General features: G+C 32.4%; 8 protein-coding genes and 4 long non-coding RNA genes across 28 annotated transcripts; 7 read left to right on the top strand and 5 right to left on the bottom strand.

Moving 5' to 3' along the window:
- Positions 1 to 1,459: 1,459 nt before the first annotated feature.
- LOC148626684 (uncharacterized) lies at positions 1,460 to 2,113 on the bottom strand. The gene has a single exon (XM_088571127.1). The coding sequence runs from the start codon at positions 2,111 to 2,113 to the stop codon at positions 1,460 to 1,462; it is 654 nt and encodes a 217-aa protein (XP_088427253.1).
- A 6,557-nt stretch (positions 2,114 to 8,670) lies between these two features.
- Positions 8,671 to 29,293, top strand: LOC148626683 (short stature homeobox protein 2-like). Its single transcript, XM_088571248.1, has 4 exons — positions 8,671 to 9,136; positions 15,064 to 15,248; positions 21,974 to 22,031; positions 27,883 to 29,293. Exons 1-4 carry the CDS (start codon positions 8,911 to 8,913, stop codon positions 28,197 to 28,199), a joined length of 786 nt encoding a protein of 261 aa, XP_088427374.1. The 5' UTR covers positions 8,671 to 8,910; the 3' UTR covers positions 28,200 to 29,293.
- Positions 29,294 to 77,508: 48,215 nt separating this feature from the next.
- On the top strand, positions 77,509 to 94,908 carry LOC148626681 (zinc finger HIT domain-containing protein 1-like). Of its 5 annotated transcripts, none has more exons than XM_088570863.1 (6): positions 77,509 to 77,599; positions 90,076 to 90,243; positions 90,615 to 90,715; positions 92,652 to 92,745; positions 93,366 to 93,441; positions 94,650 to 94,908. In XM_088570863.1, exons 1-6 carry the CDS (start codon positions 77,545 to 77,547, stop codon positions 94,669 to 94,671), a joined length of 516 nt encoding a protein of 171 aa, XP_088426989.1. In that variant the 5' UTR covers positions 77,509 to 77,544; the 3' UTR covers positions 94,672 to 94,908. The 5 variants fall into 5 exon arrangements, 3 of the variants coding, with proteins under 3 accessions (XP_088426989.1, XP_088426988.1, XP_088426990.1); XM_088570862.1 differs by having other exon boundaries at positions 77,512 to 77,599; positions 92,652 to 92,742; positions 93,363 to 93,441; XM_088570864.1 differs by lacking the exon at positions 77,509 to 77,599 and adding an exon at positions 89,008 to 89,106 and having other exon boundaries at positions 92,652 to 92,742; positions 93,363 to 93,441.
- On the bottom strand, positions 77,869 to 82,057 carry LOC148626682 (uncharacterized). Its single transcript, XR_015920140.1, has 2 exons — positions 81,481 to 82,057; positions 77,869 to 78,387 (listed from the first exon to the last, which is right to left on the bottom strand). It is a non-coding gene; the product is annotated as an uncharacterized LOC148626682 (long non-coding RNA).
- A 3,274-nt stretch (positions 94,909 to 98,182) lies between the features above and the next one.
- Positions 98,183 to 117,643, bottom strand: LOC148626680 (replication factor C subunit 4-like). 2 transcript variants are annotated; one of them, XM_088570860.1, is made up of 11 exons: positions 117,559 to 117,643; positions 110,461 to 110,583; positions 108,485 to 108,563; positions 106,465 to 106,544; positions 105,914 to 106,030; positions 103,779 to 103,848; positions 102,613 to 102,807; positions 101,477 to 101,602; positions 100,892 to 100,972; positions 99,644 to 99,760; positions 98,183 to 98,589 (listed from the first exon to the last, which is right to left on the bottom strand). In XM_088570860.1, the coding sequence occupies exons 2-11, from the start codon at positions 110,568 to 110,570 to the stop codon at positions 98,491 to 98,493; spliced, it is 1,074 nt and encodes a 357-aa protein (XP_088426986.1). In that variant the 5' UTR covers positions 110,571 to 110,583; positions 117,559 to 117,643; the 3' UTR covers positions 98,183 to 98,490. The 2 variants fall into 2 exon arrangements, with proteins under 2 accessions (XP_088426986.1, XP_088426987.1); XM_088570861.1 differs by having other exon boundaries at positions 117,442 to 117,580.
- A 185-nt stretch (positions 117,644 to 117,828) lies between these two features.
- On the top strand, positions 117,829 to 156,220 carry LOC148626678 (general transcription factor IIF subunit 2-like). Its single transcript, XM_088570857.1, has 8 exons — positions 117,829 to 117,967; positions 125,382 to 125,458; positions 126,187 to 126,344; positions 126,580 to 126,609; positions 127,306 to 127,387; positions 129,195 to 129,291; positions 133,174 to 133,317; positions 155,635 to 156,220. The coding sequence occupies exons 1-8, from the start codon at positions 117,881 to 117,883 to the stop codon at positions 155,749 to 155,751; spliced, it is 792 nt and encodes a 263-aa protein (XP_088426983.1). The 5' UTR covers positions 117,829 to 117,880; the 3' UTR covers positions 155,752 to 156,220.
- On the top strand, positions 118,013 to 120,686 carry LOC148626679 (uncharacterized). Its single transcript, XR_015920136.1, has 3 exons — positions 118,013 to 118,774; positions 119,894 to 119,932; positions 120,144 to 120,686. It is a non-coding gene; the product is annotated as an uncharacterized LOC148626679 (long non-coding RNA).
- On the bottom strand, positions 133,174 to 158,542 carry LOC148626677 (uncharacterized). The gene is made up of 3 exons (XR_015920137.1): positions 158,393 to 158,542; positions 139,967 to 140,264; positions 133,174 to 133,810 (listed from the first exon to the last, which is right to left on the bottom strand). It is a non-coding gene; the product is annotated as an uncharacterized LOC148626677 (long non-coding RNA).
- Positions 158,543 to 158,750: 208 nt separating this feature from the next.
- LOC148626676 (uncharacterized) lies at positions 158,751 to 164,676 on the top strand. Its single transcript, XM_088570858.1, has 4 exons — positions 158,751 to 158,933; positions 159,949 to 160,144; positions 160,595 to 160,713; positions 161,603 to 164,676. The coding sequence occupies exons 1-3, from the start codon at positions 158,799 to 158,801 to the stop codon at positions 160,693 to 160,695; spliced, it is 432 nt and encodes a 143-aa protein (XP_088426984.1). The 5' UTR covers positions 158,751 to 158,798; the 3' UTR covers positions 160,696 to 160,713; positions 161,603 to 164,676.
- A 1,258-nt stretch (positions 164,677 to 165,934) lies between these two features.
- Positions 165,935 to 258,042, bottom strand: LOC148626674 (unconventional myosin-XVI-like). 10 transcript variants are annotated; one of them, XM_088570843.1, is made up of 40 exons: positions 257,887 to 258,042; positions 253,764 to 254,018; positions 253,095 to 253,165; positions 252,266 to 252,409; positions 251,905 to 252,013; positions 250,755 to 250,879; positions 249,352 to 249,477; positions 248,746 to 248,996; positions 247,364 to 247,601; positions 245,195 to 245,305; positions 244,523 to 244,588; positions 243,526 to 243,753; positions 242,746 to 242,860; positions 242,364 to 242,511; positions 241,833 to 241,938; positions 240,966 to 241,083; positions 240,307 to 240,378; positions 239,006 to 239,141; positions 237,349 to 237,571; positions 236,201 to 236,294; positions 234,458 to 234,610; positions 232,648 to 232,802; positions 231,778 to 231,852; positions 231,248 to 231,453; positions 230,648 to 230,759; positions 230,007 to 230,103; positions 229,168 to 229,276; positions 223,168 to 223,259; positions 207,839 to 208,011; positions 206,140 to 206,208; positions 200,114 to 201,251; positions 199,106 to 199,204; positions 198,620 to 198,790; positions 180,963 to 181,025; positions 175,363 to 175,466; positions 174,842 to 174,862; positions 173,789 to 173,908; positions 173,237 to 173,260; positions 171,897 to 172,301; positions 165,935 to 169,958 (listed from the first exon to the last, which is right to left on the bottom strand). In XM_088570843.1, exons 2-40 carry the CDS (start codon positions 253,996 to 253,998, stop codon positions 169,782 to 169,784), a joined length of 6,279 nt encoding a protein of 2,092 aa, XP_088426969.1. In that variant the 5' UTR covers positions 253,999 to 254,018; positions 257,887 to 258,042; the 3' UTR covers positions 165,935 to 169,781. The 10 variants fall into 10 exon arrangements, with proteins under 10 accessions (XP_088426969.1, XP_088426970.1, XP_088426975.1 ...); XM_088570844.1 differs by having other exon boundaries at positions 199,106 to 199,198; XM_088570849.1 differs by lacking the exon at positions 171,897 to 172,301.
- Positions 206,411 to 210,252, top strand: LOC148626675 (uncharacterized). The gene is made up of 3 exons (XR_015920135.1): positions 206,411 to 206,672; positions 208,516 to 208,613; positions 209,699 to 210,252. It is a non-coding gene; the product is annotated as an uncharacterized LOC148626675 (long non-coding RNA).
- Positions 258,043 to 258,652: 610 nt separating the features above from the next.
- Positions 258,653 to 280,309, top strand: LOC148626673 (betaine-homocysteine S-methyltransferase-like). 3 transcript variants are annotated; one of them, XM_088570855.1, is made up of 8 exons: positions 260,993 to 261,144; positions 265,132 to 265,199; positions 265,504 to 265,655; positions 268,123 to 268,223; positions 268,609 to 268,773; positions 269,871 to 270,073; positions 272,237 to 272,401; positions 274,628 to 280,309. In XM_088570855.1, exons 1-7 carry the CDS (start codon positions 261,073 to 261,075, stop codon positions 272,391 to 272,393), a joined length of 918 nt encoding a protein of 305 aa, XP_088426981.1. In that variant the 5' UTR covers positions 260,993 to 261,072; the 3' UTR covers positions 272,394 to 272,401; positions 274,628 to 280,309. The 3 variants fall into 3 exon arrangements, with proteins under 3 accessions (XP_088426982.1, XP_088426981.1, XP_088426980.1); XM_088570856.1 differs by lacking the exons at positions 260,993 to 261,144; positions 274,628 to 280,309 and adding an exon at positions 258,653 to 259,084 and having other exon boundaries at positions 272,237 to 273,285; XM_088570854.1 differs by lacking the exon at positions 274,628 to 280,309 and having other exon boundaries at positions 272,237 to 273,285.
- Positions 280,310 to 288,358: the final 8,049 nt, after the last annotated feature.

The following is a 288,358-nucleotide window of genomic DNA, read 5'->3' as shown; positions in this document are numbered from 1 at the left end:
ATAACAAGTACTATCTTAAAAAAAGATAGCCGACGTAGTAAAATTTTGTTCTTTTTACTCATAAATTTCAACATTTCATTCAGGAAAAATCACATGGCACGCAATTTCAATTTTCAATGCAGTTTTTTTTTTTTTCGAACACCGCTAAGTTACCAGTATTTGGCCAATCGGGAAACATAATTGCGATCAGGTGACTTTAGATTCCATGAAAGAGCGTCTTTAATGTCAAAGGGTAAAAAGCGAAACTATACCGGCTGCGTCGGAAATAAAACAGTAACACGCCATCATTCTATGACACAAGCTAGTTTATATAAGAAACTTTCTTTAAATATCAAAATGCAGCTTACTAAATAAAAAACTAACAGTGATAGGTTCGTTAATTACTTGATTTTTTTTTGGGTCAAAACTTTGCCCTCCTACAAATAAGTACTGGATATAAAAGTCGATTAATTTGTTATTCCATAGGCCTCTCATAGAATCAATCTTTAACTTGTTTGTGATCAGGGATAGTACAATTTTTTAACTTTCAAACACATGAAGGTATGCTAAATGGTACCAAAAGTTCCTTCTGAATTTCTCCATTTTCGTTAGGACCGTCTTTTACCACGGTATACACCACCTCTTTCTCGTGTGTAATTAAGCACTCGTCGGTTTGAGTTTTCGCACTCGATTTACATTTGTTTTGCAAAATAATGCTATATTCAAAGCACAAATACACGTAAACAGCTGTTGAGATCAGACTCGGGATGATATTCTGATGCGACAAATCGTAAATTGAACTTGCGATGTTGTCAATTGGGCGTAAAATTAGTAGACATCCAGAAAATGATACAAATACTACTTTACACACACTATTCGTGTACTGACATACGCCACAAATCGTGTCAGGGCTGCAAGGTTTGAAGAACCAAAGGCGGCTATCAGAATCTAGAAAAAAAGAAAAGATATATAGGGTATTGACACATCCCATGTACGTTTTCATTACGTTAGGATTTAATATACATTTTTTGATTGGTCGATTTATTAATAAGTAACGTCAACAGTTTAGCAGAGATCTTACCTCCATAATGATATATTACCCATTGATTCGCAGGATATTTTGCACACTAATGGGTGAAAATCAGAGCGCTTCCATGTGAACCGGAATTGACATAAAGATACTCGAGACTGGGGTTAAGAGCATGTAGATAACGTAACCCCCTACACTACGCTCCTCACCTAGCGTAATGCAAAGGGGGTTACGTTATCGTATCTAAGGAGCATGGTATGGTCCTTTGGTGTGTTTAATGATTTTGATGGCGCTCACCTAATCTGTCGAAAAAATAGTTCGCTTACCCTTAAAATAATATGATTATTAAATATGGTTAGAATTATCTCTCTTTTTTCACTTAACGAACTTTATGCTTAAAACAGTTCTACAGGTTACATCAAAACTGCTAATGTAACAAAACTTAACTTCTTAAACTTGCATACCTTTGTTTCTTGTGTATCTGTAGTTGACAGCCAATAAAATAATCGACATCGGAATGTAGATTAGCAAAGATTCTAAGGCAACCAAGAACAAATCATTTCCCCTACTATTCATACATGAAACCGATTGAAATGATATCTGTCGTGTAATATACAATTTTGCAGGCAACTGCGACTGCTCACCACTATTTATAGCAACAAAACACAACATACACACCAGTATGTATGGAAAAAATATAAGTTTAAACAAGAAGCCAACTTTGGATTGTCTAAAATTTACACCGACTGCAGACGATACAAGCGCAGCCATTGAAATGACGTCACACAAAACTGGAATTGTATAGATGTCGCTGCATTGGAAAGGTACAGGCACCTGGTAAATTTCCTTTTGTCTTGCTGCAAAGACATTTGCTGCACAATAACAGACTTGTATAAATCCACATAAAAATGTAATCCAGAGGCCCCAAACAGTCGTTCGTAGCCGTGCAAATAAGGATTGCATTAAAATACAAAATCCATACGTAAGAGTAAAAAAGACAACCGTTGATTGCATCAGTTGGAAAGCATGGAACATGTTGAGATCTGTTCGGATTCGTCGAGCTAATTGGTCCATAGTATGTAGTTCAGCATATGCACTCGTCATGATCGTTTCTTCCATCTTATACAAATGTAAATTTCAAAAGGCTTCGTTCGTGTTCGTGCACATAAGTTCTGCAATTTTTGTCCTATAGATAAAAAAAAACGAGAAAAGTATTAACCCACGCTACTGAATCTTTTTATGTTTAAAATTATCTATATGATACAAATAAATATCAGTTAACACGAATCTTCCATCTGTCTCTGGACCCAGAGATAAAATATTGAAATCAGTAAGACCATTCCTGAATATATATATAGGTTAAATGAACTAGCTTCATAAATTTATGTGTATTCAATTGTAACATAAATAATTGTCAAGGGAACAAAGAAAAATCTACCGGAAATCAAACAAATGTAGTCCACTGACAAAGACAAGACAAACACAAAAAGACCATACAATAACCAAAATAATACATACAAAGTGTCCAAAGTAAATGAGGAGTTCGGATTCCACTAAAAGCTGGGAGCATGGACCAGGTGCACCGATAGGGAAAACGTTCTCTGCTTGTCTAGAAACAAGAATAATGAATAAGTGAACAATAGACACGTTTAAAAAGGAACTTCATATCAATAAAATACAAATAAAACGTAAAACATATAAAGAATTTTCTAGAAACACAGGCCGAGTTGTTCATAAAAAGTCAAGTCCGTGGGTAGATGAATGAGGAAAGGAAAACAATGACCTGTTGAACAAATCGTTTCTCATGATGCAGATGGATACACTGTAACAATTCATCAGCACAGAACTTCTGTAGTGATGAAATATTACCCATTACACATACATATATTCATTTTTTTCTAGCGTAAAAACAATGTAAGGTCAAGTCTAATCAAATTCCATTTGTTGTGTTTTGTTTGTCTACTAGTTTGTGTGTGTGTGTATTTGTTTTTTTTTCAGTCGATAAATGGTTAAAATCCGTTTTTTTGCATGTTTTATCTAATTGTTTGTTTGTGTGTGTGTTTTAGCGAAAATAAAGATATGTATTGTGAAACATGCATATGTTTTCGAGCCTATTAGGTGTGTGTTTCAAGACGATTATATCGATACGCGTTTCAAGTTTTACAGAGATATTATTTCAGAAGCAGTCAGCGCGGCCTACAAAGATGCAATAAATATAATCATATGTATGAAATAAGAAAATAAATGTGAAATATTGCATCCATGTGGATAAGAAAAAATTTCGTGTAATTTTGGCCGAAAAAGAACAATGATCGCATGAAACCCTTCTTTCATAAATTTCCGGACTGTATTTCCCCTCAGTATGGTTTTCTGGATTCGCCCCTGATGAATTGGTATGCTCGATAAACACATTTTATTGCATACTATTACACGCAAAACACCCCCACGGGCTCGTCGTATAATAATTTCAAAGTTTAAAAGTGTTAATCGAACTGGAAGATATAGTTTCAAATCATTACTGTACATTTAATTTCATTTGATGAAAACATTACATACTATCACCGTAAACTAAAAACAAACAAAACTAAATTGTCTTGGTCTTTATCTGAATCAAGTAAAATGTCTTATTATCCTACCTCTAATCTGGAAGTCCGGTGGTCGAAAAAATAATAAGACAAGATGAAAATAAGACCCCTTGTATAGATGTACTGAATTTGTATATGATTTTACCCGGAAGATCGCCAAGGGCATAACTTTGACAAGTTCTTTTACTTGTCATCACGACGATTCCTGATTCACACATTGGTACAAGAATCAATCTATCTTTATCTCATAAAATGAGTATAATTATAATCAATTAGCTCATGTTAATATATTACATGATTAACTTGTATCACTTATGACCATTTTATTTTCACAATGCTGCATTCTCCATGCAGAGAGAGATGTTCGATTTTTCTTTTAATTAGATATTTATAGATTATTACATGACATTTTCGATATCGGCCCTGGTATCACCCCGAGACTCCTATACGTTAATCCCGAGGTCTGATATGGGTCGAGTGATGATACCAGAGCCAATATGGATATGCCTTGTAATGATCTATTTATTACACATTAAGAAATAAGGAATGGTGAATTTAAAAAGTTTGTTCCATTGATAATGCTGACGTTGTTTAAGTCTAGTATAACATTTTTATATCAGCCATGGGTGATCTTGCAGTGACTTTGGGTTTTCTTTCTTGTGTTAGAGTTTTTTTCATGTCATCGACGAATGTGTAAGTGTCATCTTCATTGATTCCGCTGAAGCACCGGATATCCTCCGCCTCCGTCATATTTTAGGTTGCATACGACGGGAAGTGCATCAAAACTGAGGCCCAATACAGGGAGGAAAATTGCCCGTAAGGACACGATATTAGTGTCCTGTGGATTTTATATAGGAAATACATATCAGACACTCATAAAATCCATATCGAACTGAAGGGCATAATATGGCATGGTCAAGCTTGTAAAATTGTACATATTACTTTTAAATATGTGATAAATATAAATATATTGATTTGGATAGTTTCAAATGCAGAACTAAATTTTTAAACCAACCATAAACTATTAATTGGACTATGCATCTTTACGCGAAATCTCAACTACACATTGAACTTTTTTAGATAAAAGGTTTCAAAGTTGGCTATAGACCTATACGCTGTATTTCTTTAATCAAATTTGGGTCTTAATGGTTGAATCATTCACATTGACGAATCCGTTATTTTTTTTTATGGAACACGCAGTGCTTTTGTCGGCTCAGTAAACGGTAAAATATTTAATTGTTCCTAAAAAGGACCACAGTAAAGAAAAAGGGATTCTATCAGAGTCTTTGATTCAGAGAGTGACAAGCTTGAAATTCTAAATAAGAGTTGTTTTGTTCCCGTTGCAACCCTTTTCCCAAAATCAAATAAGTTATAATAAATAAATCCCAACAAGTAAGTCGTAAGAAATAATTATTACACAGTAAGTCAAAATGTCCTTCCAGGGCTTCCGTACTCAAGAAACATTGCTTCTTTATTTCATTAGATTGTGTGAATCGTAAAAAGTATTTTTTTCTTATTTTATATTAAAACAGACACTGTGTTAGAATCTTAAAAATATCTGAGAATGACATGTTTAAAGCAAGGTTGTAAATAAATTTTCACTTCTCGGCAAACTTAAGTTGAAATTTCACGTTTTCAAAAATACTTGTACCATTTGAAAAAAAAATAAAATACCAGAATTATCCCTGAAGGATGTTGTGAAGGAAAGACATTGAATTAGTTTGAAATTTTGCACAACTGCGTATAGGTGTTAACGATAATTGATGACCTTCCTTGACCCGTAACACTACTTAGGACTAGTAAGGCAGTTGCCACTTTTAACGCTGATCAATTATCATATTATATTCTTTTATTTTTCATTGAGTTCGAGAAAAAATGTATTAAGTTGAGATTTTTGAGTTTACTAAGGTAGGTGTTGTATGTTAATAACCAACAAATTTTACTTTTGTTTTCTAATTCAGAAACAGTTACATACAGAATAATCAATCATAAACTGTCTGCCATCCGGTCATTGCAGTCACAGATTAGGGATAGGGTCCATTGGTTTTGACCCCGTTTAAAAAAATGTTAATTTCGTTCAAAATGGAGCAAAAGTGACAAATTAATAACCTAGACCCCCTTTTTACTGGAGCAGCACTTTAAAAAAGTATCTGGATTCGCGCTTTATCCCATATCATCCAAACTAATTGTTTGAAGCTGCATTATTCTACGGAAAATTTCCAAATAAAGTTCATCTTTCCCATAACCAATAATTGTTTCCTAAACTAAAACAAAAAATCTAAAATTGAACTAGAATTGTCAGTGATAAGAATTGCCAGGAGAATCAATCGTTATCAGAAGAATTTTTTTACCTGAAAGATATCAAGAAAGATAATTATTCTGTATTTCACCGTTTACTCCTATCAGATAAAATATATTGTATGTAAGTTCACGTTTTAATAAGGTATATCTATATTCGGATCTTAAAGAACAAGCACTAAGTAAAGCACAAAATTTCGAGAAAAAAACAGCCACAGTTCCATACCAAAGCCGGACATTTCGGCCCAAACATATTAAAGAATATAACGGTAGGAGAATACATAAGGATGATAAAAACCGTCTATCATAACAAATTTTACCATTTTGGAAGTTGATAATAACAGGGCTGACGAAAATTATTAATGGGCTTAGATGTTTATGTTGGAACTCATATGTTTCTTTGGTAGTGTATAAGGTTTCACCTTCCACATATTACAACCGATTTGTATATTACTTTTTGCTGTTCTTGAAGTTTCTTCGTTGTCGATGAAAGCTTAGAAGGATAAATAAAATGCTTCAATTGACATGTAATTCTCCTCCGGTAATTTTCCGTTGCGACAAAGCTTAAGCTGAAAAGGCTTACCAAAGTATAAAAGTTTTCTCTATTAAAAAAAGTCAAGATGGCAACACTACATGTGCTACTTGTGATTTAAAAAAAAATATATCCACATTAACATAATTTATAAACCTTTTTTTAAAAAAGGTAAAATGATTTTTTTTTCATTAACAAATGATTTGTGTGAATTCTTTTCTCGTATCTAATTAAAACAAAGGCAAGTATTGTTTAATACGTATCGACAGATGTTCTTTATTTTATATGAATATGTTGACAAGACATAAATACGACATAATTCACTGATTCTCTTTCAAAGTTTAATAATTTTAATGTTAGAAAATACTTACATTTCACATGTTTTGCGTTATTTATCGATAAATTAAAGCATAACTGCACCTAATCTTTATACTAAAAGTAATGGGGCTGAAACACCATAGAATACATGTAGGATTTATATCTATTTTAAATTCACCAAAATAAAGTCTTTATACAAATATCAGACAGCAGATTACTCGTGTATTAAGGAGGTAGACCTAGGATAAGGGACATAACTCTTGAAATCACTGATATGCTTGTATCATATTTAATTTCACAAAAACCTATCAAGCCTTCATATGAAACAGAATGAAATCAGTCCTAGTTACTTTGATGCTAACATGACATTGATGTAAAATGCTGAATACAAACATTCCGATGATTTGTAAGAGTTTTGTTCCTTACCCTAGGTCTACTTCCTTAAGAAACCCACAAATTCACTTTGAATTCTATTCAAATACACTTACAGGCCACATAATCAGTCTTAGCATCATTCGGGTTTTGCAATTTTGAAATTAAATTATATAGATTGTACATGGTGGTACTTTACAAGGGTTATCGTTCCTCATTTGATTGATTTAAATGTAGGATGAATGTATAGTTTTCTCCAAAATACAGAAAGGACTATGGTTACGTAAACATATGGTGTATGTAAATCGATAAAAAAAGAACATCGTTTTTTGTGTTTTTTTTTCTGAATCATCAATAACCTCTACTATTGTCAATGCCTGAATTTTATGTCGACTGGTACTTAAAAGAAATGAAAAGATGTTGAATCCCTGTCATTATTGCAATAATAATCATTTTGTACGATGGATGATAAACAAATGTTAACAGATTAAAACATATCACACAAAAATTGGTACCAAGTTTATTATGATTGTATAAGAAACTATAATACATAAATATTTAACATACAAGTCTGATTCTAATGAAATCTAGCTATCATATGCATATTACGTATCTGTCTTTGTAAGAATCATGCAAAATCCGGAAAATGTGATACACCTAAAAAAGGCTACATATTTTTATTTTTTAAATTAAGTTGTTTTATCGGTCTATATTATGAAATGTGTAATTATTCATTCCAATCTGTCTGCTCTTAGCAGATAATCAACTTTGAAAATCCAATAGATTCTATTGTATTTGAGTGTCATTTACATAGTTATCTCCCTTAATTTTGAAGTCTACAGTGCACTCTTTATAATTTTTATCTCCTAAGAACACGGGTTATTTGAAAAACAGAATGTTAATTTCTGTTTTCTATGGCAATTTAAACAAAATATCAAAAATAAAAATATGTAGGCTTTTCACCCATGAATCACATTTTGCATGATTCTTAGCTGGAGTACTTGTTTGTTTTGCTGGTAATCCATGAACGACCTTTGCCGAATGTATTTACATTGTATATATTATTGTTGTAAATTATGAAAATTTAATGGTTTAACTATTAATATATCGAAGACACTAATAACAAAAATAAAAAATGATGTTGACAATAATAATAATAAAAAAAGAATAACACCAATCACTTTATCCAATCAAAATACAAGAATGCTATTTAAAAAAAAGAAGGAAACTTCTAATAGTTGTGTATGGTTGGTATTTTTATATTTGATAATATATACCCATTAATAGAGTAATTTATCTTCAATAACAATTCAATGACATGAATATAATTTTTAATGATTACATTTAAGAAAATTAATAATCACACATAAAAAATATTATTGAAATAAAGATTTTCAAGAACATTATAATTTTAAGCTCCACCCATGTCTTGTAGTGCAATCGCGATCTCATCCAATGCCTGCCATGTTCCAGCAAGTCCAATAAAATCTATTATCACCGATGCCATTATCCAATAAATACTCAATAAAATGGCTCAATTAAGAAGCGATGTTGTGATCAAGTGTTTTTCTTTGATTGTTGTGATGATGTGTTGAGACGAAAAAAATATCTGTCCGCATTCACATGGTCAAATTTGGAAAAGACAGTTTATTTACATTTTTATACGCAAAATCGAAAGAAAGTAAAACTTGAGTAAAATTACATTTATAATTAAAGTTGAACGTTATCAGCTAAAATTACTCAAAATTTAATGTAAGTTCAATTCATGGAAAAGTGAAATACTTTATAAAAAAAAAATGGAAGGACTTGCTGCATTTGTGACAAAATCTTTTAATGCGGACTCAAAAGTAAATTCAGAAACAGAATGCGGATCAGAAACTAATGAAGACGTTTCTCGTGAACCGCCGGATGAACCTACAGATTTGAGTATAAAATCTAAAGATGAACCAGAGCCCGAGGTCTTACAAGAAGAAGTAACAACCAAGACAGAGTATATAGAACCAAAAGACTATTCCGACAATGGTGAGTCAATGAACATTTAACACTGAGGCTATTCCGACAATGGTAAGTCAATGAATATTTATCACCGAGGCAATTTATTGCACTTGATAGAACGGTAGAATTTATGAGTTATTCGGCGGTTGTTTCTAGAAAAGGAGGACCTTACCCTTCCGGTGCACCTGGTCCATGCTTCCAGTTTTTAGTGGAATCCGGATTGCTCCTTTACTTTTGTCTCTTTGTAGTTCTTTGTTGTGTATGTGTATTTTCCCTGTCTAGTCTTTATCCTTTATTCTTTTGATTTCCACTCGAATCTTTGGTCCAATTATTACTCTTTCTCATGATGGATTTGTCTTCCTTTTTGATACTTTTGTTTTAGAATTCTTCTTGTACACAATTTGTTTTGTATATAGATCTTCTTATGTATTTGGTTATAATGCTGATGAAAGATCTGGAAACGCTGTATGGCATCCCGGAATTTGCAATATTAACATAAGTGGTATTTTTTCTATTCAACATACTTTGGAATTGCATCTATTTGTACAATAGAAACTGTCTCAACTGACACCAGAGTCTTGACTTAATTCTATAATCTGACACCATGTGTCTGTCTTTTCCAGAAGTGATACGTCAATAGTATTACAAGGACATTTATATAACGATGAAAATGCTGTCATTATTTTCTAATCTCTTAATTTTTTTTAAATGCCTCTATACATATTATTGGTAGGTTTGTAGTCCTGTATAAATTCAAAATCAAGTGAAAGAAAAAAAATGATAAATACTATTTACAAAATACACATTGTTTTCCCCAAATGGTTTTAATTTCTCTGCCTGGTAATTTTTTTTACTGGGCACTATTTCTTGATATAAGTTAAACTCGTGTTCGTAAAATTAAAAAAATTGTCTTTGGAAGTGTAAAAATTTACAATAGCTTTTTTTTTTAAATAATTTTTCCGAGATATTTTAAGAAAAAAAATTAAAAATAATTTTTCTTCAATTTTACAAATACACTTTTAAACTAATTTCCAAGAAACTTCTGTTATAACTAAATACATGCGTGATGATATAGCTTATTTGTCATAAATTTTACGACTTTGTTTTTACTTTCATCACAAAAATATGCTTTCTTTCGCCAAAAACTTTAAACTTCTGTGCAGATTAATTTGTATAAAGAATGTCCATTTTAAGAGAAACTTTCATCATCAAGTCAACATGTACAGGGTAAAATTTAAAGATTTACAATACGTATTACAGCACACAATTTGAAAAAGGTAAATATTCTCTAAATGTTAAAAAAAAGTTATAATAAAAAAAATGATTACCATGGCATTTATAAAGTTTTTCATTTGTTTGCATGGTGCTCATCTTCGATATTGACATTTAAATGTAATGCTAATATCTGTGAATCTGAGCCCATTAAGTCCAACTGTACTGTTCTCAATGCTTATATCTTGAAATTGACCAAAAGCCTTTTTGACGTTCACAGCAATTATGTTTTGTGTTAAGAGGGTGTGCTTGATGACCAAGACATTGGGTGAAACATGCCAAGTTTTGTTTCCAGCCATTTAAGATTACAAGGTTATGTTTTCTAAAAAATAAGTATTTTATTTTATCTACTGAAATTGAAAGACTGAAATGAATTACATAAAACACTAGAAACTTTTGAATAAAGGGAAGGAACTCCTAGATCTGTTCATAATACATATCATTTAAACAAAAACAAAAACAAATAAAACAAAACAAAACAACAAAAAACAAACCACAACACGGTTTAAAAAAAAAACAAAAAACGAAACACAAAATGGCAGAATAAAAGTACCGACCATTCGTAGTTCCCTGCCTATGCTGTACTTGGGAAGTCTTTCGAATGTAAAACCGCTCTTTCATGGTGTAAATGTATATAGTACACAATGATGTTCTATAACATCTAGACAGACCGATTCCAGAAAAAAGTACAATTATATACTCAGAAGAATTGTTGAAGTAGCATTTTTTTGTTATAAAAATTGATTCATGTTTGTTAACATCGCACATAATTCACTTTTATTTCTTATTCAAAAACCGTTTCTGTTATAACCAGTTATAAGTTTGTCATTCGATTTTTGCAATTTTGTGAAGAAAATGATATATATTGGGTATGAAATTTGCACTGTGCAAGAGTTGTCGTTCTTCTTGTTTTTTTTTTCAAATTTAAATGGGATATAAATGCATTATTTTTTCCAACTTACAGACTGAAAACAAAAACTACAAAAGTAACCTTAGACAATATTTATGTACATCAAAATATCATTGCTTGCTCCGTGTGGTTTTCCTCACGATGAATCACCACTAGCATAGGCAGTGTCTAAATTTCATATACATGTAGATTGATATTTAAGGAATCAGATTTAATATTGCATGGCAAATATCTGTTGATATGATATGGTATGCATTACTAAACTTAGGCTTTTGCAATAGTATCAATGGTTTTGCCATCGGTATCTATAATTAGATATTAAGTAGCACTCCAGATAAGAATCAAGCCTTTATATTTTTATGTTTGATATTTTGTTTAAATATTGTAGTACACAGAAATTAACATGTGCCTTTTCACATAACCCTTGCTCTTAGAAGATAAGCATTATATACAATGTACTGTACACCTCCAAATTAAGGGAGATAACTGAAATAACTGAAAAAACTAAAATACAGAAGAAAGAATTGGATTTTCAATGTGGATTATCTCTAAAGAGCAAACAGATTGGAATGAATAATTATACATTTCATCGTATAGACTTTAAAAGAAACTTGATAACAAGAATAAATTGCGTAGCCTTTTTTTTTTTGGGAGGGGGGTATCACATTTAACAGAATTTGCATGATTCTTACAAAGACTACTACTGGAAGCTTATTGTTTTCTATAATATATGTAGGGACGAATCCGTCTCTAAGGTTATTGGTAGGGTAAATAGAGTTAAAGGCAAACAAAGCCAGGGGAACATTTATAAATAAAGGTTTCATACAAACAGAATATTTTTTCCCAGGTTAAGGAAGGGGATGCTCGCCTGGCAATCATATTCTGGGATGAGTGCCTTCTATGATATAAGATACGCTATAGCAAAATCACCAATGTCTCATACAGCCCTGTTTGACCTGAATATGGTCTGTTTTAAGATATTAAAAAAAATTGATATGGTATGTCACAAGACATATTAACCATTTGCATGATAAACACTAGTAGATCAATCCAATGCAATAGTGTTCCTTTTTTATATCAATTGTTCAATTACCTGTCATTGGTTAAGTTTCTATATCTTTAATAACATTCCAGATTGAAACAACATAAATATACTCACAAAAAGTTACCAATTAAAACTATGCCAATACTTCTATTTTTAAATGAAGAAAAAACATCATTAGAATACTTACTTAGCAAAATTTTTACACCAAATCTATGTGTTATATGGTATAAGAAGCTTTATTTAAATATATGTAAATTGCGTCCGTTTATCGTGTTAAGTATAATATTGAATTCTCGTTTATTCCTTTAAATCTAAAAGCCCTCTTTCTATGTGAGTTTAAGTTATATTAATAGCTTACTACATTACCCCTTCTAACGTATTTTATCAAATATCAACATACCAAAGGGACATAATAATTATAATCTTTATTATAATACTAAAAGAGCAATAGCATACTATTGTTTCTGGTACAAATAATTAAGACATTAACTAGCAATGATATTTTTAAGGACTATGGAATCAACAAGATAATATTCAAAACAAAACTAACAATTTAATAAAAAGACAATTCATGGTGACATATAATTTATCAATTAGCAATTGAAACTAAATAAAATAAATCATAATGAAAAGTGCCTCCATCTTTTCTAAAAACACCTTAAATGTTTCTCATGTGATTTCAGTTCTGTAAATCCGGTGATTTGAATAAGAATTCGAAGCAGCACACATCAAATAATATGATCTTAAATACTACCAAAACCCTCCCGAAGTTTACTTATTTACTATGACTATTTCTTGGTCTGCAATTATTTCTGGTATTCCAAGCTTCATTTTCCCCTTCGATATTTGAACTTCTTATTTGAGTTACAACCGTTATTTAGACCAACGTGCAAAAACTCAAAGCAGCTGACACTTAACCTGTTCCATATTTCCAATTTTCATTGGAGTCCACGTTGTTTATTTACTGTTATTCTTTTTACGATTTATTTTGGTTATATTTATGGTGTTAGTTGTGTGTTTCTATTTTCCTTGTCTAGTATATATCCTTGGAATATATTGTTTTGATTTCTGCTGAAATCTTGGTTTTCTTGATTACTAAAGCACAAGTTTGTTCCATTTCTTTAATTATCGTTGATGTGACTACCCGTAACATTTTTTCTCAGCGTTTAACTTTTTTATTTCTTGCATAGAAACGTATTTTGACTGATAACGCATTTTCATAGCATTGTTTTAAGCACTGCAGATATGCCTACTCAAATTTAGTTCAGTCACAAAATTCCGTACGAAGCATAACTCCCGACCTTTTATAATTCATTACTGAAACAGAATTTTAATTTGGAATTTTTCAATGTACGATAGTGTTCGATATTACCATGGACTCATCGTAATGTATTGACGTAACCTCACATTTTCATTTTGCATGCAAGAATTTCTGAGGGTTTAAATTTAAAGCAATTGTCTAAAATGACACAAAATTATATGACTTTGATACGAGTATATTCCATAATTATAGCCTGTATTCTCAGAAAGCAGATTAAATTAATTTCACCATCTTTTTCACTGAGAGAATTGAAATGTTTAATGAAGAAAGGTATAATTTGTCACTCTGAGATTTAGTCTGGAGAGTGACTCTAAGGACAGTAATGAAACGCGACGTTTTCTCTTCAATGGGCAATTATTGATACAGATATCATCTCTCTCTAATTTGTCTTAATAAGATAAGATTAGAGCAATCAGCGCTCATTTTCCTACAATCGCATTTAAATCGGGAATTAACATCGGAAATACGAAGTGAAAGATTCCCTTCACAGTAATTATAATCAAGTCAATTCTCTATTTTACTTCCAAATCAGCAAAAAAGATAAAGATTGGTTGTAGTTTTATCTATTTCTATGTAATTGGCATCAATTGAAACATTGAACAAATTATGGACTACTTCTGTCATTTGCTAATTGATATTCGGAAACCTGGAATTGTTCGTCATAAAATATGTAGCCTTTTCTAGAGGAAGTCGCCATTCATACTAATGATAGGAATATTTACTAATTGATGGACTAATTGGTTAATAATAATCACTTATCAAAATATTCAAAGGGTTCATTCGTTCATAGACAATTCAAATACGTCAGTTACTTTGCAATTTATCTCCACATGCTACTTGTACTAGGTGAACGTGAGAAAAGAAACTCAGATCTAAATCAGCAAACTTTTTCAGCCTTATATAATTTTTAAGTTAATTGTAAAAGTACTTAAATTAGTGGATACCAATGTTAGCGGATTAGAGAGGAGACACATGTTCGTTGATTTTTTAATTAGTGGTTTTGAGATTTTCAGTATATACATCAATGGAAATCTTTTCGTTGGGAACCAAATTTCGTGGTTTGACCCATCCACGAAAACCACGAAAATTGGTACCCCATAAAAATACTTTCACGTATATTCACATAATACAACATTTTAATATTTTGAACATTCTATATTGCACTTAAAATATTTCTTTTATCTTAATTTTACATATAATTAATAACACTGGTAAGGAAATAAAAAAAAACTTTCTCCAGTGCAAAAGGGTTATATATAGAAGTTCACACGTAAAAAATATCATGAAGAAAATATTTCTTTAACATTCGTTATTTTCTATTAGTTTTAATTCTTAAAACTTATCATGAGTGAAACATTTTTAAATAGGGAAAATTAAAATTGTCAACAATTTGATTTTTTTTCCAGAAAGCGAGAGACCTTCTTTGTATGAAGATGACCAACCAAAACTTAAACAGAGAAGAAGCAGGACGAATTTCACACTAGAACAACTAAATGAACTTGAAAGACTATTTGACGAAACACATTATCCAGATGCATTCATGAGAGAAGAGTTAAGTCAAAGATTGGGTCTTTCTGAAGCACGAGTTCAGGTATGAGATGTACAGTGTACAGTGAAACATGTCTGAACTCTGAATAATGTAAAATGTAAACAAGCATTTTTAGGTCCTATTATATGATTTTAATGTATTATGAATCGGTGTAAACCGTACACCTGTCTTAACGAAGCAGTTTTGTAAGTCCAGAAGGGGTTGTATCAGACAGGTTCACCGTTTTCATACCGGGCATGTCTCCAGTGGTTCACAAACATCAATATGGTCGGGTCAGCAATACCTGATATGTCAAACATTTTAAGATGAAAAGTGAAAATTTAAACCGAATAAAAATGTTAAGTTAATATGTGTTTGGTTTTTATTCATTTTTTTATTTTTATTTTTATTTTTTTTGCAGTTGTGTTTCGTATCATATCATTAGCTATAAAAATGTTACAGTTGGCAAGAAACCTATCAGGTTTATTTTGTAATTTTCCTTTTTTGGACAAAATGAACTTAAATAAGTAAATATTTTGATGAGACAGCCAGTAGGTTTCATTAGCATTATGAATATTAGAGTACGTTTAGAAGAAGAATTACAGTATATATTCAGAAATAACTAACAAAATTTGATATACTCAAGAGTTCTTTCAGATAACCATTATAAATAGGTTTGTTTCTTTTTTTCAATTAGATAAGACTCAAATGTGTAATTAAAAAAGTGTTTTTATAATTGAATCAATGGATATCACTATTGTCATATTATCTCTACTTTCTTGCAGACACTGATAATTTTTTTTGGCTTTTTTTTTCAAAGGAAGAGAAAATTAAATAGTCTTTTCACAATGCTTGATAATAGAAAAAAAACTGTATTGAGGCTCTTTTTTCTTAAATACTGAAACATGTGTTTCCATTATGGCATTAAATCCTATTAGCTTTCTACAGAACAGGTCGCAAAGTGGACATAAGTATTGAAAAATAATAATTAGTATTCTAATAACATATCGAAAAGTAGGAATGAACCCTTTTTAGTAATGGTCAAATTAAATTTAAGTTTATAACCAAATGAAATTTGCAGTCTAACTATATTACGGGATAACACAAAAGGCAGAAAATTGAATTTCTGAAAAATTTAAGTAAATTGCATTCACTAGATTAATCAGATTAAATTTTCCAATAATACTTGATTTGATAAAGAAAGGATCTTCTCAATATCTTATTCATTTCAAAGAAATTGTCTAGAACTTGAGTGACGATAAAGGGGTCAAGTCGGAGAATACGGCTTTCATTACTTAAGCACCCAATGGCTATACAAGTAATTTCGTTGAAGGTATATTCATATTTAACTTTCTGTATGTTGTTTCTGTCGCGGTATTATTATGGGTAGAAGTTGCCTAAATATGTGTTAATTGTGTGCATAGTCTTTCTTTATGGTTTATTGGCAAAATGGAGCATGGATACATTCTGTGTCTATTTTTCTGTGTTTTAATTTTGATCATTTCAAAGGGTAAACTCAAATAAATAATACACTATAAATTATAGTTTAAGTAAATTTAGCCAACAATGAAACTTAATGCCTTTGCCATATTATGATACTTCCAACACCACCATCTTCACCCATCATTTGGTCGAGTATATTGTTAGCCAAATTCGTACAAAGATTGAGAACTACATTTACAGAAATGATAAATTATAAACCTAATGAAAATACAATGATGTCTTGATTGATTAAATGAAGATACAATAACTACAACATCTATATATAATCTGATAAGTTGAGAAAGGTCTACCCCACAAATGCTCAGTGGATTGACTGCTTGAGAAATCAAGACAGCCCTAAACCCGCTTGTCAATCTGAGAAAAGATTTGAATTAGGATGCATGTGACCCTAGTTCCTAGGTTGATACTCAATAATTTTCCTTGGCAGTCGTAAGAATGGAGCTGCTCGATCTTAATTCTCCATGGACTTTCTTATAATTGGTTAACAGTGTCTCAAACGTTCCTTAAATTACTGTGAGACTTCGATGCTTATATAATGGGTATTCTGAGGGCATATTCAAAGCGCGAGATAATCGAATTAATTAAGAAGTGAATTGATGAGTCTTAGACAATTGAAATCTATAATAGGGTAAAATTGATGGTGTGCGTTCCCACGATGATAGAGACAACACGGATAAGGTTAAAGCTTGTCCGTCAACCAATACTGTTGGCTTGATTACCACAAACTCTAACAGAAATGTGATAAAAGCACATGGTTGTATAAAGTTATAACAACGTCAGCAGAGGTTTAACTTGTTTTTTCTCACTTTAAGATTACTGCGGTTTTTAATATTTCATAACGAACTAACGTCTAGTCAAACACAGACAATAGGGCAACAAATTGACCTGTCATGCTGTTATTACATCTTAATATGTGACCAATGTAATCGCTACCTTTCTTCTTTAGATCATGTTTTCATAATACCAGAAAGATTAAGTTTGTATATCAGGGTCTGGAAACTTCCCAACGATATCAAAACTGTAAAAAATTATCTATTCTAATGATATATAAAAAATAAATAGATACTTATATCAATGCATCATTATGCTATATTAAGGAGGTAGACTTAGGGTAAGGAACATAACTCTTGAAATCAGTGATATGATTGTATCATATTGTAAGAGTTGTGTCCCTTCCCTTGGTCTATCTCCTTAAATAAATAAATAATTCATTAAATAATTATCAATGATCAAACAAATAGATAAATTCAACAAAAACACACGTTTTCATTAAAGCACATTTGCTCAAATAATTATTTTTCAATCGGAAATGCCAGTACCAGATCAGGACCAATGCAGTGGTTTCCAACTTTTTGTTTTTTCCTTTGTTATTGCCATATTTTATACGGTATTTCCGTTTTGACTATTGATTTTCGCTATTACTGTAAACGTACTAATTTTCGCTATTTTCGCAATGGACAGAAAACCGCGAAGAACAATACCCATGAAATTGATTTTAACACTATTTAACGCTCAATATTTGTTACATTTCTTATGAAACCGCGAAAATTGAAACTCGCGAATATGTTCACTTGACAGAATCCGCGAAAATTAATACATTTTCAGTACCTAGATTGTATAAGTCTGATGATTTTGTGACTGCACTTCATTTTAGACGCAGATTATGATGGAACAAATTTAAACAACGCAACTTTAGTTATGATTCTTTAATTCATGTTTAACCTTTCTTAGACATTGAAAAAAAATCCGAAAAAATAAACCTTTCCTACTAAAACACCCGAAATTTTTTGCTATAAAATGCTATATTGTAAGAAAAAACCATGACATGGAAAATTCGACAACAGAAAGGAAAGAAATATTAATTAATTGGATAAATAATTGGAAAGAGTGAATAACCAAAATATGATCACGAGTCCCAAAGGACGCGTAGATTTAAAGAGTGTGTGGAACTTTTTCTGCTCACGAGTGATCATATTTTGGTTATTTACGATAACTAATTGATTATCCTTTTTATTATATATACCTCCTCCATTATTCATTGCTATTTTCAACGTGAATTTTAAATTTTGTGAACGACAGATTAATATTCGTGTTGTGAAATTTTGTGACATTTTGATTTTGGCGGGAGAAATTACGAGAGTAAAATTACCGAATTTATTGCACAGTGTGAATTATCGATAATGTTTTTACACTGGAATCATTCGCTAATTCATTGCTGTATATATGATAATTACAATATTGTATCCTCGGACAAAGTAATCACTCAGTATGGCCGTAGAAAGGAGGGATATGATATAAATCAATTGGGTATCATCTTCTCTTTCCTTCGATGTATTATATACCTCCTGAAATACGCATACAGCATAATGATGGCAATAGTTATATAATTTGTATACTTTGTATGTATATATCATTAAGTCGACTGCTGGTGGACCAAAGATCTTCGAGGATATTCACCACTCTAATAGTCCCAGAAGTCAGATTTATCTGACTCGAATTTTATCATAGTTAATTTACCCAAATTTTCAGTACCACAAAATTCAAAACTTTGTAACTTGGTGGCTTTATTTTCTGTATTGCACAAAAATGATTTTCTCAATTCTGGATTTGGCTTCCTATTTCGATATTTTTTGTTGTTACCTTCTTGCATACAATTTATTTTCTAGTTAAGATATTTCTGTGTAGTTAGTAATAATGCTACTGATGCACAGCATACCGAACCTTGCAATATTTATATATATTGGTATTCATCTCGTTTTGTTTCTACTCTCGAATACAAACGGATATGACGAACAACTTAAGTAGTACATGCAAATTGTGATTCATGGTTGGAAAGCCTACATATTTTTATATTTTTGATATTCTATTTAAAATGTTATAGTCATTTGAACAGAAATTAAAATGTGGCTTTTAACATAACCATTGTCCTTCGATGATAAAAACATATAGAATGCACTGTACACATCAAAATTAAGGGAGATAACTCCGAAATGACACTAAATTACAATAGAACCTGTTGAATTTTTAACGTGGGTTATTTCCTAAGAGCAGACAGATTTGAATGAATAATTATACATTTCATCATAAAGACCTATAAAGCTATTAATAACAAAAATAAAAATATGCAGACTTTTTTGGGTTGTATCACAAATTCCTGAATTTGAATTATTATTACAAAGACTACTTCTTAATACGTGTCGCTGGAAATGTTAACAATTATTGTAACACCATGTCCCTATATTTATGAATTTTGATGGAATAATAAGGATATTTCAGATTTGTTTGCGCACGCGTGTCTAAGATTGAGTGTTGTATTACTTTATGCGAACATAATTTCATGCGTGGTTGTTAGAAATTTTTGAATTTTGATACTGAAAGTAAATTATAAGGAATGATTGTATTTTTTTCTGTCTATTCAAAATATCCACAATGTCCGTGGTGCACTCTCGATGATAATTTGCTTCGTGTTGAATATAGTGTGTATCGCTTGATTAAGACCATTTCTTTATAGAACAAAACATACCATAGCAATAACTACAACAAACTCAACTCTTTTCTCATTATAGGTACAGTTACTTTTATGTTCTACTACTTAGGATATCCAAATATTCAATCCACCAAGAAGAGTGAACCATCTAAAACCTGTCTATACTAAACACGTATAAACAATTCTTTGTTTATCGATTAAAATGTATTTTAAACTTTGGAAGACCAAACATCTGTCCAAATCGAACCAATTTAATTTAAAAGTTCAAAAGGTGTTCGGGTTGACAGGTTTCACTTAATATCTTTTGGGAAACATACTTTTTTTCATTTTTGCCTACAATCAAGAAAAATCAAGGCACAACAACAACATTAATTCCCAATAGATTTACACCAACTTATGATTTCGATTAGTGTCCCCAACAATTGATATCCTCTGCTCGTTGATTGAATCAATTGTCACTAATTAGAAAATAATTTCATGTTTCTGCTAATTTTATTTTAAATAAATCTCCTGTTATTTCAACATATTGTGTTTTACCAAAAATTATCTTCATTTCAACGGAAAGGCATTAATAACACGGCAGAAAATTAGATATTCTATATCATTTGTCTCATTTATAGAATTTAGCGTGGTGAATCAGAAGACGATAACACGAGGAAAAAATATACGTTGACAAATGTAATAATTAGTACGGTGATTATTTGATTACAAATGTAATAATTAGTATTGTGATTATTTGATTACTTCAATGTAGTTAATATTTTAAGTGTTAATATTTCTAAAAAGCAGGCAAAAATAAGAAAATCTGAAACATACATATAAAAAAACACCAATCTAATGATGCATTTACAGTCATATTGACTTACTGTATCAATATTCACTGCTATTTTTTCACTACAGATTAGCTGAAAAAAAATAAAACAAAACAAAACAAAACAAAAACAAAAAATACAATAGAATGTTAGGAATTTTAGTGTTTTCATACGTTATTTGCCCTTAAATTGATCATTTACAGTGCAATACAATGAAAGTATAGCAACTTGATATGGTAAAAATGGTTTTAAATTCTGAAATCTGACGGCACAAGTAGTCAAATTGTGTGTTTAAAAGTGGTGGGTTTTTAATGGACATGTTTCACCCAGTGCCTAATTCTAATTAATACTAGTACTTAACACACAATGGCATACCTCTCCATTAAGATATGTTTTGAATACGTCACTAGATGATACAATACACTCAATTTCTATTGAAAGATGATAGCTTAAGATTATAAGCTATCCTCACGAAACTTACAATTTATATGAGTATTATTGCAAGATACTTCTTCAAATCGCTTTACTTAACAAAACGGAACGATTAACATTTTAACAATGAATGTTTTTATAATGGCACACTACTATCAGAAGTTAAAAGGCCTTAAAGAATGTACAATCAAAAAGTCATTTTGTCACTTAAATAGCACGATGTCCTTTAACAAAACCGAAGACCTCGTGATGTCTTTTGTGTTTCTTCTTTCAATCGAGAATTCATTTGCTTCTATCTCGGTGGACACTTGGAACACAATTAATTACATTTGGCCTAACTGTGTCCACACTGAAGCTCCTTTATACTATTAAGAATATGAGATGCAACTCCTTTAACGTTGTATACGGGGAGTAATTAATTTAATCCGCAAAATGATAATCTAATATTCAGGTTAAGGTGATGAAATAAACAAACAAATCTAATTAATTTTATTGGAAGTGCAGATTATAGTTGATGAAAATAATGTAAATTGATTGAATTTATTTTTTCACAGGTCTGGTTCCAGAATAGGAGAGCTAAATGTCGCAAACAAGAGAGCCAGATGCAGAAAGGTGAGGTTCTTCAAGGGTTTTAGTTAAAATGATTTACGAATACTTGTTTTTAATTATTAGATGCTTATTTTTGTTTGTTTTAATTTTAATTTTTATTTTATTGAATGCATTCGGTCGACTGTAATTATTCTATAACCTTTTCCCTACCATATTGTTTTTTTTATTTGTTTCTCGTTTGAACAATGTTTTAATATAAACTCTTGTCACCAATATTTAAGAACTATACTACGGTAAGATAGTTTATAATCTTCTTGGAATATCCTCATTGTAAGCCGGTGATTGAAAATGCACGTGACTGTTTAACCACCGGTTAGTGATTAAATTTCTACGAGAGTTTTCCCGACATTAAACATTCTTTTTGTTTTGGAACTAAGCTCGTAAGCTCGGATGTTTAAAATCTTAATTTTACCACTTCGAGTGGAAAATAATTCATACCACTCATTACTGAACGAGGATCAATTCTTATTAACCTATTGTATTTAAAAACATGTATAAAGAGAATAAGTTGCATAATGAAATGACTCATACGGCGATTTACTATTGTTTGCAAAGTGGTGAAAATAAATTGATTTACTATATCTGTTGGGTTAAATTCTCCTCTGAGTAAGAATTTCGTATGCAAAACATTAAAATTATTTAAATCTGGGAACAAAAATGCATTTTAGTTGCTTTGTTCGGACTTAAGTCAGGGGTAAACGTTTGTTGCGACGATCTAACCCTAAAATAATATATCGTTTAAAAAATGTCCCACACATTCGGAGTCGGTTGTTCTTTGCTTTCATCTATTATCACACCCTTTATATATCCGTAGAATGCCTTTCCTCTAACAATAAGCACTTCCCCAACTTTGTTTTGAATCTTATCTCATCTTCGTGCATATTTTTTTTTAACCACGTGATGTCCACTTGTTTATTTTGGTACTTGATTTGACAAAAATATCCCACATGAAGTCATATTGTTCTTTGAGGGGTTGGCCTTAAAATCATTTTAATGTTTTGAAGTGTTTAGCTCGTGCTTAATCGTTATGCTATATAAAACTTCCCCGATGAAAGCCCCACAAAGCAATGTTTTCTCAAACTATCAAAACTGTGACTTTTACACCTTCAGAGAGAAGAGTTGGCATGATTGTCATCTTATCATTTGTACAAGTCCAATAAGATCTTAGATTAGATTAGTGATGCTAAAATTGATTTTATTAGTATTGATTGTATTACAGGAGAATAGAGCTTTATTGGAAATAATTACTCTGATGAATTAGATTAAGTCAATTTGATAACGTTTGCTAAATCCCTTTGACGAATGGCTTGCATTAACAGTTCACTAGATTTTTTATTTTTCTAAAATTGAGAAACGGAAATTTGATTATCATCAAAAGGTGATTCGAGTTCCTTTATTTTTATTTTATACTTCTACTAAGATATAAATAAACCGGATGACATTTTATATCACTGCCGAACATTTGTGTCATGGAAGTAAAAAAAAACCCCTGGGTTCTTATATAGGGACCTAACTTGCTATATTCCCTCTTTATCTTTAAATAGTAGACACACTTACTTGATTATTAGAAATAACGACGTAAAATAGATGTTCATTCACCAAAGTGCTTTGCTAACCCAAGTGTTAAATATGACTGCTAAGAAAAAAATACGGAAGTTGAAACTAAGTATCTTGAAAAAATACTCACATTTGAAACTTAAATAATTGAAGGACGTGAAAATATATTACCGACATTCTGTTTTTATCGTTCCTCATTTTTTGCTCTTATCAAAGACATTGTTTTAACACTATTCAATTTAGCTTATTATGGTAAAAACACGTACTTGGTTAACTCGACAAAGACATCACAAATGCACTAACTGGCACTGGATATATTTTCACTCGCATTGCATAATAAAAGATGTCTGAATATACATACACTTTGATTCTGAATACTGGATATTCTGCATGTACTGCATATTCCTTACACGATGTGCATTTAGTGATAATTAAACTAGGTTTTTAAGTTGTTATCCATCTGCACCATGAAAACTGATTTATTCAACGGGTCATAGTTTTCCTTTCCTCTGTCGTCTACCCCGGACTTGACTTTTTTATGAGCAACTCGGCGGGTGTTTCTAGATAAGGAGAGGACTTTTACCCCACCGGTGCACCTGGTCCATGCTCCCAGTTTTTCGTGGAGTTTGAGTTGCTGGCTTGCTTTTATTATTTTGTATGTATGATTTTACTTACTTTATGTTCTTTGTTGTGTATGTCTGTTTTCCATGTCTGGCCTTTGTCCCTGGATTACATTCCTTTGATTACCGCTATAACCTTGGTTCACTTGATTACCCTTGTTACATATGCAATAACACCTAGTGGGTAGACCTAGGCTAAGGGAAATATCTCTTACAAATCATTGGAATGTTTGTGTAAAGCATTATAGATCAATCTCATCTAAGCATCAAAGTAATTTTGATTTATTTAATTCTGTTTCAAATGAAAGCTAGATAGGCTTTAAGTGAAGTTGAATGTGATACAAACAGATAACTGATTTCAAGAGTTATGTCCGTACCCTAGGTGTACCTCCCTTTTTAAATTAAAGGAGATTTTATTCTTTTCTTAGTAATTTAATACTAACCAATATAAGCAATCACAATCATAAGTGAAATTCTTTTTCCCTATACTCTTACAGTGAAAGTGAAAGTAAAATAAAATAAGAATTAATAGCAGATAAGTAATTAAATTCTAGGGACAATAAAAAATAAATTTGCAAAGAGGGGCAAGCTGAAACGGAAATTATCATAAAAAAATAATGTTCCTATTTGACATATAAAAATAATAATTAGAAAAAAAAACGGAAAGGTCAACTGCAATATATAAAAATACCTATCAACTGTAGTACTCGTGTAGCAAGGAGTAACCTTTCAACAGCAATATTAAAATAAAAAATATAGGTAGATCGTGATTAAAATATATTGTAAACAAGAATTACTCAAACTCAAAATCGAAATAGGAAGCCAAATCCAGCAACGAGATATTCTTTCAAGTGCAATTCGAAGAATGACACTCCAGTGAAATATTGTTACTTGTCCCGTGCAACCCCCAAAAATGGACAACGAACAAAATACATACAACGAAAATAAATTCAAGATTTTCCTAAATGTCGCTTACTACTCCAATTGTTGCAACTTTAGCTTAAGAAGATGGTTCTTTCTCAAAACCAGGCGGGGGGAGGGGTGATTCATCATATCTCAATATGATCAATGAAACTATTCAAATACATTTGTTACATCCTAAAAACTCTTCCTATGTACATTTCCTCCGCTCTGCTGTATATCGTGAAATATTTTTGATTGGTATATTATAGTATAAAAATTATGGCAGGAATTTTTTCTTTTCTTTTCTATAGTAGAATGTAACCAAATTTTAAGTGTTAATATCTCTAATGGGACAATTTCATTTGGACTTGTATTTCTGAAAACAGTTCTATGAGGTCTACTGAAGGATGTCCAATAAAAAAAATATTTGGGATTAAGAAATGCATGAATCACTAATTATAAGCTTCTGCCTGGTTCTAAGGCAAAGCTGTAATCAAATTTTATCATTGAAATGTGGCATTACAATTTTAAACTAAAAAATAGTTGTAACCTTTTACCCTTGTAGCCTGATGATTACCTATTAAAAAAATGGAATTTTAATGTGTGTGTGTTGTTCATTAATCAAAAACGTGTTTGCATCAACGTTCTACTGAAAAAAAGTTTAATTTATTAAAGCTAAGAAAATAAAAATAGATTAAGTAAAGAATTCGATTGAGAAGTATTTCTCCATAATAACAGACTTTTACATAGAAACTACTTTAATGTAATTGGTTTGTCCACTCCAACGTTATTGATATATTCACTATCGAAACTCAACTTTCACGTCTTCGTTATATAATTTCAATATTCTTGAAATATGGAATATAATAATTTCAATACTAAATTCTTGAAATATTAAACGCTTTAAAACTTAAAGCTTTTTAAATCCGCCAGACATTCATGAGTCAATAAGTGACTATCAAAAGTTCAGTGTAAAGAAATAAAGTAAAAAATATATACTAGTAATATCCAAGTTGACATTCTTCTCAAAGGGTCTGATGCTCTAACTTTAGAACAAAATACAGATTTATTCTTTAAAGTGCAAACTTACATTTTAAAAAGTAAACGATTTGTCAATGCTTAATTGTGTATATACATATATCTCTTTGTATTGTGTGTTATCTTCTGTGCATTTCAACTCCTCAATACCATTTTTGTATACTTTCTTAAATATCCCTCATCAATTTCAATAAATATTCTTCATTCAACCCTTACATCTCCAATAGATGGTTGGATCAGAGATACATAAATAAGAGTATGCTGTTAATGTCTTCAGATAGTTCGTTGTTTATTAGGAGACAGATTATAATAACATACGTGTTAACTGTTTCCTAATCTTTGTGTTGTATTATAATATCGTCATATCATACATTGATGTATTCTTTGAAATAAAAAAATAAGTTTAAACTAAAATATTTACTAGTAATAAGTGCTCTTAAAAGGATAACGTATAAGAATAAAATCTCATTTTTATAATAAATTTATTGTGATGGTAAATAATACAAATACTACACATCTTTAAATTCTGTATTCGATGCTAAACATCTCATTTGAAAATAACAACTTCTTTAGTGTTTGATTTTTGTAAAACGGTTAACCTTTAATCGACAGTTTTGGCCAACCCTTGTACTTAAACGACTGACAAGCTTGGTGTCTTGATTAAACCTCATCGTGTTGAATTGCAAAATAGCAATGTATAATCAAGGCTAAATTGGCTTCATCAAGTATTTTATTAGAAAAATTGTGAACAAATATTGCTTTCTGTAGCCCCTTGTGTTGACAAAGGAGCCGCGATGGAAAATTTGAATAGCTTACGCGATGATAAATTGTCTAACACAAATATTTGACTATTGCTACGAATTTGTTTGACGCTGCCCCTCAAATTTTTCTCTTTCATGACTGACGACCTTATGCGAACTATGATGCCTCTCTTATCAATCTATTCGATAACGTATTTGACGTAGTCAATTTTCAAAAGAGCAAGGGACAGATTAATTAAAAAGAAAAACGGAAGCAGGGTGATGTTCTCTTATTAAGGATCATTAGCAAAACACTTCATCAACTCTGAGTTCTGCTTATTTAATATTTTCTGTCAGAAGATTGTATATTTAAAGTAAACATTTCTCCCTATATTCAATTATTGGTTAGAAAATTTGTCAGAATATGATAAATGGGAGAACAGATTCGGTGTTTGATATCCATAATTGGTATCTGAAGTCATCTTAAGATCTTTAGAAAGTTCTGCATCCCACAGATATTAGGCTATGCATTATGCAATATCATTGTAGCAAACTATTTCAACAAACATCGTAAAACGTATGATAAATAACTACAAATATCATCAGCATCTCGCCGATATGCTTTCAAAAATAGATCCGTCATATTTAATGTCACTTAAACCCAAAATCACTAGCTAGCAAGTAAAATTGAAAAAAGTCATATTTCCAGACTTTTAAAAAATAATATACATGATCTAGCTACAAACAGGATTGAAACGAACGAATAAGAAAATCTTACAAGAATTGGACTTCCGGGGTCATAGTGTAGCTTATGGTCCACCATATACCGTATACTTATTTCGGTTGTATATGGCTTAGCTCATACATTCTATTAAGCTTACAAAATACTCAATAGAAATTGGTACTTTGTTCAGCAAAAGAGTTGTCAATAAAAAATAATTAATAATAGATGTTCATAATTTTCCTATCTACCATGATAACGTTTCTATTTTACAGCTGGTATTATGATGCCCGGGCAAGGTACACCTCTAGACGCCGTTCGAGTTGGTACTTACGTCACATCTCCACCAATAAGGGACGCTGTTGACAGACTCCACTTCCCACCCTTTCTGCCATATTACCCACTGCATACAGCGCCACCTGCACCACATCCGCCAGCAATTCATCCGTTGTTACTTTATCACCATCATTATGCAACGGCATTGAATCTGGCAACACTTCATGACAACAATTTTAACAAAACTTCTAAAAACTCAAGTATTGCAGATCTACGACTGAAAGCAAGACAACACCTAGCTTCTCTTGGTATATGAATTTGGAATCGCTTGAGTGACGTCACTGTTTCTGTTATCTGTAGGTGATAAGTCCAATCGAAATATCCTCTCAGTAGACATTTCTAGTTCAAATTTTGCTCCTTATCTGGAGCACCTAAAAGAGTAATCAAGGGAACCAAGGTTATAGCGGTAATCAAAAGAATGTAATCCAGGGACAAAGACCAGACATGGAAAACAGACATTCACAACAAAGAACATAAAGTAACTAAAATCATACATACAAAGTAACAAAAGTAAATGAGCAACTCGGACTCCACTAAAAGCTGGGAGCATGGACCAGGTGCACCGGTAGGGTAAGCGTCCTCTGCTTTTCTAGAACACCCACAAAAAAGTAGACTGTTTCTCTTAAGAAGATGCTAGTGCTTTGTTTTCTTAAAGGTAAAGGCTTATAAAGACTACTCGATGAGTGACCAACTTACCAAATATATCAAACGTATATGAACGTTGAAGTGAAACTTAAGCTAAATAATATACCTTGAAAATTTGATATCATTCAAATTATTTTCATAGACATACATGTCTATTTGTGTATATATCGACTGTGTATTGTATTGTATACAGAAATTGTTTCACATCAGAAAGTTTACTATAAAGATAGGTTTCTTGTTCTATTGCTAACATGTATGCATCAGTATAATTGTAAATTAGTACATATTAGTAGTGAAGAAAAAATAAAGTTTACACTGTAATATATCAATTTATCTGCGCTTTGATTGTTTTTTTATACATGTACACATAGTCATGGTTTTTATACATGTACATATAGTCATGGTTTTGATACATGTACATATAGTCATTGTTTTTTAGTTTTTTTTATTATGCTTCAGAAGCGTTTAAATTTCACCACTATTGATTTTTTTTGTTTTGTTTCAACGTTGATACACATCCTTAATTTTTTAATTGTGTGTTTTATTGCGACGACGGATTTTCTTTTTTTTTTTATTGAAAAGAGAGTTATAATTTTGCAAGAACCTTTTCATTAAAATATTTGTCTTTCATACAATCTATAGAAAACAATATATTTCCGTCTGGTAAATATTTCTGCAGCATACTTGTGTAGTAACCATATGGAGTAAAACTAGTTTTAATTTTTTTTTGCTGTTACCGAGTAAAAATCTGATATAAATTGTAATCAAAAGTCTTCATAAGAAACACACCTTTTAACTAAAGCCAAGGCAACTCCTTGAATAGGCGGAAAATCCTTTATTATTTTACAAAAGGGAATATTTATGATCAATACAAATAAACGGAAGGCAATGATAAATTTTAACTTGACCTTGTACATTAATACTCTGACAAATTTAGGAGACTTACTTTCATTTTCTAAGCATCTAATTTCAATGATTTCATGACGGTTTTTCTAAACATTGCTGAACATGGTTACTGTTAAAAATGAACTACGAATTAAACATTGAAGTACATTTGTGTATGGTAACATTTAAGGAACCTAAAATGAAAAAAGCCAGACGAAAATCATTTTACTACAGTTAATATGGCAGTGAACAAATCATATACACGTATATCGCAAATTTCGATATGATGTACGTGCATGTGCTTAAAAGAGTAACCCTTCATCACCTGATCAAATGTAAAAGAAGATTTAAGTCCAAAAGCTAATTGTCTAAAAAAAACTATCAAAATAGGAAGCCAGATCCATCACTGATAAGTTCTAACATGTGCAATACAAGGAATGGAGCCTCAATGAATGCTTTATGTATTTTAAATTTCTAATACGGCAAGTTTTGATAAATATAATCAATAAAATAGGATATAATTCGAACTCAGACAAGTCCAACTACTTGATGGTTGGTTACTACCCTCGGGGATCTTTGGTCCATACGTATTCGTCCCGAAAGCAGAAACGGTAATATAACAGATTCAAACGACGGAAAATCTGGAGAAAAAAACGTAAATAAAACAATCAAAAGGTGAAGACAGACAACGGAACAACTAAACAACAGAGGTGAACTCCAATGCTTCGGAAGGATGAAGTATTATAAGCATGAAATGTTTGATATTTGATGTTAAACTTGCAATCAGTCAGTTTACCAATGAAGCCAGATTAACATCAAGGTATCTGGTATATTTTGAAATGGTATGCTCTTGTCACGGTGCTACTCCAGTTTATATCAATATAGGTTAAATTTATCTTGTGTTGTCATCGGGAATGTCAATCCCAAAATATAACCATTACGCTTTTAATAATGAATTTTGCGATATTTAACAAGAATATACTTGTTGTTTGTTTTATGTATTATCTCCACTTCTAAATAATTTCTTCTTTGTAACTGCTTTAGAGTTAGGTAATTTGATTATTTCCTTATTTGTGTAATTAATTATTTATTACTGAGTAACCGTTACCAAAAAGCATTGGAGACTGCTTTATACAGATGGCATACCGATAGTAACATTCAATGACAATAGTTAACTTTAGAGAAATGTCGCGTTGATGGTGGTAACCCACAAAAAACATTTTAAGATAAGTCCAAGCATTATTAAGATACAATCTTGCCTATTTAATAAACCCTTTAAAACATTCTCATAAAAAATCCATCGCAAAATTAATCTAGCGCAGACAAAATGTGTGCACAAGGTGTCATAAAATTCATAAACATTTCTGTTATCACCAAACTATATTTTTGGAAATCTGAGTAGACTGTCAGCATAACTTGTCAAATTATCAAGTTAATATCATTTCCCTTTCATTCTATTGATCAATACTTGTGTTGAAGACTGTATTTAAATAAAAAATGTTAGTTTTATTTAATTTTATAATGACAAACTTTATTTAACTTAAATAGGAGAAAAGAAACACGATATTTATGGACTAGTTACACCTTAAGCGAAGAAGCCCAATAACATAATTGAAATAAAATCACAAACAAATGCCAAGCTTCTAATATTTATTAATTTTTTATGACATAATTTAATATGCATTATCATATGAGAACTGTTTGTCTCATAGTTTCACACCAGACGTCAATTTAGAAATATCTCATTTTATTTTGGAATCAAATTCCAAATACAAACAAATTTAATTTACACTACTGAGGCAAGTTCTCACCTCTGAGATTAATATATAGTGGTAAAAACGATATTTCCAAAGATGTAGATGATGATTTTATTTAATTATTATATAACCAATTTCTCATTTTACAATACTTGATATTGTTGAATGACTGATGTGTGAAATGCAGTAATATGAAAATGAACACTTCACTGAAGGAAAAGAAAAAAATATAAATGATCCTTCAATAATAATTTATAAATGAAGTGGATAATAAAGAGAACTATTTCATCTCGTTAAGTGAAATAACTTTGGATATAAAAATCCCAGTTTGTAATTTTCTTGGCTTAAAAAAAAATCTTACGTTTGTCGAAGTATACCAGATAAGAATTTCGAATATCTGCAACGATAATTTTTGCTTTGTTTTGTTTTTTCTTCTAATTCCTCCTTTTCCCGACAATTCCTGTATGCAGTACGGCAATATCTACAAAATGTCATTAATCCCTTAGAAATTGATAGAAATAAAAACAATATGGAAAAAGTCATTTAAATAATTTGTAACCGAAGATATATAACTGTAATTATGCGTAGTGACAAACGTCTTATATATGTAGGTTGAATGAACTCAACCAATCATGACTTAAAATTGTCTTACAGGAAACCACTGTTTAACCAATTTACATAGACGTAGACCGATAAACAATAGAAAATAAATATATATATTTATTTATTTATTTTCAAAACGGAAAAAATATAAAACTACAAAACGAAACCTAAAATCACAATATAATTGTTAATGTCTACTGTGTTTTCAGAAAGATCCTTTTTAACTCAACTATAATTATAGCTATCAGTATTTTGTAAAGTTTTGTTTGATTTTAGTTTACCCGTAAATAAAAGGCATTTTATAATACCAGCGAAACAGTAAACAATGAGGAAATCATCATACCACAGGACATGCTGGACCCAAAACATCATTATACTCAGGTACAGCGACTCAGGGAACATAAAAAATTAAAGGTGAAATCGAAACAAGACATACAGAGGCCAGAAATTCCTGACTTGGGATAGGCGCTAAAAATGTGGCGGTCCTTTAAAATCTGGCCACTGTGGAAAATATATAACACAATTAAACACGCTTAACAATCAGTTCAGAAAGGTCTGAGTCCCTTGTTACAACGGAAATAAAGAAACTGAACACAAATTACACAAAGGTACAATCTAAGTTTGAAAATAAGGTTAAAAGTAGAAGGAACGAAAACAAGTACAGACGAAATCGCAAGAAAAATGTTATGAAGGTCCATATAAGAATAAAATCTAAAGCAGTTTAGGTCTTTATAATCCTTATTGTTGTTTATAAAAAAAAATTAGGTTTTGTTTAGACAGATTTAACTGTATCAATAAAAGAATAAGAAATCAATGATGTAAAAACAATAATAAATAAGAACAAACAAACAAAACAAACAAAAAACAAAGAACAAAAACAAAGACTAAGACAAGCAAACAAGATATCACATTGCCTATCTGAATTGAATAGCGTGTCAGACACCGATTACAAATGACTTGACATCTGTAACACAGCTGATCATTAATAAAAATAATCGTTACATGTTATGGACTTCATATATAATAGATAATTGCCAAATTTATCATCTCCTATGGCTACATATAAAAGTAAATCTATGTGTGTGACTTATGACAAAGCATCTAAGCCCCAACAAATATTAGTTATTTTCATCATGGTATACTGTTAGATGACCAGAAAAAATGTTTACATGTGGATATATCTCAATGGTTGCCATTTTAATTCACTTTGCTTATGGTCTACATAATACGTATCTCGTCCGAAAAAAACTAATAAGTAATTTGCTGGCAAACTATTCAAAGTTTCTGACGCCGCGATTCGATCAAAGTGAATTAGTAAAGGTCGACATCGAACCTCGCCTTAACCTCATAGTAGATTTAAATGAAAGTCAAGACGTTTTTGAATGGTATGGGGCATTTTTAATGAGATGGAAGGATGAACATATGGTATGGAATATATCAGACTACGGTGGAATAGGACATATTCATATGCCGTTGCGAGATGTATGGGTACCGAAACCGATAGTTGCCAACAGCGCACAAAAAAGGACGTTTTACCAATTTGATAACGATTTTGATTATCATACCACAACGGTAGAATACAAACATGATGGGGCTGCTTTTCTGGAAGCTGGAGGGCTGCTTAGCGTGTCATGTGATGCCAATATAATGTTTTATCCAGTTGATGAGCATGTATGCCAAATAGAACTTTATCCGGAGAGTAGAGACATGGATTTTTTAGAACCAAGAAAAGACTTGAACAACATTGCTTTAAGATACTACGAGGAAGATACTGAATGGGCTGTCAAGAATGTCTCATCTTCGGTTTTTGAAAAAGAAGGATACTTAACGATTACATTCAACATTCAAATTCAAAGAAAACCTATGCATCTTTTTATTGGACTAGTTTTACCTTTAATCCTGGCTAGTATTCTGAATTGTTTGACATTTGTGTTGCCGGTTGAAAGTGGAGAACGAGCTTCATTTGCTATTACTTTGTTTTTAACTTTTGCTGTTGTAATGACGGTGGTTTCTGATGCATTTCCAGTCACCGACATTCTTAGTGTATTCCACATTTTTCTAATTCTTCGGTTGACTACAAGTGGATTGACTACCGTTCTCGTAATAATTTCAATGCATTTATACTTCCGGGAAGGATCTGTTTCTGAACACATTACGTGTGGGGAAAGACCGTGGAAATCACATGCGTCAGCAATAGATAAAGCTTCTTTCATTTTCTTTGTAACTGAAATTGTAATGGAATTTATAGCTCTATCTATTTTGTTTGCCCCTAAAGTATTGTAGCTGAAATATAGGTACCAGTATCGTATTGCATATCCCTGAGCGGGTGTACGTCAAAACATGGATGCTATAAAAATATAGTGCATTTTCTTTTTGCCTCTCTACAAACTAATGTTTTGTCAAAAGATATGAACAATGACTTATAAAATAGAGCAAACATCACACTGGAAGATGAAGAACTTTTTTAAGAGAAAATCTAACATAATATCATAAAAATGTTCCACTGAAAAGGTTGGTTTGGTGAGTGCAAAACGAAAGTGAAAGTAGGGAAAATGGCTATTTATAGTTCAAGACAACTTTTCTGTCCGATCTTCGTGGACTCACCCTATTTTCTTTGCGGGAAATTATTTTTTCACATGTCCTTAGAAATGCTACATAAGTGAAAGTTTTATTGAATCAATTTACATATTTTTTAAAAAATCCTAAAAATATGCACTTCACTATAGAAGTCTATGGGAAAATTAATACGATACTGAGACCTATAACTTATAGCCCGTGAAAATTTGTCATGATTACCACACAATAAATGTGCATGATTTACCAGAAATTTAGTGTTAAATATCTAAAATTATATCACTACACGGTATGTTTTAAAGAAATTTTCGGAACAAATAATTATGCTGTTATCGTCCTGAATATAATAAAACACAAATTGTACCTTCGATCGACTCGGTCTTATATGTCAAAGCAGCTTACAGAGGAGTCATATTTTTACATATTATAAATTGAAAATAAGTCATAATATGTGTCTGGTACCACAATAAAAAGGATGTCAATGTTTTAAGTGGTACATCTTTCTGCTCCAAGACACGACATTTTATAACCTATATTTAAGTGTCAAAACCCAATCAATCTGACAATGATAATATAATTTCACTCAACGATACTATATATATTTGAAAAGACCATTATTTGAATTTTGCATCATTGGATTTGGTCAGTATTTTGTTCCGATAAGCTGATTTTCTGCAGCTGGTTCCACCATGGTGACAAGGGGAAACCATGTGATATCGAGAGAGCGGATTCTTGAAGATTTCTTCGGATAGAAGTATTTATAAACCTGAAGTTAAAAATGTAAAAAAAATGCACACACATACGAATCAAATCATTTATTTTCATGTATATGTAAAAGCATTATGTTCGGCTAAGAATTATTTGAAACCATCAAAATATTTTTTCTCCAATCTAAGAGATCAAAATACCTCAAATGTTCGTCCAATAAAGAGTAATTTTGTATTTGATTTATATAAAACTGTATTTGATACATATTCCTTAAATATCTGTTATTCTGACAAATAAGATTTACATGTAGTAGGTCTACATGAAGATTTAAAATTAAATAATACTTCTTTTTCTATTTGTATTAACGCATTTTTGGAGGTTTTGATCGATGTATGATTATATGGATCAAATAATCCTATAATGAGGAATTACATGGCTAGCGAAAGCTATTTTTTTTATATAGCCTAGCTTGCCGAGTAGTCTAGGGCGATGGACCTTGTGCAGGCGATGTTGCCATTGATGTCACAGCGGTATGAGTTCGAGTCCCGCTGAGGGAACGACCAAACTTTTGCTTCGCAAACTTGACAGTTCTAACATAGTTTGGAATACAGGGAAGATAACGTAAACTTACAGAAGGGTATGAAATACTCCCAACGATGTTAGAACTGTCAAATTTGCGAAGTAATATTTTTTTGCCATTCCCTCCGCGGGACTCGAACTCGTACCGCTGTGACACCTATGGCAACACCGCCTGTACTAAGTCCAGCGCCCTAGACCACTCGGTCAGCTAGGTTATATAAAAAATATAGCTTTCGCTGGCCAGGTCATTCCTTCTCGTAGGATTAATCTACGGCTGTAACTTAGTACACGATGTAACACCTATATGAACTCTCCCGTACTACCATACTTCGCGTACTAATATATACAATAATGCCTGCATGTACATATAAGCTTTTTCTCAAATTGTTTTTTTTAATAACAAATATATATTTTCAGAAAGAAAAAAAACAAACAAACACACAACAAAATGTATATTCTCATGCTGATAATTTAATATGTAATGGCACATGATGTATATATGTCACACAAGTTCAAACAGAGGTCAAGGCTCTCGAAAGGATGTTCGATAATTCAATCAAATTCAGCCCTGGATTAAATGTTTTAAATAACTTCGTTTTTTTAAATTGATAAATGTGTACTTAAAAATCGTTTTATTATAATTCATGTGGCTATCATGAAACTCATTACAGAAATGAATGAAAATGTGAAAATTGCAAATGAAAAAAAGATATCTGTATATTTATCGGCCACTCTTTGTGTACAAAATGTAGAACACAAATATACTTCCTACTTGTCTTTTTAAAATACACACACTTTTGTTTTATAACACACGACAATGTTGATAGTTGTTCAAACTTCTGCACTAAATTCCTGGACTGATTAAAACGCCTATTCATGTCACATATGCAAATTCTTTTGATAAATTGAACATTATCATTAAAAATTAGTATGAAATAAATCTTCTACAATGTCAATGGATTCAGATCTTTCTATATTATATAAAGAACATGTAGCTAAGAGGGTGATACAGCAGTTTGTTACCCCGGGAAAATAGTTGTCACCCCTAGGTGTAGCCGAGGGTGACAATGTATTTCCAAGGGTTAACAAATTCTCTATCACCCTCTAAGCTAAATGTTATTTATTTTATTATGCTGAATGTTCCATTGTCATTCATTTTCAAATTAAGACTTTAGTCCTAACAATCAGTTTTGTATGTTTTTTGTCTTTATTTTCTTCATTAAAATTGTTTTATTTTCTTGGAAGCTCCCATTCATTTGAAATTGTAAACGTAAAAAAAAAGTCAAGAATGCAGTGTATGGACAACAATGATATAAATTCTAATTTTAACACTTTCTTTTCCATCTCCAACCTCAGTCACTTTTTAATTTGACATACAATTAGAAATATTTACTATTTACGGATTCGTAGAAAAGTTCATTAAGTAAAGAAAAATAGATACATCTATTAATCGGTGTTATATCAGGTAATGATATGGACGTTGCGCATATTGATTCTCCATCAAACACAAAACTGACTAAGATTGAACTGGTACCTAATTTTTCAAAATTCAGCAAATTGACATGAAATTTGATAAATTTGATTATAATGCTACTGATGAGAGGTTACTCATTGAAACACGTGTACAGCATATCGAAATTCACAATACGTATATGATTTCTATTTTAATTTGTATGGTTGAGTTTTCATTTCAGCACTGGAACATGCATTTCAGAACTTTTTTTGGAAAATACGCTATTGTAGTTTCACAAAAGAGGCAACAGCTTTTACCTGTCGAAAAAATGTCCAATCAATATTGTGTAAGTTATAAATATCTGGTATTTACTCATTATGTGATGTTTCTAATCAAGCAGGGCAGGAACAACAATTTACTTAAAAATTAATTTGGTCTATAACTTCTGATTGGTGTTTAGACTCATCTCTGAGAAATGATACGAAACGTTACTGTTTACTTAACTATACAATGATGCAAACTATTTTCTGTCCGTATTTTTTTTTATGTTTTAAGGAGGGAGACCTGGGGTAAGGGACATGACTCTTGAAATAAGTGATATGTAGGCATCATATTCAATTTCATCAAAGTCTATCAAGCTTTCAACTGAAAAAGAATGAAATAGATCCAAGTCATTTTGAAGCTTACATGAGATTGATGTAAAATGGTGCATACAAACGTTCCAATTATTTGTAAGAGTTGTATCCCTTACCCTAGGTCTACTTCCTTAAGTGTAAGTATTTGTAGCAATGAGGCAAAATGGATAAATTAGAAACATGCATGTCAAAAACCCATCGATCTGAAAATATAATTTCACTCAAGGATGCTATCTCTAATTGAATGGAAAATTGTTTGATCTCTGCATCTCTAGATTTGCTCAGAATTATTTTGGTTACCTGCTCTTGAAATGTTCATTTTCAACTGCATTTCAATGAAATTAAAACTCAATTTAACAATATGATATGGAAAATCTTGTCTTTTTCCCTTGATTCTGATGTTGCAAATAGTCAAATGTTGGGTTTTGTATCACCCACTGACTGATTCTTACACAGACTGACACTTGATACACATGAAAAAATATGTTTTTTTTACTAAATAAAAGTATTTGTTTTAGTTCAAACAATGGACATGAATACACACAAAAAGTATACAAAATTCATATGAAGGCTTAAGGGAAACATAATTTCCAAATGATTTTTTCCATTTTTTGTGAATAAGTTTGTTATTCAAATAAAATCTAAGTTTTTCATATGATTTTCGTGTTAGTCTTCTACATATGACAAATATATGCTTTTATGTGTTTATGCTGCAATTTTTCCTGTGTAGTATTTCACAGTAATATATAATCTGATATTAAAATGTACATTCAGAAAAACATGAAGAAATATGTGTACTTCAGTAACTATGAATATAATACAACTTCATAGAAAAAAAAATAAATTAAAAAAAACACAATTTTTGAATTTGATGGTATAGATTCCCAGACTTAAGCCATCTCTTGAGATATGAATGATAAAATATTGAGTTTAATAGACATTACTGCAGTTTCGCAATATCAAACGCAATTTGGGATTAATATAACCTTCCAGTAAAAAGTTTAAGATGCATTTCAAAACTATTAGAGATGTTCCCATCATTGGAGAATGGTATAAAGCCGTTATAATAAACGGTGATGTCGCCTTCATTAAATTAGCGAGTTCTTTTATCCAATTAAATAATGGGTCTGCAAGCAGACGATATTTAAAAAGCGCCATCTGAAGGTGTTAAATCACATTTCAACCCGAAAAGATTAAAATATGTAATTGCCTAATTATGGCTAATAACAGCTTATAATGTATCTTTCTAGCATTAATTAGGCTCGCGATTGTTTCTTTTCTCACTTCGGCTTGTTCTCGGAAATGTCAACAGAGGTAATTGGTAACAAGTTTATGTCTCGCACTGCCCTTGGGGTTAATATGAGAATTATGATATTAGAGGTTCTAATTCGGAAAGGATGAACAATTCAATAAATATTAAGTCTAAGTTCTAGAAAATACCACATTTGATTTTTCAGCATATAAGTTGAACCGTACTCTTACTAATTACACTCCTTAATGTTGGTTACTTTTGTGTTGCTTGCTATGTTTTATTTGTAATAATTTAATTTTATTTGTAATAAGCCTTTTGATTGGTTGAGACTCTTTTGCAAAATAGGTTATTTTGTATAAACTATCTTGTGTTGTCATTACCATTGAATGATCCGAAGAACGTGTCCATGAACGAACCAGGTATATCGTGATCCGTAAATAAAAAAATGCATTTTGTTATGCTGATATGCATTTAGCACATGTTGAAAACACTACTGATACACATAATTTTGCAGCCATAACGTGGTATGAAAAAAACTATTACATATTTCAGCAATAAAACTTGTTTAAATGTTTCACTGTTTCCATAGAGTTTGCCTGATTGTTGCAATGATCTAATATTAATTAGTAACAAAACACCCGACCAAAGGACAAGTTCTCCCTGATTTCTGTTGTACAGTGTGTACTGCCACCGATCATCAAACGTTTCAGCAATTTTAAGTGACAGTCTTTGTAAGAATCAGGCAGGTGGTGAAACATGGCATTAAATATACTATGGAAATTATTATCATTTAACTATTTATATCATGAAGACAACATTTCTTATACATCATTTACTCAAATGGGCTTCAATTTCATTGAAAATCACCACAAATAAACAATTCAGGAACATATGGGTTGGTCAAAGACACGTGACAAATTTTGTAAGTTTTCTATTTTTAAGACATAAATATTTAGATATAAAATGCTCATTTCAAATAATTTTCGGATTTTTACATGTATGTTATGATATCAATTCTCATTTTTTATCGAAATATATGTTTTTTGATGATCAAAACACACGAAAATTAGAAAATTCACGGGAAAATGGTATTGTAATCATTTACACAAGGGTTCAGTTTTTATTTTCAAACATGAACACAAAGCCCAACTTACGTGAAAATGAATAAATTACCATACTTAACATGAATTATATCTATCCTAATAAAACAAAAAGGCCATTTCTCCATCTGAATCGTCTTGGGATAGATATATCGGCTAATGTTTAATGATTGTCATTTATCCTGCAATGAGGTTATTTGTTAAACGAATAAAGGTATACGGTTATTTTTTACTGTATCCGTACATTAGCAGGTTATCGACTTTCTGGCTCCTCCCACTCACGTGATCGGCGGAACTACTTTTTTCTGGTATGCGTAAATTAATCATGGCCGCCACCATAGATACGATATAAACAAATTGCGATTGCGTATGCGATTAATCTTTTTTTTTGCTGTTTTGTTTCGTTTTCACCTGAATGAAATAAAAGATTTTATGTAAACCAAATAATGATTTTGTTTGTATTTTTTATCACCGTCATATATATGGCAAATCCCAAATCTCGTTCAGATTTGATTCATTATCAGTTTGCAGACGACTTCCCCAGTCATGTCGGACTCGGAGCCAGAGTGTTCGTTACAATTTTACATAAACTTGTCCCCACTTAAAGAAATTGAAGCATTACAATATGATTAAACTCTTGAAAAGACAAATGACCAGGAAACTGTTATGGTCTTGTATTTATTACTGCATAAACCCCAAGATAATGAATCAGAGGAACACTACATTATAGATCTGCCCATACAACTGCCTCCTCTTCTTCAAAAATCGCAAACAAATATTTCAAATCCCAAAGAAACTAGTGCACAAATTTCACCCCTGAACTCTACTGCCATATACCAAACAGAAACAAGTCAGCTTCCATCTTCCTCGCGAAATTCAAAACTCTAATGTTCTTAAAATCTCTTGGAATTAAATAAATTTTGATACATTGCTTATTTTCTTCAAACAGCTTTGACGAATTATATGGTGCGGATTGAATTTCAATGTTTACTGAGTCATGCTCCATGCCTATTAATTTTTTTCTTCGGGTTTAACGATCGGGGCTCCTCAGGGGATATGCATTTTAAATTTTTATTTTAAAAATGTACACACGCACAAAACTATTAATATAACAGGATAAAAACAATAAAGGTACATTGTCGAAAATTATTGAAGATATGTGTATTCGGCTTGGAACGGGGGAAATAGCTCGGCGGAGCCTCGCATTTCCTACCCGTTCCGTCGCCTCATCACATATCTTTAATAATTTTCGACAGTGTACCTATATTGTATATATATTTTACAAAACTACACGTTCTAGTTTTAATTTCCTTAGCGGAATTTCCATTGAGGAATATGTTGACATCCGAAGACCGAAGTTTACGTCCAGGATCAATGCATGATCTTCTATTTATAGCTTTTCTTAACACTTTTTTCATGTAGAAATACATATTTGTCTTGTTAATCGGTATTTTTACATTAAAAGATGTTTTTCTTTTCATACTGAACCTAACGCTCTGTGTATGACAATTGATAGGTAGATCGGACCAATTTCCGTGAAATCACAGAGACAAGTGACAAGACTTGCACACCCTTTTAAAAAAAACATCTAATTCTTTGGTTGTTTAAATTAGATTTATTTTACGATATTGCATTTTTTTTTCAAGTTAAATGTTTGCACGTGCGTGAGATATCATAAAGTTATTGTAGAAAGTAAGAAATTATTATTATTTTTCTGATAGTGTCCTGTCATTTTATTTTGAGTAATGTTTTTAATTTGGTATTTATGATAAATTAATGAGTTGTTGTCTCTTTGGCATATTCACCAAGCCATTTCCCGTTATAACGAACATGATTCTCTGAGAATACTAATCAGAGTCGTGCCAATTTATTCCATATTACTTGAAAGCATGTTTTGTTCTTTTTTGTTCTTGCTGGCTAGTTTGTTTGATTGGTAGTTTTATTTGTTTATTTTTCATGTTGTTTGTTTTTATTTTTATTTTTTTTTTCATTTTGTGTGTTTTTTGTTTTTTATGTATTTAGGAAAGAGTAATCAAGGGAACCAAGGTTATAGCGGCAATCAAAAGAATGCAATCCAAAGACCAGACATGGAAAATAGACATACACGACAAAGAACATAAAGTAACTAAAATCATACATACAAAGTAAGAAAAGCAAACGAGCAACAAGGAAATTGTCCTTCAACAGAACGGTTCTCTAAACCATTTAACAGTCATAAGAATTCTGACCTTTAAACATAATTAAATGTACCACTAACTACTGAAGAGTTTTGACTGAAATATATTGTATATATGTGTCGCAGTCACTCACATGATAATTATATTGAAAAAATTAGCATTTTGTCATTAATTTTAGACCCTCATGGAAATTAAGAGGGTGTGCACTCATACAGTTGGCAAGAATATGAATTTTTTGAAGAGTTTTGACTGAAATACATTGTGTATATGTGTCGCAGTCACTCACATGATAATTATATTGAAAAAATTAGCATTTTGTCATTAATTTTAGACCCTCATGGAAATTAAGAGGATGTGCACTCATACAGTTTGCAAGAATATGAATTTTTTAAAGAATTTAGACTGAAATATCTGTGTTGCATTCACTCTTATGATAAACATTAAGATAAGATGCGACAATCTTGGTGGTGAATTTTATAAAACAAACTAAGTTTCCTTCTTTTCCTTCTAGATTGAAGGGTTTCCCAACAAGTTTCAAAAAGTTGTCCATCTTATCTTAATGACTGTTTATCACCGTATCAACAAGGTGTAAGGCAAAGAAACTTACAGTTATTTTCAAACTCTTTTTTCCCGTCCGCGATTAGACTTTGGGACAATTTGGAATCACATATACGTAATCTTCCAACCATTTCTAGATTCAAAAAAAGCAAACCGATTTGAAATATATAATAAACCTCCTTATTATTTCACAGGTTGTAGATTATATAATATTCTACACACGAAACTTAGACATAAGTGTAGTGCCCTGAATGCAGATCTCTATTCTGTGTTAAAGATTAAAACAGGTGTATAAAAATATAAACCCCATATCACTGGCTGAGTGCTGTTCTCCTCTTGTTTGCTGGACTTGGGGCATTCTCCATGGAAAACGGATAATTTTGTGAATGATCCGGGTTGTGTCTGCGGCTGGGTGGTTGAAGATGCCATACATTACCTTTTGGAATGCCCGTTATATTTAAAGACACGAGAACAATTGAAAAATAATATTGGCTTTTTACCAGCACTAACAATCGAAACTTTGCTTTTTGGAAATCACACCTTATCTGGTGATTTAAACAAAGATATATTTAAATCAGTTCAATTATTCATCAAATGCAATCAAAGCGTTTTGACATACGATTATCACAGCAAGAAATTTTAACTTCATCCTGTTAATATTTCCCATATTTTCTCTCTTTCATACTCTTTTTTTTATTCAAATAACTATTGCCACATATATTGAAATGACAAGTTCATCACATATGATAACATATGTACTGGTCTTGATTCAGTTTTATCACAATTAGTTGTTTACATAGTATATTATGTTTTATTGCCGATATATGTTCACAATTTTTTTGTAATTAATTATGTGGAAAGGACCTTTGTAAGTTGGTATAACTTACGTTCAATTCGATTGCCTGTAAATTTTGGCAATTAAAATGTTTAAACTAAAAAAAACTCACATGATAATTGTATTAGAAAAATCAGCAATTTAGTCATTAATTTTAGACCCTCATGGAAATTAAAAGTGTGCGCTCTCATATATTTGCGCAATTTTATAACTGAATAATTTAATTTAATTACAGGTCTATGACAGAATGTAAAAAAAATACATGTGAACATTGATAATTTTTTAATGATCGGATTTGCTAATTTGCATTAGTTGCACAGTTTCCATTATTAGTCGCGGTCTGCCTGTTCTAAATTACATCACACAGAATAGACAAATCGGGAACTGTCTAGGGGTATGACAGTTCAGAACAGCTTTTCGTATTTTATTTGTCACGACCCATGACAGTTTCTGTCAGGATCTGTCAGGGAATAGGCAAAATATATCCTGACCCAGGACAGCCTCTATCAGGAACTGTCAGGATTTCTGTTCTAACTACTGTCGTAGAAGAGTAATCAAGGGAACCAAGGTTACAGCGGTAATCAAAGAACAGTTTTCCTGAGAGATTCTGACATAATTTAAGAGAGGTTAGAAGTGATCGCAACCGTACCAGTAACTACAGATACATTGTTACATGTAAAACAACAATATCTTTCTTCAATTTTATGGATTAATTTTTTTCATAATTTTATCAATATTTGCCAAAAACCAACAAACCTTAAGACTATGATACTCATCTGTTAGAAACTACTTAAATAACCTTACCTCTTAAGATCTGCATCTGAATAAGGGGAGAGATAAGAAACATGCTGTGAAACTGTTTACTCGCCGAGTATTACTAATTACAATGTATGTTCAGATTTTCAAAAGCTCTAAAGATATTTTCGATCATCTTAAATCTCGCTCAAGTTCAATCGAATTAAAACTTTTGACTTTTCAACATTATATACTAATTTACCCTTCGACAAACTGTAAACCTGTCTGTATGAAATCATCCAAAAATCATGTACCGAAAGAATGGCATTTCTTACAAATGTGTTGTTTGGGCTACAATTATACATAAATTACCATTACATGACAAAAATACATAGCAGGCAACAGTTGATGAGTATATTAGAGTTCTCGTTAACAACATATTTGTCTCTTTTTGAGTGACAAATTTTCCAAAAGCTGTCGGCATTAAAATGGGCCATTATTCTGACCCTTTCCTAGCGGATCTGTTTCTTTATTCATATGAATCGGGATTTCCTTTTCTTTTAAATTTTGTGAAAAAAAGGTTAAAGAACCTACATCCTTTAATTTTATTATCAACATATTAACGATATTCGTTCTCTACATTAATAATCCTAAATTTGGAGAATGGCTGACGTTTATTCATTCACCAGATGACTATTGTCACAGCTTCCTCCGAGTCATATTGAGGTCTTTACCTCGAATTTGACCACATTAGTAATCACAGTTTAAACATATAGAAAAACGAGATAAAATTTAAATGTCCTTTTCTTGTGCAGTACATTCCCTTGCATCTGATGTTTATATTTCTCAGTTGCTTGGGTAAACCAGAAAAAGTAGCAATTATTCTGGCTTTTGAATGCCCAATCATTGCCCGAGACAGGCCCTTGGACCAAAGTTGTTTAAGCTACGTCTCATAAGCTGCAAAAAGTTCTATTTCCAATATCCAGATGTTATTAAGATTTTTTTTCTGATATACGCATCATAGATGATGGATTTTCATATTATCATTAAATTTATTTTCTGTATTTTTTACTTGCATTTTATTATTTTCATCTTGAACTTGACGCGTCTTCCCCCAAAATATCAAGACTTATGTCTTTTGTCTTAATTTTATCTGTTCGGTAATTTCGTTATTACCCTTTGATAAATATAAATCTATTTTTCATTTGTGCTAATTATATCGTCAATTTTTATAAAGAGAAAAGGAAAAAGTCTCTGAAAATGTCATACGCTGATCCAAGGAAAGGTCTGCCGGATGAAAACTCGATTTTTCAAATATTTTACACCAGAAATTGTATTAGTTTGCTTTTGTACTTAATTCTAATTACTCAACTCTCGCATGAAAATCCTGGTCCGCCCCTGGAATATTATTTGTTCCTGCGTTTTTTGAGGAGTAGTCATGGGAACCAAGGCTCTAGCGGAAATCAAAAGAATGTAATCTAGGGACAAATACTTGACATGGAAGACAGACACACACAACATAGAACATAAAATAACCAAAATAATACAAAAAAGTAACAAAAGTAAATAAGCAGCTCAAACTCCACTAAAAATTGGGAGCCTGGACCAGGTGCACCGGTAGGATGAGCGTCCTCTGCTTTTCTAGAAACACCTGCTGAGTTGCTCATAAAAAAGTCAAGTCCAGGGCATACGAAAGAGGGAAGGAAAACTTTGACACATTGACCAAATCAGTTTTCATGGTGCTGATGGATACACCGGAACGATCTACGAGTTCATGATGACGACCATAAAACTTCTGTAGTGATTACTTGGATATTCGCTGCCCCTATTTAAGAATGACAAGGAAGATCTTTCACGCTGGAACAATGTAAGAAGAAATCAAAGCCTGAAGTCGCTAATCGTCAAATGTACTCTGTCACTGATCTTGGCTTACTTTTAACATCCGAAATGGCACGAATACAATATACTCTAAAATCGGGTGACTTCCGCTAAAATCTTGATATGATTGCGTACTCTTTCGTAAACGTGATGACCCGAATGTTTTCAATTACTTGGAACCAGATTAAACTACTGGCAATTGCTATATATCGATATCGGGGTCCTGATGATATATATGACCTATATATAGTCAATTGAAACGAGCCCCTGTGTTTGAATCGGAAACTGGGTAATATTATACACATTCAAAGCTAACCGATCATTTCATCTTTTAATATAAACTTTCCGTTCTGATACTTGCAAAATAAGCACACACACAGACATGTGTATGATATTTTTAAAAGAGGTACGTTGTAGCGAACTTTGTGTCGCTTCTGATATTGACAAGGGGACCAGATTAGGAACCAGATTAAACAACTGGCAATGAATATTCATCAGGCCCTGCTAATGCACTTGTATATGGCCTATAGAGTCGTGTAACGGCCCCCTGTGCCTGAAACCAGGTAATGTTCAATGCTAACCGATCATTTCATGTAAACTTCTCCTTTTCATACAAACAAGAAACATACGTAGAACACGCGACACGTGTATGATATTTAAGAGGTACATTTTTATCTCTTATGACGCTGTGGTGGTAAACACGGCACAGTAAGCAGCATTACATGGAGTATAAATATACAATTATGCAAATCATATGCAAATATAAAGTACTGAAATTACGAGTGCAAGAAGTCGTTAGCAATATTTAAAAATTGATGGGCCAGTGTGTTCGTTTTTCAGATATAAGCATTTGAAATGATTGTTCATAGGTTTTGTATTAGTAGGTATTATATACTAAAGACTTTGAAGAAATAACAAGTATTTCAAAAAAAAATCCCAAATAACATTTAAAGATGTGTTTAACGAAACTGTAAAAATAAAAATAGGGGTTATTGGGGAAAAAATATTTATGCTATGAAATGAATAAAACCAGAGGATTCCGAAAATCTGACAACTACGGCTGAATGTGACTTTTGAACATCTTAACTAACAATAGTGGCAATATATTGAAGCACTAATTGAAGAAATATTTCAAATCTCATGCTTATATTTCCGGAGCACATGATATCACTCTTGGATTATCTGGTTTTTAAATTGCTAGTGCTTTACTTTTTGTCTGTGCTCTCTTGCTTTTCATATTTTCGGCTTTTTTGTGTAAATATATTTTATTCTGTAGGCTACATTGTGCATTTGGATTTTCTTGAGTTTCTGGTTTAGTCTTTTTGTCATGTCTTTGTCCTCTGTTTATAAACGTCGGTATATTTGCAGATATTCAATTAATCATGGTATCCCAAATAATGTAATAAGTACCCTAGTTATTCTATAAAATTCTCGATAAGCTGACGATCAACAATGACGGAAAATGCATTCAGTTTTAGATATTTATTTGGTAAGTTTATACTTTCAAGTAAGTTGCTTTATGACCTAGGACTGATTTCTGTTGAAAAGAGATTATTGCTTTAAGATGAACCAACACGAATATGCCGACTCCTTTACATATATGGTTTCTGACGATCTGATGGGTAGACTGTCTGTAAACAACATTGTCAAACAGTATGTACCCAGATGAAGTCGAAGTAATGTAATTCAAATGTCAGTGAGTGTCTGTGGTTTTACAGAATTGAGAGATTTTTTATGTGTTTTTCTATTAAATTCGTCAACTTATCAAATTACGAGTATCGCAAACATTCTACCATCAAATGGAAAAGGGGAGATAACTACAATTTACGAGTAGTTAAGAATGAAGACAGTGATTCTCTGTAAGTATAACGTGCATTTCCCCGAGCGGTGCGTACATGTACCTTGTTCTCAAACAGTATGGGTTCGTGTAGATTTTTTTCTCTCGAGTTTATCAGTTTTTTTTTATAATTCATTTATCAGAGTTTCGTTGACCTAGACTGACTCAAGGGTTGTTTACCAGCTACACTATAAGTGTGATATGTGGTGGCGCAAACTGTGCCCCAACAGCTTGTCTTTGGACGGGTCTGGGAAAAACATTACCCAGATTTTACCGTGTTTCAAGTTCATCAAATTGTTTCTTCTTAATTTCACACAACACAATCTTGATGATTTTGTGTTCATTTGAAATTTTACACCATTCCAGTATCACAATACTCTACTCAAACAATAACCATCCAGAAAATGATGAAAAGTTATAGCCTAATACAATACGATCACCTTCGGTTGTTGTCTGAATCCAAACCTTTTGTCCCTTTTCAACCTAAAATTATTAACTAATTAAATGTATTATAACGATTACATTCATTATTGCATATCTTCTGTTTCTGTTATTATGACGGTCAACCGACGTTTCAATAATTTCATGCGTTCGCCACTTGGGAACACGGGTTCTGTGAAGACTTTATTGCAACCGAAAACGTCCTACAAGCGTGGACCAAATTCGAATCAGTTTCAATTTGGTCTAAGCACAACAGACGTCTCCGCTGTTCCAGAGTTTGCATCTGGACAGGATTACAGTGTCATTTTGACATGATATTGGATAAACACGATACCTGTGACAGATAATTCCTGCATAACACAAAACAAGGGAAAGACAAACATATTGATTGATAAATTGATTGATTGATTGATTGATTAATTATTGTTTCATGTATTATCCCAGATATTTATGCTTGACGATGATCAGTCGTAAAGGCCCTGCTTTGAACTAGTCCGACTTGCTGAGCAAGATTTCACAAAAGAAACATTTCGCAGGTAAGCTAACAGAAATCTAATGGATATCGTCTTAAATATTAGTAAACGATTTACATGGCTGACCCCAAATGTTTCACGTATGGGATGATTTTTGTTTCAAATTTTGTAATTGACGTTTTCTTAGTTATATCCTAGAATTGAAATAGAATGAAGATAAATGTATTTTTCTCAAGGTTTGCCGTCATCAACCTTGATATAATAGTATGGGAAATAACCGTTCAACTACTTCACTGTCGCGTCGCAGGTGCATCTAACTTGCGTCCGTAAATTTTACGACTGATGACTCAAACTTCAAATACAATAACGCCATCTCCTATTTTGTAAAAACAATCATGTCTCTCAATCCGAATTGCTTTGTAGACATTTGCACTTTACTTACATAGTACAGTATTGTGGTCCAAATATCCATAGGCATCGCTTATTGCTTTTCCAACTTTTTTTCCACCAATAACCAGTTGTGTTTCTTGATAATTCCTTTCTTTATTGACTATTGACCAAATAAAGACATAGGTTCCTGTGACGGGCGCACTGTTTTTATTGTATGCCCCTTGATTATCTATCCATACCTGTTGATGAGAAAAATGCAAAATAAAGCAACAAAAATGGTAAAATATGCAACTCGTTCATTTTGGTCTTAATTGGACACTTACTTTTTAACCAACACAATACACGATTTGCCCAACTGTATGATTTCAAAAAGACATTATCTAGTAACAAAGGACAGTCTAGGAATATTCAGAACAATATGCCCCCTTCATAATTCTCGATATATCAGTAATAATGTGGCCGAATGCATATAATATCTCTCAAATATCAAAACATGTTAAATGGAATGAAATTTTAACTTCTTCCACACAAGAACTTGTTTTTTTCCCGCAGACCTATAATCGCTTTCTGTTTACTACGTATCACTCTGCTAGCTTATAGGTTCTGCTATACAAGACACAGGGCACTACCCATTAAAAATCCGCAAAGTTGTTTCTGCTGTTAAATTATATAATTCACCCTCCGGCTGATTGAAATATCTCCACCAACTTATATTTTTTTTATTGTGAGCCGCCTAGAAATAACTAAAACAATCACATTCTGATTACATACGTTTCCGAAAACAATAGGTTTTGTTGGTGCAAGACCACTGAGTGTTGTAGGTACACTGGTAGAGAAGGCTTTGTCTGCTGATGTAAAAAGAAAAATAAACTTTTACATTTTTGTATTGAAGGAAGTAGACGTAGGGTAATGGACATTACTCTTGAAATCAGTGATATGTTTGTATCATATTCAATTTCAACAAAGCCTATCAAGCTTCCATTTGAAACAGAATGTATTTAAACGAAGTTACTTTGATGCTTACATGAGATTGATGTAAAATGCTGAATACAAACGTTCCAATGATTTGTAAGAGTTGTGTCCCTTACCCTAGGTCTACTACCTTAAGACTTGTCTTTAAATATGAATGCTTTCTGATATCCTTTGAAGTCGTTCAAGCACTTCTTCCATTCGTCCATGTAAAAATCATTAAATGGAGTTAATCTTCTTCCATCATTGCCTTAACACACGTATAATTTCTGTGCATATTATTCAAATTTGCAAATCTAATTTATATAACTTATTAAAATAAAATATTTTTTATGTATATTTATATAATTTCAGATACCTTTTTTATTGGCTAATTTCTTTTCCAATTGCTTAGTTTTCCCCTCCTGAACTTTGTATTTTTCTTCTTGAACTTTGTATTTTTCTTCTAAGTCCAATAATTTTGTTTTTAAATCTTTATATCCTTGGAACATTTCAAGAACGTCTTCCTCTTGCCTAGCTATAGCTGGATGTCCAAACAGTACCATGATTGTAACGCATAATGCAACGGACTTCATATTTATAACTGTAACATTAAACATTAAATAACGATATGAAAAATTATAATAAAGAATGTAACAACCTGAGTTTCCACTGTTTAAGTACCATTCTGTGTAAGAATCAGGCAATGGATGGCACATCATATTTCTCAATTGGGTCTTTTTTTGCCACAAATATATTCAATACATCTAGGAAACAACTGAAAAGCTATTCAAATTTATCCTAAAGCATATGTAACGTAGAATATTTTTTTACTTGCTTATATAAGGCAAAAGTGCGGGAAAATTTTCCGCCATTTTTCCATAGTGCATTTCAACTAAATTTGACCTATCAATATCTTAAAAAGGCAATTTTACAAACACTTTGATAGTTATTTCTGGTTATCGGATATAAATACTTGGTTAATACAATAAAATCTCTGTATTTTTTGTTCTTTCGTGTGCCACAACTTATACACATTATGAATTCATGTTTAAAAGTGGAATAGAATTCACCACGAGATGTGTTGTCCATTTGTAACAAACCAAGATTGATAGAATTGATCACATACTGTCTGTTTAACTGTGACCTTAAACCAGTTAATATTTACTTTAACATGTTCATTCCATAAGTAAATAAGACCCGTATCATCCAAGATAGATTTGATATAGTTAACCCACCTAAATTTGGTTGGATTATTGTCATGAAATGTTATCATACGCCGAAGCATTAGATTTGACAGTTTTTGTTCTTTTTGCATAGTTCTTGCCCAAAAGCTAACCATTCTTACTTTAACTAAGATTTCAAATGGAATTCTACCCAACTCTTCATAAACCATAAAATGTGGAGTGCTGCTTTTCAGCTTAAGGATATTTTTACAAAATTTGAGATGCACCTTTTCAATGTTTTGCTTATTTTCAAAACCGCAGACCTCAGAAGAATATAACAGTATTGGTGATATTACAGAATCAAATAACTTCAACTGTAAATCAGTTGGCAGTGGAATGTTTCTTAGTTTCCTATAGAGAGCAAAAAGAGCTTTTTGGGCTTGATCTATTAGACGCTTTCTTGCAATAGTGAAACTGCCGTTGTAATTGAAAACCGTACCTAGATATGTATACGACTCTACTATTCTATATTTTTGTTATATAGTTGGAATTGAAAATGTTGTTTACACTTTCTTTTACTGAAGACAACAACTTTTGTCTTTTCAGTATTAACTTGTAATTTCCATTCTTACAGTAATTAGCAAACACATCCAATGCTTTTTGCATAGCTTCCTTTGTTTCTGACATTATAATTGTATCATCTGCATAAAGCATCACAAAGATTTTGACATATATATCAAACATTTCTGAGCATGAACTTTCTATCAAATCTAGATTTTGTACTTCATTGTCTTGCAAAAAGATTTCTAGATCATTCAAAAAAATTGAGAACAAAAAAGGCGACAAGTTTTCTCCTTGTCTTACACCAACTCCACAGTTAAAAAATGCAGAGAGTTTACCTTGATGCCTAATACAAGACTTAATATTCTGATACATATTGAAAATAACTGAAAATATTTTCCCTGTTACATTGGATTTTTGAACTTTTAGCCACAGACCATCTCTCCAGACTGTGTCAAATGCTTTTTTAAAGTCAACAAAAGTGCAAAATATTTTTTTTACCTTTTGAAATATGTACAGCTAAAAGGAAGTGTAACACTAAAATGTTGTCAACAGTAGAATAACCCTTTCGAAATCCAGTTTGTGATTCAGATAAGAGCTCAATCTCATCAGAAAACCTAGTAAGTCTTTCATTCAAAATGGATGAGAAGGTTTTCCCTCAGCATGAATTTAGTGTAATTCCTTTATAGTTATTTGGATCCGATACCAAATCTTTGTTCTTTTAAATAGGTACAATAATTCCTTGTGACCAAAGTTCTGGTACAATACCTGTATCGAGTACTAAATTTAAAATCTTTAAGTATACAGGCATTATCTACAAACAGTCTTTTTAAGATATTCATTAAGAATATCATCAACTCCACAGGCCTTGCCATTTTTTAGATTTCTAATATTTTTTAACCAGTAATTCATTCAATTCACTTGGTAAGTTGTTAACAAAATTTTCAAAATCTAAAGTTTCATTTTCATCTATGTTTTTTTTTCTCATTTAGTTCTAGGAAAACATTGTACAATGTACCTACAGAAATATCACTTTCGTCTTTTTTCTTTTTTGTCTATGCTGTTTAATATTTTCCAAACAGACTTTGAGTCGGAATTGTTTGCTTTTCGTAAATTATTTCCAATTTTATTCTGAAAGGTATCATACGCTTTTTTCATTTCAACTTTATATTCTTTGCTTATCTTTTTCATTAGTTTTCTGTTTTTCAAATTTTTTTTTAAGAAACTATATCGCTTCCTGGCTTTGTGGAATTTCTTCCTTCTCTCTTTACATTTAGTATTAAAACAAGGTTGATTTTTGTCCCTATCTTTCCGGATTGTTTTTCTTCTATTTTTACCAAAAGTTTGTACAGCTATAGTCCGAAAATAATTACTTATTCTCTCAGCTATGTCATTAATTTTACTTTGATTTACAGAATTCTTCCCAACTGGTCTTATAAAACTGTAGGTATTTATGTAATTCTGATTTATATATTATTACAATACCGCCAGATTTTTTTACACCGCTTTCTTATCTTTAAAAAAATACTGATATTTTTTTGGTATGGTCAATGAATCAATATCATCTTGTTTTGTCTCTACAAAAATACTAACATCATATTTAAGTATTAATTCAATAAAATCTGGACAAACAAGTTTTTTTCTTTATGCCACAAACATTAAAAAAACATAGTTTTATTTTTTTTTAAACTTCCACTATCACATAGTCCTCTTGCACCAACCCCCTAGTCTGGGCCTCGGTTGTAAGATGGAGGAGACGGACCGGGTCTTTGCCGTTGCTCGGCGGGCTAGTATCCGATTGTCGGCGTTGTGGCGAGTAGCGTTGTTCATTGGTGATGTTATCAGTCGCTACTTTTTCATTTACATTTTCTGGAATGTATAGTTCATTGTCTTTTAACAGCCTAACTCGAGCCTCTGTCACCGCCGGATACAACTTTCTCCTTTTCATTTCGATCTTTGGAGGAAGACACTCGTAAGACTTCGACGAAATTATATTAAAATAAGACCATTAAAGCATGTCACTTAAATACGTGTTTGCATTCATTAAGGTATTTAAGTCAATTGTCTTTTTTGATAAATTACGAGATTTAATGTTGAAATATTTTATTTCGTTTCAAATATTTTTAAAACTTGTTTCTTATTGTTTAAGTTGGTATTTGCAATAAACAAAAAACAAATAAAAATAAACAACAACAAAGAAAAACGCCCAGTCTATATCAATAGTAAGAATTAACAGATGGTGCGTACAAAATTATAAAACTCCTATCCTTGGGATGACTTCAATAAAGTAATGAACATATTAATAATCGCCTTAATGAGTTTCTTTTAGATACACAAAAGTTCAAAATAAGAGAAAAAAATTAATACCAAGATTTGCACTAAGATAAATAATGAAGTTGCAAACTTTCTCGTAAACTATAATTTATTGTGCAGAAAATTGCATAATTTGTATTTTTGTAGTTGCACGGCAGATTTGATGTATTTAGATATTGCCAAGATAGTATTGCGCATTCATTTTATTTCTTTTATTTTCCAAAAAAATCCTGAACAGTTCAGCGTTATTGGGAAACATTGTCAATTTCGTATCATCTAACTTGGAATTTTCGCCACGCCATAACAACGGAACTACTTTAGCAGTATCCAATACATTAAAACGCGTATGTACATTGCGAATGTCTCTTTTTTTTTTCGAAGGATGACATTGACATTTTATCCGCGTTCAAAAATTATTGATTTCAAGGGTCCGCTAAAGGAAATTTAACGGAGGACTGGAAGTTCAGTATTTTATTGTATAACATAATAACTTCATATCATATACAAAATATTCCTCTCATTTAGCAGAAGCTTCCTTAGTCATTTTAAGAACATTTTTCAATCAAGTTTAATCATTGAATCTTGCATATAAAGATGCTATAATGCCATTAAATACACATATTTTTACCAATAAAACTAACAAAATCATTCAGCCAGCATGTATCTTGGGAAAGCTACCCTTTGTTGTGGATTCTAAATCTAAAAACATTAAAAATAAAATTAAGATCAAAATACTTAAAATGAATTGAAATGGAAGCCATTTATATTGGGACTACTTTCAATTCTAATCATAGATACTTTCCTTTTCTCTTTAGTGAGTAAAATATGGAAAGACATTTATTCAAGGTGTTAAGAGTAGATAATAGAAATTAAATTTACCAACAAAGCAACCACTAAAATGTTTTAAGAAGTTTGAGTTTTACAAGTCCAAAAAGTGTTTGGTTAAATTAAATGATGTATTGGTATATCCTTACACAAGTTTCTTTTTGCAACCCTTGGAATAAAGACAGTTTTGTTGATTTAATGTACTGACCTCAGATTTTTCAGGGTAAAGAGAGAATTGAATTTTATGCTTAACTTTACAATCAATTTAATTCAAGGTTGCATTGCTACTAGCTATTTTACAAAGTTTGAAGGTAAATGTTCTAAATAATAGAAGTGATATCCAAGCAACAAGCCTAAATAATTGTTTTAAGACAGTCCCCCTTCCAAAAAAATTAAGCCCTAGATCCATTACTATGACAATCAATCCCATTTAAGATTTACTGCTGCTAACCATTCATCCAAGTTTGAAGGTATTCTCACTTCCATACTATTTATTCATAATCTACATAATAATTTAACTTACACTCAACCACTATAAAAAATATTATAATATCTAAAATAAGGTCCATTTTATTTTTTAACACTGGCAATGTACTTGTCTTTTAATCCAAGGACAGCTAAACAAACATTTCGCTTGACAAATGTTACTAATTCAAAGTTGCACACTCAGAAATTTTGTAAAGACAGGGTAAGAGTGGGGTTAAAAAGGGGGGTTCCGGGCCGTTTTTTACTAATTTTCCAGCACATTTATATATATCATAAATGTAACAAATTAACCGATAAAAAATGAGATTTCCCATCTCCAGAATCCTCCCCTGGATCCGCCACTTGTTAACCTATTTTTTGTTTTTGTTTGCTATTTTGCAGATTTGGAACAAAACCTGAAAGAGTAATCATGGTAACCAAGGTTATAATGGTAATCAAAAGAATGTAATCCAGGGACAAAGACCAGACATGGAAAACAGACACACACAACAAAGAACATAAAGTAATTAAAATAAAACATACAAAGAAACAAAAGTAAATGAGCAACTCGGACTCCACTAAAAATTAGGGTTAGCCCTGTTTTGGGTACAACCCTTATATGGTGGCGTTTTTGTATCCATTATATAATTAGAGTTTGGAAATTATGATTTTTATTAAAAAAAAGTGAGAATATTTATTGTATTTGAAGTATATTTTCTGATTGAAGTTTTGTTTTTCATTTCAATATTTAAAAAGTTATAAGCCTTGGAATATTGATTTTTACTTGTGTCTTTTTAAATAATGAATATATAGATTTACTTCTTAAAATGCAGTTAATTAGAATAACCCAAATCTTCCCACTTTTAACAGTATTTCATAGGATATCTAAGGGATAGTACCCAAAATGGGTGAGAGAAGGCAGTGCTTAATTTGAGATGCTGTTTCCAACCTGTTTTGTGTAACATGCCCTCCACAGGATTAATTTCACAGAGTATCATAAAAATACTTTATATTAGTTAACTAGTAAAATTATATACATATTTACATCTGAAACCTAACAGTTCCGTTTTTTTAATGTATCCATGAAGTAGCAATATTATATGCAGTGGATTACTCTTACCCAATTTGTCAGAAAAAATTATGCAATATATTATCAGAAATTTGGTATTTGGTATGGTGTAATGGTCTTATTCTACTATTTATCTCCCTGTTCCTATATAAAGAACATATAAAAAATAAAGTTATATGACTTTGTGATTAATTTTACTATAAAAACATAGCATCAAACAGTTGAATTAGCTACACCTTACAATTAAGTAATTGTGAAAAAATATATCGTTAAGGCCAGAAAGTGAGAAAGTGTCAATTTTTGGTATCATCCTGGTTTACATACATTTAATTACCATACTAATTAAATAGTTAAATGAAGAAAAAAGACAATAAGTTCACATACCTTGAAGATCTATAGTTTGTTTTAAATATGTATAATAAAATGCATAAAATTATTTTTTTTTACTTGCAAAAAACTACAAGTATATGTGTGCACACTAGGTAAAAAAATCCATTTTTTGCATTTTGTATGTTTGAGTTTGTGATTGATGTGCATTTTAAATGTTGATAATATATACCTTAGTCTTCATTTCTTCTGTTATAGCCATATGAAACATAATAAAATACATAAATAAAACTTATCTGTGATAAATCTATTTAAGAAATAACAAAATCAACATTACAAAGCAAAGGATAAATGACAATTCAATTTCAGATAGCTTAGATTTACTACAAAGATAATAAATAATTAACATATAACAAGAATAAATCACAACATTTAAGACACATTATAGCATATCAATTTTATAAAGCATAAATCTATCTATAAAATCAGCTACACACAATACAAATAAATACAAAATCAGTTTCAGTAGTCAAAAGGTGACAAAGCTTGAAATATATTGCAATATTTGTATCATTCAAAAGTTCACTAATCAAGATGCAGTAGGTGGGAAGCAGCATATGCGTAGTCCGTCACAGTAATTAACCCCGCTAGGTATCTGTCTTTGAGTTGTTATAGTCTTGAGTCAATGCGTCGGTAGACTGGTGTTTTTTGTAGGCGAGCTCCTCCTGCTGAGTACTGGATCACTGTAATTCCTGTCATGACCTGAGTAGTCTGCAGTAAGTCAATTATATCATAGATGTTTGGGTGTGCATGTCGGACTTTCCTCTTTATCTTGTCGTGCCATCCCTATAAATGGTTAGTAGTGCGAGGTCCGTCTGTCTGGTAGTGGTTCCATTAAAGTATGTTATTCTTCTTAGCTTTGATGCCGAACACTTTTCAGACATGTTTAACTTGCATCTATCTGTTAATGTAATTAGTGTGGAAGCTTGAAATGACGGAACATAATACATTTCAACACGCATTAATTAAGGGTAAAGTTTTCAATTTTTTAAGTTCCTATATACATGTAAATAGTCATATTTTTGTACTATAATCCCAATATTCAACAGCATGTAATAAAATATTAAAATATTTTATTTAAAGCACCATTAAGTTACTTAATGATAACAAATACTTTTTTTCCAAAGTGTGCTTAGTTTATAACAGTATTTTTACAATTTGTACTGTAATTCTACAGGTAAAATCCATGTGAAATTAAGGTGATCAATAAAGAACAGAAAATAATTATTAAAACAACAATTTCTTATATGTTTATTAAACTTGTATTAAATTGTATGCAAACCAGGATTAAAACCAATTTTTATATTATTTTGGAAAAGAAATATGTAATAAGCAGGGATGTCTGTTTAGACCTATGCACACCTGGGTAACCCATGGCTATCAAAGCGGTGCTGGTCGCAAATGCGGTTGATAAACAAGTTGAAAATATATCTGAGGTCATGAGTTAACAGATATTGTTATATTCGATTAAATATGAAAAGTACATTATTGGGCTGCATAATCTCTCAGTTGAAAGGCAAATGTTAAACCTCCAATAGTTTGATAAATGATGCAAGTTAATAAGACGCGTGTGTAATTCTTTTTTGTCTGGACATTACAATTATGTTGGTCATTTTAGACTATTTTTAATATCAGTCGAGGTAAACGTATTTTAACGCTCTTTATTTATAGGGTCAATGTACCTATTATGGTATTTGATACATGTATATCAGTTATTTATTTACTGTTTGTAAGATTTAATTAGACTTTTTTTTTTGTGCCCGTATAAGTCGGTTGATGTGATCGTCAATATGAAATATGTTCGATGATAAATAAGGAAATTTTTAAACCTGAGAAACTTATTTCAGTCCATATAATTTAACGAAATATATATTATCCAAAATTACAATGATTTTCGAATCATTTCACGAATATCCTAATAGTATAATGCATGTGTCTAGATGTTGTTTTTTTTTCGAAAAAGAAAGATATTAAACTGACCTTCGTTTGTTGCATGGTATATTTCAACGCACGCAGGGATTTCTATAAAAATGTTTTGAATTGGTCTGAGGTTGGCATGTTAGTTAACTGCTAGTAATCCTTATTTTGTACATTTGTGTAATTTATATTCAGTTTCTTTATTTCCGCTGTAACAAGGGACTCAGACCTTTTTGAACTGATTTTTTAGATGTGTTTAATTTCGTAATATTTTTTTTTTGCAGTGCCCAGGTTCTAAAAGGGAGTGAGTTGTGATGACGCCAATGTAATTTAACACCGCCGCATTTTTTTGCGCCAGTCCCAAGTCAGGAATTTCTGGCCTCTGTAATTCTTGTTTCGTTTTAACATTTAGTTTATTTTATATGTGATTTGAGTATAAAGAGGCAACATTTTCGCTGTACATATGTACAATGATGTTTTGGGCCAACTGAAGCTTGCTGTGTGGTGTGAGAATTTCCTCATCGAAGACCAAAGGGTGATATTGGGCTGACATTTTCATCCCGGTGGTGTCGTTGTCTCTTTGACATATAAACCATACCTATTCTCGTTATATTTTATAACTAAGACCTTTCGGGCGACTGCTGTGTTTTTACCCACAATTCAAGTTTTGCTTCACATGTACAAGTGACCTATTCATTTTCGGGAGGATATATATAATTGGTAAGTAGATTTTCACTGTGTGGTGGGGGAGGATGGGAGGGGGTTAAAGGATTTTTTTAGACAAACTTTTTTTTAACCTCGAGCGAAAATAACTTGTAGTTTTTTTCAGGATTAATCAAAAACATTTTTTTTTCACAATACAATCTTATCATCTGCATAGCATCTTTGACATACACTGCATAAATTATGTTTTGTTTTTTGTCATTTTTTTTAAACAAACTATATTCTCTCCAGTGATAAGTCTTTTTCACAATTTTTAGAAACAAACTCTTTTTCTCAAACAAATCCATAGCCCCCCCCGCCCAAAAAAAAATGTACTATTTAAGTGTTTTTAGTTTGGGCGCATAAAGCTTTAACGTATGGATTCAAACGCTCAATGAACTTCGAATTGAATTAACCGCATTTGTGACATATTTTTGTGTTCTTATAAGCGCTATAGACAACCACATCAACCATATTAAAAGTTACACATTCTCGGCTTAGCTACTTCGATAAATTGTTGTTTATCTCTACATTACTACAAACTTGGAATTGATAATGTTTCTATGAGTTGTTTTTACAAAGAAGATACAAATAAAAAGTCATTTTTGTGTTAAGACTTGCCCTTTTACAATAAAAATTAAACAAAACAAAACAAAAGTTGTGAAAAGTTCAGACGAAAAAAGAGTTTGTTTTTTTTTTACTTTGAACTAGAAATTTTCTCAATCTACAAGAATTATTTCAATATTTGAACCATTTGCTGATGGGAAAACCTTTAAATGATGGAATGGTGTAAGGGATACATAAAAAAAACAGTCACCACTTTTCCATAGGATTCATTTCTGTATACACCACGTGTCTATTTTCATGAAATTATCGCTGGCCGGGTCATTTCTCCTCGTAGGATTAATCTAGGGCTCTAACTTAGTACACGATGTATGGTAGTACATATTAACACCTAGATGAACTGTCCCGTACTACCATACACCGTGTACTAAGTTAGAGCCCTAGATTAATCCTACGAGGAGGAATGACCCGGCCAGCGAAAGCTATATTTTTATATAGCCTAGCTGGTCGAGTGGTCTAGGGCGCTGGACTTAGTACAGGCGGTGCTGCCATAGATGTCACAGCGGTACGAGTTCGAGTCCCGCGGAGGGAACGACCAAAAATTTGCATCGCTAATTTGGGTTCTAACACCGTTGGGAATTTCTCAGACCCTTCTATAAGTTTACGTTATCTTCCCTGTATCAATTTGATCCAATGGAGCAGTGTAGCGAATAGAGTCGTCACGTTCTGAGACGTATATATATATATATATACCCCAAACCACATATTTTGGTAATCTGGATATATACATTTAAATTTTCATAGAAAAAAATGACTCTTATAAGTATGGAAAATAAATAATCTAACCACGATAATGATGTAAAAAAATAACCTGACTTGCACCAGGATTTAAATAAAACTTTTCACCTGAAAAAAATTGCCAGGCCCCTAAAAATCTAATGGCTGTCCCCTAATGGTGCAGGAAACTATTTGAACATTTACATTGTCGAAAAAAAAATACATTTTTGCAACTGATTGTGTTGACAACTAGACAACAAGTTGAAATCGAGTCAATTATAACGCGTATACTCACCAATTTTGAATAATCAAACATTGTGTCTCTGTGTTTACATCATTTACCCCGCTGAATAGCAGCTCTCACGTAATCTGATATCATTCGTCGTTAAATAAATCATCAGTGAAAAATTAGATGCATTTAGTTTTTCCTTTTAATGTATGTTCAAGTTTTAGAATGGAAGTCTTAAATAGATATATATTCTATAGATCTAGTTGTGATGGATGCACAGAGCTGTTTCAAATGAAAACGAGTATGGTCATAAATACTTCTTTGTTACAATTTTGCAGAACTATCTTTTTAGTGAAATGTTGTTGGCAATTACCAGATCGGCTCAGTATCACCCGGGATTTTTGATTGTTTTTACACTGGCCATCAAGAATAAAAAGTGGCGAGTTGTACCATGCTAACTTGAGAGCGAAAGTAACCATGAAGCACGTAAAGTGTAGAAAGTCGTTATGATTTTATATCTTTTGAATGTGTACTGTAATGACCCTTTTTTAAATTCTCAAAAAAACTACATTTTTTTCTCTATAATTACACTATTTTTGATGAGTGGCACATCAACATAACATTAAATATATGAAGACAATAACAAAATTAACTTCTTGGCCAAGTTTCAAGTCTTTTTATGATGTAATGATGAAAACAAATTAGCTCCTGGCATTTAGCAGAACCTTAACAGGAAAACACTTCTCTTTTATTTGTTGAAGATATTTTGTAGTTTTTGTTTGTTTTCTTTTGATTATTTAAATTAAAATTATAAGAAATGTTTTTTTTTTCAGTTTCTGGTTAGAGTATTGTACATAGACGATTTTGGGTAGTTTTTACGTTCCATTGTTTATTTAGTGTAAACCAATCGAAAGTTGTTCTATCCAATAATCTAATAAAGAATGAGAAAAGAATTCCTAAGTGACCTTTCTAACAATTTCAAGATTTCTGCTACTGTGCATTTACTTCAATTTATTTCAATTGCATACAATTTTCTATACTTGCTATACTTGAAGTCGGTATTTTTAAAAAACAAATCGCTCTTGTAACAAAGATTATCACAACAAGCTGCAAAAGATGATATAAGACTTTTCTTTCCGAGAGGTTCGTGACAATAGATCCTATTAAAGTGTTAATAGATTTCCTTAAACCATCTAACCATCTTAGTGTCCTTTTCTATCTTCTATCGAGGCGGCAAAGCAACAATGTCGGTTGGAACGAAGATGGCCAATAATAACTTTTCGATTATTTTTCACGTGTCGCTGTTGTTTATATTGAAGACCTAAGGCAAAAGTCGGTTTAACTTCTTCAAATCAAATTGAGCGAGCGAACAATTTATTTTTTTTTAAACGTGGTTTCGTAAGTCGAAGCTTTGAAAACTGCTTAAACCCTTTGCATCTGAAACGCGAAAAATAGAAATAGAAATGAATGAAGTTTGTATCTAGGTTTTTGTTGGTACATACATGTAAATGTACTTTTGTTTTCTGGTATCAGTTTAGAGCTCAAGGAGGACACGTTATATGGGTTTGAAACATGCACTAAAATGGGGATAGAGTATGTTTAATTCCCACAAATTAAAAGTGTTGTTGTTTTGTGCAGAATTGTAATTGGCAATGTGTGGAGGGTTTCGACATTGTGGTTGTCCAAACCCATTGGCGGATTGTGTGGAGGGTTTCGACATTGTGGTTGTCCAAACACATTGGCGGATTGTGTGGAGGGTTTCGACATTGTGGTTGTCCAAACACATTGGCGGATTAATGTTCTTACTGTGAATATTTGTATGATACAGGAAAAACGAATGTCCGCCTAAGAATTTAAAGCCAAGGGGTACTTGGTTGAACTTCCGTAACCTGATCAATGTAAAGACAAAGATCAGCCCCATATATTTTTTGTCCTTTTACTCAGTCATATCTTTAAAGATGTCTATATATATATTTTCAACATAGTGGTTGTTGCTTTCAAAATTGATTGCAATGAAAATTATTCAAATTATAACCGAAGGCGAAAAACGGGTCCGATATTTTACCGATGGGCAAAAGCGGATTTTAAAAAAAGGTATATTTATGTTTTGATTTTTAATGAAAAATATATAAGGGTGTCTTTCGAAAAATTTTGGTCGTTCCCTCGCAAATTTGACAGTTCTAACATCGTTGGGAATTTTCAGACCCTTCTATAAGTTTACGTTATCTTCTCTGTATCAATTTGATCCGATGCAGCAGTGAAGCGAATAGAGTCGTCACATTCTGAGACGTTGTATAATATTGATTTGTTGTGACATGCATCATTAATTTGATCCTCTATCCTACATAATAACACCTAGATGAACTGTCCCGTACTACCATACATCGTGTACGAAGTTACAGTCCTAGACTATTCCTACGAGGAGGAATGACCCGGCCAGCGAAAGCTATATTTTTATATGGCCGAGTGGTCTAGGGCGCTGGATTTCGTGCAGGCGGTGTTGCCATAGATGTCACAGCGGTACAAGTTCGAGTCGCGCGGAGGGAACGACCAAAAATTTGCATCGCAAATTTGACAGTTCTAACATCGTTGGGAATTTTCAGACCCTTCTATGTATATATATATATATATTTCGGGGTCCTGATAATATTTTATGACCTGTATAGTCATTGTCAGTTGTTTCATCTGGTTCTCTGGTCAATATCGCAGGCGACCCCAAGATCGCTAAAAATTTGAGACAAACTTGTTGAAAGAAAAAAATACTTCCTGGTATCCAGTTGTTTTGATTTCAAAACATTCGTGTCATTACGGTTATGAATGAGTAATCGTATCAAGGGAACCAAGATTCTTGCGGAAGTCACCTTATTATAGAGCATATTGCATTCATGCCATTTCAGATGCAAGCCAAAATCAAGGGCATAGAATATTAGCGACTTTGAAGACTTCCGTTTTTCATTTATTTAAGTAAACGGGTTATTTCAAACATTAAATGCTGTGATTATATGAGACATTATACACTAGGCATACACAATGTCTAAAAATATAACGAACAAAATAAAAATACAAAAACAATCACAAACAAACAAATAAACAAACAAGAACAAAAACAAAACAAAACAAAACATAGTTTCAATCAATCAATCATTGAAAATTGAATAAGTTGGCACGCCTGACTCGGATGGGTATTTCTACAGAATCATTTTCGTATTAGACATTTAACGATTTCGTGTAATAAATTAAAAAGGAAGAACACCAAATCAAAAATAATTCTTAATCTAAAAAGCAGAAGAAACAACATTACAATTGTAACTAGAACAATGATTGACTACTTTCTACAATAGCTTTAAGATATCTGATACGAATGCAACCGTTTAATCATTTAAAAAATGCAATGGCGTCATATAAATTAGTCCGAATTTGAATCAACAATAGAATTAGATGGGGTTTTATTAATCGGGTATGCAAGTCATGTCACGTGTCTCCGCAACTGCTCGAGAATGGGTCCCATCTACTATTCAAATGCATGGAGATTTGTCATTTAAGAGCGTTGTATTCTATATATAAAAAAACATCTTTCTGTGTACAAATACCGATTACAATGACAAATATCATGATAAAAATGCTAAGAATTAATAGAAAATTATGCATTTTATTGCAGCGTTTAGAGATCCAGGAAGTGAAAACTAAAATCGGTCCTCGAATAGTCGTTTTTTCAAATTTAAGGAATGCAAGCCATTTTATCAAGTTTTTCAAAGGAACTTTATCCACCGACACCCGACAACCTGGTTGGCGGTCTCATTGGGGAAGGGAAAATAGTCAACATTTTTCTTTCAATCTTGAACTATTTTCACTTCGGTAAATACCTGATTGGTTTGAAATTAGTTAAAAAATTAATTAGTCAAAAAAGTATCCAAGTACTTACCGCGGCTCTAAGAAATTGAATATTTGAATATGAAGTCTACTGCTGTCAATTGCTCCAGTTTGACAGTAAACCAGTCTGTCGGATGACAAATTTGTAGAAATTTTTCCCCTTTGCTTACAATCTTTAAAAAACGTAGCCAAAACGGGAATATGGAAAAGGACTGTTTCAATACATTCTACAGTGGAAAATCCGCTCAAGGAAATGAAAGCAAAACTATATTCTAAAAGATTCCATAAATAAAAATTTGGTTCATGAATGTGTCTGTAAAATATTTGTTTTAATATGACATCATTAAACGTTAAACGATACATTCCCCGATATATGTACTCCAGGACAATTCAGAAGGAGAAATGGTCTTTTTGTTATATTAGAATATAAATAATTTGTGTTTGAATAAAGTGTGAAAGCTAGTCAAGGCTTGCCGACGTGAAATAGCCAAATATTGCGGAAACCGGCATTGTCAATTTGGCTCAATTGCATGTCAGAACGGTTAGTAACTTACTCTAGATATCTGTTCTTATGCCTAAATAACGTTCATCCGTTGATAACAGCTTGCTTTTAGCCTTAGTTATTATTCCTATTTTCTCTTTAATGTCAACATCGTCGGCTATATTAATGAACTATTTTAGTCGCGTATTGAATTGAGTGATTTCTAGTATAAATGGGTCAAACTATAGTCCGTCTTCGAAGTTGATCCAGGTCATCAGAACAAGACAGGTTATCCATATCGTACTTATAAACACCCCGAGACAGGAATCGCTAACATTTATTGTTGTAACACGCTACGTTTGTACACTTTTGATGATTAAAATTTCTGAATAAATATTTAGAACTTGCTGACGTTATGTTTATCATATTTGCTGATCAAAACAAACAAACCAAAAAAAGAGAAAACTTACGAAATACAATATTGGTGGCAGCTTGTTAATTTTTTCTAAAAAAATAATTGATTCTATGCAATAATTGAGATTTGGTACATTTAACTTACAGAGGTATGGATGCCCAAATTGTTGCATAAATATACTTACACATACATACAAATAAAAAAAGAAAACAGCAGCGGAGAATGGAGAAATAGTAAATCTGCAATTGGTAAGAAATTATATTTAAGATATTTTCCAATTAATATTTGAAAATAAGATGTATTCAACGAAGGTTAAATGTTCAATTCAAGTTGGAAATTCCCTTAATAAAACTATAAATTACATTTCAACAAGGGATAAATCATAATCCAAGTTGAAAATTCAATATACATTTCAACAAAGGATAAAGTTTAATCCAAGTTGAAAATTTCTTAATAAAATAATTTAATACATTTCAACAAAGGATAAAATCTAATCAAATTTGAAAATTTCCTAATAATATTGTTTAATACTTTTCAAAAAGAATATAATGTAATTCGAGTAGAAAATTTTCTATTATTACTTTGAATGCATTTCAATCAATATTTTATTCCAAGTTGAAAATTCCTTAATGAAACTATAAAATACATTTCAACAAAGGCTAAATTCTAATCAAAGTTGAAAATTTCATATAAATTCTGTTAAGTTACATTTCAACGAAGGACAAATTCTGATTCAACTTGAAATTTGAATCTAATTTGGAAATTGTAATATGGCCTACAAATAAACCGCTACCCATGCCTTTGGTCTTTTCCATTAAGCAGGATGTCCATGTTAAGGTATCAGTCTAGTATTACATATTCCTGAGCGGGTGTATGTCAAAACATGGAGGCTAAAAAATATAGTGCGGTTCCTTTTCGCCTTTTCCTGTTTTTGGTTCTTGGCAAATGACTATCATTTTTCATCAAAAGTACAGGGTAAATATCAAGCTATGACACAAAAAAAACTAGTTTTTGAAGAAAGCTAGTATTTTCATGAAAAATAATGCTTCAGAAAAGGGGTTTATTTTATGAACTCAAAATAAAAGTGAAAGTAGAAAATTTCTATTTTCAGTTTGACTTATCCTGGTGTACCAAAGTTCGTGCCTTTTTTTCTAAAATGGACCTAAAAATTATTTTTGACATTTCCTTAATTGAAAAACATGGTCAAAAGTAAGATTGAAACTCGTTGTCTCTTGAGCAAAGAATACAAGACTGAGACCTTAAATACATTAAGAAGTATGGCTATTGTAAATATTTTTCCTCATCTGGCAATATTGAAAACCCATTTTTCAGGGAAGTTCTTTCAATCAGAGGGAGATAAGTTCTGGTTATTCCAATATCCCTGTTTCAATGAGTCAAAATAGAAATACAAGTGCAAACAAAGGGGATATAAGCAAGAAATTGACAAATTTGACAATTCATTTAAAGTTCCTGTTTTAACGCATCAGAATAATAAAAACCAAGAGGAGATAATTCATAATTTGAGTAGCATTTCAAGACCTTATAAAACTGCACATGAAAGGGAGATAATAAATAACAATACCTGTAATGAAAATACCACTTTCTGGCCCTATACAATCATACAGCAACGCAGCTATTATCATTCCAGCTAATAGTCTGATGAAGAGGAATACATTTTTCGAGACATGAAACAGAAGATTGAAAGAGTAATCAAGGGAACCAAGGTTATAGGGTAATCAAAAGAATGTAATCCAAGGACAAAGACCAGACATGGAAAACAGACATACACAACAAAGAACATAAAGTAACTAAAATCATACATACAAAGTAACAAAAATAAATGAGCAACTCGGACTCCGCTAAAACCTGGGAGCGTGGACCAGGTGCACCGGTAGGGTAAGCGTCCTCTGCTTTTCTAGAAACACCCGCCGAGTTGCTCATAAAAAGTCAAGTCCGGGGTAGACAAACGAGGGAAGGAAAACTATGACCCGTTGAATAAATCAGTTTTCATGGTGCTTATGGATACACCATAACGATCCAGAGTTCTAGCGCGATACAAAAAGTCATGACATATTAAATCCAGGAATATAGAAGAACTAATCAGTCGTTTACTGAAGAAGAAAATAAATTGACTAGACAACGGCAAGAAATTGAGGATCAGATGGTAGATCCAAACAAGAAACAGAAAAGAAATACTGAAACTGAGACAAGAGATACACAAATTAAAGAGTGAACAACATATTCCTACCAGTGAGGAACCAATGACAGATTTTAAATCATTAAAACAAAAGGGGAAAATCAGACCTTCCAAATGGCTCCGCAGGGAAGTTATAAGCAACAATCTCGGATGACTGGAATGCAACAAAACGGTATACAACATAATTTTAGTCCTTCATTAGACCCTTCAAGTATGTACACCAGCACAGTACCAAGAAATAGTAATATACATTACAGACCTAATTCAATGACTAATGGTACAATCGCGTTATATGAAGCAAATCAAAAGTCGAGTTAACAAGAACATGGACGCAGTCAGACATATCAAATGGACGCAGAACAAGAGTACCATGGTACAATGTAAAGAACCATGAAAAGCATGTCCAATGGACCTATCGCTGAAACCAACAATTGGACAGCTTCATCAAAATCTGGAGAATTACTCAAAGCACTTAAAGATGACGCAATGGTTTATGCATCATTCCTCACCCAAGAAGTCAAAAACTCATTTACAGCGCTAAGCGCGGCTATGGCGAGTAGGTTCGAAGACCATGGATACCTTGAGACTTACAAATAAGAGCTGAACACAATACGTAAATATCACAAGAGTCAATTCACGAGTATGCGTCGAGGGTAGAAATGCTAGTGCGGAAGTATCTACCAACCGTTGATACTTGGACACATTCCACTTTAAGCCTCAAATATATGCTAAAAGGTCTACTAGACCGGAGTATTGCCCTGGAGTTATTAACAAAGAGAATAGAAAACATGACTGAGGCTATCCATGAAGTTACCCTTTATGAGACCTACAAAAGAGGGATGAGAGACAGACATGGTGGCCAAATCAGACAACTCAATGTAGAAGAATATCAAAATGTCGACTTAGACAAAGGATATGAAATTGAAATTAGAAAAGTGGACGTTAAACGTTTTGTTACCGAGGAAAAATAGTTAGAGAGAGACATTAGAGGCTCTATGTGTAAACCTTCAGGCGATATAAAGACTGTTACAAAATCAGTCGGGGACATAATTCTATCCGAATTGAAAAAATTCAATAATGGTATTAGGTTCCAAAACAGCGATAGCCAAAGCCAGAGCAGAAACTTGAGAAATAGTCCAAATGGAAAGGAAAGACCGAGACATACAAATGTTACAATTGTTTTGAGGAAAGTCATGTCGGTAAAGACTCCCAAACCCAGAAGAAACATGAATAAGCAAGGTAGAGCAAGTATCGATCACCAAAGCCAGAAATCTTTAGACTTGTAGGGCTGATACTGTCGGCTAAGTATAGACTTGTAGGGCTGATACTGTCGGCTAAGTATAGACTTGTAGGGCTGATACTGTCGGCTAAGTACCAGCACATATTAGTTATTAATGACGATATAATTACAGAGAAACCTTTTGAGAAAAATGTTAACAATTTTGTTAAGTTGGAGACAGCCAACGCGAGAGAACCATGTAAACTTTTTTTTTACCAGAAAAATGATTCAACATCAGATGCGCTTAGCCTAGATGACTTGTTTGGATAGTCTTGAGAGAAATGTCTGATAGGACCGGTTACACGAATTGGCGGTGTTAAATCTGGTGATGCAGAAAATGAAAGCATTGTTATTGATATGGTTAGGGCAGCTGTCATTAAGATTTCATTCGTGGTGAACGGTGTTGACAGTGAAGAAAGTAAAAAAGAACTAAATACAAATAAAATATGAATAAACGAAAGAATATGGTAAAATATGAGCCCAATGTTTGGGCCTAACGACCTTTATCAGAGGCAAAAAGTATTGAGAAGAAAAAACTGTCAATCCCTACCACAGAGACAAGTTGCCCTTCAAAATAGATCTAGATCAATTTTGAAGGATACCTTGTCCCTGTGGTAGGGATTGACAGTTTTTCTTCCCAACACTTTTTTCACGCACGGATGTTATATCCAGGGTGAGGATAAAGGAACTCGTGACCATATTTGTGAATTCAGAGATAGTAATCTCAAGAAAGGAGGAGAATTGTGAGACTCTATAGACAAATTATTCAATATTAGAACTAACAGTCGAAGATATTCGGAAGGTGATGGTGGCTAGACTTTTGGTGAACTTCACTGGTGAAAATATACCAATCAGATTAATCAATCTTGATGGCAGACCCGTTAAGCTCGTTAAGCTGAGCAAAATTATTTGTTAGGCGGACTATTTGCTATTGATGATATAACTGACGTCACTGCTATAACAGACCAAGGGACCAGTTGAGAGATGCAAGACGCATGGGACCATTTAAATTATCTATCGAATGATACCAAATGTGAGACGTTTTAGTTGAGTAATAACTTGTAGAGTCGAATTTATATGACTTTTGACCGAAAAATTGAAAATCCCATTTTTAGCATTTTTTTTAAATAAATTCTGACTACGAAAATCGCCAAAATTGATCGAAAGAACCCCAGAAGTACAATTTGTGATAATACTTAACAGAAAATACCAAATAAGCCATTTTTTACTGAAGCATTAATACTCTGGAGGTTTTGACCTAGAAAAATATATCGATTTAAGCGATATTTCGGTGGGGTAGGGGTACATTTTTTTTCATTTTACCGCAAAACCCTATGTGTTACTGCAACTTTCTTGGTACCATTGTAAAGCTGAGACATTAGGCTACATGTTGCATATATATGTTAGTTTACTTCTTTTTGTAGAAAGAAGAAGTTCGTAGCATAAAAAAACACTTTAAAAAATGATTTTTGCCTCAACGAGTTATAAAAAGAAGCCAAAAATTCAAACATGCTTCTGTTTATTTTTTGGCGACAAGAGGTTTCGTAAATGGGAGGTATAAGGGTACCTGAAAATCACATTTTGGTAGATGAGAGGAGGGTGCATGGGGGTTATCTCAGCCCACGTACTATAATCATTGGAGTTGCGACAATCCATCACGTGAGGGTTATAGACACAAAAAAAAAGGAAAAAACTATTACCTTCGGAGTCATGTGATAGAGCAGAATATTACCCTTGAATAGAACCAAATCAAATTCAGCATCTAGACATGAAGTATAATAATGGAAGAATTTCTGCCGTTCTGCCAAGTTTCAATGCATTTTACAATGAAATGTTAATTCTTCTGTCGACATTATTATCGAGTATTCATTTCATAGTAAAAGCATGAATAGTATAATGTTAATGGTATGATATTAAAAATGAAGATTTTATTTCGATTGTGCGCATGCATGTTTTGGTGTTGTATTCAATCTTTATGATACAAGTGAAATGGATAAAATTATCGCACAGTGGATTATCAGTCTCTAACACCCATTAATATTGACAAGATATATATTTGCTTCCTTTATCGGTACTGCCAGAAGAACTGCCACAACCTACATACAGTTGGCCGTTAGGGGTTTAGGCAAGCGACCATGCTAACTCAATGCCTAAATTTTGAGGATCATAGAAAGTCAAAAGGCCACCAGTACTGTTCAAAATTTGAAAGCAGTTCGTGTAGAAATCAACAACAATGACATTGTCAAGGGGTGTAGTCAAAATACAGTAAGGGTAAAATGATGTGAATGTATTGACCTCGTGATGGCCAGTGTATGTATTAATGACATCGGAACATCCTCCCAACACTACAACTCTTCCTTTTTCTTTCAATTCATCTGTATTTGCTACGTGTACAAATCCGTATTTTGTCATTGTTAAATGTCGTGGATACTTGAAAATCGATTTGTCGTCTTTGTCCTTTTCATACCTTGCCTTTGGTTCCCTCTTTCATTAAACATGACGACTACTTACTCCTCTGTTTAACTAGTACCACCAAGTAATACTCTGTTTTCCTTATAGAAAATAGAGCAAGGAAAAAAATGGTGAAATTCGAAATGAATCAAGTGGACAAATACCGCTAATATTGTTTATTTTCCTAAGAACTCCATTTGCACATATAAAACATGTAGCAGTTTCGGTATTACGTATTACACGATGCCAAATCGTGAGTGTCAACTGATTTCACGACTTTACACGTATCATTGATTGGCATAGTAGCGTTATTGTTGCACATGGTAACAACGAATTCCAACACACCAAATGTTCCGTTAGTCCTTTTCACAAAGTTCGTATTATATTTTTTTTATAGATTTGAAGTCTCTGAGATTTGGTGTCATTATTTTCTTTGATCTCTCGTTCATTGCACGTGTAAATGACGTGCTGAGTTGTGGCACCTCACTTTTCATCAAGTCTTTGTGATGGGAGATTTTTCTTTTGAGTACAGTTTTTTTTTCTTCTTTATGATCAATGATATTGTTAAGTTCGCTGCAGTTCTCGATAACATTCCTTCTCAATTCTTTAATTTATGTCCGTCTACTTTTTAATAAATTGGCCATTATCTTATGACCTTCGCTAATTTCAACCCTTTCATGTCCAGAATGGCTGTTTGCAATACACATTGAACAGATAACGGCACGACAGGGTTTGCAAAAAAAACACAATAATACCTTCCTATATGCATAGAACATTGGATACTTTCGAAATCAAGTTCTGGTGTCCATGTGTCTTCTATCTGTACATAGTGTTATTTTACTAAGAGAGTGACTGACAGGTCTGCAGAACTGAATGGCAAGCGAAAGTGGACAAAAATAAGTGTTTTCTAATATCAGAAAATGATTTTTTAAATATTAGAAATTGATTTTCTAACATCAATAAAGTATGTTTTCTAATATAACAAAATAAACATCGGAAAACCCTTTTTTAATATTAAAAATTAAATTGATTTTTTTAATATTAGAAATTTATTTGCTAATATTACAAAATGGATATTTTGTATTCAATTACGATTTTTTTTGTAATGTAAAAAATGTGACTGATTTTGCAATATTGCAAATTTTAATATTACAAATTCATTTTTAATATTATAAATTCAATTTGTAATATTACTAAATGTGTGATATTTTGTAATATTAGAAAATGAATTTTTGATATTACAAAATGAATTTCTAATATTAAAAATATTTTCTAACATTAAACAATGATTTGTAATATTAAATAATTATTTTCTAATATTACAAAATATTGATTTTTGTCCACTTCGGCTTGCCATAGAACTGTCTAGACAAATTATCTGAGCATCGAGATACTGGGGTCTTGAAATAAATACTAATGACAGTAAGTCCCTTATTTTCAACAATACTGGACGGCTCAAAACTAACAAATTTATTTATATTAAACAGAAAATTATACCTATCTAGGTCTTAAATTTTGGGTGTCAAGTGTAAATTTACAAATGCAAAGAAATGAAAACTTGAATAAAAAGGTATACAAGCTAAGGTGATTAAAAGTTTTGATGATAAAAAAAAAAAAAAATTAAAGATACTTATTCATGTTTTTTATCACACTGTTAAACCTGTGTTATTATATGCCAGTGAAATTTGTGGTTGTTTTTAAAGTGACAAACTTCATGAATCTAAATTATGCTCTGGTTTACAATGAGAGAATGTACACAGCAAATTAACTGTGTAAACATTTACTCGAAGTAAACAAAAGAGCAAGAAATATTGGCATTACTGGAGAATTAGGTCGCTTCCCATTAATGATAGAGGTTATCTTAGATTATGCCAGATTATATTTTAGTGATAATGAACTCATGACCCAAGCTTTCCATACATCAGAACAGTTATCAAAGGAAAATAAATCATCATGGATTAGTTGATTAAGGTTGTACAAAAATTACCAGAAAGTACGTTTACTTATCTATTAATGAAAACATAAATAGATGCTTAGTTTTATTTGTTTGTTTGTTTGTTTGTTGGGGTTTAACGTCCGAGCATCAATATTTCAGCTATATTCAGACGATGAACATGAAATTGATGATAAAATGAACATGAAATGATGATGAAATGAAAAAGGGATGGGACACAAGGACAATAGGGTCGACAAATTTTGATTGCCACTGGAAATAGGGAGAGGTGGGTAGGGTCGGGCAATTTAGCCTCCTGTGGCGGAGCCCTATGGTTCCTACTCCAGGAGAATACCACAGTAGGGTTCTTTAACGTGCGAGGAACGTGGCATCTTTCCCAACACGGTGCACCACTATGGTTTGCGGTCAGGTTTTCCGTATTACAGCCTGACAACCCCAGCATGTAACACGCCAGGGGTACCCCATTCCACCACCTGGGGCACACATCCCAGTTACTCTGTGGGCAGAGCGCCCTAGCCCCCGGCTAGGGTTCTAAGCACTATCTAGTCGCCTTTTACGACAAGCTTAGCGCTGCTGCAAGCCTATTCTTTTAACACCCGGACCTATACGGGGCTTAAAAACATTATATGAAAAATATATAAAAAAATGTTGGCATGAACAATGATTTAGAGCTCATCCAAACCAAGATCAATAAACATAAGAACATATTTCCATTTTGAAAAAAAATATTTAGAATGAGGAGATTATAAAAAACAAAAAATGATAACAAAATTTAGAATTAGTAACCATGATCTTGAAATAGGATAGGGGCGTTATATAGGTCTTCAGGCCAACCATGTTAAACTATGTTCTTTAGAAACTGAAGATGAAATCCACTTTTTGCTCAAATGTAATAAATTGATCATATAAGAAAACTATTTTTAGGCATTATGAATATTAAATACAAAAATGTTCAAGCTTTAAATATTAAAGACAAAGTTGTATGATTACTGTCTTTGGAGAACCACTTTATTTTAGATCGGTTTTATTCACTAATAATAAAACTACTTGACGAAAAAAATAAATTCGTAGAAGTTTCATCAAATTAAACTTTTGGTGATTTTAGTTTCCTTGCTGTGGTATATCATATTTGGATACTTAGTATTGTATACTGGTATTTTTCACTCTTGATTTTAGCTAGTGGGACAGAAAAAGTGACGATGATTTAATCTTATGTAACATCTTTCGGAAAGGTTAAAATTTGGATTATTTTGATAAAAATTGAGAAAATTAAAACTAAAATTCATCGGAAAAACAAACCATAGCTGCTAACGTCAGTCAGTCTTGTATTTCGGACCAAAATTGGAAGTACGACAATCATGTAAGCCTAAGTATTTTAAAAGATTACGTCTTGTGGGTAACTTTCCTGAACAGATATAAATTTTAGCAAAATAACATTTATTTAGTAATAAAACCATCACTCTTTCTTTATTTTAAATACATTGAATCAGTCTTAGTAAGAATCATGCAAATTCTGTTATATTTGATAAACCCTAAAAAGGCTGCACATTTTTACTGTTGTCATTATGTTGCTTCCAATCTGTCTGTTCTTAGGATAATTTAAATTGAAAATTTTAGTGTCATTTACAGAATTATCTCCCTTAATTTTGAATTCTACAGTACATTCTATATATTTTTTACCTCTTATGAACAAGGCTTATATGAAAAGCTACATTTTACTGCTTTCTTACTTACGCATTTTAAACAAAATATCAAAAATGAAAATATGTAGGCTTTCCAACTATGGATCACATTTTGCATGTTTCTTAGATGGAGTGCTACTTAAAATATTCGTTTCATTTTTCATACGTACACATATGAGAGAGACTATTTTTCTGTGACACCACAAGATGAAAAAAATTGGTTCGGGAGGGGATAGAATCTATAGAATATATTTGATTTGGCCTTAAGCGCGTCCGTTTAACAAGAAAATTTTGCCTCATATTTTGCTAATTTTCTCATATGTTCTTATATTCCAAAATGAATGCAAAAGAAAGCGGTTAAGGGGTACCTAGCATCTTCCCTAAAATTTACTTAGCTCGTTTAATTTCTTGAAATTTCATTCAGTGTTTTACCTTGATAAAAGAAGCAAAATCTATAGATTTCAAGAAATTTTAACCACATGTTTCATGGGAATAATTTCAATGAACATGTAGTAGCTTCATCAACAAAACGTTTGATCACTAAGATGTTTTGAAGTTGATATCATAATGTCACGAAATAAAACGTTTTGCTGATTTTTTTTTTACAGAGTTATTTCCCTTAGGTGTCACGTACTCTTAAATAGTTCTATTCTAAACCATATATGCTGTTTATTCAATGTATGAACAGCGCATTACCTTCCATTGTTATGTAAACAAAAAGTTTGTCATGTCTTAAAGTGTGATTTGTTTGATCTACGTTGTAAGTTACAGTTCATATTTTGGACAAATATTAGATAGTACGTGTAAAAGAAAACGCACTATCCGAGAAGTGATATTAAATGCCAGACTGAGGCCAGAGTGGCCCGTCTGTTGCGGTGAAAGGTTTGATGATTTCAAGTCAGTTAGGGTGTGTGAGTTGGGTTGTACTTATGCAAAATATATTAAAGTTAGATATTTTTTCATAAGAGTTGGAGGCTGCAGCTTACGATTACTACCATCCTTCAAAAGTAAACGGAAAATTGTTAAACATGAGCTTAAAATTGATAAAACACTATTGTAAAGCTAGTCTGAATAATTTTGTCAAACTACCCTATCTGAATCTGATTAAATGTTACGTACGTGCTTGCTTAATAATATTTGGTGTGCCCTTTATCTTAAGTTCTTAGGGGACAACTATTTTATTTTATGGGGGCTGACAAATTTTGTGGGGTCAGAATATTCATTTTTTAAATTTGCTGGTAAGAAAATTTATTTTCAACCACATCGGAGCAAGATTATTGATATCCATTTCACTGTATGGTGAATATGGACAAGGGTCAGAATATGTATTTTAGAATTTTTCAGGACCAGAGTATTTATTTTCAAAAACTGCCAGTTCCCTCCCCAACCTCAAATAAAATATTCGTCCCCTTAGGGATAATCCATACTATTAATAAGAACAATTTTAAACGCATATGAATACTACGTAATATTATAACTATAAATACTGTGGATTGAAAATTAAATGGTCAAGTTTTGAAAGAAACATTGAAATCACACAAAATGTTTTGGCGACCAAAATGATACATGTAATTAGTTACTGTGATATCAAAATGGACACGTATTCGCGTGTAAATTTGTTTGATATGACCTTTTTTTATAGTTATTAGAAATAATATTAGGTATTATCAGCAGGTCAATATCCAAATAAAAAAGAGGAGGGTTGCAGGGTCAGAGGAAATTCGGACTACCTCCAATATACTTTATAACAAGAATGGATAGGGTGAATATGTCAAAGAGAAGACAACTCCACCGGGATGAAAATTGTTAGCTCAAGGCCACCCATGGATCTTCAATGAATGACGAGGAAACCCTCACGCCACAGGAGCAGACTTGTCCCTTAGTCACAGGTTAGTCCAAAAAAACCAAAACTTATTATTATCTAGGGTCATGGAGGATGTTCGTAAAAAGGGATGTCATTAACCTCGACAAAGTCGGGGCTTTTCTTTTCAATACTATCACTGGCATTACAGTAGTGTTCAGTGGTTGAGAACGGTAATTCAACACGAATTAAAACACTTAGAGCATGACTTCAATCTGACAGGAAGTTGTTAATAATTTGACCGGGAAAGGCTCTTTACCTTGTACCAGTATCTTTACAAAAACAAAATGCTCAATGTTTATGTCTAATTTTTTTTTAATTTGGAGGAAAAAGAAATCTATAAGTTAATGTGAAACTGTAAAAGGCATAAAAGTACTCAACTTCGTCCATATACAAACTATTGGCGACATAAAAAGAAATATTGTGAAATCTGTTGAAATTCAATCAAAGAACTTTTTCAATTTCTACTTGAGTATGACAAATGTCGAAGTACATTATGGTCAATCTGATATCAATGTCTGCTCAGTACGTTACTTGAGCCATGCTCGAGTCGTTCTGTGTCTGTTTTATTTGGCTGTCATCACGGATTTGGAACCATGACAAATTTACATAGGCGAACTCTAACGTATCGAATAAAGGATGGATAACCTCATTCGAGTTGACATGAGTCTCACGTTGTTGGGGCGTGTTCGAAATGTTTATAAAATTTGTCTTTTGGAGGCGGTCAATTTTGCCAATCTTTGAATGTGAAATCTTTCTCAATAAACCATTGGCACCAGCTTTTTGAAAACATCTGTTAAACATTCCTCGGTTTATCTATAAAATACATTTTAGTACTAATAAACATGCATATCTAGGTTTAGAAACATCAGCTGCTGCTCCAAGACAGATGGAACAACCAGATATAAATATATATTTATTTACTATGTCTAGATCTTGTCCCCGTAGTGTAACTATAACTATACTATGCATCCTCTTTGCTTTTACTCACATACCCCACGTGTCCACATATTGAACTCTCAAATAAAAAGCATTTGAAAAATAAGGAAAAAAGGGCTTTAATTCATAGACAATCTAAGCATCTTCTTTTATTATGAAATCCTGGAATGAATTGAAATTATTAATTTGATGTACTTGGTTTATATTTTCTCAGTGAATTCTCTAAATATATAATGTACAAAAACATATCAGCACATTACTATAAATTCTGTTTAGACAGGTTTTTGTTCAGGGTTCTGTTTAGACAGGTTTTTGTTCAGGGTTCTGTTTAGACAGGTTTCACTGTATATGTAACTGGTTTTTTTTTTATTTTCTTAAAAAGTCAGTAGTTTTAATCGTCAATGGAAGACTGAAATAGTCCTCGGACCATTTTTATCTGTATTTTTCAAATGTTGGACAATCGAGAAGTGTCCAACATTTTAAAATTATGGAGTTCTGATGGTCCAACAAAAAAAAGTTCTAACTGTCCTACTTTCATTGTTGTTAATTAAACAAAGTATGATCATCATTATAATTTGAGGATAGCAAGGAGTTTCTATTGTAAAATAAATAAATAATAAATAAATATTTTTATATTTATCAAAATATATAAATATTTTATGTTTATAAAAATACATGTTTTATATTTAAATGATTATTTAAATATAAAGCAATTTCTTAAAATAGATAAATGATAATTTTAATTTGAAATATATATTTATGTTTTATAATATTGTTTTGGATATTTTAATCTGAAGCAAACATTAATATCAAAACAAATCATACTTTTAAAGACAAAAAATGTTTAATATATACTTTTTAAAGTATTCAGTATTTTTATGTTTGAGGAATCAAATACTATATGAATTAAAATGATTTTGATTTGAATATAAATTCCAGCAATGCAAATTATTTGATAAAATCATAATTAAAATATAATATATGAAGTGTACTCTTGTAATGAGTTGTAGCACTTCAAGCTAATTGCTTAATAATATGCTTCATTCAACAAAAATGACAAATGATTTACATGTATAATTTCATATTGATTTAATGAAATTAAAACATTTGAATATTACATGTCTACAAATTAAAGTGCAAATATGATGCCATTTTTCCATAAAAAAATATCTGAATACAAACATCAGCTATCGAGTACAGAAACAGAATTGATTGATTGTTGGTGTTTAACGCCCGTGAAATAGGAAGAGGTGGGTAGTGTCGGGTAATTTAGCCTCCTGTGACAGAGCATAGAGGTTCCTACTCCAAATGAATACCACATGAGGGTTCTGTAACGTGCGAGGAACGTGGCATCTTTCAAAACACATTGCACTACTATGGTTTTCGATCAGGTTTTCCTTAAAATGCCTGAAGATCCCAGCATGTTAGATTGCCAGGGTTACCCTTTCAACCACCTCGTGCACACAACCCAGTTGCTGTGGGCATATTGCCCTAGCCCCTGGTCAGGGTTCTGAGAACTATTGAGTCGCCTTTCACAAGCTTAGAGCCGCTGCAGGCCTACTCTTTGATACCTGGACCCGTACGGGGCAATACAGGAACAACAAACCCAAAAGGATAATCGAGATAATCAGCCATAAGTTATAAAGCCTCAGCTAACAAATACTGTCAACAAACCAAAACAATAAAAACTAAGACAAATAGAGAACAATCTAACTTCACAAACCTAAAGCAACACTAGTATATTTTTTTTTTCAATGAACACCCCTTATAGAACCTCAAAAGTATCTGTATCGTAACATTATCTAATTAATCCGCATGTATATTCCTTATCAAAACATTCCCAATTGTCCAACATTTTTTTGGTTTATTCCTCGAATGCCAACATCCTTCGCTCTACCGGCAATTTACCTGTAAAATTTTGTTGGCGTTCAAGGAATAGGTGTCGATGGTTATCACAACAAAGGTGCATGCTTATTAAAACATTAATACTAATTAACAGATAGGTAAATTACAGGTGACTTATTTCAGTTCATATTTCAGATGGTTATTCCAGTTGTTAAAATCTGTTTTTTTTTTTTTATTTGTTTTTTTTTTTGCTGTTTCTACTCATGCATTTCTTCATAAAATCATACATGTACATGTATAGCACCATAGACTTTTGAATTATTTTTGTAGTCCAATAACTTGAAGATACTTCAATCGATCATTGAAGTTCTGTAGGAATACTAGTACTGGAATAGTTACTAAGTATGAAGTTTTTGTTCAGTTTAATAACACAATGTAGAAAATCCGTTTCTGCTGTAAGTGGTTTAAGGACTATACTCTTATTACTATAAATTGATATCACATGAGGCATAAAATGTAGAAAATAAATGTATTCATATTAATTAGTTAAAACGTTAGAATGATAAAGAATGAAATAAATCATTAATACAAAGTTCAGAGTTTGGAATAATGTTTATTGAATTTCTGAATTTCTTTAATATTTTCGTATATGATTTATACATTTATTTAAATAAAAGTAAAATAAATGTTAAAATTTTATTATATTTTTACAAATTTTAATAATTCAATTTTATTATATTCTTACATATTTTTAAAAATCTACTGTTTTCCATATACAAAAGGTATATTAATCTCAATAATTAAATACTTGTAAAACATTTTAATTGTTATAAAAACACCTATCGTCATAAAATAAACATCTATTGAAATATTTTTGTTGGCATTCAAGGAATAGGTAACATATAAAATGTTGGCATTCGAGGAAGACACTATTTTTTTTTACCTTTTTTTACCTTTAATTTTCAAATGTTGGACAATCAGGAAGACACCAGCCCATAATGAAAAAAAAAACAACAACACATTTAATTAACAAATGTAACAAATTTATGTAAAAAAAATAGTAATAACCCGAGTCTTCGAGCTTGGAAATAAAAAAAAATCTACCAAGTAGAATATATATTTTACCTGTATATCGATGTCAAATTTCCAAAAATGTTTATGTACCGAAAAATATTTCATATAAATCTTTTACGATCCCTTTGTTCGGAACTGGAAATTTATAATTACATATTTTTTTATTTTTGGAATATTAGTCAGTTTAAATTGGTATTAACTATATATAGCACATCATAATTATGAAATACCCCTATCAAAACGGTATACACCCATCTCCTTGGGGGGCGTAGGTGGACTCAAAACCCTAACTTGGGAACATGGACGGTATTATAATATTTGAAACACTTTTGTTTATCCAAATTATCCAAGTATTACAAATTAAAAAAAAAAATAAAACACTGAGGTTTCATTCCTTGATGGTATTGATTATGAGTACATATTGCATATAATCAAATTTTCTTATTTATTTGATTCTAATGCTGAAAATGAGCGGTTACACATTGAAACCCGTGTATACACAGCTTATCGAAATTTGCAATATATATGATTGGTATTTTTTGTAATTCAAACCTCACACTGGCAAGAATAGAAGCTCATATTAGTTAGACTTCCGAATTGCTAAATATTTCATTCAGTAAAGCTTTGGAGAAGACACGAGGATAGCTCGGGACTGCTTCTGTATAAAGCTGGAGGTCGGCCTGAGTTACCCATCCGCTGCACGAGAGCTAAAGTATAATATTCTCAGTTATTTGGTGTAGTCGTTGTGTAGATTTCTTGCAATGTATTTAGTATTCGACGATAATTCCTCTTTCTTCGTTTTTCTCTTTCGTCTCCTGGAACAGACAGCTCCTGTTGATTCTAATCGAGATGTTAGATAAGTGTTCCTTGTCTTGCCCAGTTCATCTTGTCAATGTGTGCTTTTGTGCATTAAAAAGATCTTAAATCACTCATCAAACTATTTTAATGATTTACAGACATATATTTAGTAAATTCCTGAGACCGTTTCCGCGACACAACCACGGCTCTGGTAGGATACGCTAGAAAAATCATGGTGACATATTGTTGATCCAGCATATCAATGACTTACTTCACTATCAATATAAAACACACCTGAACAATTCTGTTAAATATGGATTTGTTTTTATGCGTATGATCAATGACAAATCATGTCATTGCACTTTCCGTCAAAGGGATAAGTGGTTAACCTGTCACAAAAATGTTGGCACTGTGGAGGCTGCGTTGGCAAACGTAACTCCATCATTGCATTATCATAACGATTCGGTCGGCACTTTGACGAATGTGATTTTCTACCATTCTATAATCAGGTAGGTTTTAGTTACCAACGGTATCTGGGTTGAGCAAGCTAGCTATGAATTCAAATGATTCAAGGCAGACATAATAACTGATTACATGCACAAAGCTTTAGTCTGCTAATTTTTTGAATAAATGAATACAGCTTCTGATGTTCTTTACCCGACATCATTTATACTCACCACCAACTGTCAGTAATGGACACAGTATTTCCAGGAGTTCAAAACGTGACTTTTACAGGAAAATGTGTTTCTTCCATATGTAATTCAGGAAAAATTACAAAACTATACCGTATATGGGAGGATGGACAGGCAATGGGGATACGGGGGTTAAAGGGGTGGGAATCGTTTGTTGAAGGGATAGGTAACGGTGTCACTGTGGTTGAAAGGGCGGTGAATGAGAAGTGAAAGATACGGGAAGCGGGATTATGATTGGGAACCATAAGGTAATATGAATTAAAGGGGTTGAGAAGCCATGGTCATGAAGATGGGAGGCGGAGGTCTAGGGGAGGGAAGCGGGGATGAAGTACCCCGGTCCACCCTTTATATATCAAAGAACCCTCCACCTATTCCAATATTTTCTGTCATTTAAATTCGTCACAATTGTTGTATATCAATCGAAGACATTATTGGTTTAATTTTAAAACTGGAATGCCGAGAGATCAGATGGAAAACCCAGTATTTATTTTTGGATGAATTATTGATTTTTTTTTTAAATTCCCATGTATATAGATTATAAATGTATGTTGATATGTAGTGTAAAACTAGACTAAGTACATGACATACAAATGTAATATTATATAAATATCTACCCGATTTATTGTAATTTTATAGGTTATCTCCATTAAGTCAAGGTCGCGTTCAGGGACTTTTCAGTGACTACTTGTACTAGTAGGTAAGCTTTGAAAAGGTCCAATACGGATAATTTGGAATTGGATATTTTTTTCCAATATAGAAGACAGTGTTGAATAAATCGCTACAACTTTGGCAGGTCTTATATTACAGTAAGCATTTTAATTTTTATTCTTGTAGAAAGCGTAATTATTTAACTGCGTAAAATGGACAATTTCACAAAATGATATTAGTGTTTCGCTTTAACATTACCCTGCGTGTCGTGTTATTCGTAACAACAAATTAATTTATACAGACAAACCAAAAGTCAGATTAATAATTTTTGCGGCAAGAGGAAATATTGAAAGTACTTAAAACAGTATATAAAACCAAACCCCAAATAAATGTTTCCTTCAGTATTACACCTACAGCCTATATAGATGTATATATTATAACTATTACGCAAGCACAAATGTACTTATTGCGTATTGTTTTATTTTTTCAGGGCAGAGGTATGTCCGTCACCATTCGAGCTTTGATAAAGACAGTAAACCTTCAATCCGTTCGACAGAGTTCCCATTTTGCTATTCCGGCATCATCGAGTGTTAATAATAAAACTGAGAAAAAATCGCTTGAATCTGTCTTCAACACAGCCGAATTCAGCTATTTCCACGTTTCTACTGAAGGGAATGTCAGGAACAATAAAAAGGAGAACGGAAAGGGGAATTGGGGAGTAATTTCCTCTGGAAATTTTGATAGCGAAAGACCCTGCATGTTTCTCCCAGAAAGTGAATTTAAGAAAGCCCTTAAAACAAGTGATTGAAGAAATCTTTAACTTTAATAAAGGATTGAAATCAATGATTTGAACAAGGTTACCTCAACAGTTGCAACGTATACGTACATGGGCATATATGCTTTAGTTTGTGTCGACATTTTGAATTGATGCAAAAATATCTCATGAATATGTGTACTATTTATCGCAGTATTTCTTGGTTTTTCCTTTGTGTGTTGATTGTTGATTATAATTTATTGTTATGTATATAGTGATTTTTTATTATTTATTTTTTTATTTATACCACTCATCAGTTGTAGTATAGTGTACTTTACCTTTAATATTAATGACAAAGGATCCACGAAAAAAGGGTCCATGGTAATTTTCCGGTCTTTCGGGGATGCAATAACGTTATAGGCACTTTAGGCATGCACGTCTACGTAGTACGTTCTGTAAAAAAATGACGATTATTAAATAAACAGACACTGATACACACGTGAAGATAAAGCTTCCTTAAAAAACATATACACATGACAATGCAGTTACTTAAAAAAAAATGGAGTCCAACGCATTAAATCAGTTTTAATAAAGTAAGAAGAAAAAAAGCTAATTATCACAAAACGTTTAATATAATAATATACCGACGGGTAGATATCTTGCTCAGTTCTGGTACTTATCTTAAATTACCTTTATTCTCCCAAGAAGCAGTAATCCTCAATGTCAGGGATCACCCTACCCACCCGCTTTTTCTGAATTCCTGAATTTGCCACTGATTCGGACTATCCTTCAAATGTTGCCTATCAGAAAACGTATATACGATGTCTGAGCTGAAAGTAGACTGTTCCATCTATTACAATTCTTTTGTAAAGAGATGGGAAAAAGTAATGTTTAATAGAAACTCATACTTTACCCTTATTTTTTTTAGTTCAGTGAATGAAAATACCATATTGCATACACAATACTGCAATTATTCTTTAAGGCCTTCAACGCGAAATTTTAGTGGATAAATTACTGTCATATACTTATTAAACCACACGCTGTCTCTTACTAAAATATTATCTGACTGATAGAAAACAACAAATCAAACCCAGAAACATTCTTAGCAGTTTTGCTTGTATTCATAAAGGGGCACCACAAGACTCTATACTGGATCCCCTCCTTTTCAATGTATTTTTAAACGATATTTTTTATTTCGTAAAATATGAATCACTCTATAACTATGCGGACGACAACACTCTCTCATTTTCTATGGAAATCTTATATCAACCCTTGAAATGCAGCTGATTGCATGATTTAAACTGAACAAATTGCAGGCAAATCCTGACAAGTTTCAGGTAATAAACTTTCGACATGAACCCAACAATAAAGTTCAAAATTCAGAGTTAACTTGTGAAAATGTAGTCAAATTGTTGGGTACAGAAATTGACTTTTAGATGATATTTGACGTCTATATAGGTAATAGTTGTAGAAAAGTAGCTCAGTAACTATCTGTTCTAAAAACGATTTGGGTCCATTTCTTTCAAGACGTAACAAAATTGTAATTTTTCATACATTTTCTCTTTGCAATTTCAATTGTTGCCCTTTGGCTTTGCATTTCTGCTAGGAAACTAACTCTACAAAATTGAGAAAATGCAGGAACGAGTCCTTTGTTTCGTCTATGACGATTACATCTCGTCATATTTGGATTTATTAGAGTTAGCTCAGTTGCCTATATACTCTACAGATACGTCGCATCTGGCACTGGAAACATTCAAATCTTAAATATTATCTTATCTCCAAATTGTCTCAATAACCTGGTCAGTAACCTGGAGTGAAAGTAACGTCTTTATTCTTTTTTTATTTTGACTTGTATTTTTTCCTATTTTCTTATAATTATACTGCTTATGCTTGATTGCGTTGAATGCTAAATTGTGTGCTTTTAAATTATTTATATGTGCATGAACATTTGTATTATGTCATGTATATGTTACAGTGCAAATTGGAATCCATTAAAATCCTAGGGCAAACTAGACTTCTAATTTCTCCTGAGAGAAGTTCGGAGAAAAGTCCATGATTGGACTGTACCATGGACTAAATATATTACAGGGGCTGGTCACTCTTGACAAAGTCTACATAACGTACAAAAATAGCTGTGCCTCCCCAGTCTTTATACTGGGAAAACTTATTAAGCCTATAGCTATAAGGTTTATATTTGACTTAATCATACTGGGGAAAGAGAAATTATTCAGGATTTTAGTTATAATAGTTGTTAAATTAACAAATTGATGAGGACAAGGTTAATATGATGAAAACACCGAGGAAGGATGTGTTCTTAAAACAATAAAATAGAATAGTGCTTTATTTGCAAATTACACCCATATGGGTCAAGCAAATAAAATATAAAAAAAACAAAACAAACAAACAAACATAAAATACAAATTGGACATCAAAAATCAATATATATACAGATATACGCAATTGTGCAACTTTTGACCGGCATGGATCTCAATTTCGCAATTCTAATGATTGCTTTAAAAAATCACATACTGTTGGCAAAAGTTCAGCTTTTGGAGATAGTATATTTTTTATTTTATCTAGTGGTTGATATTGGCTAAAATTAGGGTTTAGTTTAATTATTTCTGCAAATAGCTTATTTCTTACATTCGAGTTCTGTTTACAACTTCTAGTGTATGGTCGCCTACACGAAATTTAGTAATTATTTGTCCGTTTTTAAAATCTGGCTCTTTTATCAGATATTCTTCAATTTCTATTTCTGATTTAAGTTTACTGTAAAGAAATAATTTTGAGCTGTCATTGATAGAAGAAAGATTATTTACATTTTTTTCTTTGTATATATTGCTTATTTGTTTTTTAAACTTTATCTTTAAATTAAATTTTATTTTACTATAAGGTTTATCATCAGATTCAAAATCTTTAATATCTAATACCACATCTTCAAAAATATTATTTACAAAACTATACCATATATATAACCCTTCACCATCAAGATTTTTATTAAGCTCATATGCTTCCTTCAATAGGGGATTAATATTTCCCATGTTTAATCTGCAGAAATATAACATGACTTGTGTCTTAATAAATGATACAGTAGAAAATCTGCCTAGTTCTAATTTAGCAGAAAAATTACAAGCTGTTTTTTTTTCAACCTCAACATCTGTTATGTACTATTTCAAAGGGAAACTTGTCTTCCAATGAGAGAGAGAGAGAGAGAGAGAGAGAGAGAGAGAGAGAGAGAGAGAGAGAGAGAGAGAGAGAGATGCTCTTTTCATACTTTATAATAGAAAAATATTCTTCCATGAACCATACTTCAATGTTATATAATAATACTGGTTTAATCAAACATCAAATAATTTACATGAAAGGGAGATGGGTTCTGACTGAAAATTAGAGAATCTCCCTTTCAAAGCAAATAATACTTTAAGGCCTTTCTTTGTTAATTCTTCAACAGCCTTTTTGAAATTACCTCTGTAGGTTATGACATTTCTTAGAAAATTGTATTCTTTTGCCTTTACAATGCGACACTTAAAAAAAAACAACCTGGGACTGGGGTTGTATTTATTTTGAAAAATCATAACTTTTGTTTTTTTTTTATATTCACGGTTAACTGCCAATCATCACAATATTTTTTTTCAAGTTTTTGCAGTGCATTTTGCAAACCAGTACGTGTGCTAGAAAATATGATTAAATCATCAGCAAAATTTAAACTAGAAAACTTGGATTGACATAATGTTAGAGTGTCACGGTTAGTATCAAAAATTTGATGTAGATCATTAATATAGCAGTTAAAAATAGAGGACTTAAACTGTCGCCCTGTTTGACTCCTCTGTCAATTGTGAAAACTTCAGTTCTCTTGTTATCTAATTGAACAGATGATTTGGTTATGTTATACATATCACTAATCACATTATACAATTTCTTTCCCACTTTATTTTGTATTAATTTATATCTAAGTCCATTATGCCAGAGGTAATCAAATGCCCTGAGAAGATCTATAAACCAGGCATATAATTTTTTCTTCTTTTTATTTAGATACTTTGATATAAGAGATGTAAGAATAAATATACTGTCTGTTGTTCTACGGTCAGCTCGAAAGCCAAACTGCTGATGAGCAAATACATTTTCATAATGCTTATTCAATCTACCATTCAAGATGGAGCTGAACAATTTAGCTATACAATTTTGAAGGGAAATACCTCTATAATTACTGAGATTAGTGCTATCCCCTGATTTGAAAATTAACACTGTATATGAATTTCTCCAATTATTTGGATACTTTCCAGACTCTTAAATTTTTATTAAATAGTTTAGTAATAGCCTTGACAGTAACCATGACTACTATGTTTAATAATTTCATTTGAAAAATGATCTGGGCCCGCACTTTTCCCTAGTTTTAATTTATTAAAGTAATTGAAAATGTTAAAATTTACCAGTAAATCAATAATTACTTATAAGTTGTCAGTAATTGCCGCAGGGAAAATTAATTAAATTTCCCAATCCTTTATCTTTAATTTGGTAAATCACTCATCAATCCATCCAGTGTTTTTTTTTTTCACTTTTGTAAACACTCTTAGCAAAGTAACCCAACTGGACACAATGGTTCCTTTTTAACTGCAATAACGAAATTTAATTAATGACAGAGTTTTTATATATTTTTTAATTTGTATTTATGTTTTGTTTGTTGAACATTTAGTCTGTGGTGGTATCGCACCGGAACATTTTCTATCTGGCTCCGAGTCCAAATCTGTACTTTACACACCAAAATGGCGGAAAAAAGAGAATCAGGTTGATTTTCTCTCAATATTTTCGTTCATTTCTCACTATTTTGATAATGACGGTATTGTAAGGTATTAGAGAATGGAATATCTTCAATAAGCAAATAAGCGCACGGGTTTTCTTCGATTTTTTGTAATATAAAGACAAATAATTAGTTCATTTTCACCCTCAGCAGAATTGATAAAATTAAAACACAAAAATACAGGCCAGTTTTTTTTCTATAATTTTACATAAAATGTATGCAACTTTCTGATATCTACAGGATGCTATGCCTTAAAATTCTTCTAGATACACAGGTTTGTTTGTAGTCAGAGGGGCGAGGGTAATTAGTGGTAAAGTACTAAAACAGTAAAATGAGGCCTTATTTGTTGAAAGGGAATGATGAAACTTAAGAAATGTCACAACTCTCATTGGTTAAATTTCAATAATTGTATCATAATAATATGTTGTTCTTGAGTATGCATTGATTGATTTCTCACTTTTATTGTGTATTCCAAATCTATACACGTTCTTACAGTAACATGCAATTTGACCTGTCAGGGTGTAAAATTTATGTATTGCAATAGTTCAATTATGAAGCAAGTGCATAGAACTATACTCCTTAGTTGTTTTTTAAATATAATTTTTTTTCCTCTTTTTGTCACATAGTGTTTTGGGTATGGCCCATTTATGTTTCATATATTTCATTGATTTGCTATGATAGGAGCATCGGCCAAATTTTAATCCCTATCACAGTTATTTGTCAGGGATGATTTTGTTCCGCATTTTAGCGGAATTCCACTATTTCAGATTCAGATTTTACCATTGCAATTATTTTTTATTGTATATTTACTGGCGATTTTGCCAATTCCTGCTTAGTTTGTAAACCTTGTAAAACCATCCCTGATTTGTACAGTTACAATGCCTAAGGTGTACCACATTAACCAAACATGCATTCAAAATTTTGGTTGCATTCTTTTTTCTTTTTTTGCTTTAAAGGTAGAGTGAAAGATCAGCAGCAGAAAAGAGTTCTAGATGATGCTGCTAGAAGACGGCGACAAAGAAAGGCTCTGGAAGCTTTAGAGTCTGATAACTTCCAGGATGACCCACATGCTGATTTGAAAATGAGCAAGAAAGCACCAAAATTTGAGGAATCCATGGAGTCAGGTACATTGTTTAAACTACTGCAATTATCTAAAGGTTAATAAGTACATGTATGTGTACCAAAATTGGAAGCATTAACACAGGCAAAAATACTTTTTGTTGACTCATTTTGGAAGTTAAGTGGCTGTTCTTTTGAATTTTTCTTAAAGGTCTAGTATGAAATTTCAAACCTTATAATTGTTTGATTTGAATTTTGTATTTCTTTTTACTCCAACATGAAATTTGGACATTTAATAATTTATACAGACTTACATTAATTTTGGGCATGTAAGTAAAATGCATGTGTTTAGGAGTTTAATTTTTAAATCAAAATAAAGGTTAAGAGGACTGTGGTTCCTATATCATTATAACTGTATTTTATCCTTTTTTTATAGTTCAGCAGCAAGGATCAGGCACAAAGAGACAGAGGAAGAACAGAAGTGACCATTTTAAATTCAGATATAAGAAAAGTTTTGCTGCTTTATTGGAAGAAGATGTAAGTCTATATAGCTGAGTTGTTGAAAACCTCTACACTTATGACCAGAAATTTGAAGGGTTGGCGAGAACTGGTTTTGTGCCAGACCAAATGTCCAACAAAGTATTTAGGCATGTTGGGCTGTCGGAATATAATTTGTGTCTGTCCTGAATCCTTTCTTGCTTTGATTTATCCTCAATGAATGCTTATTGTAACTTTAAAACTTTGAAATTTTCCCAAAAAACAAAATTGGTAAACAACATTCTGTTCCCTACTGTTCTAGCTTCACGCCAAGCTTGAAAATCGTAAACGAGTCAGTTTCCAGATATCGTGTCCTCACCGGCAATATTTGTAATTATTGTATTGTTTATGAAAAATAGCATGACTTTGTGGCCAATAATGTTTGTATCTGGTGCAAAACCTTTCTCATCTCAAAATACTCTACAGAGGAGTGATAAAGATGTTTGAATTTGATATGATGAATTTTTAAAAATAAAATGTCAGTCAGTATTCAATAAAGTATTAATAAGGTGATGGTGTTGATAATTTAAAGTTGAATATAAGAGTTATTTAGGGAGAAGGTTAAATAACAGAGGTAGGCAAGTGGCTGGCTACTTTATGTATTGCCCCGTGCAGGTCCGGGTGTTAAAAGAATAGGCCTGCAGCAGTGCTAAGCTTGTCTTATAAGGCAACTAAATAGTGCTCAGAAACCTAGCCGGGGGCTAGGCGCTCTGCCCACAGAGCAACTGAGATGTGTGCCCCAGGTGGTGGAATGGGGTACCCCTGGCGTGTTGCATGCTGGGGTTGTCAGGCTATAATACGGATAAAACCTGACCGTAAACCATAGTGGTGCACTGTGTTGGGAAAGATGCCACGTTCCTTGCACGTTAAAGAACCCTGCTGTGGTATTCGATAGGAGTAGGAACCTTTGCGCTCCGCCACAGGAGGCTAAATTGCTCGACCTTACCCATCCCCCCTTTTTCCAGTGGCAATCAAAATTTGTCGACCCTATTATCCTTGTGACCCATCCTTTTTTTTCATTTCATGTTCATTTTACCATCCATTTCATGTTCATTGTCTGAATATAGCTGAAATATTGCTGCTCGGATGTCAAACCCCAACAAACAAACAAACAAACTTTATGTATCAGTGCTATTCTGTTATTGTCAGTCAACAATGATGTAACTTCAAATTTTTATGGGAATGAATCGTATTCTATGAAAAAATGCTGGTCTGGCAAAGGTGGCTTTCTTGCTAAAGGTTCAACACTAACAGTAGTCCGGAAGTCTTGTTCCACCCTAATTTGTGAGAGGACTACCTAGAAATTTTAATGGGTAGTTCTTTTGGCTACAGTACCTAAATTTATTCTCAAAATCTAACTATACCTAAAGACAGGGCCGCAAGGTAATTTTGAGGACTACCTAATTTATTGATCAGAAAGTCCTTTAGGCTACCTAGCTTAAAAAGTCAGTGTCAAACCCTGTTGCTGGACCTAATGTCTGACCAAAAAAATAAATTTCAACATCTCGGTATATATGTTACCATTTTATGAACTGATTAAAATCAAACCTACATGTACTTCCCATGTGTTTCATTTAGTCACCATAGCTACATTTTTGTACATGCAATGACATTTCACTTACAAAACCTTTTTGTATTGTTATTTAAATTTGAAATAAAGCAACAACAATTTCATTTATCTGAGCCAAGATCTTTGGGTAGTTTTAATATTTCCCCAAACTAACCAACTTCTCATGAAGTTTTGTTTTCAAAAAACAAGAATATCTATATTGTACAGAAAATCTGTTTTGGACAATCTACAGCACTAATTCTGAAGGTTTGAATATGTCTATGTATAATACATGTAGTAATGTTCTTTGTATTTGACAATATGGATGGACATATTTTTTCCAAAAGATGTACATCTATCTACCTCTTTGTGTAATTTATGTTGCAGCAAAGGTTTGAGAAAGAAGGACCAACCTACTTGTCTGCACAGGTTCCTGCTTCCAAGTTTCCTGAGAGACATTTTTGTGCTGTCTGTGGATATCCTTTTATATGAGTAGTGTTTACGATAATGGATAAGGGTTTAGATTCACATATATGTGCATGTACTTGAGAAATGACCCTAAATCACATGCATGTATAATTTTGTATATAATGGATAAGGGTTTAGATACGTGTACATGTACTTGAGAAATGACCCTATATCACATACATGTACATGTATGCTGGAGATGAGGATTCAGTTTCTTGGAATTTGGGATTCTCATTTAGATATTTTATGGATTGAAATGTTCTATCATCATCTTAATTTGGACTAAAAATATCAGTAATAATTTCAATGATATGATACATGTATGTGCATTTCCTTTATATGCATTTCTTAGGCAAGAGTCAGTTAATAAGTTAATTTTCATTCATCTCATGACATGTAACAGTGTTTACATCAATATCAACTTTGTTCTTTTATTTTGGTAATGATACCAAAATGTAAGAGATCAGGCCCAAGTTAAAGCAAAAACTCTTAAATTGAGATTTTCCTTAAATCCTTGACTTTGATTTTAAGGGATTTGATTGGTAGAAATTTGAATTGAGGAAGAATTTAAGGAAATTGTTTATGAAACCATGCCCAGTATATATCAATCTACCTTAATACATTAAACATTACCATCTAACTACACATGTGTACAGTGTGGAGCCCGATATTGCTGTGTACGATGTCTAGGAACCCATCAGGATACAAGGTAAAGCTTCATCTGATTAACAACTGCACTAAAGCATGTGAAATACACCTTTTCAAGATTTAAGGTCTATTATTATATAGATAGTAGTGATTTATCGAATGTTCCCCGTGAAAAATATTGAAAATTCACACTGTGATATAAATTTGGTAATTTCACTCTTTGACACTCTTTAGACAAAATGTCAGTATGCTGATCACAAAATTTTAAATTTTATGTTGAAAGTAGTAATAAATTATGGATAAAATCCATGTAATCAATAGGATAGTTAATTGGTTGTCATGAATAACCAAAATGGAATCACCAAGAACGCATTAACTAATTAACAAGTTCTGCACACCCATTAAATCTTGGCATTCATGATTATTTTGGTTATTCACTTTTTCTAATTAATTATTCTTTTATCATTCTCAACTCCAAAGTAAAAAGTAGGAAATCAATGAAGAACAAAAGGGCCTACTCACAAAAATTTGTATAACCCTTCAAACAAGACATTATAGTTTAACATGTAAAACAAGCAAACAGAATGTTCATATAAAGAAAATTTCACTTAAATAATATTTGTGAAAGAGACTTACTAAATAAATCTAAGTGTGAAACAGAGTAAAACTCATAGCATGGTTAGGTTAATCATTGTATCTACAATAGTTTTATTAAAGAATGTTGGTGATAAAATATGTACATTTACTTAAATTTATCCGTGCTTGAGACAAGATTTAAATTATCATAAGGGATGAAATTAATTGAAATTACTGCCATCATTTTTCAGGAATTTCTTAGATTATTAGATATATTGAGATGTATCTCTCATTTGTATAATTCTTACCACGATAATGCTGCTTTCATTATGAAACTTCAACGTAAAGTTTTGGCAGTTGTCTTGTTTAAACAAGTTCAAATTGCATAGAAACTGATATAGATAACTGTTTTAGACAGGAACTTATTCATTGTTTGTGAGTGCTCTAGGATTTTTGTAAATTTTAGGTGTCCAGAGTAAAACTGAACTTTCCCAATACTGAAGTCTGCTTTCTGAACTAAACAAATCCTTTCGACACTGAAGTTTGAGAGCCTCAAACACGATAAACAACATCTCACACCAATATTGTTGTTGCCATGATGAGCAGGAAAGTGAAATTCTAGAACACTATTATTATCAGATAGAATTCATGTGTAAATCACAATTGTTATGGTGTATATTTTCTTTTTTTCAGGTGTTTGAAATGGACAGCTTGATTCTTGGTCAATGGAGTGCTTTAAAGCATTGCAGTGAAAGAGATTGAAGGTTAACATAGGTCTTGGTTCCTATAGGTGACATATAACAGTGTTACATCCTTTGAAAGAGCAAGTTGTCCTGGTGACAAAACATAAGACTGTTTATCGATTTTATGCCACAGATTGTTGTCAAGTTTAGCATTATTATGTATAATGTAAATCAGCTGGCCTGAGTATTAATAAAGTACAGTACAAGAACACGAGTCATTTTTAGAAGGCCAGGAGTTACAAATTTTACCTTCAATAGTGAGGTCCCAGTTTCAAATTTTCTTTCTAATTTTCTAATCCATGGTCTACCTTCACAGAGGAAAACGAAATCTTCATTAAAGTATGAATGAAACGAATTAAAGTTATTTAAACTATAATTAGATTCAAGGTAATGAAATTTCAAAGGTCCTAGTTCTCTAACTGGGGATGCCTTAAAGTAATTATTCAAACAGTAATTTCTAATGACATACACCAACAAGTAACATAATTTGTTTCATATTGGAAATTGATGGACAATATTTAAGTAGCAGTCTTTGTAAAAATCAGACAGGCGGTGATTTATGCATGTGAAAAACCCACAAAATTCAGTTTCATTTTTTTTTCAGAAACAGTTACTGATTACATAACCAGTCTTAGTTTTTTCATTTGATGTTGCCCTTTTGAGATTATACATGAAATTGGTGCTTTGCAAGAGTTGTCGTTCTTGCTTTTGTTTGATTTGGTTGATTTTAGTGGGAGACAAATGTATGATTTTCTAAACTAGAGGCTCAAGAGAGCCTGAATCCCTCACCTGGTTAACCATTTGCTAATTTGAAAAACTTGAGGAATGAGACAGGTTAAGTCAAAATCAACTGAATTGTCAAATGCAGGAAATGATTTTAATAGCATTTTCGTGACTTGAACCAGAATTTTGCTAAAGGCAACAATTTTTTTATTTATTTTCAAAAACCTGTCTTCCGACCCCTAAGTTCCATTTTCAGTATAGGCAGCCATATCTATTCAAAGATTAAAAATCACAACAGTCATTTAGAGCACAATAAACTAAAGAACTATTATGCTCATTTTCATTCAATGATCTTAAATGGTTTTAGAGAAAAAGATTTTCAAAGTTGTACATGTAAAAAAAAAAACCAACAAAAAAAACTATGGGGCCTCAACTCCTACAACAGTCAATGAATGGTTTTGAAAATTCATCATAGGTCCTTCTCATGATGCTTAACAATATAACCCTATGCCAGAAACTTGTTAAAGGCAATGGTTTTTGAGTTTTTTTGCAAAAAAGCAGCCTTCTGACCCCTATGTTCTATTTTAAGTAACAGCAGCCATGTTTTTTCACGAATCAAAAATCCTAACGGTCATCTTGTGTGGGATACCCGAAGGAACATGTATGCCAACTTTCATTGAATTCTGTGCAATGGATTTTGAGAACATTTTCAAATTTGCACATGAGAAAATTGCCAAAAAAACTGTTTCAGGGGCCTGAACTCCTACATCAGTTGACAAAATGTTTTGAAAATTTTGGCATAGGTCTTACTCATGATGCTGAACAATACTACCTATGCCAGAAATTTGATAAAAGCAATGGTTTTTGAGTTATTTGCGAAATACTGACATCAGACCACTATGTTCTATTTTTAGTACTGGCAGCCATGTTTTTCATGGATAAAAAATCTCAACAGTCATTTTGAGCAGAACTGCCTAAGGAACAAACATGCCAAGTTTAAAACCTGTTGGTCTTTTAGGGAAAAGCCGTTTGGCTAAACGAATGAGCAAGTCATTTAAGACAATTTAAACGACGGTTGGTGTCAATAAAGTCGTAGAAAATATTTTTATTCAAATTTTAACAGTATGTTATTTATGTGACGCCGAGTATAGTAGTTTCAGAGAAGATTTTTGAAAATTTGTCCATGACGACAACCACGGAAGCCAAGTGATGGCATAAGCTTACTTTTGGCCAGGTGAGCCAAAAAAAAAAATTGCTGATCTGAATACAGACATAATTATCGTTATGTGACAATATAGCAGCATATGTAAGTTTGTTAGGTGGGTTTTTCTACATCACGAATCACTATACTATTGGCAGTGTTGGAATTTTTGGACTGGTACTTAATTGCAAAGTACAGCATGTTGAATTTTGCTTACTTGGGACATACTTAAGCATTGACTTGCAGTTCATTATGGACACAACTGGTTCCACACAATATTGCATAAAACTTGAAATTCAATTAAAAGTGTTAACAAGTTCTGCTTAAAAGGTGCTTATCGAAGACAATGGCCTTCAATCATTATAATTTAATGAACTGTTATCACAGAGATATTTCTCGCCTGTTGCAACAGACAGTTAATCAAATGTTATGTTTTCACTAACTTTTTATATCATTGACAATTTATCATATCTATACACCACTCGACAACACCTAAGTGGACAGATTCCTCAGATATAGTTTATTGTTTGCACTAAAGGAACTGGGATGAAGTGATGTTTCAGAAATGTAAAGTTTGAAAATCAATAGAACTTGACTGGGGGGAGCATACACATATTAGCATGGAAAAGATAAGGAACCATAAGGTTGTGATGCTGTGTAACTACTTCCCAAATATATTGACCTAGTACAAAAGATTCATGCTTAACTGACCTTATCAGAAAACTTAACATTAAAATCTTGACATCAATTTTCAAAGATTGGAAATCATAGATGAGGGCATTTGCAAGAAACATTTACAGAATTGTGATATAGCGATACGAATGCAACTGCATACCACTTACGGTTGACCTAGCACAAGTGGTTCATATTAAACTGACTTAATAGAAAACATAACAAAATAATACTATGGACGCCAATGCCGTAAAAGCAATAACATAGTCTCTCTTTCCATCACAGGCAAAACAAATACAATGAAAAATGAGAAATTCTCTCCTTGAAGCCAGACATGAAGACATTATACCAAAATAAATGTTAAAATCCCTCAATGACATTAAGTTATTGAAGGATATGAAAGCTGATGTACAACAGTATAGTATCCAAATTGGATCATCTTCAAATAGTATATGGAAATGAAATATGAGAAATGAGAAGTACTGTGAGAAAGTTCACTACAGAATTCTCTACACAAAAGTTCAATTATCTTCCTTTGGAGTCCACAAGCAGTAATTATATTCATATACAATGCTCAATCTTCCTATTAAATTTCATCAAAATAGATTGAGGAGTATCAAAGGAGTTGCGCTTACAAGAAATGTTGACAGATGTGATTTCTTAAACCCACTCGACTTTGTTAGCAGAGGTATAATGAAAGCTGTAAAAAATGTAGAGGTAATATACCAAAAAAATTAAATGGCTACAATTCATGAAATATTGAAACTAATTTGCTGTTAAACACTCTCCTGCTAAGAAATGGGCCATTAAAAAGAATATGAGGAAGGTGGTAATTTTATCAATAGATGAGCTCTATGATAATACTGGTGTATAAAAACCAACTGGAATTGAAGTGTATCAATTTATATAAATAACCTATAATATATCTATTCACTATCGTCACAAGTTTCTTCAAGTGTTTAAAATAATCATCATATGATTCCTCTGTAGCATTGCATCAAAATACTCGCAGCATTTAATAATGTTCCCTCACAAGAGTCAACTGGAAAATAGTCCAATGGACACTGGTTCAAAGTTCATTGCTACATACTTTGTGGGGTAAAAATAAATGTCCATCATAATGTACATTCATTATCAATGATCTTACAAAGATTGCAATCTGTATTATTCGTAAATCCTAGTGAGAATGAGAGCATCATTTATCGCCATGACAAATCTGTTGCATCATCGTTGAAAACAAAGCCATCAGTTGTAAGTATTCGTCAGCCCCATCAATTAAACACTTGTCAACAACCTAAAAATAATAACATAATGTGATAAAAAGTTTATTTTCGCTTGTACGTCAATAAGTTTTACACATCTGTATAAAAATTAGAAAATCTTATAGTCAAACCTCCGACTTGTAAATATCTGACGGCAATTCCAGAAATGAATGTAGAGGGGGATCAAGAGGCACTTTTTATTTAACCCCACCATGCATACAATTACAATTGATTAATTTTTTTCATCACTAAATCCAAGTTCATAATATTAAGCACCCATCAAAATTTTAATAAAGGTGTCCCCCCACCTCCCTCACAATAACTTTCTTGAAATATTTTATGACCCCCCCCCAAAAAAAATGTTTTCGAAAGCTATAACATTTTGGGATATTTTATTTCATCCTATTGTTAAAATGCATACCTATTAACCTTTGGAATAGTTCATGAGGGAGATGCTACCTCACTGACAGTGTCTCATGTGGAAAATTTGAACATAAAAGCATATTTTTAATGTAAAAATTCAATTATTCAATATTATTTTTCAATGAAAATATAGTAATTGTAACCAAATTTCTCCCACAAATCTTAACATTTTAATGTGGGAGATTCTAAATTTTTCAATGATTGTGTTGGAGTCTTCTCTAATGTGGGAAAGGAGAGTTAACAGATAGGAAATGTTGTAGGAGAAAGTTTAGAGGAACTCATTGTATATTTCTCAACAAAAAAAAAACTAAAAAAAAAAAAAAAGCAACAAAAAACAACTGTAAGAGTTATTGGCTTCCTTCTAACAATACAAAGCATACAATGTTCTCATATTTGAACTCTTTCAAAAGGAAATTGGACATGGACATTGTCATTCATTTCATTTGATTCTGAAACTTCAACACACCTCGTTTTACTCGAGGGCTGATTCAGGACTTTCATTAAGAGTGTTAATCAAATTAAAAGCCAGGCGAAACAAGGCAAGAAAACTCTACGGGTTCAACTTGGGAAAATCAAGTTTCATGCAAATTTCTTTCCCAGACTTTAGGGATGGGTGGGCATACACAGGGTATGCTCCCTTATGAATCCATGCCTTTTACTTACAGCTAACTTATCAAGAATAACAGATTTCTGTTTATCTGTGAGTGACTCCATTTCTACTAGTTTATCATGTAATTGGGTTATGACCTGCATTCCAGAATGACCTTCCATCATTGTGTTCTGAAAAAAAAAAAGAAAAAAGAAAGAATATACTCTTCTAATAATATGGAGCCCTGAAATTTATGTCTAAGATTGTATTAATTGGCTGCACATGGTAAACTGCCGAAAAGAAACACATGAGAAAAATATGATCATGTTTAATAGCAGCCAATATTTACATATGAGAATCATATGACTATAGTCTGATTTTATAAATCTTCAAAATAATTTTAACAATTGATGTAAAGAAAGACAAAAACCCATGTGGGCAGGCTACACTACAATGATAGGTCACAACTAAATCATGTGACATCAACTCATTTAAATATGTCTGTATGATACAGAATACAACAAAATCGAAAGTCAGGACATTTCCAGTTTTGGTTGTAGCTCAAATATCACATTTTTCATTTAAAAACATACTTTTAAGAAATAAAATTGTATTAAACAATCAAAATAAGTATCAAAATAATCATTTTCAGCTGTAAAAGCATTTGATAAGGAGAGTTTGACAAAAAGCACTTTGTTACTGTTTGGTTTTTAGTTGTTTCATTTTAATCTCTAACCATGTTTTAAAAGAAGGAAATATAGTACAACCTTTGTTCGAAACATGTTACTATAACATTTGAACATGATTTGAAGAAAATATTCCTAAAAATTCAATACTAAAATATGTATTTGGTATTTGATTATTAGATAAAAATTTCTTTTACATCTGGTTTGTTTGTTTACCATGAGCAATGTCTTTTCTTGCACCAAAATCTTTTATTTCATGGCCAATTATTATATATTAATGCATATCATGCAGCCCCATGTTCAAGAAATATTTTCTATGTAAAAATGTGCTCATAACACACACCAAAATAAGGCACATTAATTCCTAATTTGGGGAAAATTTCAGTGGGATATGAATGTATGATTTTCTCAAAAAAAAAAACAACAAAAAAAACCAGAGTTGAATTTAGAAAGGACAACTGTTATGTTAAAATATGTAAATGTAGATGGAAAAAGCAGCGTTGTTCAGTGGCTTTTTCTTCACCATTAATCACTTAAATTTGGACAGTGTCTGAATTTTAAATGGGCTGGTACTTAATCAAAACGTTTCCATATTGATGGAATCAAGGTACAATATACATTTAACTTTACACAAACCTTAACTTCTTCTTCTAACTTCTCATAAGAGTCGGTGCTACATACTTCTACCAGTCTGTCAATTACTTCATCATGGATTACCTGAGCACAAAAATACAACTTCATCATGGATTACCTGAACACGAAAATAAAGCGTGAGAACAGAGTAAAACCTACCATAACCGAAGCCCTTTAGACTGTATGTTTATGTTGAGATAGGTGTTTCGTTTACAATGGTTCATAACATGATGAAATGATTTATTTTTTCAATTATTTTTTTAATTTCAGATTTCCACTGGAATGTTCCAAATGGAGATAACTTTTCCCCAAACAATACCTCTTCTCTAACTTGACAAATCCAGTTTTCCCCTTGACAAAGTGAACAGGACAAAAACAAATATCTTCACTTCACAGAAATTTCACTTACTTCAGGTGACAGCAAATAAGAATTCCAGAACACTATAATATGACATGTCCATTCAGAAATAAAAAACATGAACAAGAGTAAAACAGTATACCCCTATCCTTTGGAGCGGGGTATATACAAAAAAGATAGTTTGTATGGATCCTTTTCTAATTCTCAGTTCATCCATACTAAGAACTTACACCAGCTATTTCATAAATATCTTTTTTAGTAATTTCCTCCTCTCCTTTAAGTCTGGCAGCACTCTGGAGATATGTTATAGCCTTTCTAAGATCTCCCTCTGATGTGTACATCAATCCATGAACTGCCTGAAAGATTTAACTTTGACATTGAACCTCATTATAAATCAAAAAGATAACTATGATAATTAACAAAGAAATACAAGAGGAATGGAAAAGTGAATATTGGCAAAATCGGTGGTAAATACATTGTAAAAATGAAAACTGCCAATTCTGCTACCATATACCCCAGAACAAAAATCACAGACTAAAAATCAATTAATCTAACTTTTTAAATTTATCTAATTTCATAGAATGCTCTGTTTAATATTGTAAAAAAAAACTGTATTTCATTGGAAAAGACTTCTTTATCAATTTGTGTCCTATCCCATTTGTCGACTGATGGATGAATTGTGGTTCAATGTCCTATGGCACCGATATTTCATGTATTTCAGGATGAGAACATGTGTTCAATCATACACTGTTGACAGGAACATATGTTTAGGACCAGTATTGAAATATATTGCTATTTTGCCATTTTAACTGATTAACTGCATATTTTGCCCTAGATCAAAGGAAAATATACACCTTTAATGTTCAAAATCATCAGGATCATTTGTATACCTATTAATATCCTAATGAGCGAGTATCATATATTTATATTTTAATTGAAAACATGTTTTACCTACGTTTTTCATGGTGGTCCAAGCATAAAAACAATCACATGAAAAACAAGTTTATCATATGTTCAGAAACATAAATGAAAAAGATATTTTGCAATTTTTCCTGTCTAACAGACACCTATATGAACTAGTCTAACATGATGATCTGACATTTCATGTGCTATCTAACAGAAGGAACAACACATCTGTAAGTATGACTCCCAAAACTGTGTCAACAAGTTAATCAAATAAAATATCTGTTTACTACTGTATTAAAATGTATAAATTTTCATGGTGTAGTAATTTTTTCTATTTTTGCAGTGATCAGTTAAGCTTGCAAAAAGTAGCCCTTAAATTGATTTTTAACACTTTAAATAATCTATTTTTGAAACCAAAAATATGTTTACGGTAAACTTTATATAATGCCTCATTATTTACCTCATCTTCACATCTAATATTTTCTTTCTCGCATATTTCCTTCAGCCTCTTTGTTAGTATATCCTCTGCTAATGGTTTAAACCTGAACTTGGCACATCTTGATGTGATGGGTTCTATAATTCTACTGACATAATTACAGATCAGGCAGAATCTAGTTGTCCTAGACTGTTTTTCCATTGTACGTCTCAAAGCTGCCTGAAATTTATAGCTAATGATAATTAAATAATGAATTTAATACAAGGTCAACAAAGCTAAAATTGGCAAAATCAGAAATATACAGTAACAATAGAATCATAAAGGAAAATTTGGGTTTGAAAAAGCTGAATTCTGCATTAAAGCAGGAGAAAATCATGTCTACCAGTCAAGAATGGTTTGATTCACATTGTTATCATACAGACATGATTTTATAAGCGGAAATTGAAAAAATCTAGTAATATAGAGTAAGAAAAGAATCCTAACAGTAAAATCCGATTTGAAATAGCGGAATTCCACTAAAAAGCGGAAAAAAATCATGTCCGTTTCATAGCAGTCATTTGTGAATTTAATGCATTTACTTTGCAGGCCATGGACATTTATTCAATGCCTTACATGCACTACCAAGTGCTCAGAGGTAACTCCCTATTTTTCTCATACTGGGTCAATGACCTATCCTTGTGACATGAAATGGGTGATTTCAAAGATTAAAATGGGCCAATAATATGAATAATGCATTATTTCCTTGCAAAAAATGGGCCACTGACCCATGCCTCCCTACTTTTCCAGTCATCTTTGTATTTTTAATGCGAAGACCCATACCCCCTCCCAATGTGATCATTAATTGATGACAAAATTTTTACCAGCAAATAGTGATACAGAAACTATACAACAAACTGAAACAATCAAGGCAATTAATATCCTTTTGAAATGTCATGAAACAAAAGTTTTTTTTTCTTTACAAACAGGGACTATGAAGCAACTTACAATAAATTTTCAGTAAATAAAGAGTAACATATAACTCCCTAGTTTATACTGAAATTTTCCCTTTTTTCTGTATGCATATGAACTATAGTAACACCTTAAATATTCATACCGCTACAACTTTTAACACTTTACACACCCTAGTCAGGTCATGCCATATGGGAGGTGCAAAATCCTGTCTACCAAAATAATAATAATTTTAACCATACCTGAGCAGGCCTTGTCATTGAGTCAGCTTCATCAAGGATGACTATTTTGAACGGAGGACATGGTTTACCACTGAAAAGAGGTGAAACTTAATTTTTAAATTATACACAATACATGTGAGGGTTTCAATTATTTCATGTTTTACTAACATGAATTCTTGTATTAATTACAAGTTTCAACATGGAAGAAATTAAATTTTTTAAAGAGAAATACATCCCAGTTCAAATACTGAATGGCCATTTTTTTGGCCTGTGCAAAATTGGCAATTATTAGACAAAAAGAAACACAAACAATTATGGCATATGGTTAGTGGTGCACAAAGTACTTTGCCTAGAGTAAACATTTGGTTGAATGTATTTTGGCCTTTTTAGACAGACTGCTAAAATATGCCAAAATTGGCACCCTGCTAAAATTTGCCATACAGTATCCTATTAAAAAAATCTACATATTTCCTGCCAACCTACTAGTGGTATGAATTTGATGAGCACTGTGAGTGAGTTTAAAGGTATAAGTTGCATGCCATAGCATAAGCCCCAAAAAAATATATATGCGAGTTTACTGTACCCTGCTGAAAAAAAAGTAGGGTTGGTAGGTTGATTTCATTTTTTTAAACTATGTTTGTATATTTGTATTTCTGTTGAAGATATCAGATACTCAGATACTTAAAATGTTTCTCTGATGTTTAGTAACAGTTTTATTGCCAAGTCAATAATAGTTGTTATTTGCAACATCTTGTTCATGCACCAATGTATTAAAATCATTCTAGGATTGATTTAATTTTGAATTTTAAGTGTGAATCTGTAGATCCAGATTTAGTAGAGGCATGTGTATTGATGAGTTGTTCTATTTCAGTGAATAAAAAATATCTGTCAACATGACTATGTTTTATCATTTAAATTTTAAAGATAACTTCCTTGTCTTCATCAATGAACAAAAAGTATAAAGAAAGGTACAAATGTTCATGTATGCATGTAAAATGCACAAGTTATTTTGTTGTGTCTGATATTACTGCAAATCAAATTATGTTAGGTATTTAGAGACAAGCTAAAAATCATTTTGACTATAAACAACAAATGAAATCATTATACAGATAGTGGTGTTTTATTGAATGTACCCGGTGTAAATAATTTTCAATAATACAAACTGAAATAAATTCTGTGATTTCACTCTCAAACTTTCTCACAACTTTGACATCCATCCGCCAATCACAGAATTTAAACATCATGTTGAAAATATTTATAAATTATGAAGAAATTTTTTTATAATAGATTAATCAATTGATTATTGTGAATAACCAAAATACAATCACTCCTACCAAGAACGCCCGAGGATTTAACTTGTGCAAAATACCAGTTCTACACACTCTTTCAATCTATGCGTTCTTTGGCACTCTTGATAAAATTTGGTTATTCACGCTTTCCAATTAATTATTCTATTAATATCCAATGCAACTTGGAAAATAAACATAAAATGTATGTTTTTATATTATAGAACTACCCGGCTACAGATTGGACTCATAGGTCGCCATGTTTGTTTGAATTTGTAATAGACAAAACCGGATGCGAATGCAGAAAAATTTGCAGAATTTTCATTTTCTGCCGATTTTTCCAATAAAAATGATAAGGTCGCCGTTGGAAAATAGGGTCGGTTGGGGTGCCATAAACACACACATATATATCTATTTTGCCAAATCCAGAAGTTTGGTATCTCCACTGAAAATTCTCTGACTATAATTGTCTTTATTCATGCACACCACTATATGAGGCCCAATCTTCATAGTAGCTTAAAATATTTTAGGAAGAGTTGTGCTTACAAGGTTTATGGATGACAACAATGCAGATAGACAAATGGATGGAAAAACAAACCGAGTGACTCCTTTAACCCTTCTGAATTTTTTTTCTGAAAGAGAATGAGTGAAGTTTTATAGATATTTGCCAAAAAAAAAAAAAGCCCATGGGTTCCATACAGACAGATTTTCTTTTAAAAGAAATTAGTGAAATCCCTTAAGTATATTTCAATACCAGTAAATCATTCAAGAATTGTATTAATTGATAAATAAAAGGACAGAAATACCATAATATGTTGTTCAAAAGATGAGTGTTTAAAATCCATGACTAATAAAAACCCCAAGACTTACTCAGGTCTAGTTCCACTTGCTGTGAGTTGAGCAAAAGTTTTGACTTTTTCTCTGACAACATCAATTCCTCTCTCATCAGATGCATTTAGTTCAAGTACTCTCTGCTTATACATGTCTCTAAAAATAGAAACAAAAATCATACAATATTACAAGCATTATAGAATAATATGAGCAATAAAATCAGAATAGTGAAATCTGTATACTTTTGTTTTGTATCGTAAGGCCTAAAGAAATTTCTGTTCCTGCTAATATCATATATGTATATTGTCTTGCCTCTTGCCTATATTTTTGTTGTCTGTAATGAAGATGCCCTAAATCAATTTTCTTGTGTTTGTTTCTTATGTTCTTCCATTCTGGTGATGCATGTATGATATGTCTAAATGGTATTAATTTCATTGTTTAGAATATACTATAAAAATTAATTAATTAATTAAAATAAATACGCTAAATTATTGTGTTTAAACTTATAACCTTGAAGAAAAAATACCATTTACTTGAAATTGTCATTTTAATGTCATTAAAAGCATAAAAATCATCAATAAAATCCTTACCCAAAGAGCTCCCTGGATGCTGCCAGGATAGTAGATGTCTTTCCAGTGCCAGGTGGGCCATAGAACAACAAGTTAGGTAACTGTGAATAAACATTGTTAATGAACAGAAACTTGTTTATACTACATCAAGACATTCAGTATTTATGGTTGTACTGTTTTTTAAAATGATATGTAAAATCCTGATTTTTTGTGGTTTTCATGGGTAGGTCAAACCACAAAATTTGGTTCCCATCGAAAAGGTGATTTCCATTTATGTGCACACTGAAAACCTCAAAACTACAATTCAAGAATACACTTGTGTTTCTTTCCTAATCCACAAAAATTGGTATCCACAAATTAAAGTACTTTCACAGTAACAGATTTCACTATTCAAGTATTCTATTTAGTACAAAATGTACTTCTTAAAAACTAGAAAAACAATACATGTAAGCAATGATCACTTAATTTATACCCCTCCCTCCTTTACCCCATTTTATATAACATACACTTTTTGCAGTGATCTAGGATTTTTCAAAATTTAAAAATTTCCACAGGAAAACTCTAAATGAAGATTAACTTTCCCATACTTGAAGTTTGCTTTCCAAACTTAACAAATCCTTTGAAAAATTTGAACTTCCTACTGATCGAAGGGAAAATTGGGCACAATAATCAATTTTCCTACACCCAAATTGCCCTTGCCCCAGGTGACGGAAAAGTGGAATCCTAGAACAATGTTTTGTTCACCAAATTGATTTGGATCAAAAGACGAAAAAGAATGCGCACAGTTGTATTATGTAATTAAGATTCTGTGAAAGTTTTATTAAGTTCTATTCAGTGTTGTAGGAGGAGTAACAGAAAAGAGATGGGTACCCCATGTCCGCATATACATAAATAGTACCCCATGTCCGCATATACATAAATAGTACCCCATGTCCGCATATACATAAATAGTACCCCATGTCCACATATACATAAATAATACCCCATGTCCACATATACATAAATAGTACCCCATGTCCACATATTCATAAATAGTACCCCATGTCCACATAAATAACTAAGTCCATGTTTTGCTATGTGATACCCCTGAATATAATTTTAATCAAACTCTGAAATAGGAGGAAGAGGTGCACAATGGGAATATGTAATAAAGACTCTGTGAAAGGTTCATTCAATTCTATTCAATGGTGATGGAGGTGCAAACAGTAAGAGATGGGTATCCCAAAGAAAGGAAGTTTTTTGTCCCTAATTCCTACAAATCACAACCTCCAAAATATATATCCATACCTTCCTTTGGGGTATGGCACTTTGTGGTACAATTTAAAACAGATCCATATACTCATAGTAAAGTTATTATCCAGACATAAAAAAATCATTGTTTCTGGCCCCTTTTACTTAATCCACTTGTCACAATCCCAGAAATCACTTCCAGCCTTCCTTTCAAAGAAATCCATTCACCAATAGACTGAATAGTCAAGTTAATTAGACATCAGGAAAATGATTCTTTCCAGCCTTTTTTAGCCCTTCTATCCTAGAAGGGTCCAGTCTTAATCCCCCAAAATCAATACAAGTTTGACCTTTGTGGTATAGAATATTGTGGAACAATAACAAAAACCTCCATTATATAATTTCACTTGAGTTTTATACATGTAGTTGAATTCGATAAAATCCTAGTTTTTAGACTCTTAGGCCCCAAATTAAAAAATAGTAAGGGCCATAACCCCCAAAATCAATACCAACCTTCTTTTTGTGGTTTGGAACCTTGGTATAAAATTGTACAAAGATCAAATAACTGATGCTAAAGTAATTGCATGAAAACTCAGTTTCTACAGACCAGCATGACATGGACGATAACAGCACCATGCCATTACACAAATTACATATTTGCAAATTTTTTTTTTAATCATGAAAAAATCATTACACACATAACATTCTGAACTTGCAGGACCGATGTCCTGTCATAAGGCTTTACACTTTTATGAATGTTGGTGAAAGCAAAAGGCAACTAATGCAATACTTGATTTATATGATGTATACCTACATCAGCATTTTGTAGTGATTTTTTTAGAACAGCTACCACTTCATCCTGGTAAGCAACATCGTCTACACATTTTGGTCGACTGAAATTAACAGAATCATGACTCATGAGAAAAGAGAAAAATATATATATACAAAATATCATGAAACCAACAAAACCTGATTGTTCACTTATGCCTCTACATGTACTTTTAAAATAAATCCCAGCATTTCTTGAAATCAAAAATAACAAAAAACAACTTATAAAAAAGCAAATTTCATTTAGAGAAGGCCTTGATATAACTCTAGTCTGATTTTGACCATGTTCAAATGGAGCCTTTAGCATTCACCTACGCATAGACAATGCAATACTTACTATGGTTTCATTATTATTTGTGGGTATTTATTTTTGTGGGCGATGTGGAGCCATGAAATCAAGAATTCAACAAACAATTAGCAGGAAAAGCCATATCGAGCAGTCAACATCCTATCAACATTAATCTGTTTAATTAAACAACAACCCAATGTTTATCAGACCTTATTAGCCTTGGGTTACTTTTGCTTGTGTTATGTCAGTGTTAACCTTAATATATGGTTAGAGTGAGGCTTATTCCATCCCTCCACCACTAATGAATGTTATTAAGTGTAATTCTGTACACTTAGGGTTTTAACTTTTCATTCAACTTAAACCTACATGTAGCAATGGTGCATGAGTATTTTAATCACAAGAATCTTGACCAACATAATGTAATAGAACTTATAATTTATTGTGTAACACATTACTGCAAAAAACTTAATGCTTACAAAATGTTTGTTTTTAATATCCAACATTGGTAATACATTGTAATTTTACCAGAAAAACAGAAAAATAGTCAATTTAAAAAAAAACATGACTGGAAATCGGAAGATTTTTTACAAAGTTGAGTAAAATGTTAAAAGTTTATGAACAACTTAAATGCTAAATGATGCATTCATACAAGTTGGACCTACAAGCAAATGAAGTTAGTTGCCCAACACTAAAAATACATGTATGTCTGTTTCCTACAACCCTACCTACCGTAAACATTTTATGGCCATTTCGTCTCAAGCACTGTTAAAGTCTAGCTTGTTTCCCCATTCACTCAATGTAAAATGTTTTTGAAAAATAAAATAATTACCCTACCTACATATACCTACCCTATTTTTTTTACCTTGCTGGTGGCAGGAAACAAGACTAGTCCTTCATTTTTTGGCCCAATATTAAATCAGAGTTTGAATTTAAAAATCAAATCAAGTAGGACAATATGTCTATAAAGAAATAAACCAATGTCACTGTATTTGGAATTTATACCAGTACATAATGTTTAATTTCATACATGTACAAGTAGTTGTTTATCTAAGAATCATGCAGGTGTTTCATAGGTCATAAGATCACATATTCATGATGATAAAATTCAAATATGTTTTTTTAATTGTACAGAACAGTAAGTGGAATGGACTTTCATTTTTTTAAAAGGAGACAACTCTAAATTGGTAAACACAGCCCAAAATAACTTTTACCAAAAATCTTTTTAACAAGAATGCTTTATATATACATGTAAACATTGGGTCTATTACATCAGGAACTAAGGAAGTGACGGTTTATCACTAACACATTGTAAATAAAGAAAGGCCTCATCTCATGAAAAATGTCGTACTGTTAATAGTATCGATTTTTTTATGTTAAAAAACATTCAGTTGAGGGGTTCTTTAAATACCATCCAGCTACCAAATCATGACGGTTAAAACTAACAAACAAATGTACATGAGGAACATAGAAAACATATAAACTACAAGGTCTTATTATTTTAGGGGGTGTAAAAATATGAATTATCTTGTTAGAGACTTCCACAATGCTGAAATTAAAAGGTGTAGTGTGGTGGGATGTTCAAATTTAACAATTTTGTTAATTTGTATCAACAGAGATTTCACAGTGCTGATATTTAGACAAAGAACGCAATGGATACTACTATTATTACTTACTATTTCTCGACCCATGGAATGTGTTTACTTGTTTCTTTAGAAGATTCTTTTCGAGAGGGCTTTTCTTTGGTCTTGGTAATTCCAGATTTGCCAGTTAAAAATGCCTGCATTTCCAATTGTTAACTAAAAAATGTAAACATACATATAAATTAGAGAGATGAAGGTTATCAAGGTCAAATAGGTGATGATTTATTTATTAGATTTCATTATTTTATCATAATGCAAGTGAAAAAGAGAGGTGTCATGCATGCACTAATACGGTAAAACATTCACAAAATATGATGCGACACAGTCTGTTCACACATTGTCCAACCTAAAACTAAGAATAACGCCCCTTTTAGGTTGAAAAAAACATGCTACATGTAAAAGTGTCCTCTCTCACGCTCCACTATTTTCAAACCGGAGAGTTAGGACCATAAATCTCAGTCTTGTATTCTTTGCCCAAAAGGCTTCTATAGTCAACCTTAAATTTTCATGATTTTTTTTTTTTTTTTTTCAAATAAGGATATTCAATTTAACATTTGACCAAATTTTTCCATTAAGAAAATGTCATAAATAATTTTTAGGTCCATTTTAGAAAAATAGGCACTAATTTTGGTACACCAGAACAGTTTAAACCAAAAAATAGACTTCTTCTACTTCCATGTTAATTTTGAATTCATAAAATAGACCTCTTTTCTCAAGCATTGTTTTTCATGAAAATACTGTCATTCCTAAAAAACAAGTTTTTGTGTCACAGCTTGATATTCACCCCGTACTTTTGATGAAAAATTATAATCATTTGTGAAAAAACAAAAACAGGAAAATGCAAAAAGATGGCACACTATATTTTTCAGCCTCCATATATTGACATACACCAGCTAAGGAATATGCAATAGAAGTGAGGTAGGACAGCCTTGCCAAAAAGATGGAAAAATTTTGCCATGCAAGATAATTGATAAACACTACTGACCTCTATTAAATAAATACAACTTCCCCTTAACAGAGATGAAATTCAGAAAATTTTTTACAGTATTCAACTTCCAACTTCTGAATGTTCACCATATTAAACGTCCACCAGTTCAATTGGTGGATACATGTAACTGATAGAACATTTCATTCCAACAGCCCCTCTAAGGAAATCTTTATTGATTCTTGAGCAGAATGTAATTTGAAATGAACACATCCAAATCTCTTTTTAGTATTTCAAAGCAGCTGCTTTAATGGGACTTGGTGTTTTAATTCATACGCATGTATTTCATCTGCAAAAAAGTTTGGACCGAAGTTTTTAAATTACCATTTAAAATATAATTTATGTATAGTTATATGAATTATACATCTGTTAAATAAAATTAATTCTTTCTTTAACACGTAAATTATGGAAATATTTACCAAGGATGGGTTTTTGTACTATTTTTTTTAAATATGTAATTCTACTAGTATTACATTTTTATAGTGTATTTACAAATTGAAATACTGTAAAGAATATAATTCATATTCAAAAATAATTTTATAAATACATGTATATTATATATATACAATTTGTATATATTTTAAATAAAACACAAAATAATGATAAAATTCATAGAAAAAAATCCATGAATACAAAATTCCTACATTTCTTAATCTTGAAAAAAGCACAAGAATTCTGCCTCTGACTTAATTAAAAAAAAAAAAAAAATTCTGACATCCCAAGTCAGGCAGGAATTTAAACGAATACTAAATATTGAATTGTTAAATAATGTTGGTTGCGTAAAATGATTACAAGCAATATGCGAAACATTCTTGAAACTTATAAAACATATGCAAGGGCCACATGCGCGTTATACATGTATCTTTCTATATGTCCACACTGAAACACATGTAGCTTTGAGCAAATTTAATTAAAAGAGGTTCCTTTAGAAGCCGTGTACACAATTTACTTTCTTCACCTAACTACCCGTATAAGTTCTCTCTAACACGTCTAAGATGGGGCAACACCCCAACTAATTCCAGTAGTAGTCATACATTAATTCAAGCGAATTTACGCATAAAAATGAAATGACACGGAACGGAATAAAACACACGGAAATTGATGATATCCGTTGAAAAGCTAAATAAATCAAACATTTTAACGTTTCGTTTGTTTTCTTTCATTTCTTGTTCTTTTCCTTTGTTCTGGTTTGGTCATCACTCGGCTGGCCTTCCACGAGACAGTGATCTTTCCATCTGATGATGTCACTTCTGTAGATGTTTTTTTCTTCTTACAGTCTTTCAAGAATTTTGAAAAATTTGTTGTTATCTGTTCTTCCAACTTCTGTCTCCACAAATTATCAGGACTACTGTATCTCTCTTCACTATCCATCAGTGTAATATTTCCGGTACCATACAGTGCATGTCTTGTGTCAATAAATTGTAGTCTGACAATACTGAAAAGTTTCTACACAAGGTCAGATGTTGTCTGCGGCTTCCAATTAACGACTTTGGTACTGTTTCAGGTGTAGCACAAATTGAGGAAACAAGTTGGTAACCACACAATGATGGAATAGTAATTGGCAACCTATGATTTGGTAGAACAAGACTCTCTCGACGAGCAAATATTTTTAAATATATGTGATTCATAAATTTATTATGTTACAAGCACATGTCAGTTTGCTTTGTTTTATGGTGTAAATATCATAAGGTTATAATGAACTCGTGTCCTATCTTACTTGTTCTACAAATAACTTCTTCTTATGAACAGAACAACATGCAAGTTTATTGTAATGCAAGCAATAAAGGTCAAAAAAGAGATCCAACCACAGGCCATTAATCAATTGTAATGAATTTCCATTTTATCATAGAGTTAACTGTTCTAACTATTTTAACAGCATTTCAATGTTAATTTCAGTGTATTTGTATGGCAAGCCGTTGTGGAATTTATTCTTCATTTATTGATATCAATAAATACTTATTAACATGTTAATAAATATTTATCAACATGTGCATAAATGATTTATTGATATCAATGAATAGATGAATTATTAACATGTTGACAAATATTTATTAACGTGTTGATAAATCATTCATTAATATCAATAAATAGAACCTATTATTAACATGTTAATAATTATATTTATTAACATGTTATTCAACCTTGTTCCGGAAGACTTGCATGCCGGGCAATATCCAATGTTATTGTCATTTTGGTACTTATCGATTTCGGCACATGACAACGGTAAACAAGATACCCGTAATATACACTATATTTTGTTACCAAACGGGTCTATGTGTGTATTCTGCTATATTATTCAGTATGAAATTGAAACAGTTTACTTCTACGACATGCTTAATTTATCAATAGTATATATAATAATAATTTTTAAGTATTAGAATAAATTATATAATTACGGTTGAAGAGTCCCATTCCCTTGAGAAAGTAATTCACTATAAGGGCACAACACAGCTTGGGTTTTGTTGTTGTTTTTTCTTCTTCAAAATTTACGACCCGATTAGTTTCCAATGAAATATGTTTGGTCTCAATTATCTAATAATGCAAATAACAGAACAATTATACCCCCAACAAACACACATGTATACAATATATTGATATATATATTTTTGTTATATTTTTTTTTTCTTAAATGAAAAAATGTCAGTGCCATGTAAAAAATCTGTAACAGTACATTTCATGTATATAGGGCATCATATACATATACATGTGACAGGTTTTGTTGAATAAATTCACTATTTATTGTGAAAATTGGCAATTGAAATTAAATACAGAGAAGACAAAAGTTCTGACATTTTCTTGTGGATGAATTCCACAAAACTTGATTTTTTTATGAACAATAATGAATAAGAAATATCTTCCTATATATTTTGCCAGAAGTGGTTCCCTCCTGAAAACACAAAAATATTTATATGACCAAGGTATAAAAGCTGTGTGACCTAACATACTAGCACATCACAATACACCTGGCTATCCGTGAAACCTTATTACACCTTACAACACGTGGAGTAGATACATACCTGAAAGTCATAGAGCTTTTATCATTTTGTTTCATTTACTCCATGCATTACTTTATTATCAAATATATGTTCTTATATATTTATTCAGTTATTGCATCAGATATATTTTGTTTTAACCACCTGTCCACATACGTGTATTCACTTTTCTTAACCGTGTCCTTGTCCATATTTATGCAAATTTTACTAGGCTTTTTTCTTCATACTTGAATTAACTTTATATCTTTCCTTACATTTTCATTTTTAAAAAATCTGCTGTCCTCCATTATGATATATGTTTGCTTTGACTGTCATAAAAGAATAAGAGACTTGAGATACTTGTATGCTTGTAGACTTCCAAATGTATAGACTGGCTTGTACATGTATCATGTAGCACACTGTCTAAAAATGGCTTTGTTTGCAATAAATGTTGCAACGCATTCTAGTTCTTGACATAATCTGGCAAAAATGGAAACACCGTTCTGAAATCAAATACAAGTAAATCTTCCAATTCTCTCCCAATTCCTATTTTGAAGGTTGGGAAGTCAATTGCCATTTGCTTTGTTTGCCCGAAAAAGAAACCTGGATTGAAATCAGTAAGTGCAGAAGCCAGGACGAACATTTTTATTAAGCAAAATATTATTGCTCCAGCTGGCACACGGTGTTGCATTGCTCACCTAAAAAATAACTTGGTAGATCCACCACTTGCAATGACAAAAGAGCGATATAAAAATACTTCTACCATATGACAACCGATGATAACATTGATCTTTTACAACAGTGTAGACCACATGCCTGTACATCTGCAGCATCAAAAAACATTAGACTTTGATAATCCTGTCTTACTGTCTAATACTCTCACTGGTATAGACAAGATATGATTCAATGACTTAGTATCATACTTAAACATACGCTCCTCGTCCATTAGTTCTAAACACTTAGCTCTGGGTATTTTTCTTGAAATTAAGAACATGATTATCCAATAAAGTACTTTCTACATTAATTTCTCTGTCCGGAAAAAGAATTGTTTCCAAAATATTCATGCTTTATCACCATCTAAACCAATACAATGAAAAAATCTGCAGTAGTACTTTAATATTTTGCATACAAAATGTGATTAATGGTTTTAGATCCTGACTTAGACTAGGGCTAAAAACCTGCTTTATAAATGCATCAAGAATGAATCATGGATACATGTGTCATGAATGAAGGGGTTACTTTGATGAATTTATCACTATACTTAATACTGTCGTATTTAAAAAAATTAGAAAAAAAAAATTTTTGGCAACCATTTTGGCTTTAATTTCAGAAAATTGGCGACAAAAACTAGCAGCTAGTGATTTTTCTGGCGACATAATTTAGAAAGCCAGAGCAGCCCCTGATTGTTGGCAACCTCCTCTTCCTTACCACCAATTTTTTTATATGAAACAAATCCGTGTGCTTAAAATTGCACCCCTCCGCCCTTGACAGATGGAACACTGAGTATAAAACCTGTCATAAACATTTTTAACCTTTGTTCAGCGTGAACAAGACCCAACACACCTGTATTAGGTCGATCAGTGTTGGAAACTCCCTGCCATGCTTTGTTTTGATAGTATGACATACATTGTAAACACCAACAACTGGAAAACTTTGCGCTTTAATTTTAATCTTCTGTGCGCTTGCTTACATTGTAAATGATAAGAAATACACTTTTCTGATCACGAATAAAGCACCTATGTGGCGGCCTCTTTGTCAACACGTTATTAATTCAGCCATTTATTGATATCAATAATTTGTTTGTTTGTTGGGGTTCAACGTCCAAGCAGCAATATTTCAGACGATGAACATGAAATGAAAAAGGGATGGGACACAAGGGCAACAGGGTCGACAAATTTAGATTACCACCAGAAAAAGGGAGGGATGGGTAGGGTCGGGCAATTTAGCCTTCTGTGGCAGAGCGCAAAGGTTCCTACTCCTATCGAACACCACAGCAGGGTTCTTTAATGTGCGAGGAACGTGGCATCTTTCCCAACACAGTGCACCACTATGGTTTGCGGTCAGGTTTTCCATATTATAGCCTGACAACGCCAGCATGTAACACGCTAGGGGTACCCCATTCCACCACATGGGGCACACATCCCAGTTGCTCTGTAGTCGCCGGCAAGGTTTCTGAGCACTATTTAGTCGCTTTTTACGACAAGCTTAGCGCTGCTGCAGGCCTATTCTTTTGACACCCGGACCTGCACGGGGATAATTAATTAATCAATAATTAATTATCAATATGTTGATCAATATTTATTAACATGATGATAAATCATTTATTGATATCATCCCGTGCAGGTCCAGGGGTCAAAAGAACACTAGCCGGGGGCTAGGGCACTCTGCCCACAGAGCAACTGGGTTGTGTGCCCCAGGTGGTGGAATGTGGTACCCCTGGCATGTTACATGTACATGCTGGGGTAGTCAGGCTATAATATGGAAAACCTGACCGCAAACCATAGTGGTGCACCGTGTTAGGAAAGATGCCACTTTCCTCACACGATGTAGATATCACACCGTAGGGCTCTGCCACAGAAGGCTAAATTGCCCAACTCTACCCACCTCTCCCTATTTCCAGTGGCAATCTAAATTTGTCAACCCCATTATCCTTGTGTCCCATCCCATTTCTCATTTCATCATTATTTCATGTTCATTTTATCATCCACTTCATGTTCATCGCCTGAATATAGCTGAAATATTGCTGTTCGGGCGTTAAACCCCAACAATCAATCAATCATTTATTCATATCAATAAATGCAAATTAATTGATATCAATAATTAATCCTTAGTATCAATAAATTTGGAATAAATTCCACATCGGCTTGCCATATAGTTGAATATATTTGAGTGTATTTGAGTATAAAGACGACCCCTATGAATCTATATGACTTAAGAGTTAATTTGTTTCTCTACTTTTATCGGTCTGTCACTAAATAGCCAATCGAGGGAAAGTTATTAACTAAAAAACACTTCATTAAGTGGTGAAAATATGTTTACAGCTTACAAAATATTCACCTGTTCAATGCCACCACAGAATAAGGATAACACATAAGTCTAAAGAAAAATCAAAATATGATCTGGGACCTCAAATTGATAAACAGTCCTCGAAATGATATGAAAATTATTACAAACCCAAGAAAGTTGTTACACAGACAATTATTTCCCGCCAAATCAAACTGAAAGTAGAATGAGGTTGAAATGGATAAAGGCTAGATAATGTAGGTTTTGTGGGGGCAAAAATATATTTTTGAAAAAAATATTTCATCATTATTTGAATTAAAAGTTGCATAAAAAATTAGCTTTTTAAATACTTAATAACTTCTGGTGTCATTTAGAGAGAAACGAAGCAAAATATTCCTGGCACTGTAATTTACTCTTTATTCACTTGATTTTCATCCTCTACACCGAAGAGCACCCATTTAATAAATTGAAAGAAGAGACGTTCCTGTTTGAAATGTCGCTTCCTTTAGAATTTGAGAAAGCTCATGCCCCAAGAGATGTAGATCTAAACGCAGCTGGTCGTGGCGTTTGGTTGGTGAAGGTAAATTCACGTTAAAAATTCCAAATAATTTTATAGTATAGGCATAAAGAATAGGGAGGTCGGTAGTGCGTTTATCGATATTCTTGCGAGAGCAAAATTCTCAATTTTGAGTCAACTTTAACACGTTAGAAAATGGTTAAAAATCCATTGCATGACAATAAAAAATATATGTAATTGAAGATGAGACATTTCTCTTTCTAAATATACAACTTTCATTGTTATTGGAGTTGATGGTCATTTGGTACAAACGTTTGAAGTGACGATACTTTGAGAAAAATGGCCGCCTGAAAAACTATGTGTCAAAGATCATACCTATTTCAAAATTCATTCCGCAAGCTATTACTGGACCGATTTTCTTCATTTATGGCTTAAATTTTTGGAAATATCTTCAATTTTGATAATCCGGTTGTCAGGCTAATTTTTTGGTTACAAAACATATTTTTTACGTAATTTTAAGGAAAAACATGTTGAAAAAAAATAGTTTTTGCGTACCCGGAATGCACTGACAGTCGGATTCCGAAAATTTAATCCTTTCTGCGTCCATCCGTAACCCTGGTTTCAGAAGAAAAACAATAATAGCTTGCGGAATCGATTGGATATTAGGGTGGTCAGGGCGTGGTTTTCACAAAAATTAAAGCGGGACCGGTTATCGTTCTTGCTAACCGGATGTTACTGATCCGCCATAGCTTCTGTTAAGATTTTCGAACACTCGTGGATAAATGCCTTTTACCAACTGTTTTCTGGACGGATTTTTGACTGGTGGTGCAGACAACGATGGACCTAGGCCATGGAGGCCAATCACTTACGGTAAGTACCTAAATTATGTCTAATATAAGCCTAATCGCCCTGTTTCCGTAAGGTCAAATTCTAGAATGACCTTTTATCATCTGCAAGCTTAAAAACTATATTCACCTTCTTGGAAGGTCTGATTTTCGTTTGATTCTGTATGAGCTGATTTAAAAAAGATTACACTCATTTAGCATTAGTTGGAATATGTTTCCATAACATTTTTATTAAAAGATGAATATGTAATGAGGTAAATTCTCCCAACGTTTGATTGCAATCCATTCAAAATATTTCGGACTTTATCGACTTTCCTATATTATCGGAAGTCTCTGTATTTTACCTTGCTTTTTTTCTATTGGTTGGGAGAATTTGCACATATTGCATTTAATTTTCTTGATAATTCAATTTTAATTTATATGTAGTGCCCAATTTATATGAAACTCACATGTTTAAGCATAAACCTTCTTTATATTTATTTTAACTGTTTTATTTATCCAAAATTATCATATGTAGAAAAAAAATCAACCTTAAATTGCTTCTTCAAATGATACACAACTTTTTTTCTGGTTTTCATTTTATCAGTTAATATATATTAATTATGACTTTTATTAGAACAATTATCATGTAGCCCTGCTTGTACTTTACTTGATAAATAGAACTTATTTGATGAGATTTATATATGTGGCAATTGCATATTTTACATATGACCTGCATCTTCTTAAGTTTACTTTATATATTCATATTGTACAATTTTTAACAGCTAACTTACATATTCATTTTTTAAAGGATTGTAGATGCTCTACTTATTTAATATTCATATACATGTACAATTGCTTGGAAAAGGTTTAAAATCCTAGTAATATACATTATTTATCATTAAATTTTAATTAATTATGGTTTAATTTTTTTTTTGCCTTTTTAGGATCACATTGATTGACTCATAATACCAATCTTTTGTTGTATGTATATGAAACATACTTGTACTATGTTTTTTCTTCTAATTATTGATTTATTTCAGAAGAAAGTATTAGTAAACAGGCTGCCTAAATATTTATTTTATTTTGTCATATAAAAAGTAAACACTGATGTAAATTTTATTATGATTTAGTTTTATTTTCTGTTTGTTTTTCATCATTTTAGTTTCATTTTGTTGAGTTCTGGAGATGTTTCGAATTTATGGTAAGTTAGTTTTTATACTTTGATTTAGTTTAGTAGCTTTATTTATTTTAATAGTAAAACTTTTGAGTCTTTTAATTATGGTAACAAATAAGCATTTACATTTGAATCATATATTACTTACAAGAACTGTCGATTAGTTTTGTGTTTAGACTCTGCTTTAACACTGCTTCACAGTACATATTCATTGAATTCCACTACTTGTTTATTTCAGATGGCCTGAGGAGCAAAGTGGGCTATGCTATGAAACGAATATGGGCTGTCTGAGGTAGGACCATATGGGGTACAGTAAGTAGGGTAGTTCCAGACACACTTGAACCTGATAACCTGATTGGTAAGAGAGTTCAACACTTGATAGAAGAACCAGACGGATCACGCAGCGAAATTATTCATATTAAGTTATTTAACATAACATTAATATAACCTTATAAAACAATCTTCTTGTTTTGAAATGAAGATAATTATTCTGGAAAAGGAAGTTTGGTGTTTTTAACTCCTCGCCACATCTTTTGTCAACCGCTTTGTGAGCAACCAACATCAAATAAAGTTTTACATTTTTTCAGATTGTTAGCAAACCAGATTATGATTTAATAGAAAGTAAACTAACTGTAAGTAAATTGATAAGGTAAATGATGTTAATAGGTGTAATGTCCTTATGTACATAATCTCTTTTGTAGATTTGGCAGACATAGTAGATCCTGGTGAAGAAACCCTTCTGGCCTGAAATGGAAACTTTCATTAAACTTAATCAAATGATGATATTTTGTTTATTATCATTTAATGTACATAATAGTACACATGAGGAAACAGCTAGGGCTTCAAAGTTCCATAGTGAAAGGATGCGCATTGGTTCAAGTCAATGTATTCATAAAAATTTTCTCAATTTCTTGGGAAAACAGCATTTGTTTTTGAAATTTTATTCAATTTTAACATAATAATGAGATTATTATTATGTTTAAAGACCCTATTTAAACAAGAAAACATTACAAGACTACATTAGGAATCTTAGAATTGACCAGACCTTGATATAATATTATTTTGCCACTCTTTGCAGCAAAAATGTATGTTTATTTTGATTATCGTCTGGCTTCATTTAAGGTATAGGCCTAACAAATTTTCATCCACATTAAACATTTTATAGCAAAATAAGATGAAAGTATCTTCATGTGATAGCTTAGATTCTAAGCTTTAAAATGGTACCACATAAGTATATGGTAGGTTGATATTTTGATCAATATTAGCATAAATATGCGGTTTTTTTTTTAAATCTGAAATTTTCAAAAATGTTCGATTTACCCCCATTTTTCAACATTTGCTTGTTGATTTTTAAATATAATTCAATTATTTCTTGATAAAAATGTGTTTTTACATATTTAATCACAATAACAATAACTGTCATGTGCTAAAAACTGCTTTTAAATTCAAAATGTCTTTTTCTGTCTGACCTTTCGCCATTTTTTGCACTGAAAATAGCTCTAAAATTTACCCTAAAATGTAAATTTTCTACCTCAAAAAATTTTTTTGAGCTGAAAAACATGATTTTTCAAGTCAAGCAACTTTATTGCCACACAAAACAAGTGACAGAAAAAATTAAATATTTTTTTTGAATTCTTAGTAAGCAAAAATGTATTTTTTTGTTGAAAAAACGCATATAAAAAAAAGGGGGTCTGCCGCAGCATTTTTGATTCCAATGAAAAACAAATCAGAGGTTTTTACATAATATTTGTTTATTTATTTCTGTTTAATGGATTACTCTTGAAAGAACAGCAAAGTATCAGAATTCTACTACCTTCCAATTTCCAAATATGAATATCCAAAAATGGCACTTTAATTCATGATGCTGTTGACACATAGCAAAAAAAAACTAAGTCCAAAGTGTTTTTTTGCCGATTTTAAAAAAGTGTAATTTTCTTTGTATCTAAGATACAAGTTTCCTGAATGGCTTAAATCAAAGTATGAAATGGCTTTATTTAAATGATTAAGACACAATGTATGAATTTCTTTACCTGTTTGACTTATGTGGGCCACAGAAGTGCCCAAAATGTGACATTATTGCCTTCGCAAGAAAAATGACCAAAATTTTGAACTTTAAATTGTAATAACTTTTGAACCCCTTGACCGATTTTAAAAATTTTTGCACCAAAAAGTTACATTTGTTGGGCTCTTTCAAACTAATATAAACTTGTACATTTTCTACATACTTCATATTTTGACTGACCTCCCTATAAAGAATACATGAAAGGGATCAAGATTCTAGGAAATCAAAAGAAAGTAATCCAGGGACAGAGATCAGGCATAGAATGCAGACACACACAATATAGGACTTATAATAACCGAAATAATACATATAAAGTAACAAAAGTAAATGAGCACTACTGGCACTAGCATCTGGAAGCATGGTCATGGACCAGGTACACTGGTAGGGTAAGCATCTTCTACTTTTCTAGAAACATTTCTTGAAGTTGTGTATCTAGAATTCACACTTGTCATTTTGCTCCAAATTACCCCAGATTTGTCCTTGAATAACGTTTTGACGTCAATGAAACAATGTAATTTTAAATTGTGACATCGTCTGCAGGGGCTGCTCTGGCTTCCAAAATTCTGTCGCCAGAAAAATCGCCAGCTGCCATTTTTTGTCGCCTGTTTTTAGAAATTAGAGCCAAAGGGTGCAAAAAAAAAAAAAACTTTTTTAAAAAAAAGGCAGTATTAAGTTCACTGGTGGATTATCTTTGTCAATTCTCCATTCATGACATGCATGTACCCAACTCTTGATGCATGTATAAAGCAGGTTTTTAGCTCTAGTCTGTCACTTTCATATGCATAAAATATTAAATACTACTCCAGAAACAAGTATTTTACTTCCATCAAAGACTATTACTATTCTCATACAGTCCCTGATTTTAAAACATGCATGTTCACGTAAGTTGCTCTTTATGGTCTAATTTACCTAATACAATATAATTTACTTTTTTATCTTATTATTTTTAACAAACTTGATTCTTTTTGTCAAGTGATAAAATTTCTATGAAACTACAGTTTGTACCATGGACCATTAATTGTGTCCCTGTTTAATTATCTTGATATCTGAATAGCATTTCCTTAATTAGATTTTGGGAATCCCCATTCTATTTGTTTACCGATTTTCCCGCCAAAAAAGTCACATGGCAAAAGTGTAAACAAATGTCATCCATTTTCTTTTATCAATTCTTTCATTTCGAAGTATTTAGACACTTCCTGATGGGATAATCATTGTTAATTGGATTCAATTTATTCTGTTATTACGTAAGTCTGTTTCTGAATGTATTACATGGTTAAATAGGGCTGTGAAACTCGTGTGTAGCCATGTGCACATGGCCTTAATTGTGTTTACCTTTGACCAGATGATGAGAGTTTTGATTGGCTCAATAATATATTTACATTTGATTGACACCTCCCATGAGGATATTGTCAGTCCAGTCGCCTGGTCTAATTACCTGCCTCCTCTAATTACCTTTAATTGCCTTCAGTCGTAAATTGGTCATAGTCAGTTAACTCTGACTGTCAACACAATTGTTTAATTGGAGAGAATATCCGTTGCTGATGAACTTCCTGTCAATTTCAATATACAAAACCTAGGCTCCAAGAAAATCGCCAACTGGCTATTTTTATCGCCAGATAAAATAAAATGTCGCAAATTGCGACATTGGCGAAGCCCAGCGCGACCCCTGCGTCTGAATATAGCTGAAATACATTGCATTGCTGCTCGGACATTAAACCCCAACAATCAATCAATCAATCAATCATTAATCTTTAAGTTGAAGAAAAATTCATTATGAAAATAACAAAAAATTACACTATTTTTGTCAGTGGCGTTCATAAGTGTGAATATGCATATAATCTGCCCGTTTACGGTTACATTAAGTGTGGGCATCACTTGTTTGCACCAGTTTTTGAAGTCCACTATTTCATTTACACTACAAGGTTGTATTTCATTTGTGCTGTGGCAAAGAATAATTATTGGGCAGTGTCTTTATGTACTCAGAGCCTCCATGTACACAGCTAGAATACTGCAATTTCGTTAGTCAAGAACATTTTCTAATTTAATGTACATGTTCACAAAGTGTGTACATCCTTGACAGGTGGGACTCAAGCTGACTGAAACAGAAGCCTTACATATTTTATATTGATTTCAGTTGTAAATATTAGATGGCCAAACAAATTGAAAATGATGACAAATTGTAAATGATGATTTAAATGACGATTTTATTTTTCTGTCAGACATTGGGGTCAGCAGAGAAGCAAGTTCTGTCAGAACTTTCATCTAGACCCTTATTTGCATCTAAAAAAATAAAATGAAATTCTATGGAATAAATGTTAACCAGCCTTTTGACCCTCTGTGTCATTTTATCACCACAGTGAGAATTTAAAAGAGTAATCAAGGGAACCAAGGTTATAGCGGTAATCAAAAGAATGTAATCCAGGGACAAAGACCAGACATTGAAAACAGACATACACAACAAAGAACATAAAGTAACTAAAATCGTACACACAAAGTAACAAAAGCAAATGAGCAACTCTGACTTCATTAAAAACTGGGAGCATTGACCAGGTGCACCGGTAGGGTAAGCATCCTCTGCTTTTCTAGAAACACCTGCCGAGTTCTCATAAAAAGTCAAGTCCGGAGTAGACAAACAAGGAAGGAAAACTGAACCGTAGAATAAATCAGTTTTCATGGTGCAGATGGATACACCATAACGATCCATGAGTTCATAATGACGACAATAAAACTTCTGTAGTGATGACTTCAGTCTTGTAGCAACATAACCCTGTTCCAGACACCTATTTGTTAGAGTTCTAGCACGATAAAAAAGTGTACGTAGTTTCGGCAAGCTCTGGCATAACGTATGAGTTGTGATATGAACACTCCATATGCAGGTGATGAAGGGATGTTACCACAGATGAAAGGAAAGCTGACAATTTTAAATGAAAAAGTGCAATTGAAATATGGTTATTGGCGCAAGAGCAATGCATCATCTTATGCCATGTTTACTACATTTATATTTGTGTATGACTGGTTGCCAAATACATTTGGCCAATGTGAAAATGTCAGAATGAAGTTAACAATTTGTATTTTTTTAACTTTCAGTTTTTGGATAAAATGACTTGGGGTTGGTCATGTACCGTAAAGTAAAAAACTTTTTTTGGCCTTGTCCCGGGCACACATTGTAGTATCTGTTCAGTTATATATGCACATGGCAAAAATTCACCCTGAGAGTCCATCTGCCTTATGTAAAAAGCTAATTTAAGTGTTATATTGTTTTACCTGGTAAAATTGAAGATGATACCTTACTTACAATGTGCATGTAAATGTAAGGATAAATTACACTGGGAAATGTTGTATATTTACCATTATAAACTATTTCTGAAATTTACAATGTTATAATGACAGAGGTAAACATTGACATCTTTTTAGGTTCCAAAATATTTGTCAGAAAAATGGAACCAAACAGATGGTGGAGAAGTGGGCAAACTGAAAATTACAAGATCTAAGTATGGAAATAAGGCCACACAGTGACACTTGCAAAAAATGATGTTTGTTTCCCCTTACCTGACTCTATCTCCTGGTTTTGGATAGGTGGGTAGGGAAATTAATTTTTTTCATAGGTCATTTGATTTTTTAAAAATCATTATCAAAGAAGTAAAAAATGTTGCTTTTAAAATTTTTAAAAATCTTATCAGAGAATGCAAATTATTTGAATAGGACCAATTTTTATGGGAAGATAGGGTAAGGAGGAACAAACTAGATTATAATTTTGGTCTAAATCATTTTCACAAAAAAATAAATAGTAAAGATATAGAAGGTACTTGATATTTATTGTTGTACATATATGGGTTTCCACAAATAAAGATGTTTCTTATCAAAATTATAACTGACTTGAAAGTTAAAAGAAATATTATAGGGGTTTTAGCAGGTTAATTACCAATACATTGTACTTCCATGCAGTTGATACTTTGTGTACAAGTTTTACATGCATGTATTAACAGTATGTGTAAGAGCCAGGGTTGAGACAGAACCCAAAAACAAACCAGGAAATTATAATACCAAAACAACCAAAAATATAAAAAAAACTATTAAAGTATAAATTGTACTTAATTTTTTACGAAAAAGTAGCAAAAGAAATGCTTGAACTTCTGTTTTTAATTTAACAAACCAATCTATAATATTGCTGTGCTATTAATAAATGGATATATTGGAATTTATTGTCATTTTTTTTCAGATTTCCTGGTCAAAAGCCAGAAGTGTTGTTTTCTCTGAATGATAAACTGGTCAAAAGTAGTGATACACAATGCCCAAAAGACCACAAGATGGTATTAACAGGCCTCGGTAACCAAAACTTGGTTGTATTCTCAGAGACCCCACCAAATATAACAGCAGGTACTGAAAAGATATGTGGTCTTTCCCAGTCTACTTTCAAATTTGTGCCAAACTGATGTCCATTTACACATGATAACTGCTTCAGTAACCATTTTCTTCTTGGTTGCTTTTTAACTTTAAGAAAAAATGTAGACAGTTTTAGTTACAAAATGTATTGCAATATTAGCCTTAAGGTAGAAACAAAGCTGAAATGTTTACTTTTGAGTTCCCTAATGTCTTGTATCTATTTTTTCAGAAACAGGAGGGAAACCTGATCATCTAATAGGTAAGAACAGTATATCAAGACACATGTACTGGCAGATAGACTGGCAAGTTGTCTGTCATTTGGTTCAACAGTGTTGAAAGGTATTAGAGGGGTAAATTTTCCTCAGGCCCCTAAAGGGATGTTAAACATTTAAGAGGTACATGTAAGTAAAGACTGTCCATTTGTCTTATAATGTCAGTAAGGCTAGTATTATACATGTATCAATCAAACCAAACAGATCTGGAACTTTAAGAAGTTTGTGGTATATTAAATTAGAGTTTTGTTTTTCTTTTATTTAGAGTGGTGGTGGGGGCAAAATTTATCTCCAATGATATGCTGTCTTGTGTTGAATAGAAAAGAGAATGGATATGGTGAAACAAAAAAAAATGCACTAGCATATAACCTAAATACAAAATAGTAAACACTCTCAGAGTGGAAACATACTTTTAAGTAAGCTCTGAAAATAGACTTAATTTTTTTTCATAATCTCAAGATTCATTTACATGTAGATATGATACTGGTTGAGAAAACTTTAAGCCTTTTTTGCACCTTTTTTTAGTACCTTTTCATGCAAGGTTTTAAATGTCAATATGATGTTTTTACTGCTTAAAAGTTGTTACATGGATGTGCATTCTAATACTGCAAGTTTTTTTTGTTCTTAGAATATGGCAAAAAAGGATGTACATGCATACAGGTTTATTAAAGTATTTTTTATAGATAAATTGGGAGTTGAAGGTAAAGTTATACAAAGAGCAGAATGCCGTCCTATAGCTGACAACAACTACCTCAAATTAAAAAGGTTTGTATAGAATCAATTCTTTTTTCTATGATCTGTTTCTGACTAATGAAATTATTCATAAAAAACAGTAAAAAAATCATATGGTATTTATATGTTTTCAATAGGACTTCATATATGAAATGAGTATGGTTTTTGTATGATTTTCTAAATACATGATTTCATGTATTTTTAAAAAAACAAAAAAAAACATTTTGTTTTACCATAATGGTCCTAAACATGTATTTCCATATGTTTTCAGACATATGCAAACATTTGTTGTAATTTTTCCTGTATAAGTAGTTACACAATCTGCATAGTATACTTCACTTCATCAATCTGTCAATATGTCATTCAGTATATGTTTATTTTTGCCTTGTGGAGAACGGGTTAGTTTTTAACGTGTGTCTTTCACTTGAGGTTGTTCCAATTCCTAAAGTTTTGTTTGAAACTAATATTTTATTGTACAATGTACAGACACATCTAGTCTTTATTTATTAAGGTATTTTATGTTCTTTTCAATTACATATTCAACTCACCATGTAAAATTCCTGTAGTTAGAAAAAAAGTATATGCTTTGTAGTTAGAAAAAAAAAAGTAATGATTTTAACCACCTATAATTATTATATATGTAGATTGCTGCTATTGTTCACTTATACACAGAATAGGGTACACAGGCAAAATTATTTCACATGATTTTCACATGAATTTCACATGATTTCCACCTTAAGTGAGCAAATAAACTAAGTGACAGAGATCATATGAATTTCACATGAATTAGATGTGAAGCTCGATTAACATGAATTTCACATGAAAAATATTTGCCTGTGTACCACAATTGAAAATCATATTATCATATGTTTATCATGTGTTTGTGAAAAAAATGTATGAATTTCAAATAATTATCATGCAAGACTCGTATTAAAACTGAAAGATATGCTAATCATATCATGCTTGATTCTTGGGATATTCATATGTTGCACTACATACATTGTGGGAAACCACTGCTCGCCAGCTTGCCAAATACGAGTAGATGTGTGATTTGGAGATTTCTCATTAGCTTACACTCGTCAATTTGGCGACCATCATTTGATTGGCAAGTTCCAAGGAAAGTTAACCAGCCAACAGGTTATTCAGTTAAACGTCCCTTAACAACATACATTAAAATATATATTCCCTACATTTTAAGAAGTTTAGCTTGATTATGTCAAGTGAATTTTGGCATGATATGCACAATTTTATTGACTTTTAAAGCATTGCTTACGATCTGCCATTTTAATTTCCGGTAAATGGGATGTGCCAAAACCTATGCAGTGGTCCCAATCTCATATTAGTATTCAAACGAAATTATCTTGGTAATTTATAATATGTTACCTTGCAAATTAGTTGTTTATTGTCAATATAAAAATGAACAAGAGGCAAATGATAAACATTTTCTTGTTTCATAATGATGAATCTGTTGAAATATAATTTTATTTTTAAAATATGAGTTCAGAAATGGAGTACTTATTTTGTTACTGTAAAGTACATGAAAAACTTCAATGGGAGGGAATATTCAAAAATGGAAAAGTTTTTGATAAATTTAAAAACAAATTAAAAGATAGTTGAACAAAGAAAAAGACAGGCAGAAGATAGTCAAATCCAAGAAAAAACAGATGATAGTACAGACAAAAAAAACGCAAAAAATTTGGCTAGTTGAATTTCTATTTGGCTAGCAAGACCAATATTCCACTAGCCAGAATGGCAAGTTGGGAAAAAAAATGGTATCCCACACTGTACATATGATTCTCATGTGTGGCACATTTGGCTGTTTATTCACATTTTATTTCAGACTTCAGGTGGAGGCCCAAAACAAACCTAAGAGGGAGGTTATACAGATATCAACAGTAGTGAACTCATACAAACCTGTCAGTGACCATGCCTTTAATGTAAGCATCTACTTTAATTCATATATTGTTATATTCCATTGCTTCGAAAGTGGCTGTACATTTGTATATAGGGATTATTCTGTCTGTCTGTCTGTTCGTCCACTTCTTTTCAGTGTTCTCTACAATGAACTGCTTTCATAGTCACTTGATATTTTGAAAGAAGTTTTTTGTAGGTATGCCATATTATGGGATTTTATCTCAGTCTGGAATAACATCAACTTCCTGTTTGACGACTTCGTTTATATTTTGACCAAATGGTTACAATGATGGGGAGTGGAGGTCACATTTACTGAGCTTTGTTAAAAGCCTGTCTTTTTAGTTTTACTTAGACTTAATTTTACCAATCTTCTATGCTTAGGAAATGTCGGCTGATATTTTTCTCCTCTGTACTTAGAAATGGAACTTCGGCCTTCATGGGAAATTCAAGTTTTTGCTCCCATGTTACAGGACTTATAACACTGTAAAAAGATGAACAAACATACATGTATTTTGTGCTTTAAGTCATCTGTTAGTTACTCCTTTCCACAGTTGACCTGAGGACACTTTAGAAGATATTAATTCATATATTTATACAGTGTTAATCAATAAATAAAGTGGTTTTTTTTAAGAAAAATACAGCATTTTTTATAAGATTTTAGAAGTTGGTTTTGACATATTACTAGTACCCACTTTTTTACCCTGATTTCAAATTTTATCTCTTGGTAAAATTTTGCTGATGCATAATTGCGTTCTACCATAAAGGGCCTCAGAATAATATGACTACATTTAGTGTGTTTTTTCTAGCGATGTTCAAATCATCAGGTATTTTGACATGGACTTGTTGCAGTTGACATTTTATACTTGTATTTGGTTTTTAAATGTTTCGTTTTTGTTGTTGATATTTATCATCTCATTCAATTCAAGTATTTATTATCTTAATTTGTCTTAAATTGACTGAAACTATTTACACGTCCATATATGTAGTACAACTTTTGTAAGTTAAATTGACTTAAACTACATGTGGATATATGTACTATAACTTTAGTAAATTGTCTTGTTTCATTAAAGTTAGATAAGAACAATCTCTCTGGTTCTAGTTATTATTAGAGAATGAAGTCCTTATAAGAATTTTTAATGCAAAATAAAGTCACAGCCTGGAAGCACTGAGAGCCTGATTTCAGTCTGACAGCAGTGTTCCCATGCCACTGGGAAAACAAGAAAAACCTGGGAATTTTATTTGAGGTGCTCCCTGCCCTGGAAAAATGTAGCATGGAAATAGCTAACGCTAAAAATATTGAATCTTTAAAAATTAAAAAGGGCTTATTATTTGAGGCCAAAACAAGTTGTGGTTAAAAACGCTGTAGAAAATATCATGGAAAACATGTCACAATGCTATTTTAGGTTGTGACGTCCTTACCTACGATCAACATTACACTCACTTACGACTTTTTGTGAAATCAACTCCTAGAAAAAGCCTTGAATTTTATGTCAGTAAAAGAGTGGGAACCCTGTGACAGGAAGTCATGTCTTTCAGAGTTTTCAAAAATAGGTGTTTTATGAAAACCCTTGTGAAATGTTTTTTGGGTCGTTTTCAAGTTATAGGGGATCAAAGTTGGGCAATGCCCAAAAAAATTCGAATTATAAGGGGTCAAAGGAGCAACACCTGAAAAAATCTACCTTTTAAATTTTTGGTCAGATTTTGAAAATTTTTAATTTAATTTAAAATTTTGTGTAATATAGTGTCCAAACCATTTGATGTGTCCTTAATACATTGTAAGTCCTTATGCTGAAGTGTGACAAAAACTAATATTGGGGTCACACTTGTCCCAACTGTTCAGAGTTCGACCAGTGCGGCCGTATCATGCTGGGCTCGGCAAAGCTTTTTGTTGGCTGAAGGTACTTAGTAATACCAGTCTAACTAATTAGCAACAAAAAATGACAAGATTCATCAAGATGTCTAGAAAAAGTGACAAGATCCACCAAAATGTCTAGAAAAAGTGACAAGATCCATCAAGATGTCTAGAAAAAGTGACATGATGGAAAAAATAGAGACAAGAAGATTTTTAAATATCTGTTTATTAAACTTTGTTTTGTTTACACCTGCCTCATATTACGTCTTTTTAACTTCTAAAGTACAATATTGTCAGCAATTAAAATAAATCTTTGTAAGAATCAGACTAAATGGAGCATGGACCAGGTGCACCGGTAGGGTAAATTACAATATTGTCAGCAATTAAAATAAATCTTTGTAAGAATCAGACTAAATATTTCACCATTCACCATTTCACCATTCACAAACTCAACAAAGTTTTCTCTATTTCACCATTCTTTTACTCAACAAAGTTTTCTCTATTTCACTATTATTTTACTCAACAAAGTTTTCTCTATTTGAAATGGCCCTTTGCAGGTCCGGGTGTCAAAAGAATAGGCCTGCAGAACTGTAAGCTTGTCGTAAAAGGCGACTAAATAGTGCTTGGGAACCTTGCCGGTGGCTAGGCGCTCTACCCACAGGGCAACTGGGATGTGTGTCCCAGGTAGTGGAATAGGGTACCCCTGGCGTGTTACATGCTGGGGTTGTCAGGCTATAATGCGGAAAATCTGACCGCAAACCATAGTGGTGCACCATGTTGGAAAGATGCCATCTTCCTCACACGTTAAAGAACCCTGCTGTGGTATTCGAGTAGGAACCTTTGCGCTCCACCACAGGAAGCTAAATTGCATGACCCTACCCATCCCCCCTTTTTCTAGTGGCAATCAAAGTTTGTCGACCATATTGTCTTTGTGTCCCATCCATTTTTCCATTTCGTCATCATCATTTCATGTTCATTTTATCATCCATTTTAGGTTCATTGCCTGAATATAGCTGAAATATTGCTGCTCGGGCGTTAACCCCAACAATCAATTAATCAATCAATCTATTTGAAATGGCTACCAATTGATCTCTGTATCACTGATTATAATACATGGATTGGAAAATTTTGTATTAGAATGTTGGAAAACTGGGGTATTGGACAGAGTGATCTGCCCCTGAAATGTTTATTTGCAGTGAAAATTATAACTCATTGACCAGAATGATATGAAAAGTATTTGTGTCATTCCATGGGTTCTGATGGTACTAATTGTTAAGTTACGCCATCAAACTGGGGGTTATTTCATTCCATATTTCACCAATTATCGGCAAAAATTTACTGAAGCGTCAGCAGTGGGATGATTCAAATACGTCAAAATCCCAAACATGGCCTTAACATGAACACATGATACAGAGATGGTTGACACACACAATGAACCTAATAAAATAGATAACACATAAAAACTGAAGATAAGGAAAACAAAAGGTTACATAAAAAACCAGGAGTATCATCAGGTCCTCCGGAAGGGTAAGCATGTCTGCTCCAACTGTCTTATTCTTACATATCATGTAAACTGACACTTATGATGTCTGACTTGATTTCAAGAAGAGACTCAAAAAATTGTTATCCTAAAATAAGAAGAAAAAAAAAGCAGAAAAAGAGCATGGTTGATGTATAGTACCAGTTGCAGTGGATTAAATACAGAAATCTTGATTGTTAATGGTACTGTTAAGTTTATGAAGGGTTATAATCAAATTTCCAAACTGATAAACTCTTGGTAATTTTTTGCGGGATATTGATTTCAGGATATTTTAGCTGTCCGTCTAAAATGCCAAAATAAATTCTGCAAAATATGAACTTAGTGCACCACTTATCATCTGCCAAAATTAGAAACATCCTTTTTCCTATATCGTTTGCTTCAAGACTGTCAAATGATATACCTGCCAAAATAACCCTCATCTTATTGTTTGTTCACACATATTAAATTTCACTGAAAACTTTTCAGAAGATTATGGATCTAAATTTTTAAAGATTTTTTTATATTTATTGACAGATTGAGCATAACCAGAAACAGAAAAATGAAGGAAAGCGATTAAGAGCTGATAAAGAAGTTGTTTTGGAAAGATTATTTTCTGCTTTTGAAAAACATCAGTACTACAATGTGAAAGATTTAGTCAGAGTCACCAACCAGCCTATTGTAAGTTTCATTCTCATTTGTATATTTACATACTGTTATACCACAAGGAGCCTATAGATTTTACTGCCTTGTCTGTTCATCCATTTATCAATCCATCCATCCATTTCAGCATGAAAGTTGCTGCCTTATCTGTTCATCCATCTATCAATCCATCCATCCATTTCAGTATGAAAGTTGCTGTCACGTCTACATCCATTTATCCATTCATCCATTTCAGCAGCGAAGTTGCTGGTTGCTGTCTTTTCTGTTCATCCATCCAACCATTGATGTTCCATGGTTGCATCATATTATTATATAGTAAACAATTTTCAGCTTTTAGGAAATAATTACTATATTGTATTAGAAGATTTGAGATATTATTGACATGTCATTGGAGTCAGTAAGCAGTATTTTGTTACCTTCAGATTAAGACTGTACCAATAAATCTTGAGATACGCATTTCCTCCATTCTTATGCAGCTCCCTTGTCTCTATGAGGTTGCCTCATTATATATCTATAAAATATTTAAAAAGAGGACCTGTCTCACCATATATTTCTTTCTGTGAACAGTGTAAAAAAAAACCTCATCATAGTTTTAGAGTAATAAAAATTAAAAAGACATGACTCATTCCTTCATTTTATTCATAAAATATAGCCTAAGGAACCCCCCTCTCCCCCCCTAAAAAATAAAAATAAAAAGGCTTTTAATGGCTTTATTTTATTATTTATTAGAAACTCTTTAACTAAATAGAGCAAATTATCTCCCCCTTGACCATATGTAATTGATAAAGAAATCAATTTTTTTATGATCATCACAAAAGTGTGGTTCTACATTAAGTAGTTTGTATTACATGCAATGTGTTAATTTTTATATGCTTTGAAAATTTTAAGGCTCAGATTATTTGGGTTTGAAAAGATTAAAATTTAGTAATTTACTGTGGAAAATTGATGTACATATTTTTAAAAGATGCTTAGTTAAATTGAAAGTAAAAGTATGAACAGAAGTCGCGTTTGATATAACATGTACATACATGTATTTTCATAAAATTTACATCATAGACTTCTGACAACACTACAACAGTAACTTCTTCAAAAATCCAAGCCCATGTTTCAATAGAAATGCTGTTTAGTGAAAATTGATTCGTGTATCTAGTAATGTTAAGCCAGGTATTGAATTTAATAAATTACTAAATGTTTAATATTTTGCCGTCTTTTCTGTCCCATTTACTTTCATTGATCATTTTTAAATGTGAATCATTATAATTCTAGAACATTAGACTGAAGTAATGAAGGAAGGTTGAAAAATGTCTCGGATTTGTGTTCAAGTGGAGATAATTCTTAAGGCCCTGTCTTCATGCTCTACTACACAATGGTGTTCCTAAAAAAATACTTACAATCCGGATAACCCAAAAACATTGTAACTGTACCAACAGGGGTTTCAGACTTTTAATATGGTTACAGGAAAATAAGAAAAGAATAATAAAAATTTTAAGGGAAGAAAGAAGATGGTCTGATTTATATGTGAAAACTAATATCCAGGGTAAATTTTATGAATTAAAGTTTGTTCATTCTTTGTTATGTTTTTTTCATGTGTAATTAATTTTCACTGCATTTGTTTGATACTTTATGAATTAGGGATGAGAATTGTACATATTTGAATTGCCAGCTTCATGGTTAACAGTGATTTTATTACTTTCAATTTGAAGACTTTCATTATTTTGAAACCTTAGCATGTGTCTTTTGTTATATTCATTGGATCTACATGTTTGTTGTAGTTTTAGAGGAATCGTTTTTTTTTACTTAGTGTTTATGTTGCTGGCTAATATTGCTGCCCTTAATTTGTCTGCTTCCTTTCTTTAGGCTAGCTAGAATATGGAAATCTTTCAAGGGAATGATTTGAAATTGTGTAGGACAGCTTAGACATGATGGTAATACCTTGATTTTTAAAGAGGACCAGGGCAGACATTTTTATTCTAGCTCAATCTTCTTGTTGGCCCAGTTCACAGCCATTCTTTTTTAAATATTCTTTCAAAGTCTTGCACAATTTTGAGAAAATTAAGTTTTCCTGAATACCTTTTATGTACATTATTGCCCCCAAAGGAAATTACATGTTATTCGAGCATTTTTGTAAAAGTGGTTGCTGTACAATGAAATTTTTTCATGTCATGTAGGAGTTGCCAATCAACCCTTTCCGTTACTTAAGACAAGTGCTTTTCTTTTGTACTGTAACTATCAAAAATCTATATTTGGGATCTATTGTTCATAAAGTTAGAAAAATCCATAGTGTTATGCCATTTTGCCAAATTGATTAATGCCAGTATAGGTAGTGTAGCAATAGATTTTAGGTTAACTCCTCCAAGCATTGACTTGTAACAGTCAAACCTGCCTTAACATTCTCCTGTTACTATATTCAGCAATAGAAGATAATGATTTAAATATCCAGATGTAGTGCCTTCTTTGTAAAATTAACCTGTGTATAAAAACCACCTGCCTTATTTGACAAGGATTTTGCTCTTCCTTGGAAGGTGACTTAAGACAGGTTTCACTGTACATTAAGTACTATAAATATTATGACTAGGAAGTCTGGAGTCCTGAATACATGTATGTGGTAAAATTTGGATGTTTCACAGAAGCCTTAAATACAGGTTAACCAAAGAATCAGGCAGAAGAGGATATGTCCATATTTTTGTCAGCTTTCTCATCAGTGTAAATGCTTACTGTATTTGATAACTAAGAATAAATAATGACAGAGGGGGGAAGTTGAGAAAATAATGAACAGATTATGCTGTTGTCTCTTGTGAAAAAAATTGTTAAAATATTTATTAAAGTACATGTAAATAAACAGTTAAACTGCATCCATTACTTTCCCAGCTTTACATGTAGATACAACTCTTTTTGCTATTGTACTTCTGAAGGATTTAAGTATAAAATTAAAAAGTTGACCAAATGATTTCTGTTGTTGACTGATTTCTTCATTTGCATGGTTCTTATGTATTTCTGTACTTCAGAATGTATAATCAGGTTTTCAGTGATAAGTAAGTTCCAAAGAAATAATAAATTATATTTGGAATGGTCGTTAATAGTTATACTTCAGTTCCTTGGTAGCTATAAATCCTGTTTGTAATTGTCACTAGTATTTGTATCTATATTCAGTTATGCAATACCATTACTGGAGTTGTTTGAAATCAAAGACTTGATATACTTTTGATTTGTAAGTGAAAATTGACAATTGGGAAAGGACAGTATCACAATAGTATTTTCTACAATGATGTCATCCCATATGACCTGTATTACGTTTACATATTTTTGTGAATTGAGAAAAATCCCATTTATTGATTCTGGTTACAAACAGATTGATGAATAGTGCTACCATAAGCTTGAAATTGTGGATTCAGTACCACCTTATCTATAATGTTTTTTTTCTTTTTGAAGATCTTTAAAAATGCATATAATACCTTATGAAGCATCAATTTAACTTGATGTAATTCCATCATTCAGAATTTATTTATTCTATGTTGTTACCTATGCTAATTCTAAGTATTTTCTCTCATAGCAAATTCATTCTTAAAGCCTTTAAATTTGATAAAATATAAAGAGTCTAAACTCCCCTTTTTTATATACTGGATGTTAACTAAATCAGTTTACAATTTAGGTAGATTAAAAATTGAAATTCTAGGGTCACTGTTTATTTACTCTAAACAGAAATTGAAGATTCCAAGTAAGCACTCCTTGAAACTTTATGGTTTAAGAAATGACAATTGATTTGATAACTCTTCATGTTACATTATAATATCTTTATCTCATATGGCAATATTTTTAGACCTGGCACTGTTCCTGATGAGATTCTCATTATTTTGATAAAATCTACCCATTGTCCAAAAAACCAATGAATGACTAACATAAAAACAGTCAAACCTGTATTAGTAACCACCTGTATTCAGCCATAACCTGTCTTAATAAACCATGATTAAAATATCCTTATGTAGTGCATTCTATGTAATATTAACCTGTGTTTAAAGATCATCTGTCTAAAGTGACCATTTTTTTTGCTTTCCTTTGTAAAGTCATTTAATGCAGGTTTGACTGTATCACACTTAATCTGTACTTTGTGATTCATACAATATTTAATGCTTTAAACACAATCAATTGTACCTGTTGAGGTAATTTTGCTCTCATAAAGTACAGAATTATGCAATGTCCTGCACCTTGAACGTTCGATCTTTTTAGACAAATTGTATGTAAGAATTTACAAAAATATGTAATTACAAGTTTTTAATCAATTAAAACTGAATAAATTTTGTGGAAGTACAAGGTTTTAGGAAAGAAATTCTTAATTTGTTTTACATGTTGACATTTACATAGTAATTATGTGTGTCTGTCAGATATAATACAATTTAAAGATCAGGAAGTGGAGAGACATTGTTCTATGTTATAAACAACAGTTTACTTCAATTTTAAACAAATGTATTTATCTATTATCTGCCTATTACATAGCATTCTTTTCAAACTCCAAAGTTATTTACAAGAAAAATGAGCTTTATTCATGAATTTAAGAAGACAGCAAAAAGATAAGGTCTGACAAACCGAAATATGGATTATGGCTGAAAAACATTTATGAAATGTTCAATTATTGTATGAACTTCCTTTTCCAAGATTTAACTATTCCAAACATATTAATTTTCGCAGATTCCGTCAAGGGAACATATTCGTGGGTATTAATTTTTGCTGTTTCAAAAAAATGATTAGCGTTATATAGTGTTAAAAATCAATTTAGCGTGTACTATTTTTCGCAGTTTTCTGTCCACCATGGAAATAACGAAAATGAATACACCACAAAAATTAGTACATTTACAGTAACCAATTCAAGGAATACCCTGGAGATGGGAGAATCTACATCATGAAATATTTTATCCACATGTAATAAGAAGTCAGTCTTCACAACTAACTTTCCTGTTCACAGGCCCGAAATACATTTTTCAGAAATTTTTATATAGTGACTCTTGGCCTGTAATAGTTAATTTTACAGACCCACTTTCATTTTGACAAGCCTTGTGCCTCAGACTACTGCTTAACAATGAAGACGGTAATGTAAAAAGACAAATTGCGAAACACATATATGATATCTAAATTGTAAAAACCTGTTGTCATCATTGATGAAAAGTGATACATGTACCATCTCTATCAACCACATGGATAAGAAGTTAAAGTCTGTAAATGTATTAACTCTTCTTGCATGACTCTTACATTAAGTGATATATAGTGTGATTAACATCCATTAGGTGTCTAGCCATAAGCAGAATTGAATGGTGAAAGTATTTTATTGAGATAGATATTTGGTTGATTCGTCTATGTATTGAGAGGGTGTTATTGAGATAATTAAGTGATCATTGTAAGAAGTTAAAAAAGGTACACATCATTAGTTTAGGAAGGACAGACAATTAGGAATTATATGCTATTAGTACATAGAGATTTTACAGGGACCCATTCATTGGTAATGCTGAAAATTTTGCCTGGCCCAAAACTCAATAAAGAATTTTATTCATATGATCTGTGAAAATTTTTTAGTCTGTTGTGCTCTAGTACAGGTGAACCAGTGAATGATTCACCACAGATTATTCGGTGATGGGGGGAGGTTATAGTGTACATATTGGCTTATTTCGTGATGGGGGGAGGTTATAGTGTACATACTGGCTTATTTGGTGATGGGGGGAGGTTATAGTGTATATTTTGGCTGATTCGGTGATGGGGGGAGGTTATAGTGTATATATTGGCTTATTCGGAGATGGGGGGAGGTAATAGTGTACATATTGGCTTATTTGGAGATGGGGGAGGTTATAGTGTACATATTGGCTTATTTGGTGATGGGGGGAGGTTATAGTGTACATACTGGCTTATTTGGAGATGGGGGGAGGTTATAGTGTACATACTGGCTTATTTGGTGATGGGGGGAGGTTATAGTGTATATTTTGGCTGATTCGGTGATGGGGGGAGGTTATAGTGTATATATTGTCTTATTCAGAGATGGGGGGAGGTTATAGTGTACATATTGGCTTATTTGGAGATGGGGGAGGTTATAGTGTACATATTGGCTTATTTGGAGATGGGGGAGGTTATAGTGTACATATTGGCTTATTTGGTGATGGGGGGAGGTTATAGTGTACATATTGGCTTATTTGGTGATGGGGGGAGGTTATAGTGTACATATTGGCTTATTTGGTGATGGGGGGAGGTTATAGTGTACATATTAGCTTATTTGGTGATGGGGGGAGGTTATAGTGTACATACTGGCTTATTTGGTGATGGGGGGAGGTTATAGTGTACATACTGGCTTATTTGGTGATGGGGGGAGGTTATAGTGTACATATTGGCTTATTTGGTGATGGGGGGAGTTTATAGTGTACATATTGGCTTATTTGGTGATGGGGGGAGGTTATAGTGTATATTTTGGCTGATTCGGTGATGGGGGGAGGTTATAGTGTACACATTGGCTGGGTCTTTATATTCAGTTATTTTTACCAAATGTTAGCAAGGTATAAAATAGGAATACAATGGGTACCAGTACTTATAACATGGATTATTTTATATCCCTTGAAAACAAGGTTTGAAAGGTATTATAGAATCTTGTAATCACAACTCCTCATAAACTGCCCAAGAAATAAGTACAACATACCTAGAACATGGATTGTTATTTATTCTTACATCACAAAAAGACTGTTTGCATCTGAATCACCTAACAAAATTTAAATACAAATAAACATATTAGAATGATCTACAAAGATTTGTCCTTTGTTATGAATCATGTCAACTGTATCTTTTAGTATGAACACTTGATTCAGGTAATCTGTCCAATGGTTGATAAGGTGTACAATTGTCATTTTGTTTATGATGACAGTAGGTTTGGTAGCCTCTCCACTCCATCTGTCCATCCATTGTGCTTTATAAGGGTACCTTCTATGTGTAATCTATAACTGAAAAGGTATTTGAACCAATAGTATATTATATTATTCTAATTTTGCTCTGTGTTTACATACATATTGAAGATCTGCACCTTCTATTATTGAGCAATTTAAGGAATTTTTTTCCAACATTTTTAGCTTGTTGGACTTTTTTTCAGTAGTACATTTGTATATGCTATCATTAGGACATTACATATGGAAATTTGTAACCTACACTGTGGTTTTTTTACACATTCCCTGATTGTTTTTATACATGTACATATTGAAGACACTGACAAATATATGACAGTGACTCAGATCCTTACGTGTATTGGTTTTGTAGTTATTTATCTTGGAGACCTCAAAAGTTTTACTTCAATCAACTTATCCCTTAGCTAACAAACTATAATTTCTGCTGACTTATCTTTTCCTTGAGTTCTACTTAAAGATTTATCTTATACCTAACAAACTCATGGCACAAAATACTACATGTACATGTATTACATTTCTGTTTATAGATACCTACAAAATGTACATGTACTCTGACCTCTGTTCACATTTAGAAAAAATATGTTTTTATGCATCGTCATTTACATGTCAAAATATATCTACTGAGCAGTGACCTCATGTATCTGTTTACAGGAATAATCAATTTATCTTATCACCTATCTGTCATCAAGAACATGGATTTTGTGATTCAATATGCCAATATCATCTATTCTCTATCAAAGTGCTTACAAGTACTTCATGGTATTAATGATGTTGTATAAACTAGTAATGAATATTAGCTAATGATAGATCATAGCGTGACTGTTAGGTGATATTCCAGCAATCCCTGACCGTTTGATGACTTTAACACTATTACTTGTGGTCATGCATGTCTGAGGTTACTGTTTTATGCTGTAAACATACTAATTTTCGCAATATTTGCAGTGGAAAGAAAGCCCCAAAATATAGTACCTCCAAATGGATTTTAACACCATATAGCACTAATAATTTTTTTGAAACCACGAAAATTGATACCTGTGAATATGTTCATTTGACAGTATTTTTCATGAAAATCAGCAAACGCAAAAATTAATACCTTTACAGAACTTGTCTTATCTTATTATTTAATGGACATCTTTGAAATTATACAACTAGGTGCCATAACACCAAAAGAGGACTTGGATTGATTTTAGGGGTTATGACTTGAATAGCTTTAGAGTGAGGGGCCAGAAACCAGCATTTTCTTCATGCCCAAACACAAACTTGAGTAAATGTGAGTGGGTCTGTTTTAATTGTACTTCAACATACCACAAATGCAATGATTTTTGAGATGGTGACTGGTATCATTTATGAATTAAAGGCAAAAAGGGGCCACTTTATTTTTTGTTAAATTCTTAATAGCTCTTTGTAAAAAGTCTATTTGCATTCAAAATTCAAAGCTGTTTCGAGCTTGAATGATTTGACCATACTTGCCACAATGTTAATGGTTCAACCTTTGGAGTTCCTATCAAGCAGACCCCACTGCAAAAAAAATTATTTTCTAATGTCTTGAAGGTAATTTCTGTCAACATGAATGAAATCTTGCAGATACTCAAGCTTTTACTAAACTCTTAGATTACTACAGGTTTAAATCAATATAGCATTATCCCATCCATGTGTCCTGAAACCAGACAAATTAAGATGTTCCAGACAAAACATTCCCCAAGGTTGAACTCTAGGGGTCAGATAAGGTCAAATTTATTACAGTTGATTGATTAATTTTGTTTTTAATGCCCATTGGCAACTATTTCAGATATTTTTACATACATTTAAAGACAGAGTTTTAGCAATTGTCAGAACTTTGCATTTCACTAGTTTTTGAGTAAAATTGTTTAAATGAAATAGTTACTGATACTTTTGAGAACAGCATTGGTAACACAAATCACATGCACTCCACAGTACCAGTTCCTGGAGGGGATTCAGGGGTTGGAACATTTATCCCCTTTCTGTTGGAAAGTTTTATCAATTTAGTATAAATTTCATTCATAAATTAACAAAAGTTAGCCTGGAATGACTTTTAGAAAATCCCAACTTTTTTAAAGAAAAAAAATTCTTGATCCCCTCCCCCTTTGCATCATGTTTCATTCCATAATGTTCTAATATCATTATCGATGACCATATATCTTCATTCATTAAGAATGGTAAATTATTCATCAGCATATATTTACAGTTCTACAAATGTCTTGAAATAATGTCACTATACAAATATAGAAATGCTAAGTCACACAGCAATCACACCATGTGTACAGTGAATGAAATTGAATTATTCAATATTAGAATCACTCATAAACAAAGTCAATATTAATTGTTATGTATGGTTAAATAAGGTTTTCAGAAATGTCTTATCAAGGAGAATGAGTCATGATTTTCATTATTTAATTGATTAATGAATCATATTTGTATCATTCTGGTGGGATCATCTGGAGTTGATTAAAACAGTAAAATCTGTCCAATCCAAACCATGAATAAACCAAAAACCTGTCTAAACCAGACACTTTTAAAATTCACTTTATCTTTATTGAAAGGTATTTTTAAGCTTGGTAAACTGGAGACCTGTCTAAAGTTAACCAATTTCAAGTATAAAGAAGGTTCAGTTAAGATGGTTTTCACTATAAAATAAGATAGATACACCAGAGGTCAAGGTTAAGTTTTGTGTTCAGTAACATGGATAATTTTGTATTCTTTAAGTATTTAAAAGGCATTGATTTGTCAATTCATTGAAGTATGTATTGTATTGTATAAGAATAAACAATAGATGGTACTAAATTTACAAAAGATTGAACAATCCTTAAACATGTCTCTTTGAAAACCAGTTTTTTGTCATTCCTGACTGGTAAAATTGCTTACAAACTGAAATATTGAGAAAAAAAGGCCTCTCAAAATGTCCAGTGCATAGTATTCCTTACCAACAGAATTATTTTCTCAGTCTGTTAGAAACTTCAACTCTCTGACAATTTAATGTCAGTAACGTTTGGGAAGCCTGCTTGAAAGTTAAATTTCAAAATGTCTCAAAAAGGCTTGAAATTTTAAAGATGAATAGCAGTTATTTCTTTAGAAATTTTACATTGCTGGTAGAGAGAATTTTTTTTTAAATTGGCAAATTCAGAATTTGGGAGGGGGGTTTGGTTCAGGAGTTTTAGTAGAAATGGGCCCTGGCTCCCTCCCCCTTGGATCCACCTATTTGTAATTCTTGATTACATGTATTTAAATATTTTCTTTTGATTGGTCCATTTCTCATAGACCGTTGTTTCAACTGTACTTAGCTTCTTATTTGTACATCTTTTCAGAAATCCTTCCAATGTCACAATAAATTTTGACCAATTAAGAGATAAAAATAAATTATAAACACAGGAAACTGTTTTCTTCCAACCAGTACAAAGTGTGGAACAACAAATTATTCAAAAACTATTAAAATTATCCCCAATATTAAAGTGTTCTACATTAATTAGAAATCCATATTATTCACTAGTTAGATGTGCACCTTCGTCAAAAACAAAGTTTGTAAGCTGAAGTGGGGAGTCTATGTACAACAAAAGCCAATTATATTATCATTCTTGACAAAATATTAAGTTATCAAAAGCATACTGAAAAGTCACCCCTAAATGGTAAAACCCCTTAATTTTACACAAAAATATATATGGAAAGATACTATGAGACACCATTCTAATAAAATCACAATTCAACAAAATGTAAATATCCAGTTATTATATTAAAAAGACCTGTCCTAAAGTTAGTTGAAATTTCAACAAATAAATAGACCTGAAACTGATGTTAGTGTCATAATCCCTTTAAATTGAGAGTTTTTCACAACAACATGCCTCTCCACATTGTAAGCTGGACTTTATCACAATATTTAATGTTTAAAACATTTCAAACAAGTTTTGTATACCTAGAAAGCTGAGTTAAGATAGGTCAGGTATGTATAATTATGAAGTCTCCATCTTAAAAGTCTTTGTTGTCAATGTCATCATTGATATATTAAATGTACAAGTCTTTGAAAAAGGAATGCAAGCTCCGAAAAAATGATAATGAATCACTGTTCAAACAACTGGTACTGCAACATATACACATCTCAGGTTTATATTTGTTATTTTTTTCTTTTTCCATGACAGTGTGGTCGTATGATTATGAAACATGGTGACCAGGTAGTCATATAATCATAAACATGGTGACTAAGTAGTCATATAATCATAAACATTGTGACTAAGTAGTCATATAATCATAAACAAAGTGACTCAGTAGTCATATAATCATAAACATGGTGACTCAGTAGTCATATAGTTTTGAATTTCGTTGTCAGCAAAGACAAATAATCAAAATACTTGGTGAAAGAGTAGTCACATAATCATGAAACTTGGAGTCGGCACAGAACACATTCATGAAACTTGGTGTTAGCATATTTAAATAATCATGAAACCTGGTGTCAGTATAGTCACATAATCATGAAGTTTGGTTGACAGCTCACATAAACAAATGATACTGGTTAGCCCAATATCATTTTGCAGCAAAATTTTAAGTTTAGTTGTAAGACTTGATAAAGGATTTTGGAAAAAGGGATACTTCTGTTACAGGTCAAGAGATCCCTTTTACTTTTCATTGTTTTACACCTAATGTGTCAGAGTACCTTAATGGGCCTTTATTGTCCCCTTTTGGCAAATGCCGAAGGGGACCTAGGTTTGCACTCTGTCCGTCCGTCCGTCAGTCTGTCAGTCACACTTGGTTTTCCGGATTTTTTTTGTAATGCCTCATCCAATTGATTTCATATTTGGTATATAGTCTTATCATGACAAGTTACAAGTAAGTTCGAATGACATTATGGTTGAATGATTTTTACAGACGTTATGGCCCTTGGACATAGAAAATTTCATGAAATTTTATTTTTTCCTGACTTTTTTTTGTAATGCCTCATCCAATTGATTTCATATTTTTTATATAGTCTTATCATGACAAGTTACAAGTTAAGTTCGAATGACCTTACGGTTGAATGATTTTTACAGAAGTTATGGCTCTTGGACATAGAAAATTTAATGAAATTTTATGTTTTCTGGACCTTTTTTTGTAATGCCTCATCCAATTGATTTCATATTTGGTATATAGTCTTATCATGACAAGTTACAAATTAAGTTCGAATGATGATAAGGTTGAATAATTTTTACAGAAGTTGTGTCCCTTGGACATAGAAAATTTCATAAAATTTTATGTTTTCTAGACCTTTTTTTGTAATGCCTCATCCAATTGATTTCATATTTGGTATATAGTCTTATCATGACAAGTTACAAATTGAGTTCGAATGATGATAAGGTTGAATGATTTTTACAGAAGTTGTGTCCCTTGGACATAGAAAATTTCATAAAATTTCTTTGTAATGCCTCATCCAATTGATTTCATATTTGTTAGCTAGTCTTATCATGACAAGTTACAAATTAAATTTAAATATTATTGCGGCAAAATGGTTTATATGGAACTTATGGCCCTTTGACAGAAAATTACATAAAATTTTATGTTTCATCATTTTGATGCAAATTGCTGCTGTCATTCTAGAGTTATTTGCCCTTTAATTCATAATAACGAAGTTTTTTTCAACTTTCCAGGTGATAGAAAGAGAATGTCTTTATGCAGCTTTCTGTAATGCAAAAATGTTATTATCTACTGTAAAATGAACCTCAGGTTTGATTTTGATGGAATTTGCTTTTGCTGTTCAAGAGTTATTTTCTCTTGATTGTTAAAAAATAACACCATCCATTGTTAGTTCACATATATAAAAAAAAATCTCATAAAGGCAATGAGTTCAAAGGCCGAAAGGGGACAATGCATTGCGTCAGTTTGTTAGTTTGTTTGTTGGGGTTTAACGTCCCCGAGCAGCAATATTTCAGCTATATTCAGACGATGAACATGAAATTTATGATAAAATGAACATGAAATGATGATGACATGAAAAAAGGATGGGACACGAGGATAATGGGGTCGAGAAAATTTTGATTGCCACTGGAAATAGGGAGAGGTGGGTAGGGCAATTTAGCCTCCTGTGGCAGAGCCCTATGGTTCCTACTCCGGGAGAATACCACAGTAGAGTTCTTTAATGTGCGAGGAACGTGGCATCTTTCCCAACACGGTGCACCACTATGGTTTGTGGTCAGGTTTTCCGTATTATAGCCTGACAACCCCAGCATGTAAGACGTCAGGGGTACCCCATTCCACCACCTGGGGCACACATCTCAGTTGCTCTGTGGGCAGAGCGCCCTAGCCCCAAGCTAGGGTTCTGAGCACTATTTAGTAACCTTTTACGACAAGCTTAGCGCTGCTGCAGGCCTATTCTTTCAACACCCGGACCTGCACGGGGGGTATTGCATCAGCAATACTGTCAGAATGCTTGTTGCAATATAAAAGAGAAGTGTATATTGTGTTTCTAAACATGGTATTTTCTTGTTTGGAATAAAAATAACTGGTTTTGAAACCTATCACTTTAATCAAGTCGTGCATGAATTTTAGAAAGCTTGATAATATAAATGCTAAGTGTTTTATCATCTTAACTACCACATTATAAGTAGATGTCTGTAAAATTGGGTTGTTATGTGACACAAGATATACATGTGGACTAAATCTTGAAGTATTTAGTTTAAGTATGATTTTTGCTAAAGTTTATTGTTTGAAGTGACCAATGAAGTTAGGGCATGATGTAGGCTTGAAGTCCATACATCTGTGCCTGGCAGCATGTAGGCTTGAAGTCAATACATCTGTGTCTGGCAGCGAGTAGGTTTGAAGTCCATACATCTGTGTTTGGCAGTGTGTAGGTTTGAAGTCCATACATCTGTGTCTGGCAGCGTGTAGGTTTGAAGTCCATACATCTGTGTCTGGCAGCGTGTAGGTTTGAAGTCCATACATCTGTGTCTGGCAGCGTGTAGGTTTGAAGTCCATACATCTGTGCATGGCAGCGTGTAGGTTTGAAGTCCATACATCTGTGTCTGGCAGCATGTAGGTTTGAAGTTTGTACATCTGTGTTTGGCAGTGTGTAGGTTTGAAGTCCATACATCTGTGTTTGGCAGCGTGTAGGTTTGAAGTCCATACATCTGTGCCTGGCAGCGTGTAGGTTTGAAGTCCATACATCTGTTTCTGGCAGCGTGTAGGTTTGAAGTCCATATATTTGTGCATGGCAGTGTGTAGGTTTGAAGTCCATACATCTGTGTCTGGCAGTGTGCAGGTTTGAAGTCCATACATCTGTGTCTGGCAGCGTGTAGGTTTAAAGTCCATACATCTGTGTCTGGCAGCATGTTGCGTCTAAGAATAATTGTTGCTTGTGAGTTTTTTTTCACAGTTGATGAATTATTTCCAACTTGAAATTGTTTTTATGAAACCCAGGCCTGCCTAAACTTAACTCTGAATACCCCAGTACCCCCACTAAACAAACTTTTTTCCCTTGAGCAAAAATAAACAAATGTTTCATCAATCTTTTTGTCATCTCACTACTGCATAGTACATTTCACATAGACCGCATGATTTATTATTTGTCATTATTTTAAAACAAACATTTTTTTTCTCTCCAGTGATAAGTAAATTTTTTTTTCACCTTTTCTTGAAACAAACTTTTTTTCCAAAAAAAATCCTTATTCTGTGACAGCTTAATGCAACTACAATCTGAGTCTTTGGTCTGCCTGTCCAGTGTATTTTATCATATATAAGTCAGCATTGAAAGAAAAGTACAATTCCCATGTTATGTGAGTTACGAGCATTTCTGACTGAAAATTAAGTCACCAAAAGTCACTTGAGTCCCACATCTTTTATATCCTTCCTTTTATAAGTATGTACTAACGGAATCTGAAGTATGTGTAGGTCAAAAGGTCAGGAAATAACATTACAAGGCAGGAAATGGTAGTACTCCAAGGAAGTAGAAAAATTTCCTTAAGATGACTGATTTTATCTTACTATGTCTTTCTTATTGCAAAAAAAATTGCATTGTTCTGTGACTCCAATTTCCAGATCTTATGCAAATAAGTCATGTGGATGGGTATTTTTAGGGGAATTTAAGAAAAAACAAATTGCCTCCTTAAAATGAAACTTTCACACTATACATGTACCAGCATAATTTCAAGAATTAAACTTAGTCATGAAATTTATATTGTTATTATCATTTTTAAAATATATGCAAGTGTCATTACAAAGACAGAGGATTCCTATTAATTACATAGCCTATTTGTCAGAAAAAAATATGCAATTAACAGAAATCATCATTTCAAGGGAAAATACCTCATATATTGTCAATGTTTAAATGGGACATATTCTTTTATCAAGTCTAATTAGATTCCTGCCATAGTGTCTCGTCAAAAGAAAGAGAAATTATCATTTTAAAAACAAAGTTTTTCTTTAGAAACTGAGGTATTTCACTAACATTGTATTGTTTTAACAATTTAGGTACATTTTTATGTTAATTTTGAAAAATATGCAAGTAAGAGGAATTTCTAATTTTTGGTCTCATGTTATGCAAATAAGAGGAATTTTTTACTTGGATAAGATGGGAAATCTTTTTTGTTCTTTGAGCTTCTATGCAATCAACAGGTATGCAGTTAGGTATAATCCACTGCAATAGAAAATAGGAAAGTTTTGAAATTTTATTACTAGTAAAATCACTATGGGGACAAATTCAAGCTGGAAGAATTTTTCTTCTCTAACATCCTAGGGATGTTAACATGGAAACATTCATTAGACTACATCAGACACCACTAACATACCATTTCTGTCCATATTTCATGCCATTTATCTTGTTAATTTCTCTGTTTATCTGTAGATCTTATCACAAATCTTCCTGGCCATGACTGATGAAATCTACATGTCTGGTTTAGTTCAAACAAATGTGTCCATGCTTATCATATGATGTATAATTTTTCTGACTCCAAACATCTGTTTCAATATCTGATTCAATAAATTTTGTGATGATTTTCAACTTGAAAAATTTGTCCATTTGGTAAGTACTCTTATTTCTGTAACTAGAAGTTACAAAGCAGGTACGTATGCCTGGTCCTAGCTTACAGATTTTGGTGAAGTCCAGGTTGCTGATTTTAGTTTTTGTATCCCACCACAAAAATTGGTAAGGTATTATGTGATATCCTGTGAAAAGTTGTCTGTCTGTCTGTGTATCCCTCCGTTTGCTGCCTGTCCCCCAATAGATCAATATTTTTTTTTAAACTTTGCACAGTTGTTAATTACCATCAAATACAGGTTAAGTACTGTTTTCAACAAAATCCAAAATGTTGTTTTTGAGTTTGGCCATTTTGAACATTTTGCCATCCACCTTTTTTAGTGGGATATCACTTCAACTAATGTTCCATTAATGCCCTATTTTTCTTTGTTTTGTTTTGCTTGCCAGTTTTTGGTAGTCTAGGTTCCTCTTTGTGTTGTTCTGATGAAGTCTTGGCTGCTTATTTTTGTTTTCATTGTGTTTTATGATGTTTATAATTCTTAGTATTTGGTGGAGTCCTGGTACTTTTTTGTCATTCTGTAAGTTTTATTTATACCTCCCACTTGCATAATTGGGTATAAAGTGATAGGAGTGTCCACCCTTCTGTTTTTTACTCTGTTTTTCTTATTCTATGTTTAATGATCTGCTAGATTTGAATTGACTCTTTCCAGTGGTTTTGAAGGGTACATCAACAGTCCTCTGTCAAACATGAAGTATAAATAAAGTGATAGAGTGACGACTGGTTTGATAATATTGTGTCTGAGTGGGTTGGCATGCCTTCCTGCGGGGTGTTGCTACTGTTAGCAAGCGCAAAAAAGATTCTGCTCAGAGTGTCAGTCTGGTACACAATAGAGTTTGTGTGATTGGTCAAATGTGTTAGCCCAGAAATTCCTGAAATACAGGGAAACCAATCTATTTAACCCTAAATAAATCAAAAAACCTGTCTAAACTAAACAGTGAATAAACCAAAAACCTGTCTAAACCAAACTGTGAATAAACCAAAAATATGTCTAAATCGAACTCTGAATAAACCAAAAACCTGTCTAAACTGAACAGTGAATAAACCAAAACCTGTCTAAACTAAACAGTGAATAAACCAAAAACCTGTCTAAACCAAACTATGAATAAACCAAAAACTTGTCTAAACCAACTGTGAATAAACCAAAACCTGTCTAAACTGAACAGTGTAAACCAAAAACCTGTCTAAACCAAATTGTGAATAAACCAAAAACTTTTCTAAACGGAACCGTGAATAAATCAAAAACCTGTTTAAACCAAACTTCGAATATACCAAAAACCTGTCTAAACTGAACTGTGAATAAACCAAAAACCTGTATAATTAATTATCATCTTAAGCCAGTATAGTACTTATTCAGAACAGTTTTATGATTTATGATCATGCCATGCAAGTACGAGCCAATCTTATTCCTAACCTGAGCATCAAGTGAACTAATGATCTCGACCAGCTATAATGGCATTAAATGATTGGAAAGCTCTTTTATTATGTTCATATTGTTTTTAACTTGACTAACATGAATGATGTTCCTTAGATATTATACCATAACCAAGTGCTCCTCATCTTAACCCAGTGTTGTGTTTATGTTTTTGCTTGTTTTATTGATTTAATCAGATCACTCAATCTTCCTTTTACTTTTGCTGATCCTGTAAATTGTGTTTTGTTTAGTTTGTGACATGCTTTTTATCATGTTCTTATTTTACCTTTGTTAATACTCACTTAAAACAATAATAGAAAGACAGACAATAAGGTAGGTAGGGTACGTAGGTAGGTAAACTATTTTTTTTTCTAATACATTTTACATGAGTTAATAGGAAAACAATCTAGGTGCTTGAGTCAAAATGGCCAAAACACATTTAGGGTAGGCACAAAAAATTACGGTAGGTAGGGTAGCAGGAAACAGTCATAATTTTTTTTGGCCTAAAACAGATATTTATAGTAGGAACATGTAGGTATTACATTAAAATTAAACCAGGATGCATTTTCTTGTATTTTTTCATAAGTCAGCTTTAATTCGCAGCAGTTTAAAAGCTCCTTTCTATCGTAGTTACTTATCCTAAGTCAGGAAGTTCATGTTGGGTGTCAGGTATGCCTTAGAAATTTACCTGGGAAGTAACTATAGTAACCACTTATTTGGTGAAATCAAATACATTTATTTTATTTTTTTTTTTAATGAATTGCTTTGATTTTGTTTAGTCACTCATCTGAAAACAGGAATACCTATTTGGTTATAAAAAGATGCAAGAGACATGGCTTAAATTTAATTAGTCAGTACATAATTTTATTTTGCTATATCACCCACCCCCCCTTCTCCCCCACTATAAAGTGGAAGGCACAAGATGTCTGTTAGTCTGTTCTTCCATTCCTCTGTCAGGACCTTTTTCGTTTCATCAGTTTTCTCTACAACTCCTTCTCAAATCACTTGATATTTTCACTGGAGCTTTGTAATATGCTGTGTTATGGGATTAGATTTCAGACATCAACTTCCTGTTGAACAGTTTTTTCGTTTTTTTTGGAACATATGGTTTTTAGAATGGGGTGTGGGGATACCTTTCAGTGCATTTTGCTCACAGTTTTTTAAATTTTATATTATGCTACTCAGCATTGCTTGTGTGATAGAAGTAGCACATATTAAATTTAGGTGAAAAGATCACAGGTCAAATATTAACTTAAATGAACTTGCCTGATTGAGGAAGAATTTCAAGAATCTGATTTTTTCCATCACAGATGCTGAGTTCAGATAACTTACAGGAGTTTCTTGATAAAATGTTCATTTGATAATTATTTTCAATATTGGAGATTTTGATAAGATGTGAAAATTTAAACTATAGAATCCTGCTAGTGCATTTTCTGGATACCAAAGTATTCTAGAAAGATAACAGCCAAAACGATAAAGAATTATTATAACGTTAGATGTAGTGGCAGTTTTCCCTTTTTAGAAAGACACCTTTTGCATTTTGTAAGCATCTGCAAATGTCTTTTGACAAATGTTTTGTCTGAAATCCCCAAAAAGTTTTTTATATGATTTTCTTTTAGTTTGAAAAGTATTTATTATGTTGTTGAAAAGAAGCATATTACTTAATTATTAATTCCTTTTTTTTTTGAAGTAAAATAATACTCCTTATTAGAGTTATTCCCCAGTTAAAGAGGTAGACCTGGGATAAGGGCTTAACTCTTGAAATCAAGTGATATGTTTGTATCATATTCAATTTCACCTAAGCCTTTCAAGCTTTTATTTGAAACAGAATGAATTCAATCCAAGATACTTTGATGCTTACATGAGATTGATATAAAGAGCCTGAATACAAATGTTACAATGATTTTAAAGAGTTGTGTCCCTTACCTTAGTTCTACCTCCTTAAGGCAAAATATTATGCTTTTCACAATTTTTTGCTAATATCTTGAAAGACCTAACAGATCGAAAGAATCTTTCATATCATGAAATGGTCATTATGAAAAGTCTCCATTGGTGTAAGTTGTAGGACAGCTCTTTTTTTAGAATTATTGTCAGTGATTATATCCTTATTTTACTTATATCAAGTTCCAATGACAATTCAGTTACAAGTTTCAAAGGAACATATTTATCAATCTCCTGTTTCCTTCAGTATCATACCTGTTAAGTTGAGCATGCAAGGGTGAATTATTCTTGAGAATTTTCTGTCTCACTTTATATGATACATTTGGACACAGGTACTTATATCTAAACCGAATGGTCCAAATACATGTAGGGTTTATTGATAACTCTCATCATGTTTCACTGAGTCATCTATTGATACAATATCACACCAATCATATCCAATTTCCTCCATTCAATAAAATCTACATACAAAACTATTCAGAATTGACAATGATGACCCTCATTATTTAACATCAAAGTCAGATTGCATAAATTATATGTTACCTGATCCTCCTAATAATAAGTTATAATATACGAATTAAACCTATAAATTAAGTCCGCTAGATAGTAATGGTAATATATGTAGGTGGTATTTATTGGAGTGAATAGAATGATATAGTTTCTTGTATGTCTTTATTTATACTCAGAGAACTTGAATTTACCTTTTCTCTAAGATCAATATAAAAAAAATATCCTTTATTCTCATCCCCTCCTGACCCAATTATTTTACCCTCCCTGAAGGAATTTATTTTGATTTTTTCCCCAGTTTCTTTCAAAGAATCAAGGGAAACAAGATTCTAGCGGAAATCAAAAGAATGTAATCCATGGAAAACAGACAACACAACAAAGAACATAAAATAGCTAAATAATTCAATCACCCCCCCCCCTAATTTGGAAAATAATGGATGATCATAAAGGAATTTTTGTTTATGATGGCCTTAGTTAAGTCTTCAGCGATTCTATCATTACCATTATTGAAAGTCAAAGATAGAAAGCCACATACCTTCATTAAGTCTTTACATTTATGGTAGATTGTTAACAATAAGTGTGGGTCATGTAAGATAGTGTTTGTTCTTCACTTTTTTAACTTAATTTACATGTATTATGGTTTTTAAAATTGGTTTGGTCTTTAGAACAAATAAAATAAAAAATGGGAATTGTCCAAACAGGAGGGCTACATTTGGCCTTCAACATGGAGCAGGCTAATTGAGAATAAATGGGCTTAAGTGCTTATTGCACTCAGGTCATATATGTGAGAGTGCTGAATTTAGATTGATTAATTGATTAGTGTTTATTTCCCAAGCAGCAATATTTCAGCTATATCCGGGCCATGAATATGAAATGGATGATAAAATGAACATAAATGAAAAATGGGATGGGACATAAGGATAATTGGGTTGACAAGTTTCAGTTTCCTGTGGAAATTGATATGAGATGGGTAGGATCGGGCAGTTTAGCCTCCTGAAGCGAAGCGGAGGCTCCTTCTCCAGTCAAGTACCATAGCAGGGGTCTTTAATGTGCGCACCACTATGATTTGTGGTCAGGTTCTACGTATTATGGCCTGATGACATGTAGCATGTAAAGGGTATCCTGTTCTACCACCTCAGGCATAAAACCCAGTTTTTGTGGCCTAAGTGGACTAGCCCCCAGCCAGGGTTCTGAGTGCTATTTAGTTGCCTTTTACAACAAGCTTTGCACTGCTGCAGGCTTATTCTTTTGACACCTGGACCCAAATCAGTCACATATTATAGACTAAAAAGATTTCAGTTTTAAGAATAGGAAAAAAAAGGAAATTATTAGTTACTTTTAAATTGGGAAGTATCAAGTTTAAATTTAAAATTTTATACAAAGTAAGTACTCTATTGCTCAAGTGATCTTAAACAAGTGTATCAGTTCTTAGCAGGAAGTTTTTCCAAATCCCTTTATAAAGTTACAATTGACCAACTTTCTGTAACTTTAATTCAACTTCCTGATGTACTCAAGTTCCTGTATAAACTGGTCATTGATATCATGTTTACGAAGTTATTTTGAGATATATTTTTTGCAACTTTTTTGTAGTAAGTTTTATATGGGTATCACTCTTTGTATGTGGGAGAATTCCTTAGGCCAATATAAAAATACCGGTATACTAGATTCTCATCCACTTCTGACCCAACTTTGTCACCTCCCTGAAAAATTTTATTTTGATCTTTCACAATTTAGTTCAATTTCTTAAAAATTGACAGCATTTTCCTCTTACTTAAAAAATGTTGGATGAGAATGTGGTAATTTTTTTTAATGATGCCTCATTTCTACCTTTAATTAAAGTGATTGATCTATTTTGTTCATTTGAAATCTAGAAAGTTTAAAAAAGAAATTGGTCTTGAAGAATAACACAATCCATTTCCTACCATTTAATATTTTTGGTGTTTTCAACAATTTTCATGGGAGAAACCAATTCTTGTTCAGCCATGTTTTGATTTTAAGTGTTCTCTACTCATGATGGTAAAATTTATATTTAAATGTGTATGACAAACTCAATTTTTTTTAATCAAATAATTCAAATTAAGCGCTTTACCACAGAAAGGGTCTATGTATACCTGTATACTCTACTGCGTCAATGGTTTCACATTTTCAACTTTAACTAATTTAACACATTTCATAAAATATGATTAGGAAATGCAAATCTTCTTAAGATATAAATGGTTGAAATTATTTCTCCTATTTAGATTTGTTGAGCTTGTCAAAATTTTAATTTTATCATAGAGAGCAGAAAAATGTTTTTACTTAAAACTCAGTTGAGAAAGAAACCATATCTCTTGTAAAAATTATAGAACTCTGAAAATATGAAATTTGGCAGGAAATCACTGCCCTGTAATTAAAATCCCTTTGTGTATTCAATTACTGGGAGAGAAATTTAGCCATATAAATATTTTTTCCATCCTACGATATAGGAAAATGCAATTCCATACAAACTGTTCTATATCTTGAGTTTTCAACATTTCTCTTCAATATTGTTCATATTTTTTTCCAGACATATTTAAAAGAGATTTTAAAAGAGATCTGTGTCTACAATATGAAAGCACCACACAGAAACATGTGGGAACTGAAGCCAGAATATAGACATTACAAACAAGATGAAGGAACTTGATATTGTGACAGAAAATAGCATGAACTTTTTGAGTGCTGTATGCAAGTCATATGACAAGACAGGGAAACTTGCTGTGATCTCAGGATAAGAAGTGTCACCAACTACATGTTACTTCAATCAGTATCTGAATACATGTACTTGAAATTTTATGGACATTAACATTTTATGTCAGTTTTTTTCTCATTTATGCAACAGGTTTTTCTGAGGCAGAATTATAAGAGAGTTTTTTTCAGATTTAGAGAAGTCTTAAGCCATATTTCACATGAAACATTCTTCATATCTAATGCTTGATTTCCTAATTAAATAGCAATGAGTATTTAAATAATTGCAAATCTCACAATGTGATTCTATTTTTTGATCAGTTGTGATAAGTGCTTGAGTTTATTCACTATACCCACTATTCTAATTTTGTTGTTATGGAAAAGTACCTATTTTTAAGTGGTTTTGAAAAATAAATGTAGTTTTCACATTTTGTATTTAGCTTCATTTCTTAGTTTGCTATCTACTTAATAACCTTCGTCATTTTATAAACAGGGGCAATTTAGGTCAGATTAAGAAGGCCCGCTATGAAATTGAAAAAGCATGGGTCGTAACAGTAGAGAAACAGAGAAAAAAGTGAGCAAATTAACTATGGGTGTAGGTGCCAATTTAACTTGTTACCAATGTGTGATTTGTCCACATACAGATGACTTGGTCTTGGTACAGAATTCACAAAATGTACTTGTGGTCATTCAAATTGTTACCGACTTGTTCTTTTATATTAAAGTGCTGAACAAACGAAGTTAGATATCTGACAGGGAACCAGAGCAGGATTTTGATATTGCCCACCAATATTGATCAAGATAAAGAAGGGCCATTTGGAATTATCTTGAAATAGATAATATAGAAAAGCATTCAACTCTTTCACAAACACAGCTATGTGTTGCATTGTATTACTACTTGTCAACTTTCCATTCCTATGTAAAAAACATTTTAGCTCTAATAGTAGTATAGAAATTGACATGAAGGACAGAAAAACAGTGCATGAAAGCATATCAAGCTTATGAAAATTTCTTAAACCTCATTTATATATCATTTTTATGTCCGGTAGCATAATGGTCTGCAAATCGTGCACATAAGGAAAAAAGCCTGAGCACTGTAGCAAAAAGTAAGTATCATGGATATTAATTAATATGTAGTGGTAAACAAATTTTCCTTTGTTTTAATCCTTCAAGGGAAATAGTGTTTTATGGATTCAAAGTAAAAAATACATTCCAAAAGCCTATAACTACTCTCTACGAAAGGGAAAATTGCTGTCGATTATGATCTATTTGGAAGGCCAACAACATTTTAGACAAGTTTTGCTGCATGAATTTTTTATTTTGGGTCCAGTTTTTTTTTCCAGTAGGGCTATATAATTACAAAACAATTCTGGATTTTCCAATAGGGTAGGTTAGTCTTGTCATGTGACTCTCTGGTTTCACAAGAATTGGTCCAAGTCTACCATTCAAATGCATGGAAATTAATCATTTACAGGCTGTTGGTTCAGAAATAAAAGCAAAAATCCTTTCTCATGTAAAAAAATGGTAAAAAATTATAAAATTTCATTATATATGATAAATATGTTAAGAAAGTCAATAAATAGATGATTTTTCATTGTAATGCAATGCTCCTGGTCACAGAAGTAAACAACAAAATGCAGATTGGTCTCAATATGTTCTACGTAGAAAATTCCAGGATGGAAAATGAAACTAGAACAAGACTTTCAAACCCTATTTGGAGTATAAAGTTTGTCTCAGGGGCATCTACTCAGGGATGGTGGGCTAACTTAACATGTAAAATGGTTCGAGTGTGCGGCTCCAAAAATTTTACCCATCACATTCATATATTCTGACATTCATATACATGAAATGCATTTATGAAACCCATTCATATATGGGCTAAAAACCACTAATTCCACTTCCCATAGGCTTCTATGCTAATTTCACAATATTCAATAGCTTCTCTGGACTTTACCTTAACTTTAACCTGCAGAGGACTATATATCAGCATGATTCTACATATGTCAGCTCACAATCCTCAGAATGGCATGTGGGGTTAGCAGACTTGCAGTGCAGTACTGGTCACCGGAAGTGAAGTGTCTATAAATAGCATGGGAAATCCCAGTGTTTTCACAAGATAGGGGTATATTTAGAAATCATTATGGAGATTAGGCTTCACATCACAAGAAGCAATATGCACCTATAAAATGTACTGAAATGTTTTTCCTTTCAGAAACTGTTTAAACCTTTTAAATGAGATGAGAACTTTTTTCACAGCACTATGAGGAACAGGGGTAATTTCTGTGTAGGACTTTTTTTGCGTACGTTCCAAATGCTCATTGGTTGAATTGGTGGTCTGTAACCTATATGCATGGCATTTATCAGTATCTACATTTCACAGCAGGATGCTGATCAGAACATATGACATTGTAACTTGAGACATCATTATCATGTCAGAGCTAATTGGATCCCTTCCTGCTTATCAGTCAAGTGTTAATCTTCATTTACTTTGATAATTTTAAGGATGATTTAATTGATGTCCAATCAATAACCATGTGTAGGTATATAGCATATTTGTAAATGTTAACCCCTATCACATATACTGCAACTAAAATGCCTACCCTTTTCATATGTCACAAATCATAAAAGTAGACCAACATGAGCCCCACATCTGTACCTACCCACTGAACTTAAGTTACCCCTTGAATTGTATTCAATTAGTGTTAGGAGCGGAAATTTTAACGTCGGTTTTGACTTAGTCACTTACAGTGGCCATGATAATTCACGCAATGTTATAAAAATGCGCAAAATAGGTCCATTGCTTTTAATTCTTTTACATGAAAAAATCTATACAGAGCTTTTTATATGCATTTGAAGTTTTTGCTTTACGTTTGTATTAGCTTAGCACCATTTTAAAGTAACAAGTACTCCTAATATCGATTACGAAGGTCACTTCCTGTTAGCGGAAGAATATCTCTCATTCACGGGAAAAAGTTCAGCGAAGCCGGCTCATTTACTTCAGTAACGATGGCAGGTTGGGCAGACTGGTTAAAATTCTTAATGAATGATACAATGAACAACAGTTGTTGTCATGCAGGAGGAATATATGGACCTGCTAGTGCTCAGTATCAATTATATGCTTCGACACCAGCGAATTTTCACGTAAGTTCGTGTATAGTACTATCAATCATTTCACATTGTGAGTGTGACTGTCCCACTCGGGCCACTGTGTTCTTTACCTTAACCTCCTAGGAATATCGATTTGTGTTCATAATATAGGAAAAAAAATCAGATGTAATTTCGCGAAAATTGTCGTTGTTTGCTGATAAATAAAGAACACTGCCGCTTTGCTGAAACTAGCTGCGAAACGTAGCTCTATTTTTTTGGTATTTTTGAAACGTTAGTCTAGATTGCAAAATCCAAAAAAAGATCAAGAGCTACGATTTTGCAGCTTTGCTGAAATATGAAGAGACACCTTTCCTATAAAATAACAGCTATCACGAAGGCAAATTGATTAAACTGTCAGCAAAGAAACTTGAGATCATGATTACAAATTGTATTTACAAGTTTGGTTCTACGTACATTTTCAAGAAAGTTAATAGTAAGCGCAATCTGCACATTAATTTTAATGAAACAGATAAGTAATTAAGAATATTCAACTTTTGTTGAAATCATTTGTTGCTGAACAGTAAATTGCTGTTAATGGAAAGTGGTCAGCAAACTGGAATGTACATGTAGGTGGGGGATGAAGGAGATGTAACAGGGGCTGTTGTAAATCACAGTATGAAATCATTTATTGCATTTACATGTAGGCTTACACAGGTTTTTTTTCTCTTCTTCATGTAATTGCAATGATCTTTGAAAAATAAAATTCAGTACATTCAGCTTTCATGTTCTTTTGCAATCATGTACATGTAGGTTGGTGTTTATTTTTTAAACACTGAGTCTTATTTTTTTAATGAATTTTGAGTGTGATACCAATCTAGATTATAGGGATTTTTCTTTACTCAACTTTTGAGTGAAATGAAAATGGATATTTGTACATGAAATTATATTCATTAACATCAGTTAGCAAAATCAAATATTATTTTGTGTGTTTAATCAATGACCATTTTAACTTGTATTGGTATATGCCCTAAAATTGACGTGTGATATGACATAGCTCTTTCTGTTGCAGCCTGGTGTGGAATTTTTTCAAAGTATGGATAAAATATTTGCTAGTGGTGTTGGAGCTTGTGGCTCTGTTACAGTGACAGTCCCAGAGGGTAGTGGTCAAAAGAGTATGAAATTCATGATCTTACGAGAGACTGATAACTGTATATATGCTAAATGTGGCAGTGAAGCTGGATTTAATGTATCAAAAACAAAAAATTGTAAGAAATGTCTCTAGTTCTATTACTATCTGGATAATACATTCTTATAATCTAAGTGTTTTGTAAAAAAATTTGAAAAAAAAAGATATAGCACTAGCAGTATGAAAAGCTAGGTTTAGGGTTGTTTAAAATAAGACTTGACTATACATTAACAATAAGATCAGATGTATAATACTTGGAAACACTATTTACATGTAACAAACATTTATTATCATTCTAAGTAGTGCTGTGTTAATTTAAATTCACATTCTGAAGTTGTTATATACATGTAAATAGTATGAGGGTCACCTTACATGTACTGAATGTGGAAATTTTATTTTTTCTGTATTTTTACTTACGATTTTGCTGATTTCCACTTTGTTTGTAGACCTCGTAAAATCTTCTCTGTTTTTGTGACATCACTTTAAGTCACAGTAGTTTGTGCTTGTAACCGTATTTCCTCTTTTTCAGTGTATGTAGTTTCATTTTATACCGACAACTCAGTCCAGGCTGGAAATTGTACAAAACAGAATTGTTATGTTCAAGAAAAGTTAATAGAGGCAGGACAATAACCTATATTTTAGTTCAAGGTGTGTATAACATTATACCTACCGTAATTTCTCCAATTTTTCTTCACCCATTTCTCAGGAATTTTGGTAAAGTGATAAAAAATTTGAAAATGTTACTAAAGTTTCCTTTAAGGTTGACACTTCAGAAGCTGGTAATGGTCTAGTTCATGTATGCCAGTACTCTTTGGGCATGTATATTATAGAACAATTTTTTGTTTCAAGGTCCATTTTCATATTCTTACAATACATGTGTGTAAGAAACCTGTAACCAGTTTTGTCACTGTGAAGAATTGATTCTGGACTCTGCTATTGAGTGATAATGATTGTTTGATTGGATGAGAAGTGTTTTAGTGCTTTCTTCGTACATCACAAAAAAAAAGAGAAATATATCACTGTTAACAGTAAAAAGGGAGATAAGTCATGCAATGCCAGTACCATCTTCAATAATAAAAACATTGTTCGTCTGTAAAATTTAATAAATAGTGTTGTTAATATATAATCGTCTGCTTGCATTCACCAATCTTCTTTGTAATTAAATGATATTAAACTTCTTATCTTGAATATGTTTATTCATGAATAAGTTGCTGTACTACTTATGCCTCATGTGAACTAAAAGTTTCAAATATTTAACTCAAGGTTGGGCGATATATTCCACACCTGGTATTTACTCAAGACTCAGGTGGCAAATACTTATCGATTGAACTTTTTTAGTAAATTGATCCCTCAAATAATTTACAGGATTAAGTCAAAGATTAATACATTTTTAACAGTGTAAGTTTTATGTAACAATGTAATTACTATGACAGTTTATCTTTGATTTTAACTTCATGTACAAATTTAAATTTAAAAAAATCTAAATAATTTACTTATAGAACTGTTTAATATTGCAATAATGTTTTTATCTTTTCAGACATTCACAACTGAGAGTCACAAATGGAAACTGAGTACTTCACTGTGCAATAATAAGAACACAAAGTACATGAAAGGGTTTAATGATGGATGGAAACTACAAGATTTTTTCTCCAGATGAAGACCTATTATAATTCTTTTAAAACTAGTCCAATAGAGTAAATTGCATTCCAATTTGATACATTCATTTTATTTCTTGATTCATATTTTGGATAGAAGTACTGTATCCATAAATTTATTTGACTAAACATGCTTGCCAAAGAGTGATTGATCAGCATTTGTATTTTTTTGTTATGCGTTGTTCATTTTGACATGTTTAGTATTTATTTGTATTTGTTTTAACATGTTTAAGTGCTGTTTGCCTATTTACCTCAGGTTGTAGGGGCTTGCCATAGGTGTTTATGAACAAGTAAATAGACAGTGGCAAAAATATATGTGGTTCTTGTTTTATGATAAAACATTTCAGAATTAAGACAGATAACAGTGATTTTACTGGTAGACCTATTGATATTGTCTGTGAAAAATTATGCAGGTCTACACTGAAATCTAGTAATTTTATTTACATTTAACAGAAAATTTTATGAAAATTTCCTGTTGTTCTGTGATGAAATAAAGTTTTGAAACACTTAGATAATACTGTGGGTTGCAGATAATTTTTGTTTTTTAATTGATGTTTAAATTGGAAATGATTTTACATCTTTGAAGAGTAAAAGATGCAGTCTTCCTTAGTAATTATTTTCAGTATAAAGATACTTGATACAATATACTCATAAAAATCTGGCCATTTTTTACTAGATTTGATTTTTGCAATCGTTCTTTTTCTGTTTGAGAGATTTGATTTTTGCAATTGTTCTTTTTCTGTTCGACTTGTATGACAGGAGTAAAAAGATATTCCTGATTATTTAAGTAGAAGTCTTTACAAAAATCAGACAGAAGGTGATTCATGCATGTCAAAAACCCACCAAATTCACTTTTATTTCTTGTTCAGAATCAGATACAGACCACATAACCAGTCATAGTTTTTCATTTGGGTGTTGCACTTTTGAGATAAAATTTAGATAGGTTGTACATGAAATTAGCACTTAGCACAAGTTATCGTTCTTGATTTCCTTTAATTTGGTTGGTTTTAGTGTGAGATAAATGTATGATTTTATCAGCAGTACAGATATAAATACAAATACAAAAAGACTTATGTTCCCTAAAAATAGAGCATCTGAAGATTGAAAAAACATTGTTCTGTGGGTTTTTCTACACCATGAATCACCGTACCATAGGCTGTGTGAATTATATATGGGCTGGTATTTAAAATTTTGACTTCATCAGAAAATTACCAGAGCCACACACATATATTTTTACATGTATTTAGTTGTTTAGAGAGATTTCACAATGCTAGGCTATGAGATTTATTTATATATATATATATGATTCAATTTATTGTCCTTTTTCTCAACAATCAATTTTTATTCCAAAGAGTTCGAACTAGTCTTGTATGAATATAGTGCTAGAAATCGGTGATCTAAATATTTTCATGAAGTTTCAATAAAAAAAAGATAGAAATGACAGTCCTACATGTGATGCATTCATAATTAGCTCAAATGAAAAAAAAAAATCAATTTTTATATATATAGTATTTTTTTTTTATTATTATTTTGCTACAAAGGAGGAGAGTAAGCATAATCATTTTTTGTTTATTTGTTCTGTTGTTAACATGACATGTATGTGTTGTATAGTGTATGGTTATACCAATTGTTTTCTATATAACTATTTATCACAGCAACTTGATATTTTTCCACATTGTGGGGTTCAATATTTCAGTCTGTTTCCTGTTTGATTACTTTTATTTAAATTTTGACCATATAGTTACTAGGGTAGGGAGCAGGGAGTACCCTTTAATAAGCCTGGCTCAGTTTCATTTTTTTTCTAGGTTTTAACAGTAATCTTACATCTGTACATTGAAAAAGTATCAAAATCTTGGAAGAATGTTCTCAAGTTTATAAACTGAATCTGAAATACCTGCTTGATGGTTATGCATAATATTGCTACATGTGTTTGGAGAAATTTATACACTGTTTAATGGGCAAGTAATCTGAGGAGACTTAATCATCAGCTTTTCTGGGGCAACCATTAAATTAGATTGTATCATCTAAAAACAGGAATAAAACTAGTAATAAGTACATTGCAAGTATTACTAGGCTGTCTCTAATTTCAGTTTGCTGTTCAAAAATACCCCATTCTATGAGTTACAGTTTAAGAATTCAAAGTTGAGATTATCTTGATTTGTTTATACCTTTTCTAGTCTTAAAAAAAGTCACTCATCATAAAATTAGGAATGAAGATCTGATTTGTTTTACTTTTTCTTCAGTGGATGTCTATCTAATTATAAACAGAACATCTGTGATATTTTATGCATAATTGGCCAGTTACAGTTAGTGTTATGTGGTTAGTGCTCATGTATACACTACAGGTCTGGTGAGTTTGTCATTTCCACTTGCTCACAGTGGGACAATATAACAATGTACATGCATGTTTTCTTCTTGCAGAATTTGAAAAATCGTGCGCATGACCTTTTAAGTTAATGGGGAGATACACTGTAATCATGACACAGATTCTAAGTAATGTCACTGTAATTGTTATTCTCAATAATTTGTTAGACACCACCATTTGTGACTGTTGGAAATGACATTCTACTGAAGTTGCATTGTCCTATTAAAGTGCTCACTTGATTTTAATATTGTCAAAGTTGATTCTTAGTACCATTTCCACAAATTATTTTACCTGTTGCTAAATATGCTTTACACAGTAGCATATATTGCTATTGTCTGGATGAAAGTTGGCTAGAAATGTTTTCAAGATTGCTCTTTTGCGATAATATGTAAAGCAGTGATTTTATCTGTACTTAAAATTATGATGAAAATTTACAGAAAAAGGATAGAAAAATTCTTCATATATGGTATTCTGCTGTGTATTAACTAACAATTTTTGTGAGAAAAAAAACACAATATTCATCCATATTCAATTTAATTTGTATGACATGTACACTTTATAATTATTCTAATTATAGTTATTGACTCAAAAGTGTAGTGTTTTTTATCATTTGCCCTGTACTGACCTTAATGAAATATGCTTTTATTAGAGTAAATTTATTGACTGGACGTTGGTTCACAGTGAAATTTCTTTTAACTGAACCCCTTTAGGATTTAAAAAAATGGTTTGGCTCAGACAGGTGATTGGCTTACCAAGGTTCAAAATTCATTTGAAAATGATATCAAGGGACTTAAAAAAGCTTCAGGTTTAGACATGTTTTGGTTTGTTCAGGATACATTTTTGTGGTATCAAACTTAACATTCCAAGACCCAAATATACATAGACATTCCTTTTGTCAGGCCCATAAAATGTTGGAACAGAAAATTTGCTGTTTGGCTCATTTCTGGAAAACAGTTATATGCTGGTATGTTGTGCAATATTTCAAGGGCCATTTATAGTCAACACTCTTGCGAAAGACCAGAAACAATCAATGACATGGAACAACTATGTAGTCATTTTTTTGTACCAGGAATCCCATATGTCTGTTCATTTGAATTGTGTTCATCAAAGACTAATTATAAATTTTATTTAATGTATGCAGCTATCCACTATGATAGGTGGAAAAGACCATTTAACTTTTATGATATATGGGAGTTACTGGCCATGGATGCTAGTAAATTAAAAAAAATAATTCCAATTTGTAACTGGCCAGATCCAGTCATGTTTACAGTAATATGGGGCAATTCAGAATTGGTCTTCTTTAAATGCTTATTTCCAGTCCAGATACCTCATTAATTCAGTTCTAATGCTTCCAAATTTAAAGCATTATTTTCTTCTTAATTACTTCATAGAGCAATCCTTTGGTGTTGACTGATTTTTTACAAGATATGAAAAAAAGATATTCAAAATTGTCCTTTTGCTCATTTCAAAACAAATTCTTACAGATTTCTGAATATTAAAGAGCTGATATAAACCATGTGAAAGGAACAATTACATGTTCAAGACATAAACCAAGGAAACTCCATTTTATCATTGTTTTACCAGGGCTGGCAATTTATGTTGCATTGTTTTACCAGGGGTGGCAATTTATGTCCCATTGTTTTATCCCGAGTGATAGATTGCCTGTGATTTATTTTGATTATAATAGGACTAGTTTCTTCATATTTTTGAGAAGACACAGCCTATGTGTTGCAGGAAATGTTGGTCATTTATCACTTTTTTTCTGATGGCTGTGGTCTAAAGAGCTTCGAAGCATGTCTTATTAGTATTCACATTACAGGTGTTGTAAGGATAAAAATAATAAAAAAAACAGTTTTAATATTTTTATTCAAGGCTTATCAAGTCCTGCATAATTATACATGTAAAACATACAAGATGACTTTAAATGCAAGAGCTTACAAAATTACAAATAAACAATATTTAGATTCTTTACTTACAACAGAAAATAAAACACTGAGATGACAAAGACAATAACAATAGTTCATACTATAGAGTGTATAGACTGAGGACAACCTCATGGTTCATATTTATAATCACAAATTAATTGCAACATCATGTTGGACTAATTTAATTCCAATTTTGGTTCAAAATAATGCAGTTGGCTTTCAAGTTCATCATAAATAATAACAGAAAAACTTTGAGCTTTGAAGACATATATCAGCAATTCAGAAATTTCTCTGCACAACTATACAAAAGAAATTTTTTTTTTAAAAGTAAGAGAGGCCATAAAAGACAGACCTCATATTTTGTATATTTTAAATGTTCATCCATAACAAAAAGTACACTACACAAACTGATTAAATTATAACTTCAAGCATACTTGAAATTATTTAATTTTTTCATATTGAGTACCAATACTCATATTAAGAATCCTAGATCGAAAAGGGGTATTTATATTAAGTTGAAAATGAAGTGTGAGGCTTAATGTTCAAATTAACATGTTATAAATCATTCAACTGTTTTTTATTTGATCAAAACATTAGAAATTTCAGACGATTTAGTTATGAGATTCCATTTCATAATCTTAAAATATTCCCAAACCATCACTGCCAATGATATCATATCTATTTCTATAGTAAAACTTAACTTATTGCACTAACAAAAAAACATTGCATATCTAAATACATGTATCTTGAAGTAACCTCATAATATTGTATTTTAAGTATTTGAATAGAACATGACAAAGCTATAACTAATGTAGAATTAATTTTCTGATGGATATAAGATGTTGTTTATCCAATACACAAATTTAAAGGAATTAAAAAAGACTGATCTCCAAAGAGCAAGGGAAGTAATATAATATCAATGCAAGTCTAAATTTTAGAACTCCTTCAAGGTTCAATTCTAAATCCATCACTTTCCTTTCATTAATAGACTGATCAATTTTTGAATCATACCCATTTTCAATATGATGTTATAGCCCATGTCTTCAAATAAACAAACTAAGAATAAAGACAAAATCATATAACCTTAGCAATAGACAAAACAAGAAACCACAACTTGTATGGATTTCTATGATATTAACTAGAAACAGGTACAAAAAAGTTAACTTCTTACACTATTCCAGGAATGACTAAAAATGTGTTCTTACAGTTTATTTGAACCTATCATAAAAGTCTTTATAGAGTAATTTAAGAGCAAATAATTGATGACACCACTGCCATCCAGTAGTATGTCGCCTATGAGACGAAAGACAAATATTTCAGTCCAATCAGAAAACAGAATTTTATTGTCTACCAGCAGACCAAAACTTCATGAAAATCAGAGTTACTTCCCTTCGACTTGCTAAGAATGTAGACAATTTGACAGCTGATATGGCCACCATCAAATATTAATAGTATAAGAAGCTAAAACTTCTGTTACACTTATATAATATTATAATATTGCATGAAAAAGAACAATGATTCATTTTTTTTTTTATAAAAAAGACATTTATTAGCAAAACTATCGTTAATTTTCAATATAAATCACAGCTATCTATATTGCAGCAGCCCTCTCTTGCTCAAGATACCTTTTTCTGGTGCAAATAACTGAAATAACATATCTAGCAAAAAAATTTGTTAAAGTAAAATTTTGGCAGATTTAATTTTTTAAATATCAGACTAAGTTATTGAAAACACAGGCATCATTTGCTTTAATTATAAAGTTCCAGAAAACTACTCAAAAAGAATTTGTAAAATAAATTTTCTGAGTATTTCAAACAGTAAGAAAAAGTTTTTTTTTAAAAAGAATTAAATAAATACAAATGTATATTGCCACATATAATTTCTTCACATTGTAAAGAAATGCTTGTGTGTGTGTATTTGGGATAGAACTATTTTAGTACATGAATTAAGTTCTGATTATAAATTATAGGTCACAGAACACAAATTATCTGAAATTCAATTCTTTCAAGTATTATGTGTGTAAATGTAGTTAAACATAAATAATTTTGGCAGATCTTTAACAGCAAGATAATGATCCTTAAAATAAAATGTTAAAAAACATATATCGATTAGTCAATGTAATTAAAAATACAAATCACACATGAATGCACACATTGTTTATATTGTATGCAAAATCAGCATGAAATGCAGCACGACTGCATGCAAAATTGTCCAACTAATAGAAGAAGAACCAAAATGCATGAAAATAAAATATTATTTCAAATTACAGTTTCACTCTCAAAATTGTCAGCTTAGATACATATTTAAGCATGAAATTAACAATATATCTTAAATAATGAAAAGATTTAATCACACAATAATAAAGATCACCCAAAATAAATCTCACTCAATACACGTGTTTCATTCTGTTATGTATACTTATTTTTTCTTTAAGGAAACTTTTCGTTTGTTTTTCCCTGTAAACAGAAATGTCCAAACTGTTAATACATATACATATATATGTATAGAAATAAAACAGCTTTATCTTCAAACTTTAAATAAAACTCTAATTATGCCTGTTTCAAAGTTGAAAAAAAATCCCATTGTAACATTTTATTTTCATGTATGATATAATTAACAAGCTTATAAATATTACAAATATTAATTACTAGCTTTGACATCTTCAAATTAAAAAAATGGGACAAATGCATATAACTTGTATTCTTTATGATAAAAGTAACATATTGCAAACATTCTTCGTTGATGAAATATTTGGCCTGTTGACAAATTATTTAAAGATACTCAAAAGCCATAACTGCTAATTGTGCAGCACGTACAATGATATGCCAGAAGGAAAAGGGTTGAAGGTTAACTCCCTTTATCTGGCTTAAACTATATTAGTTGATGCAAACAATCAAGCTTGCAGAAATATAGCTGAACTCTATAAAGTCCTTACGCACTAAATGAAAACATCAATTATTTCATTAATACACTAGCATTAAAAAAACTAAATCCCTAGAAAAAAAGAACAATTACCTAGCACCATTAAAAACCTAAAGCTCTGAAAATATTAAACTTGGAAAAACTACTTTTCTGGAAGTACCATTTTCAAGCAGAATAAGAATAGCATTGTAATTATCATTATAAATTATAAATCTCTGTTTTCAATCAATCACTATCATAGTATGTTTTATAAAAATTGTTGCACGAAATATTTAACTGAAATTTGCCAGAATAATTACTTTCCAGAACTTCTGACTACATGCTGTCAAACCTCTGAGTCTACTCACGGTAAAGAAAGTATTATTTTACCCTGACACTACATAAAATATCCAAATGTAGACAATTCTATTGCACAAAAATAAACATGATGATAACATTTGTAAAATATACACATCATCTGTTGAAATGATATTTTATGACACCCTGGAAAATGATAGTCCATTAGATGAACATCTTCGCTTTCTCCCAACCGTATGAATGCCTGTTACTGTCTTACCCAAAATAATTCATGGCATCTCTCACTTTATAAAAATAGAAGACTAATTTAATAGCACACTTTGAAAATTGAAGAAAATGAAGAAAAAATTCAATTTTTCATAAAATTCATGTTAAATATGATGTACAGTGATAATTTCTTTTTCAATTTTTTCATTAACATTCACTCAAATCATTTTTAATTACTGTAAAAATTCTGACAAACCTCTACAACAGTACATTCATTATAACATGCTTATCTTGATCATTTTACAAAATGAAAAATGCCACTTATGTAGAAAAAACAAAAATAACCTATTCGGCTTCATTAATTTCTTCTCGCTCATCCCCCCAGTTTTTTGGTACCCCTCCTCGTTTCAACATAATTTCTTTTTTCCACTGTGGAATTTCACCTTCGTCTTCCTCTGCATCCATTTCAGCTTCAATCTGTCTTCTCTTTTCTTCTCTCCTCCTTCTTTCTTCCTCCTGGTCCTATAAAATGGGAAAAAAGTAAAATGATATGCCAGTTAAATCTGTGGGATACAAACCCATTCCCTCTTGGTACAACCTGCTGTCCACAATGAAGTCATTCTGCAGCCAATAATACAAATATTTGAAATGTTATCAATTGTTAATTGTAGAATATTCTTATAATGAAATCAGCTGCTACCTTTTTAATAATAAATTTAAGTTCATCTAGAATTCAATGTGTTGCTCTCTGAACATCAGAGTCTGACTTGTATTTATTTTGTTTTTTTTTCTGATTTAAGAATAATTCTAAATTATGATATCAGATTTACCCCTATCTTTCTAGACAAATTCTCTGTCTACCCATAAGATATATAAGAAATCAATGTCGGATCTAAACAATTCAAGCTTTAAAAAACTGCTAATATTTTATCACAGTCTACTTATTCATGAAATTTGTAAAATGCAACTTGAAAATTAGAAAATCTGTATTGTGTTAATACAACATTATTTCCCATATTTCCCAAGGGAACAGTATAAACAAAACTGATGAATTCAATGCACACTTATGATCACGAATTAATCAATGCTAAATGCACATAAAATGAACCGCATGCATCAAAGTTCAAAACACAATACTATATTAATAATTACCATCAACTTCCTTTTTGTTTTTTTGGCTTTCCCTTAAATAATAGACAAATCCTACCTGCATCAAGGAATCAATTTACAACATATGAAATGACATCTTGTACATGTAGTTAAATACAGGACTATGTAAGGATTAAGCAGACAACAATAGTAACATTTATTGATTGATTAATTGATTGACTGACATGCTTTTCAGAATGAGAACTTGTGGCCTCTTTAAAGCAAGGAAATAAGTAGATAAGGAAACTATCACAAGACCACTACTATGAAAATCACATTTAAACAACATATTTTTGCTCTATTGTTGCAGAAATGCATCGATATAACTATCCTTAAACACTTACCATAAACCATAATATGGCTGATATTTGACAGGGAAAAAAGATTATCTTTTCTTAAAGCATATAACAGGGCTGATCTAGGACAGAGAAGAAAGATTAACATTTTCCTGACACATTTAATATGGCCGATCTTGGGCAGGGAAGAAAGATTAACTATTCTTTAAACATTTAATATGGTATATCTTGGACAGGGAAGAAAGATTAACATTTTCTTCACACATTTAATAAGGCTGATCTTGGACAGGGAAGCAAGATTAACATTTTTTACATGTTTAATATGGCTGATCTTGGACATGAAAGAAAGATAAACACTTTCTTTATACATTAAATATAGCTGATCTTGATCAAGGAAGAAAAACTAACTTTTCTTTAAACATTTAATAGGGCTGATTTTGGACAGGTAAGAAAGATTAACACTTTTTTTACACATTTAATATGGCAGATCTTGAACAGGGAAGAACGGTTAACATTTTCTTTAGACATTTAATAGAAATTATCTTGGACAGGGAAGCAAGATCAAATTTCTTGCCATTTTTTTCACTTATGTAATCAATCAAAATCTCATCAGGCTACTTAAGCACTTATATTAACCAATATGTCATGAGTGTATTTTAGCAATAAAAAGTTCTGTCTATGTAGAATAACAACAGATTTCAAGTGAAAATGGAAAATATCATAGTGAGACCCATATGGCAAGAAGTTAAGTTATATCGATATGGCTCAAAACTGTTTATTGACAATGTCACTGTCAATTTGATGCAACTTTGCCATTGGAAATAGCACACATTTTAAGAATCAGGCAGTAGCCTGATACAGATAATGTCAGACAGTAAAACTACAGAAATATAAAATTGCCAAAAAATGTAAGTAATAAAAAGTTCCCTTACATTTTTTAGATGTTTAACTGTTGCCTGCCTGAACCTTACATAGGTCTGTACATAAAATATAAAGAATGAGATATAAATCTTACAACATCATCCATAACATCAGGGGGTGGTGGAGGAAGAAGAGCAGGATCAGAATTTGCGACAATGATATTTCTTTTTGGTTTTTCCTCCACTGCTGGTGGAGGTGGAGGAGGAAGATTGTCTGTGCCTGGAGAAACAATAGTTTGGCTAGTTTTCCTCAACTCAGGCTGTATTGGAAGTGATGTTACACTAGGATGGATAGCTTTTTTAACTTCAGGCTGTTTTACGATTGGTTGGCTAGCCTTCATTAGATCTGGTTTTGTAGATACAGAGGTTGGAATGTTTTGTTTGATTTCCTGCAATGGCTTTGTTTCTATTGATTCTTTTGGTGGGCTTTCTGGTGACTGTTGTGATTCTGATTTGGGTTTTACTGGTTTTAACTTCACTTGATCGGGTGATTCAAACTTCTACAACATTCAAAGGGTAACACACACAATGCACAACATGCTCATGAACAAATCAATTAGTAATCAATTTCAATTTACATTAATAAGTATCAACAAGCAGGAATAATTCCTCTTTAAATGGCACCTCCAGGTTTACCAACAAGCACTTCACATGTCTATGGTATTTTCAGAAAGGCATTTCTAAACTAGTTACTTGAACTGAATCTCACTACAAATTTTTTTTCCGTACACCAATTATATTTCATCCCATATCCAAATCTTTAAAAAATGTTTTTTGCCTTAAACCAAATGAGAAAAGTGGCTACAGGTATATAGAAGTTTATAATCCTGGTGATCTTCATCATAAAAAATATCAATGACTGGTTTATCAATACAAACTTTGGAGATATATTAAATGCTTTACTTGATAGTTTTGACTACCGGTACTTACTATCTCTAAAAAGTCAAGTATTACAGCTAACATACAGTGAAACCTGTCTCAAACTGTCATTTTTGGACAGGTGGATGTGTTGGTTTGGGCAGTTGTTCACTTTAGACAGATTCAAAATGCATTCAAACTAATGTGAAGGGATTTCAGAATATGTTTAGGTTTCCTGTTTATCAAGGGTTCAGTTTAGACAGGTTTTTATGTTGTCCTGTTTATCCAGGGTTCAGTTTAGACAGGTTTCAAGGTTGTCCTGTTTATACAGGGTTCAGTTTAGACAGGTTCACTGTACTGGCTATGCAAGTCTTGTTGAACAGTGAAAGTGATTATAGCATACTGATACTAACGGTAGTAAATGCAAGCTTTGTGTATTCAATTTGATAGGCATTTTTTTTCTGGTTTGTGATTTTAATTTGTACTAATGATATACAATGCTATGTGACATGTGTGAAACAAAGAGATCACAAGTGATATTCCATTAAAGAATATAAATTTAATAATTAAATCTTACTTTTTTCTCCTTTTGTTTCTTAGCCTGAAATATGAAAATTAGTAGACACAAGTTAATTCATGCAAACACACCCATGCAACTTCATCCAAAGTTTTATTTCTGAGTTAGTTCAAGTTCCTTATTCAATATCAGTGTCGCACTGGGAAGGACCAAAGAAAAAAACTGAAGCTAATCAAGTGCCACTGAAATAAAACTTGCCAAACTAGAAAGAGCTAGTACTAGAAAAAGCCTTTTCCATAAAATATTTACATTAACAGTGCATTATCCTACCAATTCAAATAGTTGAAGTTGAATTATCTCCCCTTCTATATTACATCTTTTCCTTAACATTTCCCTTGATCAAATGAATAGAGTTTTAACACATCCAAGAGAAATCAAGAAATCAAGCAGTTTTAAAAGAAATCTGAATCCATCGCTAAAAGCGTTTTTTTAAAGGTGGAAACAAATTTAACTTTAAAATCAACCATGCTTGTCAGACACACATCAAACCTCTCAGGAAATCCATAATGCATCACATTAAACATGGTTGCTATTTTTTTTCTAAAAACATACCGCATCAAATGCTTCATCTTGATCTGCCTTTTGAGCAGCTTTTTCCATCAAGATCTTTCGTTTCCATTCAGGTACATTCTTCCATTTTTCTTCCTCTTCCTTTCTTCGTCTCTGGGCCATCTAGAAAGTCAAGGAACTCAACTTTTTACTTCAGCATACATTTAGGTTTTTTTTTTTCAAATCCATTTAAATGAAGCAGTTTTTATGCAGATGCTAAATTAGCAATTGGAATTCATGCTTCAATGAAGCTCTGAACAGACATTTGTCATCATTTTTTTCAGTCTTCACAATTATAAACATTAAGATATCTTTACACATAAAACATCTGAAATATAAACTGGCATCAGCATATATGATCTGAAACAAGAAAACAAATTCAAGCAACATAAATATTGTATAAATCAAAATCATCCATTCACACAGTTAGTAAACATTTGTCAGCCTAAATATCGTCAAAACAGCTGTAACAGAATGCATCGCCAGGAGGTGTTCGTAATAAGTCTAGTTAATATCCAGCTCAACGGAAGATTGCTTTGAATAACTTTATCATAAACATTGAATCAGTGTACTCTAGATGAACTAAAATCTCTATTTCTTTTGGAGAAATTTGTGCCAAGTAATTTTTGGGAGAATGTTTTTCAAAGAGTTGAATCAGTAACAGTCTAATATCTGAGCTGTGAATTTTCAAAATTGACATTTTCTTCACTAAATAAAAATTTTGTTTGCCTTCTAATAAACATGCCAAAATAAAAAAAACTAAAAACATCTTCAGAAGCGACTGTCCTTTAGTTATAATGAAAACATGCAGCAGACATCTTATCAAACTAGTATTCCTATCAAAAATACAAAATGTCAAAAGAACCACCTAAAAGCCAATTTAATTTTACATAATTTTTTGTTTTTCATATAAAATTGAAATCCAATTCTAAAAATAAGTTACATAAATTTTTAACTTAACTTTATATGAGTTTAGCCCAAATCTAAAAGGACTATTTGTCCTGCAGTATTGGTACCTTATCCTTATTCAGAACACCTCCTCTGCATAAAACTTACCTCTTGTCTTTTTAAATATTCCTAAAATAATTAGGAAATAGGTTTATTGCAATATGCAATTTTTAGTTCATGATGACGAAGCTGGATTTCAGATGGGATATAGTTAATCAAATCCATTTGATGAGATGCTAATTAGTTTATTCGTTAAACCCATTCAAGAGTACTTTCATATTTTGCTACATTTCTTTTTTTCAACAACCATACAGAGAATGAAAGAGATAGTTTGAATAAATTCCCATGGTAGTTTTTTTTTCTAAATAATTCATTACCAAATTAAACTCCCTTAATTTTTTAATCACATACATATAGACTGTAGCTAGGGATAACTTTGAGAGACAGGACTACTTCCAAATTTGTTTTCCATATTTCTGAGAATACCTGTTAATCATAGCTGTTACACTCCTCTTTAGATAGTTAGTGGCCCCCAAAACCATCACTAAAAGTTAAGTAAACCTGGTTAGAGCTCTGCATATTGTGTGAAAGGTCAAAAAGCATATTATACAAAAAATCAGAATTCTTACGACATATTCCTGCAATTTTTCTTGATTCTTCTTTTCAATCATGTCTCTTTTCCAGTTTGGTACAGCTGCCGTGATAGGAGTATATCCTGGAATCTGGCTGTAGTCTGCAAAATACAGCAATAACTGATTTCACAAATTTTGAAAGAGGCCTCCTGCCCATTTTTGCCCAGTTTTGCATAAAATCAATAAAAATTGTCCCACATATGATAGAGGTTTCAACCCCAGAGCCCTCTTGATATGCCAAAAAAAAAAAAAACACTTTAGGAAAAGCTTACCATATTAGTGGACCACCAGACTTGAACTGGAAACCAATTTTTAGATGAAGAGGTAACCAATAAAAAGATGACTGTTATTGAAAATATACCTACATAGATTTTTAACTAATTTTTGTGACATGCCTGTCTTTTTAAAATCAATTAGTTCATATGAAAAACAAAATATCTATCAATCTATATCAATACTTTTCTCAAATACATTGTTAATATTCAATTCTTACTCCACCCATAACTAAGCATGCCAAGTAAGAAAATAAATCGAAACTTTCAAATTAAAAATAGTAAAAGAAACTATAAACTAATTAAAATAGACATCAACTCAATATAGATGAGTCAAGGAGAGATTCTTAAAATATTTCCAGATGTTAAGCTTCAATAAAACTACTGTAACCATGACTGAGATGAGTAACTATCTGATGTAACCCATCGATATAAAACTACTGTAACCATGACTGAGATGAGTAACTATCTGATGTAACCCATCGATATAAAACTACTGTAACCATGACTGAGATGAGTAACTATCTGATGTAACCCATCGATATAAAACTACTGTAACCATGACTGAGATGAGTAATTATCTGATGTAACCCATCGATATAAAACTACTGTAACCATGACTGAGATGAGTAATTATCTGATGTAACCCATCAATATAAAACTACTGTAACCATGACTGAGATGAGTAATTATCTGATGTAACCCATCAATATAAAACTACTGTTTAACAGCAAAGATCAATTTGTTTGGAGTAGTAAGAGAAATATATCAAATGTTCTTTATTCTTCAGTATTCAGTGACATAAATAGCTGCAGTTTTATTTAGAAGTCAGTAAGAAGTCTTAATTCAAACCTGATTACACATCATATAGGCAAATCTGGTAGGCATTTCTAGAAAAGCAGAGGATGCTTACCCTACCAGTGTACCTGGTCCATACTCCCTATTTTTTTATTAGTCTGGGATGCTCATTTGTTTAATTTCTGAGTGTTTTATTTGTGTTTTTTACACTGTTTTGTGTGTTTTCTTGATCTACACTCTCTGTACTTAGATCATGTATATCTTAGCCCCCCTTCTAATCATAGCCTCCTTATCTTAGTCCTCCTTCATGGTCTCCTTATCTTAGTCCTCCCTCCAATCATGACCTTCTTATCTTGGTCCTCCTTCTAATCATGGCCTCCTTATCTTAGCCCTCCTTCTAATCATGGCCTTATCTTAGCCCTCCTTCTAATCATGGCCTCTTTATCTTAGTCCTCCTTCATGGCCTCCTAATCTTAGTCCTCCTTCTTGGTCTCCTTATCTTAGTCCTCCTTCTAATCATGGCCTCCTTATCTTAGCCCTCCTTCTAATCATGGCCTTATCTTAGCCCTCCTTCTAATCATGGCCTCTTTATCTTAGTCCTCCTTCATGGCCTCCTAATCTTAGTCCTCCTTCTTGGTCTCCTTATCTTAGTCCTCCTTCTAATCATGGCCTCCTTATCTTAGTCCTCCTTCTAATCATGGCCTTCTTATCTTAGCCCTCTTTCTAATAATGGCCTCCTTATCTTAGTCCTCCTTCTAATCATGGCCTCCTTATCTTAGTCCTCCTTAGCCCTCCTTCTAATCATGACCTCCTTATCTTGGTCCTCCTTTTAATCATGGCCTCCTTATCTTAGTCCTCCTTCATGGCTTCCTTAGTCCCCCTTCTAATCATGGCCTCCTTATCTTAGTCCACCTTCATGGCCTCCATATCTTAGTCCTCCTTCATGGCTTCCTTAGCCCTCCTTCTAATCATGGCCTCCTTACATTTACCAATGACTTAACCACTTACTGTTGTGTACAATGGGGTCAAGGTGATAAGGCATGTCACCATATCCTAACCTTCATCTTTACAATGTCAGGGCTCCTGTGTCCATATGTATCTGTGGGACATGGCCACAAGTGGATACAGCAGCCCTGACATGCAAGGATGTCTAACCTTTAAATAACAATTTTAGAAACAGTGTTAATCATTAACATCATCATTTTTGTCCTTATGTCTTTTTATCCTGTTCTAAACTAGGTTTTATTTACCTTCATTATTTGCTAAATGTTGTTGTATTTTGCCTTAAATTGCTTTTTTTTTTTGTTTGTTTTTTTTTTATGAGAAAAGATTGTTATATTTTTTTTTATTTACAGCAAACAAAAAATTAAAAATGTGAAATGAGTTCTAGAGTATTACAAGCTTATTATAGTACATGTATTATGGTACTGTAAACACAGACACTTTCACAGAATATCAACATCCATGTTTACCATGGTTACAGTATAATAAGCCAAAGACAGTTGTAATTGGTAGTCTTAACCCTGTTTCTTAGGTTTTAAATGCTGTTAACATATGGTTAAGTTAGCTTTTTGTTTCATCAAAGTAAACTGTTTCACATTCACTTAAATACATGTACCGCATGTGACAGAACATACAAATACATGTATTCACTGGCAACTTAAAATGAACAAGATTATGCAATCTCCTCTCTGCTGGAAGAAATTGCCTTCAATGCTTGATATAACCTATATAGTCTTTAACGCCTTTCACTAAATATACCAATCTACGGCACACCTTGCATGCTAACATTAATGCCAAAAGACAAGAACCAATTTAACCAAAGAAACGTAAAACAACTGTAGAAATCTCTCAACAACAATAAGTATGTAACCTCTATCAATGTAGCAGATCTAACTCTCCTTATATTTAGACAGAAGACATGACCTGGAAAGACTCCAAACAGTACCACTTTCTAGAATATTGTAGAATATTCCAGAACATTGTAGAATACTCCAGCAACCACGTTTGTTTTCTACATAAAACTATTTTCCAGTGATATAATATGATCAGTGAGGAATCAACATTCTTGTATAGGTCTGTGTTGCTATTACCCCACAGTATTCAATTGCCAAATTACTACTGTATATTCTGGAAGAGGAACATTAATGATTTATTAAGATGCTGTTATGAAGGGAGATGAGATGCTGTTATGAAGGGAGATGTTTTTGTATCTATTGCCTAATACTTAATAATAGGTTCAAAAAGTCTACAAGCTTCAATAACAGAAAATTCACATATTTTCTTGTGGTAATACCAACATGGTGAATATAACTGCAACTGACTTTCAAATAACATTCAACAGTTCAAACCAAGGTCAGCCTTAGCTACTTTAGTAGTCCTTCAAAAATGGTACAATGGTCTATCCTAGATTACACATCACCAAGGTTAAATGTGCTCAAAAGCAGACCTATGCAGAGAACAAAGTAGCACCTTCATCATGCTTTTGTTTAAATTAAGGTTGAACTATTCTCAATTTAATTTAAATAAAGAAAGGACAGGATATGCATTGGTGGATCCAGGGGTGTGTTTGGGAGGTTGGATCCCCCTTTCTTTGCAACACTTTGTTATATAAGATATGGTGATCAAATCAAGACAAGAAACTACTATAGCTGATAATCCATGACTATGGTACCAGTAAATATACAGGTTTTTCTATCAAGAACAACTCTTGTATTCTAAGTCAAGCTGCATAAAATTTGCATGAGAATCATCATGAAGCAAAGGCTTAAAAATACAAATAAGCATAAAATATTAAACTCTGATATTTACAGTGTAGTCTAATTAGATCTAATATCAATGCACAGTATATGTCTGTTATATTTCAAAAGAACCAAGAATTTCACCTGAATAAAAGTAGAACAGTGTAGCACAATGTCTTGTGATAAACCTGGGAGAAAGAGCACCCATCATTTTATTTCTGTGTTAAAAGTAAAGTAACTTTCAAGTGAAAATTGGATACAAATCAAAGAAAAGTCTTTTCATAATAACGAACAAAATATTAAATGGTTTGCAGAGTGCAGCTTGATGCAACCACATAGGTTGAACCCTGAACAATTGGGACTGAAATGTACACAACATTGATACAGCTCTGAATTCAGATTGTAATTAAATGTTTGACAAAGTAAGAGATACTGACAAACATGAAAACGGTCAAGTTAGTTAATAGAAAACCAAATATAGTTGTTTTGGCCCCTTTTGGCTACTCATTTCATCATAAACCCTAAATCAATCTCAGTCTGATACAAGTCAAATGACACCTTGTGGTATAATTACTAAGAGATTGGTGCACTTAAACTAAAGTTAAATGGCTATTCATTTAATAAACTGTTTGTTTTTGTCCTTTTTTAACCTAAACAGCACTCCAGCAGTGCTAGAGGTTGTCTGGCAAACTATTTTCTGGCTTGGTGTCATCCTAACTTCTAGCATCTGACATGCTGAAAGCCACCACATATGTGAATTAGCTAAACATGTGTTTTAAAATACTTCAAGTCTTTTATTTACATAAAAGAAGTTTAACCTACCAGAAATCATGTGATAAAAATCCTAATTTATTGTTAAATACCTAGAAAACATTTGTAATGAAGACAGCTATCAAAGTGACCAGCCATTTTGAATTAGGTCACTAATTTTATGGAATACAATATATTTTTGACAAAACAAACTTCAAGTTGGTGAAGGCAATTCGTTGAATAATTCAATATATTTGATTCGCAAATTTTAGAATTCATAATTTTATCAACCAGAATTACATATTCAAAAAGCTAAAAAACTAAATGTGAAGTTAATTTAAACTACTTTTACAGAGGATTTCCAGGATTGCTGCATTTTCTAATCAGGTAGGTCATTTGTTTTTCTTCAGTTTATTCACCTTGTCCTGTGTTACGGTAAAGAAACTGTATAAAATGTTTTAAATGGTGAATATTTTAATACAATTCTACCAATTTCAAAGAAGTAAGATGTTGGGTTATGGAGGAACGAAATTCTAACCTCTTACGTTGTAGCAATACCTAAACATTATGTGTCATAACCACAAGTATAAAATCCAATCTAACCTTAAAATTATAGAACACTGTGGTACAATTTCATATAGATTCATTTACATATATTTTTGGCCTCTGATTCTTTAAATATTTGGGTCATCACCCCTAAAATCAACACCAAACTTCCTTTTAGGATTTGGATCCTTGTTATGAAATTTTATCAAGATCCATGAACTAGGTATTGCAATGAAACCAAGTGTCTATGAACAACAGCATGGACAAGAACAAGGACAATTTGAATTACAGCGCCATATATTTGAATGACTGCGAAATATTACTTTTCTTCATAGAGCCATGAAATTCAACTACAAAGATTTTCTCAGTTGTATCCTATTAAGTTCTTGAATAATACAAGATGAGAATAGAGAAAATTGTCTGAGATGGAAAAAAAAAATTGTAAATAATCTATTTTTTTTAAATACACACATTATTTAGTTAGTCTTACCTATTGTGCTTAAGTCTATTTCAATATCAGCCATCTTTGATGAAAGACCTGGTGCACTAATTCCTGTAAAGAAACAAAAATAAACAAACTTAAAATATGATTGCTTCAAAACAAATCATGGCTGAAATTTCAAAACCAATTGTAAACTCATTAGTTTATGAAGTGCTTGTTAAGTAAATGGTGCAGCAACTCAAAATGCCAAAGATAAACCACTGGATAAGATAAGAAAGTTATTTTGCACTTGCATTGCAGCAACCATGCAGCTGAAACTACTGCATATGTTAAGTAATAGAGGTACTACAACAATTACAAAGGAATCAGACTAATATATGCTCAAGTGAACTATGATTTTAGGCCTAATTCTTAATAACATAAGACTTTCTTGGTATGTACATTGATAATGCACAGCTATGCTGTTATATTGCTGATGTCTCACCAATGGAAAACTATGAGACTTCCTATAACACACACTGTCAGTCTGCATTGAAAATTCAAACAATCACTCCAAACTCATGCTTACGTCTTTTTTTAAGAAATATGCCGCTTCTCATAGAACCATTTTAAGCTATTCATGTTTCAGAGCATCAACATATATAGGAGGGCTCTGATGCTCAGTTCCTTAAATGTAATTTTTTATCCCGACTCATTTTTACCATTGATATGTAAACAAAGCATTTGTTTAAACTAAGTAGAATATGTTTGAACCCCCAAACACATAAGTTAATTTGAATTTCATATGAAGCTTGATTATATGAATCTCCCTGTGAACTACTTTTGACTTAAAGAATTATAGATAATATCTATCATACCAATAGTTTCTATAGGTCACATTGTAGATATTTGTGGAGGAATTGTGTTAATACACTAGTAATAGTCCTGTATTATTAGCTTTACAATTCTCCATGACAGAATTGATATTGCTTCTGACATCAGTGTGACAACACTACCCACAGACAAGTACCTGTTATGTAGGTGTGAAACCAATATAATAGTGCTGTTAATTACTGGAAGTAAGAATAATTGAGAAATCAGTCATGCACATATCAACCTCCATCAACAAAGCCACTCTCTTACTGAAGACTCCTAAAGTCTACATGTACACAACCAAAAGTCACATATGATCATCATATGTTACTCAATTCATATGATAATAATACAATATACACATATGTTACTGGATTCATGTGACAATCATACAGTTATCATAATTCATGTGATAATAATTTGATAATCATATGTTACTTGATTCATGTGACAATCATACAGTAATCATATGTTACTCGATTCATGTGAAAATAATATGATAATCATATGTAAGCTAAAACATAAATCATTACATGCTCAATTCATATAATAATCATTTTTTCCACTTCATACAATTTGCATATCTGGCGATTTTGGAGTTTGTAGTCTCTAAACCAATCCATCCTCCTACTGAGAAGTTTGATATTAATCAATGACTGATGACTAATCTGATCAATTTTGTTATCATATACTTATAGAAAATAATGCTAAAATTTGACCCTATGATAATATGACAATAACATGAACAAATTTATATATTTTCCCTTAGATCCCCGAATTGCCTCAGCCATGTGATATGACGTTGTTATATCACACGCTTCGGGTTCATATCAAACGCTTCTACTTGATATCACACCCCTACTTCCATAATCGCGCTACATACTGTTCCGTTATTGATTCGAAATCTATTATCGCCCAGAATCAAAACATGGCAGACATCAGCGGAGACGAAACGCATGAAGACATACATTCATTTAAAAATGCCAATACCAACAGAAAAACATTGAGTGATATGAACATTTTGACAAAATGGACCAGAAGGAACAACAATTTACGTAATGTGGAGGACATACTCGCGGTGGAATTGGACAAAGTGCTGGCCCGATTTTTAATGAAAATCACCAAAGAAAACGGCGCAGCATATGTGCCTACCTCAATCAAGTCATTCCAAAGTAGTTTTTCTAGATTTATAATGGAAAAATGGAACAAAAACATTATCAATTTCACTTTAATTCACATCATTGACCAGATGATATAAACCATTGCTATGTTAACACAAAATAAATTTGTTAAACAGCATATTGTCTATAATTACAGAACTATTAATCAAGATGACAGAAATAAAAATAAATGGTTATGAAGTGAATGTGTGTGTAGTACATTTTGAAAAAAAAAAAAACTCTTCAGTTAAATTGATATCACATGCCTCCATCTGGTAAAGAGAGTCCAAAGGGATCTATATGAAACATCAATATTGAAGTTTTTGATAAAAAGATCATAACATGTCATTTTTCATATCACATCCATATCAGCCCACAGTCAATATCATCCCTCAAGCCCACAGCTCTCGGGCTAATATCATGAACTAGAGCTGATAATAGGTGTGATATGAAAAATGCCATGTTATAATCTTTAATTATGTAAAATGATGATCAGTTCATGTCAATTTCAAATTTTTCATTGGAGTAATACATAATAATGTGATTATAACTTAGCTTAATAATTCACATTTTTCAGTGAAGATAGGTTTGATGCATCAAAGAATGATCAGTAACTGATGGATGATTGGTAACTGATAGAAGCAATGGATTGGTCTAGAAGTGCCTGTTCAGCAATATCATTTAATGAACATCTCTGAAGGTAAATTAAATAAGTCATCAGCACTGGAGGTTATAAATCATTATTTATCCATATCTTATCACAGAAGGGTTCATCTTGAATTATGTTCAAGCAAAGCTACATAAGAACAGGAGATTTTGATTTGTTTTAGACAATTGCACAGTTTACAAAGGTTCCAAAATCAAAATAGAGAGTTTCCATCAGATTGGAAAGGACTTTGATTAAGAGAAATTAACAAATGCCACTGTGATTCCAATGAAAATTCTAACGGAGAAATCTATTTTTCATCAAGTATGATATATGGTATCTTGGGAAAATGTCCACAACTTGTTGGATCACCTGAGACACACAAAAAACAGCTTTCAAGTGCAATAATGTAATTTTCCGGTCTGTGAACATGTGTGCTTGACAAAGAGTTAGATACATTACAAGACTTAAGACCTGTCTATGTATGAAGTGATGTAGGCTTGATTCTACATGTTAATTAATCCTGGGAAGGAGGTTTTTCATTCCAACATTTATGAAAGTCGAATAAACAGCTGAGGAACATATGGTACTTTAAACTAACATTTTTCTTTCTTTTGTTACTTACTTAAACCAAACCAAACACTGATCGAATAATAAAAGGGAGACATATACAAACCCTGTAACTTAATTTGTTCCTTTACTCTAAGTGGAGAATAGGGATACAAACAAAGTCCACATCATTTATTTTAGTCCTGGCTGTTTAAGTTGTCTCTATTCGTTTACCAAACTTGATCAAATTCCTTAAAGGTGTTTTGACATATCATGCAAAAAAAGGTATGGGCTGATAGACAAAACAGTTATGTGGACAGACATACAGACAGATGGGTGGTAGTATATCATGTACCTTAAACTAATAAATAGCAATCAGACTTATTTCTAAATAATATTGGCCAAAAAAATTACCAAAACACCAACTCTATGTGTAATAAATAATTTAGTCTAGTCACTAAGCTGCATGGATACATTAGTTACAACTTCAGAGAACAAGGTATATCACTCACTGTGCAGTAAACACTGATACTTAGCACAGGACTTTCATTAATCTTTCAAGGACAAACAACATCATCCTCTAAACACATACCTGGATATCAACCAACAACAACATGTGGTATGTAGAATTACATCTTCAGAGAAAGTGCAATGTACTGTAATGAATGAAGACAAAACAAAAAAAACATATGCACATCTGCTCAGCAGTTGTAATTTAAAATGAGACGAGCTTAAGCAATCACTCCTCAATCAAAACCATTAACTCCTCAGGCAAATACGATTAACTCCTCATACTCCTCTGAGTATTCAGACTTTAAAATATAAAGCAATGATTTATGTGGTAAAAGTATACAGCATTAATAATCATGTAAGCAGCTGTAATATTATATGTCTTGGATGGTAAGGTTATCATATATACAAACCAATACATTTAATAGTAATGGATAAACAGATGATATGCCCGCCCCAACTTTTTTAAATGTCCTCTAAAGCACTTGATATACATTTGCCCCTAAAGTCCAATAACTGTGAAACACAAAAATATCTTAAGCAAACAAAGACCTTACTCCCATGAAGAAATACTTAAGTACTGGAATTTGTAAGAATCAAGCAGAATTGAAAAAGAATGAATCATACTCCAAAAAACAAATTGAATGTCAGTTCATCTTGTGTCAGAGGATGCAGAAAAGAGAGTTACAATAAAATGTCAAGGGAAAGTGAATAATCTCCCTTTGATGATAAAATTGCAATGCATTTTATAAAATTTACACCAAAAATACTGACACTTAAATAGAAATGAACGCCATTTCTGCATTTCAGATAAAATTTTGAAAAAGATTTCATGGAAATACTTGTCTGGTTTTTTTTTTTTGTTTGTTTTTTTTTTATATTATGCTCCAACCACTGCCTGATTCTTACAGAGAACAGCACAGAGAGACAGCAGCATAGGGTATACCATAATATCTCTCTAAAAAGATGAATACAGAAAGTCCTTTCCTCATGTCAAAGTTGGTGATGAAAGAAATGTTTCAAAAAGAGAACATTATAATCAGGGCATAACAAAAAATGTCTTGAAACACAAAAAATATAAAACTCCCAATATAAATATTCAGTTTCCTGCCATAAAATAAGCTAGAAGCTACTACAACTGGGTAACTACTTAGATAGTTGACAGTAATTGGGTAAAAAGATCTCCAAAACAGAAACTTTTCAGTATAGAGTAGATTTTATTTTTGATAGAACCTATCACAAATCCTACAAAATCAGTCAGTATACTGTAATGATGATGTTTCATATTTAAAACCTACAATGTCAACAGTTGGAAGCAACAAAAAAATAAATGAAACATTGAAGATATTTGGTTCATTTCTGATTCAGTAGGAGTATCTAACTAGAAGTATACTAGGCTGTTTTACTTAGACTTTTCACGTGAACTCTCAAGTTGTATAATAATAATACCCTAGCTTTCCTCATACACACCAACAAATGCAACCTAACCTTCCTACACAATGTCATCAAAATCCCTTGAGCAGTTTGAAAATGATTGCACTAAGAAATGTAAGGGGACTGGTGGACTGATATATGAAATTATTATATACCCTTTGTGTGATGTGGGATATATACTCAGATAATTTTATCAAAATGAAATCTTGACCATAGCTTAATAGGAAGAATTCTTCCAGCAACCTGACTATCTAGCAGTTTGTTGACTGCTACAGATAACCAATGGTCTCAGGATTAATTAGAAAAAATACATAGGACTGATCCACACATGCTGTCCACAAATCTACATTAAAGTATTAGAGTAAGCAACACAATGAAAATGTACCAGTAGATGTTCCATAAACTGATGGCTGAAAGGTCAACACATCCTAAGAACAAAAATGACTGAAACTTCAAGACATATTTCTGACAGTAGTGGGTGTTATACTAGAATCCTTGATTAATGAATGGGAGGGAAACTATTCTGTGGGATCATACAGATTGGTATTATATCATAAAGTGATAGAAACTGTCACTCAAGCAAAACTAGCGCACAGACAACATACTTATGCCTTCCCACATGTAAATCTTGAAGTAAAAACATCTTCTTATGATATAAGTTTAATCTGTATAAACCAGACATTTTTGAAGCCCTGCAATATTGGTTCTATAGGTTCAATTTATGTTGAGAAGACATGTATCAACCAAACACTTTTTGAAGGCTTTTAATATCGGCTCTATAGGCTCAATTTACTACATTTATGTTGAGAAGAATTATCCCCTACATATCATACTCAACCTATCTGTAAAGTTTCATCAAAAGCCATAGAATAATGAAGGAGGAGTAGGGCACAACATAAGGAAGGAAGTGGACACAAGGAATGTGTCAAAGAGAATACTAAGGAGGGAAGTGGACACAGGGAATGTGTCAAGGGAAATACTAAGGAAGGAAGTGGACACAGGGAATGTGTCAAAGAGAATACTAAGGAACCAGAAAGTGAAAGAAAATGCAGCCAACGACTGCCAAATGCTGGCTTCAATGAACAGTGAAAAACATTGGAAAAACCAGGGTCCACGTTTGATTAGCACAAAATACAATACTGGATCAGCAAAATGGACATTAAACAATAAGCCAAACACATAAAAAAAACCTGCCCTAAAATTGACAAAAGCCCTGGTTTGAAGAGTTTTATACAAAAAAAAGGGAACTGTTTTCTCTAGATAGGACACACATATACTAGAACAGTACATTGAAAGTTAATTGACTGTTACCTTATTTCTTAATAAAAAAATAAATTTTAATCTATCATTGTACCACCTACTAACAGTAATACCTAACTCTGATGTCAGAGTTATCTTATAAAGCTAAAAACAAGCAGATAAGGTTAAATATTTTTGATAAACTTTATTACTTTTCAAAAATTTTCAAAGTTAATGATGTAGTCATTCTTTAGATCTGACAGGTGTGTTTTTTTTTTGTTTTTTTTTTAAGAATAAAAAAAAAAAAAAATTTTTTTGAAATTGATATTCATCAGTTTAACCTGGCTTTCTTAAGAACTAATTTTAATAAGCAAAACAAGTTGAAGATGATCTCATTAAAAAGAAAATATCCTTCAAAGTTCATCAACAACATTCCAGTTATGTACATCAAATGGATCCTTTTAAGCATATCAACATCAAAAAGAAATTAACATGTAGAGCATTTGAAATTTATTAGATCTGACACTTGACAATAAAATGCTTAGCTGGGCACAGCTTGATATGACTGCAGAGGTTGTAATATTGATACAGCTTCGAATTTTGATTTGGATTAGACCTTAGATACATGGTAAGAAATTGATCAGAATCAAAGTAGTCCCTTTTCGACCCTTTATTCCTTCTTTCCAGTAACAACCTCCAAAATATATCCAATCCTTCCTTTTGGAGCATTGCATTTTGTGGTACATGTACAATATAAAAAAGATGCTCCAGAAATACAAAGAAATGCTTTGTGGCTCATAATTCTTCATCGGCTTAAGTCACAATCCCAAAAATCAATCACTGACTTCCTTCTGTGGTATGGCACCTTATACAGGTAGTACAATATTTTGCAGTCCTATGAAAATTCAAGTTTGACAAAGTACTACTGAAAGAATTTGGACCTGCTATAAAACTTAATGTGAATGCATGTTACCCAGTATGTAATCCAATTCTTTACCGAATTATACAGCCTAAACAAGACTTAGCCAGCAGTAGTGGACCTCAGCAGGACTTCAACAGTGTAAGGTCCTGTACTCTTTTGTACCTTATTGGAGGGTCAACCAGAAAGATGTGAAGGGTCCTCAATAAGAGTAAATATAAAGTATATCCAGGACCAATGTTAATGAATGCTCTATGGTTCTGCATCAAAAATTGAATGTCTGTGACCTTGAACCAGGGTTTATTTGAACCTGGATCTAAGATGGTGACACCTCCATTGGTTTCAGGGGTTGTGTTAAATTATGTTCCCAAAGACTGCAATTTCAAGAATTTTAATGCAAAATCTGGTATGCTGATCATTTTTTTTAAGATTTTGGTGCTTGAAAAGGAAAGTATGAAGTCTTTCAACAACTTCATGACTACAAACTACAAATCAGATAAAAATTGTTAATCAATGATAGAAAGGTGATTGTTACACTGTGATTCTGTAACTTAGACATGTAACCATTCCACCTATTATAGTTTTCGGTATAAATGTATATCTTTCGTTATACAATCGGATAGACTACCATATTTTCAGTGCATTTAGATAAGTGGCAAACCAGGTGCATTAGTTATCAGCCAACCACACCATGTCAACATACACAAAAGCAAAATTAAAGGGGAACCAAAATATCTTAATTACACTATCTACATGAACACAAATTAATTGATCATGTTTTCTTGATAAAATCTGATTAACTGCTATTTGATACCCTTTCTATATCTGTGGCTGTTTGGGAGGCTCATAGGGGTAAATGATGTAAAATAAATTCATCATTTGGAAAAGTGGTGAAGGCAAAAATGCAGGATCTGTCAGTTGAAGTGTTGTATAAATGACAAAAAAAGACTATATAGTAAACCACAAGAATCATTAATAATCATGTAGGAAGATAAGAGAGAAGAAAAAACTGAAGGAAGGTCAAATCAGACAAAAACTATTTTAGTATATTTCTGAAGATTTCAACCCAGGCAGAAAGCAATCAAATATGTATAAAGTTTAATGATGTACACTCTAATGAACACCAATTAATATTACCGACTCCTGCTTTCCAATTTATCCCAATGTAAACCCCAATGTACAGAAAATATCAAAATGAAGTAACAGCAACCCAAGTGACTATTTATATTACAATATAAAGTGTTTATCCTCAAGAGCATCCCCCAGATGTAAATATTGTACTAACTTTACCCACATTTATTGCCTGACCAACCAGAATGAATTAAATACTTCCGTCAGAATCAGGCAAAATGTGTATAAGGTGTGGCACAGGAAGGAAAAAAACACAAGAGATTTTATTGCATTAACCAAATATTTATCCCTGATAACCTCCAGAAAAAACCATCAAAGTGTTTGTAAAATTTGCTTTTTAAAGATATTGATAGGTCAAATTTAGTTGAATTGCAATATAGAAAGATGATGGGAAAATTTTCCTGCACTTTTCATTATATAAGCAGTAAAAAATATCTACGTCACAGATGCTTCAGGATAAATTTTAATAGCTGTTCAGTTTTGTGTTCTGTTTTCTAGATGTACTGAATATATTAGCGGCAAAAAAGACCAAATTGATAAATATGATGTGCCACCCATTGCCTGATTTTCACATAGAATGGCACTTAAGTTTTCACAGGCAATTTTCAAAATCAAAACAATTAGTTTAGTGACTTCTGTTGTATTTTCCATCAAAAGCTACAGATCATTTTTCACAAATATTCATGGAGAGCAAAGTGGTATGACCAATATGTGTAAAAGCCAAATGCTAAGATATGGTTATAACATTAGTATTGAAAAGGAATCCCTAACAGCAGTTTTACATCTTGACATATGGCAATAAGATCACCAGCCATGGCATCTATTCAACTGTTAGGTCTATTTCTGTAATATGATTTGCAACTATTATATTTTATAATGATTCCAGTCAGACTGAAAACATCAATTAAAATCTGACCAAATTCCACAGCAGTGTTACACAATCAGAACATCCAACCCATTGCTCTATAGGGAAATGACCCTTGACAAGACAAGGAGGATAAATCACAAAGAGTAATGCCCCTTGACAAGATAAAAAGAGAAATCACAAAGGGAAATGCCCTTGCAAGATTAAGAAGAGAAATCACTTAGAGTAATTTCCCTTGACAAGATAAAGAAATCATGAAGAGTAATGCCCTTCAACAAGATATCTAAAAGAAGAGAAATCACAAAAAGTATAGCCCCTTGGCATGATACTTGACCCATTCTAGAAGGTATTATAACCCTTTGCAAAGATTTAAGGAAAATAATCTTTAAAGAGTTATGGCCCTTGACAAAAGAAGAGAAATAAAAAGGGTAATGCCCTACAGCAAGATACAATAAAGATCCTTGATCCATTGTTCAGCGTTATTTCCCTTACTAAGATAAATAAGAACTAGATCATCAATCAAACACATTAAAATTGAACTGCAATAATTCATCCTCTTAAGTTATTTTGATCAAAACTAAAATTAAGCCAGATAGATGAAGGTTAGTGTTTTGCAATAATCAAAATACTTCTCTTCATTAGTTCATTGGCAGAGTGCCTCTCCTACAACAATCATACAACAAAATAGAACTGTTTTCCAAATCTATGAACAGAATAATATTTGTAGGGTGTGGCTCAGGTAACTTTCTTGCTTTACACAATTTTCATGGTTTTCTAAAAGACAAAACTTTCTTTTTAATTAACAAATATTATTAAAGACTTATTTGCTTTATCAAAAGAAATGTACTAGTTCCATTGCTTACCTGCTCAACTTTTTGACAAAATATTTATCTGAGATGAACTATCACTAGTAGTACAAAGATTAGTTAATCCACCTGGAAAATTAATGATCCTAATTTCCATGGAAACATAGGTAAAAATTATTTTATACCAAAGTGATGGAATATGATCAGTAATTGATTTCTTCCGATCAATTGACATAAAACATCAAATTGCAACATACAGAACTAAGTAATTGAGAATAAAGAAGTTATGTAAACCTTTAAAATAAATAATACCAGTACTGTAAGTGTTTGTATGAACCAGGCAAAATGGGAAAAATCAGAAACATGCATGTCAAAACCCCACCGATCCGACAATATAATATCACTCTAGGATATACTTTGTCTGAAAAGACCATTATTTGATCTCTGCATCACTGGCTTTGCTCAGAAATCTTTCAATAGTATGTAAGAAAAATGAGTTATCTGCCCTTGAAATGTTCATTTTCAGTGCATTTCAATGAAATTTTAACTCAATGGTCCGCATGATATGGAAAATCTTGTCTATTTTCCTTGATTCTGATGGTACAAATAGTCAAATTACACTATTAAAATGATGTTTTTTGTTTTATACCATGTTTCACCAACTGTCTGATTCTTAAAGAGACTGATACTTAATTCCAGAAAATGTTTCAAAACAAATGATGGCTTTTTCATATTGTTTCTCCTACTGCATGATTCTTAAAGAGACTGATACTTAATTCTAAAACATGTTTCAAAACAAACTAAAAAGTTCAGGAAAAAAACAGTTATAGAACTAAGGTGATGTGGGTGGTTGTGGTGGAGGGGTATATTTACATGTATGGGGGATTTACATGCATTAACAGTTCATCAACACCTTAAAATTGTTTTTAGAATGTCATCATCAGATGAATTGAATTCTGTATAAAATATTAAACACTGGTCCATACAGAGAGAATATTTTAGATTTACTTGCAATTCAAACATTCAGGATTTATTTTAATATACAGTAAAACAAAGATATAGGGAGAACATATAGGTCTAACTAAGAAGCCCAGAAATAACAAAGGTGATAACACCATTCAATACATATTCCTATTTTTGTTCTGCCCATGCAGAGTAAGATTTATATTTGACCTTCAACCAGAAAGAAAAACTTTCACTACTGGATTAATACCTCAGAAGAAATACACCCATGGCCATTCATAGGAAAAAAAAAACATACACAAGAATTCCTTTGTTCTGTCTATTAGTACAAAGTTGTACATATTCACTACATGTGAATTTCATATAACTATTGTAATTTGAATGCTAAATAACCTCATACTCAGATCCAAGTCTCTGTCCCTTGACCCGACCCCCCCCACCCCCCCCCCCCCCCATTGTTAGAGTTTGGTTAATCATATAGAAAAAAAAACAACAAATCGCAGAAGCGTGGCCCCTTACAGCAGGATGGTCAGTGCCCTCCCCATTTCTGAATCTGCCACTGAATAACAGGAGCAAAGATGTTACAAAACTGCCTTGGTCTTTGATGAAGTATCAACATATCTCTAAGAGCCAATATCCACATCAAATAACAAATGATCAACATATTATAAGCCTCTACAAGAGATAGTAATTACTCAGGAATGCTAAGACACCATCTTTCTTCACAAGAATAATTGAACAGAGTTTTTCTGCTTACCTGTGTAGGGTTTACTCTATTCCTCTATTTAAATTTTGTCACAATTCACTGTTGAAATCATTCAGTGTAAAACAAAATTCATTGAAAAATCGTAGAAATATTCTGCGTTTCCTAATATGTCAGCAGGAAGTCAGAAATCACAGACGCTCTCTCAAGACACTGATCTTGTCTGTTGCAACAATCCCAAATTGCAAGTGAGAGTGGAGGCACAATAGGGGGGAAATATTTTTCTATTATTCATAGCATATTTGAGGTAAACCATCTGCAAAATTTAGTGATTTATTTTTACAATATTTCATATATCAGATAAGAGATTCCTGGCAGATGTAATCTATTCTATATAAAATATGCCCGATAAATTTTCCAGTCAATTTGCCCTTTACTCAACCTCACAGTTATTAATTAAGGTATTACATGTACATTGTAATACATACAGCATACCCCTACTCATTAAGAGGGTAAAATGAATAACAGAAGATCACTTATACTCCAAAATGTATTGAAACCATTTGAAACTATTTTATCATTGTTTAGAGAGAGAGAGAGAGAGAGAGAGAGATTATCTCAATAAATTAATAAAGAGAGCTTCCTATTTATGAGGTTATATAACATTGTTTTATTACTTTTGCTTTCTATAAGACATAATTCCTTACAAAAAGTCTGCCATTCCTAAATATCTTTTTTACTCACTAGTTTTCACCTATAGGTAGTAAAATCTAAATGAGTATTAAATATATCCTGTGGTTGAATTACTCATGGTGTTAACCAAACTGTTATTTGTGGAATCTATTAGATGCATACCTTCACATATAAAAAATCAAATGATTTTTGGAAATTATTACATGATTCATAATTTAAATAAAACATTCTAGTAGAATGGGTATAATTGTTCAAAAGTTCAGTCTAAGCAAACATTACAAAAACAAGCTTTGAATGTAATATTTTTTGGAGGTCTATAAGAAAAAAAAACTCCATCCAGCCATGAACTGCACCAAATAACATGTGAGATGTGCTCCAAAGATATTCAGCCCAAATATACCAAAAGTAATGTGATTTTATGCTATGTCTATGATGAACAGACCTCATTCTTTGTTTATGGTGCACCACCATGTTGCTATCGGCAAAGTCTCATTCATTTAGGGGGAAAGTGTAAGGCTTTCTTCTGGGAAAGCTTAATACATTTCTACACAGCCAATAATTTCCAAATTATTATTAAGTAAATAAATAAATAAATAAATATAAAATCATATCCATAAACATATTAAAAGTCAATACAGCCCTTGTCATTTGTGAAATAGTCTACTTCTGTGTCCACAAATTTTGACATTGCCGTCAGAATACATTTTAGCCATTCATAGTTCAGGTCTTACTTTCTACATATAAATATATAGGATGTCGCTGATGCTCATCAGCATTATTTAATCCATAAAACTCAATTTTAGCATTGAAATATGACAAGTATTAAATCATCAAAATTTATTAATGACATCATAATCACTTTAGATATCTATGAGGACAACAGGTTACCTCTGAAATTAAATTTTTACGCCAGTGCAATTATTCATAGAAATCGTTTTCAATGTCAAGTAAAATTTAAGTAGTATGAAAGTTTTTAACGCAGTTTAGCTTCACTTTTTAACCTTTAACCTTAAAGAAGCCCTTTTATGGAAATGCAAGTACCCAGATCATAATTCCTGATTGGCCAAGTACAGACAACTCAGTGGCATTTGAATTACTGTACCCAAAATAGAAATCACATCAAGTGTGTTATCATTTTATCAAGAAATGTTGAAAATTTTACGTAAAAATATCAAAATTTTACTTCTGCAACAATCTTTTTCTTTTTTAAAAAAGACACTGTTTATTTGAATGTTATTTACCTTTTCAGTTTGTTTGTTTGTTTGTTGGGGTTTAACGTCCGAGCAGCAATATTTCAGCTATATTCAGACGATGAACATGAATAGGATGATAAAATGATCATGAAATGATGATGAAAAGAAAAAGGGATGGAACACAAGGACAATGGGGTCGACAAATTTTGATTGCCACTGGAAATAGGGAGAGGTGGGTAGGGTCGGGCAATTTAGCCTCCTGTGGCGGAGCCCTAATGGTTCCTACTCCAAGAGAATACCACAGTAGGGTTCTTTAATGTGCGAGGAATGTGGCATCTTTCCCAACACAGTACACCACTATGGTTTGCGGTCAGGTTTTCCGTATTATAGCCTGACAACCCCAGCATGTAACACGCCAGGGGAACCCCATTCAACCACCTGGGGCACACATCCCAGTTGCTCTGTGGGCAAAGCGCCCTAGCCCCCGGCTAGGGTTCTGAACACTATTTAGTCGCCTTTTATGAAAAGCTTAGTGCTGCTGCAGGCCTATTCTTTTAACACCCTGACCTGCACCTTTTCAGATACCTACAAAAAATGCAGAACAGTCCTAGGCAGCATTCAATTCCATTATATTTTTATATTGCGTATTCATATTCAGATGATAAGAAAAAGGAACAGATATGGTGAAATTCAACAAATGCAAGAGACTATAACTTAAATGCAAAAAATTATAGATGCTTTCATTAGTATAAACAGTTAATAAAGAGGGGTTGATCAAGAATTTGAAGTGAGAACATTAGTCCAAGCGATACAAACATATATTTTGAGAGCCTTTATTGATTATCTGTCCTACTAAATGAAAAATGAAAGCATAGGAGATTAAACATGTTTTACAATTTCATATGCACCGTAACTCAAGTTTCCTACGTTTTAAACCCATTCTATGTCAATTACAGGGAAGGTACTGGGCACAACTCCACCTAAATCTACCCTTAAAATATATCATATACAAGTAGTCTCTAAATTTTATATTTGTGTATTTTGTAAATATATCACTGTCTTAGGAGCCATGCATTTGTATAAATTTGTTAACTATTGTAGAGGGGCTTGTGGTATTTCTTTGAGAGGTTTGGTCTTTAGAATTTTTACTTGTTTGGTATCATATTTCATTGACAATTTAGACATAATAGCTTAGTACAGTGAGTACCTCTTAACTGTACACATTCATTCAAGCCATTCTCCATTCTCAAAATGTCTTATCAATGAATTATGAAAAAGTCATAATGAAGTACCAGTAACTGTACAGGAAAAAGTAACTAAAATCAATTAAATAAAGTGGAATTGAAAACTCTCCACCAAATAAATTCTCCATAAAAGGACATCTGAAAACTAAAGCATGATGGACAAAAAGACATCTGAACAAAGACCTAAATACCTCCACACAACCTTGGGGTTGGGGTACAATTAAAAAACAAGAATTTTTGTGAAAAAGTCTTCAACAGTAATGAATGAAGAAAGACAACCCAATTCACCATTCACACTTACTATACTAGTGGTTGCAGTCTTGTATTCTTTGCCTGGTACGCTTCTATAGTAAACCTTAAATTTTCATGAATTTTTAAAAAACAGACAAGGAGTTTCAATCTAACTTTTTTTACTATGTTTTTCCATTAAGGAAATGCCAAAAATAATGTTTAGGTCCATTCTGGAAAAAAAAGGCACACACTTTGGTATACCAGAACTAAAAATTAGACTTCTTCTACTTCCACTTTTATTTTGAGTTCATAAAATAGACTTCTTTTCTGAAGCATTATTTTTCATGAAAACAGTTTTTCCTCAAAAACAAGTTTTTTGTGTCATAGCTTGTTATTAACACTGTATTTTTTATGAAAAATGATAATCATTTGCGAAAAAATAGAAACTGGAAAAGGAAAAAAGAAACACACTATCTCCATGTTTTGACGTACACCCGCTCAGGAATATGCAATACAAGACTGATACCTAGAATGTATGCTTACCTAATGCTAGCATTTGCAATATAATTACAGAGATATCTTGTATTATGGTTTCTGATTAATAGTTATACAGCTGTTGAGGACCCCAGTTGATTCATAGTCAACCAATTGAAAAATAAGCCTAACTATACCACTATGAAATAAATCAACTCTTAGGTTTTCATAATAGGCCTTACTAACTTGCATATGATCACCTGAAACAAATGAGCAAAGTTTGAAAAAAAAATAATATATCAGTTCACAAGTTATCATTTAGAAATTACACAGAGCCATACAAATAGACCTACAGACACAAACCTGTCAATTAAAATGGATGGTATCACATAATAATACAACACTACAAGTGGAGAGATATTAAAAAGAATGAAATAATTTAACCCATGCAGCACCACATCTGAAATATAGCTTCTCTAATATTTAATCAATTTTCACACTTCTTGACCAGTGTGAAAAGAAAATTTTTCCTCTCTAGAAAGATTCAAGTACTCATGAGGTGATTGACCAAAATAGAAAGGGGCTATTGGTTGTTGTGAGATTGCATCCCATTGTCTATAAAATCTCATTGGTCATACACAACATTGTGACATTTTCTATGTTGTTCACCAGTAACAACTGTTCAAGTCAAAGATGGACGATAGCTAGATATTCCACCGCAAAACACAAATTCTAAATGACACCAAAGATTGCATTTGGGAAAATTAAGGAAACAGAGTCTACAACTTTAGTTAGTTGATTATGAAATGTGTAGATGTGAGAAATTTTCATAATCAACTAGCTATAATTAGATTTTATATTTAAGAAAGTCATTTTGTGCATAAAAAACCAGGTGGTGTCAACCAGACTCTCTGACTTTCTCCCGCCAAAATGTCACAACACAAATATCAAATCCCCAATCACAAAATGTAAAATTAATGTTGAAATTAGCAATAATCATGAAGAAAATCTGTATCATACAAAGATTACAAAATAAAAAATAATAGTTACCTGCAAATTTGGTTGCAATTAGCCATTTACAGAAGACCTTAACTAATTATAATTTGAGCCACATGTGATATGTTACGACATACCGTAAATGGGTATAAATTTGCATATTAAAGAGCCTATAACTCCAGAACACACGATCATGTCTTTCCAGTTAAAAAAGAGTTTTGTTAACATATCTCCTAGAATTTGTTTATATATTTTAATGGTTTCAAAGTTTCAAAGTTTTTATTAACATCATCATAATCATTCATAAAGGATAGCAGCAATGACCAATAATATTGGAATTCAATGGCCGGTTTGACTGTTTGAGTGACGACTATTGTTGATTGCAGTTTACCAAAAATTTTGATTTAAAGCAATCAAAAGTTATCTAAACAAATCTAATGAAATGCATTGTTGATGAACATTTTTCATGAAAAATCCTTAGATAAGTCGAAGTGGGAGATAAGTTGAGGTTGACACTTTGATGAAAAAAAATATTGACTTATAGTCTGTAAAATATGGTAATCAATTGGTTATCATAGAAAACCAAAATATAATTACTTGTACCAAGACTACTACAAAATTTAACTGGTGCACAAAACAAGTTCAACACTCTCATTAAAACAAGGCATTCTTAAGCTCTCATGACCATGTATTATTCACTCTTTCCAATTCTCCTTATTATAAAACCCTCCATGTTTTGACATATATTTCCCTAGGAATAAGCAAAATAAGGCAGGTATCTTTTCTGATGCAGAAGTCTTAATCAGAGGTAGTAACTTCAATGATCTAAAGTCTTTACTTTGGTTTAGTTTAGTGTTTGATGGAAAAGTACGAACACTATAGGCCGTTTCAGAGGGAGGTAACCCCAACTATCTAAAGTCTTCACTTTGGTTTAGTTTAGATTTTAGGGATAAAGTATAAACACTCCAGACTAGTTCAGGGGAGGTCTCCAATTATCTGAAGTTTATTACTTTGGTTTAGTTTAGTGTTTGGGGGTGAAATATAAACACTACAGACTGGTTCAGGGGGAGTAACTCCAACTACCTGAAATTTATTACCTTTACTTTGGTTTGGTTTGGCATTAGGTGGTGAAGTATGAACTACATTGGCTGGTTCAGGGGGAGGTAACTCTGACAAGTCTGGTGGAGGAGGTGGGAAATAATCTTCATCAAATTGATCCATATCAGGAGGAATCTGTGGGACTGATTGTTGTTGGTCTGGAGATGTGTCTGAGAAATACAATAAGCGTACATGTTAAAAACGTTAAGTTTCAAAACACATTATTTTTTCTAAATATCTGTTAATTGAATATAACATTTTACATCACAATTTCATATCAGTGTGTCATTCAATAAGCAAACAAGCCTTTTTCAATCAAGGAAAAGAGACCTGCTTGTACATATTTGTATATTAAAGATGTGTTGACACAATACTTAAAATTATATATGTACCATACTTTACACCTGACAATAATTACAGAATTATCACTCAAATACATTTACATAATCGATCCATTATCGTATAACTCAATCTCTAATCCTTACCTTTTTCCCATGGTTTAGCACCAGTTGGTTTAAGTTTAGACAGAAACTCTACAGGAGATTCTTGGCATTTTTCAGGTGAGGACGAAGCTGAATCTAAAAATAGTAAACATTGATACTTAACATACTTTATAGTTCAATCATGATCTTTGAATCTTTTATATGGAATATATTTTTTTTCCTTTTTTATGATGTAGTGGTACCTGTAAGTCCTTTTCCATCTGCTCAAATTCACTTGCTGATGATGACTGCAGAGGTTAAACCCTGAGCTAATGAGGTTGTTATGGACACATCATTCAAGCTTGATACAGCTTTGAATGCAGATTGCAATTATAAGATTTTAACCCCTTTTTTAGCCCCCAATTCAAAACAACATTGGACCACTGACAATTTGAACCCTTGCTTCAAAAAGCAGAGAATGTAGACTCTACCATGCACCTTGTCCATGCCACATCTTTATTTTAGTGTTTACTTTAAATTAAAATTAACTCATTTTTAACTCTTGTTTTCCTTTTAGGTCTGTTTTATTTCTGTTTGGTGTCAGTAAACAGTTAAATGTTTCCATCATCATTTCTTCTGCTTCATGTTTGTCTCATGACATCAGCTTGAATAACATTTAAAATTATATTTAAAATGATTGCTACAAAACTCATTTCAAATTGTTCAGCTCTGTGTTTCTCTCATTTAAAAAAAATCCTCCTTGTACCAAACAAATATAATTTGATATTTAAGTCAACAAAGAATTGCATAATAATTCATTGTATTTAATGTAAAATGAACAATTTGAGATGAATTATTTTTTAGATTTGTTATGTCAAACTGTGTATCTGTGCATGTGTGTGTATATGTGTATTAGTATGTATGTGTTAATATCACAGTCAGAGGGATGATGCCTTAAACATTTCAAACAAAGAAATTATTGTGTGTGGGCTATTTTAGCATATATTTTGTGAATGTAGCGAAATTACCCTCATTCAAAAATTTTTCAACACGACAGTACATTGTTTTTACCTTTGGTTTTAGCAGGTTTAAGTTTGACCTTTCCAAGTTCAGCAGCTAACTGCCCAGCCTTTAATTCATCATTACTGACAACCTCACAATTACTGGTGCTACCAGACTTCCCTGGTTTCAATTTCACCTTATTCAGTTGATCAGCCAATCCTCCTGTTGACGGAGGGGCTGGAGGAGAATAAGGGATCTGGGAAGACTGGTGGTGATGTTGTTGTTGTTGCTGTTGTTGTTGAATATACTGTTGTTGTTGATAATACTGCTGTTGTTGAAGTTGATATAGCTGTTGTTGTTGTTGGGGTGATCCTGCACCATAACCTTGTTGTGGAAAGTAGGAATCAGGTGGATATTGTCCTGGATATTGGACTTGCTGTCCTGGATAATGACCTTGTTGAAATCTAGGGTCATACACTTGATTCCGGTTGACATCAGTGTCACTAGATTGTCTTTTCTTCTTGCCAATTTCGAAAGAGGACACAGACTGATGCCCAGGAATTTTTTCAATAGGAGGAGGAGGGGGAGGCTGGTCGTATGCCCCAGGTGGTGGAGGCAAAGGAGGTGAAGCAGATCTGTGATGACCAGGTGCTGTAGGAGCTGGGAATGATGGAGGGCCTCGTTGTCCTGGCGACCGTATGTTGGTGCCAGCAGCTTTTGGGGACTGGTTTCTTCGATTCATTTTTGGCGACATTGATGCTGTTCTTGTCAGGGAAGACTGAGATTGTCTCTGCATTACTGGGCTAGAGGGAGGATAAACCTGACTCCCATGATGTGATGGGTGCATTTGCTCATGACCATAACCTGCCCTATGCTGTCCATTTTGATACACATTAGCATCAACTTGTTCATAATTGGAATCACTAGGTGATCTTTTTTGATTTTGATGATGTAGCACCTGACCCTCTGAATGTCTTTGTTTAGGCTGTGCCGGACTTGCCGAGCCAAAATAAGAGAATGGTTTTGATTGGCTTGGGTCAGGATGTGACATGTGTTTCTGTTTCATCTTTGGAGACGTAGGCTGTTGATGTAGCATCTGATGTTGATGCGCAATGTTATGTGATGGGTGATGAGCTGATTGTCTCTGTGAATGGGGTGGAGCTTGTTGCCTTGGTGATGAAGGGTGATCCATAAACACATCATCTGACTGTGAATTAGAAATAAAATGGAATTCAAAAGTTCAATATCAAATAATGGGTAATTCATGTGGGTGCCAAATTTTGTGATTTACTCTAAGAATAAGGTTATTAAATGTTTGCAGTCTTTATTTTTCATGCCTTCAGATTTATTGGAATAGAAATTATATGACAGTATCTTGATTAAAATTTGGTAACCTTTTATTTTCCCGATTTCCCAAGCCTCAGGAATTCAGCAAAAATTTGAACCTTTCCGAAAATTTCCATCTATACAGTACAATAAAATGATATTTTTAACACATGCTGCAAACGTGATGATTAAACATATGATTTATTTTTTTTAAATGATGTTGCAGCTTTGACCAGATAGTTGTGATTATGGCCCTTAATGTGATTTTATATACACATGTAGGTGTAAGTATTAGCATCTTAAAAAATTCATTTCGTTTCAAATTAAGATTGCAGTTCTTTTTCAAAGAATCCAATCATATCATTTTATTTAAATGTATCAAACCAATATTTATTACCAAAGAAAACATTGACCAAATACTGTAAACACATTAATATTCAAAGTTACTAATAATTCGTGGATTCTGTCAAGTGAACATATTTTCATGGTTTAAAAAAATAATTACCGTTACTTAGTGTTAAAAATCAATTTTGCAGGTACTATTTTTCACCCTTTTCAGTCCACACGCAAAAAAGCGAAAATTAGTACACAACGAAAATTAAAAGTTTTACAGTACAGATCTCATTGATCAAACTCATTATATAAATGAAGGAAATATAAGAGAAAAAAAAGGGAAATAGCATACCAGAAGTATATTTAAATGTTTGTAAGAATCAGGCAAAATGAGAAAAATAAGAAACATGCATGTCAAAACTCCAACGATCTGACAATGTAATATCACTCAAGGATACTTTTTCTATTTGAAAAGATGATTATTTGATCTCAGTATCAAATAGATCACTAGCTTTGCTCAGAAATTTTTCAATAGAATGTATGAAAAATGAGGTATTTGACAGAGTTATCTGCCCTTGAAATGTTCATTTTCAGTGTATTTCAATGAAATTGTAACTCAATGGTCCAGCATGATATGAAAAATCTTGTCTGTTTTCCTCGATTCTGATGGTGCAAATAGTCAAATTACACTATCAAAATGATGTTTTTTTTTATACCATGTTTCACCTACTGCCTGATTCTTATAGGGACTAACACTTTAAAACTGATGTTTTAACAACCCTTGCAATGAATCACTTCCTGAATATTGAGACCCATACTCAAGAAACATGAGAAGTATTATTAATAGTTCATGACCAATTTCATAATTATATTTGACAGAAATAGAAATGTTGCACGGCTTTCATGGGAGATTGGTAATACATGTATGTATCCAATAATTGATTACGATGAATAAAATTGTCTTCCTAGATTATGTTACGTAAATCTGCATCCAATAATTTGTCTGGTATTCTGTCTACTATATAACTACATGTATGATATTTACCTATTTCGTAAAATAAAACATGTTGCAAGATATGTCTTGCTACATATATCCCTACTCCATTTCAATCGAACTTGGTAAAGGGAATCACAGTACAATTCTTCAAAAGGAATATACCAAATATGTTAGCATTCCCTCTGACAGAAGCTTAGAAATTTGTTAAAGAAAGGTGTAATGGATGGACAGACAAACTGACAGACTCACATTACGGTTACAATATATTGCAGTATAAAATGACCCCCTTTTTATGGATATGCTGGGAGTAGTATATCAATTTTTCATTAAACAGTCCAGAAGTATAACTAAATTTTTTTAAAATATGAAATTGAGGTGAATGTAAGAAAGTTCTTCTTAACCAACTGTCAGGTTCCCTTGACAATATGACAACCTAAAAATCAACTAATTTGGTTTTTTTCTACTATTGTTTGTTTGTTTGTTTGTTTGTTGGGGTTTAACGTCCGAGCAGCAATATTTCAGCTATATTCAGACGATGAAATGAAATTGATGATAAAATGAACATGAAATGATGATGAAATGAAAAAGGAATGGGACACAAGGACAATGGGGGGTCGACAAATTTTGATTGCCACTGGAAATAGGGAGAGGTGGGTAGGGTCGAGCAATTTAGCCTCCTGTGGCGGAGCCCTATGGTTCCTACTCCGGGAGAATACCACAGTAGAGTTCTTTAACGTGCGAGGAACGTGGCATCTCTCCTAACACGGTGCACCACTATGGTTTGTGGTCAGGTTTTCCGTATTATAACCTGACAACCCCAGCATGTAACACGCCAGGGGTACCCCATTCCACCACCTGGGGCACACATCCCAGTTGCTCTGTGGGCAAAGCGCCCTAGCCCCCGGCTAGGGTTCTGAGCACTATTTAGTCTCCTTTTACGACAAGCTTAGCGCTGCTGCAGGCCTATTCTTTTAACACCCGGACCTGCACGGGGCTTTTCCTATTATAAGTCAACTCTTGTCACAAAAGTATTTTAAGGACAGGGTTCTTACATGAACAAAGAGAACAACTTTGTAGTAGCTGAAGTTATGCTGTCATTACTTTAGTAATTTTTGTTATATTACAAATTAGTTTTTTCAACAATACCCCAAAACACGACATCATCTTCATCATAGGAGATCTGAATACAAAAATTGGCAACAAGTTAGATGGCGAAGATGGAATTGTAGGTATCCATGGTTTGAAATCCGATAGGAATGATAATGATGAACGTTTTACATCTTTCTGTTCAATCAACAACCTGGCAATCACATCAACTATGTTCAAACATAAAGACCTTCACAAGCACACCTGGACATCACCTAATGGAAACCATCATAACCAAATTGACCATGTGGCTGTAAATGGAACATTCAGAAGATTTATCTTAGATGTCAGAGTTCAAAAAGGAGCTGACGTTGGTTCTGAGCTCGAAACAAAATCAAAGCTAAAACTGCACAAAATGGGAAAAGCTGCTACAACTACAGCAAGATATGAAACAGGCAAACTAAAGGTACCATAAGTCAAATACCAGTTTCACCTAGAATTGAAGAACAGGTTTAATCTTATCCAGTATGAACAACTAGATGAATAGGGAGAAGTTGAAGAAAAATGGAACAACATCATGACTGTTCACAATGAAACTGCCAAGAACATTCTGGGCCATAAGAAGAAAAAAAATTCAGAATGGATAAGTCAATGAAGTTGGAAATGTGTTGAAGAGAGAAGATCATTGAAACAAAAAATCAATGACACAAAGTCAGAACGCCTTCAATCAAAATTCAGTACAGCAAGAAAGACAAGGAGGTAAAAAATGTATAAGGTATGACAAAAGGAAATGGCTAGATAAGATGGCAAATTAAGCGCAAAAACCTGCAAACAACGTAAATATGAAAGAAGTATATGTCATCATCAAGTTACTCTGTAACAAAAGACCAAAGCAAGTGACTCGGTAAAAGGCAAACAAGGAAAACTACTATCCTAAGAAGGCGAAATAAGATCAAGATGGAAAGAACATTTCAGCGAGGTTCTAGATAGACCCATTCCACTGAATCCCCCAGATATTTCTGAAGATCATATTGAGTTGCTGAACATAAACACCGAGTCACCTACCAAAATAGAAATAGAGAAGAGCCTTAAAGAAATGAAGAAAGGAAAGGCGCCGGGGGTAGATAACATTACAGTAGAATTACTAACAGCTGACATTAAAACAACTGTAAAAGAGCTACACCACCTATTCAGAATAATGTGGACCACCGGTAAAGCACCAGAAGATTGGAAGAAAGGCTTAATCTTTAAATTCGCCAAGAAAGGAGACCTTACAAATTGTGGTAATTGGCGAGGAATAACACTTATGGCAACAGCACCAAAAATATGGACAAAATTATCATAAAAAGATTAGCTCCAGCAGTGGACCAAAAGTTACGGGAAGAACAAACAGGTTTGAGAGCTGGAAGAGGTACCACCGAGCAGATTTTTGTTCTTCATAACACCTTACAGCAGGCTACTGAATGGAACTCAAACCTCTGTTTATGCTTCATCGAAAAAGCATTTGACAGTGTCCATGGTGAAACCTTATGGACGATTATAAAGGTGTATGGTATACCAGAAAAACTGATAGAAATGGTTAAGATCATGTTTGAAGACAACAAATGTTCAGTTGTTGATGGCACAGGGATACATGAATGAACAACAACTCACACCCAAGAACTGCGCTGACATGGACACTGGAAGGACGACGAAAAAGAGGAAGGCCAAAAGAAACCTGGCAGAGAACCATAGAGAGACACGATATGGGATAAGCAACATGGACAGAGGCAGCAAGATCAGCTCAAAATCTTGAAGGATGGAGAACACTCGTTTACAGCCCTAATCTCCCTCAGGAGAAAAGGAATTCAGTAAAAGTAAAGTACAAATTAGTTCAGTTTTTCTTTTTATAAAGATTTCCTATTAATTATTCTTATAAAAACCATGGGTTTTGGTTTATTTTTTCCTTATTAAATTCACAGAATAGAGTAAATACTGGTTCAAATACTAATATGCATGGACTTCTGTTGGCAGAAACTGTTAAATTTGTTGTCAGTATTAAAACATTCATGTCCCTTGAGGGCACTTTATTGGAAAATTCTTCTAATTTTCTTGTGAAACTTTGATTTTTCTTCTCATTTTCATGTGAAATTTTGATTTTTTCAAAAATATAATGCAAAAGTGCCTCATCTGAAATTCCTACAAGATGAAACTAAATTTTGGCAAAAGATTGTTTAACTGTATGAAAGTCCCATGTAAATTTCATACAAAGCACAATTTCAAGTGAATAATTTGCATATTTTTTTGAATTATGAAGCACATGTATTATATGTGTCATTATACTTTACGACCATCTACGGTTACCTCCCCTTACCTGGGTACTAAGTCTGGTGCTGGGGCTCCTTTGAGGAGTGGCCGGCTTCTTCTGTCTCCTTCCAGCATTCTGAAACATTGTGAATTTGTAAATCTCAAATTAAGACAATCATTTAAATGTTGCCACAAATGTCTTTATGAGAACATCAAAACATATACATCTCTCTAATCATCAATATTAACTTTCCAAAATAAAACTACCCAGATAGTAGAATGTTAATTTGAAGCTCCTGAGTTTATTCAGTTGGTACTGCTTTACAAAACTGATTTTATTTATCACAATCCAACGTCTACTGCCAAACTTTGAATAAACTCATTACATCAACGCAGCCTTAAAATCAACGAACTTAATAAGGTTTTAACAAGTATATGTATAACCTAATGAAGTTACTCTAATTTCTCACTTGGACTTCCTGATTCTGATGAGTCTAAGATGTCAAACATAAACTTTGCTCAGTTTTAGTTTGCAATGTGATGTGTAACAGTTTACTTTAAGTGTATTTTATCCTGGGACTTTTCTGAATTTCCCAAAAAGTAAGTATAATTTAATATATCATACATTAAGATTAAAATGTATCATTGTATATGCATTATAAGATTGTTTAAACCCTATATTGCATACCCTGTCACACCCCTAGAACTATTGCCCATCCCTACTCAAAACTCACTTTAAGTATAGTTAACAATACGATATAATGAACGTGACATGTCAAAATCTGTATCATATGCCGTATCAACCCTGAACCTATATCATCCGCCAGGCCGGTAACCCTTGGGGATATACAGGAGTCGCATGTTGATATGGCATGAGTTACAGGCACATGATCTTCAATGTACAATCTATGTGCAGCTATTGGCTGAAACTGTTATTAAAATGCCTGTACGATGTACTAAAATGTCAGAAACTGTCATACAATGTCTGTACGATGTACTGAAATGTCAGAAACTGTTAAACAATGCTTGTACGAGGAATTGAAATATCAGAACTGTTTTACAATGCCTGTATGATGAACTGAAATGTAAGAAACCATTATACAATTCCTGTACGAAGTATTGAAATGTCAGATCTGTTTTACAAAGCCTGTACAATGTACTTAAATGTCAGATGTTGTTTCTCTTTCTATTGTAGTTACATCATAGTGACTTGAATGTATTAGCAATAATTTAAGATGAAATGTTATAGGCACAGATTGTTGGCCATGTCAAATATATGTATATTCTCTGAAACATGGATGGCTCAAAATCTTTCTATAGGAAATGATGTGTTTTGGAAATGATGTTTGCAGTTGGGACATGATTGTTTGAACTTTTAGCACAAAAAAAACAAAGGATATGTGTTATAAGAAATGTCACATAATCACATATGTCACAAAAACAACATTATACACAGGTACAGCAAAACACTTGCCCCCATACACTCCAGCAACATAAAAGTTAACTGAAAGTGGAAAAGATTAAGTACGAGTAACAAATCCCACAAAGTCTGCATGAACTTCAATAAGTGGCCTCAAAGTATCATACACAAATATCTGACACTGAAAGATGAACGCTGAAACCAAAGAAGCAAAGCATTCTATCTAGGTCCATAGACCATAACCCAACAATGAAATTAAGGCTGATATAACTGAAGTTGATGTGTAACTGAGACCAATAAACATATGATGCAGACAGCAATAGAACTTGGTGCAATAAAAACTTACTTGTTCACCTGGAATTTCATCATAAACACCAGCTTGAGAGTACATTTCTCTTGGACAAGGAGGGGGCATCCCATCTCCCTCATAGATATATGCCTCCATAGGTGGGGCTGGCAGTCCTCGATACTGTACTTGACCATTCATATCCGCATTATCAGGGAAATCTGGCAATGGACCTGCAAAGAAAAGAAGTGGCAATTAAGATAGATACCTAGATATAATAAATATATGATAGACACTGTCCTGCAGTCATATAATAACATGTATTAGTTAGGCAAAAATATTGTGGCAATGTTATAGAAAACTGATAGTGGCCTGTTTGTTTCTATGACTTCAAAATATGGTAGGTAAATATAACAAGGCAATATTGATATAACAGATAATCACCCTATTGTATTTATGACTTAAAAATGTGTGCGGCAAAACAATCTAGGCAATATTATAACTTATGGCAGATATCAACCCTGTTCATAACATTATTTCTGGCAAAATTTAACAGCTGATTATCGCCTGTTATTAAATTCAAAGTCCAACAACAGAAAAATAGTGCACTACTGGTACACTAAATGATACCACGCCACATAATGGTGAAAAAAGGAGGATGGCAAAATTTCCAATTGGTCATCTTATATACTTGTACATAATCTACATGATGTAAGTCTTTTTAACAAACACTGTAGGTTCTGTGAAGATGATAGAATGGAACACAAAATTACCATATCTATGTGTAGTTCATCAATAAGACAAGTAACATGCACACAGAAATACCAGTTCTATTGTAAGTACCAGAATACGAATAAGGGTAAATCTTGCATTTAAAAGATATCAAATTATACATTTTTATAATATCAATACTTCTGGCAATTAATTAACATGTTGTCACTTAAAGGACATTGACATCAGTTGACATTGCCAAACAGTATACAGCTTATTCCAAATTCTTCCTATCACTGGGAGCAAAATTATTTTCAATTCAAGTTTTCACGAAATTGAAAAAAAAACCATTTACAGAGGAAGATGATAACACGGAGCAATCAAAAATGATTAAAATACATAATCCATCACAATGAAGTTGCATACTGGTACCAGTTTTTAAATAAATCCAACCAGTAGTACCCAAGATAATTGAGGCAGAATTAGGATGAAAGGAATGGCGGAATGACAGACTCCAACAAATGTATGGCTAGAAATAAGTTTCCATTCTATTTCAGAAATCATTTCTATCATGAACAACAGACTTAGAGTACACTATCATGACTGTCAAGTCTAACTCATCCAAAATATATATAAAAGAAAACTACAAGTTATATGTAATATCATAATACTAGTAGATGAAATTATCATGAATAATCTTCACTATTAGTAGTGCATGCATCTTAACATCTTTCTGCTAATTCAATCAATTAACGTCTTTCATTCATATCTCTAGGTTTTGAAACTGTAACAATTATACACATATCTGATATTCTATTTAATAACTTCACTATCATGAAGAATTACAGTGAATCCTGTCTAAGCCAACCTGAGGTTGATCTTACAATTCAGTACCTCATGCATCAATATGAACATTTTTGATGAAGGGAATACTGTCATGTACTCTTACTAAAATTTTATTTTTATTATTCTAAAGAGACATTTATACTATACACTTGCTGTAGGCAGATTCATAGAAGGGCAGACTCTGCATACTCCCCCTAAAATTGGGCGAAGAAAACAATTTAAAAATGAAATCTAGATTTTTCACAAAATCTACCTAAAACAATTGTCTTGCATTGTTGTGCCATTAATTTTATTTATTTCCTTTCACCTGACAAGCAGCCACATTGTGCATTGAAACAATTAAAATATTCTTTATCTTTATAGGCCAAAGGTGTATCCAGAGCTTTGTGCACAGGATACATACCCTCCAGTTTTGCGAAAAAAAAATGATTTAATTGAAAGACAATCACAGGAGCATAATGGTGTATACACCATTCCAGTATTCACCTCTGTATTCAGCATACATAAAACATATACATGAACTTTGAAATAAATGATGAATTTTTCTAAATGGACAAAAATTAAAATCCCATGTTTGATTTAAAAGACAAAAGTCAAAGTACCTAATGCACAATATAATTCTTAATTTTACAGTATCATGATAGTTATTCTCAGGACAAAAAGAAACAAATGAATAAAAGTACAAGAACATCTTCAATCTTCAGCTGTTGAAAAGCCTTTACATGTAACATTTGAGTTTCTACTTTCCAACATATTTTTCAGTGAAACTTTCATGTCATTTATTCAGTTTCTGAAAAATGTACCAAATCTCAAAACCCTCTGGCTGTACCCCTCTGTACAAATAGAATACATACCACAATAATTGTATGTCTTAATTCATTCAGGTTTATGGTAGAAGCATGTAATGTGATTTCTTCATGTGCCATTCTTGTCATAATGTTATTATTATCAACATTTGTGACAAGCTCAAGATTCAGACATTTTTTCTGAGAAAATTTTAGATTATGCAATTTATGGAAGAAACCTCGGTAAATAACATGACTATGTACATGTTTTACTGGAAGAAATACAAAATACTAAAAAAAAAGTTAATTATAAATTAAGTACCATCCTAGTCTAGCTTGCTTGAATTAATGTCTTTTTCAGAATACTTAAAACAATTTAATGAGACAATTTGACATTTTCTTACAGAGTTTTCTCCTGTCCAAATTCGATTGCAATTCCCAGTATGGCAAAAACATCGGAATCTCTATAGGCAAATAAAATTATGATATATTAGGGCAAAGATAATTCAAACATATTGGGGCAATGATAATTCAAACATATTGGGACACAGATAATTCAGACATATTGGGGCAATGATAATTCAGACATATTAGGGCAAAGATAATTCTGACATATTAGGGCAAAGATAATTCAAACATATTGGGGCAAAGATAATTCTGACATATTAGGGCAAAGATAATTCAGACATATTAGGGCAAAGATAATTCAGACATATTGGGGCAATGATAATTCAGACATATTAGGGCAAAGATAATTCAAACATATTGGGGCAAAGATAATTCTGACATATTAGGGCAAAGATAATTCAGACATATTAGGGCAAAGATAACTCAGACATATTAGGGCAAATATAACCCTGATGTAATAGGGCAAACAATTTCTGTTTACATACAGTAGATTGGTAGGCATCTAAAGTACAAATAATGGACATATTCAATCACAATCTAGACGGTAGCGATAAAGAAGTAATCAAAGACAACCATGATTCCAGTGGAAATCAAAAGAATATAATCCAAGGATAAAGACAAGGAAAACAAATACACATAACAAAGAATATGAAATTACCAAAATAACACATGCAAAGAAACAAAAGAAAATGAGAAACTGGGAGCATGGACCAAGTGCATTGGTAACAGCTCTGTACAATAAATCCAAGCAACAAGACAGTTTCTGTCCAGACCTCACTAAAATCTCTGAGGGCAGGGAACAATAATGAGGCAGGATAGGATACAATTAACATTCTACTGACATGCAAGAACTATCAGGTATTGAGACAACAGATATGGCCATCACCTGCAACAACTGTTAAAAAAATTGAATTCTGTTGATGATGCCCATTCAAATTCAAAATGGAATTCAAATTCTAAAATTATGTGAATTCAGGAAACTCTAAATCACAATACTGAATGTGAATTGGACATCTTTCAAGTGTGAATAAAAGTTTAATTCTAACTGGTATTTAAATGCACACCTGTGAAATTCAGGCACTGATTCCATCTCATGTGAACCAAATGGTTATTAGCATATGCATATTAGAGACAACATTATTCTGGTAAAGAGTAATCTAGGGAAGAGAAGGTAAGACATGTTAAAGGAGCGTGATTAAGATAAGCCATAGGACAACAGGGTGTGATAGAGGAAAGCCGTGTGATAAAGGGGTTAGATAAAGGTAACCCATGTGATAAAGGGGTGTGAAAAAGGTAAGCCATGTGATAAAAGGGTTAAATAAAGCTAACCCATGTGATAAAGGGGTGTGATAAAGGGGTTAGATATAGTCAACCAATGTGATAAAAGAGGAAAGGGGTGTGATAAAGGTTAATAAAGTGATAAAGCTGCAAGATAAAGGTTAGCTTAGTGATAAAGGGGTGTGCTAAAGGTTAGCCAAGTGATAAAGGGACATGATAAAGGTATTTTTAGCCATGTGATAAATGAGCATGATAAATGTAAACCATGTAATAAAGGTTGTAAGGCCACAATGTTTGATATGGGTCAAACCTTTTAGACAATGATCACATATTGTAAACTGCTGTATTTGCTACAGAATAGATCACAACTATCTATTATGTAATTCTTCTTCTATCATAACTGTCATGATTATAAACTAAAGACGAAAAAATCAGAAAATAAAGAAACACATCTTTGTTACATTGTAATACTACAGAAATAATATCTATGGAAACAAGCAAAATAAAAACAAATCTCAGCAGAAACTTTAGTTATGTTTTAAGAAGATTATGAAATCCTAGTCATAATATGATTATTGTTGAGCTTCTCACTAGGTAATTTTTTATGCTTTCATATGTTTCCAATATTTTTATAGCTGGTACCACATTATATGTCATAAAGTTATACAAATACTTGAAAGCTAAATCTGTCTTTAAGGAGACCATATCCCTGCATATTACTTCAAAAAGTATAAGCACTCACACCAGTGAACAGTGCAACAAGATGACACTCCTCCATTGGTGAATCAAGAAATTCAAATAGGGGAGGGGGCACCCCAGTGATTTTCAAATCCCTCAAGCATCAGGAGAGGCCTCCCCCCTTGGATCCACCTATTTACTCCATACCAAATTGAAATCATTCCTAAGAAATGTGCCTACAGGTTATAGCAGATAAATTCATGGAACAAAAATATGTTCACACAGCAGAAGAACTACCATACATCAGGTAATTTTGGCCAAGTATTAATTCAGGCATATTTTGGCAGACTGTCTAAAACAGCCAAAACAAATTCCTTCAAATTTTACTTTGGACTTACGTACTAAATATATCACTTAGTATACTCCAAAAATTAAAACACCAAAAAATTTTCGTGTACCTTTTTGCCTCTAAATTGCCCAGTTTTACACTCACCAAAATAAGCCACTACACAGTATATGTCTAAGACATACAAAGAGGAGGACATAAATCACTCAGAAAAATCTTTTTACTAACTGCCAAATTTGTCAATAATTTAACTAGATACCTGATGAAACAAATCATACTTGGAAATCTTTGTTTCTCAGTTCTAAGCCTTTTAAACCTGAATAAACCAATATCTCTTTGGTTTGTAGAGTTTTAAACCTAAATAAACCAATATCTCTTTGGTTTGTAGAGTTTTAAACCTGAATAAACCAATATCTCTTTGGTTTGTTGAGTTTTAAATCTGAATTAACCAAAATCTCCTTGGTTTGTAGAGTTTTTAATCTGAATAAACCAATATCTCTTTGGTTTGAAGAGTTTAAAACCTGAATACACCAATATCTCTTTGGTTTGAACAGATGATGTATGCTTACGACAGATTTAACCAATGTGTTCAACGTGTCATAATTTTCCTTTCCTCTTTCGTCTACCCCAGACTTGACTTTTATGAGCAACTCAGCAAGTGTTTTTAGAAAAGCAGAGGATGCTTACTGTACCGGTGCAACTGGTCCATGCTCCCAGTTTTTAGTTGAGTTCAAGTTGCTCATTTACTTTTGTTTCTATGTGTGTATTATTTTGTTTATTTTATGTATTTTGTTGTGTGTGTCTGTTTTCCATGACTGGTCTTTGTCCCTGAATTGTGATCTTTGGACTTCTGTTATAATTGTGTTTCCTTTCATTTCTCTTACTATATATGTTTTTTTATTATAATGGACAGAAATAGGTAACAGGAATCACTTCAGAAATAAACTAATAACTAAGGTAAACATTTCAGTCAAAGAGATAGGTCCTTGAATCGTGTACAGTATCCCTGAAATATATAATTACACAAATGTGAGCCAACACGACAATGCTATTGTTATAAGAACATTTATACTCTAAATTGCCCCCCACCTATCCCCCCTAAAAAAAAAAATGAATTAAGGTTTACGGGTTACCCTACCTACACTATTTTTTTTCAAACTAAACCTAAATTTTCTTTGCAATCATTTTAATTTAAGTTATGCACTAAAATGATTGCATTCAAAAAAGGCTCATGTGGAGAGAAGGGAGGGGGGTTAGAAGGTCACTGGCAATGTTTTTTTGTTTGCAAATTTTTATACCTGAAACACAGACATTTTTTTGGTCTAAACTCACTTGTAATAAGGTAATGGAAGTAAGAACAAAAGAGAAGTAAAGCAATGTCCCTGTTATCAAACATGACTTTGTGATATGGGAAAAAAAACATAAGCCTGGCAATGTGAAAAAATATACAAATGTATGTTTTTAATAGTTGCATGAGGTTTTCTGACACAGAGAATATATTGATACTCTCTGTTGAAGAAATCCATGGAAACTTGAAAAAAAAACATTAACAAATGCAGATCTGTATGTGTATGTGTTTTACCAGATTATATAACACAAGGGTAAAGTATGATGATTCATGTACAAGAAGTGTTGGTTTCCTTCTTGTCATGTACATAATCTTTGTTTTTTCAGAACTTAAGTGTATGTATAGTAAAGTTTTACGACTGAGCACGCCTTTCAATGATCTTAAAAATTTGAAAATTAGATCATAAAAAAGGATGAAATGTGATTTTTCATTTTTCTTGTACAAAAACATGTATTTTTTTTAGATGTTTCACTTGGAAGTGTTTACAATAAAAATTTGCCCCTGAAACATTTTCCTTATCAATCTCAATGGTCTCTACTTCTTGTGAACTCATACCATTATAGAAAAGAATATCAGAATGCAGTTTCAGGCATAGGAATACCTAGTGAATTTCTATTTTTTTTTTTAAATCTTATTGATACATATATGTATGTTTATCATAAATCACTTCAAATTCTATTCTGCCTTCAGAACTTTTTTATAATAAAATTCTTAAAAAAATATACATGCATCTTTGTGAATAACTAGTTGTATGGTTTGATTCCAATCCAAACTGGATCTACAGGGATGATTAACCGATCAGAACCCCCCCCCCCCACCCCATTCATGGAAAAATGTATTATTTTGTGCATTTTTGGTACAATGAATGACCAATAATAGCCTGAAACCACCATTCCTTCCCCTACCCCCCCCCCCCCAAAAAAAAAAAAAAACATCTCAAATTGATGATACAGCAAAAGAAAATAGTGATATACTAACTGACAAAAAATCCAATACATATCCATCTTCTTTATTAGGGGGACATAACTAGTAAAATATGTAGAAAATGAATACTTTCTTTCTTTACTTATGAGGAATTAAAACCTAAATGTTATGGTTAATCTAACTTTCTGGCACTTCAAAACAATTTTCTTTCATGCACATCTATGTAAAATGACTATTCTTTATACAAAGTTTTATTAATACCCATTATTCAAAAGGCAACATGTAATCCTTTCAGTCAAATTATCTCCCCTTGCATGCATTCACTTCTTGCACATCTAAAAATGTTGTCAAACCTTCATATAAAATTTAATTGAAATCTATTGATTAGTTGAAGGGGGTTGTATCTAAAAGGAAGACAGACAGCTAAAAAGGATAATTCCAGTAATTATTTGTCACTGGACAGAAATAGTTTAGGAGGAAAACAATGCATTTCTTCTGCCAATTGTGAAGTTTTAACTTGCTCAAATTCCACTTAAAACAATAAAAATTACCAATCACTTTGGTCTAATCATATAACAGATTGTTCTTTGTTTATCATCCATTAGGTAAGTAACAGGTCTACTAAATTTTCACTCAGATATCACCAATTCTATACATTAGAATGACTTATCATAGAATGGCTTGCAACTTTTATAATTCTTTTATGATGGTTCGATTACAATATGGATTGTGGAAGATCCAAGGGGTAAGAGGGTGGGTATTAGGGGTCAGAATGAAAACCCCTTCTTATGTTAGATAACTGTTGCATGTAGCTGTTGTATGTTTTTGTTTTTGTGGTTTTTTTATGGAGGAAAATGTATTTAGTCAAACTTTCCAACCAATAAAATTGGTACTTAAAGGAGACTTTAATTGCCATTATACTGTGTCCCATCAAAAATGAAAGTAACATTTCTTACCTCTTCTAAACAATGGCCCAAATATACTAGTTCACATTTCATCAAATAACCCATATACCAGGCACACTTAAAATAACTTTGAATAAAAATTCTGACATAAAAAGTGTGATGATAATGTATCCACTTACGATAGAGAGAAGATTATCAAAAAGAGGAAATAGCGATCATGTATAGTGCACTGCAACAATTATAGGTGCCAAAATAATAATTGAATCGACAGACCCATGTCTGATTTTACTCAACTAAAAAGAAAAAAAAACTTTGGAGTCTGGGTCTTTCCTTTTTGCAAATTAATGACGCAAATGGATTGTTCATAAAAATTTCAGCTTATGGTCTGGACATGCTTTTGCGATCTAAATCAATGAGCAATTTATAAGACAAACTTCTAAAGAAATCAATATTGAAGATCAGGAAAATTGGTGAAATATAAAAAAAGAACCTGAAGGCCTACCAGTAGCATCCTGGATATTCATGTACAACATCTTAATAAAATTCCAATACAAAATATGACATGAAAAATTGTAGCAAAATTTAACTGGTTGCTCTATCACTTTATGACTAAATCTTTAAAAATGTATTCAATTAATATGACAAATTAATGACAAAAGCTACCCAAAATAAGCATCTGATATCATGATAATACAGTCATCTCAAATATCAATATTGAGTAAATTTATAATCAATAACACATGAAATAAAACACAAACACATCAAAATCCCTACCTTGACATTGATGGCAGAGGTGACAAGTTGTGACCTAATTAACCAGCATCATCAAAACATTGACATTATTGGAATTTTTTCCAAAAAACAAGAAATTTATCCTATGCATTGAATTTCATCCATGTGCTAAAGTGATACAACATGGAACAGTCCACTTGTCAACAAGGGTTGACAGGTTACAATTGTAATTGTCTGTTTCAGCAGCTGTGAAGTGAGCAGATTGAATGGAATGCTCAAGGTTGCAAAAGTGCATCTTGGGACAGTGCAATCAATAAAATGTGTGAAATTAAGGAATTAATATGTCTAGATTTTAATGGAGAGATTTATGTAATTTTAAAGAATTATGAATATGAATCACAAGGATATTTAACTTTTTTATGAATTAGAAGTTTTATAAGGATGCTTCTGTCTGATATAAAATGTCAATGAGATATTTTAACTTGAAGTATTGACAATTAGAGGATATATAAAATGGGGAAATTAACCCTTTGTAAAAGTGTTCATTGATGTCATAATTAATACAATATATCTTATGGGTAATTGTTTACAATTCATTTACTGAAACTAATTACGGAGTTGGTGGTTTTGTTTGATCAAGTCTGGTGTTAGGTTTACACAGATTTATGGTGTGTAGAAATCAAATATAAAAGAATACAGTGAAATCTAAACAGAACACTAAAATCCTGTCTAAGCTGAACACTAGACACCTGTCTAAACTGAACACTAAAAACCCATCTAAGCTGAACACTAGACACCTGTCTAAACTGAACACTAAAAAACCCATCTAAGCTGAACACTAGACACCTGTCTAAACTGAACACTAAAAACCTGTCTACACTGAACACTAGACACCTGTCTAAACTGAACACTAAAATCTGTCTAAGCTGAACACAAGACACCTGTCTAAACTGAACACTAAAAACGTGTCTAAGCTGAATACTAGACACCTGTCTAAACTGAACACTAAAATTCTGTCTAAGCTGAACACTAGACACCTGTCTAAACTGAACATTGGACACCTTTCTAAACTGATCACTGGACACCTGTCTAAACTGATCACTGGACACCTGTCTAAACCAGACATTTTTACAGTTTAAGAAGGTTCAATTTAGACAGGTTTCACTATAACATTTTTGGACAGCCTCAGGTCCCACTATAAAGCATTTAGTTACTGATCTGAAATTATGAATGGGTCATTTCAGGTAAACTTAAAACAAAATTAACTATAAACAAAATTAATTATTTCCTTCATTTGAAGGTTTCCACCACTGGGTATCAGCCTAAAAATGGTAGCAAATTAAAAACATTTTAATTTTCAAATACTAGAGAAAACCATTTCCTACATTTTAATCTATTTGACAGAGAATATTTCGTATATTAATCAACTTACCTAATTCAGTCAATTAATTATAGGTTTGGTTTCCCTTAAAATTTTCAACAGAGAAGATATCAACAGCGTTTATTTGACTTTAACAATATTCCTATTTGTAAACACAACACACAAAGAGAAGGAAACCATTTGTGGAACAAACTATTGATTTCCCCATAGGATCTAATAAAAGAGCAGTCATCCGTAATAAAATTAATCACATCACCCAAAATGGTGTTTTTCTACAAAATGTTGCATATAAAAATTTCCTGTCTTTTATTCTTCATTTTGTAAAATTATTACCTTGGTAACACCTGGTGTTACACCATAGGACAAGCAACAAATACTGGAAGAAATTCTGAATAAATAACTAGTTACAAAATATCAAAACATTATTTAATATTCAAGTTCTTCATATTTGTTTCCCTTGTATAAATAAAACTATCATTAAACAAACAAGTAAAAAAAATGAAAATAGGCATAAAAGTTCCCAATATTTTATAAGAAACTGTGTTTTATGTTGAAATGCTGTGATCTGATCAAATACAAATTTTGCTAAAAAATTGTTCCAAACCATAAAAAACAATTCTCAAGCAATCTGAAGGAAAAGGAGATAAAAGTATTGTGGCAGAGGACAAATTGAATTTAAGGGGGTACACAACACCTAAGGGAAATAACTCTGCAAATAACATTTTATTTTGTGACATTCTGATATTAAACTCAAAGCATCATAGTAATCCAAAGTTTTGATGAAGCTGCTATTTATTCATTGAAATTATTTCTATGAAGCATGCAGATAAAATTTCTATATTTATACATTTTGCTTCTTTTATCAAAGTAAAACAATGAAAAAAATGTTGAGAAATTTAAACGAGCCAAATAAATTTAAAAGAATATGTTAGGTACCCCCTAAAAATATCTTTTTAAATTAATTACTGGCAAGCTTTAATTTTTCAATCTGAGATCTATAGCATAGTCTGTGAAAATTCATGAAGATAAAAAAAAACAGCTAAAATCACAATACATTTTTAAATCCATGCAGAAAAATTGTAAACTTGACTTCGTGACATCATTACACTTTCAGCTAGACTCCAAGTAAAAATTTGCAATACTTGACCACAAATAACATATATATTAATATATTCAATGTGGAAGATAATTTTCTCACAGTATCTAATTTTAAATGTGTTCTGTATTATATATTAGCTGTAAACTTTCTCTAACAAGTCATTAGGCTTTCAGCAGATACAGTTATATTATCAGTGGATCTTCAGGTCTGAATATAACACAGCTTAGGCCACTCAAAGTTATTTGTTTTTTGTACATGTACCAGCCCACATCAGAATTGTTAAGTACCAGTCCACATAAAATTTAGACACTGCCAATGGTAAAGTGATTCATGGTGAAGAAAAACCCACAAAACATACAGTGCTTTTTCAGTCTAAATATGCTCTACTTTCACTTGACTACAATCATTTCTGCATTCAGATCTGCACTTTTAGAAAACCATTCATTCATCACCCACTAAAATCAACCAAATCAAGAAAATCAATGAAAAACTAAGACTGGTTATGTGATCAGCAATTTCTTCTGAACAAGAAATAAAACTGAATTCGGTCGGTTTTTGACAAGTATGAATCATCTTCTGTCTGGTTTTTAGAAAGACTGCTACTTTTAAAAGAATATTTCTTAAACCATATTTTTCATAACCTTTTATGTTTAACTTTTACTAATGGTTTTCACTAAATGAAAAGTTTCATTAAATTCCATTCAATATTGTAGGAAGAGTGGCAGATAAGAGAAGGTATTCATCTGTATGACAATAGTACCAACACACATCTGATTACCCCTCCCCATCTAGCAAGCATGGACTAGAGGAAAAGGATTATATTAAATTTCAATATTTTTTTATTAAGATTAGAAATGATAATATGCCTACCCAAATTATATTTTGTCAAAATGTACACATATCATAATAAAGAAAAAGAAATTTAACTTATCTATGTAGAATCTTTAATTTATTATGTCCATAACCAAAATATTGCTATTGAGTGGCCTGAAGTCTCTCAGCAAATTATACAAGAATTTTACAGTAATGAGTGTTGTTATCTTAGCCTTAATTATCAGCCTCAATATGACAGGTTGATTGTTTAGTCTGGGATGACAGATGGCTAACTTAAGTAGTTTTACACTTTTGTCAAAGGGAGATAATCCAAAAAATCAATTTCTTCTAATTGGACTTTCCTGAAATTGATTAAGTAATTTAAAGAGCCATAACAGTAGGAATCAAAAATTGAAAAAATATCTTCATTACACTTTTGAGTTAAAACTTGCAGAACATACATTTAAATCATTTAACTGATTAATCCGACTTCATAAAGTTTTGAATACTTACCAGGGAAAATACTTCCTTATATTTAAAATATATACATTAAATCTCACTAAATCAAACTTTAATATATGAAATTAGAGGTACTATTACATTCAAACAGACTAAAATAAAACAAATATTAAATGCAAGTAATTAAAAATGTTTTTTTGTTTTAATCTTCCTTTATTTGGAATACACAAGAAAACAAAACTGAAACTTCTATTGAAGAAGGATATTTGACAAATGACTTGTTAGCCACCATCAATGCCAATGATTAAATCCCAAATCTCCATATCAATAAGAATTCCTTGCTGTGGTTCACAAATAAGGCACATATCAATACTGGATCACATACAGTCCCTAAAGATGGTTGATAATAGATTAACCCAGTGAATACATGGAGTGATGTGTAGGAATTTTTCCTTTGTGTTTTCTGTATAAATAGTGACACATCAAAGTTGAATTGTTATTGGTTGCCATTAATGGCAATTACTCCATATTAACTTCAAATTCGGTATATTAATTGCCATTCATTACACTTGTCTGGAATATATCATTGATGTAAATGTCATAGAGTAAAGTAGAGAAACTTTAGAGATACCATTCCTTCTACGTTACTTAATTTCTTCTTGAAAAATTGGGGAACAAGATGCCTGACAGAGATAATTAAGTCGTCACATAAAATCATCAGATAAGTGTTCCTTAAGAAATTTTCGAATCATTCCAAAGATGAGTTATTGATTTATTATAAATGCCGGAAAAAAAACATTTTGAGAGTACATCACATTTCAATTGATTTCATTTCACTACGGAGTATTGCCTGCAAAATGAAATTGAATTCCAAAGGCAAATTATAAAGGTATCGTTCTTGTTTACAGTACTTTTCTGCCTTAAAACCAGGCAGAAGCTTACAATTAGTGATTTATGCATTTCCTAATCCCGACTTTTTTGGTATTGGAAATCCTTCAGTCACTAAGGCCTCATAGAAACTGTACTTGACAATATGAGTGCAAATGAAAAGTGGTCACTGGAGCTATTAACCCTTAAAATTTGCTACTTTCTACTACAGAAAAGTAACGAAAAAATTTCCTCGCCAGAACTTTTACAATATAACCAGTAAAAAAATATTTGGTGATATATAGCAGATCCAAGAACATGAACACAGTAAGAGTTGTTTTAAGGACTTAACAAATGTATTTAAACAGTTTCTTGACTATCATGAGACATGATGAATCATCCCCTGCCTGGTTTTTAAACAGATCTATACCTAAATCCTTTATCAGTACAAATTTCACTGAAATCATGAAAGTATGCCTTGTAAATAAATTTCTGAACAGAGGGATGGAAAGCAAAATTGTTGTCCCCATTATCACAAAAGGCAATGAACAAAAAAATTAACATAATTTAAAATGATGAATCTCTTACACAGACTGCCTGATTTGGCACTTAACAGAAATATACAATATTCACATAGATAATTTTTCTTTATTTGAAAAACAGTATCTATTCATCAATGCTTCTGATTTATTTCTAAAAACCTGTAAAAATCAGGAAAATCTATATTTCGCAATAACTCTGTGATAATTAGAGAGAAGATAGACATGGCCATTCTGCTCAGTTGTGCCACCTGTCTGTTTTCATTTGCAAAACTGCTGCTGTCTGACAAATGTATTATATTTTTAGCTCCAGCGGCCATCTTGGTTTTGCCGTTGTTAATCAAAATACACACTTTATTCAATACACTCATAAGGTGAACCATGTAAAGTTTTACAGCAATCTGAACAGTGGTTTCAGAGGAAAACATTTTTAAAAAAGTTTAACAGAATTCAAACAAAATGCATAGAAACACAAAAGGAAGTTTCCTTCCATGAGGATAAACATGGCAACAAGATGTTGCAAGCTATGCCCTGCTAAGAATACCCAACTCAACCATCTGAAAAACTAGAAAGGAGAGACATGACACAAGTCATCATTCAAAAGCAATAAATACAATATCCAAGTATTCACTCCTTATTAACCTGGTGATCACAACTACACAAAGCCTGGTTTCATCCTAGGATTTTTCCTTTATATACAACTGTACAAAGCCAGGTTTCATCCAAGGAATTTTCCTTGGTATACCATTGTATAAAGCCTGGTCTCTTCCAAGGATTTTCTTTTTGTATACAATTGTACAAAGCCTGATTTTGTCCAAAAAGTATCCATTTGTATACAACTGTACAAAGCCAGGTTTCATCCAAGGAATTTTCCTTGGTATACCATTGTATAAAGCCTGGTCTCTTCCAAGGATTTTCCATTTGTATACAATTGTACAAAGCCTGGTCTTGTCCAAAGATTTTCCATTTGTATACAATTGTACAAAGCCTGGTTTCACACAAGGATTTTCCCTTCGTTTACAATCATACAAAGCATGATTTTATCCAAGGACTGTACAAAGCCTGGTTTTGTCCAAGGATTTTCCCTTTGTATACAATTGTACATAAACTGGTTTCACACAAGATTTTCCCTTTCAATACATTTGTACAAAGCCTGGTTTTGTCAAAGAATATTTCCTTAGTATACGATATTGTACAAAGCCTGGTTTCGTCCAGGAAATTTCCCTAATCATAGGCATAATACCTTTGAATGAAAATAATTCTTACTCACCAGTATAAGTTTGGTAACTGATAGCATCAGTGTACATATTGTCAATCAGAGCGTCAAGATCATCAAATGTATGTACAATCTCTGATGTCGCCCTGCAATGTTAAAACAGAAATAATTTCCTTCAATTCCCCTCAGTATGCTGAAGAAGTATGACCTAGAAAGTTTAATATAAATGTAAAGTTTCCTTGTAAGTCACTTTTCACTTAATTGCTTACACTTAAGTAAAAAATCTACTCTTTATTGATGACTCCTATGAATAAATCCAGTATAGTAAGAATATCAAAAACTTCCTCAAAAATGGAATTTTCTTTTTCTTTAGAAAAGTAAAAATTAACTTTTTACTGATTTCCTTGTGCTGTAGCTTAAAAAAAGCACTGAATTGGAATAACATAAGCTAATGGTACCTAAATAAGGTATTATTTAAATTTGAAATTATTTCGGATTTATAGATATGCTAGAAAACAATTTATGAAACTAACCACTACTGAGTAGATTAGTCAGAGGCACCCAAATCTCTATTGGTACAGTGGGAGTTACAAACGCATAGGATTGAACTTGTTTTTATTATGTTACCAATTAAAATACCCTTTTTACAACATTTAATAAGAAAATGCTGTTCAAACATAAATTACACAGCAATTTTATTTACCTTAAATTCATATGAATTTCATGTAAACTTTGTGTGAAAATCTTTGTGTGAATTTCATCTGAATCAAGCTATCATATGAAACTCATTATATTTCACATGATACTTGTAAAAAAATCACATTAATTTCAGGTGTAGCTCACTTCACATGAATTTTACACAAAGAAAACTGCCAGTGTTTACATAAATAACTGCAAATTCATAATATTCAATCAAAAATCTATTAAAATTTTTGCACTCTTCATGCTTATCCTGCTGTGTTCATTTCACCATTTCCATTATTAAGATCACAACATATATAAATATATCATATTTTTGTGATAACAAAAAGCATTGCAATAATTTACAAATTTTCAGTAGACAAGTATCAACAAGACCTTACAGACAGACAGACAGAAACCTACCATAACCATGTCCCCTTGTCGCTTCGTGGCTGGGACAGACAATAAGGATTGAAATAATGACCAGAAACTGATTAGGTACAGATTCATCTAAGTATCATGCAAAAGGCAATTAATCAATTTTTCATCTTATGCCTTGATAGTGTAAATTGAGTATGTCCAATTAGTGATTAAAATCACCTAGAGTAATTAAGAAGATTTGGAAAGTGGAAATAAATTTGACTGGTTATATATTGATCTGTATTAAAAAAAAATTGTGGGAAATACTTGTCAATAGAATTTAATTAAACAGTCCTAACTTTTTACATTACATTCCTACCTTTAATGCAAATCTTATAGATATTTTCACTGTGAAAGATTTGAGGTTGTTTAATAAGTTGATAAAAAATATCTCAATTTTTCTCTTTTGCCTAATTCTAAAGTCAGATTGTGTTTCCATAGATATAGAACAAGTCAGCATGGTGGTTAAAAATATCTCTACACTCAATATTTTCAAAGTTAACAGGGGTGACAACTCCCAAAATGGAAAACAGTTAAACCAGTTTTATCAAAAGCACTGTGAACAGTGTCCATATTCATAACTCATTGACTAAAAAACGATATACTATGTGGTGTAAATTCAATGTAAAAAAATTGTTTATTTAATTACAGAGTATAGTTATAGGTAAGATTAATCCGTGAAAAATTGAAAATTCTAAGAAATTTACAACATTGTTTTGTTATCATAAGCACTTATCAGAAATTTATGTGAGAACAAAATACTGGCAAACTATATATCAATTAATAATTTCCTTATAGGCCACTTTACCTAACTGATAGCCTTTCAATAGGAAATGTCTTCATTAAATAGATAAATAACCTAACTTTTTCTCATCAGATAGAACCCACCCCTAAATAAATTCTGGTAAAAATTTGTTTTAATAGTCTGATGGTAACCCAAATACTCCTATCATCATAGATAAACTACCAGTAGCTATATTCTGGATTTGATTAATTACATAAAATATTTTTTTTAAAAAAACCTCAAAGATAAAGGAAAAGTTCAAGGTCAAGTGTAAAAAACCCACTGTATGTGACACGTTACCTTGAGGTTCTTTCAATATGCCAAATATCAAAAGTCTATCTTGAAAGATAAACAAAAATTGTTTCACGTACAAAAAACAAGAAATCTGACTTGCAAAGTTAAAGAATTTAAATACAAGAGTCTCCCAGGAGCCTGAATCGCTCACCTTGTTAAATTTTGTCTTTCAAGGGCAATTAATTTAACAAGTTGTCAAAAAAATTTAACTCAAGACTTTGGTAGGACTTATCATAAGGATCATTTCAGCAATTGAAAGTTTCTTTCTATCTATTATAGTTTTCAAGACATTGGCTAAAAACTGTAAAAAAAAACCAAAGAAACTTCATTGTTCATCTTTCAAGGGCAAGAACTCTTACAAGGTGTAAGACAACTTCGATACCTTAGAAACTTTTGTTTTATAATAAGGATCATTTCAGCAATTGAAAGAATTTGGCTAAACCTAACGGTTTTGGAGATATACACTCTTTCAGACGTTCACGTGCATCATTTATCGTGTGTTTACACATAGTTTTGCATTCGTTTAAATGCATGATAAATGCACAATAGAAGCATTTGTTTGAACACAAATTAGGAGTGTTCGTTTAAAAAGATGCTGGGAGCACTCGTTTAAACGCATGATACGAGCTGTTATTAATATATATAATATCATTAATTTTATTTTCTATGTGTTTCTGTCTTCATTATATGTCAATCTTATTATTTTTCGTCATTCATCTATCATACCTTTAAACACACGATATGAGCGTTCGTCTATCGTGCGTTTAAACACATGCTAGGAGCATTCGTTTATCATGCGTTTAAACGCAAGCTGGGAGCGTTTGTTCATCGTGCATTTAAACACAAGATAGAAGCGTTCATTTATCATTCGTTTATCGTGCATTTGGTGAGAGTTTAGCGTGCCTTTAGGTATCGTGAGTACAGGAAACCTAAATGTCTCAAGGAATGTAATAAGTGAAAAACTACTGTTCTATTTTTAGTAATGGCAGCCATGTTTCTTGATGGATCAAAAAACCCAAATCAGTTCTATGCAGGATACCCCAAGAAGCATTCATACTAAGTTTGGTTCCAATTGGTCAAGTAGTTTTAGAGGAGAAGATTTTTGAAAGAAATAACATTAAGAATAGGGAAAAAATGTCAAAAAAGGACAGTAACTCCAACATAGCTTAACACATTAAAATGAAAATTTGACCACAGATAGATCTCATCACACTAAACACTTTACCTCCTGTCAAAAATTGGCTTTACCTAACAGTTTTGGATATATATGCAAAAAACTAATTTCTGACCACTATGTTCTATTTTTAGTAACAAAAGCCATATTTTTTTTTATCAAATACCCCCCACATCAGTTCTATGCAGGATACCCTAAGGAACATTCATACCAAGTTTGTTTAATTCCAACTGTTCAAGTAGTGTCAGAGGAGAAGAGTTCTGAAAAATTGGTAACGACGACGACGGACAACAGACGCCAACATTGATGATGGACGCCAAGTGATGGCAATAGCTCTGATGGTCTTTGGCCAGATGAGCTAAAAAAAGGTGTTTTTTTTATATAAATAAAAACTACTGATCAAATTAATGCCAAAATTCAATAGGCTCATCTTCTTACACAAAATATCAGTTCAGCATGATGTATATTTTTTCTTTTGAATTTGTACTATAAATTGTACCCTTATAACTGGTTTTTTTATTTTTTTATGAGCAACTCGGCAGGTGTTTCCAGAAAAGCAGAGGATGCTTACCCTACCAGTGCACCTGGTCCATGCTACCAGTTTTTAGTGAAGTCCAAGTTGCTCATTTGCTTTTGTTACTTTGTATGTATTATTTTAGTTACTTAATGTTCTTTGTTGTGTATGTCTGTTTTCCATGTCTGGTCTTTATCCCTGGATTACATTCTTTTGATTACCGCTATAACCTAGGTTCCTTTAATTTCTCTTTGAATTAAGAATTTAAGTTTTTATTTAAAAAAATGTATCAAATTTTATTTAAGCACCTCAGTATGGTAAAAAATCCATATCATACATGTCAGAACAGTTCATACAGGAGATTTTCCTGTACTTATACTATCTCATGTGGGAGATTTTCCTGTACTTATACTATCTCATGTGGGAGATTTTCCTGTACTTATACTATCTCATGTGGGAGATTTTTTACATAAAAGCAAATTTTATATATTCACAGTTCCAAAATGATAAGCATTACAATGCGTTATAAGCTTAAAGATAAATTTTTTGGGGTATAATTTTACATGTTTTTTATGTTCACTATGAAAAAAGCGAAAATTAGTATGTTTACAGTATCTAGAAAATCTAAAAAGTAACAGACTGGACACAATTTGTTACATTAAAAAATTGAACCCAAGGTCCACAATCAAGGTCTAATTTTTCCTACATTTTAACAATCATTTTAGTGTTGCTGGAATGAGGAAACTCATTTGTACCAATCTATCTGAGCATGTATTTTAGTTCAGTAGTAGTAATGAAAAACCTACACTCTAACAAAATTTCTCATTTAATACTGAATGAAAAAGAAAATTGGTAAGTTAAGTCAAATGATAAAAGATAGATTAAAAAACCTAGAAAAACTGTGAGCAATACCCACCACCACCCCCCACCCCCATTTGATGACCTTATGACCTCCAATTTAACTCTGATCAAAACCTAAAATAGGAGGTGCACAATTGGAATATATATTATGAAGATTCTGAAACAGTGTCATTAAATTTCATTCAGTGGTGTAAGAGTATGAACAGATAAGAGATGGGCAACTCATTGCGTAACAGATGGAAGTACAGACAAAGCGAAGGAAACAACTTCAAGAGCAGACACCCTTATAAATATATACGCCAAGTGGGGGTATAAAATGTATTTATTAAAATAAAATTAAAAAATTAAAAAAGAACACTTAAAATTTAATAGAGACAAGCCAGTTATTAATAATCTTGAAAGATATTTAAGTTATAAGACAATGAAAGAGGCAATAAATTAAAATAACTACAATGGGGCTGACAATAACTGATGGTGCACACTACAAATTCACATGGACTCATTAAACTGTTTCAGAAATCAATAAAAAAAAACAGCAGATATCATTGTTTTATTTTTAAGATTCTTTTTAGAATTATTTTTAAAAAATAAATATATTTTCCTAAAATATTTATCAAATTCTACCCAAATTTAATTGTACATCTTTACATTGTAATTAATACCAATCCAAAACTTTAGTTCACAATTTTGTATCATGTTTTTGACACAGTCTTAGCTAACAAAATCTTACTCTAAAAGAAAAAATTTATATAGAAAAATTACTGATCAAATTAATACATGTACCAATATACAATAATAACATCTTCTTATGGTAATTAATACAATACAAAATTTCAGTTCAGCATGATGTATAATTTTTGAGAATTCATACTCTCAAAATCAGCAATTTTGCATTAAAAATAAGTTTTTACACAAAAATGTATCAAACTTAATTTACACACCTCAGTATGGTAAAAAAATCCATATCATACCTGTTGACCTTTGGAACAGTTCATGTGGGGGATTTTTATGTAAAAGCAAATTTTGATTTAAAAATTCAATTATTAAGTATTTTTCACAGAAAATGTAGTAATTTTACCCAAAAACCTCTTACAAATCATTAATTTTTTATGCTGGAGATTCTAAATTTTTCATTCATTTCATGGGAGTCTCCCCCTCCTAACGTGGGATGGTTAATAGGTACACATTTACAAGATTTCAAGATTTCTGTTCAGATCTAAGTATAGTATTTAAGATTTCACACAAAAAAATGTTGATGGATGGCCAGACAGACTGAAGAAGTGAAGACCAAACAGCACCAGCATCATCGACAGGGCCTTAACTAACCTTTCTTTATCAGATCTTCTCTTCCCAGGAATGCCTATTGTCTGTACTTCTGCTTCTACTGCCTTTCTTTTCTGCTCAACTATTTTTACTGCTAAATGTCTTCTTACAGCTGAAATTGAAGTAATGATTGCACTATTTAAAATATATAATGTAACTGGATTAGAACCACAATTTGAACTCGCATCACAAATTAACATTACTGAAGTGAAGTTTTTCTGAGCATTTAAAAACTTAACCATATCATTTCTCTAAGTTATCAAAACAAAAAAAATCAAAGCTTCAGAATTTATAATTTATAATTTAGGATGTTTTAGTTTGTTTCTGCTTGTTTTATGGCAGTCAGTACCTTTATCTCTGTAACATATAAATGAACTTCATCAATTCAAGTTGAACAAAACATTGAAAAAGTGTGTGCAAAGCTCACTAGGTGATACCATCTTCACTCCCAGAAACCACATAAAAATTTCTAAAAGTCATTCAGATGAAAAAAATAGGTGCACAATGGCATCATGTGATAAACAATTTGTGAAAGTCATTAAATTTTATTCAGCAGTTCAGAGGAGTTGCAGATTAGAGCTGGGGAGGGACAGACATTACACCAATAGGAAACCCCAAAAGTCATTCAATCACATGGGGATAAAAAGGAAATGCACTATAATGGCATCAAACAGCATTCAATGGATTTCAGCATTGCCCATTGGAGCTAATGACAGATGAATGGACAGACAGACAGACAAATAGCATGATTACTATAGACCTCCTTTGAATGAGGGGATAAATATCCTACACTCATCAGATACCATTCATAGTACTTTGTAAAGTATTTTTATTTAGCCTACCTGACTGAGAAATAATTATTCTCTTCAATATCTGATCATTGGCCTTTTCCAGCTCTGCAATAATATTATCTGTCATAAATACTTTAGTTTTTCCAATCTGAAAAAAACAAAATTAATCAAATAAATACCAAATAATAAAAAAAAAGGTATTTTCTATAAATCATTACATGATGCCCCAATTTTCCCCTTGTATTTTGGTTCAGTTTCAATGTATATAGGAGAATGGAAATGCTGAATATTGGGATGAAAAATGTCAGCTCAAGACCACCAAAGGTCTTCAATGAACGATGATGAAACCCTCCCACCACAGGGCAGGCTGCAGATGGCCCCAAAACATCATTATACACATCTAGAGCAAAAATGTTGCCCCATATACTCCAGCAACACAAAAGTAAGCCAAAAGTGAACCAAAAAAAAACATACATACATAGGCCAGAAATCCATCACTTGGGATAGGCGCAAAAATTGTGGCTTATCTTGAACAATGAGACCTTGAACATTTTGTGAAAAAAAATTAAAAAAGAAGGGGGAGTGATATTTTAACACAATAGATTATATCATTAATAAAGCTATTATATCTCCCTTTTTTTGTCTTTTATGACCATTTCATTCCCACACTTCAAATCTCCCTATAGAGTTACCTTGAAGCCATCTTTCTTTCCTAATAGACAATACTGAAATATTTCTTTACATTTCTCTAGGTCAGGTACCATACTGTATGATGACAAACAACACATGACCAATGGTTTAAATCTTAAATAAAAATTTAAACACACAATTCAGAACATTTTACATTCTAACCACCATTGCCATATTAAAATAATATATACTGCATTTAGTGGTAAGCAGTCTTAGTAGTGAAGACATGGCTTTTAAATATTGCAGGTTTTTTTAAAGCTATTGTATTCAAAAGTTCATAAGTGTAGTACAGAGTTTTTACTGTAACAGAAGTTGAATATTTTGTTCTCAATATTCTCTAAAACAACTGCATTTCAGTCTAAAATGAAAAAAAATCACAATATTAACTGCAGTACTTTCTCATAAAATAAAAGATATTTTAAAACATGCTTCCTATGTTTCTTAGCAAATTAATACCGTTTTCACTGTATATATGTAAGCAGTTTAAGAAAGCATGATGAGCCACATCAGAAATGATCTACTATTATACTTTATAAATGCATGTTTACAGAGAATGTGAAATAATCAAACAAGTAAACCATTTGGTAGTGATTTATACAAACCTATTGACAAGATCATGGAATTTTATCCTGAAAGAATACCCAAACTTCTTGATCCTGATTGTCTCTACGATACCAGTATATCTGAGTTGTGCTAGGATGTATTCTCCTACGAAGGTCATGGGAGATTTGGTTGTGTTGGGTTTTAGACATCTAATGATATGTGGAGTAGAGGTCTGTACTTTGGTCATAAGCTCTGATAATGAACACTGGAAATAAAGACAATTGTTATCAGTCTCCTCTGCAGAGGTGCATTTGCTTTTAAAAGCATCACACATCTCCGATGCTCAATACTATACTCCACTACATCTTTGTGTATATCAGTAAATAACACTGATAAATAGACGTGTTAGAAAAAAATAATTAAATATGTGAAAGACAGCAAAAAAATATGTATCTGCAACTGTAGACTCATGTCAGTTATCAACTAATAAAACACAGGTAAAACAGAATACCTTCTTTCCACAGAGCGGGGGTGTAATTAAGGACTGATAATTAACTATTAATAATACATGTATAAAACTACTGCAAACCTTGAAGTGGTAAGCCATTGTGGCAGGTCCCTTCCTTTCTGATGCTGATATAGCTTTAGCTACTGGTTGTTTGGACTGAAACAAAAACAGTAAATTTTATCCCAAATTGAGTTATAATTCATGTGAATGAGTTTATGGTACCTATATACTCCTTACATGTGAGTTCTTACACACAAAAATAAATCTTGGAATATAAAGAAACAATATTCTTCATCAGCTAAATCAGAAAAGAAAACAATTTCTATTCATGCTTGACAAGAATGTTAGGTATGACATGCCTTACCAACAAAACATACAAGTACATCATGAGCGGTATCGGCCATATCTAACGCTACATCAACGTAAAAAATGTCATGCCTTACCAACAATACATACAAGTACAGTGTGAATGGTACCGGCCGTACCTAACGCTACGTCCCTGTAAATAACTTCATGCCTTAGCAACAAAACATACAAGTACAGCATGAGCGGTACCGGCCATACCTAATGCTACGTCCATGTAAATAACGTCAAGCCTTACCAACAAAACATACAAGTGCAGTGTGAGTGGTACCGGCCGTACCTAACGCTACATCCCTGTAAATAACGTCATGCCTTAGCAACAAAACATACAAGTACAGTGTGAGTGGTACCGGCCGTACCTACCACTACATCCCTGTAAATAACGTCATAACTAAAAAAAAACTTTTTTTCCTTATTTTCAGTTTTTATATGTTATTATATGTAATTTTATTTATTCTGTTTGCTATATTGTGTATGTAGATCATCTCTGTTTCAGGCTATGTACTTAAATTAGTTGCCTTTGAAAAGTCTTATTTTTGACACGTCAATACTTTTTGTCAATATTCATTTACAGAGAAAGCCTGTTACCCTATCTGTCTTCCCAGCTCTCAACCTTCTGAAGAATTCAAATGGTGACTTTGTTGTACCCCTTCTAGATCTCTGTTGTCTTGCACTGGGTGCCAGAGATCCAGTTCTGGTTATCTTGGACTGGAATAGGTCCTTTATAAGAAGACTGTTGCTAGCTGAAATAATTAGAAAATATTTGATTTAAAAATTATTCCTACATTTGAGATTTATTAGTAAAATTCAAAACTTTAAATACTGCAAAACAATGAAATGTGTTTATTTTTATGATTTCTGTCACAGCAAAGATAAAAATATATTGAATGTCAAACTTCTATCATTGTCTTTTATATATTTATTAATTATTCAAGCCTGTACCCTGGATTCAAAAAATGGGGTGTTTTAATCAATAGCTTAAAACTTTGTAACTGAAATTCACTTTTATTTCTTTTAAAATGAAGGAAATTTAAGATAGCAGACAATTCTATTAAAAAGGTTGTGTCGTTAACAACAATTGTCTCTCCTGTGTACAAAAGTAAGTGTGTTCAGCAATTTCGCTCAATTTGAATGAAATGCTTTGCACAGTGCAGCTTGATACAACAACAGAGGTTGAATCCTGAACAGTTGGAACATTTATGGACACACCAGTCAAGCTGGATACAGCTTTGAAATTTCATTGTAATTAAATATATGATACAGGTTAAGAATTAGACCAGAATCAAAGTGGCCCCATTTTGGTCCCTTATTCATAAATGGTTCCAATTACAACCTGAATAAAATGTTTCACAAGGGGCCGCTTGATACGACTGTAGAGGTTGAACCTTGAACAAGAAAAAATTGGCCAAGAATGGACACAACATTCAAGCTTGATACAGCTATGAATTTTGACTGTGATAAAATATTCGTCACAGGAAAATAATTTGACCAGAATCGAAGTGGCCCCCTTATTCTTCAAAGAGCAAAACTCAAAAAATCAACTCCAGCCTTTCTTCGAGGGGTATGGCATCTTGTGGTGTAATTTCAAAGAGATCCATTCAGTTTTACTCAAGTTATTATCTGCTCATCAGGTCCCTTTTCAGTCCCTCATTCCTATACAGTTCAAATCAATCTATGTTTTCCTTTGATGGTTTTGCACCTTGTAATAAAATATTAAAGAAATCCATTTACATGAATTTTAGTTATTGTTCAGACATCATGAAAATGCTTGTTTCTGGCCCCTTTTAGGCCAATAATTCCTAAACGATTCAAGTCCAACTCCTACAATCAATCCAAGGCTATGTAGTATATCACCTAGTTGTATAATTTCATAAAGTTTTATACACTTACACCAAAGATATTATCCAGGCAAGATATGACAATGACAACTTAATGATGACCACAAAGGCAAAAGCATGATATCATTAAGAGACTGCACATTTTTTGTGGTCATACAAAAATCCATTCCAGTCTTTTTTAGAGGTATGGCACTGTGTGGTACAATTGCAAAGAGATCCTTTCACTTATAGTCGAGTGATAGCCTGGACATTATGATATCCGGCTCCTTTTTGCCCAATAATTTTTAATCGGTTCTTACACATTAATTTGTGGTTTGACGACATTGATCCTGACAGCATACCATTATATGACAACAATTTTTTTGCAATTGTATAAAAAAACTTATCTAAGAACTCAGCAGCCCTTTTCACAAAAAATCGTAAGAGTAAAATCAGTTGTAAGTTTACAATACTTTGATCTACTATGACGTCTTTAGTTGTGACTAATATACACTTATGATTTTTTTGTAATAAGAACCGTTGGTCTTTTAATCATTCAACAAAACCATTTGGCAACTTACTTTTCATGGTATATATAATAGCATTAGGAAGTGTGTCTCTGTTTTTATCTAGAGTACCCAGTAAGTTATATGACACAGCACCAGCATAGTGAACAATCGTAAACACTGCTCCTCCATCTTTAGGGGTTTTATATACAGTCGGAAATTTCTTTCCTGAAAGAAGTCAAAACTTTTAATAAGATCTTTGATATCATAAAAATATTTTCAAGCAAGAACAACAATGATCAGTCTTTTAGAAGCATACATGACAATCGTAAATGCTATATCTACATTTTTGGAGGTTTCATATACATTGGAAAGGTTCCTTCCTAAAAGAAGTCAAAACTATCAATAAGACATTTGAGATGATGAAAATATTTCAAACAAGAATTAAATAACCTTAGTGAGCATGTTCACATACCCCACTCATCCCCATGTTGGATACTGAAGTAAAATTGTGTTTGTAAGAGAAATACATGTTGAAGGACCCCGATAAAAAAGGAATAACAGTGTTTTTTAGGCTTTAGACCTTTATCTTCTAACTAAATTCTGTCACTCAGAATGGTAGTTTCTAACTCCAGACTGTGATTTCTTTGAGTTTTAATTAAAAAGTAAATATCATCATAGCGGAACAAAACATACACTTGACCTGTAACTTATCATGGTGAACTTATATACCAAGAATATGCAAGCATTTAGAAAAAAAAATTCCAAAAAACGGTTATTTCTGTGAATTTAGCTCAAGGCCCGTAATTTCGGTAAAAATCATCAGATCAGAATGAAATAATAAACTTGGCCTGTAACATATTATGGTTAACTTATATACCAAAAGTCATGTCAACATCTGCAAGTGTTTAGAAAAAAGCGCGGAAAACTTATTTTTGTGAGTTTTGCTAAGTTCAAGGCCTGTAATTTCGGTAAAAATCATCAGATCGAAACAAAAGTTGAACTTGACCTGTAACTTATCATGGTGAACTTAAATACCAAAAATCATGTCAATATCTGCAAGCGTTTAGAAAAAAAGTCCCGGAAAACTGATGATGGGCTGACCGACTAACAGGGGGCTGATGGACAGACCTACGGGTCAAAAACATTATACCCTTTGCAACTTCGTTGCATGGGGTATAACTACAATGATCAGTCTTTTTGAAGCATATAAATGACAATCATACATGCTATGTCTTTGTTTTCAGGAGTTTTTTTATAGTTCAGAATTTCTTTCCCGAAAAAATCAACTTAAATGTATCAATTAGACAAGAACTAAAAATATTATCTGTTTGTATATGAAGGTTAGCCAAATTCCTTTTGATTATAATTAATCAAACAACAATATCTTCAGCTTGAACATGTTCAGAAACATATCTACCAATAAATTAAAGGGATTTTAAAAATTCAGTGGTTATTGAGCGATATTTTTTTTTTCAAATTTTGTCAAAATAGGTATATATTAGGTGGGGTTTTTTTTGGCATTATCAAGATAAATCCTTCTTTGGTACCATAAAAAAAACCCATACTGGAAGTGTAACAATAATAAAAATACTGAAATAATATCTGAATTTACTGAAACCTTTAAAAACTTCATTATAGAAAATGTATATTATGAGAAACATCCACTAAAAATAATTAGAAGAAATTTGAAAAATAGCAAACTATAGTATTATATTTCCTATATGCAGAATCAATGTTCATGATTTGTATGCCCTTTATGGTCTATGACTTAAAAAAGTTCTATTTTACTCATATAAAAAAAACAAAACAAATCACCTGGTCCTTGATGTAACTTAGCAGCCAAAGAAGAATCAGAGGCTTTTGGGAACATGCTTTCCTCATCCAAAATGGCAAAAACTCCAGTGTGTTTCTAAAACAAAACCTTAATTAGTTATACATCAACATTCATAATGGTAGGTAACTTTAACTGAATTATAAATAAGAGGAAGTTTCCATAGAAAAATTCAGTCCAGATTTTTGTTTGCTTAAATGTTATTAAATGCAGAGAAATATCAGACACCCAAAGGTAAGATTTCAAGATTTCTAAAGAGACTCTACTGAGGAAGAGAACATTGAAATCTTACCCGAGGATGTCTGAGAATTCCTCCTCTTGCTTCTTTCAGTAGTGTTTGATTCTTTTTCTCACTTAAAATTCATTTTATGATTAGAAAGCCAATTTAGAATGCTGTATCCGCTAGGGAAATTCCTTTCCCATGAAACATTTTATTGGGATGTCTCATGATGCAGATGGATACACCGTAACGATCTAGGAGTTCGTCATCATGAACTTATAGATCGTTTGGGTGTATCCATCTGCACCATGTAAACTGATTTGACTTCTTATGAGTAACTCGGCAGGTGTTTTTAGATAAGCAGACAATGCTTACCCTACCTATGCACCTGATCCATGCTCCCAGTTTTTAGTGGAGTTTGAGTTGCTCATTTACTTTTGTTACTTTTTTATTGTTTTTGTTACTTTGTATGCATCATTTTGGTTATTTTATGTTCTTTGTTGTGCCAGTCTTGCATAGGGGAGATATATCTACACTTTTTATCTATAGATATGTTAGAAGCAGGTATGTATGACCTTAATCCTGAGATAAGCATGACTACACAGGCAAAGTTATTTCACATGATTTTCACCTGAGTTGAGCAAATAAATTAAGTGACAGAGTTCACGTGAAATTCGGGTGAATGGAGTCTTCATGTGAAATTCACACGAAATGTTCACATGAAATTTGTGTTTAGTGAATTTCACATGAAAATCATGTTAATTTTATGCAAATTTAACAAAAATTTCACGTGAAGCTCAATTAACATGAATTTCACATGAATATATTTGCCTGTGTATCATTAGAAGACAGACAGACATGTAAGTTATGAGTAGTGGTACATTTTCAAATAATTCTTCACCAACTACATACCTCCATGAATGTATCAATAATTTCCTGATTGTTCTTGTAGTTCAAATCAACCAATTGAATTCCTTCTAACATACAGTCCTGCTGCTCTTTGTAAAACAAGTGTTCATTGGTGAAATTCTGCATTTGTTCGTTGGCCAAGTTGATGCAGATCTGCTCAAAGCTGTTCACTTTAAAGTTCTCAAAGCCAAATATATCCAAAATACCAATCTGTGCATCTTCGGGACTGAAAATAAAATTTCAAAACCTGCCTATACAGAACCACTTTGGATGTAAAGATATTTAAATTTTACCAAGTAAATTCAACATTTCATAAAAATTATGTCTTCATGACTTAAAAACATGACTTGTTTAGACAGGTATTAAGTTTGTATTATATTCAATTGATTGTATTGGAAAAATTAATTTTTTAAGTGAAAATGAGACTAGCTTCCTTATAGAAGTTAGCAGAAGTAATTTCATTTCCTACTTTATCTTGTATACAAACATTTTGTTAAGCCAAACCTAATAAAGATTTGGTATCATTTTGACAATCATAAAGGAAAAAAAGGCAAAAAAAGCACAAACCTAAAGCAAAGTACTGATTTCAAGAAAAAACAAGCCAGAAATATTCATTCATATACTCATACCATTCCCAGTTTCATTGGTTCTCCAGACGTTTTTCAAGGAGACATTTCTTTTTCCAGCTATATTGTCCCAAAAAGTGATGATGATGATTTACATTGTTAATAGTCAGAAATAATGATATGAGAGAAGTGTTTTTTTTATGTTTTATTTCATTAATATGTTAATAACTGACAATGATACACCCCAATAAGGAACAATGAACCTGAGAACCAAGATAATTTTTTAAGGAGGTAGAACTAAGGTAAGGGACACAATTCTTACAAATCATTGGAACTTTTGTATTAACCATTTTACATCAATCTCATGTAAGCATCAAAGTAACTTGGATTGATTTCATTCTGTTTCAAAGGATAATTTGAAAGACTAGTGAAATTGATTATGATGCGAACATATCACTGATTTCAAGGGTTATGTCCCTTACCCAAGGTCTACCTCTTTAAATGGGGAAGTTGACCATATGTTAATACATATATGAAGTTCACAACAGCCCCACTGGATTTTACCTTTTCTAATTACACACAGTGGACATAAGTGTAGGGGCAATAAACCCATTATTTGGCACATAATTTAGGGTAAAGTTACAAAAGTTTCAACTTATTTAGACATCTTTGCAAAAGTTGATAATTCACCAAAAATTATGGTTGCAAAAAATAGGGATATTGCTCTTATTTTGTAAAACAAAAATTGTAAATATTTTCAAATTGTTTAGAAAATCCTTCATATATAGTTGAAAACTGTGCTATCATGTGCCAAACAAGGAAATGGTAAAAATCCATCTTTGACCTTATGTATGAAGATATGAAATTTTAATTACTGTAAACTAAAAAATTATTGCATGCATTAGTTACTGCATTTTTTTTTCATTTTGAGCAAAAATGTTATTCATATATTTGAAATATTGCGAAAAATGCTGTTCTTTAGCTCTACAAAACATGCAATAATAAAAATTCATATTACTGCAATTAAAATCCTTTTCCATTTTTTGCAATAATATCAACACTGCAATAATTTCAGAATTTACTGCAAACAATACCTCTGATATTGAGATTCAACAAGCTGGTTAATACCATTTACAATCCAGCTAAAAAGGCGGCTATAAATAGCTTTAGCGAGAGCATCGCGGCAGTCAGATGCCTGTTGTACAGTTCTCTCTTTTTTAATCTGCTCACCTGTTAAAAACACCCAATACACCATGCAAACATACAAACACACAGACTAGTAAAATACAGTAGGACATCAACCATCTGAACTTTAAAATACAGTAAACTTGGTACTATTTTCATAAATTTTTAACTTCTTTTAATTTGCTGTTTATTTATCAAATTCATACTGTTTCAAAATGTTTCACTGCAATATAGTTAACTAGTTTCTAATTTAAACAGGTTTTTTATCTGTCAAAAACAATATTTTCAAAGATGTTAATTCACTAATTCTACTAATGCTACATTATTTCCAAATCTACTGTTTTGAAAAGTTTTATGCAAAAGATAAATAAAAATACCACCAAATTAAGCAACAATACATACAACATCAATGGAAACATGCAGACAGCAAATCAATACTGAAACTTTTTAAACGTATCTAAGACAGAGCTTATAAAATTGAAGTTTTCCCAAAAGGAGAACATAATAGAATTAGGCAACCTTTTTTTTGAATTTAAGAACGTGCAAAAGTAAATTAAAAGGCAGAGGCAAAAAAAACAACACAAACAAATTTCCTGTCAATAATACATTAATCTAAGATCTATCAAAGAAAACAAAACATACACCACTATCCCCAGTAATAGTCACGGTATTTCAAACATTTTCTTTACCCCCCACCTTATTTCCTTCAACCCTTTAATTTCCATCAGACGGACAGGGACCAAGTTCAAAAACATCTTAATTTAATTTTTTACAATTTTTCATCCATGATTCAGTTACTGCATAATTGTACAATTCAAACCATAGATTTATGCAATTTTTTTTTCAGAAGTTTCAAAAAATGGGGCCTTGGTCAGTTAATGACTCAAGCAACTATTTTAAAATGGAGTTTTATAAAGTCATGCTTGGATATGTTACCATGGAGTTATTGAAATAGTTTATAGATAAGGTCAGTCATTCACTCAATCTACCATACACCTACTGTAAAAGTATTAATTTTCGCAGTGAACATAAAAGCACAAAATTGTACCCACCAAATTGATTTTCAACACTATATAGTACTTATCTTTTTCGATTACACAAAAATTGATACCCACAAATATGTTCACTTTGTAGAATCCGTGAAAATTACCAACTGCAAACATGAATACATTTACAGTATATATATTTAAGAAGTAGTACTTTGAACTACCTCTTGTGGTGGTATATTCAGCAACCAAAGCAGAACCAAGCTCTTCTGGAGAAATATCTAACATGGTAGAAACTGCAAAAACAAATGCAAGAATTTATCATATATATGAAGTAATATGGAAATCTACGGTGTTTATTCATTTTACAGAAATTTAATTTGAACAACTGTAAACAGAGATTGCCATGGACAAAAATGATATTCAAAAATTATATGGGTTTCAGATTTCATGTCATTTGGGATAAATAAAAAGTAGTCAGGGAATGAATTAAGCTGCAAATTTTTCTGGTATGATTTGTGAAAAATCAAAGTTTTATGCAAAGTTTAAGGGCTATATATGTATCATACAAATTTTAGGTGTAGTATATGCCATACTAGTTTTAGGGCAGTATATAACATTCAAATTTTATGGACTGTATATGCCATGCAAATTTTAGGGCCAGTAAATGTGTACTAATTTTAGGGCAGTATATGGCATACTATTTTTAGGGCAGTATATAACATTCAAATTTAAGGGCAGTAAATGACATGCACATTTTTACATGCAGAAAATGCCATGCAAACTTAAGGGGTGGTATATGCTGGGTCTATTAAAGAATAAACTCAGGAACAGAGCTTTTACATGTCCTCTAAAATGCAAAATTTTGAAAAAAACGCAGTACCTTCTTCTACTTTTACTGGGTCAATTATGCCAGCAGCATCATTGTTGTTCTGGGGACAGAATGTAATGTCACCAATATGGATGACAGCAGCCAGAGTCAGGAGTAAATTCTGTATATCCTATTAATAACAGCCAGTTATGAGAGTTTTAATATCATCAAAAATATTTCCACAAGTACCATAGCACACTGTAATTCATAGGTAATAAATATGCAACCCAGTGTATGTGTTATTCTTTCAAAACATTTTGCAATAATACCATACTCCCTTAAATAGCTTAAGACCCCTTTATTCTTGGCTCTGGAGATAATTATGTGTACATTCACATTAATAATGGACCTCTTTTTGGAGTAATTTCGTTCAAGACTAAGTTTGTACTTTCATGAGATAAATGCAAGCAGTTAAAATTCTAACATTCTTACCAAACTTTTTACAGGAAATTGTCACTTTTTTCTCGATACAATGACAAAGAAAATTTGATGTGATGTTTTAAATAAAAGTACAAAATCAAACTACATGTACATACATCTGTAGCAAACCCAATGTATCCACGCCATTGAAATACATGTACATATATCTGTAGCAAACCCAATGCATCCACGACATTTAAATACATGTACATTTATCTGTAGCAAACTCAATAAATCCAACACATTTAAATACATGTACATATATCTGTAGCAAACTCAATAAATCCAACACATTTAAATACATGTGCATACATCTGTAGCAAACCCAATGAATCCAACACATTTAAATACATGTACATATATCTGTAGCAAACTCAACAAATCCAACACATTTAAATACATGTACATATATCTGTAGCAAACTCAATAAATCCAAGACATTTAAATACATGTACATACATCTGTAGTAAACCCAATGTATCCAAGACATTTCTTTAGATCCCAGAATTTCTCCTTGTTATCCTTAATCTCTGCTGTTGTCAGCTCAACCCTGCTTCTAACATATCTATAGATAAAAAGTCTAGATATATCTCCCCTATCAACAAATATTTCTGTATAAGAGCCATCCAAACAAAGGGTGATTAATGATTACTGTAAAAAATTCTCTTTTACAATGAAAATCAAATAATTGGGTCAGTAACATAATCTTCAGGCTTTTAATTTGTAAAAATAATTATACAATTTGGGTTTCTTCAGAGGAAAATTTATTTAGATGAAATTAACATTCCTGAATCCTGTTCTACCTGACTCTTTGTTATTTAATCCTAATTTTCCATTTACAAATGTGTACTCTTTGGTATTTTTCACAAGTCTGTATGTATGAAATGTTTTCCACTGTGTTTATTACAGTGAAATAAGTTACATAGGAAATATTTTTCCTATTTCTAATTGTAATAAAACTAATTAAGACATTCAAAACAGGTGTTCTACCTGTGGGCATTTGGAGATTTTATATGAAAAACATTTGATTCCTCAGGTGTCAGGCCACAGAACATCCAGTAAAAGACATGAAAATTTCTCTCGCCCTCATTCTGGTAAACAACTCTGGACTTCTCCAATAGATACTCTGTCAGTCTAGCTGAAACCAAAAAGAAATTGAAATAACGATACAAAGAGCAATTTATCATCAAAGACAGATTAACACAAGCATGAATGCAAGTAAATAAAGCAATTACATAAAGTGTTATTCCTTGCGAAAAAATACCTCAGTTGCAAAAAGCATTTACTTTATTCTTTCAAAGTCAAGAGAATCAATGAGATAGGGTTAAACTCAATGTTGTTTTAACACAAGGCTCTAGAAATATCTATTTACCTCCTACCATATTTCCTTCACCATTGAATGTAAGGTCTATATACTTGGCAAATCTACTGGAATTGTCGTTGATTAAAGTCTGGGCATTACCAAAAGCTTCCAATAGTGGTGCCACCTATTAACAATTTTAAAAAGAATAAGAAAATCATATAACAAGAAGTTTAATGCCTAAAATGGAGGGGGGGAATCACCTGCTTAGTTATCCAGCCCTACATATATCTAAACGTTTGCATTCTGTGGAATTATGAGCATTACACCTATTTTTTTCATTTAAAAAGAGTCCTTGGAAGTTATGACATGTAATTTGGCAGTTGTGCCATAAATGCATGTTACGCATGTCTGCAGTATGAAGATGTTTACAAAGTCCATTAACATAGGAGTGAAAAATTGAAACTTCATAAAAAAGTTAACAGACAAGGCAATCTCCAAAAAGCTGTTTTAATTTAGAAATAACTTCATTAAAGATAATGTGCAACATATCTATGAAGAACAGACAGACAAAATGTTATACAGTAAATTAGGATTCAGTTACAGTACCTGAACCTATCCATGCAACTATGATTGTCATCTGTCATCTATCAGTTTCTGATCAGTCATTGATCCATCAAACCAATCTGTTAATCCAATGATTGCATCATGTAACTACTGATCAATTAATATATTACGGATTCTGTTGTTTTTACACAAATTTACTTTATGATATAAATTCAAACATTAATTTATTTTTTTATTTTGTGTATTTAAGTCAGTGGAGGACAATACATACCAATTAATACTTGCCTGATTGATCTTATTGTTTAGATTAGTCTCTTCACTGCCTGTAACTTGAGATAGATATTGGACTAATAGTTTACACGTCTCTGACTTGCCTGCCCCACTCTCTCCACTGATTACACAGCACTGGGGGGACTGATCCCTCATCATACACCTATAAGCCTCCTCTGCTGAGGTATAGACATGAGGAGGTAAAGAGGTAAGGTCTGGGGAGCTGTGGTACATAGTGGACACCTGTATAACAAAGAGGACACAATGAGGAAATATTAAACTTATCAATGTAGGATTCTTCCAGTTATCTGTTCAGCAATCTATAATGTAATATATGCATTGAAAATCCATACAAATTAGAGAAAACCAAAACAAGATAAAAACCTCTGAAATTGTGTTGCATATTGAACATTCAGTTGAGATTACGTTGATTTATTACGGTTTATTGTCCTATGGCAGATACTGTATGCATCTCAAAATGAAACATTTGACCAATCAAACAGACCCTGCTTGTACTAGACCCTGATCTTTACTCTGCCAGCACACAGAAGCAACAGTCAACAGCCTAGCATGTCACCACACTTGATCACATTGACTCATAGCAAACCAGTCATCACTCTATCTCCTGAACACCATGTGCTTAGCAGAGAAGCAGCAATTATCAACATCAATGTATTTGGTGTGCAGCTTAAGATATGAATATAAGAAAGATGATCAAAAAGTTTATCACATGCTCCTTTGTTAAACCTACAGGATAACAAGATATAAAAATATTAACTTTTATCTTAAGATATAAGATTAAAGCTACAAGTTCACAGCATCTGGATTTATAGGTCCTATTATGCTAATTTCTTAGCAGACCCATTCAATACTTCTGGGAAGTACATGCAGCTCCTTTCCTTAAAATTTGGTGAAACACTATTTGAATTTATGGTGAGTGGCTGCAGTTACCTTGAGTTATACTGACTGAGCCCACTCAGAAAACAGCTGTTACAGACACCTTATATTTTACCTGTTTTCCATACATTGGTAGGTCTTTGAAGGGGTTTACTGCAATTAATACATCTCCTATCTTGGTCTGAAAAAAAAGAAACACTGTATAAAATACTGATTAAATAATAATCTAGAAAACAAAATCATAATCAAACAGAGACAATGTAATGTTATGATATTTTTTTTTTATAAAAATCAAACTAATAATTTTTTTTTCAAAATTTTATTTGGTTCATTGTATAGTAAAAGAAAACCCGTCACACACTTTTTATAAGGCAGTTTGATATTTTATCAAATTTCAAAATATTAAATCATTTCTTGTGTTTATTTTGTTTTTTTCAGTTTTTTCTATGATTGTCAACTCCATTCAAAGTACACTTATATTTCCAAATTTTTAGTGTTGCTAGGTCTTTTTAAAAATATTCATCAATCTTGCAGTATGATGATGCCTAATCATCATATAAAGTTTCATTTATATCAACAGAACTGTTTAGAAGGAGTTTGATTTACAAGATATATAGATTGATGGATAAAAAATGGAATCATATCCTTTATATCTTGACTCCTAAAATTCAGTTTGAAGGGGTAAAATCAATTAACCAGGACAATTATAACTGTTTTGACATCAGTTCCCACTTCCACCAAGAAAAAAGGAAATGAAGAAATCCACCAGAACAGTAGTGTATCTTACATATACTTGATTATCTTGATATCGACACTGCAAAGCAGTCAGTATGGCTTCCTCAGAAATATCACTTAAATCCTTCAGATTATCTGTGTCACCAATAGATGGCAGCTTAACCTGTTGACACCAGGAAATAAATGAATACAAAACACAGTGATAAAATACATGTTTTGGATTACTGTCTCAACCAATTGTAAAACACAGCATCACAAGATGTTTCAACAGAACATACAAAATTGTGTCATGCAATTCCAAGCAGATTTTACTGTAAATGTATTAATTTCCACAGTGTACTGCATTTCCTGATGGAAAGAGAAAAGTGAACAAAAGTATCTGAAAAATTAACTTTAACACTAAATAATGCTAATCCTTTTTGAAACCACGAAAATTGATATTCGCACAAATGTTCACTTGAGAGAATCCATCAAAATAAGCATCTGTTGGACCTGTGAAATTTTATACATTTACAGTAATTCATAATATTCATTTTTTTTATTCAAACATGTATTGTTGGTGGTATAAGTACTGGTAGTCATTTCAAAAACAGGCTACAAAAACACTACTCACTACTGAAGTATATGTAAATCATTTATAATTTATAAATTTAGACCTGACAAAAATAAAAAGCAAAACATTCAACCAGGGGTTTAAATTTACTTTCAAGAGTGGAAGGTCCTGGAAGTTCTAAGTCCACAGTCCTCTTGAGAAAAACCAAGTCTTCAAATAGAGTGCCAAATAAAAAATTGAAGGTCCAGAATTAAGGTATATAAGATTTCAAAGGTCCAAGGTCAGAACTAGAGGGTCATAGACCTTGAACCCACAACAATTTGAACTCCTGCACATCATAAAAAAAATTTCATATGTACATATATGAAAGCCTATGGTAAATGGTCCTATAAAATCATAGAGGATAAGATGATCTTAAAGGTGCAAGCATTTGGGAAAAAAAGGTTTTGTGCCTTATTTACCTTATAATGTCCAGTGGTCAGTAAACCAAATGAAATTATAAAATTACAGATTCAAAAAAATATGAACCACTTTAAAAATGTGTGAATTATTTTTCAGTGAAAGAATTGTAAAATATTTTTGTAAACTAGATATTGCAGTATTTCTGTTAAAATATGATTGTCTGTGATCTTGTTCTAATGTTTACCCCAATCTGCCTCTCCTTTCACCAACAAATATCCCATTATTTTCTTGAACAATTACAAAAAAAAATAATGGATATGTTGAACTGCAACAAATACACCACTGTATAATCTGAATACTTTCTAAGATCACCAATACATGTAAGTGTAAACACTACAAAAGTATGCTCTCAGAATTATAAGCACTAGAAAATGTGTCAGTTTTTACCTAACTACCCAGCACAAAACCATCAAATTCACCTTAGCCTAAGCTCTCAGAACAATTAGCACTAGAAAATGTGTCAGTTTTTACCCAAAACTACTTCACAAATCAAAATCAATGTTTACCAATACTGAGTAATACCTGTGTGGTATCAGATGTTTATCAATACTGAGTAATACCTGTGTGGTATCAGATGTTCATCAATACTGAGTAATACCTGTGTGGTATCAGATGTTCATCAATACTGAGTAATACCTGTGTGGTATCAGATGTTCATCCATACTGAGTAATACCTGTGTGGTATCAGATGTTCATCAATACTGAGTAATACCTGTGTGGTATCAGATGTTCATCCATACTGAGTAATACCTGTGTGGTATCAGATGTTTATCAATACTGAGTAATACCTGTGTGGTATCAGATGTTCATCCATACTGAGTAATACCTGTGTGGTATCAGATATTTATCCATACTGAGTAATACCTGTGTGGTATCAGATGCTCATCCATACTGAGTAATACCTGTGTGGTATCAGATATTCATCAATACTGAGTAATACCTGTGTGGTATCAGATGTTCATCAATACTGAGTAATACCTGTGTGGTATCAGATGCTCATCCATACTGAGTAATACCTGTGTGGTATCAGATGCTCACCCATACTGAGTAATACCTGTGTGGTATCAGATATTCATCAATACTGAGTAATACCTGTGTGGTATCAGATGTTCATCAATACTGAGTAATACCTGTGTGGTATCAGATGCTCATCCATACCGAGTAATACCTGTGTGCTATCAGATGTACATCAATACTGATTAATACCTGTGTGGTATCAGATGTTTTCCATATCTTAGAAACATAAATTTCCTCTTCATTCTCATCTATAATTTCTTCACTCCTTATATCACCTTCTTCTCCTAAAAGTTGGTCCTCAAATCTTGTTCCAGATACTATTTCATAGGTTTGTTGTTCAGCATTGCCCTGGTTTTTAATCACTTTAGTGTAGTTCTGACCCTCTATAATACTGTCCATCTTTCCGACACTTGAATGTCTTGGTTTCCTATGATAAACAATTAAAAGTGGTGACAAGAAAATCAATGCCAACACAAAGTTGCACTAGCTGTCATGCTATATACATCCCCACTTGAATGAGCAGAGGAAGATGATATCAGACAGCAACAAGATTTACTTACAATGTATGAACCATCTTTGTAAAGCCACACACTTAATTTGAAATCAATTCATCCAATGGAAAATTAAGATAACTGAGACAAAATTTAGATATGAAACTTACAAGGTGACTCCAATATCCCACTCATTTAGTAGTGGTATAAAAATGTGACGAGAAAAAACTTATGCTGTTAAAAATAAAAAGATTTATATGTTGTTAGATTGATATTGACGTTATTCATCCTATTTTAAGACAATTTGATGTGTATTTCATCCTACAAGAATATAAGTGTAGCTTCAATGAAAACCTCATATATACCAGTAATCCACAAGAGGAAGCTTACCAAATATTCTGTTTTAAAAATTTTGATTTGATTAAACAAGAAGAATTAAAAAAAAAAATTAATATGTTGTATGCCCTTATTCAATTGTGACACTATGAACCATTGCACTTGTAACCATGGTAACATCTATTCACTACCTTGTACATAATCCCCGTGCAGGTTCGGGTGTTAAAAGAATAGGCCTGCAGCAGCGCTAAGCTTGTCGTATAAGGCGACTAAATAGTGCTCAGAACCCTAGCCGGGGGCTAGGGCGCTCTGCCCACAGAGCAACTGGGTTGTGTGCCCCAGGTGGTGGAATGGGGTACCCCTGGCGTGTGACATGCTGGGGTTGTCAGGCTATAATACGGAAAAACTGACCGCAAACCATAGTGGTGCACCGTGTTGGGAAAGATGCCATGTTCCTCGCACGTTAAAGAACCCTAATGTGGTATTCTCCCAAAGTAGGAACCATAGGGCTCCGCCACAGGAGGCTAAATTGCCTGACTCTACCCACCTCTCCCTATTTCCAGTGGCAATCAAAATTTATCGACCCCATTGTCCTTGTGTCCCATCCCTTTATCATTTCATCATCATTTCATGTTCATTTTATCATCAATTTCATGTTCATCGTCTGAATATAGCTGAAATATTGCTGCTCGGACGTTAAGCCCAACAAACAAAACAAACAAACCTTGTACATAAACTACATACACAGTTTTACTATTGATCCTGACAATAACCCCTCCCTGCAGACCATCAGATTCCTCCTCCTCCTCACCATCATCATCATCATCTTTTACATTCAGTTCTGATGTTACAGAGTCTCTAACAGCTTTCCTTTCCCTTTTCATCAGGAGAGCTTTTATCTCATTACTTCCTGCCACAGCTGAAGGCTTGTTGCCCTCAATGTCAACTACATTCAGGTTGGCTTTGTTCTTTATCAATATTTTCACAGTGTCAAGCTGAAATAGGTCAAAGGTTGTCAATGCAAAAACCATAATAAACATATGCAAAAATAAGTGGGCATTATAATTTCTATTTGTCAATAAATTAAGGAGGTAGACCTAGGGTAAGGGACATAACTCTTAAAATCAGTGATATGTTTGTATTATATTCAATTTCACAGAAGCCCATAAAGCTTTCACATAATACAGACTGAAATCAATCAATGTTACTTTGATGCTTACATGAGACTGATGTAAAACACTGAATACAAACATTCCAATGATTTGAAAGAATTGTGTCCCTTATCATAGGTCTACCTGCTTAAATCTTAGAATGAACTTTTATATCACTAAATTATTAGAGTACGATTACCTGACTAAACCTAGCTGCTACATGAAGAGGTGTCCAGAAATTCTGGTCGACAATGTTCAAATCAGCTCCATGTTTAATCAGCAGTCTTAGCACCTTTTTATACCCATTAGCACAGGTAATATGCAACTAAATAAAAAAAGAGGGAAGTTGTAAACAGAAAATTACAATATTCAGTGGCGAATCCTGGAAAATGTTCGAGTGGTCAGAAACTCATATCATGGAAGATGTTCCAGGGGTTGGAGTCTCACCTAATGTCGGATCATAGAAGATGTTCCAAGGGTTGGAATCTCATCTCATGTTAGAATATTGTATAAAATGTGTGAAAAAATGCCAAGTAAAAGCTTTGAAACCCTCAACAATTTCTCAAAATTTCTGGATCTGCATCTATATATGTCTTTTTGGTTAGGCTAAATATGTGATGAAAAAAACCTACATGTACTACACACATTGCCTAGGCAAATAGTTTTTTTTCTACTTTTGTAATATAATTTATGTTTAAACTAAATATCAAATCAAGTGGAAAAACTAACATTAATACTTATAGCCATGAATCATTGACAGGGAAATCAACAACTTTTCCATTCATTAGTTACAAGTTAAAAACATACTGAATTCATTTATGATCACATTAAATTCATTCAGATCAATAAAATTCTAATTTATAAGACAAACTGCAATTTTGTTTTCTTCTCTGCCACTCCTTAATCTCTTCCTAGAGTGCATCATAACCCATTTTCCACACTGTATCAACTTACTCATCATTTTTTTTCTGACAAGAAAAATGTAAAAAGTACCCTTGTTACTTGGGGGTAGGCAATAAAAAAAATGAATGCCTTCCTCCTTCATTGATTATCAAGAAAAATGGTCTGAGAACCAAGATATTAAATTTGAATAGACCTATTCTGTTATATTATATGATAATTTCATAGGACAAACCAATTCACAATATACAGTACTTACTGAATTCAATATGTTTTTAATACAATGAGACAATTGGGTGTATTACTGAGTGAATTTTATGGTGTGTTTGTTGTTTCAATTAATTTTTTATCTTATATTAAAGGGGATGATTAAGGCCGTATACAACTAATTTAATCCAACAGCAGACATGTGCTCGTCCACAATCAGGAGATATTGGTCATTATTGTGTCTTCGTGTCGTTATTTTTTTTTTATTTTTATATTGAAGAAGTGTCATTATTCTGTGATTTAATTACTTTAGTTATTGGAGACTTTCACCTCTAACTTTAAGGGATAAGTTTACACTTTTCAAAGATCTTTGGTGATCTCTAAAAGTATAAAATATTTTGTGTTTTGGTTATATGCTGGTGTGTTTGATGCATTTTACCATATCCGTTCTTTTTCTATTAATGATCAATAGTGACGGATTTCAAATCTACTCACTAGTGTAACTCCATTATCATTTATTTTATTTGGACTTCCACCATTGGCTAAGTGTTCTTGTACATCTTGATACATCTGTCTTGGACGTGACATCTGTATTTTTTTCTTATGGTTTTCATCTATCCCTGAAAAATAAAAATGTATTTCATTAAACTTTCCTTTTTTTCAAAAAGTCTTTGTGACTAAGTCAGTATAAGGCAAAAAAATAATAGTCCTGTTTCCTACAACCAGCAAGGTTAAAATAGGGTAGGTAGGTAGGGATATTATTCTATGTTTAAAAACATTTTACATTGAGTTAATGGGGAAAAATCTAGACTTTAACAATGCTTGAGCAAAAATTGCCATAAAATGTTTAGGGTAGGTAAGGTAGCAGGAAACATAATTTTTTTCTGGCCCAATCAAATACATTAAGCAGTGAAAACTTTACACAAATTCATATAAGAAAAGAAACTTTTATGTTAATGGAGTGTATTCTCCTGCAGAGAGAAACAAACAAAAAGCATATTCATTGTATAGTTAAACTTGTCAAAACTGAATAATAAAAAAAATTCTGTCTAACACTTTTATAACACCCTACACTTTTATAAGTTCATTGAGATCAACTAGACATATATTGAACCTTGGTAAACCTAACACCTGTCTAAACCAAACACCTGTCTAAACAGAACTAATATCAATGCCCAGAAAAGGTTTGGTATTGATAGGTTTCACTGTTCAACTACTGAACAAGTCGCTTATATTTCCAGCAGCAAAGTATGAATGCAATTTGAAGTCATGCTATAAAATGAATTAACTTTTCAAGGGAATGCTTGCCACTTATTCTCACACTTTAAATGATGAGAACCCTCTTTCGAAAGGGTCCTTAGACTCACAACGTCATATGTCTCTCAATTGAAAAACTAGAGACATTGACCAAGCTAAGAACTACATTAGGGTCAAAGAGTAATCAAGAGAACCAAGATTCTAGTGGAAATCAAAAGAATGTAATCCAGGGACAAAGACCAGACATGGAAAACAGATACACAGATCAAAGAACATAAAATAACCAAAATAATAAGTCATCATAAAAAGTTACTACTAGAAGAGGATAAAATGTCACATCCTCTGGCTAAGACCATGATATTGGTAATAAGTTGGCTTTATACTATACCTTGTGCTGCCATATGTCTTAGCATGATCTGGTTAGTCTCTGTACCATCTTGGCAGTGATCTACAGCAAAGAAACCATCAACATCCACTAGACTACAATCAGCTCCATTCTGTCACAGAATGAAAATAGAAATTACCATACATTTGTACATTGTTACATGGCATGAGCCACTCAACAGAGCAGAGGATTCTTACTCTACTAGAACTATTGGTTCATATGTCAATAAAAGAAGTCATTTTCTATTTATACGACTAACTTGTGAGTTTCTTGAGATGAAAGTTTTTAACCTAATTCCAGTTTACATTTTAAGATTTTTCATTTTTGTATTGTTTCTTCTTATGTAGGTAGGGAATACACATACATTAAGCAACAACTGAACCATGTCCACAGAGTCACATGAGCATGCAGTGTGAAGTGGAGTCCACCAATCATCATCCTGTATATTGACATCTGCTCCATGACTCATCAATATTGTTGCTGTTCCTGCATTGTCTTCTGCTGCACACTGAAATGTACAAGTATCTTTGGAATAATTACATTTTTTTTTACTTGATCATTTTTGTTCATTTTAATTACTATATTGTTACATGAGTCATTACTGAAGATTTGGCATTTTATAGACGGGCCAATCATACATTTCACACAACCTTCTGCTCATTGTTGATAAGGGTATTTTTAGACAACCATTTTTTGTAACCAGACTACTTTTTATACACTATTCAAATTCTACTTAGGCCAAGAAAAAAATATGTCTGTTTAAGGTTTATACATTAGATAAAAAATAGGGTAGATAGGTAGGTAAAAATCGTTTTATTTTTAAAAATTATTTTATATAGACACTAATGGGAGGTTTTCATGACTATATGATAGTGCTGAACTAAAAAAAAACAGTGTTTATTGGTATTTTATTAAAAAAAAAAAAAAAAAAAAAAAAAAAAAAAGCAACAACAACAACAAAAAACAATAAAATGTGCTAGTGTAGTTAGGGTAACCTTAAACAGATATTTTTTTCTTGGCCTTAGTAATTCTTAGAGCTTATGAATTTAAATAAAAAAGCAGTTATAATACAACCAGTTAACAATTTAATATGAGTAAATAATAAAATGATTCATACATTTTTTCTACTAAACTATTCAAGGCATGGGTTAAAAATATATATATAAGGAGATTTAAAATAACTATTACATTACCTTGTGTAATAATGAAGTTCCATTTCCTGTGGTAAAATTGAAATTGGATCCCTGCTGTAAATATTTTGTTACTGGAAAAAAAATTAAATTCATTATTATCGGCAAATACTTTTCATAAAATCATGACATGCTATGTACAGGTGAAAATTATGTTTTATTCAGTTCTTACAATGCAAATTGAAATAAAATTACTTGTAAATGTAGTTGTAAAACAGTCCAATGCCTACTTGTACAATTGTCTTAAGGGACACTGTTTGCCTCATTCTGCTCTGCACAATTTTCAAGATTTGTATTGGAGAAAGTCTTATTTTTATAAATTGGTGAAATCTGGTTGGCAATGACTATGAAATAATTCATGGGCGGTATGATGTACTCATTTATGCATGGGGTGGGTCTTTATATTCCATTATTTTATACAGAGTGTTAGTGAGGTATAAAATAAGAAAATGAGGGCCAACCCTTGTATACATGAGTACAATAAGATACCTAACATGAATTACTTCTATTCTAATATGACAAAAAGACTATTTTTGCATCAGAATCTCCCCAGGGAAGATATATCAGGTAATGTATTGTTTGACGTTTGTAGGACATCATATTAGAACACATAATTACAAATTTTATGTTGTAAAAAGAATATCTGATATTAATTGGCCAATTAAAATTTACCCTCTTTATCATCAAAGTTTTCAACAGCATCTTGCAGCAACAAATCTTCTGCAAAATTTGGTTTTGTCCTCTTTTTATTGGGTTTGTATGGTTTTTGGATGGATCCTCCACCTCGTTCCTTCTCTTCCTTGATAAACCGTAAATACCCGTCCACCTGCTTTTGCCGCAGTTGCCTACTTATTTTTTGCCTTTCTGGAGCAGATAATTTATCAAGTATAGCTTGGTCTAGTTCCATGGTAGATCAGGTATATATATCTGGAAAAAAATCAGGGGGAAATGTACATGTCTAGAGCAGCTCTATGTTTTAATTTATTTCAGTACAAGGTAAAGCATAATACTGTACATATATACGTCAGTGATCTAAGTTTAGGTGATGAATATGTCTGGCCATAATCATGTTGACAAGCAATGAGAAACACATAGATTACAAAATGAGTAAGAGCAAGTATAGCAAAACCTGTCAAAAACAATGACAAACTACTGGAAAAACTATATTGCAAAAAAGTGCCCTATTCAAATTTGAGGAAGGGCCCTTTCCTCCACTGGTCCCCTGTCCTTTTCAATTTCTAGCTGAAGCACTGTACGTACAAATGTACATCTAATTATATACCAGTAGGTACATGTACATATTGTACCAAACCTGTTAACCTTTGGAACAGGTCATGTTGGAGATTTTCCCCCACTGTCACTGCCTCAAGTGGGAGACTTTTTTCATAAAAGCAAATTTTTGGTCTAAAAATTAAATAATTTGCTTGACATTTGTACATGTACATGTATACATTGCACCATTGGGGAGATTCTTACATAAAAGCAAATTTTTGGCATAAAATTAAATCATTTGTAATTTGTAGAATGTCAACATATTTTGATTGTACTTATTTAGTATTAAAAATATAGTAATTTTAACCATGAACCTCCTACAAATCTTATATTTGTACATGTATATGAAAGATTTTAAATTTTTCATGGATTTTGTTGGAGACACCCCCTAATGTGGGAGAGTTAATAGGTATGATTGTACTTGTACATGTAGCTGCTATATGTTTAAGATATCTTTCTGAATTAGAATATCAGTAATCCCTTCACTATTAGCAGAATTTGGAGTCTTATTAGCAGAATTTGGAGTCTTATCAGTAAAAATTGTCGACATTATCCTTACTTATGAATTTTAATTAGCTTCGCTGGTCAAGTACATCTATGTGATCTGATTATAAATAAAGCTTTCAACTTTAACAAGAATGACACTTACTTATCAAAGACAAATAGACAACAACAAGAAACTGACCTCAGTTTTGAAAATAACAAACCCCTGAACACATTGTCTTAATGCTGTCTACCAACATGTCAATTATCAAAAAACCTATCTTAATTAGTTATAGAAACAAAGCAAAAAACACACAATTTGACCTCAATGTCAAAGCTCAATGGAAATGGTCTCCACATGTGGCATGTGACGTCTCTTCTTGAGGAGCCCTACCCACATGAAAATACAAATGTATCAGAAGCCATTTTGAAAAACAAGATGTTACAAAGAGCAATCAAGGGAACCAAGGTTATCGTGGTAATCAAAAGAATGTAATCCAGGGACAAAGACCTGACATGGAAAACAAACATACACAACAAAGAACACAAAGTAATTAAAATCATACATACAAAGTAACAAAATAAGCAACTCGGACTCCACTAAAAACTGGTAGCATGGACCAGGTGCACCGGTAGAGTAAGCGTCCTCTGCTTTTCTAAAAACACTCGCCGAGTTGCTCATAAAAAGTCAAGTCCGGGGTAGACAAACAAGGAAAGGAAAACTATAACCCGTTGAATAAATCAGTTTTCATGGTGCAGATGGATACACAATAACGATCCACGAGTTCATGATGACGACCATAAAACTTCTGCAGTGATGACTTCAATTTTGTAGCAACATAACCTTGTTCCAGAAGCCTATTTGTTAGAGTTCTAGCGCGATACAAACCTTACATAATTAGTTACATTGAACAAGAATTAAAGAACACATAAATTAAAATCATGATTGAAGTTTAACTTAAACATCTCCATATGTGACATACCTTCTTAAGGTTGTTTACTCACATGACAAATATCAAAAGACAACATGTATATTTAACTTAAAACCAAAAAAATAAATATATATCCTAGACTTTATAGGACGCTTTTTTCAGTGGGGCCCTAATAATATAGGTACACATACATATATGCAAACTTAGTCCAAAAATGTACCTATACCCTCTTGAAAGGAGCATAAATGGCTGTGTTATCAACTGAGTCCTGCATATTAATGCCTAAACTTATGGGTAGAAAAAACATCAACATCTGGTTCGTGCATGTAACATCAGGAGCTTAAAAAAGTATACTGGCAGCTTCATTTTCATATACTTGGTAATGCAATTGAGGACCACACCAGTCTAAGAAACATAAACTAACTTTGATGATTAAATACAAATCGAATCTGAGCTTTTTCTAAGATAGGGATTGTCAAAACATGGCACCTGAATGTATACGAAAATGACGTAATCAATACAGGATAATTCAACTCAAAGACATTTCAGACCATGACAACCGACAGTTCCTACCAAAACTTGATATTTTGGCCCACACATTGTACATATTTCAGACCGTGACAATAGGAGAATGCATAAGGACAATAAACACTGTGTATCATGACACATTTTACCAATTTGGAAGTTAATACATGTAATAACAGGGCTGACAAAAAATACGAAAGGACTTAGGTGTTTGAATTCATATGTTTCTTCAGGAGCATTTAAAGTTTCACCCTCATATTTCACCTCATGTTAATTTCAATTTCATGTCCAAAAAAATTTATTATCAGCAAATGATTTACAACACGAAATAGTAACACCCACTTTAAATGCTGACCCTTGTAAGTTGAATGTTGATTCACAAACATTTCATGTAGATAATATGTTGATTTCTAAGGTCTAAATTCCTGACAAAAATTTTTCAAATCTTACAATCAATATACAGTTACAATGTATGTACTGCCATCCTATTATTATGCATGTAGCAGATTATGATACCTGTAGGATCTTTGTAGGGCTAGTATAGAAGGATATTTAAATTTTATTAGCCCAATTAGGCCAAAAAAACTATGTCCAATTAAGGTTACATATAGGATAAAAAAATAGGGTAGGTACATATATATGCAGGTAGGTAAAATTATTTTATTTTAAATAATAAATTTATACAGACACTATGGAAGGTGTTCTTGCCTTTAAAAGTGCTCAACTAAAAAAATATAGTTTTGCAGTATTTCATTTAAAAAAAAGCTAGGGTAGGCAGACAAAAATGGTAGGTAGGTTAACCTTCAACACATTTTTTTCTTGGCCAAAAAAAAAAAGTAAAAAGTTTTGATTTAATGTTGATGGTCCATGTCACTAAACGAAACCAAACCAAAAGTACATGATGGAATCACAAAGAACTCTCATATTTCTACATGTAAACAAATAGATTTTTATTTTGATAAATAGACCCAGAAAATAAACACTACATATGTGACTGTGGCAGGATGGCCTATCTGCGTTGTAGTAGACAGTGAGATTTAAATAGCCAGTTAATTGACTTATGATTAATTCATTAGCCGAATTGGTTTGTCGCTGGCTTTTCACCGAGCGGTCTAGGGTTCGATCCTCTGTGGCGGAGTATAAATTTGGGAGTCAAATCATGCTCTCCCGTTACATTACTATACCAGAAAACTTAAAAGCATGTTGACTGAAAACATTTTCTTTGATTTTGTTACTTCAGTGGTAGTAGGGTTTTGCAACCTTAACTCATAACTTGCAATTGGAAAATTCAGAGAAGACTTTTAGTCAGGGAAGGCAGGTGACTCCGAGATGACCCTATATTTAGTATTCCTAGTGAGTGGCCAAATTCCAAGTTGCACATGTTTATCATTTTAAAACTGTTTGGCTTTCAAGTCTACGTACCTTTATACTGCGAGTTTTAATTTACATTCTGCCAGTCGTAATTCCTTTTGAGATTCGGTGCTGATGACATTTCTGGTGGAGGTAAAAACAAAACCATCGCATCTCCAGCGTCGAATTCCAAAAGGAATTACACTTCAGTTCAAGTGTTTTTTTTTACTTACCAATAGCAGTTTCAGAAACATTTAAAGCTTCCTTCTTCTTTCATACAAAAAGCTGTCTAAATTAAACACCTGAGAAATATGTGTAAACATATGAAGAATTCGTTAGGTTTTCTTAGCATTTGAAGGTAAGCGCCGAGACATAGACCGAGAGAGTCCGAATAAAACTCAGTCACCCGCGAAAAATATTTTTACCTGAATCTCTCAGTCACGTATAATTACAGGTGTATGATAACCACTTTCAATGCATGAGTGTAACCGGTGTTACTGCCTGAAATAGAAGATTTATTCACTTAACTATCACGATCAGTGAAATTTCTATGACGGGAATTTCCCATGGATTTCGACGTACCGATTTAAATACCATTATTTCTTTTGTTAATCAATTAACACCGTACTCCAGCAATGCTTGAGATTGTCTGGCAAGCTGTTTTCTGACTTGATGCCGCGAGTATGGAGAAACGGAATGTTGTAGGATATCAAAACCGCCGAACTGAATTAATAAATTCGATTTCTTTGAAGAATATGAATCATCACTATTTCGAACTTAAAATTGTGAATAACACCTGTAGTGGTACTTAAAACTGAATATGCGAAAAATCCACACAGATTTGCTTGTTTAATTCTAGATTTTTTAAGTGTAAGTATTTGTAAGAATCAGGTAAAATGGAAAAAAAATCGGAAAAATGCACGTCAAAACCGTACCCCACCGATCTGACAATGTAATTTCACTCAAGGAAAAACTCAATTTTCACAAATGATATGGGAAATCTTCTCCTGTTTCCTTGGTTCTGATGGCACAAGTAGTCAAATTAAACATTCAAAATGGTGGGTTCTTTCATACCATATGTTCCACCATCTGCCTGATTCTTACAGGAAACAAGAGACGGATCGGGTTTCAGATATATAGGGGAAAGCAGCTGCCAAATCAAGTGCCCACCTATCATTTATTGAGGATAACCAAAATGTACGAAAAATGATAAGTAATTATGACCATAAAGATTTGTTTATACTTGTTGAAATAAGTTAGATATGGATAATTCAAGACCAATGAAACTACGACAAACGCAATGTTTTAAAAAATCTCGTTTCGTATCGTGCACTTTCACGATCAGCTGTATGTGGTAACATCCTTTCGGCACCTGCGTATGGAGTTATGACCCAAATGTTTTCAATCATCCGGAACAAGATTAAACAACAGGTAATGGCTATATATAGATATCGGTATATATATGTAATATATATGACCTAAATATGATAAATTGTAACGAAAGCCTGTGTTTGAATCGGAAACTGGGTAATATAGACATGCGTATGATATGTTTTTAAAAAGGTACATGTACGTTGTAACGATCTTTGGGTCGCTTATGATATACTGACCATGGAACCAGTTTAGGAACCAGATTAAGCGGCTGGCAATGAATATTCATACATATCGGGACGTGTCAATGTATATGACCTTGTCTTGTAACGAGCCTAAGTGCCTGATTCGGAAATTGGGTAATGTTCAAAGCTAACCGATCATTTCATGTAAACTTCCCGTTCTCGTACAAACAAGAAACACACGTAGAACACCCGTATATGATACTTAAGAGGTACATTATTATCTCGTATGAAACTAGAGCTATGACGCTATGGCGGTAAACACGAAGAGGATCTGCAGCATTACGTGGCGTATAACTACATATTTATACAAACCATATGCTAGTATGAAGTACTGAAACTACGAGTGCAATAACTCTCTAGCGACTTAAAAAAAATAATTATTATCTGTTAAGTTTACTATAAAGTACGAGTCTTCATAACGGAAATCAATATGAATTTTAACTTTGATATTAGAAGCACTGATATATCGCGAGGAGACCGATCACAGTCTGACGGGAAATTAACCTGAAATACCGAGTAAGGATCCTTCAATCCTTCATATCTTAAAATAGGACAAAATGTTAATCTTAACTTATACAAATCGCACATCAAAAATGTGTTGATGTAAAACTGTAAAAGACATAAAGAAAGGCATAACCCTCCCGTTTTTGCAGGAGGCTACCGTAATTTTACCTTTCGTCCCGCAAAAAAGGGCATCGATCTCCCGCTTTCAAGAATTCCTAGCGTAAAAGCCTTCTTGAATAAGCGTGTGGGTCATGAAAGTGCTTTATGATAATTATTTTTATTTTTACTTTTAATAAACTGATATATTAAATTTCGTCCTCTTACATGTTACACCTGTGTCATATGAGTATATACACCAATGGCTTTACATTCTCTTCACTCTACACGTTGACGTACCCCCAAACAGTTAGAGTGGGGGAAACGCTCTCGGACCCACGTGGGCCGCTAGTAGGACATACTCTGAGTTCTTCGGCTGGACCCCGATACCTCCATCTACTAACAGAATCCCCGTAAGGGGGCGGTCGTGCGAGATCTGTAGAGGTAATCAAGACCGTAAAAAACCCCTCAGTCATCATCATCATTCTCTGTTTATATGTAACATAAAAAACGGGTAAGTTATAGCTATAATAAAACTTCTTGAATACAGTAAAAATATACGAAAATTATTGTCACATGAAAAATAAACGATTTTGAAATAAATTGATATAAACGGATGTTTCACATCAGCCTGTTGTTTAATGTACTGTTTGATGGCAGGGGCGTAGCTGCCTATACGCAAATACGCATTTGCGTACTTTCGGAAAAGGTAACAAAAATATAAAAAAAAAAACATTTTAAAGATGAAATAAAGGTTTTATGCAACTAACATTCGAAGTATCTTGATATATTCACATGGCTACTGTTTTCGAGTCCTCAGGACGCTTTTTTGCCATATACAGTCACGCTGTTCTGAAAATAAAAAATCGACCCAATATATAGGAAAAATTCACATAATTATTGCTAATTGAAACCTGTCAAACATTCATTATTCGATATACTAAATCAGAAAAAAATAATGGTGAAACTAGCAGAGATAAGAAATAAATGCAGTGCCCTTAAACATGACCTCTCCTACGCAATTTAATGGTGGCGTATATATATCAAGACCGTGAACACATACATGTGATAACAACGATAAAATTTCGCGGGAAATTATCTCCCGTTACGTGCATATCAGCTTCCGTAAGTCAAAGCGAAAGTAGATCATACGTGCACGCAATTTAATATTTGTGATTGGTATTGAAAAAAATATATATTGAGATGGATGACTTCAAAATTTTAGACGGTGGCACTTCAATGGAGCTTTCTAGGATAACCAAAACCAATATTTGTGTAGGTGCACGTTTTAAACGACCAAAAAATTGTCTAATTTTAACCAACGATTGTACTTTCAGTTTACTTTCTTTTACTTGTTGCTACAAGATTGAAGTCATCACTGCAGAAGTTTTATGGTCGTCGTCGTGAGTTCCTGGATCGTGGTGGTGTATCCATCTGCACCATCAGGGCTGATTTATTCAACGGGTCATGGTTTTTCTTTCCTCGTTTGTCTACCCTGTACTTAACTTTTTATGAGCAAATCAGCGTCCTGTTTCTGGAGAAGCAGAGGACGCTTACCCTTCCGGTGCACCTGGCCCATGCTCCCAGGTTTTAGTGGAGTCCGAGTTGCTCATTTGCTTTTGTTACTTTGTATGTAAGATTTTAGTTACTTTATGTTCTTTGTTGTGTATGTCTGTGTTCCATGTCTGGTCTTTGTCCCTGGATTGCATTCTTTTGATTACCGCTATAACCATGGTTCCTTGGATTACTCTTTAAAAAATTGTTTAGATAACTAAAAGGGTTATGTATAAGTTAGAGTTCTACATCTACATCTACTGTATACTTCTGAACATCAATATTTGATGAAACTAGAAGACGCATGTCAGGGTCATTGAATTAAAATTTTAACATATATATACAATACGTTACATTTTTTTTATGTTTTTTTTATGTATAGGATAAAAATGGACTATTATTTACATGGACAAATGTGATTTGGCACCAGCCTTGAATGAGTCTTGGTCCGGGCTAGTTGCCACCTGATATGGTAGGGAATTCCACAACTTTATTGAATGGGGGAAAAATGAGTTTGAGTGGTAATTTGTGGGAGAGAATGGCTGTAAAAATTTACGTTCTTATGTTGGTACTAAATAGTTTGGTGGTACTATGATATTTACAAATTGGTATGTGATTTTATAAATCATGATGACATGTTAGGTCACGTCTTTGCTGTAGTGTTGGCCATTTCGGTTGTGTAAGCATAGCACTTGCGCTACTTTGATAGTCGTACTGATGTACCTTGCAGCTTTTTTTTATATCATTTATAATTTTTGGGTAAGTTGGTTTTGCCATGGGTTCCAAGTAATGCTGCAATATTCAAGTTTTGGTCTTACGTAAGTTTTGTATGCTGTTTCCTTTGTTTTGATGTTGTTAGATCTGATGTTACATTTAATGAAGCCTAAAGTGGAGTTTGCATTATTTGAGATTGTGTTAATATGACTGTTCCATGTGAAGTCTTTTGTTAATGTTGCACTCAAATTTTGTGCTTTTTCAGTTGTTTGGAGGATCTTATTGTGAAGAGTGTAGTTAAAAATTACTGGTTTTTGCTTTCTTGTGATTTGTATAATTTCACATTTGTCTGAATTAAAAGACATGAGCCATTCATTCTCCTACAGTTGGGCGGACTGAAGGTTATTGCAATGGGCCATGGTTGATATGGTCAGATATACAAGTGTGTCATCTGCAAAGACGCATACATTGCTTTTGAGGGTGTCTGGCATGTCAGATATGTAAATGTAAAATAGACGGGCCAAGAACAGAGCCTTGTAGTACACCTGACAGTACTGGACTGCTGTTTGAGGTCTGAACCTCAACTACCACTTTCTGTGAGCGGGTTTAGCAGCCATGCATGGACCCAGTCAGCCATTTTGTTATGTATTCCCATGCATTTAAGCTTTAAAATGATTCTCTGATGGTCAACCTTATCAAACACTTTGCTGAAGTCCATTACTGCAACATCTGTTTGTTTGCCATTGGCCATTTCATCAAATACTTGTTGTGTAAATGTAAGGAGTTGGGTTTCACAGCTGACTTTTGATCTGAAACCATGTTGCAGTGGGTATAAAAGGCTATGTTTGTCAAGGTGTTTGATAATTGATGATACTATTATGTTTGAGTACTTTACAGGTTAAAGAGATGGGTCGGTAGTTCTCTGGTTTTGATTTTGATCCTTTCTTGAAGACTGGTGTTACAAGTGCTTCTAGCCAGTCGTTTGGTACTTGAAGACTGGTGTTACTAGTGCTTCTAGCCAATCGTTTGGTACTTGAAGACTGGTGTTACAAGTGCTTTTAGTCAATCGTTTGGTACTTGAAGACTGGTGTTACTAAAGCTTCTAGCCAATCGTTTGGTACTTGAATACTGGTGTTACTAGTGCTTCTACCAATCGTTTGGTACTTGACCTGTTTTAAGAGAAGAGTTGAATAGGTCTGTTGAACTGGTGGGATTTCGTTGCATACCTCTTTTAGGAAATGTGGTGATATATTGTGTCGGCCAATGGCTTTTGAGGGATTTAGGTTTTTTAGCAAATTTAATGTACCCTCTGGTGTTATAGTGATCTCATCCATCTCATGTTGGTGTTGGTGTGACCTGAGGTTTTGAAGTTCACAGATGTTGTTTAAATTTAGTGGTAACTGGTGTTACAAGTGCTTCTAGTCAGTCATTTGGTACTTGAAGATTGGTGTTACTAAAGCTTCAGCTAATCGTTTAGTACTTGAAGACTGGTGTTACTAGTGCTTCTAGCCAGTCGTTTGGTACTTGAAGACTGGTGTTACAAGTGCTTCTAGTCAGTCATTTGGTACTTGAAGACTGGTGTTACTAAAGCTTCAGCTAATCGTTTGGTACTTGAAGACTGGTGTTACTAGTGCTTCTAGCCAGTCGTTTGGTACTTGAAGACTGGTGTTACTAGTGCTTCTAGCCAATAGTTTGGTACTTGAAGACAGGTGTTACTAGTGCTTCTAGCCAGTCGTTTGGTACTTGAAGACTGGTGTTACAAGTGCTTTTAGTCAATCATTTGGTACTTGAAGACTGGTGTTACTAAAGCTTCTAGCCAATCGTTTGGTACTTGAATACTGGTGTTACTAGTGCTTCTAGCCAATCGTTTGGTACTTGACCTGTTTTAAGAGTAGAGTTGAATAGGTCTGTTGAACTGGTGGGATTTCGTTGCATACCTCTTTTAGGAAATGTGGTGATATATTGTGTCGGCCAATGGCTTTTGAGGGATTTAGGTTTTTTAGCAATTTTAATGTACCCTCTGGTGTTATAGTGATCTCATCCATCTCATGTTGGTGTTGGTGTGACCTGAGGTTTTGAAGTTCACAGATGTTGTTTAAATTTAGTGGTTTAGGCATTGTAAATGCAGAATGGAATTGGTAGTTGAGTGCTTCAGCTTGTTCTATTGGTGTTGTTTTTGTTATTTACTTTGAGTGGGGCAACTCCAATATTTTCACTCTTCTGGTTTTTCACAAATGACCAAAACTTTTTTCCTGGTTTTGCATCTCCTGTTTTGCTATCCTCTCTTATAATTTTGTCAACGTGGTCCCAATATGACTGAGTGTTTGTTTTACTTGGTGTTTGATGGATTTGAATTTTTTCTCAAGTACTGTCTTTTTCTCAGGTTTGCATGTTTTTAATTTTTATGAGTGCGGTCTTTCTTGCGTATTAACCTTTTTGTTTTCTCTGATCCTGCAGCTTTCTTCATCTTTATTTGTAGGATAATAAATCAAAAAAAGCCAGAAAATGGATTTGCACAAGGGATTAATTTGAATAGGTTTGGTGGTGAACTGTCACTGAGGAATTTAGGGATTAATCCTCACTGGCAGTAGATATAATTTTTAAGAAATAAATCATGGAAACTCCATTTTATCATTGTTTTACCACACGCTGGCCATTGATGTCACATTGTTTTACTCTGAGCGATAGCGAGGGGTTAAATAATGACAGAAATGACCGGCCCGTGGTAAAACAATGATAAAGCAGATTTTCCGTGATTTATTTCAATTCTAATAGGACTATTTTTTTTCATATTTTTGAATAGATGTAGCCAACGAAACATTGGTCATGTGTTATCACTTTTTTTTACCATGACTGTGGTATAAAGAGGTTTGAATCACGTCATATCTGAATGTGTTGTTTATCTTCTCCTCTTACACAAGGAAGTAACATACATTTTGTAACTTACTACCCAACATTATTAACTAACATAGAATCTTCTCCTTTTTTTGGCAGAATGATCCTCTTTGGTCGGCAAGATTCCTACATAAAAACCCATCAGACTTTGTACAGTGCCATAAAAAGTAAGTTTTCTTTACATTTTTTTTTAAATATCATGGCACATGACACATCTTTCAAGTCACTTAAAGCTAAAACAGAATGCATTGTTTATTCTATATCTGAAATATTACACCTAATCAGGTAACATTAATGATAAACTGTTGAGAAAATGAAGTCATGCAAAATTGTAAAAAAGTTACTTTGCTTTAAAATTTTTCAATTGCAGCAAAATTTGTTCCAACATTTATGTATGATCGTTTTTACTCTAGCTGTTTTTTTTTTACTGTATCATTATGAGACAAAACAATAGTGAATATCATTTTGCAGCTTCATAGAAGCAGGTTCCCAAATAGTTCTGACAGGATCGTACCAAGCATCAATAGAGGGTTTTGTTCAACATGCAGGACTTACAGAGGAACAAGCATATGAGACAATCAAGAAAAGTGTACAACTTGCCAGACAAGCTGCTCAAGAAACAGGTAGGCCTCAGGTAATGTTCAAAAATTCAAATACAGTAAGTTCATTGTAACATAAGAAAAGAATGTGAGAATTCTGGTTTCTTAAGAAAATATGTAGGTAATATATTGGGATTAATGATTGATTCAATTCAAACTTTTTTCATTCAGAAATTATACCAATGCATATCAGAATCATAATACCTTATGTCACTGGCTCATGTCAGGAACTTTCCTACTGTTTCTAAACACTAAACTAGTCCATGTACAATTCTTTTTTTTTTTTTTTTCAAAATTAGTAAATATGTATTAGGCATTTATTTAGCTTAATAATATTATATCATTGCTACAAATGAAATTAAAATCCAGACTTTAAATGAAATGAAGATTTGAGGGACTTCTTTTTTGTCTTGAAAGATGTTTAGTAACAAACTAGCTTGAAGGAAATATAGTTTTTGCAAAATTTGTCAAGAAGCATTACATGTGTTAAAGCTGCTTTAGCTGCCAAATTTGTTCAATTTTGATTCTACTGAATTTTGCTGATTCAATGAAATAAGTTTCAATAGTAATGATATTGAAGCAATAAATGTCGGTAATACCTACAGAATATTGTAAAAACAATGTTTTTGGAATCAGAGAAGAATGATAGGTCTGATCTAATTATTTTTCACCATTACTTCCGAAGATTGTGACAGGACATTCACCAGGGTTTCAAATACTTTTAACCTTGGTAAAAAAAATAACAATAACAGATATGCAGGTAAGCACATGTCTTGTTTACATTTCATTTCATCTATTTCTTGATTCGTTTTCAAATAAAGAATGATCATATTTGAGCCGCATTATATCACAATATGTAAATTTCAAAAGGATCCTTGAGTCATATTCACACTTTTTTCTTTTAAGACTTGAGTCCGTCAGTTTTCCTTTCGTTGAATAACCACTTTCGCTTTGCAATCAGATTTGTTATTAAAAAAGCAACCCTTACAGCACATGTGCGGATAAAGGTCACTAGAAGTCACATGCATACAAACTTATCAAGGTCGATTTTTTTTGCAAGACAATAAATATATAGACACCTTTTTCATGTATTTAAAGCATTTTATTTGTGGATATCAAATGAAATTGTACAAGAAAAGTACAGTTTAGTATAAATAATTCAAAGTTAAGGCATATTTAAACAGAAACAAAAATTAATGAAATTGACAGCTAATGCAGCTTTAAGCATTTGTTATTTAAACACAGGTATCAGTCAAAATTTTCATCCTTTCATCATTACTTTATAATTGGTAAACAGGAAGTTTGATCAAGTAAAATTGGCAGGAAAATTCAAATTGATAAAAAGCATCTGTTTTTTTTTATATTATTTTATGTACAACTAGGATATTATTTTCTTATGCAGAAATTTTTAATGTAATTATATATGAAAAAAATAATTTTTTACATTAAAAGTTTTTTTTTACATAAAAACTCCCTCATGAGACAGTGTCAGTAGGGGAGAATTTCCCACATTGACTGTTCAAAACTTTATAGGTTTGGATATCTCTGAAATCAGTATTCAAGATTAGTATTCCTAAATTATATGCATGGGGAATTCAAATTTGTGGTAACAGTTTTATTTTGTATCATGTTATCTTTAAGATTGAGTGAATAGTACTATCTTCACAAGTGAAAAACCTCCAGTGCTAATAGCACTTTGACTTTATCCTGTCCCATAAAGGGATGAGGTATTATGTAATAATTAAGTTGCATGTCTTTCTGTCTGTTCATCCTCCAACAGTTTCAGATAATTACTTGAGAACAGATCAATGAAATTTTTTTTAAACTTAGCACAGTTGTTAATTAAGAACCATAAAATACAGATTAAGTTAAATTTTCAGCAAAATCGAAAATTGAGTTGTTTTTTTTTTTAGATTGGCCATTTTAACACCTCCTTCATTCACCATTACCTAGCAGAATATCACTTAATGTTCCGTCAGTGCCCTATAATTTATTATTGTAGGCCTGATATGGAAATTGTACAACATCTAAAGAGAACTTTTACTTGGTATGATACGTATTAAGATTGCATTATGCTTTAATAAACAAAATTGCAATACTAAGCTCTATATACTGTACAATTTGTAGTATAATTATTATATTGTATATGGAATCACATTGTCTGTCCATCCATTCATCTCTTCTACAAAAATCTCCGTGCCCAATGAATGGATTGATTTTAAATTTGGTAATTTGTTATATATAGATAGGGCATGTGTTGTATTAGATATTTTGTTTGTTGTCCAATTTCAAATTTCAACTTCCTGTTTTGTTGGACATTTCATTGATCTGTCTGAAGAAGTATTATTGTTGTGTATTTAGGTTTTTTTCTCATGGGGAGCATTATATATATATATTTTTTGTGTATAAGTATTTTATAGACTGTTGATTCTTTTGAAAATTCTTGACTTTGTCATTGTTACATGTTTGTCTCCCTTTATTCTTATTTCAGGAAACACTGCTGAGGTGGCAGCATCAGTAGGAGCCTATGGTGCAATGTTACACGATGGATCTGAATATACAGGGAACTATATCAATAAAATTACAGTTGAAGTAATGCAGATAGAAAAATAGAATTATCTCCCTTACCATTTAAACTAAAAGATTGCTGTGCTCAGAGTAAAATGTTTTTACACGAATTTAAATATTAGTATTTTCAGCAAATTCCTTTTTTAAAGTATATTCTCAGACTGAGGAAAGATTTATTCAGGTTTATTACACAATGGGGCCCTTAGTATACATGTACATCTTACCTGAAATTAGTTGTTTTCCTTCAATATATTCAGGGAACAATTAATTGAAAAATGCATGCATGGTAATCTCTGTATTATTTTCATATTCTAAATAATGTCTCTGCATTAAGAGTTATGAATAAATGCAAATGCCCTTCCCAATTTATTAGTTTATTGATATTTCATATATTTGTGGTATTTTTCAGAAACTGAAAGACCATCACAGGCCTAGAATAAAAGCTCTTATTGAAGGAAAGCCAGATTATGTAGCAATAGAAACTATTCCGTCATTAGTTGAGGCAAAGGCTGTGGTTGATATGTTAGCAGATGAATTTCCTGGTGTAAAAGCCTGGGTATCGTATATGTGTAAGGTAAGTCTAAGAATGTGATTTTTGGATTGCTGTAGTAAGAGATATCATGTAAGATTTAGCGTATATGAACATAGAAAAGAAATACTAATTTAGCCGATTCCCTTATGTACTTGCAAAATAAATTTGAAATTATGGAAGTTTACATAATTCACATGCACCAGAAACATAGGATATGAAATCAAAATTCAGGTGAACAAATACCCATGATATGTGTTTGTAGAATGACACCTTATTTCTATATTATTAATTTTTTATTTAGTTGACCAACATACCCAAATGAAGTTTAGAAACATCTTACATTATTTTTGTGACTTTAAATGATTTTTCCCAGGAAAGGAACATTAGAGTACCTTAATCTTCTCAAGTTTAAGCAAGGGCTGATCCTGGTTTCTATGAAGGGGAGGCACAATTAAAAGAATACGTATATAAGGAAACCTGATTATGACATGTTTAATGAATGAATATGGTAAATTGACATATTCAATACAGTATTTAACAGACTACAATATTTTTTTTTCTTTTCTTAGAAAAGTGGGGACATTGGCCCATTACACCCTCACCTGGACCCGCCCATGTTTATTATATATGTAGCTCTGTTACACATCAAGTATTGATACTGAAGGTAAAAAGGGGGAATCTTTTAAAAAAAATTAATTTCTGAACCATAAAAATACAAGATAGAATGAACATACTATGCAATATGAAAATATTGATTGATTGGTCATTGTTTTTAGCAGCTTTTGGCAGGTATTTCAAGTATTTCAGGACAAGACAGATTACTCAATCAAACTGCCCCTGCATTTTACTGGTCCAACACTCTGTGCCAGATTTTTAACGTGCTAGCGCATTGAAGCAACAGTTACCAGGTAATCATGCCATACCACTGTGACACATTGTTCTGACTCATTTGTATATTCTTTTTCCAATATGCCACTTGCTTGGGTCTACCTGTTTAAAAGTCTTTGGGATGTGTATGACAAACCAATGACCTCTGACCTCCCCAACTAAAGGCAGGCATGCAATTACAAGACCAGGCTGTTGATTAAAAGATTTGAAATAGGAAATCATATTTAACCTTTTTTTTCTCCATGTGAAAGGATGAAACCCACAATGGACATGGGGAGCTGTTTAGTGATGCTGTGAAGGCTGTAGCTTTCTGTGATAATGTAGTTGCCGTGGGGATAAACTGCACCAAACCAAGCCTGATTTCCCCTCTTCTCAAGAGTATACAATATTTACAGTTACAGAAACCAATATTGATCAAACCTAACAGCGGTGAAGACTATGATTTTCAGGAAGGGTTGGTATTCCATAACCTTTGTTTTTTTTACTCCTGCTTGGAAATCACTGATCTGTTTAATTTGTTTCAGAAAAAAAACATGCATAGGCTTATCCAAGGGCCTTGGACCATCATTATGTTCAAAAATAACACTGACAATCACGGGAGCTTTTTGCATGGGATTATTTTCCTGGATATTTACTGGCCACAAGTACAGCGTAAAATTACTCCTGTTTGAACATTTTCACATGTACATTTATGATTAAGGATGTTCAGACATTTTGTCAGATATTCGATTCCTTTGGTTTTATCCATTTCATAACATAGATATTAATTCCTGTAATTTCTTCAGGGCTTTTTATAGGTAAAATCTACTAAGACAAAACCTATGGAAAATAAAGAGAAATCCAATAAAATTTCAAATGCTTATATCTCAAAAACGAGAGCAGCAAACATCCTTAAGTACTACCTCATGTAAAATTCAGACAGGGCAGGGGCGTAGCTGCCTATATGTAAATACGCAGTTGCGTACTTTCGGAAAAAGTAACAAAAATAAAAACACACATTTTAAAGATGAAATGAAGGTTTTATGCAATGACTCACTGGGGGCCTTGAGCGACTCCCCCCAAGACCCCTCACCGTAATTTTGCATACAAATAAAACAGGCCTAGCTACGCCCCTGCAGGGCCAATGGTAGAAAATTGCATAGAAAAACTCATGGGAAAAAATGATGATTTTTTTGTTTTACATATGCTACAATTTTACATTACGATACTCCTTTCTGTATTCAGATCTGTGTTTTTGAGGAAACTAAACATTCGTCTCCCACTAAAATAAACCAAATCAAGAACAATAACTCTTGCAAAGTACAAATTTCATACACAATCTTTACTATTTTTATCTCAATAGCAACAACCAAATACCAAACCAAGACTGGCTATGTGGTCTACAACTCTCTGAATTTGGTTGGTTTTTGACATGCACCAATCACCTATCTAATTTTTACTGTTGTAACATGTATTTCCCCCAAACAGTGTATTCCTGTGCCCTGTTCTCACAAATGTCAGGTTCATATTTTTATCGAGTTTTCTCAAGTTTTGTCGAGTTTGTCAAAGCCGTTTGTAATTTATCTATCTGTGTTTGGTAGGTCAATTATTGGACACAAGAACGGTTTACCAGCATTACACACTGTAAGTGTGATATGTGGTGCCGCAAACCTTTTGCCAACAGTATGTGTCTGGACAGGTCTTGGAAGATTGTCAAGTCTTTACCATGTTTCAACTTCTTTTAGCTGTTTCCTCCTACACAGGCTTACAACCTGTGTTAAATACAAGTCTCTGAATGGGATAATGACTTTTGCACCATATTGCAGAAAGAATGTGCAACCAAACACCATTAAACCGACTTTCAGCATGTCAAACATACCATCCAACAGCTGGTTTAGCTGCTTTTAAATTTATGTGAAATGCTTCGCTTTCAAGTTTAAGTTAAATGCCTGTCATTACAGTATGTTTTGTAACTTCTTCAAATATTCTGTAAATACTTTGCCATTTCTATCTACATAAAAAAAATGTCTAATTATATTATTTAGACATAATCCAAACGTGCCAAAGAACTGTTTGCTGAACAAATTCTCAAATACTTAATTATTATAAGTTCAAATGACTTACAAAGCAGGTCTTTTGAACCTGATGTGTGACCTCAGTGAAGTCATATAGCTATGTTATCCCTGAGTGTAGAAATAAACATGAAAAAGAAATGGTTGTTTTAATTGTTTGTTTCAATGACTAAAACCATTTATGTTACACTGATACTTAAGTAATGTATTTTCGTTTTATAAACAATAAAAATTTAATTATTTTGTGAAGAAACATTTCAGAAGTATGTGACTTTAAAGAGGTAGACCTAGAGTATGGGACTTAATTCTTACCAATCAGTGGAACATTTGTGTAAGCATTATACATCAGTCTCATGTAAGCATCAAAGTAACTTGGAATAATTTCATTCTATTTCAAATGAAAGCTTGATAGGCTTTGGTGAAATTGAATATGATACAAACATATCACCGATTTCAAGAGTTATGTCCCTTAAGCCTGGTCTACCTTCTTATATGTTAAAAATTGGATAGGGGCATCATGTACTCGATTGCAACTGTTTATTGTAGTGTAACAAGTAATATTTTAGATGGTACGGTAGAGCAGAGTCATCTCCCTTGGCACCAGAAATGGTAAAGGAATGGATTGAGTTAGGAGCACGATGGATTGGTGGATGCTGCCAAATATTCTCACCTGATATTGCAAGCTTGGTGGAAACAATAAAAACAATCTTAAAAGATAAATGACAATAGAGGTAAAATTAGTTGGACTGGGTAATGGCTTTGGTGTATCTTCTGGAGAGAATTGATTGGTAAGGTGTGCTGATTAATGACCCTGTGTTTCTCATAATGTACTTAGGATGGAAGGATTTCTCCTATGAGTCTGATTACTGCAAACATATTATTTTTTCGCGGTTGCTAATTTTTACAGATTTTGTCTTGTAGACATATTCACAGGTATCAATTTTTTTCACAATTACTTTAACGGTAGCATGATACCATGCTAAAAATCAATTTTGCTGCTTCTATTTTTCACTTCCTTTGTGTCCACTGTGAAAATTAATTGATATGTTTACAGTAACCCATTGGCCATGGGAAAAACATGTGTTCAAACTACACAGATTATTTTTTTTTCCAGCAATATAATATAGTTGCTGCATAAAATGTTATATTAGTGCCAAAAGGATGAGGAGCTAAGTGAGATTTTTGTTTATGATTTTAATGAAGCTATGCCTGATTTGATATATTATTTTTAGCCATTGATAGTGATGGGCTCTTTCTTTTAATGCTGTTTGTTGTTGCTTTTTTATTACATACGTGGAAATTTCTGTGACAGTGAAACCTGTCTAAACTGAACCCTGAATTAACCATAAACCTGCCTAAACCAGACAACTTTTAAAGTCCCATTGTGTCAGTTTAAATGTATTTTGTACCTGGATAAATCGTACATCTTTCCAAACCGACTAAATTCTACTGTCCGAAAGGGGTTCAGTTAAGAGAGGTTTTACTGTATGTGATTTTTTTTTATTCATAGTTAAACTGAAGTTAAATAATAAGTTGCAATACTTGTACCTGAAAGACATTTCTTGTTTTGTTTTGCTTTGTTTTTATTTAGACCTAATAAAATAATACCTCTGTTTCCTGTTACTTGACTAATTCATGCCTTGACCCCCAGACTGACCTATTTGCAAGTGAACAAACAACGTAAGTACCACAGAAAGACCCGACGTTTCACAGGTGTGACACCATAGTCAATTTTGGTTTCCACAAAGTCCAGGTGGTAACCAGTAAAAAGATATTTTTGAAGTTGTTTTCTAAGAAATTTGGTAAAAAAAGTAAATATAATAAAATAAGATCCTGGCGTACCAAGTACCAACCCATTTTTTTCTGACATGTGACAGGAAACAGTGGTATAGCTTTATTTGGCCTTACTGCAAGCATGGCTTTTATAGAATATATTCTTTTGTTAAAAAAAACATCTATTTTAATCAAAGATAGCTACCTACATTAGATTGAAGATACCTTTGTTCTACTTGGGCTACATTGCAATCACTTTGTCAGTCCATCTGTTTCTGTAACATATTTCTCAGCTTCTTTTGGAGTGGATGCTCAGATATTTGGTATATTGCTTTTGCATGAAGACGTGTACCATATCTCCTTTTTTCAGGTCCCTTGCTTACCTACTTCCTGTTTAGATTACAACTTCATTTAACAAGAATGGTTTAGTTAGGATATTCACAGCATGCAACATTTTGTTGCATTTAAGGTTTGGGGGTTCAATTTGTAATGACTTTTCACATCACTTGGTAGCCATTGGATGCAATCTTCAAATTCCTAAATAAAACAATAAAAAATCTTCAACAATATAGCTTGTACTTCAGTAAATAATTGCTTCAATTATATTTCACATAAGATGATAAAATTAAGGTCTTCAACACTAGCATTTAAAAGACAATAAAAAGAAATTTCAGAAAACTTAAAAAAGCCGAGCAACTCTAGTGAAAATCAATGTGTATTTGCTGAAAACTTCATGTATTTTTCATCACTGAATTAATTAGAATAGAAATTAAGCCATTAATGGAATATCTTCAGTCAAGAGAAATAGTTAATTTATTGTCATATTGGCAATATGAACTTTTTATTGATGATGAAATAAAAAGTAGAAAACAGTTTTGGTAAAAAAATGGTTATTAGCCTCTAGAATTACATGTAGTCTACCAGAGTTAGAAATAGTAGCCTGCTGCCAGCCTGTGTAAATTTATTGAAAAATTTGATTCAGGACTGGCTAGAATTTGAGTGAGTTTCCTACCCTGAATTGTAGTTGATCATAGTACTAGAAAATATTGTTTGGAAAGAGGGTGTTATATCAACATCTTTTTTTGTAGAACTTTGGATTGCTGAAAAGTATTGGCATTCACCACACCTAAATATTTGGTATATTCCTTTAGTATGATGACATGTACCATGTCTCCCCTTTTCAGGTTCCCTTGTTCAGGTTACAACTTGATCTGTCAGAAATATTCTTTACACAAGTAGGAGTGCTGCAATGGTGTGGTGAAGATTGTTAGTTAGATATGGAATAAAAATGGTGGGAAAATTTTGCATTTAATTTTTCAACCCCTGATCTCAAACAGCTTTTATTGATTGATTCTTCTTTCACAAATAAAAATAATACTCTTAATTGTAAAGAGATTGATTCTGAGGTGCATTCAATATATTTACAACTTCAAAAAAGTGTGGTCTTAAAATAATACGATGCTGTTGTCAACAGTTTGGTTTTGAGGCAAAAATTTGAATTTTAGTATTGGTCTTCATGGATCACAAGGTACAAATACCACAAAGGGAAGACTGGGGTATATTTTGGGGTTGTGACTTGAACCAGTAAGGAATTAGGAGCCACAATGGGGGCACATACAGTGATTCACAATGTACAGACAGTTACATGACTTTTAAGAAAATGGATCTCTTTGAAATTGAATCAAAGGTGTCATACCCCATAAGGTAAATTGGGATTGATTTTGGGGATTGTAACTTAGAAAAAGGGGCCAAAAAAGGTCAGAAACAAGCATTTCCATGATATTTGGGTAATAACATGACTGTTAGTGAATATATCTCTTTGCCATTGTACCTCAAGATGCTATTTCACAAAAGGAAGGCTGGGATTGAATTTGGGGATTGTGACTTGAACCTTTAGCCATAAGAGACCACTTTAATTCTGGTGAAACTCTTTTATGTTCTAAATTCACTTTGTTCAAACAAACATAAAGTATTTATGTACTCAACCAATGCCCTTTTTTGACCGCTGTATGCATATTTGAGCACATTCAAATATCCGTACCTGAAAACTTATATTGGCCTAAATAAAAACAACTAAAGTTTGATACTGAAAGGCGCAATGACCACTTCAAAATGTATTTAACAATATTCTACATTAAAATTTTTTGTACATATATATATTATCAGATATCATGAGATATAATAAATGTCCATTATGCACAAAAATAAACAAAACTGGCCCAACACCATCTACAAAATAAAGAAAAATATGTGTAAGACACAAATATTCATGAACGCAATATACATTCTTCATTATTGAAAATTAAACTTCAAATAAACACGTCTGTAGTGGTCACTGCCCAATCCTCGATAATTAAATATATGCACAATTTCTTTTAAATACCTGGCGCGAAATCCGATTTACCGTTAAAAAAATTCCTCTACAACCGCACATAAATTTATATCCTGTGGGAGATTATTGATTGCAATCTAAATACAGAGCTGTATGAAGCTTGATTGGTGTGTTCATACTTGCCCCAACTCAGGTCAGGGTTTTATTGCCGCAGTTGTATCAAGCTGCACCATTTGAAGCATTTTCTTATCATGTATTTTGCATTAGGTGTTACTCCTTTGCACCAGTTTTACGATCTTAATCTGTTTATGGTAATTAATTTTAATATATTTTTAAAGAAACAAGTTTTTTTTAAACGAACATTGTTTTGTATATGTACTGTGCACTATTCAGAAAGTCCCAAGTATCTTCACTTGAATTTATGCTAATGATTCATATGAGTACACTGCTTGCTCATAACAGTAGATAAGTGCAAAAAAATCTTAGTCATGTGTCTTTGCATGTGATTTCTCATCCAAAATTATCCTTGTTGATTTTTTTCTTGAGAAAATGGATAAGCAAGGACACTTCAATATGAAATTTTAACCTATAGGGTTCACATTTGACCTTAATGCACTAAAATGTGATGTTAATTTATTCAACATCAGATATAACCTTTTCTGAATAAGAATGTATATAGTTGCTTAATATAGCTGATACATGTAAGTTAAGAACTTGTAAAAATACATTGTGTTGATGTATGTTAAGCTTTTGCAGGTTTCATTACACAATTACATGAAACTGGATTTTGTTACTTATGTAGTTAATGTAGTCATGGCCTTTCAAAGCTTACTTACACTTGCATTTCTGCTTGTTGAAGACATTTTGGTGATCTCCTTAAGTACATGTGTATTTATTATTTTGGATTTAGGTTATAATAGCTTGTGCCTTTGTTGCATTTAACCATATCAGATCTTTGTTTTTCCTTTTTAGCTCACCTGGTCAAAGGCCATGTGGGCTATTGCCATCATTTGGCGTCCATCATCCGTCGCCATCAACGTCAACAATTATACAAAACTCTTCTCCTCTGAAACTACTTGACTGATTAGTACCAAACGTGGTATAAATGTTTCTTGGGGTATCCTGCATAGACTGGTGTGGGGATTTTTGATTTGTCGAAAAACATGGCAGCCATTACTAAAAATAGAACACAGGAGTCAGACAGTAGTTTTTCACAAACATCTCCAAAACCGTTAGGTTTAGCTAAATTCTGACTGAGTAAAAGTGTTCAGTATGACGAGATCTATCTCTGATCAAATTTTGGTTGTAATCTGTTAAGCCATTTTGGAGTTATTGCCCTTTTTCAACGATTTTTTTTGTATTTTTAATGTTATTTCTTTCAAAAATCTTCTCCTCTGACACTACTTGACCAATTTGAAACCAAACTTGGTAAGAATGTTCCTTGGGGTATCCTGCATAGAACTGATGTGGGGATTTTTTATTCGTGGAAAAAACATGGCTGCCGTTACTAAAAATAGAACATAGGGGTCAGACACAGATTTTTGCATATATCTCCAAAATCGTTAGGTTTAGCTAAATGAGATCTATCTCTGGTCAAATTTTGGTTTTAAACTGTTCTGTCATGTTGGAGATATTGCTCTTTTTCAACAATTTTTGCTATTTTAATGTTATTTCTTTCAAAAATCTTCTCCTCTGACATTATTTGATTAATTGGAATCAAACTTGGTACGAATGTTCCTTGGTGTATCCTGCATAGAACTGATGTGGGGATTTCTGATCCGTCAAAAAACCTAGCATCCGTTACTAAAAAAGAACATTCAGTGTAGGGGTCAGACAGTAGTTTTTCGCATATATCTCCAAAACCGTTAGGTTTATACTTGTAAGAGTTATTGCCCTTGAAAGGGGAAAAATGACTTTTTAACAGTTTTCAGTCAATATCTTGAAAACTGTGATAGATTAAAAGAAACTTTCAATTGTTGAAATGATCCTTATGATAAACCCTACCAAAGACTTGTTGAGTCAAAATTGTTGGACAACTTCTTATTAAATTTATTGCTTTTGAAAGGCAAATTACAACCAGGTGGGTGATTCAGGCTCCTGGGAGCCTCTTGTATAGTAGACATTTAACCTAAATCAGGTATAGACTATGAGCTATAATAACATTTGAGTTTCAGTACCATATATCATATATATGTATAAATTATAAAGAATGTTCTATAGAATTCAAAATTAAGGGAGATAACTCTTTAAATGGTACTGAAATACATTAAAAATTATTGAGTTTTCAATGTGAATTATTTCCTAAGAACAGACAAAAATTAAAATGTGTAGCCTTTTTGGGGGGTTATCACATATTACAGATTTTGCATGATTCTTACAAAGACTTACGTAAATTCAAATTTTTATATAATAAGCATGGGAAAAGTTGTATCATATCTTCTCGTATTTTTTGTCATCACTGCAGCAATATCTACTCTTAACCTATTGTCAATTAGGGACAGTCATCTGATTTTCAGGGGAATATGGTGATTTGTTATCCCTCCTTTTTATTTGTGCCTTGTCCAGTTGTTTGCCATAAGGCCTGTCATGCCTTTTTATTTCTGGAAAAGGGTTATGTTCAATTTATATCAAAATCAGCTCAGAAATTTAACTTTGTCAAATCAACATGGGTCTTACATGCATTGCAAGTAAATGTATACGAAGTCATGATACCTTGCCAACAAAGCCATTTTGCGTAACATGGAACGCGTAGTGCAAAATTGAGCTGAGCAAACATGTGTTAATTCTGCTAAATTTGCGAAAAATACTTGATTTCATTACATTTTACCATAAACCTCTAATTTAAAGATAGGTCTAGTTGTATGATTTCACCTTGCAGGGAATTAGACAACTTAAATATTCCATCCATGATAGCCTATTGTATCTAGACAAGTTGTGACAAAATATTTAATTTGTCGAAGCATGTATAACCCTTTAAATAGACGGGTTACACAGTCTTTATGCATATGGTCTATAATTGACTGTTTACGGCATGAGATGCAATAATTGCAAAGTCCCAGTACAATATATACAACTTTATTTACAACTGGTGAAAATACCGGTGTACAGTTGGGAAGTCAGCGACAGACTCCCCTATTAAACTAGACAAAAACATATTCCATCTTTTTACAGAGAATCATAAAACACTTAAAAAATTTTTTAGGTATTACATCATTAAGCAATAATTGCTATATTGACAAATTTGCTTGGGCGGCATAAAACGATACATTTTGACACATATATGCGGTATCAGATCCCTGTTGTGTCACAAAATATGTGGGAGCTTTTTATGGTACATGTAGTTTATTGCAAAATCGATTGTAAAAGCCCTCAGTTAGCGACAAGAAGGTATGGTAAATATAATTAGCGTGAAACAGGAATTTTAGCGCCCTCCTGAACTATGTTTCATAATTCGGTTCACTAACAGCAAATCTCCCAGGAAGTCATGCGACATCGTCCAAATGCAAAGTTGCTCAATTGAGATGAAAAGTTGGTTGTGTTCCTTTAACTGTATAAAGTGTTCCGTGATTGGTAGCTGGAAAATTGTATTTATTGTGTTACATTGAGTCAATGATAAGTTGACTATCAGTCACTTTAATCGTTGAAACGGGTATTCAATAAGTAAACTATAATTTAATAAAATTGGTCCACCCATGAAAGTATTATATCTAAGCATTGTAACTAGAAAATTACACATTGACTGTGTTAAACTACTGATAAAATTGAACCTATACGAATTAGATCTAGGGGGTGTATTGCAATTACCCAGTCCGTCCTTCGATAGACTTTTCTGTTACCTGTTTTTGAGCTATTTATTGAAACAAATGGTTAGATATTTGGAATATAATTTCTGCATGGTGACTTGCATCGTGTCCCCTTCCCTATAGGTCCCCCGCTTATCTAATTTCTGTTTACCGCATACATTGAGTGAAGGTACGCTTCGCGCGACGTAGCGTACAACATCGATATATCTTGTTTATAATAAAGCTGTTTTGCTATGTTCCTTTAAGACTGTCAATGTTCTCTGTGAATAGTTTATTAGTTAATTGTTTAAAATGTGTTCCTTGAAGAGAGTAAAATGTTACATGAACGCTCTAAATTAAATAGTCATTCAAAGATAGGTCTTTATTTTGAAATATGGTTTGATTTTTGACCTGTCTAAGAATAGATTCACTTTAAAGCGGATCTGACCTGACATATCTGGGCTTTACCACTATTTAAAAGAAAAACCATGGTCCACGCTCATTTGAACATTTTTCGAAAGCCATTCAATCTTGCGGTTGAAAAAAGGCACTGGATGTTGGACGGAGTGGGCTGTATCTAGAGCAATTACTTTACATAATTGTATACGTTTTATGATATTAAAGGTATTTATGGACATAAAGTGGAGGTATGAATTTGCTATTCATGAGGGGCACGGGTCATTTTCACGAAGCCGTTTAAGTTATTGTGTATAAAATTGTATGGGATTACATCAATAAAGCGATTTTAATACATTATTATATATTCTAAGTAAACTTTAAATTAACTCTTTAAGCTATTTTGTAACTATGGTTGAATTTAAGTTCATTTATCATGTTAGAAAAAGGGGCTTATAGTTAAGTCCTATGAATTATGTGGTCGGTTTTAACAGATCGAAAATATTTGTCAAGTATTACAGTTTGATTGTGAACGAAGGACACTAAGGACCATGAACCAAAAAAATGTTACTTTAATTTCAGCAAACCTTAAACTTTTACCAACAAATTAAACATGTCTGTCAAAGTGATATATATCTGCAAAGGACATGTAGTATCTTTTCTTTATTCTTCTTTTTTATTTATAATCCATTTTTCAGAAAATGCAAAGAGCAACATTTCGTCCAATATGTTCTGTCAAGTCATGCATACCTTAAACCAATAATGAAAAAAAAATCAACGTTATGGGTTATTTTCATGTATGCACCACGGGTACTGAGGTTATTTTGTCATAGACCAAAAAATATAAGTGTCATTCCTTAGGATTTTATTATAGTATAAACAATTACATGGAAGGAGTGAGTCAGCAAAAGAGGCTGATAACGTCACAGTCACATTACAAAACTTGGTCCACGAGTTTTTCATCCAATCAGGAAGCGTGTTACATCTGAAATTAGATTATCACAAAATAGATAGTGAATCTAACCAGCTAACAAAAACTGAGAAAAATTTTGATATTAATGATATAATGTGATATAATCAACATGCTGTGCGAAAAGCTGCGTAATGGCTTATTGAAATTAAAGTAGCATTATTCGATATCATTTGCAAATGGTAAATATTTTGACGACACCCTCATCAGACTTGCTTAAACTGCGGAAAAAGTAGCATTTTTTTCACAATGTTTAACTTCCTTTATTCACGATCATGCTGCAATACTTGACAGTGTGACTAGAGTGAATCTGTTATGGTCAAGTGGAGGTACCATTCCCTCACTTGACAGTGTGACTAGAGTGAATCTGTTATGGTCAGGTGGAGGTAGCATTCTCTCGCTTGACAGTGTGACTAGAGTGAGTCTGTTATGGTCAAGTAGGGATGATGTACTTTGTTTTGTGTAACTTTTTATTAATGAAAAGTCCACCCCCCTTTAACCATATGATTTATGACACAATAAAAGATCCATCGAGTATTTAACAAGAATGAAAAACAATCTGTACCGAATCATTACAATTATGAAAAACTGCATAAAAGGTGACATACATGAAGTATAATATAGAAATTATATGTAGTGATGAAAAGTATTAGGACAGCAGTATATGAAAATAACGAAATTGTTTATGATAACTATAAGCAATCGCGTGTCATGACATTGGAGATTGTTAGTTCTGATTTCGGGGACAGTGCGATATGATATCGGGAATTGTTTGCTATAAGACATCAGGGATGTTTTAATACGCTATCGAGGATGGGTGTGCTATAAGGCAACGGGGACAGTATGAGATATCGGGTATGTAGTGCTCGGGAACAGTGTAATACGATATAGGGGAATTGGTGTGCGAAGACCTCGAGGATCGTCTGATAAGATATCGGGTATGTAGTGCTAAGACATCGGGAATAGTGTGATACGATATAGGGAATGGTGTGCTAAGATATTGGAAAAGTGTGATACGATATCGGGAATTGGTGTGCTAAGACATCGAGGATGGTGTGATAAGATATCGGGTATGCTGTGCTAAGACATCGGGAACAGTGTGATACGATATAGGGAATGGAGTGGAAAGATATTGGGTTGATATGTTATGACATTGGTTATGATATTGGGAAATATGCGTTGTTTAAATCTCAGCTCTACCCATTGTTCAACAAGGTATGACAAATACGTTGCGAAGCAGTTATGATTTTATGAACAGAATTGGGAGGTTATTGACATGGAAAGAGGGCATCGATTTAGAGTATTTAAATGTAATATTCCCGTCATTCAAACCATTGTCAACTACCGGATAAAGAAAAAAAAACTGTTAATGTTTGAAAAGATAAATTGATATTGTTCATTTTCATTGTTTTATCCCTGTTTAGATAATTGATTAAATTAATTAGGCAAATAGACTTCGGATGCAGATATCTCGTTTAATGCCAAACATGACATCTCGTCTCGCGTTTATCACCCGAAGGTATACTACCAACACAATTAGAACGTGACATTTCGAGCTTAGGTCATTGAAACTGGAGCACATTATTTACATAAACAATTGAATTGTTCTTAAGAGGTTTATAATGAGCCTGTTGAAAAAGACCGATTGTAAATACTAGTGGTGCTGCTGCATCAACCGTTCATCTTCAAATTGTTGCTTTTCATTTTTACAGGATCAACCTGAAAGATGCGTTTGTTTTTATGAAAAATAAAAGTACACCAAGCTCGATATTAAGGTTTTTCGAGTACTGACGAATTTTACGTCTTAAAAATTTTGTATTTTTATCATACGTATGTAGCCGTTCCCTTACGTTTTCCATGAACATTGACTTGGACCATCCAACAAGTTATTTTCCGTTTTAAAACACTTTATTATACTAATATATGTTATTATAATTTTGTATATAACTATTTCATTTTAGTCTCCGTAGGGGAACTTTTTTGAAAAATCTTCTCTGATCTGCAAGTGCATCTTTGCGTATGATACCACTCCCTCATACGTCTTAATCGGCATTGATAGGTTTTTTATTTAATTTAAAAATTAATGGCATTTTGCACCTAAAGCACTAGCTAATCTTTGGGGGATTTTAGAGTTTTTTGAGTGGAATATATGACTTAATATAAAATTGCCCACTTCAGGCAATCATAGTTTTCCGATTTTTCTTGGAGACCCGCGGGACTTAAAATGCCAAATTTAAAGTGATATTTTGAGGACGGCCTTATCGTGTGGTATTGGTCGCACTAATACTGTACATGTACATGCAAGGCTGAAATTGTTTTTGTGACTAGGCTTTAAATGTCTCATATAATACGTATTTGTGCTCTTTGAAGGTCTTTTAGCAACAATTATTAAGTAGCACTCCAGCTAAGAATCATGCAAAATGTGATTCATTGTGAAAAAGCCTACATACTTTATTTTTGATACTTTGTTTGAATTGTCATAGTAAACAGAAATTAACATTCGGTTTTTCATAAAACCCGTGTTCTTAGGAGATAAAAATTATAAAGAAGGCACTGTAGATTTCGAAATTAAGGGAGATTACTCTTTAAATGATACTCAAATACAATAAAATCTAATGTTGATTATCTTCCAAGAGCAGACATATTGGAGTGAATAATTACAATGTTCACGGTAAAGACCCATAAAACAACTTAATTACAAAAATAAAAATATGTAGCTTTTTTTTTCGGTGTATCAGATTTTGCATGATTCTTACAAAGACTACTACTTAATATACATACATATATATAGTATTTCCTGGTGATCGATCTATTCTGGCATCCTTGAGTTTTTAGTTCGTGCTTTGTATTTGGATCAGTTTTTCGTGTTTTTTTTTCGATGGTGTACTTTTCTTCCGGAAACCGTTAAGTTCCAGACAAACTTAACATAGTTTACTCGGTTCGTCCTTATAACCTTACGGCCCATTTATGACCTTGAAAGAATCCGAAACTAATTCCTTTTCATAAAATTGTGGTATACATATTAATTTTAATCCATATTATTTCTGTGGCTAAAGATTACGAAAACTTAGCATTGAATAAAAGATAGGGTGACCCAATACCTGACAAAACTTCGTAAACACCTTTTGTGTGAGAAATTAAGATTAATTCTGAACATAAATGATCCGATCTCAAATGTGTTCAAAGTTAATAACAGTTTAATAAGATTATGAAATTTAAAAAGATCCCGGGGTTCAAGTACTAAAATCAAATTCAGTTTTCATTTTAAACATCCACAAGGTACGTGGCAAGGCCGAGTTTCGAATCAACGAAAGTGGGACTATATGTTAATTTGTAGACTTTAGTACTTGGTCAAGCTACCGAGTGTAAAAAAAATCAAGTGCTTATCCGTAGTGATTTTAGAACCAAGGGTATAGTTTTTAAAAAAAATTGTAAAAGGGGCATTGGGGTTAGAAATGTACAATTCGTAGAGTGCTTCTATATATATGCTACAAAGCTCAGTGTACAATTAACATAAGAGATACAACACAATATAATTATAGGCAACTCCGTCTATGGAACATTGAATTATTACCATAAAGTGTAAAATCAATTTCATTTCGCTAGTCTTCTGCTACAGTTTCTTACAACATACTTTGGAAGACTTTGTAGGTACCCACCTACTACATGTAGGACGCTTATATAAATATGCGCAAATAAAACGTCCTGCAACTGTTGTATTAAATATGATTTTAGGCTATGCCTATGGTGGACGGAGTTCAATGTCGTATTTTAGACAAAACATCGCCTTCTCACTTGTGCAATCGTCTACTTCTGTGTCGACAAATTTCGTCACTTCAGTCAGAATACTGTTTAACCATTCATAGTTCAGGTTCAATCAATTTCAAATTAGACCTATCAATTGTTCCATTCAGTCACTTCATGTAGGATCTAACACCACTCCATTCTACCTTCTGTTCAGATGACCTTTTCAAAATCCTCAGGTTTTTCCCTTTGAAGTATGCTTTCAAAATCAAGAGAGATGAGATCTGATTTGATGATAATGAAGGTCATCTGAACAGAAAGTAAAATTGAATGTTGTAAGATCTTACACTGCAGTGTTTGAATGGAAAAATTGATAGGTCTAACTTTAATTAGATTGAGTTCATAAAACAACTCGAACTGACATTTTACCTCAGTTTTTTCCTCACCTCGAATTTCGACCAATCAGATCACTTGAAATTTAGGATTTGAGGAAAAACACAAGACTTGGAGAAGTTCAAGTTGAGATTTTTAATGAAACCCAGGCCTACATTCTACATATATAAGGCGTTGCTGATTCTCCATCCATACAATACTATGTCGTACAGTTTTCCATGATGGCAGAACATGTAGTTTCCTCACTATTGGGTGCAAATGTTTGCTTTTACTGGCACTCGTGTATCCATATCTGTGTCATCGTGAAATTTTCTGGACCAAACTTGTATCGACTCTCTTGACAGGGAGTTTTTCAAGTAGGGAAGCCGGTGAGCGTCGGGTAGAGATTTATTTTAAGGTCGGTAAAACGACTTATAGCAAATTCGATGTAACGATTTAAAAAATAATTTTTGTCACTAACCGGCTTCCGTATCTAAACATCAGATTTAGGAAAAGATGGTAAAAAGAAAATGGCGAATATTTCGGTCAATATGTAACCATCAGTATCGAAATACGTGTGACTTCTTTCCTTTTAAGTGTTTTGTTATGATATGAAGTGCCCAATATATTTCCTGTAAGAATCAGGTAGTGGGTGAATCATGGTAAAAAAATGAACACACACACACGCACGCGCGCACACACACACGTCTTCCCATTGAATCTTTTTCAAAATAATAAATTGCACTCATTTCTTCTTTAAGCGTCGGTAATTCGAGGCTTGAATTATATGAAATCATTGCATCAAAGGGAGATAACTCCCTGACCCAATGGCTTTGAACCTGCCTTTCTGCACCCTCCGGAATTTCTAAGACAAACGAAATTATAAATTCGTTTTCAATATACCATAAACTCTGTGACTCGTGTGTCTTTCTAAGTATGATTTATTACTTTTTCAATTTTGCCTGATTTTTATAGATTCCATCACTGAAATATAATTATATAATATCGTTAAAATTGTTAATCACACTATAATAGCATGTAAACCTGGTTCACATGCAAAGATACTTTCACCCTTTAGTTGGTCACAAGAGCTGTAATGTTTAATTGTTTAAACAAAGTCATAAACAAAATGCGTGTTAGAAGTGGTAAGCTCTATTATAATATAAATGAAAATCATTTAAGATCTTAACAATACAATCTGACGAATCCGAAGATTTATACAGTTGGTGCAAAGGGGAGATTTTTTCCCCGAAGAAAATGATGTGAAATACAGAGCATTAATGGAACATGAGTGATACCCGCCTTGTAAGTGTGAAAAAGGGGATGGCCTATCTCGAAAACTACATTTTGGATTTCCAAAAATTGTCGGGGGACGGACGGACGGACATGCAACTTTTCGGAGGGTATAGTATCACATAATACTTTGCCACTTCGTGTGGCGGGATATTCACTTGTTGTACTAATACATTATTCGTATTTATTTGACTCTATTCTAACATACGTAATTATAGCAAGCTGCGGAAATATGCAAATTCACGAGGGATACACTCCCTTGCCCCTCCTCAACTCCATGATTAGACAGCTTTTTTAGAAGGAATTACGTGACTTCTGCTGGTTTTAGAATAAATGACGGAAAATGGGTTTTCTTTGTCTTTTATTAAGACAGCCGAAACTCAGGGTTTCAGTACGGACTTTTTTAAACACTTTTTCCACATTATGAATTCATCATTTGATCTTCAAATGTTTGAACATTAAATGAATAGCATTATGGGAAATATTCGGTTTTGGAGGTATCATGACATTAAAACTTACAACTTTCTCATCGGGGATCAATACTAAGACATTGTCCTGAATCCTATGATGTACCCTTGCTCACAAGATAACGGTATTAACTGTTTATAGTAAGCACATGATTATCATATGAAAACTGAAACAAATGTTCATCTCATCATGCTTAATTCATATGATAATCGTATGATAGCATTCATATGATTAACAAGCGTGGTATTTGGTATATTCAATTTCATAACATTTTCGTATTTTGTTCGAACTGCTTCGAAGACTTTGTGCAATCGCTGTCATCGAAGAGTTATATCGCAAATACTATTAATACTGTCGATGGAACGGTGTGATTATTTTTCTACTGTTTGCAGACATTCAGTTTTTTTTCTTTCTTTCTTCCTTTCATTTTTTTAGGAAAATAAAGCTCTTCACTTAAAAGGGGTTTGCGCTTCTAATAGTTATGACTTATAACTCCAACTTCCTTTTAATGACATAACGAACCATATAAGCTTCGTCGAAACTATTAACATTTGTATAGTAATTCGTACAGAAGTCTGAGCATTTTCTGTAAGTACAAGTTTATTCTTTTACTTTTGAAAATAGATATCGATGACTACCGTTTTTTTTTTTCGTGCTTACGCCAAATACGCCAAGTTCTTAGGCACCTTTAGGAAAATTTGAAGAGCTTTGAATTCAATGATCTGTATTTTTACGGATGACCATATGTCATACGACACCTTCAAAGCGTTTTGATCGACGGAAGCGCTCGGTATTTTGACTGTTTTTCAATTTTTCAACTGAGAAAAAAAGTATGTATGGTATCATGCATTGTAGCACAGCTGTTTCAATGTTTTCGAAATTAGAATAAATTTTACATGCAAAACTGCGTACTCAAGTTGCACTATTTAACCACATTGAACAAGCCATCCATTATTCATGCATTAGTGCTAGCCCTTAAACATTAGATCTCGAAGTTGCGCGACGTTCAACATATCTATATAAACATCCGAATCAAAAACGTTGCGTAACCTACCAAGTCTTATACTGTAGGACATTCATTAGTATATACATAAATTGTAAAAATTCGGGAACCGATGGCAACATGCCCTTTATTTGGCACATGGCTAATCTTGTGGTTTTAACCATACTGTAAACCCATTTTGATGAATAGTCAAGGAGTGCAGGAAAATGTCCTTGTGGTAAACCCATTCTTTTCTCGCATGATATTGCATCAGCCCTTTTTCTGACTGGTCTATATTCAGATTTACTCGTGTACAAGCTCACTTCTTTTCTTAAAACTGGATGGTAAAAGTCAACATCTTTTAATTGTGCTTTGTTTTTCAGAATTATGATAGTAGTTTAAAACCTGTGAAAGGACTTCTTGTGTCTATTTTGGATTTAAGTTTAATATCATTCATTTATTAAAGGGATACTTGTCAAGTTTATGTGTGTGGATTTAAAATACGCAAAGCTTTTTATTCAAATGATAGTGAAATCCCTTTTTTCATTTTCAACCAATGAAACGTGATTTCTTTAA

The sequence above is a fragment of the Perna viridis genome, chromosome 2, assembly GCF_037379345.1.
Source record: "Perna viridis isolate PV_CMFRI_1.1 ecotype Kerala chromosome 2, ASM3737934v1, whole genome shotgun sequence".
NCBI classification, from domain to species: Eukaryota; Metazoa; Mollusca; class Bivalvia; order Mytilida; family Mytilidae; genus Perna; species Perna viridis.
The sequence above is the reverse complement of the archived record's forward strand: the minus strand, read 5'-3'. Positions and strand labels throughout refer to the sequence as shown.

Excerpts from the sequence above, each read along its gene's own strand:
- LOC148626684 (XM_088571127.1), bottom strand. The coding sequence starts at position 2,113 with ATGACGAGTGCATATGCTGAACTACATACTATGGACCAATTAGCTCGA.
- LOC148626683 (XM_088571248.1), top strand. The coding sequence starts at position 8,911 with ATGGAAGGACTTGCTGCATTTGTGACAAAATCTTTTAATGCGGACTCA. Across the intron at positions 9,137-15,063 it reads AAAAGACTATTCCGACAATG|AAAGCGAGAGACCTTCTTTG; the intron begins GTGAGTCAATGA and ends TTTTTTTTCCAG. Across the intron at positions 15,249-21,973 it reads TTTCTGAAGCACGAGTTCAG|GTCTGGTTCCAGAATAGGAG; the intron begins GTATGAGATGTA and ends ATTTTTTCACAG.
- LOC148626681 (XM_088570863.1), top strand. The coding sequence starts at position 77,545 with ATGAATGACGAGGAAACCCTCACGCCACAGGAGCAGACTTGTCCCTTA. Across the intron at positions 92,746-93,365 it reads TTGTGCTGTCTGTGGATATC|CATCTAACTACACATGTGTA; the intron begins CTTTTATATGAG and ends ATTAAACATTAC. Across the intron at positions 93,442-94,649 it reads GGAACCCATCAGGATACAAG|GTGTTTGAAATGGACAGCTT; the intron begins GTAAAGCTTCAT and ends TCTTTTTTTCAG.
- LOC148626680 (XM_088570860.1), bottom strand. The coding sequence starts at position 110,570 with ATGCAGGCATTTTTAACTGGCAAATCTGGAATTACCAAGACCAAAGAA. Across the intron at positions 108,564-110,460 it reads ATTCCATGGGTCGAGAAATA|TCGACCAAAATGTGTAGACG; the intron begins GTAAGTAATAAT and ends TGTTAATTTCAG. Across the intron at positions 102,808-103,778 it reads CAATGACAAGGCCTGCTCAG|GCAGCTTTGAGACGTACAAT; the intron begins GTATGGTTAAAA and ends TATAAATTTCAG.
- LOC148626678 (XM_088570857.1), top strand. The coding sequence starts at position 117,881 with ATGTCGCTTCCTTTAGAATTTGAGAAAGCTCATGCCCCAAGAGATGTA. Across the intron at positions 126,610-127,305 it reads GAAACCTGATCATCTAATAG|ATAAATTGGGAGTTGAAGGT; the intron begins GTAAGAACAGTA and ends TATTTTTTATAG. Across the intron at positions 129,292-133,173 it reads TCAGTGACCATGCCTTTAAT|ATTGAGCATAACCAGAAACA; the intron begins GTAAGCATCTAC and ends ATTTATTGACAG.
- LOC148626676 (XM_088570858.1), top strand. The coding sequence starts at position 158,799 with ATGGCAGGTTGGGCAGACTGGTTAAAATTCTTAATGAATGATACAATG. Across the intron at positions 158,934-159,948 it reads CGACACCAGCGAATTTTCAC|CCTGGTGTGGAATTTTTTCA; the intron begins GTAAGTTCGTGT and ends TTTCTGTTGCAG. Across the intron at positions 160,145-160,594 it reads TGTATCAAAAACAAAAAATT|TGTATGTAGTTTCATTTTAT; the intron begins GTAAGAAATGTC and ends CCTCTTTTTCAG.
- LOC148626674 (XM_088570843.1), bottom strand. The coding sequence starts at position 253,998 with ATGGAACTAGACCAAGCTATACTTGATAAATTATCTGCTCCAGAAAGG. Across the intron at positions 241,939-242,363 it reads AAATCTCCAAATGCCCACAG|ATATGTTAGAAGCAGGGTTG; the intron begins GTAGAACACCTG and ends TTTTATCTATAG. Across the intron at positions 198,791-199,105 it reads TGCTAAACCATGGGAAAAAG|ACACATCTCCAGACCAACAA; the intron begins GTAAGGATTAGA and ends TGTATTTCTCAG.
- LOC148626673 (XM_088570855.1), top strand. The coding sequence starts at position 261,073 with ATGGATGACTTCAAAATTTTAGACGGTGGCACTTCAATGGAGCTTTCT. Across the intron at positions 265,656-268,122 it reads ACAAGCTGCTCAAGAAACAG|GAAACACTGCTGAGGTGGCA; the intron begins GTAGGCCTCAGG and ends TTCTTATTTCAG. Across the intron at positions 270,074-272,236 it reads GACTATGATTTTCAGGAAGG|ATGGTACGGTAGAGCAGAGT; the intron begins GTTGGTATTCCA and ends GTAATATTTTAG.